This window comes from Ovis aries, chromosome 17 (genome assembly GCF_016772045.2).
Source record: "Ovis aries strain OAR_USU_Benz2616 breed Rambouillet chromosome 17, ARS-UI_Ramb_v3.0, whole genome shotgun sequence".
In the NCBI taxonomy this organism is placed as follows: Eukaryota; Metazoa; Chordata; class Mammalia; order Artiodactyla; family Bovidae; genus Ovis; species Ovis aries.
This window is the reverse complement of record NC_056070.1, coordinates 56,856,046-57,132,748: the sequence shown is the minus strand read 5'-3', so window position 1 is coordinate 57,132,748 and position 276,703 is coordinate 56,856,046. Positions and strand designations below refer to the sequence as shown.

At 39.6% G+C, this 276,703-nt stretch overlaps 3 protein-coding genes and 1 pseudogene across 15 annotated transcripts; 2 read left to right on the top strand and 2 right to left on the bottom strand.

Moving 5' to 3' along the window:
* Positions 1–9,093: 9,093 nt before the first annotated feature.
* LOC114118857 (large ribosomal subunit protein eL38-like) lies at positions 9,094–10,167 on the bottom strand (annotated as a pseudogene).
* A 20,379-nt stretch (positions 10,168–30,546) lies between these two features.
* Positions 30,547–35,128, top strand: PEBP1 (phosphatidylethanolamine binding protein 1). Its single transcript, XM_004017378.6, has 4 exons — positions 30,547–30,767; positions 31,896–32,005; positions 32,436–32,536; positions 34,149–35,128. Exons 1-4 carry the CDS (start codon positions 30,633–30,635, stop codon positions 34,364–34,366), a joined length of 564 nt encoding a protein of 187 aa, XP_004017427.1. The 5' UTR covers positions 30,547–30,632; the 3' UTR covers positions 34,367–35,128.
* Positions 35,129–44,333: 9,205 nt separating this feature from the next.
* TAOK3 (TAO kinase 3) lies at positions 44,334–230,013 on the bottom strand. 13 transcript variants are annotated; one of them, XM_060400770.1, is made up of 23 exons: positions 229,745–230,013; positions 221,834–221,940; positions 146,440–146,517; positions 135,063–135,166; positions 128,267–128,484; positions 119,439–119,510; positions 118,723–118,824; positions 115,507–115,552; positions 113,588–113,684; positions 110,933–111,046; positions 109,660–109,751; positions 101,342–101,435; positions 100,350–100,431; positions 92,021–92,188; positions 89,383–89,589; positions 78,884–79,018; positions 70,721–70,957; positions 68,601–68,729; positions 64,576–64,779; positions 56,399–56,638; positions 54,819–55,031; positions 46,716–46,898; positions 44,334–45,699 (listed from the first exon to the last, which is right to left on the bottom strand). In XM_060400770.1, exons 5-23 carry the CDS (start codon positions 128,384–128,386, stop codon positions 45,538–45,540), a joined length of 2,697 nt encoding a protein of 898 aa, XP_060256753.1. In that variant the 5' UTR covers positions 128,387–128,484; positions 135,063–135,166; positions 146,440–146,517; positions 221,834–221,940; positions 229,745–230,013; the 3' UTR covers positions 44,334–45,537. The 13 variants fall into 13 exon arrangements, with proteins under 13 accessions (XP_060256753.1, XP_060256749.1, XP_060256750.1 ...); XM_060400766.1 differs by lacking the exon at positions 221,834–221,940 and adding an exon at positions 88,222–88,386; XM_060400767.1 differs by lacking the exons at positions 221,834–221,940; positions 229,745–230,013 and adding exons at positions 88,222–88,386; positions 218,837–219,044.
* A 4,013-nt stretch (positions 230,014–234,026) lies between these two features.
* On the top strand, positions 234,027–271,104 carry SUDS3 (SDS3 homolog, SIN3A corepressor complex component). Its single transcript, XM_015101645.3, has 12 exons — positions 234,027–234,305; positions 236,858–236,927; positions 239,521–239,576; positions 240,974–241,045; positions 244,102–244,121; positions 245,590–245,746; positions 252,794–252,889; positions 253,856–253,917; positions 254,066–254,087; positions 255,244–255,349; positions 264,595–264,679; positions 267,693–271,104. The coding sequence occupies exons 1-12, from the start codon at positions 234,164–234,166 to the stop codon at positions 267,789–267,791; spliced, it is 987 nt and encodes a 328-aa protein (XP_014957131.2). The 5' UTR covers positions 234,027–234,163; the 3' UTR covers positions 267,792–271,104.
* The last annotated feature ends 5,599 nt before the right edge of the window (positions 271,105–276,703 follow it).

Here is a 276,703-nt window from a genome sequence, read left to right as displayed (position 1 = left end):
CACTCAGAGCTGGGACAGAGCTGGTGCAGTTAACACCCACTCTGGTTTGAGCAAGGCTGTGACTGACTCTGAGAGAGGACCTGTTAGGAAACACCCTGCCCTAACATCCAGTTGTGTTCCGGGCCACTCTGGACAGTAGAAAATGCCCTACCTAGAACAGTGATGTTGGGGGTGAGTTGGGGGTTCACTATGGGGTCTCTAGCAAAACAGGAGTCTTTCACTATCTGTACCTTATGGTCAATGTTTATTGTATTTGCATACGTGCTCAGTTGTGTCTGACTCTTTGTGACCCTATGAACTGTAGCTCCCCAGGCTCCTCTGTCCATGGGATTCTTTAGGCAAGAATACTGGAGTGGGTTGCCATTTCCTCCTCTGGGGATATTCCTGAGCCAGGGATCAAACCTTCATCTTCTGCAATGCAGGCACATTCTTTGCCACTGAACCACCAGGGAAGCCCCATGGTCAATGTTTACATCATGAGATTGTCACAGAAATAAAGTGAGGGATTCAGTCTTTAAAGCATCGTTTTAGGTTTTCTGTTTGAGATGCACCCTGTCAGAACCTGTCAGGACTTTTAAATCCCACAATTGGAAATTAAACATGAGGCTCAAACACCTCTTAGCTCAGGCTGCTATGCATGGCTACTTTTGTTTTCTTTCATTTTCACCTCCAAAGAATTGAAAAAACTCTATGCTAGGTGCTTTGTGTCCGTTCATTGAATCTTTAGCACAACCCTAAGAGGATGGCATTAAAATTTTCAGTTGACAGATGGCTCAGAGAAACCAATTTACATCTCCAGTTAAAGGGGGAATCTGGATTTGAACACCTATCTGAGGCAGTGTCACCCTGATCAGTCTTAGTGGGAGGACTGTGCTGGGGCTCCTGCCTGACTCCAGAGCCAACAGTCTTTGAAGCATCCTAGGTCTTTGAAGCCATCCAGCCACCTATTATTTCTGCCCCACTACTCCTCTTGCCAAGTCCCCTCCCTAGAGGTAACGCTGAAAGGTTTCTTAGCAACAACCTGCTTTTCTGTTTAACCTCTTGGGGGCTCAGAAAGGATGCGCCAGTCAGGAACAGCTTGAGTAGCAGCCTGGCCCTGGGGTCTGGCTCTGAACCCCTTGCTTCAAGAAGTACTAAAAGCCAGATGACAATATCCTACCAGTCCCCCGAGAAAGGGTTAACCAGGGACTGACAAGAGATGGAAGACTCACTCATCCTAAGGGATGAAAGGAGCCCAGTCATGTGCTAGTGAATATGGAATCACTCTTGGCAGTGAGAAGACAGTATAGTGTCTGTCAGTTTCCATAGTGTAAATATTTCCACAACAGCCAATTACAAGTTATCCCTGTGAAGTTACTGAGCCATAAGCACACTCAGCTCTCCCAAGCCTGTACCACTGGAACTTTGTCCCTATGAGACGACTCCAAGGTGGGAAACTTGCCAGGATTATCCAGGAGGAGAACTTGGAGCCAGCTGTATCAGATGACTCGGGTGAATACCTTCTCCCATCAAACTCCTGTTGTCAGGAGTTCCTTGGTGGTCCAGTGGTTAGGACCGCCACCATCATTGCTGAGGGCATGGGTTCAATCCCTGGCTGGGGAACTATATGATCCTGCATGTGTGTGATCAAAGGAAAACAAACAAAAAGTCCTATTCTCTGCTCTCACATTCACTTTTCATTTTAAATTAATTAACTTATTTGGCTGCACCTGGTCTTAGTTGTAGCACTCAGAATCTGTGATCTTCCTTGTGGCATGCGAACTCTTAGTTACGGCATGTGGGCTCTAGTTCCTTGACCAAGAATTAAATCCAAACCCCCTGCATTGGAAGTATGGAATCTTAGCCACTGGACCACCAGGAAATTCCTTTATCCTCATTTATTGAGTGCATCTGTTGGCCAACATAACTGTTATCTTCCTAACTCCAAATCAGGACATATGGATTGACAATCACAAATGTACTGAATCCATGGGGACAGAAAAAACTAGCAAACTCAAGTTACCCTGAGAAAGCTTGATGAAGCATTTCCCCGAAGTTGTCTGTTTTTTAAACAGCTTTTGCTGTATTCCTGATTATCAACATAGGCATGTTATGCTCATTCTAGACTAATGGGGGAAAAAGAGACAATAAAATGTAACCATAGTCATCTAGAAGTAATCACCATCACCACTAGAAACTTCTTGTCTTTTCTGCTGAGTTCCAATATGATTTTTTAAATGCAAAGTTGTGATGACATTTTACAGGGTGTTTTCATTCCTCCTTTTCCCCCTTAATTCTATATTAAAAGTAGACTTTGTGTGTTTTTGATGGCTATTTTTTTAAACTGGAAAATGAATAAAATGCTAATGGCTTAAAAAAAAAAAAGTCCAGATGAACCTTGCAGACACTGTGCTAAGTGAAATAAAGCAGTCACAAAAGGACAAATACGGTATGATACCAGTTATTTCAGAGGTACCCAGTGAAGTCAAATTCCTAGACACAGAAAGTAAATGGGGTGAGGGGGTAAATAGGAAAATGAGGAGATATTTAATTTGTCTCTCATTTTCATTTTACAAGATGAATTCTGGATGGAGATAGTTGGTGGTGATGGTGGCACATCCTTGCAAATGTACTTCATGCCACTGAACCATACACTTTAAAAGATTAAGACAGTAAATTTAATTTTAGTTTTTCATTTTGGCCACACCGTGCAGCTTGCAGGATCTCAGTTCCCCAACCAGGGATTGAACCTGGGCCATGGCAGTGAAAGCCCAGAACACTAACCATTAGGCCACCAGGGAATTCTCAAAACAGTAAATTTTATGTTATACACCCCACTCCAGTACTCTTGCCTGGAGAATCCCATGGACAGAGGAGCCTGGTGGGCTGCAGTCCATGGGGTCGCTAAGAGTCGGAGACGACTGAGCGACTTCACTTTTACTTTTCACTTTCATGCATTGGAGAAGGAAATGGCAACCCACTCCAGTGTTCTTGCCTGGAGAATCCCAGGGATGGGGGGGCGGGGCCTGGTGGGCTGCCATCTATGGGGTCACACAGAGTCGGACACGACTGAAGCAACTTAGCATACTTTTAAAAATATATTATTTATTTATTATTTGGCTGTGCTGGGTCTCAGTTGTAGCATGCAAACTCTTAGTTGTGGCATGCGGGATCTAGTTCCCTGATTAGGGATGGAATCCATGCCCCTGCATTGGGAATGCTGACTCTTATCCATGGACTACGAAGAAAGTCCCATGTTACATGTATTTTACCACAGATTTTTTTAATGCAGAAAAAAATGGGAAAGTGACAAAACAATGAAGGGAGAAATGATACATAGACAGGACAGAGAACAGAGATACTTCAATAGGGGTGATGAAAAAATCAAATCAGGACTTCCCTGGTAGTCCAGCGGTTAAGAATCTGCTTGCCAATGCAGGGGACACAGGTCCAGTCTCCAGGGTAGGAAGATCCCACGTGCAGCGAGGCAGCTAACCCTGTACACCACAACTACTGAGCCCATGCACCTAGAGCCCGTGCTCAAAACAGGAGACGCCACTGCAGTAAGAAGCCTGTGCACTGCAATGAAGACCCAGAACAGCCTAAAATAAGATTTTAATTTTTAAATTAAAATAAAAATAAGATTTTTAATTTAAAAAAATCAAACAGAATCCAAGCACTTTTGTAATGCAGTTATATCTTGAAAGTAAGCCATCTGCTCCCCTCCCCCAGGCTTCTATTCTCTTCCCCAGAGACAACCAGACCCAGCAACTTCCAGAGACTAGTCTTTGCTGGTTACCTAATATGCACCCATTGGAATATTATATATCCAGTAACACTTGTTTTCAAAGTTTATGATATGAAGTAATGATAGTGAAGTGAAAGTCCCTCGGTCATGTCCAACTCTTTACAGCCCCATGGGCTGTGTAGCCTGTGAGGTTCCTCTGTCCATGGGATTCTCCAGCAAGAATACTGGAGTGAGTAGCCATTTCCTTTTTCAGGGAATCTGACCTGGGTCTCCTGCACTGCAGGCAGATTCTTTACCAGCTGAGCCACCATGGGAGCCCAGGTAATGATAGAAGATCCGTCTATTATGATTACCCAGATGTGTGACTTTCAATAAAAGCTTTTTTCAGCATAATTATTGAGGTATGTTTCATATGCCATACTTTCAATCTGCCATTTAAAATCTATAACTTTTTAGTATAGTCACAGAGTTATCCAACTATCACCACAATCAGACTTTTTTCGCCCCCAAAAGAAACCCCCTACCCTTTAGCTATGACTCTCAGTTCCTTCCACTTGCAACAGGCAAGCCCTGGCAACCACTAACCTACCTTCTTTCTCTACAGATTTGCCTATTCTGGACATTTCATATAAATGGAATAAAAAAATATGTTGCAATAGGCTGCTTTCACTTAGCATAATGTTTTCAGCTAGCAAAACATGTTGTAGCGGGTATCAGTACTTCTTTTCTTTTTATGGTGGAATTATATTCCAGTGTATGGAGAGAACCACATAGTGTTAACCCATTCATCACCTGATGGCCATTCAACAGACATTGAAGCTACTAAGGGACTCAAAGAACTTGGGGCACCTCTTTTCTAATTTCCTCTCTGCCTCAACCGTAATTCCACTCACATCTTCTGGAAAGAGATTGTTCTCACTTTCTGTGAGGCTGAGGAGATGCTGGCATTTTACAAAAGCCTGCCTCTCTTTACTTAGACTGGGCTCTCTGTGTGCCAAGGCACCTGCCTAGAATGTGGTCAAGTAGCATTTTATGCCATTATTTTTTCTTTTTCCAAAGTCAAACTCCTTTGGCTGTGTAGCCAGAAATTCCCAACCTCTTAGGGTCCCAGCATCTGATCTTTGTTTGATTTGGTTCTTTCTCCTGCGTGCTGTGTAAGTTCTATCATGTTTCTCAAATACAAGTGTATTACGACTGATTCCACTGTAAGATTTTTGCATTCTCTCTCTGGGAGAATTCCCTGTCTCTGCTCAACATGGCATGTGGGATCTTAATTCCCCCAACAGGCACAGAACCCATGCCCCCTGCACTGGAAGGCAAAATTTAACCACTAGATCGCTGGGGAAGTCCCTCTTGTAAGAGTTTTGAGAAAATTTCCTCATAATATATACTAATTGCTCTTGCCAGGCACACATTCCATGGATTTTCTCCTATCTTTTGAGCAAACTTCAGAAGGAGGCACTAATCTTATCTACATATTATAAATGAGGAAGCTGAGCCTCAGATAAATAAAATAACTTTCCAAACAAAGTCATAGCCTCGAGCCCATGCTTATCAAATGAATCACTTCTGCTCTGGCCTCACCTTCAATGACAGTAGTAAAAACTTCGATTGAAGACAGGGAGGACTAAGAAATGTTGGATGAAAACTATATACCCTCTTCCCAGGAAAATGGGCATATTCACAACATTTTAAAAAGCAATTTCAAGGAGTTAGGGGAAAAAACCATCATGCAGGTCTAAACTGGAACTGTCAACTGGGTTAGCTGGGTACAGGAAGTGAAAAATCTCACTTGCAAGTTTGAATCACCAGGTGGCGCTCTCAGCCCTGAATGGACTTCGGGGTTCGACAGCCAAGGTCTTCCAAGAGATAGGAGTTGGCCCAAGTTGCCTGGAACTCAAAGAATTTCAGAGATTGTTGATTCAAACAATAACCTTCACCATCCAGGGGAGGAAACGAGGCCCAGAGTTGTTAGGCAGCTTGCTCAAGGTCAAAGCTCATGGACAAAGCCAAAACTCACCCACTTATCCAAATTCTGTTATTTCTGAAATGTAACACATAGTTCCCTTACTCTGAACAGAGCACAGTGGACACAATGCAATCTTTTCTCATAAAACGATTCCAGAAATGAGCTTTTTCGCGTGTGAACATTGGCTACCATGCTAACTGTGGGAACTAGAAGAGCTTATCCCACACACAGAATGGCCCCAGACTGCTGTTTCATTGTTAATTCCTCCTGCAGATTAGGCACTGGGTTTGGGTCTTCCAATCTGTCAGATTTGCTTACATTTCATTGTGTCTTTAGGAAAGTTATTTGCCCCTCTTAGAGCCTCTGTTTCCGGGGGTTATTGAGTGGATTTGATGAGGCATGTGCCAGTAAAGTACCCTGTAGACAATAGATGTTCAGTAATTGATAACTACTGATATAATTGTTCTTGCTCCAGTCAATTTACTGCTTTATATATTCTCTACCTTAGAACCCAGACAACTAAACTTACTAGACCTGGGTAAAATATCTGGGACTTGCCCAGTAGTCCAGGGCTAAGGAATCTGCCCGCTAATGCAGGAGACACAATCCCTGGGTTGAGAATATCCCCTGGAGTGGGAAATGGCAACGCATTCCAGTATTCTTGCCCGGAAAATTCCATGGACAGAGGAACCTGGCGGGCTACAGTCCATAGGGTCAGAAAGAGTGGGACACGACTAAGCATATACAAACACACACAAAAAACATCAGTAAGAATACAGAGACACTAAATGAGAAAATTACCTGCTCCATTATGGACTCTATGACCTTTGTTTTGTAACTTGGCAGTTCGGATTCTTGGCAGGGTTCTGGAGAGGCAGGGTTTCCAGGTGGAATCTTCTTCAAAGGATATAGAGCATTTGTGGACATAGAAGGGAGATGGAAGATTAAACTTCTTGACAAACAAGTTACTTTTAACTTCCCTAGACCTCTTCTTTCTTTTCAATATGTATTTCTGACCATTCTGTGGACAGAAAGAAGAAAATGCAAAGACTTGTGAGTTTCAGTTTTATTCAGGGATCTTACTGAAGAATACAGTCTGAGAAAGTATCTCTCTGTAACTCTGAGAAACTGCTCCAAAGATGTAGGAGAGGCCAGTATATGTATGATTTTGGAGAGGGACTACGTGCAGTCAAGCATATATCTCAGTAAAAGGATGATTGCTAGTCATAAGGAATAGGTATCTTAGTTCATGATTTTAGTGCTTTACTACATATGGAAAGATCTAAGAATCTGGGTTCATTAAAATTAATCTTGAAAAATACACCCTAACTAAGGGGCCTGTTTTCCAAAGCATAGAGAGCCCCATCCTGTTTTTCATCCTGAATTCCTATCAGGATGCACTGTTGGTCAGTCACTGGAGTGGCTAATGACTTAATCCTTGTAGAAACGGATGGTGAGCAACATTCTTTGTTGTACAATTCCAATGTCAAATAGCAATGAAATTGTATTTTTACAAATAGGAGATCTCCAAAAGGCAAAGCTCTAAGAAATGTGAAATTTCACTTTTCAGTAGATATGTTCATTGCCAAAGTTCTTTTAGAGATGTACACCCTTCAGTTATTCACACAGAATAACTCTCTTCCCTCTGTTCCCACACTCCTCACTGGAGTTCTGACCTTTTATATATATATACATGAGCAAGTATACACACACACACACACACACACACACACACACACACACACACACAATATCAGTAAGAATACAGGGACACCAAATAAGAAAAATACTTGTTCCATTATGGACTCTATGCCCTTGTATGGTAACTTAGCAGTTCTATTCTTGACTGGGTTCTGGAGAGTCAGGGGTTCCAGGTGGGTACCTTCACAGGATATAGAGCACTTGTGGAAATAGAAGGCAGCGTGTGCCAGCCACTGTGCTGGATACTACAGTAACAAAGCAGAACAAAACACAGAGTGGCCTTTCCCCTTGTGGAGCCCACACTCATTCCCATAGCTCCAGCCATGTCTGACAATGAATGTTGTATACTCTTTATACCTCCTTATCCCTCACCCATGTTCTTGCTCTTTACTACTTGTTACTTGTTCTTCACCTAGCTAATTTCCAGCAATTCTTTGGGCTCAAGTGGTCACCTCTTCCAGAAAGTCTTCCTTGATGTACACAACAGAGACAAATATACTTCTTCTGCCTTCACGTAGCACTCTGTGGAAATTCATATCAGAATTCTTGCCACTCTGAATTGTGAGAATCACTTTCCATGTCTGTCTTCCTGCTCCAGTCTGGAATCTCCTTAAAGGCATGGACAATGTTTCATTCATGTCTCTGTCTTCAGAGTCTAGCACAGGGCTTGGTAGATGTTCAGTAAATGGTATGCCAAACTGCTTCAGTCATGTCTGACTCTTCGCGACTCCATGGACTATAGCCCACCAGGCTCTTCTGTCCATGGGATTCTACAGGCAAGAATACTGGAGTGGGTTGCCATTTCCTTCAGTGGATCTTCCGCACACAGGGATTGAACCCACATCTCTTAAGTCTCCTGCATTGGCAGGTGGGTTCTTTACCACTAGCGCCACCTGGGAAGCCCTCAGTAAATAGTATGTGAACAAATAGAGTGTTGGTCCCAACGGAAGCAAATGGCAAAACTAAATATAGCACTCAGGAGAGGATTTATTTTGGCAACTCATGCTCACACAGATCTGGAATCTTGATGATGTTTCTTGTTTGCCCAAAACTATCTTCTTGACGATCAGTTCAGTTTGTCCCTTTCCAGGGGACATCTGGCCTCCCCAGGAGTTGCTTATCTTCCCTGCTTCAGGCTCAGCTTGTCTTTTGATCATCTTTAATGGGGCATTTTCATTTCAGTTTATATAAAGTCACAGGTAAGTTTCACTGCTCTTGTCCTCAACATTTACCTCCTTCAGTTCAGTTCAGTCGCTCAGTCGTGTCCAACTCTTTGCGACTCCATGAATCATAGCACGCCAGGCCTCCCTGTCCATCACCAACTCCCAGAGTTCACTCAGACTCATGTCCATCGAGTCAGTGATGCCATCCAGCCATCTCATCCTCCGTCGCCCCCTTCTCCTCCTGCCCCCAATCCCTCCCAGCATCAGAGTCTTTTCCAATGAGTCAGCTCTTCGCATGAGGTGGCCATACTGGAGTTTCAGCTTTAGCATCATTCCTTCCAAAGAAATCCCAGGGCTGATCTCCTTCAGAATGGACTGGTTGGATCTCCTTGCAGTCCAAGGGACTCTTAAGAGTATTCTCCAAAACCACAGTTCACAAGCATCAATTCTTTGGTGTTCAGCCTTCTTCACAGTCCAACTCTCACATCCATACATGACCACTGGAAAAACCATAGCCTTGACTAGATGGACCTTAGTCAGCAAAGTAATGTCTCTGCTTTTGAATATACTATCTAGGTTGGTCATAACTTTTCTTCCAAGGAGTAAGTGTCTTTTAATTTCATGGCTGCAATCACCATCTGCAGTGATTTTGGAGCCCCCCCAAATAAAGTCTGACACTGTTTCCACTGTTTCCCCATCTATTTCCCATGAAGTGATGGGACCCGATGCCATGATCTTCGTTTTCTGAATGCTGAGCTTTAAGCCAAATTTTTCACTCTCCTCTTTCACTTTCATCAAGAGGCTTTTAGCTCCTCTTCACTTTCTGCCATAAGGGTGGTGTCATCTGCATATCTGAGGTTATTGATATTTCTCCTGGCAATCTTGATTCCAGCTTGTGCTTCTTCCAGTCCAGCATTTCTCATGATGTACTCTGCACATAAGTTAAATAAGCAGGGTGACAATATACAGCCTTGACGTACTCCTTTTCCTATTTGGAACCAGTCTGTTGTTCCATGTCCAGTTCTAACTGTTGCTTCCTGACCTGCATACAGATTTCTCAAGAGGTAGGTCAGGTGATCTGGTATTCCCATCTCTTTCAGAATTTTCCACAGTTTATTGTGATCCATACAGTCAAAGGCTTTGGCATAGTCAATAAAGCAGAAATAGATGTTTTTCTGGAACTCTCTTGCTTTTTCCATGATCCAGGGGATGTTGGTAATTTGATCTCTGGTTCCTCTGCCTTTTCTAAAACCAGCTTAAACATTTACCTCCTTAGTGACTTCATTTTTTTTTTTTAATTTTTAAAATTTTAATACAGTTCAAACCAGCACACGTGGTTCATTTCAGCTTCTTCTCTGTCCAATCTGGAGGAAGGGACTGCTTCAGTTTGTCTACCTTCTCTTTGTGATAATTAAGGTGTAAACATATCTGCTGCATCAAATTTTAAACTTCACATTATCCTTATTTTTCTTGATCTTGACAGGCTTGAGGTCCTTTTGCCTGGTTGTAAACAGAAAGTCCTTGATTTCCTCCATTTTGCAAGACACGGCAATGAGGCACAAAGAGTGGGGCCAGCACCTTCGATCTAGGCCTGGGGTCACCAGATGTCATCTGGTCTGGATTACCAAGGCTTCAGTGGATTAGCCCCCATTCCCCATGTACAGCCTGAGAAACACTCCCTGGCATTTCAATTTTCTTATGCTCTCTATTCCCTGGTCTGCATTCCAATCTTTTCTAACTGGATGCAGGATAAGACCCTGCGTTCTGGTATCAAACACACTTGGATTTATATCTCTATCCCACTGCTTCTAAGCTTCCCTAAGAGATCTCTCTGAGCCTCAGTTTCCTCTGCTATAAATGGGAATGATAATTATAGCCCTTACCTTAGGATATGTTGAGAGGATTATATAAGAGAAAATCATTATAAGATGCTTAGCATGGAACCTGGCAAAGGAGAAAGTGGAATAAATATCATTATGTCACTTGAAAGTGAAAGTGAAGTCGCTCAGTCGTGTCTGACTGTTTGCAACCCATGGACTGTAGCCCACCAAGCCTCTCCGTTCATGGGATTCTCTAGGCAAGAATACTGGAGTGGGTTGCCATTTCCTTCTCCAGGGTTATGTCACTTGGGACATGCACAATATGTATAATATTATTTTATTTTATAATTTATTACACTGATAATATTAAAATTATATAAAATATAATTGTTGAGTCCTGCCCCAAGGCCACAGAAACGGAGCCCAGAACCTAGGGCACCTCCAAAGCTAATTGAGTTCCTCTGTAACTGTTGTCAAAAGCCCCTGATTATTAGCAACAAGCTTCCTGACGCCAAATTAGGCAAAGATGCCCACTCCAGTAAACACCTTATATATACTATAGCACCCTAACCAGTCACCTAATGCCAGCCTTCCAGGAGGAATTTTGTCTCGAGGCTATAAAAAGTGGCTACTAACCCACACAAAGTTGGCTTTCCCTGCTCTGTCAGGAGGTCAGCCCCCTGCGCTCGCAGTGCTCAATTATCTCTGCTCTTTGTTCTTAAAAAACTCACTCTGTCTGGAAATGTACTCTGTCTGGAAATTCTTTTCTAACCCGTGCTTAGATTGCCTCAGCAATAATATTCATAAAATAGGATAGTAAATATCACATTATAATTATGTAAGTTTATAATACATTACAATTTATAATACTTTCAATTACAATTATAAAAATTATAATTTTCTCTACATTTTATATATTAAATAATCAACATGACCATACTAATAATCTGGATTACTTTAGTCTCCTATCTTTTAAAATGCTTTTTGCTTGTCAACTAAGAAAAGATATGTTGTCTTAAAGGGAAATTTTGTAAATCTTTAGTTTAAAATAATTAAGTCCACTTGTGGGAAATAAAAGTCCCTGTAACAAATCTTCTTAAATTTTAGATTTCTCGCTGAAGAAAACCACAGTTAAGTGTTATTTATGCTTCCAGTTTGGAGAAGACAATGGCAACCCACTCCAGTGTTCTTGCCTGGAAAATCCCATGGACGGAGGAGCCTGGTAGGCTGCAGTCCATGGGTTGCTAAGAGTTGGGCACGACTGAGTGGCTTCACTTTCACTTTTCACTTTCATGCATTGGAGAAGGAAATGGCAACCCACTCCAGTATTCTTGCCTGGAGAATCCCAGGGACAGAAAAGCCTAGTGGGCTGCCATCTATGGGGTCGCACAGAGTCAGACACCACTGAAGCGACTTAGCAGCAGCAGCAGCAGCAGCATGCTTCTAGTTGTGTGTTTATGTACACACACATTATATACATGTAAACAAATAGATTTTTTTAAAGCATAGATGAGATCACATACTATATAATTTTAAGCAACTTGCTTTTTTTGTTTTTTACCCTCTTAAATGAAGTGTACAATTCAGTGGGTATTCATAAATTCTCAAGGTTGTACATCACTACCACTAATTCCAGCTCATCCTCATCGCCTCAGAAAGAAACCTCATATCCATTTCCTCCCCTCCCAACCCCAGGTCCTGGCAACCATTACTCTAATTTTTGTCTCTATGGATTTGTCTACTGTGAATATTTCATATAAGTGGAATCATATAATATATGGCCTTTTGTGTCTGACTTCCTGTCACTATATTAAAGATCAGCTAATACCTTTTAAAGATTGCCCAATATTCTGTAGTTATGATGATTCCATACTGTGGCTTCACAGTAATTCGGTTAATCCTCCACTCAATGGTCATTTAAATTGCTTCCTCTTTTTCATTATCACAAACTGCAAAGCAACGAACATCCCTGGCTTCACAGCAATGTTCAGGCTTTATGAACCTCGTAAGATTTCCTGCAGGAAAAAGTCTTATAAGAGAGGTATTATTATTGGATAAAAAAGCATGAATAGTTGAAATTTTGATTGATCCTCCCAAACTGCCCATCAAAAAAAGTATACCACTCTCTACTCCTGCCAACAGTACATTAGCTGACCATTGCCCCCCACCCTTACTAATGATATATATTTTTTTTTTCTTTATTTTTTTTGGTTATGCCACACAACATGTGGGATTTTCTCTAACCAGGGATCGAACCCCTGTCCCCTGCATTGGAAGTGCACAGTCCAAATGCTGTATATTGTAGATTTAAAAGAGAAGTTACTTCAAAGCCCACTTGCAATCACACCAGATTTTGTGGTAGAAGCAGTGATATTTTGGGGTACATTGAGTTTAATGGACTATACTATTAAAATTAATTTTACCAGCTTTTTTTTTTTAAATCACATTTTTTAAAAGTGACTACATGAAAAATTTTAAATTACATATGTGGCTCAACTTTTATTTCATTGGATGCTGCTGCTCTAGAGTTAACCATGATCTCTATCCTCCTTTTGAAAATCCTGTTATTGCCTTTTATAATCAATGCACATTGATATTTATTCATATATTTACCAGTTTCTTTGTTCTCCAAGACTTCTTTTTTGTTTCTTTGTTTAATTTTTTAAAACTTATTTATTGTTTTGGCTGCACCACATGGTATGAGGGATCTTAATTCCCTAGCTAGGAATTGAACCTGCGCTCCTGAATTGGGAGTGCAGAGTCTTAACAACTGGGCCACCAGGAAAGTCCTGTTTGTTTAACTTTTATTGAAGTGCAGTTTGTTCAAAATGCTGCGTTAGTTTCAGGTGTATAGCAAAGCGAATCAGTTATACATATGCATATATCTACTCTTTTTCAGATTCTTTTCCCATATAGGTCATTACAAAGTATTGAGTAGAGTTCCCTCTGCTATACAGTAGGTCCTTATAAGTTAGCTATTTTATATATATAGTAGTGTATATGTCAATCCCAATCTCCCAGTTTATCCCTCCCTGTTACCCCCATCTCCATTAGTTCTTGCATCTCTTTCCTTCAGGCACATATATATCTTCCCCAAAGAACTATTTTAGGGGTAGTTTTTTCAGCACAAATATGGGAACCACTCTATCTTAGTCTAAAAGGTTATTGGAAGATAGCATGTGTGTGTGTGTGTATATATATATATATATGTACATATATTTCTGTGTAAGGGGGTCGGTTATCTAGACTTTTTGTGGGTGGAGGAGGGGTTGAGTTAGACAGATGAAAGATACTTCAGTGAAATACAGTATCTTATTTCCCATGACAGCAATTGAGATGTAAAATCATAGCCAAGGGTTCTCACAGGAAACTGAGAAGAACAAAACACCATATCTTATGTAGGAGTCCAATGTCAGTGTGTAAGGCCAAACATATAGCCCCCTAAACGACTTACATTATCATCAATTTGAATTTTAAAAGTAAATTTTTTTTTTCCAGCAGGGGGCTTCCCTGGTGGTCCAGTGGTTAAGAATTTGCCTTGCAATACAAGGGATACTGGTTTGATCCCTGGTCCAGGAGGATCCCACATGCCATGGAGTAACTAAGCTCCTGTGCCACAATTATTGAGCCCACATACCATAACTACTGAAGCCCTCACACCTAGAGCCTGTGCTCCTCAACTAGAGAAGCCACCACAGTAAGAAGCCCGCACACTGCTGCTAGAGAGTAGCTTCCACTCACCGCAACTAGAGAAAGCCTGCGTGCAGCAATGAAGACTCACCACAGCCAAAAAATATAATAAATAGTGTTTTTAAAAAGTAAATTTCATCTTAAGTAAACTTAAACTCTCTTTCCTAAGTGGAACTCACAAAAGTTATGTATGTAGATAATACATTTATTACTTAATATACATATATATTTCTGTATTTGTGACATTTGCCCTTCTAGAACTTTGACTAAGGGAAATAGCTGGGCACCCCTCGGTTATCTAATCTCTGTTCACTTGCCTTGAACTTCTGGACAAATGTTGCTGCTACTGCTGCTAAGTCACTTCAGTCGTGTCCGACTCTGTGCAACCCCATAGACATCAACCCACCAGGCTTCCCCATCCCTGGGATTCTCCAAGCAAGAACACTGGAGTGGGTTGCCATTTCCTTCTCCAATGCAAAGTGAAAAGTGAAAGTGGAGTCGCTCAGTTGTGTCCGACTCTTAGCACCCCATGAACTGAAGCCTACAAGGCTCCTCCATCCATGGGATTCCCCGGGCAAGAGTACTGGAGTGGGGTGCCACTGCGATTAACAGCAAAACCTTCCTAATTCGAACAAGTTGGGGAAGTCAAAGCAAATGGTAGGTTAATGTGTTTTAATAAATGTACAGTTGACCCTTGAACAACATATTGGTTAGGGGGTACCAGTTCCTTCATGGTCAAGCCTAATGCTGACCACAAGCCTTACTCATACCATAACAGTCAACGTATATTTTGTATGTGATATTTTTATTTTTAAAATTCTGTATGTTATTTATTTACATACATTTTATGCACTCATGTCTTACCTTTTTCTTACTTTTTTCTATATTTCTAGGTTATATGGTTCATCTGCCAGTTTTTTCAAATTGTCACAAATATCCAAAAGATTTTTCAATATATATACTGAAAAAAATCTATGTATAAGTGGACCTGCACAGTTCAAATCCATGTTGTTCAAGGGTCAGCTGCAGTTGCTTAATTTCTGGAGTATGCAGAAAGTTCTAGTAAGCTCATAAAATTTTAATAAGTAACGATGGAGTGTAAAAAAGTGGCCAGTATCATAAGTAATTAGTATTAGTACTGGCTGTGAACTCATGCAAAGAGCTTACTAACACAGTGCTTGCAAGTTGCTCTTTTGAGCTGGTTAATAAGATCTCTGCAAAGGTGTATACTTTTACTCCCTTGCTACCTGCAGAATATATGTCTTGCTTTTGCTTTTCTGCCCCTGTTTCTCTTCTTTCTGGTATTGGCACAATTATTTTCCTTTGGAAAGCTCCCCCGCCCCAATTCTAAGCAAACCCGGTTGGAATGGAGCAATGGAGGGGATGAGGACCCAGGCTGGTCAGAGTGATAATGAGTGGGTTAAGGCGGGGCCCACAGCTGGTCTGGATTAGTGAAAGGCAGTCCCTGTATTCTGCTGGAGGTATGGGGCAACCCCTCCTCCTGCTGGAGTTGCTAACCTGAACAAATTCAGGCCTGTAGCAGCTGTTGGCTGTCATTGGTCAGCTATTGCTGCATAAGAAATCACCACAAACTTTGCAATTTAAAGTAATATTAATATATTATATATCATCTCACAATTTCTGTGCACCAGGAGCTCTGCCTCAGGGTCTTTCAAAAGACTGTGATCAATGTGTCAGACTTCCCTGGTGGTCCGGTGGTTAAGACTCTATGTTCCCAATATAGGAAGCATGAGTTCAAACCCCGGTGAAAATTTGGCATAAGCTGGGGTCTGCTTGTCAGGATCCCAGTCTAGCTGGGACAGAGTACTAAAGTGTCAGGTGTGCAAGTAGCCAATTAAAGCTACAAGCTGAAAATGAATAAGTTAAGCCTTTGATCATTGGCTTAGATGGTTTAGAGAAGAGACTGAAACTGGAGGAAGCACCTACTCTTTCCGTTGAATTTTCCCCTATATACATCTCACTGTTGAAGGGATTTTATAGCCCCTAGGACTTTCAGGGTGGGGACGGAGAGAGAGAAGGAATAGGAGTAGAAAAATACTGGGTATAAAGTCAGAGTGAGCTGCAAGGTCATTCCGCCCCCCCCCCCCCCCCACCAAAGGAGGCCTTGGCAGAGGTGCCTGGAGAGGACCTCTGCCTAGGACCTCAGATAACAGGACCCAGGAAGCAAGGAGCACAATATACATGAGAGTTTGACAGGTCAGAGGGGCTGAGTCCTTGAATGCAACTCCCTTAGAGACAGCTGCCCATGCACCAGGTCTGGTGTGGGAAGGGCAGCTTTCCTCCTGGAGGCCTGCCAGGTAAAGCCTTTGAATTGCCTATGGCCTGAGAAATTACACATAGGTTTTTCACTGGAAGCCAGAGTTCGTTCATCTGGATCCTTGACTGGAGAACAATCTGCTTCCAACCTTACCCGGTGGTTGTTGGCAGGATTCAGTTCCTGGTGGGACACTGGACTGAGGGTTTCAAGTCTTCACTGGCTGTTGGCCAAGGGCCACCCTCAGTTCCTTATCACATGAGTCTTTCTACTTGGCAGGCGATTTTATAAAATTTAACCAGAGGAGATGGCAATAGAGTCTGTGCCAGTAAGAGCTAAGTCCGAGGCTTATATAACCTAATCACAGAAGTGACATCCCATTAACATTGACACAGTCTATTGATTAGAAGCAGGTTACTCAAGGGAAAGGGATTACAAAAGGCTGTGAATACCAGGAGGTAGGGATCACTGGAGCTGTCTTAGAAGCAGCTGACCACAATGGCTGTCTGGTAACATTAAGGGAGAGTCTACTTGGGATTGACACCAGCCCAGAGGCCAACAAAGTTGAGAAATAGAAGGGATACTTAGGGTACCATTTAAGCCTGTGGATCCAGATACTTCTGAAGTCAACTATCCACTGGCATCCCAGTACCAGAACTAATACCTTTTCTTCTTTAAGGATTCCTTTTGCACTGCATTTTAGTCACTTGCAACTGAAAGAGTACTGATTAACATAAAAATAATGTGGGCAGGTTCTCTGGGTTTCTTGGGACAGAGAAGTGCTGGGGTCACCTTAAGAATAAGGTGTTTCTTTTGGTGGTAGGAATGTAAATTGAGAAATTAACTGTGGAGAACAGTGCGGAGGTTCCTCAAAAAAATAAAAATAGAGTTACCACATGATCCAGCAATCCACTCCTGGGCATATATCTGGACAAAACCATAATTTAAAAAGATGCCTGCACCTCAGTGTTCATAGTAGCACTATTCACAGTAGCCGATACATAGAAACAACCTAAACGTCCTTGGACTGATGAATGGGTAAAGACGTGGTACATACATACAGTGGAATACCACTCGGCCATAAAGAAGAATGAAATAATGCCATTTGCAGCAACATGGATGGATTTAGAGAATATTAAGTAAGAAAAAGACAAATACCATATCTATCACCTACATGTGGAATCTAAAATATGATACAAACTTATCTACGAAACAGAAACAGCGTCACACAGAGAACAGAATTCTTATTGCCAAGGGGATGGGGGTGGGAGGGATGGATGGGGAGTTTGGGATTAGTAGATGCAAACTATTATACAGAGAATGGATAAACAACAAGGTCCTAGTATATAGCACAGGGAACTATATTCAATATCTTGTGATAAGCCATAATGGAAAAGAATATGAAAAGAATGTATATATATATTATATATATAATATATATATAGCTGAATCACTTTGCAATATAGAAGAAATTAACACAACATTGTAAATCAACTATACTTAGATAAAATAAATTAAAAAAACGAAATGTTTGCTGAAAGGGTGCAGGTGGTCTGGAACCCACCTGGAGCCTTTTCGTGGAGTGGGTCAGCTCTGGAGAAGGGAAGCTATCTCTCCGGTGCTCATTTTTCTCTGTGAATCTGCTGTTTTCCCACTGTCTATGGGCCATTTCTCCTCCATGCTATTTACCCTTTTACCCACACTCCCTGTTGCCTCTGATTTCCAGCCTGCACAAGACTCCTTTAACAGCCTCTTTGCACCATCTGTACATCTTCTTTCTGCACTAGCTCCTACCAGTTACTCATACCTGCCTGTTCCTTCTCATATACTAGTGCAGATTCAAGAGGTCGAATCTGATTGGTGTAGGTCATCTTTTTTGAGCCAGGCTAGTTCACAGGTGTTTTGACAGGCCTGCGCACTGCCTATCAGATGGGGCAGGAATGGACTCATGAGGACTTCCCAGGGGCTGTGGGCAGGCTAGGCATTCTGTGGCTTCTCTTGTTTAAGGTAAAGGCAAGGGACTTCCCTGGTGGTCTAGTGGAATCTACCTGCCAAAAGCAGGGGACATGTGTTCAGTCCCTGGGCAGGGAAATCCCAAATACTGCAGAGTGACTAAGCCCATGTGCCACAACTACTGAGCCCATGCACTGGAACTACTGAAGCCTGCATGCCTAGAGCTTGTATTCCGCAACAAAAGAAGCCACTGCCATGAGAAGCCCAAATAACGCAACAAACAGTAGCCCTCTCTAGCTGCAACTGGAGAAAGCCCAGCACACAGCAACAAAGATCCAATACAGCCAAAAATAAACAAACAAATCTTAAAATAATAATAATAATAATACAGATTCCTGGATACAGAGATTTGGATTTTTAAAAAAGACATAAGGCAAGCCATTTTTCATGAAGATAGTAAAGATTCCAGTTTGAATAATCACTGTCTTGATAGTTTAAGGTCTGAATGAATGAGGCTTCACTGAGTTTTAGCATGACTTGGGAGAACTTGTTTCTATTTCTAGCTACTTTTTGATGAGCAGATTATCTGCAGTGATCAAGGACTCATTCTGTTGCAAATGAAAAACATTCAACTTAAATAGGCACACATCCAAAATGGAATTTGCTGGCTCCTGTATCTGAAAAGTCCAAGGGTAGATCTTGTTTCATGCTTGGCTCCATCTAGGGGTCAAACAGTGTCAATGTCATCATGTCATGATGACCGTCTCAGAGATACTTTCCTCTGTATTGGCTCCTTTCCCAGGCAGCCTCTTTGGTCCTGGTGGTAAGATGACCACCAGCATCTCTAGGCTGACATATTCTCTCCTCAGCAGCACTGCTGGAAGAGAGATTCACTCTTCCCAGTGTCCTGGAACTGAGTCTCACTGGTTTGGCTTCACTCACATGTGCAGATGACACCATCCTTATGGCAGAAAGTGAAGAGGAACTAAAAAGCCTCTTGATGAAAGTGAAAGTGGAGAGTGAATAAGTTGGCTTAAAGCTCAACATTCAGAAAACGAAGATCAGGGCATCTGGTCCCATCACTTCATGGGAAATAGATGGGGAAACAGTGGAAACAGTGTCAGACTTTATTTTTGGGGGCTCCAAAATCACTGCAGATGGTGATTGCAGCCATGAAATTAAAAGACGCTTACTCCTTGGAAGAAAAGTTATGACCAACCTAGATAGCATATTCAAAAGCAGAGACATTACTTTGCCAACTAGGGTCCATCTAGTCAAGGTTATGGTTTTTCCTGTGGTCATGTATGGATGTGAGAGTTGGACTGTGAAGAGGGCTGAGCGCCAAAGAATTGATGCTTTTGAACTGTGGTTTTGGAGAAGACTCTTGAGAGTCCCTTGGACTGCAAGGAGATCCAAGCAACCCATTCTGAAGGAGATCAGCCCTGGGATTTCTTTGGAAGAAATGATGCTAAAGCTGAAACTCCAGTACTTTGGCCACCTCATGCAAAGAGTTGACTCATTGGAAAAGACTTTGATGCTGGGAGGGATTGGGGGCGGGAGGAGAAGGGGATGACAGAGGATGAGATGGCTGAATGGCATCACTGACTCGATGGATGTGAGTCTGAGTGAACTCTGGGAGTTGGTGATGGACAGGAAGGCCTGGCATGCTGTGATTCATGGGGTCGCAAAGAGTTGGACACGACTGAGCGACTGAACTGAACTGAACACCTGTGCATCCCTGAACCAATGGCTAGACAAGAGGGATCCAATGCTTTGATTGGCTAGAGTTGGGTCACGTGATTATCCCTGCAGCCCCACCTAAACCACAGGAACTGAGAGGGACAGAAGGATGATTCCAAAGGAAGAGTGGGGAGATATTAATTGAAAGAGAAATGGGTGTTGGCAATAGCAACACCAGTGTCTGTATTCCTTAATCTATTGTTGTTTCCCAGTCTCTGAAAGCACATGTCAATTGCAGAGTAACAATGTAAGCAAACTCTGAGCCTAAAAACATTTGCAAGTGACTTCTAGAATTTGCTTATTTTTTTAAATTGAAGTAAGATTCATGTAAGACAGCAAAATGGCTGTCTGAGGAGGCCTTACAAATAGCTGTGAAAAGAAAAGAAGTGAAAAGCAAAGGAGAAAAGGAAAGATATTCCCATTTGAGTGTGCAGTTCCAAAGAATAGCAAGGAGAGATAAGAAAGCCTTCCTCAGTGATCAGTGCAAAGAAATAGAGGAAAACAATAGAATGGGAAAGACTAGAGATCTCTTCAAGAAAATCAGAGATACCAAGGGAACATTTCATGCAAAGATGAGCACAATAAAGGACAGAAATGGTATGGACCTAACAGAAGCAGAAGATATTAAGAAGAGGTGGTGAGAATACACAGAAAAACTGTACAAAAAAGATCTTCATGATCCAGATAATCACGATGGTGTGATCACTCACCTAGAGCCAGATATCCTGGAATGTGAAGTCAAGTAGGCCTTCATCACTACGAACAAAGCTAGTGGAGGTGATGGAATTCCAGTTGAGCTATTTCAAATCCTAAAAGACAATGCTGTGAAAGTGCTGTACTCAATATGACAGGAAATTTGGAAAACTCAATAGTGGCCACAGGACTGGAAGAGGTCAGTTGTCCTTCCAATCCCAAAGAAAGGCTATGCTAAAGAATGCTCAAACTACCACACAATTGCACTCATCTCACATGCTAGTAAAGTAATGCTCAAAATTCTCCAAGACAGGCTTCAACAATACATGGACCGTGAACTTCCAGATGTTCAAGCTGGATTTAGAAAAGGCAGAGGAACCAGAGATCAAATTGCCAACATCCACTGGATCATCAAAAAAGCAAAAGAGTTCCAGAAAAACATCTATTTCTGCTTTATTGACTATGCCAAAGCCTTTGACTGTGTGGATCACCATAAACTGTGGAAAATTCTGAAAGAGATGGGAATACAGACCACCTGACCTGCCTCTTGAGAAACCTATATGCAGGCCAGGAAGCAACAGTTAGAACTGGACATGGAACAACAGACTGGTTCCAAATAGGAAAAGGAGTACGTCAAGGCTGTATATTGTCACCCTGCTTATTTAACTTATACACAGAGTACATCATGAGAAACGCTGGGCTGGAGGAAGCACAAGCTGGAATCAAGATTGCCAGGAGAAATATCAATAACCTCAGATATGCAGATGACACCACCCTTATGGCAGAAAGCGAAGGAGAACTAAAGAGCCTCTTGATGAAAGTGAAAGAGGAGAGTGAAAAAGTTGGCTTAAAGCTCAACATTCAGAAAACGAAGATCATGGCATCTGGTCCCATCACTTCATGGGAAATAGATGGGGAAACAGTGGAAACAGTGTCAGACTTTATTTTTTTGGACTCCAAAATCACTGTAGATGGTGATTGCAGCCGTGAAATTAAGACACTTACTCCTTGGAAAAAAAGTTATGACCAACCTAGACAGCATATTTAAAAGCAGAGACATTACTTTGCCAACAAGGTCCATCAAGTCAAAGCTATGGTTTTTCCAGTAGTCATCTATAGATGTGAGAGTTGGACTGTGAAGAAAGCTGAGTGCCGAAGAACTGATGCTTTTGAACTGTGGTATTGGAGAAGACTCTTGAGAGTCCCTTGGACTGCAAGGAGATCCAACCTAAAGTTGGATCCTAAAGGAAATCATTCCTGAATATTCATTGGAAGGACTGATGCTGAAGCTGAAACTCCAATAATTTGGCCACCTGATGTGAAGAAGTGACTCATTTGAAAAGACCCTGTTGCTGGGAAAGATTGAAGGTGGGAGGACAATGGAACGACAGAGGATGAGATGGTTGGATGACATCACCGACTCCATGGACATGAGTTTGAGTAAACTCCAGGAGTTGGTGATGGACAGAGAGGTGTGGTGTCCCGCAGTCCATGGGGACACAAAGAATCAGACATGACTGAGCAACTTGAATTGAACTGAACTGAAGATTCATGTAACAAAAATAAACCATTCTTAAAGTGTGGAGGGGCTTTCCTTGTGGTCCAGTGGTTAAGACCCTGAGCTTGTGCTGCATGGGGCTCAGATTTGATTCCTGGTGGGGGAACTAAGATCCCACATGCCGCGTGACGTGGGCAAAAAAATAAATAAAAATTAAAAAGTGAATCGTGCAGTGGCATTTAATACATTCACAGTGCTGTACAACCACCACCTCTATCAGGTTTCTGAACACTTTTATCACCTCAAAATAAAACTGTAGTAATTTCCCATTTCCTACTCCTAGGAATGGTGACCATCAATCTGCCTTCTGTGTCTGTGGATTTACCTATTCTGGATATTTCACATAAATAGAGCCATAAAATATTTGATTTTTATGTCTGGCTTCTTTCACTTATAGCAAGGTTTTCAAGGTTCGTTTACATGGTAGCATGTATCAGCACTTCATTCCTTTTGGCGGGGGGTGCTGCTGCTCCTGCTGCTGCTAAGTCGCTTCAGTCGTGTCCGACTCTGTGTGACCCCATAGATGGCAGCCCACCAGGCTCCCCCGTCCCTGGGATTCTCCAGACAAGAACGCTGGAGTGGGTTGCCGTTTCCTTCTCCAGTGCATGAAAGTGAAAAGTGAAAGTGAAGTCACTCAGTTGTGTCCGACTCCTAGCGACCCCATGGACTTCAGCCTACAATATTCTACTGTGTTATTATATTAGACCATTGTGTAACCAACCTCTGGGACTTTTTCATCTTGCAAAACTGTAACACTATTCTCATTAAACAACTCCCTATCCCCTCCTCCCCACCTGGTTCTTGGCAACACTATTCTATTTTCCGTGTTTGTGAATTGACAACTTTAGATATCTCATGTATTTGTCCTTTTGTTTCTGGCTTATTTCATTTAGCATAATGTCCTCAAGTTTCATTCATGTTGTAGCTTACGTCAGCATTTTCTTTATAAAGCTGAAGAGTATTTCATTGTATGTATACACCACATTTTGTCTATTTATTCATCTGTCGATGGACAGTGGCTGCTTCTGCTTCTTGGCTATTGTGAATGAGGCTGTTGTAGACACGATTTACAAAGATCTCTCTGAGACTCTGCTTCCAGTTCCTTTGGATCTACACTCGGAAGTGGGGTTGTTGAATCATATGGTAATTTCATTTTTAATTTTCTGAAGAACTAGAATTTTCTTGTTTTTAAAATTCATTTTCTGCCTCTTTCCTAAAACATTTTATGCAGAAGGTGTCAATGGGAATGAGTGTGTTTTAAAATGTTTTGAAATTCTCGGAGAGGAAAAGCAAAAATCTCAAAAAAAAAACTAACAAGTGGAATGATGGAAACAAGTTGAAGGTCAATTTCTAGAACAATGTCTCAGTCCATCTCCTTGGCCAAGAGCCAGAGCCTGGACCCCTGGAGTCACAGTTCCAAGGTCACTGAAATGGCCTTGATGACAGTTTATGAACTCAAGTTTTGGCCATAGGTGGCAGATTGATCTTTGTCCAGGCCTCCCTTATGAAACACTTTCTCTAACAGAAGCACAAGAGTAAAACTGGAATGAAGCCATTCCGCTGAATAACCACATCAGTGAATTTCCTGCCCTTACTCAACAAACAAAAACAGCCTGTGGTTTTACAGGCTCATTCATTCTAGTCTACCCACAGCAGCCCTACAAAAGCTCCTTGCCGAGACTCACAGACAATTTACAACCCAGAAAGGCAAGTTTACAGAGTAGATGTGTGTCCATAAATACTAACATTGTTTTTCTTTTTAAAAATTGCTTTCTCCACCTCCTTTAAGACCTCTACCATGACCTGAGTAAGCAGTAAATGTCAGGAGCTCCAAAAGGCCCCCAGGGCTGAGCTTTTACCTGGATTTTTAAAGCACTTACTGGTATCTAGACAAAAACAAGGCTTTCCGGAGGCATCTGCAGGTGTGCCTGGCTCCACCGCTCTGGCTGGCAGAAGTCCTCTCCCCATAGACAAGACAGGTTCTCCTTTCAGTTGGATTTCAGCCTTTGGCGAGTCCCTGAGGCTTTCTGAATATCAGTTTCCTAAACTATGGGAGGGTAAATGAGAACCAGTCTCAATATCTAACAACAAATGCATGATCAAATTATTCATGACATCATAATTGACAGTTGTCAATAATTTTTTGAAATGTATTTAGTGACAGAAAATGTTCAACATAGATATTAAATAAGAGCTAATACAGAAGTTTGTGTTCTTATATGGATTGGATATATTCTACATATATTGTTAAAATCATGAATATAAAACTTCACAGGGATAGAAAGGAACACTGAAAAACAAGTGAGAAGGTAAAACAAAAACAAGCAAACAAAACCCATGAGAGAAGGGCGTCCCTGGTGGTCCAGCGGTTAAGAATTTGCCTCGTCTGAGTCCCTTCACTGTTCACCTGAAGCTACCACAACACTGTTAATCGGCTGCGCTGTGCTGGGCTGTGCTTAGTCACTCCTGTCTGCTCTTTGCGACCCCATGGAATGTAGCCCGCCAGGCTGCTCTGTCCATGGGGATTCTCCAGGCAAGAATACTGGAGTGGGTTGCCATGTCCTCCTCCAGGGGATCTTCCTGACCCAGAAATTGAACCGGGGTCTCCTGCATTGCAGGTAGACTCTTTACCAGCTGAGCTAACATAGAAGCCCATTAATCAGCTATACCTCAATATAAAATAAAAAGGTCAAAAAAAAATCTGCCTTGTAATGCAGGAGATGTGGGTTGAACCCCCGGTCAGGGAACTGGGATCCCCCATGCCACAGGGCAACTAAGCCTGAGCACCACAACTACTGAGCAGGCCCATCCTGTGTGCTGCAACTCAGACTCAACACAGCCAAATTAAAAATAAAAAATAAAAAAAAGACAACTTACAACAGAATAAATCTGGTGACCACAAGGTTTCCTTTTGGCTTAAAAATCAGTCACAGAGACTTCACACAGTATGGAATATGGTACCCCAAACTTAAAATGCAAATATTTGGCTCACTTCTATGATTTTTGTCCTTAGGAGAAAACAAACAACCAAATAAGTGTACATGTAAAGAATATGTAATGTAAAAGAACATACATTGTGAGATGTTTCTAGAGCCTAGTAGTGAGATCACCTCAAGTATTCCCAAATGGGAAATATTATGTTTTAAACAAGCGATTGATAGACACCATAGAATCCTGTGCAGCCATTAAGAATGTTGCTGTAGAAGTTGATTCATGGACATGACAGGAGGAAGTGAAGAACAGCAAATTACACAGTAGCATGTATGTATAATTTGACCCAGTTCATATTGAATCCAAATTATCATATATGCATATTCACATTTATATACAGTGAAGTCTGGAAGGAAAATCGCAAGATGCTCATTGCTTTTGGTTCGTTGGATTGTTAATCAATTAGTTAATTTTATGTTTGTATTTATGTGTTTTATATAATGTAAAAATAGTAATAGCCTCCCATTAGGAGGTGCTAGGTTGTGTATGAAGCACACCACCTGTGTTTCATTTAATTCTCACTATGATCATTTTAGGGGTGTTGATAAACCCATTTTAGAGACAGGAAAACTGAGGCTTAGTGAGGAAAGGTCATATTCTATATAACTTTCTTATTGTTGCTACAACAAATTACCAGAAACTTAGTGGCTTACGGCAACATGAATGTATTATCTTATGGTTCTGGACGTCAGAAGTCTGAAATGGGTCTCTTTGGGCTAAAATCAAGGTGTCAGCAGGGCTACATTCACTCTGGAGCCTCTAGAGAAGAATTTGGTTCCTTGCCTTTTTCAGCTTCTATAGGCTCCCTGCACTCCTTGGCTTCTGGCCCCTTCCTCCACCTGCAAAACCAGCAATGGCTGGTCAAGTCTTTCTCACGTGGAATCCCTCTCCCTCTAACAAGCCTGCCTTCTTCCCCATTTAAGGACCCTTTGTGATTACATTGGGCTCACCCAGATAATTGAGGGCAATCTCCTGATTTTAAGGTCAGCTGACTCTAACAACCTTATTTTCATCAGGTATCATAATCCCCCCTAGTCATATAAATGGAATATATTCACAGGCTCTGGGAATTAGGATGTGGCCATCTTTGAGAAGCCATTCTTCTGCCTGTTCCCCTTGCCCAAGGTTTCACAGGTACTAGGTGATGAATTAGAACTGTGAATGCATTCTGATCTCCATTCCTGTGCCCTTAGATTATGTTATTTGGCTGATTAATTGGTATCAGTGGTGGTGGTTTAGCCACTAAGTCGTGTCTGACTCCAGCAATCCCATGGACTGTAGCCCACCAGGCTCCTCTTTCCAAGGGATTTTCTAGGCAAGAATACTCGTGTGGGTTGCCATTTCCTTCTCCAGGTGATCTTCCCAACCTAGGGATCGAACCTGAGTCTTCTGCATTGTAGGCAGATTCTTTACCACTGAGCCTTCAGAGAAGCCCACTTGTATATTACAGATGGTTAAAATTATTTTATATGTTAAAAAAAATAAAAGGACTTTCCTTTCGCTGTCCTTTCAGCTTTTTTTGCTATGTCATCCATCTGCCCCTACCTAAATCTCCCATCCTAGCAAAACCAGTCTGCTCACTGGTCCAAGCCCAGCACCCTCAAGCACACCCCAAGCTTGCTTCCACTGCAGGTGGTCCTCATACTGTTAAACTTGGGAGTGTCACTCTTGGTCATCTGAGAAGCTGATGACAAGATGGGATTCAATGTGCAAGGAATTTATTAGATATGACTGAGAAAAAATGGGGAGAGAACCTGAGCCAGGGAAGGTAGTAACCTAGCCTGAGGTGCAGTTCCAAGGAAACAGGCAAGCTGGTCCTGACCACAGAGATGCCCTGAGCCTCCCAGCTGTGGCAGCTTGACCCTGCCAAGTTTGGTCACGGGCTGGGGGCAGTCTGCCAAAGCATAGTCTTGGCCTCAAAGCAGAGACCAGCAGTTGGGGCCCTGACCAACTTCTCTCCTTGCAGTCAGAGGTGTGAGACTTGCATTCTCATGGCAGCTGGGCAGGGTCGTAATGGTGATTTACTGTATAAACCTTCACCAGTGGAAAGTTTTCTGGAGTCAAAGACCATGCTTGCCTCATCTACTGCCAGCACTTCCAGCTAAAGCATGCTTAAGGACTTTGTGTCCATCCGACATTGGGGGCCAGGTGGGCTTTTAACCTGCTTTGTCACTTCTACTTCTCCAAGTCACAGTTTATTTATTTATGAAATGGGTGAAGAGCAGTGCCTCGCACACTGGATTGGTGTGAGGCTGAAATGAAACTCTGAGCATCAAGGTCTTCGGGCAAGGCCTCACATGGGGAAGTGATAACCACCAGGTAATGGAAGTTGTTCTCACTGGCGCACAATGACTTGCACGCAGTGCTTAGTAATGATAATTGTTGTTATTGGGGTATACATGCAGTGGAGCTTGGTAAATGTTAGTCATTCTTGGAATGAACTGACCTATAGGGAGCATGCACTTGGTAATGGCAGCAGTCCTTATGGGAGCAGGCTGATCTGCACACAGTGGATAGTAGTAAATACAGTTTGGTTGGTTCCAACTTCCCTGATAGCTCAGTTGGTAAAAATCTGCCTGCAATGCAGGAGACCCCGGTTTGATTCCTGGGTATAGAATAGCCTCTGGAGAAGGGATAGGCTACGCACTGCAGAATTGTTGGGCTTCCCTTGTAGCTCAGCTAGTAAAGAATCTGCCCACAATGCGGGAGACCTGGGTTCAATTTCTGGGTTGGGAAGACCCCCTGGAAAAGGGAAAGGCTACCCACTCCAGTATTCTGGCCTGGAGAATTGAAGGAATGTATAGTGCATGGGATAACAAAGAGTCGGACATAACTGAGTGACTTTCACTTTTAACCATTGTTTTAATGGAAGTGGTTCTAGTTCTCTCTTTCACACACACATTCATTTCAGTGACATTTGTAAAATGAAAAAACAACAAAAAAGCATAAATGTCCAACATAAAGAAGTGAATAAATTGTGGTGCATCTAGAGTGGACAAAGCCATTAAAATAATGAAGTTTAAAAAAAAGTTTTTTTGGGATGTGGATCATTTTTAAAGTCTTTACTGAATTTGTTACAATATTGTTTCTGTTTTATGTTTTGGTTGTTTGGCTGCTAGGCATGTGGGATTTTATTTCCCCAGTCATCAGGGACTAAAGGCACACCCCTTGCATTTGGGGAGAAGCCTTAACCACTGTACTGTCAGGGAAGTCTCATGAAGATCTATTTTTAATACAAATATTCTACAGTGGTAAAGTAAATGTAATTGTTTTGGTGAACAAACAGAACAAAATTATTTCTATTCATAATTTTAAAATTGGAAAGATATGTCCCAAATTGTTACCGATGTTTATGTCTAAATAGTGGAATAGAAGCAATTCTTAATTATTTCTTTGGATTTTTTAAATCTTAATTTTCTACAAAGCACTTGTATTATTTCCTAGTAGTAACTAAAAAGCAACAAACAACTTGGGGGGTGGGTAGTGATCAGTGTCAAAAGCTGTCCTATGGTCATACTGCTAAGTCGCTTCAGTCGTGTCCCACACTTAGCAACCCACAGACGGTAGCCCGCCAGGTTCCTCTATCCATGGGATTCTCCAGGCAAGAATACTGGAGTGAGTTGCCATGACTTCCTCAAGGGATTGAATCCAGGTTTCCTGAATTACAAATGGATTCTTTAATGTCTGAGTCACCAGGGAAGCACCCCACTCCAGTACTCTTGCCTGGAAAATTCCATGGATGGAGGAGCCTGGTAGGCTGCAGTCCGTGGGGTCACTAAGTCAGACATGACTGAGCGACTTCACTTTCACCTTTCCCTTTCATGCACTGGAGAAGGAAATGGCAACCCACTCCAGTGCTCTTGCCTGGAGAATCCCAGGGACAGCGGAGCCTGGTGGGCTGCCGTCTACGCGGTTGCACAGAGTCGGACACGACTGAAGTGACGTAGCAGTAGTAAATAGTGCCGATCATATTTAGCAAAAATAAAGCATCTGGTGGCCACAACGAAAGCAGTTTTGAGGCAGTCACTTGTCAACAAAGGAGAAATAGTAACTATGGTTTGTTGACTAAAACAAAAATGCACAGCATAGTTCTGAGGAACTGCTTGGAAGAGGAAGGGGGAGAAGCCAGTACATATGTAATTTTGGCTAAGGGGTATGTGTGATCAAGCTTAAGTCTTAGTATAAGGTTGCTTCTAGGAGCAAATAGTTCATGATTTTAACGCGTTTTAAAAAAAGTATGGAAAGATGCAAGAATCTGGATTAATTAAAAAAATTCTCTTAGAATGTATCTAATTATCTAATAGTTTTGCCTTTTCTTCCCCAAAAAACAAAGTGCCTCGTTCTGTCCTGAATACCTTTCAGGGTACCCTATATTGTAGGCCGGGGACTGCAGTGGCTGACTTCTTTTAAAACTGGATGGTAGCAACTATACTCCAATAAAAATTAATTAAAAAAAACCACACTAGATGGTGAGCAACATTCCTTGTTTCACAAGTTAAAAAATCATTTCTCAAAAAAAAAAAAAATTCCCCTAAATCTTGGCAAGACCAAGTGAGGTTAGGAGAATCAAACGCTATGTGCAAATATGCTTGCCAGTTGAGAAAAGCGCAGACAGAAACAAAGTGAAGTCACTCAGTCGTGTCCAATTAGGCTCCTCAGTCCATGGAATTTTCCAGGCAAGAGTACTGGAGTGGGTTGCCATTTCCCTCTCCAGGGTATCTTCCCGACCCAGGGATCAAACTCGGGTCTCCCGCATTGCAGGCAGACGCAAGAGGGGATAGGAGAATCAAACGGTATGTGCAAATATTCACGCCGGTTGAGAACAGCGCCGACGAGCTTCCCCCAAGACCTTCTCCAGGCCGTTACCGAAGCCAGTGAGCATGCGCAAAAGTACAAAGAGGCGGGGCAATGTGGGTTGCTTTAACAAGTGCGAGAGAAAAGCAAGGCCTTACCATTTCTGCATTTATAAGGTTGAACAAAGAAAAAGGCAAAAAGCTTAAAAAAAATCGAAAGCAGCTCAATTGCAATTCTTGAAACAACAGTCTTGCAAGCTCAGTCATAACTCTTGGGAACTCCTCCAGCAGCGAGTAGCTAGATCTCCCTCTGCAAAAAGAAAGGCCGAGCCTGGTGCATTGACCCGGGAGCGCCGGACGGCCCGCGCTACAGAGCTCGGCCAATCAGAGAGCAGAGTGGGCCTCCCCGCCGGTGACTGGAGGAGCGGGGATGAGGCGGGGCGGTGGCTCAGGCGCATGCACTCCTCGGCCGTGTGACTTGAGCTACCTCGGTACAGTGTGCAGACTGCTGTGAGTCCGCAAGCCGCTTTCTCTGCTGTCTGACCTGCTCGGCTCCGCGATGCCGGTGGACCTCAGCAAGTGGTCCGGGCCTCTGAGCCTGCAGGAAGTGGATGAGCGGCCGCAGCACCCGCTGCAGGTCAAATACGGCGGGGCGGAGGTCGACGAACTGGGCAAAGTGCTGACACCCACCCAGGTACCGAGGGCGGAAGGGGTGCAGCTGCTGGCGGCTCGGAGGCTTTCAGGTCGGCGACCCAGTAGAAGTGGGGAGGACGTTCCGGGCTCTAGTGCGCCGGATCCACCTAGGGAAGGGAGTCGCGGTGCCCAAGCCGCAGGCCTGCCCATCGCTCCCTCCCCCTAACTAGCGCCCGGAACCTGGCACGTGGCGGGCGGGGCTTGCCCTGTGGAAATTGATACACTCTCCTGGGACTTCGAGGAGCAGGCAGGGAAGGAGGCCTTCCCCCGGAGGAAGTGGGCAGTGGCTGCTCACGCCCCCAGTGTCCCCTCCAGGCCGGGAATATTAGGCCGCAGTATGGGGAGTAAAAGCCCCACCCGAGGGCATTTGACGCATTACGTAACTAGTGAGCAGCAGGGCCCTGTGATTCCTCCTTTGTTTTTAACGGTCTGGAGCTGGAAGCTACCCAAAGGTAGGTGCGTTCTGCAGCTGGAAGGCTCGAGGGTAACGGCCGGGGCCGGCCGTGTTTTACCGTTTGGCTTCTGACCCCCGACCCCCTCCCCACTTGGCTAAGGCCTAACCAGGTTCTGGCTGCTGCAAGTTGGGGAACTAGGTGCTCGGACACCGTGGCCAGTAGTTGGTCCTGAAGCTTCGGGGCAGCAGTGCGAATAAACAGTGCTCAGATGGTTTATTAATTTAGATGTTTACAGAGTTTATTGTTTTGGGTGTGTAAAGTGCCCATCTGGCAGCCTCTTTTTGCCAAACTCATTGTCCACGTCTGTCCATCTTGGTTTTCTCTGCCCTTTTAAATGTACACTTAATTCAGATTTCACTTTAGCAGGCCCCAGATAATGTGGTCTCCAGTCTAGAGATTGTGTCATTGCAAATAATGTAAGGTTGTAGTCAGCAACCCTTGAAATCCTGACCTACCTCTTTCTGTTAGTAACATGCTAGGATACTAGCCCCATAGTGTTGTTGGGACTAAAATAAATAACGTATATTAAACATCAGTTCTGGGTTCTTACAGTACAGTTGAGCTTTTATTAATAATTTCTGTGCTTGACCTTTGAGGAATCCAAGGTCAAAGAAAGAGTGCTGGTTTCTTCAGCATTTCTGACTTTTAAGCTCTAAATCTGTTCCTTTCTACAGGTTAAGAACCGGCCCACTAGCATTACATGGGATGGCCTTGATCCAGGTAAATTGTACACCTTGGTCTTGACAGATCCGGATGCTCCCAGCAGGAAGGACCCCAAATACAGGCAAGTTGGAGAAAGATGGGGAATAGTGGGTCATCCAGTGTGACCCAGTGCTTCTTGCACTGTGTAAGTCCCTTGCTGGACATGCTGTGTGGGAAGAAATAGACTCAATTTGGGGTGTTCACTTCCATGCTTAAACCCGAGTGTGCTTTTTGCTCCCTAGAGCAAGATTCTAGAATAGCCAAGAGCTGGATCTGCTCAGGCCTGTTTTTGTACAGCTCCATGAGCTGAGAATGACTTTAACATTTTTATTTTTATTTATTTATTTATTTAGACTTTAACATTTTTAAAAGAGCAATAATACTTTGTGACATGTGGACATTACATGAAATTCAGACTTTGGTATCCCTAATTAAAGTTCTGTTGGCTGACTTTGCCTGTGATTTTGTCCTGACTTCCTGTGATGCTAATGGTCCTCTCTTCCTCCATGTAGGGAATGGCACCATTTCCTGGTGGTCAACATGAAGGGCAACAACATCAGCAGTGGCACGGTTCTCTCCGATTATGTGGGCTCTGGGCCTCCCAAGGGCACAGGTCAGTAAAGGTTGCATTTGGAAGGAGATGGGAGGGGAGCCTGGGTGTATATTAGGATTGGTATAAACTGCTACAAACTCTTAGTCTAGCTTTTAGAGTTTTTTATTTATGAGAGCCCTTACCCTAGTGAAGATTTTAGGCAACTCAGTTCCCCTCTAAAGCAGCTGCCTGACGGGGACATTCAGACTCATTATAGTGTCAGGTGGCCAGAGCCCTGGGTACTTGGTTAGATGGACGTTTTTTTTAGAGAATAGTGTATTGGACCTCGCCAAGTTGGATCAGTGCTGCCTAGGCTAATGGTGGGAGATGCGCTGTTATCATGTGCCTGACAGGTGTTTCCATTTCCTGGAACAAGGAACTGGAATGAGGCAGAACACTTGATCTTGTACACACTGTTCAGCCATAAGTTACTCTGAAGAGGTACAAGAAGGTCCCTGACAAGGGACCTGGTTTATCTGTAGGCCAAGAAGCTCAAAGCCCTCTCATGCATTCATAAGAGGGACCTCTCTCCCAAGCATCTCTTTAAGTTCTCTAGAGCCAGTTATAAAATCAGGCAGTTTAATTATGGAAAGTATACCTATGAGAATAAAGCAGTTCTCTCAAGTAGCAGCTGTGTTCTCATTAACAAAAAAAGCTTCAGTGACTCACTTCTTTTTCCTTTTCACATTTGTTTAGTAAGGTATAATTTACATATAATAAAACACACAGATCAGAAGGGTTTAATCAATAAATATTGACCACTGCATACATCCATGTTAGCACCATGGGAAATAAGATGTAGGATGTTTCTGTCACCCCAGAAGGTTCTTAAGGGACTTTTTAAGTTAAATTTCCCCAGAGCTAATCATTTTCTGGCTCTTCTCTCTATGGATTACTCTTGCTGTTCTTGTATTCTTATAAATGGTGTCATGCAGTATGCATTTGTGACTGGTCTTCTGGACTTACGGTAGTGTCTATGAGACTCATCCATGTTATTATGAGATTAGTAGCTCCTTCCTTTTCATTGCCAAGTAGTATTCCCTTGTGCACATATACCACAAATATACCTCAGTTTGTGTAGCCATTCCCTGGACATTTGGCTTGTATTTCTAGTGTTTGGATATTATGAATAAATTTGCTGTTGCCATTCTTGTCCTTTTATGGGCATGTTTCCATTTTCCTTGGGTAAATACTTAGGAGTAGAATTGTTGAGTCATAGAAGTCCAAAATGGTTGAAAAACGTCTATGCTCTAATCAGCAGTATTTCAGCAGTGTACTGAAAGGAAGTTTCAGTAGCTCCATATAAGATCCATGCCATATGTATTGATAGAACCATTCCAAGATTCATCCATGTGGTAGCATGGGACAGGATTTCCTGCCCTTTTTTTTTAAGGCTGAATAATATTCCACTGTATATATATACTATGTTTTGTTTATCTTTTCATTTGTCAGTGGACATTTGGAGGGCTTTCACCTCCAGGCTGTTGTGAATAAAGTTGCAGTGAACTTAGCCCCCTCACATAAACGGAGTGGTCTGGGTCCCTCCGAGTTGGTGCATTCTCAGAAAATGGGTGACATCTCCCTCTCAGATGCTTAGCTCTGTGTATGTCTTCCCTCCTGCCTCTCCCTCCAGGCCTGCACCGCTACGTCTGGCTGGTTTACGAGCAGGAAGGACCACTGAAATGTGACGAGCCCATTCTCAGCAACCGATCTGGAGACCACCGTGGCAAATTCAAGGTGGCCTCTTTCCGCAAAAAGTATGAGCTTGGGACCCCAGTGGCTGGCACGTGTTATCAGGCCGAATGGGATGATTATGTGCCCAAGCTCTATGAGCAGCTGTCTGGGAAGTAGAGGAGATGTACACTGTCCCAGAGTTCCCAAACAGTGTTTCAGTTTAGTGATGCATGTAGATTTTCCTCCATCTTTCTGCCTAAGCCCTGAGTGGTCAGATTTAGATTTAGGGTGACTTTTCTTTCCTTCTGCCTGTATTGTATAATTTTAGGGGGGTTATGTTTTGATCAAAAGTGGGGGATTCTTTGGTACTATGATGCAGTTTATCAAAATGTTAATACAAGAACAACAACCCAGACATTAAAGAAGAAAAAAAGTTCTGGTAAAAGACCAGGTCTGCAGTATTAAAACAGAACTTCAAAGAATCTTTAAGGGAGGTTGAAAACAAAAAAGAGATTGATTGCCTCTGCCTTTGTGAGCCTGAGCACAGAACTGTGTGTGAAGGCACCTACTGGCATGTATTTTCACGGCTCTGTCTCACCAAGACAACCAGGGGCCTGCATGTCCACTAACCCCCAACATCTCAGGCTGGTTACTGCGTGTCAGTGTCCCGCTATGGCTCCTTTAAAGAGCAATACTGGAAAAAGCTCCATAGAAGAAGTTGCTTTGCTGTTAAAGCCTGGCCATCTAGGTGAGCAGCACGGCTGGGTAAGAGGTTATCAGAATCTGAAAGTCTGTGCTTGTTAAATTGATCACTCTTTGGTTTAAAAAAGAAAGCCGAAAAAAAAATAAAAAAGCAAGCCAGTCTGGAGTTGGTGAATGTTGTGTTAATTTTGCTGTTTGCTTATAGTTGAATAAAAATAAAAACACTGTGTAGATGAACGCGGCCTTCAGATACTTTGCCTTTTTTGGTGTGGGGTTTCATAAATAATGAGACATCAAGAGACAATCTCTAGGGAATTCCCTGGCAGTCCAGTGGTTAAGATTCTGTGCTTCCACTGCAGGGAGCCTGGGTTTGATCCCCGATAGGCAGAAGATCTGCAAGTCATGTGCTGCAGACCAAAAAGAAAAAAAACCCCGACAATCTGTTAAGTGAGAAGCCCCTTCCCTGATCAGCAGTGACGATTGGGACTTGATTTAGGAACTATACAGGGGGTTCATACTTACATACGTGCCATTACACAACAGCAAGAGCAACTATTAAAACTGGAGGTCTTAAAGTCACAAAACTTTAGGCCAAATCTTGCCTGTAAAGCACCTTTGTATTTTCTAAGTGGTCCTTTCCAACCTGAGCGTGAAGCTGGTTGAAAACATTCCCTTTTGGTGTAGTTCAGTATAGAAACCACAACAATGACTAAGAAGTTAGTCCACGCTTCTCATTGTTCCGACCTTGTTCCGACCGTGATCCGTATAGATCAGTACCAAAAAAGGCGGGGAAGGGGAAGCGGAGGTCTGTTCACTGACCTGGTCTGTAATGGAGAGGCATCCAGGCCAGACCTGGCAGTGTCAGTCAGCAGGGCTGGGCCTTTCCCCACCTTTGGCTGCAGTACCTCCTCCTTTGAAAAAACTGTTGGGAAATGTTGCCTCGTGTAATCTCTGGGGATGAGTAAGGGAGAAAGTAATTTTTTTTAACGTCAGGGTTTTAAAATTCAATTTTTAAACAATATTTTGTAAAACAAAAGCTATAAAGGGAATGGCTACCCTATTGCCCTTAAAAATAAATGTAAGGGACTTCCCTGGTGGTCCAGTCGCCAAGACTGGGCTTCCAATGCAGGGGGCCTAGGTTCAATCCATAGTCGAGAAACTAGGTCGCTCACACCACAACTGAAAGATTCATATGCTACAACTAAGACCCGACCAAATACATACATACATAAATATATATTTTTTAATGTGAGAAGCAAGACATGCAGTTGTTAAGACATGGTAAAGAAAATGCCTAGCCTCCTCCATGGCAGTTAGCAGTTACTTGTTTTCTTTCAGAAGCAAATGTAAATATTCATATCAGCATATATCTGCATATATATTGTTTAAAGATTAGTCTTCTATACACTGGTATACATTGTTCTGTACTGTTCCCCCTAGCTAATGTACCTTCATGTCATATGTCTTAAGGTAACAGGTCACTACAATTCGTATCATTATTTTGAATAAATTATCTACTTTATAGATGTTTCATAATTAACCAGTCTAGTGCCTTCTGTGTTTAGATTATTTCTGGTTATTTGCTGTTTTAAAGAGTGCTTCAGCAAACTTTTCTATATGTATAAAATGCTTTTGTGAGTAATTTAGTGGGGTAAATCCGTAGCATTTTCAGTTCTGATACTGATAAACCATCCTCCAAAAAGATCACTCTGATTATATTCATGTCAGTGGTACATGAAAGCACCTGTTTTTCCATCTGCTTACCGATTTTCTCAAACTTTACCTGTTTGAACAGTTGATATTTATGTATATTTTAAATCATTTATTCTTTTTCTCTAAACTCCTGTTTTCTTTGAAAGTTTTTAAAAATCTGCTAAGTCACAGTATTTTTTTGATTCTAGATACAGAATCTAAAGAGTAATGAGGAATTATAGTAATCTATTAGTTTCCTTGTTAAAACAGGTATGGACTCATAAATGATTCAGAAAAAGGTAAGCAGCCCAACCAAAAGTATCAAGTGTATGCACAAGAAGTTCACACAAAAAAGAATACATATGAAAACATATATTAAAAAAAAAAAACATATATTAATAACCTTAGAAGCAAGGGGATACCCTGTTTCACCTGTTAAATTGGAAGAAGTGAATTTGCCCTCAGGCACCCAGCTAGGAAGTAGGGGATTCGTTCTGAATGCAGCTCTGGCCTCAGAGCCAGCTCATCACCACTTCACCCACTTGCGCACAAATTCCTTTTGAGGTTTAGCATCCTCATGAAAAAATGGGTGGGAGGGAATCATTAATCTGCCTTATTTACCTCAAAGGGTTTTAGAGAACCAAAAAATGATCTGTTGAGATAAAATGGATTAATACAGATTAATAAACTTGACCTAACTGACATACAGGGATCATGTTTACAAATGGCTCACTTTCCTAAAGGCTACACAAAAGTGTGTCTATAGGTTTTAGAACAGAAAGACACAGGAGTCTGTTCTGTAACATGGTGCAGCTTTAGCAGCCCTGCAGAGCCCAGTATTTCTAATAAATCTGAACCCTTGGGAGCTGCTCATCATGCTGACTTAATTATAGAAAACATGGCAATTACTCTGGAGGCCCTCAATCCCTGGTGAACACAGACTCTAAGACCATATCTAGTCCAAGCTCACAAAAATTTTCTTGTTTTCTTCTAGAAATTTTATAGTTTGATTCTTTACTTGAATCTATCATCCATTTTGAATTAATTTTTGTGGATAGTGAAATAAGGATTGGTGTTCAGTGTTTCCTATGTGGATGTCCAGTTGATCCAATACTATCTGCTGAAAAGATTTTCTTCTCTTCATTAAGTTGTACCTTTATACAAATATATATAAATTGACCATATGTATTAATCTATTTCTGAATTGTCTGCATGGTCCCATTGTTCTGTGTCTATCTTTTTGCCCATAGTAAAGTGTCTCGAAAACAACTAATCTCAAAAATATACAAGCAACTCCTGCAGCTCAATTCCAGAAAAATAAATGACCCAATGAAAAAATGGGCCAAAGAACTAAATAGACATTTCTCCAAAGAAGACATACAGATGGCTAACAAACACATGAAAAGATGCTCAACATCACTCATCAGAGAAATGCAAATCAAAACCACAGTGAGGTACTATTTCACGCCAGTCAGAATGGCTGTGAGCTAAAAGTCTACAAGCAATAAATGCTGGAGAGGGTGTGGAGAAAAGGGAACCCTCTTACACTGTTGGTGGGAATGCAAACTAGTACAGCCACTATGGAGAACAGTGTGGAGATTCCTTAAAAAACTGGAAATAGCACTGCCTTATGACCCAGCAATCCCACTGCTGGGCATATACACCGAGGAAACCAGAACTGAAAGAGACACGTGTACCCCAATGTTCATCGCAGCACTGTTTATAATAGCCAGGACATGGAAGCAACCTAGGTGTCCATCAACAGATGAATAGATAAGAAAGCTGTGGTACAGATACACAATGGAGTATTACTCAGCCATTAAAAAGAATACATTTGAATCAGTTCTAATGAGGTGGATGAAACTGAAGCTGATTATACAGAGTGAAGTAAGCCAGAAAGAAAAACACCAATACAGTATACTAACACATATATATGGAATTTAGAAAGATGGTAACAATAACCCTGTATGCAAGACAGCAAAAGAGACACAGATGTATAGAACAGCCTTTTGGACTCTGTGGGAGAGGGAGAGGGTGGGATGATTTGGGAGAATGGCATTGAAACATATATAATATCATATAAGAAACGAATCGCCAGTCCAGGTTAGATGCAGGATACAGGATGCTTGGGGCTGGTGCACTGGGATGACCCAGAGGGATGGTACGGGGAGGGAGGTGGGAGGGTGGTCCAGGATGGGGAACACGTGTACACCTGTGGCGGATTCATGTTGATGTATGGCAAAATCAATACAATATTGTAATCACCCTCCAATTAAAATAAATAAATTTAAATTAAAAAAATAAAGTGTCTTGAGTACTGTAGCTTTATAGCAATTCTTGAAATCAGTAGAGTAAGTCATCCAATTTTCCTCTTTTAAAAATTTGCTCTGGTTATACACATACATTTTAGGATCTGTTTGTGAATACCTATAAGAAACTTTGCTGGAATTTTTATTGGGATTGCATTGAAACTACAGGTGGATTTAGGGAGAATATATATCTTAATAATATTGAGTCTTCCTATCCAGGTGCAGAGGATGAGATGGTTGGATAGCATCACTGACTCAATGCACTTGAGTTTGAGCAAACTCTGGGAGATTGTGAAGGATAGGTAAGCCTGGCATGCTGCAGTCCAGGGGGTTGCAGAGTCAGACATGAATTAGCGACTGAAGAACAACAATTATTGATATGGTGGGATTTAGGTCTACCATTTTACGTTTTCTGTTTGTCCTTCTTTTTCTTTATATCTCTGTTCTCCCCTTACTGCCTTCTTTTGGATTATTTGAATTTTTAAATTTTTAATATTATTTGAATATCTTAATTCATCCCTTGGATTTTTGGCTAATACTTTTTTGGGTTTGTTTTTGGTTAAGTTACTCCAGGAGTTAAAATATACTTTTTTTTTTTTTTAAACTTTTTGGTCGTGCCATTCAGCATGTGGGATCTTAGTTCCCCAACCAAGGATCAAACCCATGTCCCCTGCAGTGGAAGCTCAGAGTCTTAAACATTCATTGGACTGCCAAGAAGTCTTATACATAACTAATTTTTCATAGTCTGCTTAAAATAAGAATTGTACCACTTCATATAAAATCTAGAAGCATGGCAACCAGATGGGTCAAATAACCCCAACCTTTAATTTATGGTTCTTATATGGATTGCATTTATATACAGTGAAACCCTCCTCAGACAATGTTATATTTATTGTTTATAAGTATATGTATATATCTGTATATTTTAAAGACTTACAGGGAAAAAAACCTTTTCTATATTTATCTAGATATTTACCATTTCTTGCTCTTCCTTTCTTCCTAGAGATCCAATTTTCCTTCATGTTATCATTTCCCTTCAGTATGAGGAACTTCCTTTAGTGCTTATTGTAGAGTGAGTCTGGTATTGGTTTTAGTTTGCTTTCTTTCCTCTGTCTAGGTTGCTTCTCCACAATCCACCTGCTTTTATTCCTCTGTATCCTCAGATAGTTGTTTTTGCATTTTTGTCTGTTTAGCTGTAGGAAAAGCACACAGCTATGCCAAACTAGAACAGAAAAATGTTTTGTTTCATTATTTCTATGGCAAATATATTACTAAATTAAAATCAGAGGTATATGTAATTCTTACATGTGCATGTTTTCAGCTACCCAGGAATACTTTTTTTTTAATCAACTAATTACAGTTGGTGGTAAGTTCAATAAATAAATTTTTACTCAGTTAATTAGACATCAATGGTAAGTATTCCCTGATATTCCCTATGACTGTAATTTTTCCTTTAAACTCCTGGTTGCACCTGTCCTTGTCCACTATTGATTTAAATTACTCTATGCTTATTTACTTTTCAGTGGAGATTTAAACCATGAGCAGACCCCATCCATCTTACTTATTGCTACATCCCCAGGCACACAGTAGATGCTCAGTAAATATTTCTTGAATGCATGAGCTGAATGTATGCTGATCCTGGCACTTCTAACCACCCCCTTAGTTTTTCCTTTATCTATAGCACTTATTTCTCTTTAAGATCATTTAAAATTGTAATTCTTATGTGTCAACATTTTCCTCCTACCTCTAATGTAAGCTCCATTTGGGTGAGGATCTTTAAGGTTAAGATACATTGACAGAGCATAAGCATCTGGCATTTTACCTGACATACAAGGTACTCAGTAAATATTCAGTGAATAGTTTCAAACCAAAGGGAAGCATCCCTTATAATATTTATGACAAACCTATAATAATTAACTCAGGGGAGTTTAGTATAGGCTGGAATAATACCAGACACTGGCTCTCTGCTCCCGTCTCCAGTACTTTTATACCTTTTCTAGTTACTATTCTGGTCCCTGTCTATTCTTACTGCTTAAGGTACTAGAATTGATGCTTTTGAACTGTGGTGTTGGAGAAGACTCTTGAGAGTCCCTGCAAGGAGATCCAACCAGTCCATTCTGAAGGAGATCAGCCCTGGGATTTCTTTCGAAGGAATGATGCTAAAGCTGAAACTCCAGTACTTTGGCCACCTCATGCGAAGAGTTGACTCATTGGAAAAGACTTTGATGCTGGGGTGGATTGGGGGCAGAAGGAGAAGGGGATGACAGAGGATGAGATGGCTGGATGGCATCACTGACTCGACTGACGTGAATCTGAGTGAACGCCGGGAGTTGGTGATGGACAGGGAGGCCTGGCGTGCTGTGATTCATGGGGTCGCAAAGAGTTGGACACGACTGAGCGACTGAACTGAAGGTACTAGAAGGAGTTGGAAGACAGTCTGTACCAGGTGTTAGGATCACAAACCCACATTCCTTCTGATAACTCCACCTTGGGACATATCATTGATAAAACTGGGGAGGGAATTTTTATAAAGTTCAGCACCTATAATCTCACAGACATAAGGCCTTTATATAAGCTAGCTAGCTAGCTGGTTTTCACTACAGACAGAAATGGATGAAATAAACTACAGGAAGTTTAATGTCCCTTTGCATGGCAGTGTGACTATACTTAGGAGTATGGGTTCAGAAATCAGATAGGTCTCAATTCAGACTCTATTGCCTCCATTTACCCTGGTCTGAGCTTACTTTCTCATCTACAAAATGTTTATAGAGTTCTATCACATGGTAAGCATAATGCAGTACAGCCTTTTCCAATATTACTTTCTGATGTACCTAATATAGGAATTTTAAAGACCTAAGCTGCTTAGGACACTGGATGTTAATTATTAAAGGATGGACTTCCCTGGTGGCCCATTGGTTAAGAATCTGCCTGACAATGCAACAGATATGGGTTCAATTCCAGGTGAGCAACTAAGCCCCTGAGTCACAACTACTGAGTCCACGCACCTTAGAGCCCATGTTCCACAACAAAAGCCACCCCAGCAAGAAGCCCGCATACCGCAATCAAGAGTAGCCCTTGCTTGCTGAAACTAGAGAAAGCTCACGTGCAGCAACAAAGACCCAGCACAGCCAAAAATAAATAAATTGATTAAGTCTTCATGCTAGAGATCACTTCTCAATGACCAGGGCTCAGAACCCTAAGAATATGAAATCTTACTGAGACTGTCTTGACCCCAAAGAATCATACCCTAGAAGTTATATATTAATATTTTACTCCTTCATTGTCATCTGCATAAAATTATTCTAATAAAAGCTGACTATGAGGGGAGGAGGTATCTACTATTACAGTGGGATCATTTCAAAATTTGCTTATAACGTCTTCTTCATAGCCTGCTTTTAAGGTGCCTCACTTCTCTGAGGACAGGGATCAAGACCATCCCCAAGAAAAAGAAATGCAAAAAAGCAAAATGGCTGTCTGAGGAGGCCTTACAAATAGCTGTGAAAAGAAGTGAAAAGCAAAGGAAAAAAGGAAAGATATACCCATTTGAATGCAGAGTTCCAAAGAATAGCAAGGAGCAATAAGAAAACCTTCCTCAGTGATCAGTGCAAAGAAATAGAGAAAAACAATAGAATGGGAAAGACTAGAGATCTCTTCAAGAAAATCAGAGATATCAAGGGAACATTTCATGCAAAGATGGGCTTGATAAAGGACAAAATGGTATGGACCTAACAGAAGCAGAAGATATTAAGAAGAGGTGGCAAGAATACACAGAACTGTACAAAAATATCTTCACAACCCAGATAATCACGATGGTGTGATCACTCACCTAGAGCCAGATATCCTGGAATGTGAAGTCAAGTAGGCCTTAGGAAGCATCACTACGAACAAAGCTAGTGGAGGTGATGGAATTCCAGCTGAGCTATTTCAAATCCTGATAGATGCTGCTGTGAAAGTGCTGTACTCAATATGGCAGCAAATTTGGAAAACTCAACAGTGCCCACAGGACTGGAAAAGGTGTCTTCATTCTAATACCAAAGAAAAGCAATGTCAAAGAATGCTCAAACTACCGCACAGTTGCACTCATCTCACATGCTAGTAAAGTAATGCTCAAAATTCTCCAAGCCAGGCTTCAACAATACATGAACCGTGAACTTCCAGATGTTCAAGCTGGATTTAGAAAAGGCAGAGGAACCAGAGATCAAATTACCAACATCTGCTGGATCATCGAAAAAACAAGAGAGTTCCAGGAAAACATCTATTTCTGCTTTATTGACTATGCCAAAGCCTTTGACTGTGTGGATCACAACAAACTATGGGAAATTCTGAAAGAGATGGGAATACCAGACCACCTGACCTGCCTCTTGAGAAACCTATATGCAGGTCAGGAAGCAACAGTTGAAACTGGACATGGAACAACAGACTGGTTCCAAATAGGGAAAGGAGTACATCAAAGCTGTATATTGTCAACCTGCTTATATAAAACTAAGATCATGGCATCTGGTCCCACCACTTCATGACAAATAGATGGGGAAACAGTGGATGACTTTATTTTGGGGGCTCCAAAATCACTGCAGATGGTGATCGCAGCTGTGAAATTAAGACACTCCTTGGAAGAAAAGCTCTGACCAACCTAGACAGCATATTTAAAAGCAGAGAGATTACTTTGTCAACAAAGGTCCGTGTAGTCAAGACTAAGGTTTTTCCAGTAGTCATGTATGGATGTGAGAGTTGGACTGTGAAGAAGGCTGAGCACCGAAGAATTGATGCTTTTGAACTGTGGTGCTGGAGAAGACTCTTGAGAGTCCCTTGGACTGCAAGGAGATCCAACCAGTCCATCCTAAAAGAAATGAGTCCTGAATATTCACTGGAAGGACTGATGCTGAAGCGGAAACTCCAATACTTTGGCCACCTGATACGAAGAACTGACTCATTTGAAAAGACCCTGATGCTGGGACAGACTGAAGGTGGGAGAAGAAGGGAATGACAGAGAATGAGATGGTTGGATGGCATCACTGACTCAATGGATATGAGTTTGAGCAAGCTACAGGAGTTGGTGATGGACAGGGAAGCCTGGCATGCTGCAGTCCATGGGGTCGCATGACTGGGCGACTGAACTGAACTTCTCTCAGCAATACATTCTCCTACGACTGGCACAGTGTGTGTGTGTGTGTGTGCGCGCGCATGTGTGTGTGCGCGTGTGTGCGTGTGTGTGACATGTGCCACCTTCTATTCTTAAGAGTAAAAAGGTGAACTGACAACTTCAGACAGTGTGACACCATCTTCAGCTCTGTAGAAGAACTTGAAGACACAGCTTTACCTGAAAATCTTGAATGGCACTTCCTGAGGGCCATGGAGAATGGTTTCTGGAGGGCGGCTCTCCTGCATTAGGAACTGACGAATCTAGAAAGGAAACTTCCTGCTACAAGAACACAGCAAGGCAATGTGATGAACACTTTTATTTACAAATATAATTAAAAGCTCTGACAGTTATCATGCTCTTCCTTGGAACCTGAAAAATTTTTTTTTTTTTAAAGTGCATGCAAAAGAAGTAAAGCCTTTTTTTTTTCCATCATTTTTTATTGTAAGAAAATACACAGTTTGAAAGTGTGAATAATGCAATATTTATGACCAAGATATGGGATTTAGGGAGGGGTAGGGAAATAAAGAAAAAAGATCAAGATGATCTGATTGAGAGACAGTGTTGAACTCCAAATACTGAATTGGAAAAGGAGGGAGGTGGGGAGGACTAGAGGAGGAAGTAAAAAAATTTGATCAGAGAAACAGTTAAAATACAATATGAAAATAAGTAATACCTCTCCTTAAATTCCTTCTATACACAAAATACACGATTTGCCAAAGCCCAATTTGTGCTACTGGGATTCTGTGAGCTCCTTAAGTGTATTCACATCCTCTGCAACAGCAGAAAATGATTATGATACAATCAGAATATGCTGAAGACAAGTTAAACTCTTGCCAGCAGGTTCTTAAAAATCACAAGATCTCTTCACCCCACCCACCCACCCCATTCCCCAAAAAAGTAATAATATGTCACCACTGATATGTACATCACAATTAGTTTCTGTAAAATGTATCAAATTTTCAATCTTTAATAAAACTTTGTTTTTTTTTTAATTCCTGATGAATAAATACCAAAAAATAAAATAAAATAAAATAATGCAGCAGCTAGTTAAGGTGTAAGGCTGCGGATATTGTGTCTCTCTCCCCCTTGGCATTTATTATTATTATTATTATTTTTTGCTTTACTTTCACAGATTGGTGGTAATGAGTGATTGCTTAAAGCAATATACATCCACTTTTTTTTGTTGTTGTTGGTTTATTGGTTTTGTTAAAACTGTCTCCAAAGTTTTCACTGAAACATTTTGAATCACATCAATACTGTGACGTGTACTATGAATAGAAGAGATGGCCAAGTTCTGGCCAGCACTGAAAGTTGACACGGGGGGAGGAAGGGGGCCCCTGATGGAGTAAGAATAAACAGGCACTAGTCCGACACGATGTCAGTAAGAGTAAGAGAGAGAGAGAGTGAGAGCAACGCCCGTTAAAATGGGGAATGTGGTTTTGTAGGGTCTGAATTTTTTTCTGTTTTCTTTTTTTTTTTTTTGTAAATGGCAAAAAAATTTAATCTCATCTATAGTCCTCCTTAGGAAAATCTAATGTAACCAAATTCCCAAATCCCATTCTGAGGCTCTCCATGTCAAAAGTTTCAATCTCTCGCTCTTGCCTTTCCAATAGGTACTTTATTCTCTCGCTGCGTTCCTTCTGAAGGGCAGCCAGCTCTTCTTCAATCTGAAATAAGCACAATGAGCAGTTCTTAATGGAAAGGAGCCCCTAACAGCATACATATACACAGAGATGCACACAGATGACACACAAACACATGGGAACCAAGCATTAAACTAGTCTGGGGCAGGCTGGGAGAGTCCTGTGATTGATGCTGTGTGTCTCATCCATCATATTTAAAAGTTGCTCACAAGAATAAAAATGTCTGGGGCCACCTGGGGCTGGCACTGCCCTGCTAGCAAGTCAAGCAGCTGGGCTGATTTAGGTCAGTGTCCTGTCTCAGCAGGAGATGGTTCAGGAGAAGCTAAAAGACACTCAAGCACAATTAGATTATGTAGCTTTCCCAGAGAGAGTCAAAAGCCCCCTGGGTCATTAGCAATTTAGTTCTAGATCAGGAGCTGGGAAAATAGTCTTTCTCGTTGACCTCTGGGAACTACCAGAAGAAACCCCAAATAACTAGTTAAGCAAATACACACTTAATGGCTTTGAGATGCTTTATGGCATCTTTTCTACTTCATATTCCTTGTAACATCTAAAAGCAATAAATATTTAAAAATCTGATAACATTAAGTATAGCAATATCAGTCTCTCTTCATTTTGATTTTTTTTAACAGCTCTGCTGGTGCTTTCTTTTGGTTTAGAAACAGCTGAGAACAAAAACCAGATCTGCATTTGGCTTCTTTGGGCCATTCAGCGGCCATGCTATCAACTTATAGTACCTTTCATATGTCAAATCAGCTACCTAGTTACCTGTGTCAGCCCTCAGACTGTGAAGGTGGAGGGTTTCTGAGCAGAGTAATAGACAGAATTCAGGCTGTGGGATCAGATTTACACATGTAATCTAAGCCTTTTGAGCCTTAGCGTCCTGCCTGTGGAATGGGGACTGTGCCTACCTCTCAGGCACTATGAGGGTCAAAGCAGGTGCATAGGGAGCAGCACCTTGTTAACCCCCGGTTACACAAACAAGGGTCACGCCCAACCTCCATCCAGTGGTACAGGACCCCTTGGCAACAAGCTCATACCTTCTGTTCAAGATGTGCTCTGCGCAGAGACACCCTCTGCTCTAGCTTCTGGAGCTCACGTTCATGTTGTGCCTCTGTTTGCATCTTGATTTTGCTCTGGTAGGCATTGAGTAGCTCCATTTCCTGCTGGAGCTGTAGCCTCAAGGCCTGGCATTCTGCTTCTTGAGCCTCATCTAGCCGTAACTGTGGGCACAGAAGACACATACTGTGATTGGCTCCTAGCTTACAGTGCATGGTGACTACGCGAGGATGCTTCCTTGTCTGGACTGAATTGGGCCCCTCAGGAAAACAGATGCCCTGGCTACATTCAGAGTTACAAATCAAAGATAGCACATTTGGCCTGATGGGCTACAAGTTCTAAAAACACTTCCTTTAAAAAAAAAACATTCTTAAGAAAGCAAAAACATTCTTTTCTTAAGGAAATCTGGCTTTCTTAAAACTACACTAGCCAGGAAAGCGCCACACTCCAGAGATTAAGCCTATCGGCTTTCAGAGGCAGACTCCTGAGCTAGAATTCCAGCCTCACTATTCACCGAGGTGTGTCACCTTAGTAAGTTACTTAATTTCTCCAAGTCTCTCTCTCTCTTTTTTTTCCATCGCAAGCAAGTAACAATAATATTTCTTGCTTTCTAAGATTTGTATGAGGAGTAAATGAAAAAATTCATATAAAATTCTAGGCATAGTTCTTGATGTCTACCAAAGGATCAGTAAACATCAGCTGCTATCATTATTTTGACTAACCATTTCCATATTTAGATATCTTTAAGCCCCAAACCATCATACATTTAGATATCCTTAGCTCTAAGAATAAGAAGAAGAAAAAAGAGCCCAATCTCCATAACATTTGAGGAGTATACCACAGTACCATTATGTTCTAGCAAGTAAAGTTGGTCCCTATAATGCTGGCTATACTTTATCCTGCTGGCCAGCCATCGAAAACTCAAGTCGTTCAAAAATCTCTTCCCCATAGAAGGTAGCCTGGATAATCTTAAGGGGCATATTCTAGTTCGAAGTAGTGAAATCTAGATAAAGTTTCCCTTGCTCCCTGCAGCACCCATACTTTGTATTATTTATTCACCAGGATACTGATCCTGTGTGGGGAATGGGCCAAGGCAAGCAGCAGAAATGCCAGCCTTTCAATAAGTACAGTCAAAAATTTAGGGCCATTAGCAGGACTGTGTTTAGGGATGATGGCCCTCCTGCCCCACCAGGTTTAGTTTGGTCTAGATTTAGCAGGCCCTCAGTTCAGCTGGGAACTATAAGATTAGAACCCTTGAATTAGACAGTTCTGTCTACCCTGAGTATATTGGCATGTTTCCATACAGACTGCTTAGCCAAGATATTTACTTTCTACCTTAAACGGCCTTCCCTATTTTGTACAATTTATGACAAGTAACAACATTTCTTAATCTCTTGACTGAGTTATGGCTTTTTGAAATGTTATTAGAATAGTTTTATAAAGCTATTTTTATAGTGTCTTCTTTTGTACTTTTGGAGAAGTGTACTCTATCAAAGGAACACAAAATAAATAATGGAGTTATATTTCCAAAGTACTTTCTAATAATTAATCCTAACCAATTTTCACTCAAACCCACTAGAGGATGCCACTCTTCTCATTTTCCCAATCACAAGTGAAGGGAGAAGAGATACTAGACACAAAGAATGGTCACTCTGTAGCAGCAACAAGCTCAGGTAAAGCCAAAAGGGTTTATGGCTCCCAATGAGGTTGTTCTTGATTCCCTCTTGATATGGGAGGCTTCTTACCAATAAAGGGAATGAAGTCTATTGTTTTCTACCTGGTTTGGCTAACTGTCATGAGTACTGGCCAGAGGCTCATTCTCTGGACAATTCAGACCACTGAATCACCTGTCTTCTTTTATTTCTGGCATTCCATTATTAATGTCAGTAACTATGTTACTCTTAACCAGCTCTGACTCTAAAAACGTGTCAGTCTAGAAATCAGAGGATATTCCAGTATTTAAAGTTGCACATACCAAATCCATTAAGAAGTTTTATGAAAGTATAGGTAAATATCAGGTCTGTTCCCTCTACTGGGTTAAATTCAAGAAAGGGATGTCACAGAAGCAGCATAATGTAGTAGTGGCCAGGCATACAGGTTTACAGGGTCCCCACAAACGGGTTCAAATCGCAGTTCCACCACTAATTAGCTACTTACCAGTAAATGACCCTCTAAGTCAAGAGTGGGTACACTATGGCCCAAAGGGCAAATTTGGCTTGCTGCCTATTTCTGTAAATGAAGTTTTCCTGGAACAGACACACTCATTCATGGCTGGACTATCTATGACTGCTTTTGTATGACAATAGCAGAGTTGAGTAGTTGTGACAGAGACTCTGGTCCACAAAAGCCTAAAACATTTACCATCTGCCCCTTTACAGAAAGCTTGTTAATCTTTACCCTAAGCAAGTAACAACTTCAATAAACCTCAGTTTCTTCACAGGTAAATCAGGGTTTAAAAAAAGTAACTACTTCAAAGGTTAGAGGGGATTCACAAAAATTAGATAACACAAAATACTTACAACAGTCCCTGGCACATGGTAAGTGGGTAGTAAAGGAAGCTGTAATTATCATCTATACTTTTATCTCCTCCCTGCCACAGAAGGAAGGGTTATTTCTCTTCTTTTATTCAAAGGCAATCATGAACCTATATTCCTGACCCTGTTCTCTCTCATCTTATGTAGCAAACATCCATTGAGCACTTGTTGGATGCTAGGCATTATAGCAGATGCTGAGAATTACAAATAGGAACAAAACCCAATCTTTATTGGAATTCCACCAATCTTTATGTCCCCACTGCTAATTCTCTCCTTCTTACCTTTAACCCCTATATGCACTCCTTGCCCTGATCTTACATCTCATCTCTGACCATCCTGAAGGGGTGCTTATCTTACCTGTCCTCCCAGCAACATTTGATACTGTGGGCTGCCCCTTCCTTCCTGGATTCTATCCTGTCTTCTGAGACACCGCACTCTCTTGGTTTTTCCTCCCTTCCTCTCCTCTTCCAGTTATTCTCTACCCCTCACTGGGTCATTAAATGTGGGTGCTCCTTAGGGCTTTGTCAGTCTTCTTCCTCTAACCTCCCTTCCTAAGGAGTCTTATCTATCTCAAAGGTTTCAGTTACCATCTTTCTGCAAATGATTCCCATAACCACACCTCTATTTCAGACTTCGTTTCTGAGATCCAGGCTAGCTTATCCACACTATACGAGATATCTTCATTTGGATGGTTCCCAGGCCTTCAAGCTCAACATGACTAATACACACACACACACACACACACACACACACACGTGTGTGTGTATGTATTTTTCTGGTTGCACTATGCAGCATGCAGGATCTTAGTTCCCTGACCAGGGATCGAACCCTCGCCCTCTGCAGTGGATGTGCAGAGTCTTAACTACTGGACTGCCAGGGAAGTCCCTCAACATGACTATTACGTTGGTGCAAAAGTAACTGTGGTTTTGCATTGCATTTGATATTGAAATACATTCTTAAATAAATGTGGTTATGTAATACATTTTAATTCACATTTCTTGATTTATGGTTTTTGCTAATGAATTATTACTTACTGTTTATTTTATATGTACTTTGGACTATGGAAATGATGTTAGACAAAAAGCAAATTCAAGTGATTTTCTTATTTGAGTGTAAAATAGGTCATAAAACAGTGGAGACAACTCACAACATCAACAACGTATTTGGCCCAGGAACTGCTAATGAACATACAGTGCAGTGGTCACTCAAGAAGTTTTGCAAAGTAAACAAGAGGCTTGAAGATGAGAAGCACAGAGGCCAGCCATCAGAAGTTGATGATGACCAACTGAGAGGATCATAAAAGCTGATCTTATAAGCACAGGAGAAGTTGCCCAAGAACTCAGTGTTGACTGTTCTATGGTCGTTCAGCATTTAAAGCAAATTGGAAAGGTGAAAAAACTTGGTAAATGGGTGCCTCGTGAGCTGACCAAAAATTAAAAAAAAAATCATTGTTTTGAAGTGACATCTTCTCTTATTCTGTGCAAGCGATGACATTTCTTGATTGAATTGAGATGTGCAATGAAAAGTGGATTTTATACGACAACCAGTGATGACCAGGTCAGTGGATGGACTGAGAAGCGATAGCACTTCTCAAAGCCAAACTTGTACCAAAAAAGGTCAAAGTGAGTGTTTGGTGGTCTGCTGTCACTTGATCCACTACAGCTTTCTGAATCCCGGTGAAACCATTACATCTGAGAAGTATGCTCAGCAAACTGATGAGATGCACCAAAAACTGCAACTCCTGCAGCCAGCATCGGTCAATAGAAAGGGTCCAATTCTTCTCCACAACAACGCTCAAGTGCATGTTGCACAACCAATGCTTCAAAAGTTCAATGAACTGGGCTACGAAGTTTTGCTTCATCTGCCATATTCACCTGACCTCTCGCCAACCAACTTCTACTTCTTCAAGCACCTAGACAACTTTTTGTAGGGAAAATGCTTCCATAACCAGGGGGCGGCAGAAAATGCTTTCCAAAAGTTTGCTGAATTCTGAAGCACAGATTTTTATGCTACAAGAATAAACAAACTTATTTCTTATTGGTAAAAATGTGTTGATTATAATGGTTCCTATTTTGATTAATAAAGATATGTTTGAGCCTTGTTATAATGATTTAAAATTTAGGGTCTGAAACTGTAATTACTTTTGCACCAACCTAATGATACTAACTAATCATTGTTTCGGCTCAAATGGTAAAGCGTCTGCCTGTAACGTGAGAGACCCAGGTTCAATCCCTAGGTCGGGAAGATCCCCTAGAGAAGGAAATGGCAATCCACTCCAGTATTCCTGCCTGGAGAATTCCATGGATTGAGGAGCCTGGTAGGCTACAGTCCACAGGGTTGCAAAGAGTTGGATATGACTGAGTGACTTCACTTCAATCATTGTTTCCTTCCCACTTTTCCAATTTCTGATTCTTTTTTTGACCATATAGATAAATGGTATCATCATCTACTGTTTTATTCAAACCAGAGACTGGGTGTCATTCTTAATATCTCACTCTCCACATTCAATCTGTTACTAAATGCTTCTAGTTCCACCTCCTGCCTCGCTCTCAAACTGAGTCACTTTCTGCTTCATCCTGTTCCCTCTCTAGTCTGGCCACCATTCCTTCACACCCAGTTACAGGCAGCAACTTTATACATGCTCTCCTTATACCTGCACTCGCTATCTCCCAAGCCATTCTCCACATTTCACCTAAGTTATCATTTAAAAATGTAAATCTGACATGTCTCCTCCTTAATGCTCTTTAATGGCTTCCCAATGCTTTTAGGATAAGATCAAAATTCTTAAGAAAGCTTACCAGCCTATACATGATCTAGTCTTATTCTTGTGTTAGTTGCCTCCTAGTTCTCTATATTCCAAATACAATGGACTTTGAGTTTTTTAAAAGTGACACTGTCTTTCCCATCTTTACAAATGTATAATAGTTTCTTTTGCCTAGAATGTGCTCCCTACCCCTCAGCTTAAATAATCATTTTGTCTGAGAGCCCTTTCCTGACTCTCTAGACTAGCTTCGCTCTGTGGGCACACTGCACTTGTTCTGCTGTTACATGTAGACTTTTCCAACATCTGTTTTCTTCACTCTTTCATTAATTCCATGAGGACATTATCAACCTGTTTTTTTCACCACATTATTTCTGGATGTCAGGGGCACAGCAGAAGCATTCAATAACTACTTATTAGATGAATGGATGAATGAATTACACTGGTTTCTATCCTCAACTAAGGACATGTTTAAGCCTTTCCAATTAACAGAAGTCCCCCTTTAACTGTTTCTTCCTTTAGCTAGAGCTCTGTTTTGCCTTTCCTTCACTGACAACAATCTGGGAAGAGCAGTCTCACAGTTTTTATCTCATTCTATATTCCCTTTTTTCCCATTTCCAGCACTCCACTGTCTGTGACAAGCAATGGACAAAACCACTGCTGGGTCCACCTGGTCTCTCTGAAACATTTGAATTCATCAACTAGAAACCTTTGTTCTGGCTTCTGTGACACTCCTTTTGGTTCCCCTTCCACAATTCTGGTTATTCGTCTTCTTTGGTCTAACTTCTACTTTGCCCTCAAATGTTGGTGCCCACTACTCTGTTCTGAGTCCTCTTCCTCTTTAAACACAATCTTCTATCCCTTGGAGGTCTCAGGTATTCCCAACTGCTACAACTGCCTCCATATAATAATGACTCTTTTTTTTAAGCTGTGTCTCATGGCATCAGCGATTTTAGTTCCTCAATCAGGAACTGAACCTGTGCCCCCTGCCTCAGAAGCACAGTCTTATCCACTGGATGGCCAGGGAAGTCTTTTAAATTTAAAAAACTTTAGATTAAAAATCTTTTTGGCCCTGATGCATGGCATGTGGCATCTTAGTTCCTCGCCTAGGTATCAAACTCAACCAGGGATCAAACCTGAGCCCCCTGCATTTGAAATGCGGAATCTTAACCGCTGGACCACCAGGGAAGTCAACAATGATTAACTTTTTAATGTTAATCCTGACACCCTTTTGAACTGAAGATTCCCATCTCTGCACCTTTCCACCTAGATACCCACAGAGCTCAGTTAACAGGTCAAGTATCTTCAAGGCACCCAAACTCATTTCTCCTTCTGACTCTCTTGGTAAAATTATGACCAGTTCCGCTATTATCAAACCTACCTCTCAAATTGGTCCCTAAGTTCTCTCTATTCTACCTCCTAAATATTTCTCAAATCCTCCTCTCCCTCCTCAGTATCTCCATTATCATGTTCTTAGTTCAGGGCTCCGATTTTTCCCCCTGGACTATTACAATAGCTTTCTAACAGGTCTCATTACTGGCATTTGCCACATTTACGGCCAGTATCTTTCTACAGCCCACATTGGATCCTGTCACTTTCCTTCTTTAGATAGGTTTCAGTAGCTCTCTCTCTCATTTGGCCACACTGCACGCATGTAGGATCTTGGTCCCCTAACCATGCCCCCTGCAGTGGAAGTGGAATCTTAACCACTGGACCACTGGGCAAGTCCTTTTAGCAGCTCTCCATTGTTGATAGAATGTCCACACTCCTGGCTTTTGAGGCTCTGACCCCTGGCTATCCACCAGCTGCCTGTCATCCTCCTACCACCAACTACTCATCGTTTCTCAAATGCACCATCCTCTTTCAGGCCCTGGAATCTTTACATATACTGTATTGTCTGCCAGGAGTAATTTTTCCATTTCTGCTCATTTGACCAACTATTACTCTTTTAAGAGTCATCTCCTTGTGAAACCTTCACTGAATTACTGGGCAAATTCCCATTCCTGGTTCACTAAGATCTAAGTTACGATTTCTCCATTTTGGGCTCCCACAATCCTCCTCCTTGAACTTTTGGGCTCATACCAAAGTTCTTTCACTCCCCAAATGCACACTTTCTATCTTTGAGCCTCTGTCTATGTAGGCCCTTTTCCATGTAACCTCTTTGCATCAATAAATTCCTTCATGCTTCTTGGCTCCTGATGAGACGCTTTTCCTAGACCAGATTAGTTGTTCCTACTTACCCTCCCATAGATCCTGGCACCTCCCAGTTCAAAGCACTTTTATGTTTTATTTTCATTGCTTAATTATCTGACCCTCTTACTTGACTGACAGATGTGTGAGGACAGGGACCACTATCATCTCTCTAGTTCATCACTCTTATCTCTGAGCCCAGCAGAGTGCTGAGCATAGGTGCTTAATAAGATTTTACCAAATGAATGTGTCTGTGTGTCTCATTCATTTGTGCCTGACATTAGCTGTGAAATCTTTGGTGAATGAAATTATGATATTATTACATGAGGTATCTATTGCACTGTGCCCTCAAAGAACCTATGTGCCACAGGTCTCATTTAGTGCATTATTCCTTGAATTCCATCTCTTAAAACACACTCCAGCAAGTATCCGCACTGGCTTGGCTTTATTCAGCGTCGTCATTTCCTTCAGTTCTTTGGGTGGAAAATACCAATATCTTAAATGTGCACAAGAAACATCCTGGGACCAAAAGGCTGGATCTTGAATTTTCTTGATTCCTAAAGCTCTTGAAGCTGTGGCACTGAACCTAAACCACTTACCGCTTGAGAGGCCATCATTTCATTTATACTCTGTTCATACTGCTCTGCCAAAATGGCAAGTTTTCTTGTCTGCTCATCTTTCAGTGTCTTTAAGATTGTTTTGTGCTCATTCTTTGGAGTAACTTCCAACTGGTGATTTTTGAGTGCTTTATACTGTTTGGTCTGTACTTTGCAAGTGTCCTGAAACTGTTTTTTAATTTGCATTTCCATGGCCTGTATAGAAAAAGTGACAGGAAAAGAAAGCCACATCAGTAAACACAGAAAGTCTTCCATTCTCATCCAACAGTATAGGTTCTGGGACCAACTGTCTTTTGGTGCAGTGACCGATACTACTAGCCAATGATAATGAAAATAATATATAAGTCACAGACAGGAGTTAACTCTACCAATACTTTTGGTTTTATTGTCTGAATAAAAGTTGTTTTGAATTTACAAATAGATTTAAAAACTGAATATTTACAAAATCACAACTCGAAGAAGATTGTGGAATACTGTGAAGCTTGGTTTGTTAAAAGCTTGTTCATTATTTCAGTGGTTTCCTAATCAAAAATTTCAGTGTCTTCTATTGCTTGTTGCCTCACCTCTTTTTAATTGTTTTTCCCCATTTCCAAGTAAGAAAGAGGATGGCAACATATAAGTCATCTCTCACTGCTCTGTGTCTCCTTGACAAATCAATAAAGGACAACACTGGATTACACTTCACACCACAACCCATTCCCACTACTTGCATATAGCAACATCAAATACGCATTTTGGCAAAGATAAGGTGGGGTTTTTAATTGTAAGTCCAAAAGGCATTCCATTACGTTGCTTGACAGTCACATGTACACTTCATGAACATGTGGAGGAATTTGGAAGACAAGGATCACTAATTAGACAAGTTAGCATCTGGCTAGAGAGAAGCATGGCCAGTGTGGTTGAGGCTGACCTTGTATCTTTGAAAATACTGACAATGACTTCCTTGACATATAGCAATGGCTTAGTTCACATAGCTTGTTAATGAGCAGTCGGCTAAAATTCTCTGGAGGTAGTGAGGGCTAAAGGAGCTCCATATTTCTAATGTAGGTAAAATAAATGCTTGGTATGTCACTGCTGATTCCCTGCCAGGGACAGATGTTACTAATAAATTATACTCTTTATTACTAAGTGTGGATATGGCCTTAGAGCCTTTCTCAATAGAGTAGCACTCAAGGTAACTAACACCAATAATATGACTGGCATTTACTGATAAAATTTATCTGCTATATTTTGTCAGGTAACTTTCTCATTTCCTGGGATAAGAACCACGGACTGCTGTTATTTTATGTGTTATAATTTTAAAGAGAGAATGTCATGAAGGGGGTCAAAGAGGTTGTATATAATGGATACAAAGAAAAAATGGAGGTATCACATGGCCCAGAAACATCCCTTTAGGAGTCTGTTATACCCAGACTCTTGTGCTTCTGATTCAGTAGCCGAGGGGCCCTGAAAAGTGCAATTTTATGGAGTTGCCCAGGTGACTCTGACAGTCATCCATGTGCAGGAACCACTGATATAGCCTAACTGTGTTTTGGAACACAAACCAGGGAATTTCTTCTCACCTTTAAGTTTTTTGGCTGTTGCCGAAGTTCCATGACATGCTTTCTGTGCAGTTCCCTCTCTCGCCTCTTATTGTACTCCAGCTGGTTTTCCAGTTCAGTCTGGTGCTGTAGCCGGATCAGATCCATGCGGAGTTTCTGTAACGTGTGCAGCTGCCTGTACTCAAGCTCTCGGGTGGACTCATCGTGCCGGATCAGCATGGCATGCTCCATCTCCTTCTGTGTCCTCTTTTTATTTAGTTCCTGCATTTAGCAACAAAAAGTACATGGAGAGAGATGAATGGAGATGAACTGGAGGAAAGTCACCAATCAGTAAGGGATGGCAAGGAACAGCACTATTAACTGTCTCTTAATTGCCCATTAGTGTTTGGCAGCATGACTTAATAAGACTAGATGAACAATCCCTGGAGACTGAGATTCTGTATGTGGTTCCACCACTTACAACTTGGGCATCTTCAGAGCCACCACAACTACTCTACCTGTAAAATGGGATTAATTCTGCCTGACCCCTTCTTACCTCACAGAGCTGCGGAGAGCCTTAATTAGGTGATGTGTTATGCATAGGTCTAAATAAATGTTTATTTAGTTAGGCTGGCTGGCTGCCCATTTATATTATGTGAGGAAGCTTTTAAACCAAAAGATGCCTGAGTCTCATAACCTGAAATTCTGAAAACCAAGTGGAGTGTGACCCTGACATTGATAGTTTTAAGAGTTCTCTGCTACTGTTTAGTTGCTAAGTTGTGTCCAACACTTTGTGACCCCACGGACTGTAGCCTGCCAGGCTCCTCTCTCTGTCCATAGAATTTCACAGGCAAGAATACTGGAGTGGGTTGCTATTTCCTTCTCCAAGGGATCTTCCTGACCCAGGGACTGAACCCACATCTGCTTGGCAGGTGGATTCTTTACCACTGAGTCAACAGGGAAGCCCCTAAGAGTTCTCCGCTGCTGCTGCTGCTAAGTCACTTCAGTTGTGTCTGACTCTGTGCGACTCCATAGATGGCAGCCCACCAGGCTCCCTCGTCCCTGGGATTCTCCAGGCAAGAATACTGGAGTGGGTTGCCATTTCCTCCTCCAATGCATGAAAGTGAAAAGTGACAGGTAGATTTAATATGCAGTCAGAGTTGAGAATCGCTCTATTAAACTGATCATGTCTGCAATGTTCCTAGTTTTTGGGGAAATACCCTGCTTTTGCATGTATCGAAAGTAGGCCAATTATCTATTTTTCAAAATCTCAGAGATAGCACTCACTGGGAAAAAGCAGATGAGATCTCTCCCCATTCATCTTTTCCATTACAGTCTGTTTGGTCATTTCTAGAGCTAATCATTCTGCTCCTCCCAGTTTCACTCATGTCTTTCTCTTTTGTTGAAGGGGGAAAGAAAGGAAACTAGAATTTAAAAAAAAGGAAGGAGGAAGTTGGGTGAAACTTTTTTATTCACCAATTCAAGAATATTTCCTGAATGGTAGTGTATCAAAGCTGTGAAACATGTTCTCTGGGTACACAAAAATATTTACTAAGCCATGACTTGGTGGCCAACTTGCTAACACCCTAACAGGGAAATGTAATAGACACTTATGAAAGTATATGCTTAACTCACAGCACACTGAATCAGTCTATCTTCTCTCTTGGGGATTTGGATTCAGGGACAGTGAATCTCTGTGTGTGTGGTTAGAATTGAGGGGCATATTAAGAATTACATATGTGGTAGCCACCTACTGCTACAAGGGCTAAGGATTAGATAAAGCTGAGCTTCAGAGCAAAAAGAATGATAAACAGAGAAAGAAGGGCAGGAAATATACTGATACCCAAGTTCCTGACTGGTTCTAAGCTCTCCTTGTAGGTCCAGCTATATTATTGCTACTGGGCTTTATGAAACATTCCTATCTTTCTGTAGAAAATACCCTGGTTTTGGTTTTAACCAGCTCAAATAAATTTCAGTAAGATGCAAACAAAAGAAGCTTGATTAATACAGGGACATAAATTTTATGTTTATGTTTTTTTTTTTTTTCCAAAAGTGCAAGGTTGGAAGTGGTAAGAGATACAAAAGAGATGAAGATTATTTGCTAGAAGATTTCCAAAAAGAATGTTATCACTACTAGTTAAGAAGAGCAAGGAAAGGAGAAAGCCCTTGAGCTGAACTTTATATCAGAACAATAGGGTACCTCTCTTTTCCAATGGCATCCACTATAGAGAAAATGCAAGATCATTTTCATAGAGATATCATTAATATTTGTGCCCTGGCATGGTTGAGAAATATCTCGTGTGCTTGGGCCTTCCATCCACTTGAAGAGAAGTCCTTTAAACAGCACAGTATCTGTTACTGGAGCAAAGTTGCTAGTCATTCATTTACTTATTCAACAGATATTTGTTGAGCATTTCCTATGTGTTGGACACTGTTTTAGGCACTAAGAAGGGTCCAGTGAACAAGTACATCCCCTCATGGGCTTATTTTCTAGTGGGGAAATACCTGGAGTATAAATGCCATTTACATTTGTTACAAACAATAAAATATCATCTCCAGAGCATCGCCCCACATCCTCTCCCATGTTTTTCTTTTCCTTTATTTTCCTTCCTTACCTGGACCATCAAATGTCTTTTTAAAATCACTAACTGGCCCCTGCTGCTGCTGCTGCTGCGTCACATCAGTTGTGTCCGACTCTGTGCGACCCCACAGATGGCAGCCCACCAGGCTCCCGTCCCTGGGATTCTGCAGGCAAGATCACCGGAGTGGGTTGCCATTTCCCTCTCCAGTGCATGAAAGTGAAAAGTGAAAGTGAAGTCGCTCAGTCATGTCTGACTCTTCACGAACCCCTGGACTGTAGCCTACCAGGCTCCTCTGTCCATGGGATTTTCCAGGCAACTGGCCCCTAGGTGGCACCAAAGGATGGTGAGGGCCTCTCAGAGACTAAAGCCAGGGAAAGCTTTTTGGATGGGTAAAGATTCTATTCCTAGAACACTATCATCTTCACTCTTTGAGTACCAGGAGCCCCAGTATTGGTCATTTATACATTTCACACATTTTCCTAAATGGAGAAGTTCAAACTGAGTCTGAGCTGTCCAGAGCTCAGAAATTCACAGGGGGAAAAAGATACAAAGCAAACAGCACTTTCAGAAGAAAACAAATGTTTCTCTGCTTAATGGAATGCTTCAGGATGTTGTCCTTGGAATACCTGCATCAGAATCACCTGGACTTGATAACATGCCACCCAGGTAATTCTGATATATACTAAAGTTTGAGTATCAGTAGAAAAATAATTCAGGGTGTGAGTCAGTTTTACCTTTTCCTCTGACTCATTATGTATGACATTTGGTAAGACTTCAAATCTACTTTTTGGTTTTCTCAGGTGTAAAGTGAGGATAATAGTATGCATCGTGAATTACCAGTCTTGTGAAGTTGAAAGGAAAGACCATAAGAAGATGCTTCAGAATATATATAAACATGCCATTACTATTTTTCTATATTCAGAAGTGAATATCTGGCATACAATAATAAATCTAGATACTATAAACTATTTAAAAGGTGAGAGAAAAATAATACTGAAATGGTTTTTTCTATTACATTTGTAATAGAAATTACCTTTAATTCATATGTCTGAGTTGCAGAGATGTTAAGCTGCCTATAACATTTTACACTATAGGAAATAAACCATTATTCAGCTTATTATGAGCCCATTGCTGTTACCTACGTAATAATGTGTAGTGTGCTCTCAATTATTAAAAGTGATTTTATATACCTTCCTCAATTCTAGCTGCAATCCTTATGCAGTGGTAAGACTGTTAGGATTTAACCATTTTTATATATGATAGTAAGGCTTTTGGGAATGGAAAGGCTAACATAAGGTTACATAATTTCTATAAAGTAGAATTGAAGCTAAAACTCAGGTTTTTAGCTTTTCAACATTTTCCACTAAAAATGTCCCAAAGAATGGCTTACGTTTTTCTGTTTTATGCTGTTTCAGTCTGGAATACAATATTCTGAAGAATCCCTCTGCTCTAGCTAGACATGATGCAATGGTTGCTTAATCTGTACAAATGATTAAATATATATAGTAGGGCCACATTCTAGCTTATATAAATTCAATAAGGTTAGTTGAGCAAAAATACAAAAACAAATTTCATGGTAGAGGTGATTCTGTGCACTCCATGTATATACGCCTTGCAGGGAGTATAAGATGAGAGGCAGGCAGCTCCCTTTATCCCAGCCCACATCACATACACTGAGCATCACACCAGGCTGGATGTGAGCTTAGGGGTGAAACATATATACAGCATATGGCCATGACAGTACACCATGGCCACAAAACACATTTCTGTACACATTATTTGAACCTACCTTCTCTGAGATGTGGATTTAGGGTGTACCCCCCAAACAAACCTTCCCTAATCACAATCCAAGCATTCTATTTAAGTTTCAATGGACATACTATTGACTTCTTTAAAAGCATCTGATCTAACTCAAAAATTTTTATGTTAATGCCCACTGACACTGAGTAAGAATGAGAATTCAAAATATAAGTGGGGATGTTGTTAGCCTATGACATTTAATATTTTCTTAGCTTCAGTTCTTACCTGTATAACTGGTTAGGAAACAATGAGCACTGACGTGTAGTGACAATAAAAGAGGCTCAACTCAGCCTATGGTGATCTTTTTAAATGTTTTCATTAGTAAAAAGGAATGCTGGGGACTTCCCTGAAGTTCCAGTGGTTAAGACTCCACACTTTCACTGCAGGGCGCATGGGTTTGATCTCTAATTGGGGAACTAAGATCTTGCATGCTGTGTGGCCAGGCTAAAAAAAATTTAGTCTACCAAAAAGAAAAAAAGTGTTGGGTAGGGGAGGATTGCTAATTTTCAGTTTTGGTAAAGGTAGAGAAAAACAAGTAGTTTTTCTTGGTGGGAGTTATAAATCCTTAGAGGGCAATTTGACAATATCTATTAAAAATGCAGGTACATACACTCTGACCTAAAAATTCTCCTTCTGAGAATATTATATCCTACAAAATACTTGCTTACACGTAAAAAGTGATATTGCACAACTCCAGCAAAATACCCAGAAATGTGCCCAATTAAATAAATTGTTCTATAGCCATACCAAAAAAATAAATACTACTGATGATTAAAAAGAATGAAGCAGAGTTATATGTTTTAGATAGTAAATGAAAAATAATACAAAAGTAGAAGAGTTATGAAACGGTAAACTGGATATTTTTGTAGGTTCAGTATCCATTTTCCCTTCTTTTTGTTAACAGGCTCCTCTTTTTGTTTCAGAAACTACTCCACCCTATGTGGAAATCAGAGAGACTACTGAGTAAGTGAATGAGCACATTACCCAATCAAGTGCTATCTCTCCTAGGAATTTGAGTCTTAATGATACAAAGATGAAACATGGTTGGAGGAGGTACATCCAAATGGCAGTGTCTTGAGGAATGTCAATTAGCTCCTGTCCTCTAGGTCACAAAGTTGCTTTCCCAGCTTGATTCTTCATCTTTTCCAGCTTGGGTCTTCAGCTCCGTCATCTACCCCATATCCTTCCAATAAATTCCTTTCCATGCTAAGTCAGTCAGTTTGTTTCTATTGCTTGCAAATCAAATAAACCCACTGGTACTAACATAATCTTATTTTTGTAAGATTAAAGTTATATATAAATATAAATTGTATATACATATACACACACATGCATATCTGAAAAAACTCTGGTAATATATCTGCCAAATTAATGGTGACTATCTCAGGGTAGAAAATGGGTGGGATGGGATTATCAAGCACTTTCACAACTCAGTGTTTTTCTGCATTTGTCATTTTTCAATGTTCTTTTATAAATAGAAGACAAAAAACCGAACATTTTCACTAAGGTGGCTCCAGAATAAGGCTAAACAAAGGAAAACCTAGACTTTTCAGAAATAAACCCTTGTAGAGTTATTCTTCACCCAGTTGGTTAGAATCTGATACTAATGAATATAGTTTCTATCATTTGGAGGAATAATTGTCTTCTATAGTTTTTATTGGCACTAACTGCCCCTTAATCTCAGACTTCTTCCAAATACGTGACACTAGAACAAAAATAATAACTGCCAGATGGAAAGAATCCCAAATACGTTGTTTCTAACTGGCTATTGGACTTTTTGATTTGAATTTTTTAGCCTTCTAACAAACTCAACACATGTAATATTGAATTAACCAGTTTCTTACCAATACCTCTCTCTAAGCTTCCCTGTTTCTGCCCAAATCTACATTTCCCCAGCTCTTAAATCCTAGAAATAACTTTGCCTGTACCCTCGTCTCTTTCTCATATCCTTTTGTATCCCAAGTCCAGCTTATTTTATACTTCAAAATGTTTCAAACCCATCTCTCTTTTGCCAGCTAACACCCTATCTGTGTCTATAGCCTATTCCTACCACCGGATCTCTTTGCTTCTAGTTTCTTCCCTCTAAATTCAATGTTTCTCAACCTTTTCCCCCCATTATTTCCATCAGGGGCCTTTTTAGCCTCCACCCTTCCCTGATTATCCTCACCACTGAAATGCTAATAACAAACATGTACTGTATATTTTTTTATGTACTGTAGCCCTTCAGAGGGCCACAAGTCACTATAATATCTAAGACTCCTCCTCCACAAGAACTCCCTTTTTACTCCCCAGGGGGTAATACTGCTCCCACTGACCACGCACGCTCTAATCAATCTGTGCATCACCACCAAACTGGGCTAATCTCTGTAAAGCAGAATGTTAGCCATATCACTCACTGCCTGGCTCAAAAATGTTCAGTTTCTCCCTCTTCCAATAAGATGAGATAACACAGATAAACAGCCTGAGCCTGGCCCATGATTACGCGTTCAATAAATTTTAGTCTGCTCTTTTCCTTCCCATTTGAATACTGCTCTCCAAAAAGCTTACACCAATTCACATTCTCATTAAATGTGCCTGAAGGGCTTGTTTCCCTCCTGCAGCCTAACACTGGGTTTTTAATCTGACTTTGATAATTTTACCAATGTGTTAGCTCCCTTGAGGGCTTCTTGTATTATTCCAGGTCACAGTGATTTCCTACTGAACTTTGTCTCTGCAACCAATTCACATTCTGTATTCCTCATCTCAGAGAATAACATATTTGTCCAATTTTCCAAATTAGAAACTCTGCATTCATTTTTTGACTCTTATTTCTGAAATTCTCACAGCATTTGGTTTGAATTACTGTCAGTTCTGCTTTAGAAACGTCACTCAGATCTAATCTATATCCCCACTGCTTCTTCCAGGTGAGAAAAGGCATTCTTACTGACCTCACTGTATTTTGCCTTGTACCACTCTAGGCTATCTTCAATGCTGAGGCATTCATTCTTCAAAACAAAGAAAAACTCTCACTGTCATTTCTCTGCTTAAAATTCTCTCATTTTGACTTACTTCACTCAATACTGTAAAGCAAGTATCCTTCAATTAAAAATAAATAAATTAAAAAAAAAAACAAAAACATCTCTCATACCCATGCAACTGACTTCAGGCTGAAATCTAAAAGCCTTGCCTTAAGAATCTAGGCCCTCCATTCTGCTTCCAACTGTTCCTGATCTAACACTCCAATCCACACACCCAGAACACACAACTCCTCTTCAGTCACGGACTCTTCCAAGCCCTTTCATGACTATACGCCTGTCAGAATTTATGTCTACTATGGTAGACAACATATTACACTGTGATTAGTGTGTTACGTGTCTGTTTCTCACGTCTTCAGAGAAAGCTGAAGGTAGGGAGGATAGCGTTTCAATAGCCCTGGCATCTCCAGCACAGTAAGTAAGAAGGCACTCTGTAAGTGCTGGATGACTGAATGAATTACCTTAACTGTAGAGCACCATTCTGTTCTTATAAGTGTTTCACAGAGAGTCACAAAAACTCAAGTCTTTGGCAAACAGGCTAAAAGCAAAAATTCTCTATTCTACTTCTTTTGATTCTCCACTGCATGAATTTGGCTTATAATAGGTGTTCAAGAAAATTCTATTTGGAAAAAGTTGATTCCTTGTTCTGTAAATAGGCTTTCTCTGATCAATGGTAAACTCATTCCCTTTCACTTTTGTCTATCTGCTTTGTGTCAGGCGTCACACTGAAGTCTATATAGGTATGGACAAAACACAGTCATGATACTCACAAAGCTTACAGTCTTCATAAGTTAAGGACGATAGTTATGGACAAAATACATACCTCCCGAATATTCTGCTGCTCCACTTCATGCCGCTTGATCATTATTTTCCGCTTGAAGAAACGACAGTTTTTGTCATAGTACAGTCTCTGCTGAGTGAGAAGGTGGGCTTCCTCTTCAGCCTGTGTGTGCTGCAAGTTCTCTTTATGCTTAGATATCCGCTCCTGCTTTTCCTTCTTGGGTGTGCTATGGTCCTCATTCATCTCCTTCACAAAACCAAACACCGAAAAAAAAAAAAAAAAAAAAAAAGAAAGCCAAGCTCATCAGGCAAAAAGAACTATAATAGCTTACTGCAGTGTAGATTACATTATTTTTGAAAGCAATTGAGAATATAAGGTCAGAAAGGCTTGGTGTTGCAAAAAACACTCCCCCCTGCCATATGTCCCTCTCCCTTTTTTTTCAATCAATCGAGAGGGAGACATGTTAGCCTTCATGTCTCTGTCTTCTCATGCTCAGAAATCATGGGTTCACTCATTTAACCAATATATGCTTGCTGAGATCTTATCATGCAACAGGTGCTGTGCAAGGCAAAGGATACAATGGTGAGCAAACAAACATAGTATCTGCCATCATGGGGCTTTACAGTCTAGAATCAAAAAGCAAAGAACCACAGAAATTAAGTGGAGATTACTGTGATAACTACTGTGTAGTTTAAGTACTTGGTTTGAGGAGTGTTTAATAAAAAAATATTTGACCTTGGTAACAACTAAGCTGAAATTTCAAAAATCTGTAGGAGTTAACCAGTGAAAAAGGACAGGGAAGAATACTCTGGGCAGAGGAAACAGTATGTGCAAAACTGTTAGGGCAGGTTAATTGAAACATGGTGCAGTTAAGGAACTGAGAGAAGGTCAGGGCAGGTGATACAGTGTGACATGAGATGAAGCTGGATAGGTAGGCAGGACCACTCGAAGCCTTACAGGTCAAGTTAAGGATACTGAGCCTTAGCACAGGAGAAATGGATTTTACATATATGTGGGGGTGTCATAATGAGATGCATTTCAAAAAAGATGACTCTGGCTGCCATGTGGAAACCAGAATGAAGGAGGCAAGAGCATGTCCATGGAGACAGCTAGGAAGCTATCACAAAGTCCAGATGAGATATAATTATAGCATGGACAAAGGAGGTGGTGACAAGATGGAGAGAAGTATGCAGATGTCACAGACGGGAGGTAATGCTGCAAATGTCAGTAGTTTAAATTTTAGGAAAAAGCATTCTTCATTTGGTATTAGAGGGTAAATAATAAACCATCTACATTTCCAAAAGAACAAAATACATAATCGTTTTAGATCACATGGGTGAAGGGAAGAAAGCAGTAAGTCAGAACAGTTAAGAAGATGTTAGTCTACGGGGAAAGTAAGAAGATCACTTTTAGAGAAAGTATTGGGCATCCTTTGTTCATACTATTCACATCTACAAGCTGGACCTTTAATATCTGGTTAACTATTCAGTTGAAATCTTTTATTTACACCTATTTTACTTATGTTTTGTGATGTGAACGTCACACACTGTTTAGACTGTTTTTGCACTTAGCTAAGAAGTCTTTGTAAATCAACTTTTAATTTTTCTGTTCCAGTGAAATCTCAAGTGAAATATTAGAATCAATAAAAACAAGAGCTATTTCCATCATGGAGTAAGCTGGGATCACAACAGGAAGGCTGGTGGACTCATTTCTAGATGCTGTGACTTCACTACTAGGTTTGGCATTACCCACTATATTGCACATCCAAACTGAAATATGATTATAAAAATTCATTTCAAAATCAAGAATAAATTATTTCTGGATCATCCATCATTCTGGATTACCCAGACCCCAGTTATCTATCAACAGTAGGGATAATGGAGATTGTTCTGTCATCTCAAGGATGATACCTTTTTTTTTTTTTAGGATGATACCTTTTATATCAATATTTAAGCATACATGACATTTTCTTTTCCTAAAGATTTTTTTTTGATGTGGACCAGTTTTAGAGTCTTTATTGAATCTGCTACAATATTGCTTCTTTTCTTTCTTTCTTTTTTAATGTTTTGGTTTTTTGACTGAGAGGTATGTGGGCTCTTAGCTTCTCTACCAGGGATAGAACCCCATACACTAAAAGGCAAAGTCTTAACTACTGGACCACCAGGGAAGTCAACAGTCTGAACTAAGCTTTACTTCATAAGGAGTAATACTAGCTTTGCATAGAGAAAGTCTTATTATAGAGGCTGTCTTAAATTGAGTGTAGGTTTGTTTTTCTTCATGAGAATGGGAAGGACTTGTACGCTTAGGCCTGTGGTCTTTAGCACTCATAAATCTGAGTATGGCAAACCCAGAATAGCTCTATGCCTGAGGACTAAGTGGGGACTCTCGAACGCTGTTCTGTGGGAGCATCTTCTAAAGATGGAGTTCATACAAAGCTCCAAATACCTTTGGTACAGATGCTCAAAATGGTGGCTGCAGCCATAAAGTATGGCTTCCAGAGCATGAGAAAACACATGGAGCTCTAAGTAAAAATCTATCTGCAGTTGAGAAAATTCCAAAATTTGTTACTGAAAAATCAAGGTTATCTCTGTGATCTAGTAACATCTATTAGGATATAATAATCCAGATCAAGAAATAAGTAAGAGAAAACGGAGAGCGTGTAAACCTTCTTGGTTGGGCTATTTCTTTCCATAGCCTGGTTTTCCAGACCTTACAGTGTCAGGGATGATTCTCATTCTGGCAGTACAGGTCAGACAGAAATTCTGTCAGTTCCAACAATTACCAGTGACCCTTCTGGGCAGAGCAAACCCCAAGGCACTTGCTTTTAGTTATTGATTAAAAAAAAGCAAAAACAAAATTGAAGAGGAACCTAGCTAACTCTCATACTGTTAACTTGGAATATGTGCCCAAGTGACTGATTTCATATACTAAATCAAGTCCCATCTGACTTCTGTTAAGCCTTAATACACTAGTAGCCCACAAGTGAGAAACCCGAAGTCTTATGAGAAGGAATGTCTATGGAACTGCAGGCAATGCAGCTATAAGTCCTGGTAAAAGGAGAAGTGAAGTCACTTGAGCTTCCAGTTCAAACTGCAGTTCCTCAGAGGAACTCTCTAAGTCCACTAGAGGTCTTCAACCAAATACTAAAGAATCAATCACTCACTGATCAAATATTTCACATGTACCAGGCATAGGGAAGTAATGACACAAAGGAAAAAGGCATATGGTCTTTGCTCTTACTGCTTACTGGCTAGTAGGGTAAAATAGCTCAAATAATCATATATCTATATATAGATATATATATAAATAAAAAATTAGTGTTATAACACCAGAGGTACCTATCTTGGTCAAGGCAGTCAAGGGAAGGTTCTCCTGGGGAAGTGAAATTTAAGTTATGGTCCTAATAAACAATCCTTAGTCTTACAAGGAGGTTGGAAAGGGATTGGGAGTGGGGATGGGGAAGGGGAGAGCACTTTGGTGGAAGAAAGAGTGTGAGCGAAGACTGTGGAGATGGGCAGAGACAGATACACTTGAGGACCCAAAGGTGACCACTGTGGCAGGAGCAGCTGAGCTGGGATGGGTAAGAGGTGAAGGGAAAGTTGCTGTGAGGTAAGAAGGGAGGCTGGTAGCTGACCACGTAGGGACTTCTAGTATTTTGATCAATGAGCAAATACAAATGAAAGAGCAATGAGAAGTCAATAAATATTATAATCATGAAGTGATATGATGAAACTTATGGTTTGAAAAGATCACTGGCTGACATGTGGAGAATAAACCAGAAGTAGGCAAGAATGGTTTAGAGGGTTCCTGAAGTGTTCCTGGACAAGCACCATGAGCATCATGTGGGAATTTGTTAGGAATGAACATTTCAAACTTCACCCCAGATCCACTGAATTAGAACATCTAGTAGTGGGTTAGCAATCTGTTTTAATAATCACTTTAGGTGATTACATTAGAAAGTTTGAGCATTAATGGGTTACGATATTGTTCACAATGTAAGATGAACTGATTTTAAGTCTAGCCATTCTAATAGCAACTTGATGACTGCAAAATAATGGTATGCTTACCTCTTTTATTTTTTCCTTACAAATCTTATACTGCTTCTTCTGACTTTCTAAGAAAGTTGTCAAGTCTTTCTTTTGCTGGGCCAAGATCTGTTGCTGGAACTTCTTTTCATCTGCTGCAGCTACCTTTGCCTGATAAAATAACAAATATAATATAGGATGAATTGTTCTTAACACAGAATTCAGCTGTCTATTCTCCAATGCATTCAAAGAGTCCAAACGTACCGAACAGTATAATTTTTTTGGACACATAATCCATAAAACACAGAAAAGGAAGTACCTGTTTTGATTCTCTTGTATCTTAAACAAACAAAAAAATTTTTTAAACTTTTACCATAAAAAAATATATTCCCAATTATGGGAAAAACATGAAGGTAAACTGTAAATGTGTTTTATTGGACACATATATAAAATAAACGTGATGAAAGGTGGACCAAGGATTATAATAAAAACTCTTCATTATATTGTTGGTGGCCGAAGGGCTAAATTATAAAATAGATAAATAACCATGACTGGCCAGTTTCTTTTTCTCCCCCCAAGAATTTAACTCTCTAACTGGTTATTTCAACCATCAGATATCTGAATGAGGTCATCTTTAGTATAACAGGCAAAAAGTAATGACTTTTTGTTTTCTGAAGGATCTGCTATAATCCACAATAGTTGGGTATAGGACATTTTGAGGACTCCTAGATGGATAGAAAATAGACTAGTCTTTGGCCATATAAGCCTGAATGCGTCCAATCTCATCCGATCTAGGAAGCTAAGCAGGGTGGGGCCTGGTTAGTACTTGGAAGGGAAAAAATAAACCAAATAAAAGATAACCCAACCAATACTGGCTCCTGAAAGTGACCAAATTTAAGCTTAAGGGAACCATAGGTGAAGCACACATGTAAGATGATATACTTAGAGAATAGAGGCGGGGAAGTATGCTTCTTGGTTCTTTCTATGACTCTTTCACTTTTATCTTCTATTATTAACAGTTTTTCCATATGAACAATTTTTTCCACATATTTACCAAATCTAATTCCCAAGAAAGACTGACTGGTTTATTTAATCAATATTACATGGGCAGAGGTTTTCATGACACACTGCCTCTAGATTGGTGGCTGTTTTGGGGAATGATCCTACAATTCTGATGTTTCCTCCCATGTAGAAAGAGGGAGAGAGCTAGTAAGCCTGATTACTGAAGCACCCCTGACACCCTGTCCCCAGTTACTCCATCCCCAGGGAGCACAAATTCACCCCTGCTTTCCCACACTATGTAACTATATAAGTCTTATCGGGGTGGGAAAGGCAACTGGTTTAGTACTGCCAGTGCCTGGGTGGGTGAGTCTGTTTAATTTTGTTCGGGATTGTTAGGCCCATTTCCCTTCAGATATAAATCACTTCTCTAACATTTATTGGTAATAATAAAGTGATATTTTGACTATCTGCATTACCCTCCTGCCTTTAAAAAATATATATATATATTTATTTATTTGGCTGTGCCAGATCTTAGTTGTAGCATGGAGGACCTTTAGTTGCAGCACATGGGATCTAGTTCCCTGACCAGCGATTGAACCTGGGTCTGTTGCATTGGGAACATGGAGTCTTAGTCACTGGACCACCAGGGTAGTCCCCCATCTTGTCTGTTTTTAAAATTAGTTTAGAACCTGGATAGGGAAGAAAGATGTTCCTAGAAGACCCAAAAGTAGCCAGATCAACTATTTGCTGCCATTGGTAAGGTGCCCATTCGTAGGCCAATGACCACTAAAAGGGACTATTTGTAGAGCACTTTTGAAGAGGACTGAGGGTGAGGCAGGCACAGAAACAGACCTGAAAGGTACAAGTTTCCATAGGATAGAAGCATCTTGTTTCTTTTTATTTGCATCATACCTCCATCAGGGAACTGATGCTCAGAATACAACTGAATAGACAAGGATGCAATATATACTTTCAGTTACCGTTTGAACTTATAATGACAAATTTAAGTAGCCTCATAAAACCTGGATCCCCCTTCCCAAAGCAACCCTGTTCCTCCATCACCAAAAAGCACATCACTCCTGCCTCCTGCTCACGGGATGTGGCTGACTGGGACAGGCTTGGCTTAGCTGTGGCACGAGGGCATGAGTGGGTATACTGACCTCCTTTTCTATGATAGCCACTTGCTTCTTGGCCAGCTTCTCCAGCTCGATGGACGAGTTGTTGGCATGTGTCTCCACCTCTTTCTGTAGCTTGAGGCGGTGCTCGTCCATCTCAGCCTTCAACTTGTTCTCCAGGGCGATCAGCTGCTTCTGGTGCTGGCGCCGCATCCGCTTATAACCTGACATCTGTTCCCGCAACTCGTTCTCCTGCTCATGCTCATGGATCTGTCGTGTAACCTGATTTGGGTTGGGGAACAGAACTCAGGTTACCAGATTCATGGAAGAGGAACATTCAGGCAAAGCAGAAGAACCCTCTGGTAGAATTTTATTTATCATCATCAGCATCAGTTCAGTTACTATTTCCTGAACACTCACATGTTCCAGGCACTCTGTTGGGTCATCTCTAATCCTACAAACCATCTCATTCACTTGTTAATTCTATTGTTACCATCAATAGTTATTGAAGTATTGTTACCATCACCATTTTATAGATGAAGAAACTGAGACTTAAGAAATTAATGTATCCATTCAGCCAAAAATATTCACAGATTTTTGATATATCACAATATATATCCTCATGGTCATATAGCTAATAAAGATAGAGCTGGGATGCAGACCCATTTCTATCTGATATCAGAAACAGCACATGCTATTTCCACTACACTAGGGTCTTTCAACCTTAGCACTACTGAAAATGAGCCAGATACTTCTTGGTTTTGAGAGGCTACCTTGTGTGTTGTAGGATGTTTAGCAGCATCCCTGGCTGACCCAACAGATGCCAGTAGCACATCCCAAGTCAAGACAATATTAAAAATGTCTGTAGACATTGCCAAATGTCCCCTGGTGGGCATCTCTCTCTGGTTGGGAGGCACTGCACTACAGCATACTGCTTATTTGTTTCTTTTTAAAGATCACATCTCTAACAGTCATAGGAATCTTGAATATCCTTTTAACATAGTTTGAATGAGATTTCTTTCTGCTTCTTAATATGAACTGAGTGAGAGTGAGAACAAGCTCTTTCCTTTTAAATCATCTATCTCCTTCCTCCCCTTCCCCACAAAAGAGATATTAACAATTACAAACACACACTTGCTCTCTGATGAGAAAAGATTCCTTTAATTTTGGGATGGCTACTTTTCTTAGTAATTTTTCCTTAACCCATTCTCAAGTGACTATCCAACAAACTGAAGATTGCAAGTGTAAATTTCAGCATCTCTTGTTTCTATTAAACCTTTTCTGATTTTCCAGTCCTTTCTTCAATTTACAACCCCTCATTATTGTCTTGTTAAGAGTCTCTGGTCACTTCCTTCTAATCTTCCCTAGTTTAGTAGAAAGTCTTAATTACATAATTATAACTTTAATTTTGTTTTACACTATATAATTCAGTCATTCCAATCTACTACTATAAGACACTTCTCCCCAGCCTAACCCGCAGACAAGTTTTACTGGAAATTTTCATGCTGCTCTTAATTCTCTACTGTTTTCATTTAATGGGTCAAAGTACATTTTGTACAAAGGACAGTTTGTTTCTTTGCTCTTTTTAGAAGGTGTCCCTGCATTCTTGACTGAGTCCTTACTATCAAGAGAGTGCTATTCTGTAACTGGATAGCATTATCAAAGTACACCATTAAACAGAAGGCGAACTCTGAAATCTTTCCAGCTGAATCTAACACTAGGTTTCTCATATTTATTTTTCTTTTCTAAAGGACAACACTCTTTAAGAATAAAGAATAAGAGCAGAAGATGTTTCAAGACCAAAAAACAAACAAAAAACAGGACAGCATCACCAAAGAGGCACCTGACACTTTAAAGAAAATGTTTTGCCATCATTATTTTTTTAACATGTATTTATTTCATGATAAAAGGAAAAATTAGCTTGAAATATATATATATGTTTCACTTTCTTGTGTCTTTCTGACACAATTATAGAGGAAAAAAATTCCAGTCAACTGAAAGGATACCATTTAGTTCTTTTCACGTTCACTTCTTTTTCAGACAAATACGGCAGTAAAGTGTCTGTTTTGGGGTAATGAGTTTGAGACACGTTTCACACATAAATTTATTTTTTTCTTATTTGATCATCCCTTCTTTAATCAAAGTCTCAAAGTTGAGGCATGGCACACTCTACATACAGCCATCATGACGCATTTAAATTTGCCAGCACATTGTTTGACTGGCTTGTGGTCAATAAATTAGTCTCAGGATAGCCACTTCCCTAAACCAGGCAGCCTCAAGATAAAATGGAAATGAGTTGTATCTAGAACATTTTCTATCCTGATTGGTGGGTGAGTCCCTGTGAAGAGGGTGGTCCTATCATATACCAGATCATATAAGCACGTGGTATAGACAAATTACAAGCTCACCATGTTATCATTGTACATCACTGAATGTTAGGGGAGACATTTTGCTTGTAAATGCGAATGCATCCCGTAATTTGGATAATCACTTTCTTAAACTCCTAATATCACCTTTCATTTGTTACAACCATAATTTCTAAATTTCAAAGTAATTGTCTTTTCAGGTACATTTAGTTACTGAGTTTTAGAGTTCCATGCTCAAGCTAGATAGATGAATTTAAATAAAAGTATAATTATATTTCATTTATCAAGTCTAACATGAAAGACATTAAAATATATTATTATAGTTATGTATTCAGTATGTTTTAAGTTTATACTTTGTGTTTTATGAATACAATATTTGGTCAACAATGAAAAATAGCTCATAATTTTAATCATGCTTTATGGTTTACACAATGTGCTTTCACATGTAATTTATTTTCTTAATTTTCATAAAGCCTGGGATTTGAACTAAGGTCCTAGGCTCCTGAATTGACTGAGGAAATTCATAACACCAAGGCAGAGAAGAAATGAAACTTTCTGTTATGAAGTAATGGAGGGAACCAAACACCCAAAAGAGTGAGAGCTGGAGAGAATGGTAAGTCTAAACTACAAACTGAATAACTCTGAAGTTTTGAAAAAGTTATCAAACTGTAATTGACTGGTTTTTACAATGATAGCCTCAAAAATGTGATCAACAAAAAATGGGTAGTATCATCTTACTACACTAAATAGGTTTCTGGGAGATAAATCTCATTCCATCCCTCCCTAAATAACTGATCTTGGGCAAATTACATAAATTTTTGAAGTCTAACAATAATATCTTCATTTGTAAAGGGGAACTACTGCAATGATGAAATAATATTTGTGCCTAGCAAGGTGTCTGACACATAGGAGATGTTGTATATATGTAGGCTTCCTTCTTCTGCCAAACTAACAGTAATTTTTTTTTCCCCTCAGCATTTCTGGTGATGGAGACATAGTATAGAAGTGGATCCAAATTTGCTGTGTGACACAGACAGCTCAACCCCGTCTCTTTGACAACCCAGAGGGGTGGGATAGGGTTGGGGGGTGGCAGGAAGGTTCAGGAGGGACGGGAAATATGTATACCTGTGGATGATGCATGTTGATGCATAGAAGAAACCAGCACAATAATGTAAAGCAATTATCTTACAATAAAAAATTTTAAAAAAGAAGTGGATCCAAGAGAAAGGACAAATTTAACAATAAAACCGTACCTGTATCCAGGTTGTGGATTATAAGTATATATAATTTCTGACTCTGAACTAGCTATTTCATATATCTGGAATAATATATAAAAATAAAAAACCATAAATGAAGACTGAACTTTTTTTCAGGAAGTTTCTGTAGCCATTGCATTCTACCCTACTTATTCCAGCAAAATTTGGCCCTAAAACAAACCACTTCATCCTAAGTGTACTTTATGCCTATCCCAAGTACAGAACATTGCACTAGGAGGCTAATAAACAACTTACTAAAGATAAAGGAGGAGTATGGTGGCTGATAATGTTACCCTCTTAAGAGATCAAGGCCAACTTACAAGACTAATTATGTGGAAGAATCAAAATAACATATATAATAAAACTGGCCACCTCAGCACCCAGAACAAATGAACTTTATAGCAAGTTCTTAAAAAGAATAGAATGAGTCACATACTGGCATCAGAAATTTGTCATTCCACTCTTTATAACACCTAGGGAAAAAAATGTTTCAAATTCATACTAAAGTAATGACTGACCACAGGCAATTCTGCCTTATACAGAAAAACTGACATAAGGAGCTTTGAAATGCACACTTATAAATCCAAATTCTTCTGTGATAAGAGGACTGGAAGAGACTTCATTCATTCAACACTTTTATTGAGAGACTATGGTCATGTGAGTTGGGCAGTAGAACAAGTGAAAAATATTATCAGCAATGATCTTAGTGAGATTAAAAAACGAAGAAAAAGGAAAAGAGAAGATGTGCAATATTTTGATAAGCAGCCTCTGGTATATTTATGCTGAGGTTCTAGTATTTTTATGCTTGTCTATCAAACTCTTTCAGGTATACAATTTCACAGTCAGCTCAATGATTAGGTTGCATTTTTAAAAATCAATTGAAGATTTCATTTTTATATGAGCTTTTCTATTGAATCTGGTAAAACCAAAGTAAAAGAATCTGTATTTGAATGGATAGAACAATAATCATTTTTCTCTCACATGCTTTCCTGGAGATTAGAAATTAAGAGTTTCATACCCCTCTCCCTAATGTGCATTCTAACATAAATCCACACATGTAGCAAGACCACTGCATTCTAGTTGGAATTCCTTTACAAGGCCAGACAGAGGCTGAACTATCTTATAGAATGACCTTGGTGCTCTCTATAGTTACATCTACTTGGGAACTGCCAGGGACCCAGGACACTATGAAATTTTCAGAAATGACATCAGATGTAACAACAGCTGAAAACACACTTATGGGTCACTAATATAATTAAAATATTAGGGCCTCCATTCACCAATAATAAAAACTCAAGGAAAGCACATCTCAAGAGTCCAAGAAGTCAGATGAGTAATTCTGAAGAACTATAAAAATAACTCTTTTCTTCGGACAACAAATTAGCCCAGTATGAACTTTCTTACAGAAAAAGAAAAAGAAAGGATAAAATAAAAGAGATTCTACAAAATGCCCTTCCTTCTAATTTTTCAAAATAAGGTCAATAACTTCTGCTCTTAAGTTACATATATATATATAAATTATATACATATATATATACGTGTAAAGTTTCCTTAGAGTTTACTCTGGCATCAAGGTCCTTTGTTGCAAATGTAATTGTGCAACAGTCCATGATAATGTAAAAAAAAAAAAATCTCAGTTTTAAGGTGCTAAAATAATAAAAATATCTAGTAGTAAAAGCCAGATCCCTGGCTTAATATATTTGTCAACAGCCCCATTCAAAAGCACAATGTAGAAAGAAATGCTAAGGGGAAAAACAGCAGAGCTAGGCCTCTTATAAGTTTATGTAGAAGAGGTAGGCTGATAAGAGAAATTTGAGGAATTGCGATCATTTTTTTAATCAGTTTGCAAGCCTGTTTAAAACAGACATCACTCATTTATCTAGTAACTGAAAAAATAATTTCTAAATTCTTTTTCTTTTTGCTGTTCACTTTTAGATCACTCTGTGGCTTGCTAACACTTCTGCTAGAATGTTATAAAGAAAGAGTAAGACCAAAATAAATAAATCAGTATAGTATTTCTACTAACCATGAGAAGTTAAGTTTCAACAGTGACTTGATTATTTAAACCCCAGTCTTTCATTTTCCCATGATCTTGTTCTTACTTTTATGTCATTTTAAGGAATTTTAGACTTTCTTATTTGAGTAGGGATCCACAAAAAATAATAAGGGGTGAGATAAGTTTAAAAAAATTAGATACTTCCTTCTGATGTTCCAGTATCTTGATTTATATATTCTTATCGGAATCAGCCTTTAAAATAACATAATGGATAGTGGAACTGTAGTAATCGATAATACATATTAAAATATCCATACCAACAGTTAAATTGTCCAAATAGGACATGGAACAACACAACACGACACTACTTTTCCCTTCATTAATTTTTTTCTCTCTAAAAACCATTCAATACAAATACTGCTGAACTCTAATAAACTTACATCAATCCCACTCTGACTCCCAAATGATCACATTTGAAGAAGATAAACCATAAACCAACTTATTCTCTGACTACAGAAACAGCCTATCAGCCACTCTGTTTTTAACTTAATGCAAGTGCAGGGGCCTTCTAGCAAATCAAAAGTCCATCAGATAGACTGATCCCAGCTGTTCTCTGAATGGGCACTAGGAAGTCTGCAGGATTCAGAAGGGTTCCTAAGGACTCTGCCTGTGGCCCTGAGATGGCCTAGTAGGGAAGCAGCTTTCATCATCCACAGAGAGGGAGACCGATGGCTGATGTACACATAGAGTAGCCCTGGGTGAGTCCACAAATGCAAGCGTGAGATCATTCTGGCATGGCAGTAGTGATCTTCCTGGGCAGCAGGAGAGGTCATGAATATATGATGTGGGAATGAGGGTGTGGCAAGTTGACAGAAGAGAACCTGTCCCAGAGAGGGAAAACCCACTTGGTACAATGCCTGCTTCAAATATTGAAAACCTGCTTATGGAGCCCTGAATCTCAAGGGCTGTTCATTTCAACATGCACAAGTCTGGATAAAGGTACAAGTCTCACAAGAGTCAGTGGTAAGTAGTCATATTCCAAACACACCATATTTCTTATGGTATCAGGTATCATGGTATGAAGGTATTTATTCTTTAATAATTTCATGATACTTTATTTAGACTCAAAGCATGTTTTATAGTTGGCTTAAACAATCATTAGCAAATACAGAGTGGACATTTTAAGATCTCCATTACACAGTATGGCATGCATTTAAAATGAAAAATTGTTCACTGAAGAGAATGCAAGAAACTTCGATACAAAGGAACTTAAACGCAGGCTTATTTATAAGCAGCCTAAATTAAATTGCTTGCTTTTAGACAGCAGCAGGCATAGCAATATGTAGGTGCTTTAACTTCCATTTTCCTTATATTTTGGGTTTTTCAAAATTACAATCCATTATCAATCCCAAAGATAAACGAAGCCTTTTAAAACACTTGAGAATTAAAAGTGGAAATCAGATTTTAAAAATAGGACAAGAAAAAAATTATCATTTCTGGGTCGGCCTTGGATGATGTCATCATAGGTTCTAAATGTAATAGCCGGGCAGTGTACACTAACTCTTCCTGCCCATGTGACCTCTAACATCAATTCAGGCAAAACAACTAATATTTCAATAATTTTTTTGGCTGAGAAGTGAGATTTGGAAGCAAAAGATTAAAGAGAGTTTAGACTGCCAAGGATGAAACGATGTGAATGTGTGTGTGTGTGTATGTGTGTGTGTGTGTGTGTGTGTGTGTGTGTGTGTGACTCTAAGTGCGCACGCGCACGCGTGGGGGGCCGAGGGGAGGAGGCATGAAAACTAACTCTTCCAGCACACACCCCTTTTGCTACTACAAGGGCATCCAGCAATCACATTTGCAATAGTAAAAATGCTGAAGGATCCTACAGTATCTTTGCGCCCACAACCATCCCCACCCTCTCTTACAAAGCCCTTCTTGCTCTCCGGGTGCCAGGAAATTCTTCAGGGGTTAAATGGGGAAGTGCAGCCACTACCATTGTTGAAATAAATAAATGAATGAACCAGAACGAACCGGCAATCCATCCCTGGGAAGCAAGTATCTTATTTTCTACAATTATATACGTTAGCCAGCAACCATATATATATATATTTTTAAATTGTGTTTTATCTTTTGATGTGTGTGTACACATTACAGACACACATGCATCTATACAAAAAGGAGCATAGTGCCCTGCATACACACACATCCAATACCTTTAAAATATTTTTTAGCATTATTATTTCAATGAAAAGACAAACAGCATTTACAAAATTAGATACATTAGCGACTTCATCTCAAAGGCCTTTTATTTTGCACACACAGCATATATAAATACACACACACACACACACACACACACACACACAAAGGGTTTTTTTCCATGCCATAGACAATGCTAAAATATCTGAGATCAGGTTGCTATGCCAACAGATTTTTTCTAAAATGAATAAAATTATTAGGAGGGAGAAAACATTCTTGACTCCTTTCCTCCCATCCATGAAGCCGAGAGAAGCTCAGGGAGGGCGAGAGGCTGCCAGATGGGGAGGAGGGGAAGGAAGGGAAGGTGGGTAGAGGGGTGTTTGCTTACCAAAGATGCTGATTTGATCGTGGCAAAGCGCTCTCTGTTCCGGTAGTGGAGGGCCTGGCTCTGAACTGACTGGGTAGGCCGCGGCTCAGGCCTGGGATCGCCGTGGCCCGCCTCATCCCTTATGAATACATGATCCTGCAGAAATGGATAAAAACAAGGAGAAAGTCCAGCTGTGCTCTTTCCTCGCCGGCTGCCTCTCTCTCACCCCTCTTTCTGCACAAGCACTGCTGTTTGAAATGCATAGTTTAGCTCTCTGCTAGTCCCCGCAGCTCCCACGGTACAAAATGAATAAGCAACACATTGCAGCCTTCAGTTAGGAATGTCAGCTGATCGCTAGTGGGATGCCTTCTGAATCCCTGGCAGGCTTTTTCTTTACCTCCAGAATTACATATATGCAAAAGAAAAAAAGAATAGAAAAAACAAGGCAATGTACAGACTCCTTAGAACAGTTTGCTTAAAACGCTGTAACCAAATAATTCCTTTAAAAATGTCATGTCCATGTCTAGCAAGGAAGATGCTGGTGGCTTTTAACATAAAAGCGAGCCTCCGCCTCATTCCCTTGAAAGATCTGCTTTCTCAATTTAATTTTATTTGAAATCTGTTCGGTAGGATCATCGTTCTGCCTAGAACCAGTGTAGGCTTGTGCTGAACTGCCTCTCTATCTTGTGCTGGGAAGATTCGGCAGTCACTGAGGGATCCTGCTTTCCAGTCATGATCGTACACAGTTCTAGCACCTTCTCTCTACAGCTTCAGAAAGGATTTTTTTTTTTAGATTTAAAGAGACAGGCATACAATTTTAACTAAATGATACTTTCACAGATTCTTCCTCAACTCTGTGTCGGTATGGTCACAAGAGTGAGTATAGCTGGAATTTAATGCCCTTGACTGATTTAATCAAGTCTGTGCTTCTTGATGGGCAAAGATGATTAATCTTATTGTAATGCCCAATGAAAAATAACATTCCCTGGAAGGATAATAATGGATGTTTCTTAAATGCCATTGAAATGACTTTTAAAGGGGAAAATGCTTTCAAAGGGCGATGCTTTGCTCTATAAAAGATGAAGTGGTCAGTCAGTAAGTAGCACTAACCTTTCAGAAAAAAAATACTATAATAAGTAATAACTCAGAAACATGTACAACCATGGGGAATTTTCAAATAGTACATGTTCAGGATGGGGAAGGAAAAATTAATTCTCTTATTGCCCTGGGGTTTTAGGAGAAACCATTGTGAGAAGTCAGTTTTGCATTCTGTCTCTGGCTATTTGGAATCTTTTATAATTGCTCTTTCTTTCTTCAGGAAATAAAATTATAAAGAGGTTTAAAAAACAAAATTTTGTTCTATAGTGTAAAATGTTGACAAGTCAAAACATATAAACTCCTTGAGGAAAATTAAATTTTACACCCAGGTTTCTAAGTAAAAGAGAAGAGCCATGATTACATTTATCATTGGGCTAATTTTCTTTTCCCTTTTATAAAGTTAGAATGCTTCAGAATGTTGCGAGGGTATCTACCGTACATCTATATTTAGATTTTTTTTCAGAACTACTATATTGTGGCCTATTTTGCTTTCAAATAATGAAAGTACCTTTAATGCCACTAAGGCATATATATCAAATTTGTGGGGTGCTCTACCTCTGTGCTATCCAATAAGATAGGCTTTAGTCACATGAATATTTTAATAAAATAAAACATAAAATTCAGTTTCTCACATGGATATTTTAATTAAATAAAATGTAAAATTCAGTTTCTAAGTCACACCAGCTATGTTTCAAGCTAGCCACTAACTATGGCTACCATACTGAACACTGCAGACATAAATAATTTCTATCATTGCAAAAAATTCTATTAGATAGTGCCATAGATTAAGAATGCATCTCAACCCATATTTTTGAAATTTGTAAAAAAAAAAAAATACTTGATAGGTCAACTTAAAATTTTCTTATTATTTCCTTGGAAATCTAAACTCTTATTTCACTGGGCAAAGAGAGATTAGGTGCAGGATATGTGCACCTAGATTTACGGCTGTAAAGATGAAGGCCCTGAGATCTACTGCCATTCAGATTATTTATTAATAAATATTTATTCTGAACATTAACTTCAAAATCAACCTTACTTAATATTATAATCCCAGAAAAGCAATAAGGTTCTAAATGCCAACAATCAGAAGAGAGAGGCTCAGCAGAGGCCTGTGGTTTTACAGGTCAGAGTTTTGGTATCAGTCAGCTAAGTATACTTACTGAGAGGGAGCTCTTCAATGCTGTGGCAGCAGCTAAATTTCAAATTTTAATAACTTGGTTTATAAAGTTAACCAGTGACACTAGAATCCACGCTATTCATATAACAGAATAAAACAGAACACATTCATGTGCAAATAAGTATAACTCTAATATTAGTTTTCTATAATTTTCTAATAATTTTCTCTCAGATAAAAATTAACACTTGTAGGTTAGGACTCTACTGATCAAATTAAAAGTCACATCATATTAGCTAAGTTTTTAAACTCAAGGATATTGAAATACACTGGAAAAATTAAAATTTGAAATCATAGTGATTTTAGTTTACATGTAGCAAATTAAATAACCAACTATGGCATATTTTTAAAATAATGCTATTTTAGAACTTAGTCTGAGAGAATAGGTCCAAAATTTTAATCTACTTTAAGTATAATAAATAATATTAAAAGTATAATCCTTTGTGTTCTTCCCCATTTTTAAAAAAATTTTATAAAAGAATTCTTAGTTCCTGTAGTAGCTTCTTGACAGAGATCAGAAACATTAAAAGTCTCCAAATATATGAGAGACCACAAGATGAGGCAGTATTTTCGTCTAACAGTGGATATCTACTTCAAGAACACAGGGATAAATTTTAAAATATTCAACACCACTGCTTAAAGTTCAAAATTCTACAGACAACTTAAATAATAATGCAATTTTAAAATTAGGGCAATGTGACTTGAAAAGCAAGTAAGAACTGATTAAACTATCAGCTTTATTGGGTATGTATTCTGTTGGTTATATCACCCCTTCAAGCAACAGCCCCTTTGAGAATGACTGTACCTGCCTCTCAGAGTTTCCGACATGAACACATTTTAAGATCAATACTGGAGAGGGTCAATTTGCTATTTTATGCAGTTAAGCACCACTGCATATGATTTACAAATGAAGATGAGAGGGCCAACATCTTCTCTGATACTGAAGAATGATTTTTAGAAGTTTAAGAACAAATATCATGTTTTACTCTACCAAGACAATATATATGACTTACTTATAATTTATCCTTAAAATCTTATTATCCAGAAGCAAGCAAAATAGCTCTCTGAAATATACGGTTTTGGGACCAGTTTTAAGTAAATTTATAGTGTCCTTTCATTATAAAAGGAAATAAAATTTCTTCAGATTAAAAACTTTACTATTATTCCCTGGACAAAGGGCTTTACTTTTATGTAGACGTTTTCCCCTAAATGTCTGACTATTTATGCTTCTGAAGTGATATGATGTGGTCACTCACTCAGAGTTTCTAGATTAACTTGAAATTAACCTTGGAAACCACTCCACTGGACTCTGTTATGCTTTCAGTATACCTTTATCACACTCCTCATCATACTTAAACTCAGCTGTGCATGAGACTGTGAGCTTTCTGAAGGCAGAGCAAATGTGGTTCAAAAAACCTCAGTCTTTGCAGCACCTATCATGGCGCTTGATACTTTGCGGGCATTCAAAAAATGTTTGCTGAATAAATAAGCTCAATAATATAGGTCTGAGAAAATTCTGAGAAAGTGACTTTTTTTTAAAATTATTTAACAGAATCCTAATTCATATTTCATAAAAACCTGTCACTTTGTACTTTAAGGCAGTTGCAAAACAGTGACACACACACAAGCACATCTTTACATGGGAGGATTGGAGGGGATCTAAGAATGGTTCTTTTCTCTGGTGATAAGAAGTCTTTTTATAGATTCCCATACCTTTCATGCTGTGGAGAAGGGATCAGCAAACTCACCATCTCTTTTGTTTTGTTCACTTCAAAATGATTAAATGATTGCCTAAGCAGGTGCAACTATCAAAAACTTTACTAGAGGAAGGGGAGAAGATGGAAAAGGGTGTCTTCACCTGGAAAGATAGCTGTTAAGGAGAAAAAATGACTGGCAGAACACTGAAAGAAGGTACCATGGAGGGGTGGTTTGTACGAATGCTCTGTTCAAGAAACATTATCTTCATATATTAATTTACTTTTACTTGGCCAAATACAAGTTGAAGAGTCAAAGAAACTGCCCTGAACTCTTCAGCAAAAATAATAGGAAAGGCCACTGAAGCAAGTGAAAATTAAACTAGAACATCCTATCCCCTCAAGGACATTTCTTTTTTTCCTCTCATGAAAATGGGGAAAGCTGTTCTTTTTTTAAAGAAGGGGAAAAGAAAACCCTCACTAATACTGAGTAATAGGAAGGGTCAAGGAAAGCTTTAGGAGTTAGAAGAGAACAATTAAAAAAAAAACTGATCTCTAAACAGGGGCCATGATGACTAAAGTTCATTAGGCATACTGGAAACAACAAATTGATTAGTGAACAAAGAATTTTAATACATAAGTCTCATGATCTATATTAATAGAAGGCAGTAGCAAGCAAAAATAATTGATTGTAGACTTTAACAAAATAAAAATATACCTTTCAATTGACAAATTAAAAACAACAGACTTTTGTTGCTTAGAACAAAATTAAAATCTGTTTGCTACTGCTGTACACCCAATGGTTAAGGTGTAGAGTGGAGGCTCAGAGGCAGCCTAGGCTACAGCAAAAAAAACAATCTGGATTAAGAGTTTGCCCTGGACTCACTTGTAAATAATCAAGAACTGAGGTGTAGAGTTGTGTCCCATTAAAGTTCATCTTCATGTTAGTTCACAAAACATTTATTGGGTGCTTACTATGTGATAGGAGTTTCCCAGGTGGCGCTAGTGGTAAAGCACCTGCTTGCCAATGGAGGTAGCCTAATACACACAGGTTTGATCCCTGTGTCAGGAAGATCCCCTGGAGGAGGGCACAGCAACCCACTGCAGTATTCTTGCCTAGAGAATCTCATGGACAGAGGAGCCTGGCAGGCTGCAATACAAAGGGTTGCACAAAATCATACAAAACTGAGCAACTTAGCATGCATACACACACAATGTGATAAGATACCCGGCTAGGTGGTATTTGAAGAGAGGTGTCCTGGAGAAGCAAACAGTCTAGAGATGTAGTGATATTCATGTTATTGGAAAAAGCAGTGTGGCAACACTAGAACGGAGAATAGAAGTAAGTGCCTAAAGTTTATTTTGTCAGAATATACCTTTATTTACTTATTTTTTGGATTGTCTGGCTTTCTTCCTTTTTCTTTTTTTAAAAATTTATTTATTTTAATTGGAGGCTAATTACTTTACAATATTGTATTGGTTTTGCCATACATCAACATGAATCCACCACGGGTGTACACTTATCAAACCATTCTTGTTCAAAAGGAAGATTGGATTAGGATTTCTTCAGGGCCAGGGAAAAACCAGTACAGAGGCAAAGATTGTAGAGAGGGAAGTAAGTTGAAATTCTGGTGTTAAAGGAAAATTTTCAGTGTGCCACTTTGTATTTTTGGGGCTTGATCTATGATAGGTCTGTCTTCCTAAAATCAGGGCATCTTTATTCTGGATGCAGAACAGTTAGTTGCAAATCACCCTCTTAACAGCTATACATGGCCCTTAAAAGTAAGTTTACTTCCTATATAAAATGGGCATTCTGTTCATATATATGATTTGACTAATTTAGCATATGTCTGCAATCTTAACTGTAACAGTCAAGAGCGGGGAAAAAAACAATTCTCCATCCTTATTCTTACATTTTAATATTTATTAAGCAAGTTCTTATTGTCAAGAGTACTGTTATCAGAGACAATCTATTTGTTTAAGTCTTTCAAACCATAACAATAATATTTAATATTATTCAAGCTTTTTAAACCATTATGTTCAAAATAGCACGGTGTTTAGTATCTGGTAAACAATTTATTCACTATGTATTTTTTGTTTGTTAATTCACTCATTCCTTAGATATTTACTGAGTGCCTATGCTGTGCCAGGCACTGTTCTAAGGTGTTGAGATACAGCACAGAACAAGGTAAGCATAATTTTAGCTATGATGGAATTTACACCCAAATCATGAAATAATGAATTAGTACATAGTATAATTTTAGATAGTGACAAGTATAGAAAAGACAACGAAATAGGATAATGAGATAATGGGTAGGACATTGTTTATAAAATGATAATTCAGTGATGCACAGGCTTTTCTATATCAAGGCATCTCTTTACCAAACAACTTGAAAGTCACATTAGACATTTACTCTTTTAAAATTTACAGGAATAGAAGCACAAAATTTTAGAGCTGGAAACAATGTTGGAAATCATACAGAACAACTCCTTATTTTACAGATGGAAAAACTGAGGTTTGGAGAGGTTTGTGACTTGTCCAAAGCAAAATAAAACTAACAGTGGCAGATAGAATTTAAAACTAGTTTCCTCATTCCTAGAGTCCACTATCTAACTTTCTGTTGAGAGTTTAAGATCCTACTTTATGTTCCCAAGTGAAAAACTTTGAATTCAAGTAAAAAAACAAATATGAAACTTGTGAAAAATTTATTTCTATTATGTTTAAAGATTTGAAGCCCAAGTATAAGGCTAAATGGGTTTCATGAAGAGATACCATTATTTAATATTAAGTTTTTATATACAATGGGCTTCCCTGATGGCTCAGATTGCAAAAATCTGCCTTCAATGCAGGAGACCTGGGTTCTACCCCTGGGTTGGGAAGATGCCTTGGAGAAGGGAATGGCAACCCATTCCAGTATTCTTGCCTGGAGAATTCCATGAACAGAGGAGTCTGGGGGGCTACAGTTCACGGGGTTGCAAAGAGTTGAACACGACTGAATGACTAAGTACACATATATAACATGCTCTATTCTTCTAGCCTGCTTCTATGTTTTCCTTTTTTAAATTGTGGTAAAATAAAGTTACCATCTTGATTATTTTCAAGTATATGGTTCAGTGCTGATACACTTATAATGTGTAACTATCAGCATCATATCACCCCTATAACTCTTTTCTTCTTGTAAAACTGAAGCTCTGTGCCCCATTAGATAGAAATTCCCTATTAATCCTCTCCCCAAATCCCTAGTAACTATCATTGTACTTTCCATGAATTTGATTATGTTAAGAGCCTCATATATGTGGAATCATACAGCATTTGTCTTTTTGTGACAGGTACATTTGTTCCACTTAGCATAATGTCTTCATGGTTCAACCACATTGTATTAATGGCATATGGCAGAATTTCCTTCCTTTTAAAGGTTGAATAATACTCCATTGTACATATATAACACATTTTGTTTATTCATTCATCATTTACATTGCTTCTACCTCTCTGCTGTTTTTGTGAATAAGGCTGCAATGAACATGGGTGTACAAAAATCTCTTTGAAACCCTGCTTTCAATGCTTTTGGATATATACTGAGAAGTGGAATTGCTAGGTTATATGGTAATTCTAGTTTTAATTTTTCAAGGAACCATCATTTTCCACAGTGGTTGTACCCTTTTCAATCCCTACCAATAATGAACAGGGTTCTAATTTTTCCATATCCTCAGCACCACTTGTTATATTCTGTTTTTTTAAACAGTGGTCACTCTAATGTGTGTGATGGCTACACACATGGGTGGTATCTTACTGTAGTTTTGATTAGAATTTCCCTAATGACTGATAATGTTGGACATCTTTTCATATGCTTATTGATCATTTTTATATCCTGTTTGGAGAAATGGTGATTCAAGTCCTTACTTTTGATTCCAGTTTTTTTTTTTTTCTCTTTCATTGTTGCTGTTGCGTTTTAGGAGTTCTCCATATATTCTGGATATTAATCCTTTATAAGATAGATGATTTGCAGGTATTTTCTCCCATTCCGTGGGTTTCCCTTTCACTCAGTTGATTGTTTCTACTATCTTACTTCCTTGCTTATATTTTAAAGTTAACTAATTCATAGTTTTATTTGCATATGTTTTTCAATATTTTTCATCACATTACCACTATATTTAATAATTAAATAGAAAAACATTTTAGAAAAATTTTCCTGACAAATATTTTCTGTATATCAAACACAACTACCTTCTATTTCGGGTTATAAATTAAAATCTTATCTTCTTAAGATTATACCAAGGAGAAAAAGGCACTGAAAGGCCCATATTATTACAAGAAAGCTCTATATCAGCCTGCAAAAATTAAAATTAAAACCTCCAAATGGTTCGAGACCAAGGTCTTCTTTCTTGTTGATTATGCCAGTAATCTAATTTTGTTGATTATTCCAGTAATCTAATTATCTCACTTCTAATTTGGGGTGCTCATTGAGATGTCCTAGAGTAAAAAGATCCAACAGAATTCCTCTTTTTGCTCTCTATCCCCACAAAGCCCTAGAGCTAAAAGAAAGGAAAAAGTCAATATCTCTCAGCATCCATGATAACTCCTTCTAAAAAGAGAACCCACCAAAACCTTTTCCACCCTTCAAATACATGACCATTTGCCCATGTTTAAACACGGCTGACTGACAATGCTGAACTCTTAGCAGATTTCTTCATCTGCATGGTATCACTCGTTTCCTCAAAATGCTTTTATGGCTTTCTAATAATCTGGGTCCTTGCTGTCACTCTGGTCCCAATTCACTCTCCACATAGCCCTCCAAGCTCTAATTTCTCAGATTTTTTCCCCTTTTCCTTGAACGTACAAAACTCCTTGTCTCAGGGCCTTTGCACATATTGCTTCCTGACTCACCCTCATCTTTCACCCCAAATTAGCTAACCTCTATCTGTTTCTGAAGTTTGAGCTTACATGTCACTTCACTGGGGAGATTTTCCTCTACTCCCCAATAGAATAAGTCCTCCTTTTACCCAGAACAAGTTTTATAATTACACAATAAATTTACTTGTGTGATTATCTGCTTAATCTCCCTCACAGATAATAAGCGCTATGAAGGCATCTTGTCGGTTTTGTCTGTATCCAAAGGTACTACTACAGTTAGTTGCAGATAACAGGGGTCCCCACCAATGTTTGTTGAATAAATGAGTAAGTTAATCAGTTCAGAAAATAAACGTGATCCCTCCACTATTCATGACTAGGCACCAATATATTTTCACATGCTCTTCATCCTTACCTGTTTAATTTTCTTTTTCTCCCAATAAAAATATACCACCAGCAGACATCTAAGTGAAAAAATTCTTAAACCTGCTCTCCTACTGGAGTTAGAATGTAATCACTCATATTTATTAAAATGAGTACATACAGCAGAGAAGGCAATGGCAACCCACTCCAGTGTTCTTGCCTGGAGAATCCCAGGGACGGCGGAGCCTGGTGGGCTGCTGTCTATGCAGTACCACAGAGTCGGACACAACTGAAGCGACTTAGCAGCAGCAGCAGCAGCAGCAGTACATACACAACTCACATATACCTAATATGGAAAAAGTTATAAAGGATTCTTTTCTATAGTTCCATATTATGAAAGTGAAGTGAAGTCACTCAGTCGTGTTTCGCTCTTTGCGACCCCATGGACTGCAGCCTATCAGGCTCCTCTGTCCATGGGATTTTCCAGGCAAGAGTGCCGCAGTGGATTGCCATTTCCTTCTCCAGGGGATCTTCCCGACCCAGGAATTGAACCCAGGTCTCCCGCATTGCAGGCAGACGCTTTACCGTGGGAGCCATTAGGGATGAACTGCTTACCTAAGGTATTAAAACATTTTTGGAAATTCCTCCAAAAAAATCATTGATAATTCTGTGAAATACTCATCTTATTGCTTTGAAAGAAGCTTAAAAATCATTTTTCATTTTTAAAATAAAGCACGTCAAATTATAAATCATGATAGGCTTTGTATGAAATGAATGATCTTCCATTGGAAAAGTAAAGTCAAAACAAAAAACAGAATCATTAACTCAAAAGTCAGACTATTTAAGCTGACATAGAGCTGGTCTTAGAAGAATTAGAAGTGATAAATTCAAGAAATAACAAAAAAGAGTGGAAACTTTTTCTAAAACGAAAAGTATTTTGAGACTACTCAGTAAGAAACATGTATCTGAAATACTTCTAAAAGGTCACAACCAACAGGTTTTACTCAGAAAACCTTTTAAGGTCAACAGTATTAAGGTTATCGGTTTAGAAAGGAACTTAACTGGTTTCTTTGATGTGGAGATTTATGGATTTATTTGTTTTTGTTTATTTGATGGTGGTGGACATCAGAGTAACAGGAGAGGAATATGAAGAAACAGGCACAAATACAGCTTGCCTAGTCCTTCATTATCTTTTTTACCGAAAAGAACTATCATGTGCTCAGCTGAGTTCCATAATTTCAGTTGTAAAGAGGGAACTAAAATATCTGAATGCTAAGTGACCTGAGTTGGCTTCATAATGATAGGCAAAGCCTAGCACTGTGAAGGGGATCATGAAACTTACTTTCTTGTACACAACAGAGGAAGTGGAATTTACTGGGCTTTCATCATCATGCATCATGACAAGTTCAGAGCTGCTATCGTCCATGACCTCTTGCATGCTGTTCACGCTGCTGCCCTGGCTGCCTGTACTCACAGACATGCTGGGGATGGAATGGTTGCTGCCCAGGCTGTCCAATTCCCTGCTCAGGCTGGTTCCATGTTCACTGTCCTATAAAAATGGGGCACTTGGGTTAAAAAAAAAAATGACTGGAGATAAAGCACCAATCCGTTGACTAAGCTATTAAGTACATTCAGTTCTGCAGTGCCAAGTTGCTTTTCTGCCAAATCTGCAAGAAGAAACTTTTAATGTAGTGGCTCCACTACTCCACCACCATTTTCAGACATCTCCAATTCACTTTGATGCTTTCCTCAAGGGCTATTCTGGACATGGGTCATAAGGCTCCAAATGCTGCTACCCCAGGGCTTTCCCCCGTCATATGCAACTATCACACTGTATTGCTACTTGGTAAGCAGAACTAGCCAGGTCAGTTTTCTAAGAGACTTTCAGGAACTCAAGGTGCTAGGGAAAGACTGCAGGCTACTGAACAGGGGATCTCTAGGAAAGCTACAAACACGGCAGTGGGCACTTGAAGTTCAAAGAGGATAAAAAGTGTTTTCAGAGATTTGACAAGCAATATGCACTTTTTGCAAGTCATTATTGAGAAACTTCATATCTGAGCAGGGATATTAATTCTACTGTCCTGGACAGGTAATTAAATTCTGCCTCCCTCAAGCAATTCTATCAAGCTTACCTCTGTAATCTTATTAAATATATCTGTTAAATAATACTGGTATTCATCACTATTAGTCCAAAGACTACTATTTGAGAAATGCTAAAATAATCGGAACATATAATTTATCCATCACAGTGAGTATCTTTTGATACAAGATTAAGTAATATAATTAAAGCAACTTAGCTCCAAATAAACCCTATTTTCAAAGAACCATACTCTGTACCTACATAACTTTAATGAATTGCTACTTAGCCATGGCAATATAAGGAATCACTGACAAAGGTAATTTGAGTAATTTAAAATGACAGATAATACATTATATTTTAAATAGATTTATTTTCCCAATTAGGGCTCCCAATTAAAGGAGCCCATTTGTATATATGCAATCAAGAGATTTTTATATTCCAGTTCAGCTTTCCGAATTTTATTTTTATAATTATTGATAAAATAATTTTATTTTCTTCTATATTACAAAGTTAAACTAAAATTCATCCTTCATTCTTTCCCTCTTTTTAATCTATTTTTAGAAGAAGAGTCCTTTCTTTTGTTCAAGGCTAATCCCTGCACTAATGCTCTTCCTGAGATCCTAATTCCTTAACTGTGTCCCTTTCCTCTATCTTCAACGCCTCTGTCCTGGCTCCTTTCCTTCTGCATATAAGTCTGAAGAGACTTGCCTTATATGTATGTACCTTTCTACATACTGCCCTTCGTAATTTTTCCTTCTTGACCCAATTTATGAATCTCAAAGTGACCAATTTTCACTATCTTCACTTTCTCACTTCCCACTTATTCTACAACACACAGTAAATGACGATTTTACTAAGGTCATCAAGAAGGTCCTACTTGTAAAACCCAGTTAACACTGTTTTTGGTCCTTGTTTAACCTGACTTCTCTGTGGCATCTGATGGTATTTGTAGCTCCCTCCTTAAAGCTGTGTATACTTGCAACATCTGTGATGCCTTTATCTCCCTGGTTTCCCTTTTCTTATGTGGCATGGACTCTCTTTTCATTCTACATTCAACTACTGATTCATCATCATTTTAATGTCCTTGACCCCCAACCAACTACCCTTTACCCAGACCTCTTTCCTATGTTCTGGATTTGTATTTCCCAATCAAATGCTAGACATCTTTATTCAGGCCTCTTTAACTAATCCTTCTTAAACTATTTAAATGACTTAAACTAAAGTCATCTTTCTGTAAAAACTCCACCAGTACACTGTGTCAATAGCATATGATGCCAAGACCTTAGACTCAGTAGGCATCAAACTGAAATCATCCTAAACCAACTCTTCCTTCTTGGTTCTTCTCTGTTCTTGGTACTAACACACTCTAGTCACTGAAGCACAAATGCTCAGAGTCACCATAAGCTCCCCTTCATCTGTCACTGTCAGTGAGAAGCAGTGTATTATCAAGTTCATCTCTCTAGTGTTTCTCAGTGTTCCTTCTCCCCAATTCCCACGGATACTGCCCTTACTGCCTCTTGCATGGACTATTACCCAGAAAGTTATCCATTCAAATCCATCTTACATTTTGACGCCAGGATAATCTTCCTAAAGCACAGCACGAAAGTGCCCCATAACTGCCTGTGAAAAGTGACCCACCTCTTCACTAATCCTACCAGCAGATGACTTATTCTGTCCCCACTATGGACCCCTACCATGTGCTCTACCTCTGTAACACTGTTCATATTTTATCTTATTATTTTTTCAATGTCTCTTTTGCAACTGTGCATGTCTCTTAAGGCAGAGAACGTTAATTGTAATACATTGTTATTCCCCAAAGTGTTTTTCATAGCATCCCAGTCCAGAACTTTTTCCCATAGTAGGTACCCTATGAGTGTTTGCTAAAAGAAAATCAACCTACTTCTTCATCTTCCTGTGACTCATTCAAGGGTCCATTTCGTGTCTCTTGGAAAAGGATTTTTTTCATTTTCCGGTATTGTAGGTTATCTAGCTCACGAACAGCATCTTTTGTCCTCTGTATAAGGTCAATAAGGACACGAAGTGGACGGTCTCGTCGAACGAAGTCATGCTGATTAAGGGAAGAGAAAAAAAACAGAAACTGATAATGAGGAGACATATTTTTAGGTGCAAGATTAAGATGTAAAAGATAAATCAATGTAAAACAGTTCTGTGGATTTTGCAGAAATAACATACAATTTTCATCTCATGTAGTCTCTTATCTTGTATAAATCTCATAAAGTGATAATCATGTTTTTTCTCTTCTTCCTCAAGCCACGTTTTGTGGACTTGTCCTAGAATTTACTTGAGAATTCTTGAGGTTTACTTTGCCATGCAAGTAATAACAATGACTAGAACTTTAAATAGTAGCTGAGAGCTTGAGACTTTCAAACCTGAAACTATGTAATAAGCAAAAGCAATGCAGAGTATAGAATATGCTTGTTATAATCTGCCTCAATCCTCTTTCTCACCCTACACTACACTTTTAAAGACAGACTTCTGAATATTTTGTTTTCTATTTCTGTGGTCATATACAGCGTATGCTTGAAAATGTGGCAATTATTCCATTTATCTCAGAGGTCAGAATTTTGGGAACTTCATCTTCCCTTTACAGAGCTGTACAATGAGAAATAAGGCAAAAGGGTCTCCAAGGGGTTAAAATATTCACCCCAAGTCCATAAGCTTTTCTTGCTGTAAACAGACTTCACTTTCAATATTATCAATGATCGTTAACACACGTTCTGGTTTCCTGATTTCTCAGACAACAGCAGTTTAGAATGAGGGAACAAAAGTAGAACAGAGGACTGAGAACTGTTAGAGTTACTTGTTGCCAAAAAAAGAGTGTTGAAAAGGTATCTGACCACCTGACAGTAAAGAGAAGGAAATTCCATGGTTAACACACCAAGCAACCAATCAACCAAATAAAAACGAACCAGGGTTTGTGGACTATTTTGTAAAGGGGCAACTGTCCTTCATACACTTTTTTTATACTCCCAAGATTTCATGAAATGCTATTATTTCTGAGTAATCAAGAAGTGGCATTATATTCATTATACTTTCTTGAGGAAGGCAGAGAAGCATATCATGTATTTTGATAAGATCACCACACAAAATGATCAAAAGGAGGAGGAGGAAATTTTGCTTTCTAAAGTTTCAGTTATGTGGAAAATTCGCTTATGTGAAATTATAATTAGAATATATTGGAAAATGAGGTATTAATGTGGTAGGCCTCAGATGATGGAATGGGTTTAATTTCTTTATAAGTTAAACAGATATAAAAGAGGAGCAGGACCACGTGAGAAAAAAAATTCTGTATGTCTTGCAGTTCTTCACTCTGACTTTGCTGTCCAGGGAATTGTGGCTTTTCCTCCTATTTTAATAAAATATGTCTTTCTCTGCAAAGAGTCCTTTCTGAAAATGAAACACCATTCCTGGAAGGAAGAGTAGCTTGCATATTTGAAGAGGAGAATGCAAGGGAGAAAGCAAAATTATTTGGCTACTTCAGTGCTTATAATTAGACAAGAATAAATCAGTCTCTAGTAAACTTCAAGCTATAACCTAGGATACTGAATTTTAGAGAAGTAGCTCTTAGTATGGAGAAGGCAATGGCAACCTACTCCAGTACTCTTGCCTGGAGAATCCCATGGACGCAGGAGGCTGGTGGGCTGCAGTCCGTGGGGTCGCGAAGAGTGGGACACGACTGAAGCGACTTAGCAGTAGTAGCAGCAGCAGCAGCAGCTCTTAGTAATTCTTTTATTTCCAAGGTGAGGAATTTTAGGCCCAGAAGGGTTAAGTGATTTACCTAGCTAAACAGTGGAAGAGCTAGAATGGCCACCCAGGTTTCTTTATTTGGGAGTTTGTTTTCTGGTGGTCTACCACAGAGTTGATCATGGTATTAACTGTGACAGACACTGTGACCTATTTATCCTTCATTTCAATCACTTTTCCTTGCCTTTCTTTCTTGAAAGTAGTAAAAAGTATAAGACCTGGATTCCACCTTTCTTTGCAGGTATAATTAGCAATGTGACCAAGTTCTGGCCAAATTCTGAGATATAGGCAGAAACCCCAGAGGAAGGCTTTGTTTTCCAGGATACTCTTTGTCCTGCCTCCTTTCTCCTGCCTGGAATAAAGTTTGAGTTCCGGAAACACAGGAGCCATTTTGTGACCAAGAAGACAAAAGTCAAGTGCAAAGAATGGTAAAGTGGAAGACAGGAGGAGCTACTGAGCTGCTTACAGGTCTGGACTGCTTCTAACACCTCCTTTTCTAAATCCTGGATTTCTTATTGTGGGAGGTAATTAAACCTTAAAATACTTCAAAACTGATACACCCAATGTCTTAAAAACATCTCACAGCCTCCATTGTAAAGTCTGGCCTGAACAGTCAGTTTCTGATTGAATTTCTAGGCTCCACTCTAGTCACTCCTATTCCCTGTTCCACCCAATGCAGTGTACTTGTAGATCATTCTTGTCTCTGCCATGGGTTTTGCACCTGCATGTCTTTTTCCCTGTTGTTCTCTGCCTGCAATCCCATGTCTTCACTGTTCTCCAAACTCATACAGTTGAAAGGTTCTCAGATCATTTTCAAACAATGCTTTCATTGTTCTTGGAAATATGTTTACTTTAAACATTTAAATAATACAGAGACAGCAATAAAAGATAGTAAAAGAAAATAAAAATTCTGCCATCCAGAAATTAATACCATTTTAGACACTTTCCCTCTCTCTCTCTCACTCTCTCAGAATGATGGATATTCAGAAATAATTTTACATGAGAAACTTATTACACATAGTAATTTAAAAAATAATTTATTAAATTAAGGTATATTTGAATTTCATAGAATTAGAGGAGTCTGAAGTAAGATGACTGCTTAATGTTAGTTAAAATTTCTTCACCAAGAGCTACCAGTTCCTAAAAGGCCCTCTAAAGTTAAGGGGGAAAAAAAAGATCATGTAAAGCTTTAAGAGATTAGAGTTACTTAAAAAATATTTTCAATTTAAGAACTGTTATTGACTATCTACCCTGAAAAACAAGAAAATCAGTACATTTACATTTCTTTCCTACCCCTACTTCTTTCTAGATACATTATTATGTTCACATTGTTAATACATATACTGTCAATGTATATAACATTTACATTCTGCTTTTTAATCACAGCAATGATTTTATTGTAGTTCTCTATTTAATTCTTTGTGAAGGTGACATTTTAACATCAGGAAGACAATGTTTGGAAAAGATGGATTATTTTAAAAATATTTGGGAATAATTAGAAAGCCAACTGGAAGAAAAAAAAAAAAGTTGAATTCCTTATAACAAATTTCTGTATCTCCCCCCAAAATCCCAGAAAAAAGAATGTCAAAAGTGAAGTAAGAAAATAATATCTGTAAGATTTACTACAAATTAACAAGGGAAAAGCCCTCAGACAAATGAGAAAGATCAACAGAGTTCACAGAAGAGGAAATAGAAATGGCTTGTCAATGTAAGAAAGACAATCTAATTCATAATGAGAAATACAACTTAAAATGACAGTGAGAAAAGTTTTCCACTGAACTGATTAGAAGGTCAAAAAGTCTTAGTATTCATACTTTGCTAACAGGACCATAAATTGGGCCATCCTCTTTGGAGAAAAATTGGCAACACCTTTTTAAATTTAAAATTCACATTCCATTTGATTAGCAATTTCACTTCTAGGAATTTATTTGGATATCTGTATATACAGGTACAAACTGACACATGTGTACGGATATTTATTGTAGAACAGTTTGTAACAGCAAAAGACTGTAAACACCATAAATGAATTGGTTATAAAAACAACCATCCATCTGACTATATAATGGAGTCCTTAGAGATGATGAGATAGTTCTGCATGTAGTAACATGGAACAATACACAAAACACACTAAAACTTAAAATATTCAGGGTAGAACAGTTTGCTACCATTGGTTCAAAATTTTAAAAGGATATTTACTTCCATATGCATAGAATATTTCTAGAAGGATGTGTACAAAATTGGCAGCAGTGGTTGCTAACTCTACAGAAGGGCCTTGAATGGGAAGGTTTTCTCTTTTTATTCTCTCTCTTCCACTGTATTTTTATCTTTTGAAATTTGTATTGGCTATTCAAAATGAAGAATGTAGTCTCTTTACCATGCTAAACAAACACACAAACTAGTAGTGAACGAATAAATAAATGAATATTGGAGAGCAAACTTAAATTCAATGATCACCACCAGTTCTTTCACAGGTTTCTCCAGTCCCTAATTCACTCTTTCTTCTCTTACTTTTTGTTTCATTGAGAGACTGGTTGGATTTCCTTATCAAGCAATTGAGAAAAAGCTTTTAAGAAAGGAAAACTGCTTAAAATTTGTGAGGCTTGAAAATGTCCAGCTGCATTTATAATTAAAGAGCACCTTAGCTGGGTCACAAATCCTTGGTTTACATTTTCTTTTTCTTAGAACTTTGTAAATACTGTTATACAGTTTTCTGGCTTTGAGTGCTTCTGAAGAGGTAGATCTGAAGCCAACTGGTTTTTCTAGCCCCAGATAAATTTTTTTCAGCCGATTATGAATCTTTCTTTATCCTGTGAGTTTAGAAACTAGATACAGGTAGGATTTTGATCACTGAAGATCAGTTTCAACTCCGTAGAAATGCCCTGTCTTAAACAGCAGCCCCTGTCACTCTTTATCCCAGTCCTGGCTTTATTTTTTATGACATTATATCAAATTATTTTTTACTCCTGCATTAGAATATAGGTTCCAGGAGGGCAGGGACTATCTTTATCTTTGTACTACTGTATGATTTTCAATGTTTAGAACAGTGCTTGGCACCAGGTAGACAATCAGTAAACATCATTGACTAAATGTTAGGCTTACTTGATTTGGTCCACGAAATCAAATAAAGAGTAAATCAGGGGACTTCCCTGGTGGTCCAGTGGCTAAGACTCTGTGCTCCCAAGGCAGGGAGCACGGGTTTGATTTCTCATCAGGGAACTAGAGCCTACGTATCACAACTAAGATCTGGCATGTTCAAGTATACATGTGTGTCTGTGTGTGTATATATATATATGTGCGTGCGTGTGTGTATACACTTAAGTAAATCAAATAAAATAAAGATCTTAACATCTATTTTCAAAAAGTATATCTTCAAGTATATCTTTAAATATCTTCTACTCCATGTGTTTTGCTTTCTTTTTTTAGGAATAATAGGTTGAAATATATATCTCCTCTGCCTTCCACATGTCATCTTTTCTATAATCATCTTTAGAAATTTTTCTTCTTCATTTAATTTTATTTCCCTTGGGCTACCCATCATTGGAAATACCCTACATGGGTGTGTTTATTATATTAGTTTGTTGTTTATGATATGATTTGATATGATATGATCTATCTTTAAATTTTTCTCTTTCATTTTCTTTTTCTACCTCTGCCCATTTGTTTTTTATATCCTTTTGTTGTCTGTTGCCATATCATCTTTGAAGGCTTGTAGTATCTTCTTTTTTGAGGCAATCTTTTTTTTCGCTTTATAATTTCTAAAGCAAATTTATAATTTTTTTGCCTCTTTTTTTCTTTCTCTAAACTGCTGTTTGTGTCCTGTATTTATAAATCTTTGCCTATTTCAAAGTAATAAATACACTGTCTTGTGTTTCTGGTATTCTATTGTTTATAGTTCATGTTTGGAACATGTGATAATTCTACACCAAAAGAGAAAAAGGTAAAGTCCATTGCCTTGTTGCTTGTCACCATATTCCTGTGACCTGTTATTCACAAGAAGAAAAAACTTAATTTTGGGTAGAAAAGCTAGTCAGCTTCAGACCTACCTCTTCAGGATACTCAAAGCCAGAAAATAACAGAATAAGATTTCTGAGAAAAAGAAAATATAAACCAAGAATCTGTGATACTTAGCCAACGTGCAATTATAAAGGCAGCTGACATGTTTAAGCTTCACAAATTTAGGCAATATAATTCTGAGGTTTTCTTAAAACAAAGTAAGAAACAAAAAAAGACTGGAAAATACACATGCAGAAAAAGATGAAAGAAACCTGGACTATTCTGTGGCCAATAAAAGACATTTATATTGTAAAAAAAAAAAACTCCCACATACTTTATTGATATTAATGGAACACTGCCTATGAACACAGAGCCTATAATACAAAGTTACATGAAAACAGATGCTCAAAAATGCTATATTTAAATCAAATGAATGCAGTTAACACAATAATTTTGTCACCAACATGTATGATGTAACACTACGTAAATATCTGTCTTATTTATTTATCACATATCTTCACTGCCTGATGATTTGGCAACAACCTAACTGAAAGCTTAGAGTTGGTATCTGAACCACTGGCAGACTCTGTCCTGAAAACTTTGAATTAAAGTTCAGGCGGATATTAGTCACTGGAACATCACAGTGATGACCAGAGCAAGGAGAAATGTTCTTTGTCATAAGGCAAAAAAGGTGGGTGGGGTGGGGGGCAGAAAAAGGGAAAAGTTGGAGGGAAAAGTATCCACGAGGAATATATAGCGTATCAGTTCAGTTCAGTTCAGTCGCTCAGTCATGTCCAACTCTTTGTGACTCCATGCACTGCAGCACGCCAGGCCTCTCTGTCCATCACCAACTCCTGGAGTTTACTCAAACTCATGTCCATTGAGTCGGTGATGCCATCCAAGCATCTCATCCTCTGTCGTCCCCTTCTCCTCTCACCTTCAATCTTTCCCAGCATCAGGGTCTTTTCAAATGAGTCAGCTCTTCGCATCATGTGGCCAAAGTATTGGAGTTTAGGCTTCAGCATCAGTCCTTACAATGAATATTCAGGACTGATTTCCTTTAGGATCCAACTTTAGGTTGGATCTCATTGCTGTGCAAGGAACTCTCAAGAGTCTTCTCCAACACCACAGTTCAAAAACATCAATTCTTTGGTGCTCAGCTTTCCATATAGTTCAACTCTCACATCCATATATGACTACTGGAAAAACCATAGCTTTGACTAGACAATTGTTGGCAAAGTAATGTCTCTGCTTTTTAATGTGCTGTCTAGGATGGTCATAGCTTTTCTCCCAAGGATGAAGTGTCTTTTAATTTCATGAATGCAATCACCATCTGCAGTGATTTTGGAGAACCCCCCCAAAAAGTCTGTCACTGTTTCCCCATCTATTTGCCATGAAGTGATGGGACCAGAAGCCATGATGTTAGAGCCAACGTTTTCACTCTCCTCTTTCACTTTCACCAAGAGGCTCTTTAGTTCTTCTTCACTTTCTGCTGTAAGTGTGGTGTCATCTGCATATCTGAGGTTATTGATATTTCTCCTGGCATTCTTGATTCCAGCTTATGCTTCATCTAGTCCAGCATTTCTCATGATGTACTCTGCATATAAGTTAAATAAGCAGGGTGACAATATACAGCCTTGACGTACTCCTTTCCCTATTTGGAACCAGTCTGTCGTTTCATGTCCAGTTCTAACTGTTGCTTCTTGACCTGCATACAGGTTTCTCAGGAGGCAGGTCAAGGGGTCTGGTATTCCCATCTCTTGAAGAATTTTCCACAGTTTGTTGTGATCCACACAGTCAAAGGCTTTGGCATAGTCAATAAAGCAGATGTTTTTCTGGAACTCTCTTGCTTTTTCAATGATCCAATGGATCTTGCCAATTTGATCTCTGGTTCCTCTGCCTTTTCTAAATCTAGCTTGAACATACTGTGATAATCTTGCTACTTCTATGCCTAGCTACTGTCTCTGGACTTTAAATGACAAGGCCTATGTTCTAATCCACTTTGTCATGATGAGCTGCCACAGGAATGATTTACTATATTTCATTACAGTTCAGTTCAGTTCAGTCGCTCAGTCGTGTCCGACTCTTTGCGACCCAAAGAATTGCAGCACGTCAGGCGTCCCTGTCCATCACCAACTCCCGGAGTTCACCCAAACTCACGTCCATCGAGTCAGTGATGCCATCCAGCCATCTCATCCTCGGTCGTCCCCTTCTCCTCCTGCCCCCAATCCCTCCCAGCATCAGAGTCTTCCAATGAGTCAGCTCTTCACATGACGTGGCCAAAGTACTGGAGTTTCAGCTTTAGCATCAGTCCTTCCAAAGAACACCCAGGACTGATCTCCTTTAGAATGGACTGGTTGGATCTCCTTGCAGTGATTTTGGAGCCCCCCAAAATAAAGTCTGACACTGTTTTCACTGTTTCCCCACATGACTTTAAATCCCCCTCCTCAAATATAAATTTGAAAAATTACCTGTAACAGTTCCGCTGATGTTGGCCTTTCCTGAGGCATTTTCTGCAAGCAGTAATCAACAAATCTCCTGAAGGGATCTGTCCTGTGTGTGCAAATACATTGAAAGAAAATAAAATCAGAGTCTGTAGAACATACTGATCACTTTAAATAATTTTTATCCAAGGGAAAACTTTTTGTTTTGGGAGGTTTTTATTAAAACACTTTGGAGTGTCAGGAGAACTGGCCCATTTTCAAGTTTGAGGTATCTAAAATTAATTCTTTAGGATAATGAATGTGGACAGTTTCAAGTCAGTCAACATGTAAACGTATCTTATGATATAAGCAAAGTCAAATTGTAATATATCTCAGAAAATGAAAAATACTATATTTATATAAAACAATTTTGTATACATTTTTCTCTCCAAAGATAACAGCTCTCATAAGTCTAAAGCCTATATTCTTCACGACAAATTGGTAACTCTTTCATCACCCACAACCTATAACCAGGTAGTAAAACTTGAAGCATAAGGGACAGAGAACCTAGGAGGATGCTCTCTGGATGAAAATGCCTTCACTCTAGAAAAGTTCATTCTGTCTACTCTTCTTGGACATTGCCCTTTTACAGTAGCTCTGTGATTCTAACAGTTATTAAAAATGTTATAATTTTCAGAGAGGGCACTTTATCCTTGCTGACAAATGATTATAATGAGATGATCAATATAAGACCATCATGACTTAGAGACTAGACTTGTTAGGAAGGTAGCAGGGCATATATGTACCTGTTAGAATTTCAGTTACTACATATATTAATAACACAGTACAAGCCATAGTGAGGGCAGAAATACTGTGTGTGTGTAAAAAGTTCAGGCTTATAAAGCATCTGTGTCTGTTATCATAGCATACAACGAAGGAATGAAATGCTTCTAAGTCAGATATTTAAAACATAGTTTAGTGAAAGTGCCAAAAACATATGGTGATTTTCTTACAGATTTAAAACGACAGCTCAGCCTTACCATTCATTAGACTGTAACGTGGGGGAGTCATTCTGGGCAATGTGATATAAGGCACTCATGGCATTCATGTTGAAAAGAGGGGGCTTCCGTTCCGCTGAAAGAAGAGAAACACAATAAAGCAGTTCTTGAAAGACATTAGGCAGATGGAGAAATAAGGAACTGTGAGCAAAGCTTGGCCACTAGCTTGCTATTATCATCATGCTGCATAATCCACTTATTGTAATCTCTAAGGTTGCTCAGGATAGCCATTCAAAAGAAGCTGCTGGTCATCTTAAAGTACACTAGAAAAGCTCCAAACAGAATCCATTTCAAGAAAGTAAAAAAATTTTTCCTATGGATCTTCAAAAAGTTGAACTTTGTTTTCCTACAATAGGTATGAACATCTTTGTGTGTTGTTTTATTTCAAATAAAAATGTGTATTCATTGAAAAAAAATAGAAAGCAGAGCAGTTGAATTAAAAAAAAAAGATTATGGAACATCTTAATCATTACCAACAGAGTACGGAAGATAGAGTAATTCAATCCAATAAACACCATTTGAGGGCTCATCCAGACCAATGAAGTGGTACAAGTAGGGGTGGAGGGGAAAAAGGAGGATAAATGTAAGCAAGGTTTGGTCCATCCATTTTCTAAGGAGATACTCACTGAGTCAGTTGCTTCTTTGTAAAATACATACTCCACTTCAGCCCATTGTGAACTCCTCTTTGGAATTTCTATTACTCTTTTAGTAGAGTGCTCACTTGGAATGCACTCTCCTATTGCATTTACATAAACATACACATCTTTCCTCTCAACACAAATCATAAACTCTTAAGAGCAAGATCTTATAACCTTAATACTCTTGTTCTTTTATTTATTCTCTAGCATATGTAATAAGATGCTATTCAAATATTAGGTGTTCCACTTATTGATCAAAGGAAAGAAACAAGGTTCTAGTTCTTAGCACAGTTAATTTTACGCTATTTACTAGTTATGTCACAGAAGATAAATCACTATCTTGTTCCACGTGCTTATCCTAATGGATTCTTGATATAGTTCCACTCTGTAATTCATAATCTGATCTCAGGTTTCATCAGAGCATCTTGGTTTTTAAGTAAAGATTTAACCACTTTAAAAAAAGTGAATCCAGCTTATTCTATGTAAATTCTAAGAAACAGAACAAGAAATAAGGGCAGGGAATAAGAAGTTTCACGTAAGACATTTTTACTCATAGAAGGAAGAACTTCTGAAAAACCAGAGTGGTAAAACAAAACAAAAAAACCCCATGAAACCCAGAATGAATAATGTTGAGGTAGTGAACTTTAAGCTATCGGCAGAGTTCCAGTAGAAGCCAACTATACTTATCAGTGATCCTCTGGAAGGGCCTCTTATATTCTTAACTGAATGATCTCTGATATCTTTGAAATGTGACAGTCTATGATTTGATAAGTATTTTTGATTAACTTCTCAATAGGATACTTTACACTTACCAGATATCAGTATTATAGGGACATGGACTGTTAACAAGTGGAAATTTGAAAGTTGCAGTGTGGACAAAAGGATTTTATACCTGTTTCAAGCATGGAAGGCAAAAAAAAAAAGTCTCAGGTTTATTTTATTTATCAGGAGGTAGATCTGAGAAAGTTTTTAGAGCTTGGCCTTCTGACAACTTCAAGTATTTGAAGCCATGTGGAAGCAGGAACTCATCATGTAACCATCAATGGATTCCCACTGTTCTTAGGACAAAGTCTAGATTCTTAAACAAAGTCTCCTGGCCTTTACTAACATGGCCCTGGCTACTTCCAGCACATCATTTTGAGGAGAAATTTTCCCCCATTCTCATGCATCTGTTGCTTCACTGAAAGAACCAAGGTCAGAGCCTTTCACACATGTTGCTTTCTCTGTCTGGTCTCCCTTTTCACTTTTGTTCCTTATACTTTACCTGGTTAATTCTTCCTAATCCTTCAGGTTTCACCTTAAATAAAGTTGCATTTCTGCATTAGTTTAATACATATTTATTCAAGGCTTTTTATATGTTCACAATCTGTTCCTTAGGGAACCTCTGAAGACTAGGTGTCCCACTAGATTTTGTCACTGCAAATTATATTTTAACTTTTTACCACCTATCACAACCATAACTAGTTATGTAATTCTTTATTTAATGTGTATCTTCCTTGCTAAATTTCATTAGGGACAATGTCTATTATGTTCATCTCTGTATTCTCACTGCTGAGTATAACATCTGGTATACATTTTTGGTGGCCCCAAAATACCTCTAAAATAAATAAATAAAGGTTAAGCAAATTAAGACAAAGAAGAAACTTTGTTAACAAAGAATCTTTGTGCACCAAGAAGTCACAAAGATGACTGAGAAGTGACTAACTCTTGGGGCTTACATCAGATACTATGTGGTGGCTTCATTCACTATTAGAACAGTAGGAATCTTCTCACCGGCCAAAGAAACACAATTCAAACTGCTCAGAACATTAAATTGCACAGGAGAAACAGTAAGGAAGGGAAAATAGAAGAAGAACAAAGGAGAAATTTAGAAAGAGGAGGATGAAGGAACAACAAAATCCAATTCAATTATGATAAGGCTCCAAGATCTGCCTTTTCAAATAGACCTCAGTGTCTCTTCAATAATCCTGTGCATTTTATAAAGATAGTACTTGTATTTCAATTTTTAAAAAGATTTTAAAAAGGAAGAAGCTCTGCAAGACTAAATATATCCCTATCCCCTCAACATACATTACAACATTCATTTATTAACACAAACAGTGAGTGGCAATAAGAAAGTGAATGGAAGAAGAATATTCCAGGCAGAGAAACTATGTAACAACATTTATGTCCTCCTGCCCCCATTCCTTGGAGAATTCATTTCTGAAAAGTCAATTCCCTATCAATGCTGATGAACCATTTGCCAGCTTCTACCATGATCTGTGCTGGTGAACTAAGCGTCTGTAGATTAAACAGAAAAGCGTCAGATTAACCTATTCTTGAAATAATCTCAAAAACTAAAGTATCTGGTGACTGGACAATTTTAATGTCCAAGAATTTTCCAAGGATGCATGAATTTAACTAGTTTTTTTTCAGTGGAAGATCAAGTTAGCAAAGAGAATTTGTAAAACAGGTTTAACGGCTTGATCCAGGAAAGAGGGATGGTGCCAGTAAAAGTATCATCTTCTTGCTTTCTGATAATACCTCAGTGATTCAATGTACAGATTAGGGGCCTTCTTAAGAATATGCAATTCTACAGAAGAGATATCATAATAAAAGGGGACAAAACATTATTCAGTCACTACAACTTGTACTGTAATTTCAACATTAAAAGCACAATTTAGAGTATACTGTCTGTATGTGAAATTTCATTAAACCTCAAACACACAGAAAACTTAGAAAAAATATTGCTTAGGATTATATATGCAGCAGTTTAATCATCTTTCATTTAAAAAAATAAATTTCTTTTATGTGTCCATTAACAAGACTAATGCAGAAGGAAACGGCAACCCACTTTAGTATTCTTGCCTAGAGAATCTCATGGACACAGGAGCCTGGTGGTTTACAGTCCATGGGGTCACAAAGAGTCAGGCACGATTGAGTGACTGAACAACAACAATAGACTAATGCCAAGGAAATAGAGATGTTATGGTAAAGTTGTCAAAAAGGTACTTGTATGGTTTATTACATTACCAATATAATATGTTTTGAATAACTGCTGAGAACTTTAATATCCTTGGTAACAATTTTATTTTATGAATATTAACTGAGCATGTACTATCATCCTTCTCCGAATCTGTCATTAACAATAAGTTGCATTGCAATTCAAGATGCACCACTATTTTATGTATAACTTAGAATAAAATGCTGCCAATTATAATCATGAAATGCTGTTGCCTGTAAAATATCTTCCTATTTAAAGAGATGTTAAAATGTAAATTAAAAATTTGATGAAATATCACATATATTACTAGGATTGTGCTGAGGATGCCTAACATTTACTGAACACATACTATACACAAGATTTAATAATAAGCACATTAAGTCCATATTTTCATTTAATCCCAACAATCTGCATAAGGTAGGGGATCTTATTAGGCAAATTTCATAGAGAGTTAAAACATCTTGAACAAAGTCATACAACTAAGAAATGGCAGAGCTGGCATTAGAACTCAGGTTTATCTTCTTTACAACAGAGCGTGGGTGCTCTCAGGCATAATGTGATACTGTCATCTATCAATTTGAAGGAATAGCTGCCATGGAGGATAAGACAATTTGAGAGAAAGTTACTTTGTTCTTTGATTCAGTAAGTTCAGTTCAGTCACTCAGTCGTGGCCGACTCTTTGTGACCTCATGAACTGCAGCACGCCAGGCCTCCCTGTCCAATGCCAACTCCCGGAGTCTACTTAAACCCATGTCCATTGAGTCAGTGATGCCATCCAAGCATCTTATCCTCTGTTGTCCCCTTCTCCTCCCACCTTCAATCTTTCCCAGCATCAAGGTCTTTTCAAATGAGTCAGCTCTTCGCATCAGGTGGCCAAAGTACTGGAGTTTCAGTTTCAACATCAGTCCTTCCAAAGAACACCCAGGACTGATCTTTAGGATGGACTGGTTGGATCTCCTGGCAGTGCAAGGGACTGCTAAGAGTCTTCTCCAACACCACAGTTCAAAAGCATCAATTCTTTGGCACTCAGCTTTCTTTATAGTCCAACTCTCACATCCATACATGATACTGGAAAAACCATAGCCTTGACTAGATGGACCTTTGTTGGCTGTAATCACTTTATAAAAGGCAATCAAAGTTAGGTTGATATAGAGAGCATGTTGTTATATATATTTCAATTTAAAAAGGTAAAATCAGAAATTAAGCACATACAAGGGACTCTCAAGAGAGGAAATACCAAGTTATCTCCTGGAACCTGTAGCTATTTTGCCAATACCCACTGCTGTTTGAAACTCCAGTCATTATTACATCTACAGCATATTAAAAAGCAGAGACATTACTTTGCCTACAAAGGCCTGAAGAGTCAAAGCTATGGTTTTTCCAGCTGTCATATACAGATGTGAGAGCTGGACGATAAAAAAAGGCTGAGCACCAAAAAACTGATGTCTTCAATGTGGTGCTGGAGAAGACTCTTGAGAGTCCCTTGGATTGCAAGGAGATTCAACCAGTCAGTTCTAAAGGAAATCAACCCTGAATATTCACTGGAAGGACTGATGCTGAAGCTCCAATACTTTGGCCACCTGACATGAAAAGCTAACTCACTGGAAAAGACCCTGATGCTGGGAAAGATTGAATGCAGGAGGAGAAGGGGATGACAGAGGATGAGATGGTTGGATGGCGTCACCAATTCAATGGACAAGAATCTGAACAAACTCTGGGAGATGGTGACGAACAGGGAAGTCTGGCATGCTGCAGTCCATGGGGTCGCAAAGAGTCAGACATGACTGACTGACTGAACAACAACATATCTACATAGTATAAAAACTGATGTGATGATGATCTTGAATCATCATAAAAGGGTATGTGCCAAATCCATGTTATAGTTTAAATAGATTTAGGTAAGAAAAAACTTGTTAAAACAATGGGTGGGCACTAATTAGCTGTAATGTTCAACTCGGGGGACAACCTTGTAAAGCGCTGTAAGTGAGGAGGTGCTACTATAGTTTCAGTGTTACAAGTAAAATTTTGATTCATTTTAGAACATAAATGACAAAATAGGAATAATCCTTTCTTCTAAAAAATAGGTAGATGTAACTTCCTCTTCTATTCTCCAAAATTCAATATTCTGAAATGATATCTCTTACATCTATTAGTACACATGTATACTCATAAACAACATATAAAGTTGCTTGTAAAACTTTCATAATCGGTATCATACTGTATCTATACTCTTGTGACATTTTTTGTTCATTCAGTGTTGTGATCTGAGATTTATCCATGATGACACATGTAGATCTAGCTCATCCTTAACTGTGATATAGTAATTCATAATTAATTCAGTCATTCTTAGGATAAGAATTTAGGTTGTTTCCAACTATTCTTGCTTCTACAAACAAGGTTGAAGCCTTCCCCATTTTCTAGTGTATATATATAAAATTTCTAAAGTGTATACTTAGAAGTGTTGAGTCACTGACACTCATCAACCTTACCAGATGTTGCCAACTTGCTCTCCAACATGGTTATACCAATTTATACTCCTATCAATAGTGTTTGGGAATTCCTGTTTCTTTAGCAGCCTCCCATCTGGCTTTAAAAAATTATACCAATCTGATAAATATGAAATGGTTTTACTTTGCATTTCACTGAATACTAATGAGGTGGAGTATCTTCTGATGTTTGTTGTCCATTTATGCTTTCTTTTCAGTGCTAACTCCTTGATCATACTCATTGCCCATTTTTCTGCTGGCAGTTTGTTGTTTTCTTTTTAATAAAGAAATTTGGTAAAGAAGTCATGAGAGTTCCTCAGAAATTCGGGGCCAATACTCTGTTAGTTATGTTTCAACTACTTTCCATTAGTCTATACGTAAAGTAATGCTCAAAATTCTTCAATCCAGGCTTCAGCAATACCTGAACTGTGAAATTCCAGATGTTCAAGCTGGTTTTAGAAAAGGCAGAGGAACCAGAGATCAAATTGCCAACATCTGCTGGATCATGGAAAAAGCAAGAGAGTTCCAGAAAGACATCTATTTCCGCTTTATTGACTATGCCAAAGCCTTTGACTGTGTGGATCACAATAAACTGGAAAATTCTGAAAGAGATGGGAATACCAGACCACCTGACCTGCCTCTTGAGAACCTGTATGCAGGTCAGGAAGCAACAGTTAGAACTGGACATGGAACAACAGACTGGTTCCAAATAGGAAAAGAGTACATCAAGGCTGTATAATGTCACCCTGCTTATTTAACTTATATGCAGAGTACATCATGAGAAACGCTGGGCTGGAGGAAGCACAAGCTGGAATCAAGATTGCCGGGAGAAATATCAATCACCCCAGATATGCAGATGACACCACCCTTATGGCAGAAAGTGAAGAACTAAAGAGCCTCTTGATGAAAGTGAAAGTGGAGAGTGAAAAAGTTGGCTTAAAGCTCAACATTCAGAAAACAAAGATCATGGCATCCAGTCCCATCACTTCATGGCAAATGGATGAGGAGACAGTGGAAACAGTGGCTGACTTTATTTTGGGGGGCTCCAAAATCACTGCAGATGGTGATTGCAGCCATGAAATGAAAACATGCTTACTCCTTGGAAGGAAAGTTATGACCAACCTAGCAGCATATTAAAAAGCAGAGACATTACTTTGTCAAAAAGGTCTGTCTAGTCAAGGCTATGTCTTTTCCAGTAGTCATGTATGGATGTGAGAGTTGGACTATAAAGAAAGCTGAGTGAAGGAGAATTGATGCTTTTGAACTGTGGTGTTGGAAAAGACTCTTGAGAGTCTGTTGGACTGCAAGGAGACCCAACCAGTCCATCCTAAAGGAAACCAGTCCTGGGTGTTCATTGGAAGGTCTGATGTTGAAGCTGAAACTCCAATACTTTTGCCACCTGATATGAAGAACTGACTCATTTGAAAAGACCCTGATGCTGGGAAAGATTGAAGGCAGGAGGAGAAGGGGACAAGAGGATGAGATGGTTAGATGGCATCACTGACTCAATGGATGTATGTTTGGGTAAACTCTGGGAGTTGGTGATGGACAGAGAGGTCTGGTGTGCTGCGGTTCATGGGGTCGCAAAGAGTCGGACATGACTGAGCAACTGAATGGAACTGAAGTGAATCTTTTAATTTTTTGTGTTTTATATAGCTTTATATTTTAGAGCACTGGGTTGGCGAAAAAGTTAGTTTCAGTTTTTCCATAGATCTTATTGATGGAGGTATTCCTTAATATGAAGTTTTATCTGGGACTGCTCTCTATGTAGGTCAGTTTTTAGAATCTAATCTTTGATAAGCTTGCTAGTACTTTCCCAGAGTTCCCTTATATAAGCTGGAATGTAAATTAAGTATTGGACATTACTATGAAAGAAGGATATATGTCATTATTTGTGGTATGGAGAATGGATATTTTTCAAATATTAATACCAACTATTGTATATTTTTATACTGGTTAGCTGCCATATGTGCTCTAACTCTTTTACTTAACATAATAACATGAAAATATAACAGAGAGAAAAAGCAATCTTATGATGTTATAACAAAGCGTAGAAAAAATATAATAAATTCACATTACCTAGCACATATGTACCAGGAACTCATTAAATATTTAATAATAGCCGGATAAGTGAATTTGTAATTATAATAAGGAGTGATTTCAAAAGTACAATGGAAACAGCTCTTTGCTCACCCATTTCAATGCAGGTGATCCCAAGTGACCAAATATCAACTTTCCCATCATACTGTCCTTCATCCATAGCTAAGATCACCTCTGGAGCCATCCTGCCAAATATAATTCCCAAAACTCAAGTTGCAAATTAAAAATAAAATTCACTTAATAGATTCAACGAAATAGCTGTTTTTGAGCATATTCTAAAGTTTTATCTGATAAAGTTATCATTTCTTTACACAAATAATTTGAAAAAACACTACTGAAAATACAAAAATATACCCAGTGATTTACATGAAAAAATACATGATTTTCAACAGGCCTTTTACTATCCTTTGATCTTGGCTAAGTTACTTAATCTTTCTTTATATCAGTCTCCTCATCTGTAATATGCAGAGAATTTTATTAGCTACCTCAGAGATATTTGTAAAGGATTAATATGTATGAAACACTTTAACTACTTTAAACAATATGAAAAATACTTCATGCAATTACATAAAGCAATACATAATCAGGTATTTCCAAGATGTTATAAGTTAAAAAACAAATAAACTGGCTACAGTAATGGATATTATTTTGTTTGTCCATAATGGATTTTCATTAGGAGGGTAAGGGTTATGTAGTTTAAGATGATCTGTTCTCTGTTAGTGTGTGTAAGTAGTTGCGTAGTATATGTTATTTGATGATGGTGGGGAAAATTTCAAATAGTAGTTAATTTTTTTTTAGTAGGCAACTAAGTTTCCAGGGGTGTAAGTCATTCCCCAAGGTACAATGAAATTCCAATGTGTCTATGAAATAAATGAAAGGAGTCTTGAATAGAGTAAGATGAAACTTTAAGTCAGAATGACAAGTGAAATAAAGTATCAGAGAATTCAACAGAAATAAGAACATGGATTTCTTTCATTGAAAGGTAAAATTTATGCTCATTGGCTAGAAAAGGCTAAAGAAATTAACTTGTTCTTGCCTAGGGACTCTGCCTGAAGAGAAAAGTTCAAAAGAAACTTTAAATGAAATATAAAACCTGAGCTTGGTCAGTGAGTTGATAATCCTACTCAGTTTACACACAGTGACATTAATCTTATTTGAACAATTTAAAGTCACTGGAAATTTTATACTCAGTCTAAGTGTTTCTTTTTTGCTAGTGAAGTTTCTATCCTTCCTAACGTAATCTCATTTGAGGCACATGGTGAGACAGTGTAAAAAAAAAAAGAACCAAACAAAACCAGTGCTATGAGCCCATCTTGGTTACACACACATATTGTAAAACTATGTTGTGTTTTCTAATTCCACATACCAGTAAGGTGTGCCCACGAAGGAATTGGCAGGAGAAGCCATTGAGGCAGATCCAAAATCCGCTAGTTTCACCTGACCTGGCTCTGTTAGAAGAATGTTTCCTGCTTTAATATCCCTATAGGAAAAAATAAGAGGGTTAGAAAATTACTTTTCAATTTTGATTATGGAATAGGTCAGAGCATGCAATTAATAAGACAAAAAATTCATTAAAAAAAAAAACTTGCTCAGATAGCCAGAAGGGGATTTAGTAATTACTGCAAGTTATAAAGGGGACCAAATTCCTTGGTGTACTTACTGGTAGGTCATAGTAATTATTAAAAGATACAGCTTCCTTCAGAGGTGAAGAATGAAATGAGAAAAGAGGCAGACATGGCAGACAAGGTAACCTCTCAGTTCCTACACTTACAAAAGCATATGAATTGCTAAATTCAGTCATCAACAGTATTCTTCATGCTGGGAAAACTGGTGCCATTTGTAACACTTTTTTTCTTTTCTAAATTTCATGACATTTTTTGAGTCTAAACAAATCTTTAATGATTCTGAATTGACTACCTACCAATAAACCTCAGCTACACACATACCTTTTCTTTCTTGCCTGTGACCCTTTCTCTCTGCCTTTAATTGTAACTGCAACTCTAAGGCATTTGAGGGTACATGTTATAGAGAAGGTGTTATTTTAAAAATAACACTGTACAGTAAAAAGAAGACCCTGAAAGATCAAAACAAACAAGGATTAGGGGTTAGGAAATTGCATTTCTATTGTATTATTACAAAGAATCTCAACTAGTTACTATTAAAGCTATTAGAAGTTTTATGCAACAAAAAGTTAAAAAAACATGATTTTAAAAAATTCAATCTCAAGTGGTTACTACTAAAGCTGTTAGAAATTCTATGCAGCAAAATTTTTTTAAAATATGATTTAAAAAATTCAGTCTTCAGTATGAAAATTTGGAATGAGAAGATGTGGATGTACTCTTTATTATTTTTAAAAAAGGGATGAGGTGTAATGAGTACTAGGAACTAAGAATTATACATTGATGGGCAATGGAAAGATAAAGCAGAGGGAATGAGGAAAACTTATGTCAAGGTGAAAATAAAAGGTTCAAATGCTCCCAAAATAATTTTTCCAAAAATCTTCCCTTGAAAATTCAGTTTCTTTCCTCATGATGACATTAGGCATTGGCAGAGAAAACTAAAAAAAAAAGAAGCATTATTTAATTCTCATACAACAGAAAAATATCTTTTCTCTAACACTGACTTGCCTTTTAAATCAAAACAATAAGAATCTGAATTTATTTTTAACTAAAGAGCATTCTTTAAAAGTTTTTTTGTCTTTTCAATTCCCTTTACATATTAAAAGATAAAGTGTAATATGGAACAAAACATTAATGTGTAAATTAAGGTAACAAAGGCACAAAAAACTGAACTGTGACTTTTATAAACAGAAACAAGCAAAACAAGTTGACATTCAGTAATGGCACCTTATATACATTCATTTTAAAGTTGTCAAATCTTCAGAAATTATAGTTAAATCAATTTTGTCAATATTTATTAGCCATGGTTAGGGTCATTCTTCATCCTTACAAACAAGCCAAACTCATGACAGGAATTTTGGTCTGTCTGTCTTGAGGGAGTTCTATTTTGCAGTATGTACCAGTAACTGACAATGGCTACTCTAGAATAATGAGAAAAGAAGCAAAAGAAGAACCTATGACTTAATAGTTTCATTTCTTCCTGGTAAATGTAAATTTTTTCCTTACGGCTTTAAGCCATCTCAGATCCTTTCACTACTACTTGGCCACTATTCATTAAAGTAACAGTACTAGAAGTTCTTTACTGAGATGAAAAACTGGTAATGACAACTTTGTTTAGAAATTAGTGCTGGGAAGTAGGTTGGAAAGAAGAGAGTGGGGCTGTGACAAACAAAATGTAACTTAGAGGGAAGCCTTGTGTTGCTGCTGCTAAGTCACTTCAGTCGTGTCTGACTCTGTGCGACCCCATAGACAGCAGCCCACCAGGCTCCCCTGCCCCCGGGGTTCTCCAGGCAAGAACACTGGAGTGGTTTAGCCTTGTGTTAGGCATTAGAAAATCTGAGTTTCAATCTTTATTACATAAATGCTAGGAAACTATGGGCTAATTATTTAAATTGTTCTAAGTCTCAGTTTCATCATCTGCTGAAATGAAGATGATAATACCTTCCTATATATCTATATGGACTAAAGAAATGCAAAAAATTTTAAATTGATAGAATAGCATATATTCACGTGAGACTGACTTGTTATTTGCAACAGGAAAAGAAGAACTCAGCTAGGAAATAAACATATGTAAGCAAAGCTAATTTTCTTTTCCTTTTTTTATTGACACAGTATCTAAAGGTTGCTGGGCTCCTCTTCAAATTTCGCTGCAACATTAAGCCTGGAGAATAGTTACCTAGAGAACAGAGATGATATAAGTCTTTATGGATATATGGGAGAGATGAAGAGATAGGAACTAAATTCTGGCAACTTTACTCTTTACATTCAGAAGCAGCAGCAATCTGTTTGCTTCCCATAAATCCTCAGGCACCCTAAAAATTGGAGCATGCACTAATTTTCAAGGTTCCTTGAACAGACAGTCCTGTAACTGAAATGAAAATGTAACTGGTCTCTAATCTTACCTATGAATCAATGCATGAGAATGCAGGTAGGCTAGCCCCTGCAAGGCACCGTGAGTAATGGCAGCGATCTCCACTTCCTGAAGTGGTTTCTTATGAACTGAGGAAGGAAAAAAAAAAAAGCCAAGAGTGGATGATCAGTTTCATTCCTATTTTCATTATCTTATATAGCAATACCAGATTGAATTATGTACTTTCTTAAATGACAATTTGGAAACACATTCACCTAAATACATAGGATATATTTTCTTATAGAATCCTAAATACATAGGATATATTTTCCTATATTTTCCATAGAATATATTTTCCTATAGAATTTTCCTAAAGAATAAATAATCAGAAAACTCAAGCATAAAAACAAACTCCTTCAAAATAAAATAAAACAAAGCCTGATAGTCACTGTGCTGCTGTGCTGTGCTGTGCTCAGTTGAGTCTGATTCTTTGCGACCTTATAGACTATAGCCCTCCAGGCTCCTCTATCCATGGGATTCTCCAGGCAAGAATACTGGAGTGGGTTGCCATTTCTGTCTCCAGATACTCACTGTAAGGAACTGTTAATTTACTTGTCAGTTGCAAGTCAAAACCACACTGATTCCAATGTGTGGAATTTGGCCAGGTCCAAATTTACCAGTCCCACCGACACTTTAAATGCCTAGAGTGTTTTCAGTTCAGTTCAGTTGCTCAGTCATGTCCAACTTTGTGTGACCCCATGGACTGCAGCATGTCAGGCTTCCCTGTCCATCACCAACTCCTGGAGCTTGCTCAAACTCATGTCCATCCAGTCGGTGATGCCATCCAACCATCTCATTCTCTGTCATCCCCTTCTCTTCCCACCTTCGGTCTTTCCCAGCATCAGGGTCTTTTCTTTGCATCAGGTGGCCAAAGTATTGGCGTTTCAGCTTCAGCATCAGTCTTTCCAATGAATATTCAGGACTGATTTCCTTTAGGATGGACTGGTTGGATCTCCTTGTAGTCCAAAGAACCTTCAAGAGGCTTCTCCAACACCATAGTTCAAAAGCATCGATTCTTTGGCATTCAACCTTCTTTATGGTCCAACTCTCACATCCATATATGACTACTAGAGTGTTTTAGATTGCATTATTCTCCTCTGTCACAAGCCACCTATAAGTACTCCTTCTAACCACAAGTTTTCATTATTGGTGAAAGCAGCTAATAAGCAATTTCTATTCATAGATCAAGGATAATATAAGAAAGTCTTTTTTAAAAATGTAAAATTTTAACATAGTCTCTGGTTATAACAGTGTCCTGCATAGGAGAACTGATGCTGATGCTGAGTTGCTTCAGTCGTGTCTGACTCTGTGCGACCCCACAGACGGCAGCCTACTAGGCTCCTCTGTCCCTGGGATTCTCCAGGCAAGAATACCGGAGTGGGTTGCCATTTCCTTCTCCAATGCATGAAAGTCAAAAGTGAAAGTGAAGTCGCTCAGTCGTGCCCGACTCTTAGCGACCCCATGGATTGCAGCCTACCAGGCTCCTCCGTCCATGGGATTTTCCAGGCAAGAGTGCTGGAGTGGGGTGCCATTGCCTTCTCCGATAGGAGAACTAGGTCAGTCAAAAGATGTGATAGGGTTAAATATCAACATAATTTGATATCATCTGCCTATATTTCATATATACACATGAATTTGATGTTTCTGGCTACATATACTACATGACATTACCCAAATATTTTAGTAGTATCTGCCGTGGATGGCCATGAACTAAAAGAGTGAGAGGGCTCCTAATCATTAATCAGATATCAGTGACAGTGCAGAGACACAGTCTGCATGGCTTATCCACGTAACCCTTAAGTCTAAGTGGCATTAACCATTTAGTTTGCCCAAGGTGTGCTTTAGTATAGGAGCAGATAACACTCTGGTCAAGGTAAAAAGGAAAGAAAGGGAAAGTGCTTTTATCCTTACCTTCTAACAAATCAGAGGCTGAGCCTAAGCAATATTCCATCACCAACTGTAACAGATTGAAATAATAACCAGAATAATTATTCTTATTAACCTAAGAATAAGAAATTGCTAAAACCAATCAACTAACCAAGAACTAAGAATACTAAGAGAATAAATACTCTGATATACCTGAACCTGGATTAAATCTTGGTCATCTGGCACTAGTAATTGATTCTTATAACTTTTATCATCTGCTTTTGCTATTTTCTATTTGAAATTGGAATTGGTCTAAGACAATATGGGGATTGTACACAAGGATTTAAGGTAGTTAGGTTACAGTATAACTTTAAATTTTGTAACTTTAAAAAAAAGTGGTAACCAAATACACAACCCAGTAAAATCTACACTAGGAATTACTAAGTAGAATAAGTCAAAAGCTATAAGTTCTCTACTTTCACACTTTAAAAAGTTCTAAACAAGAAAATATTAGTTAGAATCTCAATCTAAATATGTAGCCTTCTATGTGTCATTACATTAGCTTGAATCCCCAAGACAGATGGGATAGTTCAATGTATGTCTTAAAATATTTCTAGAATATTACTAAAATTAAAATAATATTTATTTTGGGGGGGGGTTGCAACCTTGGAAGGCTTTTGAAAAGCAAAAATGAGAAAACTCTTTACTCTCATCTTAGATTATTTTATGCATCCCAGACTATTGCTGATTTGTAGCCAAGGTCAGAAGTGGAGTGTTCAGTGACCAATCTACACACACACATAAGCATGCATACTCTTACAAATTATTATTTCTTAAAAACATAATATGTTTATTATGAATACAAATTTCCTATAATCACATAGATACAACTACTAATAACATATTAATTCCTTTCATTTAAAAAAGTATATGTGAAAACACTTGTGTATTATTTACCCTGCATTACTGGAATATTTTAGAAGAATATGAGATACAATATTATATATTATATTATAATTATATGTCATAATATAATAAATAATTATATACTATATAACAATATAATACATAGCTCATAGTCTTAATTATTCTAGTAGCAAGGTACATAATACATAATATATTATATATCATACATTATATATAATAATATAGATATAACTTTATATTATTAAATTTATTATATATTTATAGGTACAATTAAATATATATTATATAAAAAGATTTTATTTCTAGAATACTCTAAAAAGTATGAGAAATTTAGAAGTTTAAAGTTTAGAAACTTTATTATAGCTTTCTGCTTTATATTAAAAGTAAGAAGATTCAGAAATAATTTTATTTTATTTTATTTTATTTATTATTTCTTAATAATAAATTTCTATATTTCTGTAATTTAATTTAATTTCTTATTGTGAAATGAAACAGTCCACATAAGTGAATATTATAATGAACATTAGCCTTTTATGGGCTTCCCTGGTGGCTCAGCTGGGAAAGAATCTGCCTGCAATGCAGGAGACCTGGGTTCAATCCCTGGGTTGGGAAGATTCCCTGGTGAAGGGAATGGCTACCCATTCTAGTATTCTGGCCTGGAGAATTCCATGGACAGTACAGTCCATGGGGGTCACAAAGAGTTGGACATGACTGAGTGATTTTCACTTTCAGCCTTTTATGGGTACTATTTTTTTATTCTCCTTTATTAAGGTATAATTGACAAACACTATTGTCTTCTTAGTTTTGATGGAAACATTTCTCATTTGTATTACTTACTTTTCTGTTATTTTTAATTAAAAATGTAAAAAAAATTTTTTTATTTTTTTGGTGGAGTCATACAGCTTGCAAGATCTTCATTCCCAAACCAGGGATGGAATCCAGGCCCTCTGCAGTGGGCCTGGGTCAGGGAATTCCCTCTACTTTCTTAAATTGTGTAAACTGATATGCACATATAACTGAGTATAAGGAAAATGAACATATAATTTAAAAAATGAATGGAGTAAATGTTTATAGTTATGCTTCTATGTTTTAAATTACATGTTAACTCTGTATTTCTGCCCCAAATATTCTTTTTCCAATTACTACACAGCACAAGAGCACCTGAGCAGTGGCTAGAAGTTTGACCCTGACATTTAACAGCTCGGTTGTTCTGCTTTTAAATTATTAGGTCTGCTCTCTAAATTCTCTAATTTCTTCCTTAAGGTCAAAGTAGTTGTGCCTATTTGTATGCATGTCTCTGGCAACTTAGTTCTATGAGTTTCTTCTAATTAGCCTAACAAATTCTTATAAACACAGACTAAGTAACCAAACTTATTAGCACTCCATGTAATCAAAGAGTAAATAGGCTTCAAATAAGAGCTCAGAGAATTTTCTGAAGTTCTGAAACATGAGATTTAGCACTTGATTTTGTAACATTTACTTTGCCTGCTCAAAATCTCTTTCTTGGCTCCTTCAAGATAGCTGAGATTGCCAGAGAACTGATTTCCAGAGATACTCCTCTTAATTTCTTCTACTCAGGACAGACGCAGTGGCTCTACATATCTTAAGAACTGCTTGAGCAGAAAGGTTTTATGTTTAACCTTTTCTAGTCTATCTGAGAACATTCCCTAGCTGGAGATCATGTATAGGAAATGACTTATACAGTGGTGAGTATTCACTAAATGATATTGATATTGAATACTTTAAACTGAAATGTGCAATCCTGCAAAATACAAACTATAGGATTTTCTGGTTCTATACAATGTCTACTATGTCAGATTAAAATCAGAAGCAAAATCATGTAAAAATAAAAACATACCAAGAAGACAGAGTGGAACAAAAGATTGTTTCATTTAATCATAACCTAGCAAAAAAAAATCCAGCAAAAAACCTTAGACAGTGATAGTAGTATCAAGCACAATTCTGAATTTGTGGGGAACTGGAGTAGGGGATGAGAAATGACAAAGATAAAAACTGTAGGATGAGAATAAAAGGCCTTGCTTCTTACTTTTGCAAATAAATCATTGTAAAATGATGTTATTAACTTTCCACTATCTTTTCATTGAATGTTTAACAATAAATTTCCTATAGACTCTTAGATGTCATATTTAAACCTTAGAATGTATACCATATGACACACTGGAGTAACAATTGTTAAATACTGAAAACAAAAATCAAATGGGACAGAAATGGGCTGATAATTTTTATAAACCAAAGACATAATAGAAAAAAAAGGAAAACACAAAAAAATTTTATAGGAAAAAATTAAAAGATAATAGAAGTCCTTTGACTTACCCAAGCAGTGTGCTCTTTCAAGTAGCAACCTTTGTATTCAATGGTATTAGGATGTCTCAATTGTTGTAGAAATTTGACTTCCTTAAGAATATCTTGCCATTTCTATTGAAACCAAAAAGAAGTATCATGATTTTTTAACAGAAGACAGTGTTTTATTTTCAAGTATACATATATAACATTCTTTTCATTATTTTAAGTGGACAAAGAAAATGCTTAATATATGAAGTAGCTATTTAAACTTGTGTTACTTCTTGTTTTAGTACATATAAATGAAATCAATCACCAAATACATTATAACAAATCCATTATACTAATCCTGCGGCTTCACAAGTGGTGCTAGTGGTAAAGGACCTGTCTGCCAATGCAGGAGACGTAAGAGACGTGGTTTGATCTCTGGGTGGGGAAGATCCCCTGGAGAAGGAAATGGCAACCTGCTTCAGTGTTCTTGCCTGGAGAATCCCATGCACAGAGAAGCCTGGAGGACTACAGTCCATGGGGTCGAAAAGAGACATGACTGAAGTGACTGAGCATACTAAATTCATATTTTATTTCACAAAAGAGTTGATTGAGGTAGAATATTAGTAAATGTTTATTAAATTATCCATAAGGGGAAAAAAAGAACTGTGATAAAGAAATGCTCAGGAAACTTTGTTTCTACTGTCACTTTCATACTAACTTGCATATGTCAGTTTAGTGACACAATGTCTTTAACATACCTCATGTGCCTGCTTCCCACTATAGGACATTTTCTTAATCGCCACCACCTCATTGGTGTGAGCATTTGTGGCCTGTGTTAACAGAATAGAGAAAAAAAGTTAAAAAAGAATGAACGGTGTTTCAGCCAGTTTAATTTAAATATTTGACTTGACTTTTATAACATTTCACATTCATTCTCACAGCCTAAAGATGTTGCAACTTTTGACAGCCTAGACAGACCTTTCCAGCCCACTTTAAGGCACTTCTCTTTATCCCTTTCTGAATACATGCAAAGGCTATGACGTAAAAATGGATTGTTGTTGTTCAGTTGCTAAGTCATGTTTCATTCTTTGTGACCCCATAAACTGTAGCATGCCAGTTTTCGCTGTCCTTCACTGTCTCCTGGAGTTTGCTCAACTCATGTAGTGAGTTTGACTCAGTAATTGAATCAGTGATGCCATCCAACCATCTCATCCTCTGTTGTCCCCTTCTCCTCATACCCTCAATCTTTCCTAGCATCAGGGTCTTTTCCAATGAGTTGGTTCTTTGTATCAGGTGGCCAAAGTACTGGAGCATCAGCAACAGTCCTTCCAATGAATATTCAGGGTTGATTTTGGTTTAACAAAACATATCCAGTCAAAAAAAGTCGTATTTCCAAAATATCCTTACAGGCTTCACCATGTAGAATGTCTACCACTGGAGAAACAGTTAATATGGTAGAGTTATGTAATGAAATAAACATTAAAAGAATGAGGTGATCAGGACTACCCTGGCAGTGGTTAAGACTCCACGCTCTCACTGCAGGGATCATGGGTTCGTCCCTGGTCGGGGACCTAAGATGCTGCAGGTGGGGCTGTACAGCCAAAAAAAGAAGTGTTAAAAAAAATGAGGTAATCAATATGTATATGTGATAACAGTAAAAACTAAGATGATCACTGGGCTCTGCATCAGCGTTATACCCCTGATGTTCAATATGATCTTATTTTTGCAAAACTGTAATAATGAGTATATGCGTAGAAAAAATTATGAAAGAATTTATACTGAGATACTTATCAGTGATAATCTCAGGATTATTTAATATATTATTAGTAATTATAATAATTAATAATTATTATATTATTATTAATATATTATTACCTAATAGAACTTTCTGTGATGATGCAAATGTTCTATATCTACATCTACATAGTAGACATATATAGTATATAGTAGGATGTCAAATGTGGCTCTTGTGACTGAGGAAGTAGATTTTAAATTTAATTTTAATTAACTTAAAATTTAAATAGCAGTTAAGGTATTACACAGTGAAGCAAAGGGTAACATTAAACTTAAGAGGGGCTTTGACTTTCAAAGATACTTATAATAAGAAGGTATTATATAAATATATATACATATTTAAGTGTACATGTGTATATTCATTTATAAAGGTTGCCTTGTCTCAATTATCTGTATGTATCTTCTCCATGGGGCTTTCTCGGTGGCTCAGTTGCAAAGAATCTGCCTGTCAATGCAGGAGACGCAGGTTCGATCCCTGGGTCGGGAAGATCCCCTTAAGAAGGAAATGGAAACCCGCTCCAGTATTCTTGCCTGGGAAATCTCATGGACAGTGGAGCCTGGCAGGCTACAGATCATAGGGTTGCAAAGTGAGTCAGACATGACTGAGCGACTAAAAACAACAATCTTCTCCAAACTGAAAACATAACAGTTCATTGAAAGCACACATGATGACCATAAATACCTCGGGTAATAATTTTTCCCTTCAAATTCACTTAAGAAATTAAAAACTAAGTAATTTTCTAAAAATTTTCAGAAAAATATAAACACAAGACATTGAAGATTATCTAATCTTAGCCTTCTTTATTAACAGGGCTCCACATCAATGTCATATCCTTGATGTTAAGGAAGCTATTTTGGTTCTGTGATATTATTATTGTGGACTATTGGAAAACTGAAATCCCATTGATAGTTTCCTTTCTCTGTACTAAAACATTGATTTCTTTTTTTTTATGTTTCAGTTTCAGTTCTGAATTTTAACTAGTGTAAAATGCATTAAAAATGTCCCATCTATAGATAAATGGAAATATTATAACATGGCTATAAAGCTATAGCAGTGTTTCTGAAGTAAAAGATTGGAATTCACTCTCTGGTAAAACAAGGTCACCGATTTTAGAGAAAAATCTCTAATCAGTTTCTTAAATATAATTAGAAAAGCTCCTCAGATACAGCAATGTTTTCTTTCTAATTAAAAAAAATTAATTTCAACAATAAATAATAATGGTATAAAAAGAATTCAACCCCAGAGTCTTATTCCAAAATGCAGAGAAAATGGAAACTGACTAAATTTTTTTTGTACAAGCACTCAGGTACAAGTATCCTATTATAAAAATAAGGTATCCACTAGTTACAGTTTTCAATCGGCAGGACTCTGTAAAGGCACTTTTTAGTATTTTATTCATTTAGAAGGTACAGACTGACTTTTGCTAAGAGTAAAAACCTCTCACATTTTGCTGGTTTCTAAAATGCAATATTAAGACTATGCTTGTGTAACAACAAGGAAAAGTTGATGTAAATCCAGTAATACAATAACAGTTAGAGGGACTGTATCTGTAAAGCAGGTATTTTGGGTATGAATCTATGTACTATGCAGCTTAAGGAGCCTGGGAAAGGCTTAGAAAACACTAAAACAATGATGAATTTTAACTTATAGTAGGAATTTATAACAAACAAATCCTTATACTTTATAGAAACAAAAAAAAAAAGGTCCACACAAATGGAATCCAATAGTATTATCTAATTGCAATATTATTAAGGTTACTTATTATCAATGCTTATTTGGAACAAGAGAAATGAAAAAAGAATCACCCTAAAATAAAAATGTATTTTTCACATTTACAGAGTTATCATCACTTAGATGGCTAGGCAAAGACTTGAAATTTGAAAAACATTTCCATTTATCTATAGACGGGACATTTTTAATGCATTTTACACTAGTTAAAATTCAGAACTGAAACTGAAACATAAAAAAAAAAAAGAAATCAATGTTTTAGTACAGAGAAAGGAAACTATCAATGGGATTTCAGCTTTCCGATGCATCATACTGATTTATGAATGATTCAGTTCAGTCGCTCAGTCATGTCTGACTCTCCACGATCCCATGAACCCCAGCACGCCAGGCCTCCCTGTCCATCACTAACTCCCAGAGTCCACCCAAACCCATGTCCATTGTGTCGGTGACGCCATCCAACCATCTCACCCTCTGTTGGCCCCTTCTCCTCCTGCCCTCAATCTTTCCCAGCATCAGGGTCTTTTCAAATGAGTCAGCCCTTCGCATCAGGTGGCCAAAGTATTGGAGTTTCAGCTTCAACATCAGTCCTTCCAATGAACACCCAGGACTGATCTCCTTTAGGATGGACTGGCTGGATCTCCTTGCAGTCCAAGGGACTCTCAAGAGTCTTTTCCAACACCACAGTTCAAAAGCATCAATTCTTCTGCAATCAGCTTTCTTTATAGTTCAACTCTCACATCCATACACGACACTGGAAAAATCATAGCCTTAACCAGAAAGACCTTTTTGACAAAGTAATATCTCTGCTTTTTAATATTCTGTCTAGGTTGGTCATAACTTTCCGTCCAAGGAGTAAGCGTCTTTTAATTTCATGGCTGCAATCACCATCTGCAGTGATTTTGGAGCCCCCCAAAATAAAGTCAGCCACTGTTTCCCCATCTATTTGCCATGAAGTGATGGGACCGGATGCCACGATCTTCGTTTTCTGAATGTTGAGCTTTAAGCCAACATTTTCACTCTTCACTTTCACTTTCATCAAGAGGCTCTTTAGCTCTTCTTCACTTTCTCCCATAAGGGTGATATCATCTGCATATCTGAGGTTATTGATATTTCTCCCAGCATTCTTGATTCCAGCTTGTGCTTCATCCAGCCCAGCGTTTCTCATGATGTACTCTGCATATAAGTTAAATAAGCAGGGTGACAATATACAGCCTTGACATACTCCTTTTCCTATTTGGAACCAGTCTGTTGTTCCATGTCCAGTTCTAACTGTTGCTTCCTGACCTGCATACAGATTTCTCAAGAGGCAGGTCAGGTGGGCTGGTATTCCCATCTCTTTCAGAATTTCCTACAGTTTATTGTGATCCACACAGTCAAAGGCTTTGGCATAGTCAACAAAGCAGAAATAGATATATTTCTGGAACTCTCTTGCTTTTTCCATGATCCAGTGGATGTTGGCAATTTGATCTCTGGTTCCTCTGCCTTTTCTAAAACCAGCTTGAACATCTGGAAGTTCATGGTTCAGGTATTGTTGAAGCCTGGCTTGGAGAATTTTGAGCATTACTTTACTAGCGTGTGAGATGAGTACAACTGTGCGGTAGTTTGAGCATTCTTTGGCATAGCCTTTCTTTGGGATTGGAATGAAAACTGACCTTTTCCAGTCCTGTGGCCACTGCTGAGTTTTCCAAATTTGCTGACACACTGAGTGCAGCACTTTCACAGCATCACCTTTTAGGATTTGAAATAGCTCAACTGGAACTCCATCACTTCCACAAGCTTTCTTCCTAGTGATGCTTCCTAAGTCCCACCTGACTTCACATTCCAGGATGTCTGGCTCTAGAAGAGCATGAGTGATCACACCTTCGTGAACATCTGGGTCGTGAAGATCTTTTTTGTACCGTTCTTCTGTATATTCTTGCCACCTCTTCTTAATATCTTCTGCTTCTGTTAGGTCCATACCATTTCTGTCCTTTGTTGAGCCCATCTTTGCATGAAATGTGAATGATTATGACTTTTAAACATTTCAAGTTTTATTCTTGAAACTTATATTCATTATTACTTCCAATTGTCTCAATGGTCTCAGTAATGTTAATCAAGTCACCGATTCAAAATATATTTATTGAGAACTTACTGCATATGTGCTTCTAATATTTTCATAACCATTTCCAGCTACATTTAGACTATTGTCAACTCTTTGCTAGTTTATGGAGAAATATAAGAATTAAAATGCAAGCATTTCCTTTTGCCCTAGTTATTAAGCCTCAACTAAAACTAAAAGGCATTTATACCCAGAAAAACAAAACTAAATTATCTGCTTTAGGTAGATTATGGATGATATACTGAATTCAACAAGGCAACACTAGAACCCTAGAAACTTTATAACTGTCTTTAAGTGAATACAAAAATGAACATGTTCTGCCCTTATTTTCCTTGAATAGAGTTTTTCATTATTTCATTTTTACTGCTACTAAATTCTAAATTACTTATGTAAATCCAAATACACAGAGATATTTCATCAACAGTTTCAATTTTCTCTGAAAATAATATATATTCTTAACTGATTGATTCTACAAGAGCAGTGACAGTATACAATTCACTTTTAACATATTCCCTGGCATCATTCTGTGTACAAGTTATAAACTACGAAAAACCTAACAGAATTATAGTGTTGAGGTATAAAAATTTTGAAAATGTTGGTTGCTAGACTCTGGTCTTTACAGCTTGCTAATATGATTCTGCCACAAGAAAAGTACTAATAAGCAGTGCCAAATTCTCTGAGTACTTCATAACTCAAGTATTTATTAGGCGTTCAAAATTTGGCAGGTATTGGGCTAAATGTTAGGGATAGAACTGTGAGTAAGTATGCCAAGTACCTATCTCTCTTCTAGTAGCATAGACAGCAACAAAAATAAAACCATAATTAGTATAGATCCTATGATGGATGATTAAAAGAAAACTTTTATGTATTAGCTAGAGCAATGAGAATAGGAGGGAATATAGAGCAAATCAGTGAATCCTAAAGGAAATCAACTCTTCCAATATTCATTGGAAGGACTGATACTGAAGCTGAAGCTCCAATACTTTGGCCACCTGATGGAAAGACCCAACTAACTAGAAAAGACCTTGATGCTGGGAAAGACTGAAGGCAAGAAGAGAAGGGGGCGGCAGAGGATGAGAGGTAGATAGCAATCCTGACTCAATGAACATTAATTTGAGCAAACTCCCGGAGACAGTGGAGGAGAGAGGAGTCTGTCATGCCGCAGCCCATGGGGTCACAAAAGAGCTGGACATGACTTAGTGACTGAACAACAACAATAGTTCAGGTATAGAGAGATCACCTCATAAAGGACCTTAGAGGCTGAATGCAGTAAGGAATTTGAACTTAACCTAAGGACAGAGGAGGAGATCCCTGAAGACTTTATAGAGAAAAGGTGATGTGCCCATATTAACATGTTTCTGCTCCCCCAAAATCCTCAAGCTCTCTGTGGTATGGCTGAAAGACTGGAGAGAGACCAGAATGGATGCACAGAGATCAGTTTGGAGGTTACAGCAGTTGTAAGAGATGATAGTCTTCTCAGTTATAACGGAATGAGTGACAAGAGGAAGAATCTATTAATAGGGAGGAGCAACATGGACTGGCACAGGAGAAAATCCATTTTCTGCCTATGAGACTACGTTAGATAAAAGGTTAAAGCTTTTTTAAGTTTTATAGTAAAGTATCAGTTAATTTTCCTTTAATCTATTTTTTTATGTGCCTTATGGGTTTATATGGGGCTGCACTATATACTTTTGTATACAGGCAATATATATTTAATGATTACATTTCAGTATCAAAGCCATCCAGGTATCTTTGTGATTTCTCTAGTCTATCATTATCAACAAATAACACATTTTAAAATACATCATGTTACTCAGAACATTTAGCAATTTAAAACTCAAGAATTGCTTATTTCTGGATTTTTCCATTTAGTATTTTTGGACTGAGGGTGACCACTGATAACTGAAACTGTGGTTAAGAGGGAACTAGTGTACTCTAGCTAATCAGACAGGACTTAGTCCAAAAAGTACTGGGTTTTCTACAGCAAAGTAGGTCTCATTTAACCCCTAACACAAACAGCCTGTTAGTAAGTTTCAAAGCATTCTTGGTTTATTGTATTTATTCTAAAAGAGAACTTTGAGAAGCGTCTGGCTGCTTTTTAAATCTGAAGAGTCAAACAGAGATTGGAACCACTCTCTTTCTTTAACCAAGAGAGACTCTGAGATAATGAATTAGTCATAAAATAATAGAAGGACAGTAAGAAAGATGACTGACTGAAGAAAGTATCTCTAAGCAAAACAAACAGGTCACAACCAAATGTATACAGAATGCTTCCATAGTTGAAAAGTTCAAAATGAGGCAAAACCAAATTACATTATTAGGGGGTGGAGAAGTAAGTGGGTTATATATAAAGATAAGGAAGTCATCATAACAAAATTCAGCAGAGTGTATTCTTCTAACCAAAAAGGGGCTTTTGGGTGCTGGCAATATTTTATTTCTCAGCATGGCTGGCTGGTGGTTACAAAGGGATTTACCTTTTAATTATTCTTTAAATTATATATTAAAATATATATGTGTATGTATCATGTACACTGCATATATAATTGTAATTTTAAGAATCCTTTTTAAAAACTGTATCTCAGTGAATGAGAAAGACAGGACTTTGATTGGCCTGTAAATACTACTCTAACCTCAAAGGTTAACGTGAGTGTATTAACTAGAAAATTAGCATCCTCTTCAGCCCTGGAAGGTAGTACTTAATGGTAAAATGTACTTGAGTGGGAGCCAAGTATTAGATGGGGGTGAGGGAAGAAGAGTGGTGGTAGTGCTGAGTATAGACAAGAAGGAATGAGAGAGCATTCAGAGAAAACTCGGGCTTAAGATTTGGCTAGAAACAAAAGGATGAGCTCAACATGCAATTAATATAATCATATTTGGAAGGACAACTAAAGATAAGCCCTATCTAGATGGAAGGACATAAAGGACCCTTAAAAAAGAGTCAAATACTGTTTAAGAAAAAAAAATGTGATAACAGGTTTGGAAGAGAAATAGGTAATAAGTCATACTTAAATATTACTTGCTTTAATGAACTAGTACTCTTGAGGAAGTATGTGTTAATTTGATGATGCAAACTTCTACAGTTATTGAAATAAAGAAGTACATTTTTTATGAAATGAACTAGGTGAATGAGGTATGTTAACACTTAGCTGATCATTTCTCACTCTTCTCATCAGAAGCTAAAGTCTTGGAATTCAAATTGACTCTATGGAGCTAGGCCAAGTACACCTTAACCTAAGATACTGGGTTAACATGATTTCTACTAAAAATCTGTCAGTCCATCTAAGTGGTTGCCCATTTGGCCATCCACCCATCTATCTATCATTTACTGATGTCATTTACATCCTACTACTCAGACATTATCCTAGTTACTGGGGATATAGCAATCAACAAGTAGATATAACTCTTGTCCTTATGGAGCTTATTATTTACTGAGACATAGATGAATCAAAAAAATTCACACATAATTATACAATTATAACTGTGACAAATGCAACAAAGTATAAGCACAGGGGGCTATGAAACCATAAACGAAGTCTTAATTCAGTGATGGAGGGTTGAACAGAAATGGCTTTCTTGTGGATTTAACACCTAAGCTGATATCTGTAGGAAAAAACGAGAGTTAGACAGGAATGGGGAAATAATGAGTAGAATTCTTAATAGGAAGAATAGCATATATAAATGCCTCGAGGCAGAAAAGAACATGGCATGTAAGGGAAATGTACGGAGTTCAAATTCAAGCTTATAATGTTTTTGCCTCACTTTGAGAGCAGAGTCATTTGATATAGATACCACTGACTTGAATAATGTGTAGAATTCTAGGACTGGCTTTTCAGAAAAGACTATTTGCCTGGACTGTAGACATCATTTAATTTGTAGAATAAACATTTAAAACATGTGCATTTCACAAGTAATAGTTTAGAAATTAAACTTTCATAATTTGATCCAAACAATTTTTAATCACTTACAAAATAAACTGCTCCAAAACTTCCATGTCCAATTTCATGTAAACCAATAAAAAGTTCTTCAGGATCATCTTTATAGAACAGATCAGCAATCTCTGGGTCTCGTGGCACGCCTTTCCGCATGATGACCAATATGTGCAAACACTTTGCTTTTGAAATCCCAATCAGCTTTCTCTCTCATTGACAAATATTTGAGGGGGGAGGGTGTAAAATTTCAGTACCTGTAGGAAAATAAGGTTTGACATTAAATTATACATTTTGTTTGGTCGCAATTACAAATTCATATTAAAAAGCATCTTGGTCTTATAAATTTTAATAAAAAGACAGGTAATCCAAAAGAAAAATGGGCAATGGATCTGAGCAGATATTTCTCCAAAGACATACAAGTGGCCATTAAAACATAAAAAGATGCTCTACACCATTAGTCATAAGACAAATAAAAATTAAAAACACATGAGACACCATTTTCATACCCACTAGGATGGCTATTATCAAAAGTCAAATAATAAGTAATGGTAAGGATGTGGGGAAATTTGGACCTTCCAAAACTGCTGGTGGAAATGTAAAATGGTACAGTTATCTTGGGAAAAAGATTGGGAGCTCATCAAAAACTTAACATAAGAGTTGTCACTTGATCCAGAAATTCTCACTCCTTGGTATATACCAAAAGGAAATAAAAACACATGTCCATACAAAAACTTGGATGGATATTGATAGCAGCATTATTCAGCAACAAACCAAATGTACACTTGGTGAAACAAAATAAGGTATCTCAATACCATGGAATATTATTCAGGGATGAAAAGGAATGCAGTACTGATACACACCACAACACAGATGCAACATTACACTAAGTGAAGGAAGCTAGTCACAAAACACTATGTATTGTATGATTCCATTTATATAATACATCCATCACAAGTAAATTTAGAGAGACAGGAAGTAGATTTTTGGTTGCCTAGGGCTAGGAGGTGAAAGAGTTGGGTTGACAGCTAAAGGATACAGGCTTTCTTTTTAGTATAATGAAATGTTCTGAAATTCATTGTGGTGACGGTTGTATAATTGTTCATATACTAAAAACTACTGAAATGTACTCTTTAAATGGGTGAATTGTACGGTATCAGAATTATATCTGAAATGCAAATCAAAACTACAATGAGATATCACCTCACACCAGTCCAAAGGGCTATCATCAAAAAATTCACAAACAATAAATGCTGGAGAGGGTAGAAATGTCAATTGGTACAGCCACTATGGAGAACAGTATGCAGGCTCCTTGAAAAACTAAAAAATAGAACTACCAGATGACCCTGCAGTCCCACAGGGAATATAACCAGAGAAAAACATGGTCCAAAAGGATACATGCACCTCAGTGTTCATTGGAGCACTGTTTACAACAGCCACCATAGGGAAGTAACTTAAATGTGCATAGAGGGAGGAATGGAAGAAGAAGATGTGGTACATATATACAATGGAATATTACTCAGCCATTAAAAAGAAACAGATAATGCCATTTGAGACAACGTGGACAGACCTAAAGATTGTCATACTGGGTGAAGTAAGACAGACAGATAAAGGGAAATATCATATGATACCACTTATAAGTGGAATCTAAAAAGAAATGATATAAATGAATGTACTTACAAAACAAACAGACTCACAGACATAGAAAAGGAACTTGTGGTTACCAGAGGGGAAGGGTGCAGGGAAGGGATAGTCGGGAGTTGGGAATTGACATGTACACACTGCTATACCTAAAAATGGATAATAAACAAGGACCTACTATATACCACAGGGAACTCAATTCAGTATCATGTAACAATCTAAACTGGAAAAGAATTTGAAAAAGGATAGATACATGTATATGTATAACTGATTCACTTTGCTGTACACCTGAAACTATCATAACGTTGTTAATCAACTATACTCCAATAAAAATATAAAGCTAAAAAAACCAAAAACAAATAAAATAAAACAGAGAGACTTCTGTCCTAGATAGCTAAAACAAATGGGAAGTAAAGATAAGAAAATCAAAATATCAATGACAGATTTTTGAGAAGAGAACGAACTGATAAATTATCAATTATATAAGGGGAAAAAAACTCAAAAGAAAAAATTTCCAAAACGGGTCTTAAGAAATATAAACATGATTATTCTGAATTGATCCTCCCATTAATGGGCTAATCAAACAGTCTGTAAGACTGCAAGGCGAAGTATATATCCTTCCTGACCATTAGCTACATAGATACTTTCTCTAGTTGATGACAACTGCAATAGGCAACTGGAAAATGTCACTTGGCCAGCATGCCAGCTGGATCTTCCTTGACTTCCATGATGAAAGCTTTTCCTATGGAGTGACTACATATTTATCCCAGATACATGACTGACAATAGAGGTAAGACATGCAATGTGCTTTGGAGTTTGTAGACTGATATCTAATTTGGGGTAGGGGGTGGTTGATACTATATAGATTCAGAGAGAAAAGTTTGGTGGAAAAAACATGTGTTAAAATATATTACAATTCAGCTGCTACCTTTTTATGCAACAATAATTTTGCTTTTGAAGTATATTCATTTAGGTGTGATCTGCTGTACCTAGAGCATCAGCAGTGGTATTTAAGTTTCTATACTGGGAAGGTTACTTGGACAAATGCAAAAAAACAATGAGCACTGATTTCGAAGTAGGTAATAAGTAGTCATTTTAAAAAACAAATTAGCTTAATTTTAGTTTACAATATAATCTAAATTTTGGATAAAACTGTTTCTGTCGTTGTTGTTCAGTCACTAAGTAGTGTCTGACTCATTGCAACTTCCATGGACTGCAGCCTGCCACGCTTCCCTGTCCTTTCCTATCTCCTGGAGTTTGCTCAAATTCATATCCATTGAGTTGGAGATGCTATTTAACCATTTCAACCTCCGCCACCTCCTTCTCCTTTTGCCTTCATACAGTCCATGGGGTCACAAAGAGTCAGACAGGACTGAGTGACTAACATTTTCAACTTTTTTCCCAGGATCAGTGTCTTTTCCAGTATCAAAGCCTTCATGCAGTAATGAAGACTCACCACAGACAAAAAAATAATAACAATAACTAACTAAATAAATCAATCTTTAAAAAGTCTATAAAATAAAAGCACAATCCATAAAGGAAAAAAAGGTTAAGTTAGGTTAAAAACATATTATTTTTGAAAGACCTGGTTAATAGAATGAAGCCACAGTCTACAAGAAGGTCTTTGAGAAACATGTCTCATGATGGATATGCATTCAGAAAATATAAAGAATCCTCAAAACATGAACAACCCAATTTTAGAAATGAGAAAAAGAGGGTGAGAGACTTTCAGTTCAAGATGGCAGAGTAGAAGGATATGCGCTCATCTCCTCCTGTGAGAATACCAAAATTGCAACTAACTGTTGAACAACCATTGACAGGGGATGCTGAAACCCACCAAAAAATGATACCCCACATCCAAAGACAAAGAAGAAGCTGCAGCGAGACAGGAAGAGGGGTGCAATCACAATAAAATCAAATCCCATACCTGCTGGGTAGGTAACCCACAAAAGAGAACAATAATACCAAAGAAGTTATACCACTGTTGTGAAGATTCTGAACCCCACTTTAGGCTTCCCAGCATGAGGATTCAACAAAGGGACTGGGAATCCCCAGGGAATCTTGCCAGCAAGATTTGATTATAGGACTTCCATAGCACTGGGGAAAACACAGACTCCCATCTTGGAGGGCACAAACAAAATTATGCACACATTAAGACCCAGAGGAAAGGAGCAGTGACCCCACAGGTGACGGAACCATAACTACATGCTAGTGTCGGACAGTCTCCTGTGGAGGTGTGGATCAATAGGGGCTTACCACAGGGACAGGGGCACTGGCGGCATTAGGCTGGGAAGGTCCCCCTTGATGTAAACCCTCTTGGAGTTAGCTATTAATCCTACCACAGAGTCCTTAGACCCCCGGGCTGGGTCGTCTCAGACCAAACAGTTAACAGGAGGGAGTGCAACCTCACCATCAGCAGATAATTGGATTAAAGCATTACTGAGCAAAAGCCCTGCCAACTTGAGCAAGACCCAGTTTTCCCCATCACCAGTTCTTGCCGTTAGGAAGATTATACAAGCCTCTTAGCCTCATCCATCAGGGTGCAGACAGAAGAAGCAAGAAGCAGCACAGTCCCACAGCGGCTAAAACAAAAACCATATTACAGAAAGTTAATCACGATGAAAAAAGCAGAAAGTTATATCCCAGATGAAAGGACAAGATAAAACCCCAGAAAAACAACTAAATGAAGTGGAGATAGGCAAGCTTCCAGAAAAAGAATTTAGAATAATGATAATAAAGATGATCCAAGATCTTGGGATAACAGTGGAGAAAATGCAAGAAATGTCTGCCAAAGACCTATGAGAACCAAAGAACAAACAAATAGATGAATAATACACTAGAAGGAATCAATAGCAGAAAAACTGAGGCAGAAGAACGGGTAAGTGACCTGGAGGACAGAATGGTTGAAATCACTGCTGCAGAACACAGAAAAAAGTATGAAAAATGAAGACAGCCTAAGACACCTCTGGGACAACATTAAACACAGCAACATTTGCATTATAGGGGTCTGAGAATAGGAGAGAGAGAGAAAGGACCTAAGGAAATATTTGGAGATAAAAATGAGAAAAAGACTAGAACACACACTTCACCAAGAAAGATAAATGGATGGCAGCTAAGGGGAAAAAAAAGATGCTTAATATCATTATTGATTAGGGAGGTACAAATTAAGACCACAATAAGATATTACTACAAATCTATTAGAAAGACTGACATTAAAACGACAGACTATACCAGGTGATGGTAAGAATTTGAGGTAACTATATCTCTCAGATGCTGCTGGTGGGATGTAAAAGTGGTAGAAATACTTTGGAAAACTATTTGGCAGTTTTTTAAAAACTGAACATACATCTACCATATGACATAACTATTCCACTCCTAGGTATTTACCCAAGAAAAATGAAAGCAAATGTCCTTAAGAAGCACAGCACACAAAAGTTAAAGCAGTTTTATTTTTAATAGTTAAAACTGGAAACAACCCAAATATCCATCAACAGACAAATGGATAAAAAATTTGTGGGACTTTCAGACAATGGAATGCACCTCAGAAATAAAATGAACTATCGATACATGTTACAACATGGATAATTCTCAAAATAATTATGCTGAGTGAAAGAAGTCAGAACAAAAATAGAGAATATATTTTATGATTTCATTTACATAAAATTCTGGAAAATGCCACCTAGAGTGACAGCACATCAGTAGTCTCCTAGGGACAGGGCTAGGGTGAGAAGAGGTGTGAGGAAGGGATTGAAAAAGGATATGAGAAGCTTTTGGGAGTGATGAATATGTTTACTATCTTCATTATGATGATGGATGCACATACACACACACACGTTAAAACACTGTGACTTAATATGTTCAGATTACAGTATGTCAATAATTACTGCTTTAAAAAGTTGAAATAAATAAAATTGAACAGCAAGTAGAGATTGTTCTTGCAAAATAAGTCCCAGTTAATTTATTCTTAACATCAGATAAGTAAACATATAAATACATACACATACTAACCCACACACTCAAAGGACATAAATAGGAAATTGAAGAAGAAAAAAAGCAGTGTCTATTAATGATATGAAACATATATAATTTCAATAGTAATCAAAGAAATATAAAGTAAAATAACAAAAAAACCTCATTTTACCCACCAAATTGATAAAGTAATAAAGAAAAGATACATTTTATGGTGAGAGCATAAGGAAACAGTCATCTTTATACATTCCTGGAAGAATGGGAATTCTCTGACCAAGTGTTATTCTTCTACAAGGCAGTTTCTACTTGTTTTGCTTTGATTTATTTTAGTAAATGAGGCAGGGTTTAAGGTAGAGTGGGCTTCCTACATGGCTCAGTGGTAAAGAATCTGCTGCCAATGCAGGACATGGGTTCAATCCCTGGGTCGGGAAGATACATTGCAGAAGGAAATGGTAACCCACTCCAGTATTCTTCCCTGGGAAATCCCAAGGACAGAGGAGCCAGATGTCACAAAGACAGAGGTCGCAAAAGACTCAGACACAACTTACTGACTAAACAAGAACAACAATAAGTAAGGTACAGTACAAGAGACAGGCAACAGTGAAGATGGGAAACAAGGCTTCTTTCACCTACAAATTTGAATTTCTTTGTAGCCTTGTGTTTTAGCTGAGGTAGGAGTTGGGATTTCAGGTTATTTTTTATCTTCTTCTTTTTGCTTATTTGTACTTTCTAAATGTTTTGCAAAGCCTGTTACTTTAACATGAAAAAAAAATTATTTCAAAGTAGAATTATGAAGCAAAAGCTATAAATATACAACAAAAAAGCAATATATATTTTTGTAAATAACAATAATAAAAATAAAATAACTTTAGCCGGTAATGATCCATATTTTATGCCATCATTGAAAATAATGAAAATGGGTTGGGAAGATCCCCTGGAGAAGGGAACTGCTTCTGGCTGTTCTGGACAGTATACTGGCCTGGAGAATTCCATGGGCTGTATAGTACACGGGATTGCAGAGTCAGACATGACTAAGCAACTTTCACTTTCATAAGGAAATAATTTGAAACAAAAACATTTTTATAAAAGAATATTTTATCCCAATTTTATTAATTCTTTTAATTTTTTGTATAAATATAATAAGAGTTCACTGTAGAAAAACCAGAAAATACCATTTGCTCCCATTTTGTAGGAGAAAGCTAAGTTATAAATCTATAGACAATACCTTTTCATATATGGGACAAAATATACTGTATTGTTCAGAGTCATTATAGCAGCAATCTTTTTTTTTCTCTTTTATAACTTCAGTCTTTTGTATTTATGGTGCACCTATGGAAAAAGAAGAATAAAATATGTAATTATGGGGTAAAATTCAAGAAGCAGTAACTGATAACATGACAGTTTTAAGTAGTTACAAATGTAATATTACAAAGTTAAAATTTTATCTTAATCAATCAGTTTGTGGATGACAAATGTAAAAGGTAAAATTTTCGCAACAAAGACCCAGGCTACTCTGGCATAAACAACATCAGGGAGACAAATGAGTCCTTAGATTTCAGAATCTACAGTATGGCTTCCACTGGTCTGTCTGAGTCTAAGGAACTCAATAAAGGCTACCAGTAGACAAGACTAATCTGACAGCATATAGTGATGCTACTGATTCTCTGTCACTAAGGTTTATATTTTGAATTGCTTTTCTGATAGGCATGATGATTTAAATTGACTCATCTATCTTCCCTTTCCTAGTCTCTCTATAACTCATCTCTCAGATTTGAGGGGTAGTGATAATTCTTTATTATCTATTAAAGAAGTACATGCCCAATGTAGAGTGGGAAATATGCACCATTATGAAAAAAAAATCCATAATCCTACTAGGATAAAACTTCATTAACAATTTGGGATTGTTTTCTTCATGAACATATTTATTTCTTCATGCATATATATTTTTTTGTTATACCTCTGAGATCATATTATACACATGATTCCACCAGTCAACCTCTTTTATCTAACTTTAGATTATTAGCATTTTGCCATGTTACCAAACATGGCAAACTATTCACAAAAATCATTTAAAAGCTGTTCAATGTTTATCTATGGCAATGCCACAATTCATTCACAACTGTTTCTCCATAATTTGAAATCAAGGCTGTATTCAATCTTTTGTTCAAATACTAAAGGTTACTGTGTTTTGAAGACCTTTGTCTTATTGTCCATTTACATTTTGGGGTTTTTTGGAATGTATTTCTAGAAGTAGAACTATTGGGTCAAAGAATATAATAATTTAAAATTTACGTATATTGAAATAATTTGGGGATGCCTGACTAGCTTTGGAGATGAAATCCCTACAGAGGGAAAAATACTATAAAAAAAGGCACTGACTCCCATTTGCACATTCCTCCTGCAGAGGATATCCTCATCTCCTCTTACATCTATACTTATAAACTAATTTTTCATTATTTTGTTATTCCCTCTGATTCTATGGCTGTGGAATGCTTTAGATAAACTGGTAGCTAAAACTTGCCTGAATTCAGCATCACATTTTACCTAAGCATCACCCAGTCAAAAACTACAATGTCTGCATGTATGTCCTACTAATCTAGTCTGACTATAGCTTCAAGGAACTAAAACATTCCTTGTTATATGAAGACTAGTTGCGAAATTTCTGAGAAAGTAGTTTTAAAATAAGGCATTTACTAATATCTTCATGTCCTGACTAGTTTTAAATGCAGGAGGTGTTCTCTCTTAGAAAATATTTTTCTAATGCTATGGACACACACACTGAGTATTTTTCTTCTCTCTAAATACTTATTCATTTTTACATAATTTTCCTTAAAATCGGTACTCTCTCCATCTGCAGTTACACAGATCTATAAATGTTTTAAAATAAACTCTTTAAGACTTCTAGGAATTAAACTTTCTTGGTTTTATCATTCCCCCTCCCCCACTAGAATACTGCACACGGCAATTAGGGCTGAAAACCATACTCCTAAAGTCTATCCATTACACCTAAGATGTTCTGTTTTTTTCCTCCATTTAACCATCTTCCTTCTTTATTTATAAATGTCCCTTGGGTTCCCTGAAACTGTCCTCTCCTGTTTTTCCACATTATTCCTTCTGTAGCTCCTCTTCTCTCTGATCTCTAAATCAATGTTATTCCTCCAGGTATTTGCCCAAAGGCCTCTGTGTGATGTAGGCTGCTATCCTAATTTCTGTCCACTTAATGGTTTCAAGTAACACTTTGTCAGTAGAAACTTCTGGCCATCATTTTAAACCCCAGTCCCATTCTTTCAACTATCTATTTGGCTTCTTCCCTAAATGTACATGTATGCTCAGTCACTTCAGTCATGTCCTACTCTTCGTAACACTATTGACTGTAGTCTGCCAGGATCCTCTGTCCATTGGATTTCCCAGGCAAGAGTACAGTGGCTTGCCATTTCCTTCTCCAGGGGATCTTTCTGACTGAGGGATTAAACCTGTGTCTCCTGTCTTGCAGGCAGATTCTTTACCGCTGAACCACCAGGGAAGCCCCTTTACTAAATGGCTCACATCAACTTTCTGACTCTTCCCTTCTCATTTTCCTTAACATTCAATTAAATCACAAGTGTGTGTCAATATTTCTTTTTATCTGTTCTTCACTTTCCCTTTCTATTAGCATTTGTTATCTCTCTCCTTTGTTTCTGCTCTTTTAGCCTCTAGTCTATCTTTTCTGGAATTCATCTTTAAAACACTATTATTACAATCATTTTCCTGAAGCATAGTTAAGATAGTATCACAGCTCTGTTCAAAATACTTCCATGTTTCCATACTGCCTACAGTAGAAACATTAACTTTACCTAACTAACATTCAGAGCTGGCCTCAAACCTCATGAAAAAAATGAATTACTACAGCTGCTTCATCATACCTTTGTCTTTGCTTATGCTAATCCCTCTGCCTAGAATATCCACATCCCAACTATTCTCACAGTCTAGCTAAATGTCACCTCTCTTCTAAGGTCAACTGTTTTTTCTTTTTGCTTTCAGTTTTAAATACTTAAATATTGGTATAAGTAGTATAACTGGATGACAAGTGCTTTCTTCAGAGGAGGATACATGTGTAAATCTATGTTTTGATTAATCACTATATTCCCCCATTTTCATGAGACAGAATTCACATACCATATGATTCATCTATTTAAAGTGAACAACGGCTCTTAGTATATTCACCAATGTGTGAGAGCATCACCATGGACAATTTTAGAACATTTTCATCACCACAAAAAAGTTTTATTTCCTTCAACTATTAACCTCTCCCACCCAACCTCTCCATTCCTTAGCAACCACTAATCTGTCTTTATAGATTTCCCTGTTTTGAACATTTCATCTGAATAGAATCATATAATATGTGGTTTTTTTGTGACTGGATTCTTTCCCTAGCATAATGTTTTTAAGATTTACCCATGTTGTAGCATGACTCAATATTTCTTTTTATTGATGAGAATTCCATTGTATAGATATACCACACTGTTTATCCATTTATAAGTTGATAGATATTTGGGTTGTTTCCACTTTGGGGCTATTATGAATGCTGCTGTTATAATCACTTGTGTACACATATTTGGTTTCTCTTAATTATATTCCTAGGAGTGGAACTGCTGGTCCCTGTGGCATCTTTATACAACAGATAGTCTATAAAAATCTGCTGACTCTCCTTCCCTTTTCCACTCCAATCTTAACACTGGAAATGATCTTTAAATTCATCCTTCCCTCAAAAGCTGAACTAGAACATTTTTCCTTCCAAGAGGATAACATTGTAAGAATTAACTGAAGATGAAGTGATATGCATGAAATTATTTTTCCCCCTCTTCCTTGACCTCCTGCAACCTCAGGTATTAAATTTATAGTGAGAACTCAGAACTGTGCCAAGAATGTAGAATTTCAGGTCTCAAGCTCTTGGGCCAGCTGAACAATCCAGCTAGCTTAGAGGAAAAGATTGCATCAGAGATGTGGAACTGAAATACTTTTCCTCACGCTTTATTCTGAGGAATGGAAATCCTCCAACAGTGATAATCAAATAAATTATTTTTCACAGACATTCTAACTTAATATACACTTGATAGAGAGCAGAAATATAAATATTTTTCATGTTTTCCCTTTTCCCAGAAACTTTCAAGAAAGATGATTCAGAGAAGATCTTAGTTGCTTTTCAATGTTGTAGTCACACTTCTGCAACAATAAACCTGGAGCCAACTAGACTGAAAATCCACAATATTTCAGCATTAAGAAAGGAAGTAAGAAAGCTTCATATTGGATGCTACATATATGCAGAAATCTAAAATATGACACAAATGAACTTATCTACGAAACAGAAACAGAGTCGCAGCCACAGAGAACAGACTTGTGGTTGCCAAGCAGGATGGTGAGTAGGGGAGGGATTGATTGGGAGTTTGGGATTAGCAGATGCAAACTACTGTATCAATATATAGAATGGAAAAACAACAAAGTCCTACTATATAGCACTGGGAAATATATTCAATATCCTGTGATAAACCATAATTGGAAAGGACAGGAAAAGAATTTTTATATATATATATATATATATATATATATATATGTATAAATGAATTACTTTGCTGTACAGCACAAATTAACAAAACATTGTAAATTAACTATACTTCAATTAAAAATAAATAAAAAGAATGTTTCATATAGGAAAGAATTTTAAAGATCAAACATTTCACAATTTTTTTTAATTCAATCTCAGAAAAGTTCAGTGTCAAGTCATACTTATGCATAAAGAGGTGGACAAACCTAGAGCCTGTTATACAGAGTGAAGTAAGTCAGAAAGAGAAATATAAATATTGTATACTGACACATATATATGGAATCTAAAGAGATGGCACTGATGAATATATTTTCAGGGTAGCAATGGAAAAACAGATGTAGAGAACAGATCTATGGACATGGGGGAGAAGAGTACGGAAAAGGGGAGATACATGGAGAGAGTAACATAGAAATTTACAATACCATATGTAAAACAGATGGCCAGTGGGAATTTGCTGTATGACTCAAGGAACTCAAACAGGGGCTCTGTTAACAGGCTGAAGGGAGGGGTGTGGAGGGAGATAGGAGGGAGGGGACATGGATGTACCTATGGCTTATTCTTGTTGATGTATGACTGAAAACCACAAAATTCTGTAAAGTTATCTATCCTTCAATGAAAAAAATTTAAAGCACACTTATGTAGTACTGTTTTCCCAAATTAAAATTCCTTCTAACTTTTCACTCCAGAAAACTTTTTTTCTGAATCAAGCTGCCTAAATCAGACTTCAAAACACCAAAAAGTTTTCTATTTTGGAGGGTGATAAGAAAAGTTTAATTTAATATAAGATTGAACTTCTCTGTCACTATTTCTCCAAATATACTTGAATAAATAGTGGTGGAGGATTCAGTTATTATGGATACAAATTTGGAGATCTCTTTAAGAAAAATTTTTTTATAAACTTTCCGTACAAGAATAAGGTATAGGACCTTAGGAGCCGGTATAAATAAGGAGCTCTGAAATGTAAGTTTCACAGTAAATCTGCCTGTGTAAATTTCTATTACTGTATTCATTATTTTGTTCCCAGAAAGTACACAGTGGCAGGTAAAATCTACATTTTACAGCAATGAAGAAAAAAGTAGAAATTGGTGATCGGACTTTTTCAAAGTTAGGACTACTCTGATATTTTTCATCCTCTGATCTTATAATACAACCTCCCACACAGACTTAAAACTATCTTTAAAGAAAATAACAGAAAACTGGTTTTGAATAGTTTTTATCACTGTCTGTCACTAATACTTAACTGTTATGCTGAGGTAACGAACCATTTTTATGGTACTTTCACTGTGAAAATGAAGTGTTTTCTTTATGCCAAATGATCACACAGCCAATTGTGACAGAATTTGAGAACTGGAAGGGGACTTTAGTGATCATCTAACTTCTACTTAAGCAAATAATGCAGAAGTATCTGGGACTTATCATCATACCTTGCAGACTACTTCTGAGTTAACTGATATTAAATTATATGAAAACAATCATAGTCATCATTTAAGACTACGTGTGCTTAAAAAGTAAAAAAAATATTACTTTCTCCCCCTCTTAAAAAAAGAAAAATAAAATGAGTTTAGGTTGAGAGACAAATGGGAAAGGAATTGTTCCTTTAGATTTCTTAAACTTAATACCAAAAGGTTTTATTTTGCCTGATAGTTTTATATGTGGCGAGAAACTTTAAATTATGCATTCATTTTGGGGAAAACAGTTCATTTTTAAAATTAAGACCACTATAAAAATAGTGTCTACATTTACATAAATTCTGAACTATTCGAATGGATTTAACCAATCTTTTGAAGCCTTCATTTTGCACAACTTAAACACGTGTGGTATAAAAATTGTAATGATTATAATATACATAACTTACTCTCTAATACAGGTTTTTTCAAATCTGATTAATATTCAGCTTCCTTATAGAAAAATACTCAGACCTCTAATGTTTTCTCAAATTATTTTTAGTCATTTCTTTATTCAGATGTTCATTCATCCCGAAAATGTTTATGAATTGCTTAATATCTGCCCAGAACTGACAAAGCTTTAGGCTCCTTCCTACTCTTATAAAACTTACATTCTAGTGGAGAGAGACAAATAAATATTGCTATGTCAGGTACTAAGAAATATCATGAAGGAAAATAAGATAAAGTAGAATCAGTTAATATTTTAATATTTTGGTAACTTAGGAAAGTAAAAGGAGTTATCTTTTGTCATCCATGACAAGTCCCTTCCAACCATGCCTCTGTGTGTGTGTGTGTGTGTGTGTGTGTGTGTGTGTGTGTGTTAGGTGTGTGTGTATTAGCTGCTCAGTTGTGTCTGACTCTTTGTGATCCCATGGACTGTAGCCCTCACCAGGCTCCTCTGTCCATGGAATTCTCCAGACAAGAATACCAGAGTGGGTTGTCATTCCCTTCTCCAGGGGAATCTTCCTGATCCAGGGATCTGAGTTTATGTTAATATGGTGACTTAGAAAACCCCTTAGTATAGGGGCTGATAGCCAGAAGAATGAAACCTGATGGAACTGGAATTTTCAGCCCTAATCCCAGACCTCAAGGGAAAAGGGAAGGACTGGAGACAGAGTTCAGTTACCAGTGACCAAAGATTGATTGTACTTCCCTGGGAGTTTGGCTGCTAAAGAATCCACCTGCAATGCAGGAAGCCCTGGTTCGATCTGTGGGTCGGGAAGATCCCCTGGAGGAAGGCATGGCAACCCACTCCAGTATTCTTGCCTGGAGAATCCCCATGGACAGAGAAGGCTGGTGGGAGATAGTCCATGGGGTCACAAAGAATTGGACTAAGTACATAATGAACCGGTGAAGGTAACTAAATGTTTCTCTGAGTTCTATGAGCCACTCTAGCAAAACCTGCTCCACAAACTCAAGGAGGGCTTTTAGGAACCTCCAATCTACAACTATGGTTTTTCAAGTGGTCATGTATGGATGCGAGAGTTGGACTGTGAAGAAAGCTGAGCACTGAAGGATTGATGCTTTTGAATTGTGGTGTTGGAGAAGACTCTTGAGAATCCCTTGGCTGCAAGGAGATCAAACCAATCAATCCTAAAGGAAATCAGGCCTGAATATTCATTGGAAGGACTGATGCTGAAGCTGAAACTCCAATACTTTGGCCACCTGATGCAAAGAACTGACTCACTGGAAAAGACCCTGATGCTGGGAAAGACTGAAGGCAGGAGGAGAACAGGATGACAGAGGATGAGATGGTTGGATGGCATCACTGACTCGATGGACATAAGTTTGAGCAAGCTCTGCAAGTTGATGATGGATGGGGAAGCCTGGTATGCTGTAGTTCATGGGGTCTCAAAGAGTCAGACACAACTGATTGACTGAACTGAACTTAAGTCATTCATAGCCCAGAGGATAAGAAACAAACTTGGATTTAGAGCATTTCAGTTTTTAACTCTGTCTCATTACTCAATTCCTTCTATTCTAAGTCCTATATGTTTAAGCTTTTTCTACATCTACAAAATCTTAGTTTTCTTATGAGTTTAATCAATGGTATAATGACCCCAAAGCAGTGTTTAACTATTCATTCATCATTTACCGGATACCTGCTATGCTTAAGGACATCATGCTACGTGTTAAAAAATACATAACCCTGAGATGTGTTCACCAGAAAATAATTCTCTAGAATAAGTGCATGTTCCAAGTACTACAGAAGTTCAAAAGAGGGAAAGAGAACTTCTAACTCTAAGGAGTAGAGGTTGGGGATGGGCAGGTGATTGATGGCTTCATGGTAGAAATAGCATTTGGAATGCTATGTTATGAACAGGAAATAACTGCAGCTTGTAGCATGTACTGGCAAGTAACTAAAGGGGTTGTTTTGCAGGTTCAGGATAGGATCCTTTGGAAACAAACCTGGAAGAGTCTAAAGGATATGGATTGTCCAGGTCAAGACTGAAGACCATGCAAAGAATTTTAAGCTTTTTAACTGTAAATAATGAAATCATTTGATATTAAAATTAGTCTTCAAGAATGACACTCTAATTGTTTGGGAGTAATATATAGGTTAGAATTGAAATAGTATATTTAAAAACATTATGCACACATCACAGAAAAAAATTGGAAGAATATAGACCAAAATGTTAACAGTGATTACTTTGGGTATTGGGAATATAGGCACTTTGTTTTCTTTTTCCTTTCTGTATTTCCTATATTTTCTCCATTGTAATAGAAAAAGTAAGCTAAAAATGTCTTTAAAAGAATGGACTGAAATAGGACACTACAGCAGGAAGGTCAAGTTAGGGCTACCAAGCAAGAAAGAATGATAATCTTCTTCTATAATGTTGGGAATAAAATTGAAACCAGAAGGCAAGTACCATGTCTTCGGATTCAAGAATAAGACAGTAATAACATGGCCGTAGAACCAGCAATTGATGGGCTACACAACATGAAAAAGATACAAAAGTCAAAGTTAGCTCTGAGGCTCTAAGATCAAGTGAAAGAGAAGATAACTGTTCTATAAACAAAAATAGGGAATTCAGCAGAAGGCACAAGTTTAATAGTTGAAAGATGGTAAGTGTATCCCAGCCAAAATGATGTTTAAGTGCCAGATGGGCATCCAGGTAGAAATATACAGCAGGAGAAAATAAATACAGGCTGAAGTTCAGGGGAAACAATGGAGTCAGAGATTCAGATGTAGAATTATTTGTGTAAGATAGATAAGAAACTCAAGAGGGAATGATGGTAACTTTGGCAAAAATTGCAGACAGAAAGGCTGAGAATAAAATTTGGGAGAAATATTTAAAGTTGAATCCTTAGTGATATTATATAAGTACTAAATACAGTATTTCTATAATTATGCATTCACTCCATTTTATATATAATCAAAAGGTAAAAATGACTTCTCTGAGCTTAACAAATTAAGATGAACAGTCAAAAGAATAGTATCAGAAATAAAATTTATGGAATTAACTGGCAGTTCAGTGATTAGGACTCTGCATCTTCATTGCTGATGGCCCTGGTTCAGTCCCTGGTCAGGAACTAAGATCCCATAAGCCATGTGGCATGACCGAAAAAAAAAAGAGAGAGAAATTAAATTCAAATTTTAAAATAAATTGGCTTTCGCTTCATGCCAATTATATATATGTGTGTGTGTATGTGTGTGTATATATATATATATATGTATATATATATATATATACATATATATATAAAGTTCCCTGTTTTTCTGTCCTTGGAAATGTATTTTGAAAAAAGAAAATACGTGCAGTACAGCAATAAAATGAACCAAATGACTGGTAATTGTTAAGTTAACCTGTATATTTTTTACATTCTCTTTATAATCAGAATTTTAGATTTGGAATGGATCTAGCATGGTTCAAGTAGTTTCTAAATAGTTTAGCAGCAATGCATTGGTGTCATTATGGTCTCAATTGAATTAACGATCAGAAACTTGCAGTGTGGATTGCAAGCATCCTGATTCAGTGGAAAGAATTCTGAGTGAAAGACAGAAGTCTTTGGTCCTAATCCCATATTGGTCCCCAAATGGCTTTTCATAATTAATTAAGTTATTTAATTTCTCAAAGCCTCAGTTCCCTGGTCTTGGGGCTAACTCAGATAATCTCTAAGTTTCATTCAACTCTAAAAGTCTATGATTATGTATGATATTACTTATATGTGCATTCTAAAATATGAAACAAATGAACCTAAGAAACAGAAACAGATTCATGGACATAGAGAACCTATCTGTGGTTGTTAAGGGGGAGGGAGTTAGGGGAGGGATAGAGTGAGAGGTTGGGACTAGCAGATGTAAGGTATGACATGTGTAATAGATAAACAAGGTCCTAAGGAGTACGTCAAGGCTGTATATTGTTACCCTGCTTATTTAACTTATATGCAGAGTACATCATGCAAAATACTGGGCTGGATGAAGCACAAACTGGAATCAAGACTGCTGGGAGAAATATCAATAATCTCAGATATGCAGAGGACAGCATACATAATGGCAGAATTTGAAAAGGAACTAAAAAGCCTCCTGATGAAAGTGAAAAAGATGGCTTAAAACTCAACATTCAAAAAACAAAGATCATGGCATACAGTCCCATCACTTCATGGCAAATAGATAGGGAAATCATGGCAACAGTGACAGACTTTATTTTCTTGGGCTCCAAAATTACTGCAGATAGTGACTGCAGCTATGAAATTAAAAGACCCTTGCTCCTTGGAAGAAAAGCTATGACCAATCTAGACAGCGTATTAAAAAGCAGAGATGTAATTTACTTTGCCAACAAAGGTCCACCTAGTCAAACATATGGTTTTCCCAGTACTCATGTATGGATGTGAGAGGTAGACTATAAAGTAAGGTGAGTGCCACAGAATTGATGCTTTTGAACTGTGGTGTTGGAGAAGACTCTTGAGAGTCCCCTGGACTGCAAGGAGATCAAACCAGTCAATCCTAAAGGAAATAAGTCCTGAATATTCACTGGAAGGACTGATGCTGAAACTGAAACTCCAATACTTTGGCCACCTGATGTGAAGAGCTGACTCATTTGAAAAGACCCTGATGCTGGGAAAGACTGAAGGCAGGAGAAGGGATAAGGATGAGACGGTTGGATGGCATCACTGACTCGATGGACATGAGTTTGAATAAGCTGTGGGAATTGGTGATGGACAGGGAAGCTTGATGTGCTGCAGTCCATGGGTTTCAAAGAGTCAGGCACAACTGCGTCACTGAACTGACTGACTGACTATATAGCATAAACAGCTAGACTCAGTATCTATGATGAACCATAATGGAAAAGAATATTTTTTAAAAAATGTATGTATATGTATAACTGAATCACTTTTCTGTACAGTAGAAATTAGCAAAGCACTGTAAATCAACAAAACTTGAAAAAATATGTATGATTATGGCATATTGATTGGTTTTAAAATCTTACTCAAATACACACACACACATACACACAGAAAGTGTCCTGAGTTCAATATAACTGAAATTCCCAGTAATCTTCACTTTAATTGTTCCAAATTCAAATAAAAGAAAAGCTAAAGATAAAAACCCTTTTAGTCTCTGTGAATTTTACCTGCCATTGATGAAGGTACTGCAAGAGTCCTGTATTGACAACTTTTGACTCCCTGCTACAGGATTACAATGCCAGGCACTGGAGATAAAAGAACATGCAGCAATAAGTGCTTTGAAAATAAACCATCTTAGAGCTAATGAAGGATTATCTGGCATGCAATTTTTCTAAAATGCCACAGCTATTAGCACGTTCTTTTCTCATTTGTTCGTTGGGACAATTTCTCTCCTGTCTCCACTTTGTTGCCCAGAAAGCTTTAGGGACCTTAAAAACCCAGACTTAGGGATCCTAAAACATCAAAATTAAATTGTGTATACTTAAATTTGGGGCTTTCCCAGTGGCTCAGTGGTAAAGGATTTGCCTGCAATGCAGGAGCCTCAGAAGACACAGGTTCAAATCCCTGGGTTGGGAAGATCCTCTGCATGAGGGTATGGCAACCCACTCCACTAATCTTGCCTGGAGAATTCCCATGGACAGAGGAGCCTGGTGAGCTACAGTCCACAGGGTCACAAAGAGTTGGACATGACTTAAGCGACCTAGAACATATACTTAAATTTATATTTACTTTTATGGAAAATGGCCTACTTAGCATATGCTATGCATTGAATTATATACCCCTCAAAATTCATATTTTGAAACTCAGCAGTGGCCACAGAATTGGTAAAGGTCAGTTTTCATTCCAATCCCAAAGAAGGGAAATGCCAAAGAATGTTCAAACTATCACACAATTACGTTCATCTCACACACTAGCAAAGTAATGCTCAAAATTCTCCAAGCCAGACTTCAACAGAACTTGAACCATGAACTTCCAGATGTTTAAGCTGGATTTAGAAAAGGCAGAGGAACCAGAGATCAAATTGCCTACATGTGTTGGATCACAGAAAAAGCAAGAGAATTCCAGGAAAATATCTACTTCTGTTTTACTGACTACACCAAAGTCTTTGACTGTATGGATCACAACAAACTGTGGAAAATTCTTCAAGAGATGGGAATACCAGACCACCTGACCTGCCTCTTGAGAAATCTGTATGCAGCTCAAGAAGTTCTAACAACAGTTAGAACTGGACACGGAAAAAGAGACTGGTTCCAAATTGGGAAAAGAGTACGTCAAGGCTGTATGGAGAAGGCAATGGCACCCCACTCCAGTACTCTTGCGTGGAAAATCCCATGGACGGAGGAGCCTGGTAGGCTGCAGTCCATGGGATCGCTAAGAGTCGGACATGACTGAAGCGACTTAGCAGCAGCAGCAAGGCTGTATATTGTCACCCTGCTTATTTAGTTTATATGAAGAGTACATCATGTGAAATGGCAGGCTGGATGAAGCACAAGCTGGGACCAAGATTGCCAGGGAGAAATATCAATAACCTTAGATATGCAGATGATACCACCCTTATGGCAGAAAGCGAAGAGGAACTAAAGAGCCTCTTGATGAAAGTCAAAGAGGAGAGTGAAAAAACTGGCTTAAAACTCAACATTCAGAAAACTAAGATCATGGCATCCAGTCCCATCACTTCATGGCACATAGCTGGGGAAACAGCGGAAACAGTAATAGACTTTATTTGGGGGGGGGGGCTCCAAAATCACTGTGGATGTTGATTGCAGCCATGAAATTAAAAGATGCTTACTCCTTAGAAGAAAAGTTATGACCAATCTAGACAGCATATTAAAAAGAAGAGACATTACTTTGCCAACAAAGGTCTGTCTAGTCAAGGCTATAGTCATGTATGGATGTGAGAGTTGGACCATAAAGAAAGCTGAGCATCAAAGAATTGATGCTTTTGAACTGTGGTGTTGAAGAAGACTCTTGAGAGACCCTTGGACTGCAAGAAGATCAAATCAGTCAACCTTAGAGAAAATCAGTCCTGAATATTCATTGGAAGGACTGATGCTGAAGCTGAAACTCCAAAACTTTGGCCACCTGATGTGAAGAACTGATTCATTGGAAAAGATCCTGATGCTAGGGAAGACTGAAGGCAGAAGAAGGGATGAGGATGAGATGACTGGATAGCATCACTGACTCCACGGTCATGAGTCTGACCAAACTCCAGGAGTTGGTGATGGACAGGGAAGCCTGGTGTGCTGCAGTCCATGGGTTCATAAAGACTTGGACGTGACTGAGTAACTGAACTGAACTGAATATTCTTTGTGACTATATTTGAAGATTGAGCCTTTGGGGAGTAATTTAGATTAAATGAAATCATAAGGATGGGGAATATCTGTTAGGATTGGTGACCTTAGGAGAAGAGGAAGAGAAGAAAGATCTCTCTGCACAACACATACCTCACACACGTAAGGAGGAAATGCTGTATGAGTACAACCCCAGAAGGTGAACAGGAAGAGACCTCACCAGAAAACTTAACACTGGCACCTTGTTCCTGGACTTCCCACACTCTATAACTGTGAGAAAATAAAATTTCTATTGTTTAAAGCACCCAGTCTATGGTCCTTTGTTATACCAGCCTGGGCAGACTAAGACCGCCTCCTTAATCAATTTTTGGACCAAGATTTCAAACAGTTTACGAAACTAATAGTCAAAATGTATTTTTTTTTCAGGTAGCTAGAGAAACTAATCCTTTGATAATCCTTTTCCATTCAAAAATATATCTTCATAATTCAAAGCATTTGGTAGGGAAATATTATTTTTTGAACTACAAGAAAAAGTTTACAATTACTCCATTAGTTTCTACCAAATAACTTAAAAAAACATAAATAAATATGCTAATTAGAGCACACATACTTGATTAAGTGTAAAATCTTAGCCTAAAATCGGTTTCCTAAAACTCTTTGCCTTTATTTGACCTTTCAACAATACTACTCTGAATGAGAACCTCAAATGTTTAAATTCCACAGATAGAAGTGATTACAAGTACTTTCCTGTTCAAGTATTTAAAGCAATTTCTTCATACTTGAGTGATTTACTTGAAAGTCAGAAAGTGAATGAACCCTATCAGTTCTCTATATACCACTTGATTAAAAAAAAAAAAAAACCTCTGTAAAGCTGTTTATGAATGGAATCCATTCCCAACACTAATGCCAGCATTATCAACCTGAAAATAAAATCTCACCACACCACTCTCCAGCTTAAAACCCTTTAATCCCATCATGTATAGGATATAAAATCCAAGCTCCTTGTAATCAGATGGCAAATAAAATCCTCTGTGATCTGCTCCTTGTCTGCTCCTGAACTCTGTCCTTAGTAACTTCAGGGCCTCACCCTGGACGCCCAGCTATCTCAGACTGCTTCCCTGGGATATCAAGAAGCATCTGTTGGCAAACTCTTTTCTTCTGAGATATCTAGAATTTCTTCAAGAATCTTCTCATAGTACCTCATCAGAGAAACTTCTCTGATTCTCCTCCAAGCTGAGGTGGGTTTTTTCCTTTATGTTTGCACAGAAGGGCACTGTGAACATTTACATACATGGTATAAACACAGATTTAGGTTGTCTTAGGTCAATGTTTCTCCATTTGGACCCTACACTGCTAGGAACAAGGGATCATATTTCTATCACCAGTGCCTAGCAAACTTGTTGGTACACTGCATTTGACCAAAATATGCTGTGGAATTATACTAATTCAGATACCAAATACACTAAGTCATTTATGATTTTAAGGATATTATGGCAAATTTTTTTTTTGTTAAACGATAACCATCACTCCTCCAAGTGTTTTTGAATTACTGTTTCTCCAGGTTGCTTTACTTCAAAATGATCTTGACCTTCATTTTGAAAATTTATAACTTTATTGAACTACCTGGTACAAATGTCAATAATTTTAGAGTTGTCAGCACTCCCAACTTACTTGCTCAAGAGCCTATTTTTAATGGGTGTCTTAAAGAAACTGGCATCTGGTAATACATCATTTAAACATTGAGAAACATCCCTGGGAGTTGAAATTAGCATGTATTATTTTTTTAAGTGAAATAAAATATATATTACATATTAAACAAAAATTTAATACCATTATACTGTATTTTTTCCACATGGACAGTTATAATACATGGCATCTTTGCATTAAGCAATTTAGAATCCATTCCTTAGGGCTGCCTTCCATCTGCAAGGCAAAAATTTCACTTATATTGGTTTACAGGACTTCAACCTTTTATTCAGTCTTTTTCTTTCAGAATATTCATTCATCATTGCTTTTGACAAATGAACTGAGCTTAGAACAAATATAAAAGAAAAAATCAACAAGCATTTATTTTAGATTATTATAGGCACTAAGGAAAGAAAGAAGTAAAAGCTGCTTTCATTAGTAGGGCCTAGTTAAAGGTAATCAAGAGTCATAATCGTACTGACATTTATTCAAAGTTCACTATGTACCAGGCATTATATATTACCTCATTTAAACTTTAACACAATACCATGAAAGACTTACCATTATAGATATCAGTTTACAGATAAAAATCTGAGACCCAACTTCACAGAGCTAGTGTAATGTAGAGCTGGGATTTAAATCTAGACTGTTCAACCTCAAGCTCATTTTCTCAACCACTATGGTATAGTTCAGTTCAGTTCAGTTCAGTTCAGTCGCTCAGTCGTGTCCGACTCTTTGCGACCCCATGAATTGCAGCACGCCAGGCCTCCCTGTCCATCACGATCTCCTGGAGTTCACTCAGACTCACGTCCATTGAGTCCATGACGCCATCCAGCCATTTCATCCTCGGTCATCCCCTTCTCTTCCTGCCCCCAATCCCTCCCAGCATCAAAGTCTTTTCCAATGAGTCAACTCTTCGCATGAGGTGGCCAAAGTACTGGAGCTTCAGCTTTAGCATCATTCCTTCCAAAGAAATCCCAGGGTTGATCTCCTTCAGAATGGACTGGTTGGATCTCCTTGCAGCCCAAGGGACTCTCAAGAGTCTTCTCCAACACCACAGTTCAAAAGCATCAATTCTTCGGCGCTCAGCCTTCTTCACAGTCCAACTCTCACATCCATACATGACCACAGGAAAAACCATAGCCTTGACTAGACGGACCTTAGTCAGCAAAGTAATGTCTCTGCTTTTCAATATACTATCTAGGTTGGTCATAACTTTTCTTCCAGGGAGTAAGCGTCTTTAAATTTCATGGCTGCAGTCACCAACTGCAGTGATTTTGCACCCCCCCAAAATAAAGTCTGACACTGTTTCCACTGCTTCTCCATCTATTTCCCACGACGTGATGGGACCAGATGCCATGATCTTCGTTTTCTGAATGTTGAGCTTTAAGCCAACTTTTCGCTCTCCTCTTTCACTTTTATCAAGAGGCTTTTTAGCTCCTCTTCACTTTCTGCCGTAAGTGTGGTATCATCTGCATATCTGAGGTTATTGATATTTCTCCTGGCAATCTGGATTTCAGCTTGTGTTTCTACCAGTCCAACGTTTCTCATGATGTACTCTGCATATAAGTTAAATGAGCAGGGTGACAATATACAGCCTTGACGTACTCCTTTTCCTATTTGGAACCAGTCTATTGTTCCATGTCCAGTTCTAACTGTTGCTTCCTGACCTGCATACAGATTTCTCAAGAGGCAGGTTAGGTGGTCTGGTATTCCCATCTCTTTCAGAATTTTCCACAGTTTATTGTGATCCACACAGTCAAAGGCTTTGGCATAGTCAATAAAGCAGAAATAGATGTTTTTCTGGAACTCTCTTGCTTTTTCCATGATCCAGCAGATGCTGGCAATTTGACCTCTGGTTCCTCTGCCTTTTCTAAAACCAGCTTGAACATCAGGGAGTTCACGGTTCATGTACTGCTGAAGCCTGCCTTGGAGAATTTTCAGCATTATTTTACTAGCATGTGAGATGAGTGCAATTGTAGTTTTCAGTTAAATCGCTATATAAAAGATTTCAGAAATTAATGACTTGATAAATTATAAAGGATTCCATCTAGCCAACAATATTCCTGAATGCATTGGAGAAGGAAATAGCAACCCACTCCGGTATTCTTGCCTGGAGAATCCCAGGGATGGGGGAGCCTGGTGGGCTGCTGTCTATGGAGTCGCACAGAGTTGGACACGACTGAAGTGAAGCAGCAGCAGCCACTTAATCTTTTTTACTTTCTTTACCAAACCAGAAGATCAAGCCCCTCTGTCTAAAACTTTCTTTTCACTTCGTGCTTTAAAACAAAAAAAGTCACCATTGAGAATTTCTCTTCAGCAAATAGTAGCGTGCCAATTCAAGACAAGGGAAGCCTAAGTATTCCAAAATCTTCTGTACAGGAGGTAATCCTGTCTTGGGACTTTCAGAGATGCCTTAATAAACAAGAAAGTATTTAAAACTTTAACTCTTGCCTAATTTCTAATGTTGAAAGAATAACTCAGCATTCTTAGTCACTTTTAATTTTGCTTTGCCACTGGCAGAAGGGCAAGCGTCCATATATGCTGACAGGATACATGTTAGAGCAGTTTAATCCCGTTGAAAGTTGCCTTACACTGTTTCAGCAATTCTCTCTCACAGGAACTGCTGTCTTCAAAAATATATGAACCTACATCTATTATACATAGTATATAAGCAAACAAATAGCAGTACTAAAATGCCTTTAAAAAGTAAACAGTCTTTTAACAACTGACCTGGGATAGCTTCAAATTTTTAAATTAATTTTGAGTGGTAGAAAAAGTATAAACGCAACTGAATTTAATATCCAAAGGAAAAGTTTTATCCTTTATGTATTTAATATGTAGAAGGACAGAAAAACCACATAAGCAAATGATACTTATAGTAAATTCAATCTCTTCCTAAATAAACCTTGCTTCCAATCTCATGGACCGGAGAAGAGGTGAACTAGTGAACCGCTAAAGAAACTTAGCTCTTTAGGTGTAAAGAAAGAAAGGATGAAAGACAGGATGAAAGAAAGAAAGAAGGAAGAAAGAAAGTGAAGACACTCAATTGTGTCTAACTTTTTGTGACCCCATGGACTGTAGCCTACCAATACTCCATCTATGCAATTTTCCAGGCAAGAATACTGGAGTGGGTTGCCATTTCCTTCTCCAGGGGATCTTTCCAATCCAGGGTTTCAACCCAGGTCTCCGGAATTGCAGACAGATGCTTTTCGATCTGATGATCCACCAAGGAAGCCCTGACTGAAACAAGGCTTCTCAAATAAATTATTCCTTAAATTTATTTCAACGGTGTAGAAAGAAAACGCTTTCTAGGATATAAAAGAATTGCCAATAATGTGAATAAATCTGTTCAGTCCTTCAATTTTTAGTCCAGTCAATTTTTAAGAAAATCTTAGACCAATTTTGACAAATACAAAAATTCCATGCCATTTTAGGACATCCCTGGTGATCCTGTGGCTAAGACTCTCAATTCAGTTCAGTCACTCAGTCGTGTCTGACTATTTGCAACCCCAAGGATTGCAGCACACCAGGCTTCCCTGTCCATCACCAACTTTCGCAGCTTACTCAAACTCATATCCATCAAGTTGGTGATGCCATCCAACCATCTCATCCTCTGTCATCCCCTTCTCCTCCTGCCTACAATCTTTCCCAGCATCAGGGTCTTTTCCAATGAGTCAGTTCTTCGCATCAGGTGGGCAAAATATTGGCGCTTCAGCCACAGCATCAGTCCTTCCAATGAATATTCAGGACTGAACTCTTTAGGATTGATTGGTTTGATCTCCTTGCAGTCCAAGGGATTCTCAAGAGTTTTCTCCAACATCACAGTTCAAAAGCATCAATTCTTTGGTGCTCAGCTTTCTTTAGAGTCCACGTCTCACATCCATACATGACTACAGGAAAAACCAAAGCTTTGACTAGACAGACCTTTGTCAGCAAAGTAATGTCTCTGCTTTTTAATATGCTGTCTAGGTTGGTCATAACTTTTCTTCCAAGGAGCAAGCATCTTTTAATTTCATAGCTGCAGTCACTATCTGCAGTGATTTTGGAGCCCAAGAAAATAAAGTCTGTTACTGTTTCCATGGTTTCCCCATCTATGTGCCATGAAGCGATGGGACTGGATGCCATGATCTTCGTTTTTTGAATGTTGAGTTTTAAGCCAGCTTTTTCACTCTCCTCTTTGACTTTCACCAAAAGGCTCTTTAGTTCCTCTTCACTTTCTGCCATAAGGGTGATGTCATTTGCGTATCTGAGATTATTGATATTTCTCCTGGCATCTTGATTCCAGCTTGTGCTTCATCCAAATCAGGATTTTTCATGACATACTCTTCATATAAATTAAATAAACAGGGTGACAATATACAGTTTTGATGTACTCCTTTACCAATTTGGAACCAGTCCGTTGTTCCATGTCTGGTTCTAACTGTTGCTTCTTGAGCTGCATACAGATTTCTCAGGAGGCAGGTAAGGAGGTCTGGTATTCCCATCTCTTGAAGAATTTTCCAATTTGTTGTGATCCACAGAGTCAAAGGCTGTGGTGTAGTCAGCAAAGCTGTAGATGTTTTTCTGGAACTCTCTTGCTTTTTTCTATGATCCAACGGATGCTGGCAATTTGATCGTTGATTCCTCTGCCTTTTTTCAATTCAGCTTAAACATCTGGAAGTTCATGGTTCATGTACTGTTGAAGCCTGAGTTGGAGAATTCTGAGCTAGTGTGTGAGATGAGTGTAATTGTGCGATAGTTTGAACATTCTTTGGCATTGTCTGTCTTTGGGATTGGAATGAAAACTGACCTTTTCCAGTTCTGTGGCCACTGCTGAGTTTTCCAAATTTGCTGGCATATTGAGTCCAGCACTTTACCAGCATCATCTTTTAGGACCTGAAATAGCTCAGTTGGAATTCCATCACCTCCACTAGCTTTGTTTGTAGTGATGCTTCCTTAGGCCCACTTGACTTCAGACTCCAGGATATCTGGCTCTAGGTTAGTGATCACACCATCATGATTATCTGGGTCATTAAGATCTTTTTTGTATAGCCCTTCTGTGTATTCTTGCCATCTCATCTTAATACCTTCTGCTTCTGTTAGGTCCATACCATTTCTGTCCTTTATTGTGCCCATCTTTGGCTTCCCTGATAGCTCAGTTGGTAAAAATCCGCCTGCAATGCAGGAGACCTTGGTTCAATTCCTCGGTGAGGAAGATTCACTGGAGAAGGGATAGGCTAACCACTCCAGTATTACTGGGCTTCTCTGGTGGCTCAGCTGGTAAAGAATCAGCCTGCAGTGTGGGAGACCTGGGTTCGATCCCTGTATTGGGAAGATCCCCTGGAAAAGCAAAAGGCTACCCACTCCAGTATTCTGGCCTGGAGAATTGCATGGACAGTCCATGGAGTCGCAAAGAGTCAGACACGACTGAGCGACTTTCACTTTGCACAATATAGGAGGGATAAGATTCTATGCCACAGCTACCAGTTCACATCCCTCGTCTAAAGGTCTCGCATGCCTTAACTAATATCGAGGATCCTGAGTGGTGCAATCAAATATATAAATATTTTTTAAATGTCATGTCCTCTTTTTAAATGATTTAAAATTTCAAAAGACCTCATCTGCACCCATTCTGAGTAATACACTGCACTTCCAGAGTTAGGAATCATTGTTCTAGTATTAAAAATGGGAGGAATGGATATAATATGATTAGAGTAGGCAACAGCTAATACATAATCTTCAGCTTCTAATTGATTCAGATCTCCTAGAATGCCCTGGTATGATATACTGCCAAATGAGCAGATTTTATACGTGTGTGTTTGAGTGAGAATATTTGTGTCTTAGATGCTTCAAGGGAACGAGGAAGAGAAAATGATAAAAAGAAAACATGGCAAAAGCTTAAAACCTGGTGAAACTAGGTAAAAGATACATGGACCTTTTCTGAATTATAACTTCCTTGCATTTGAAAAAGAAATAAAAAGGAATAGAATGAGGAGACTGGTAATCATCTATCTTTAATTAAACAGCAGTTTAATTTTTACTTTGACAATATAGCATCTTAGGCCAGCCATTTAACCTCTGTACCTCAGTTTATTTTTCTGTAGAATGGGTGACATTTATACTGTTTTCATGGTTAAAATATGTGACATTTCATTACTATATATACATTCTAAAACTCTGGAAAATGCCCAAGTATTTATTTACACCTAAAAGTTTAAAAAGAATGAATATTTCAAACCACATTTAGCTTACTGCATCTAGCTATTGAGTACCTACAGTAAATTTAATATAGATTGGGAAAACTGAGTTACTATATATGATTATGGATTTTTAAACAACTATGATATGGGAAGAAAAACCGACTAATGAAATAAAGCCACTGATCTATTTAGCTAGCACCTCAATGTTTTAGAAAATAGACAACTACGTATTTAAGAGGCTGTCTTTGGGTAGGAAAGGCACTATTTCCTGTGCCAGTTTCTATTACTTCCAATGTCTTTCACTACAAAGCTACACATGTTTTCTTATGTCTCCAGTCCTGAGTTTGCTACCTACTCCTGGAAAGATTTCTTCTTTCTCATGATTAAGAAGAATTTTTAAAATGATGTCTATTGGCCACAGTCACAGCAGAAGTGAACAAGGTAAAAAGTTGCCCTGCTGCTCCTGCTGCTAAGTCGCTTCAGTCGTGTCCGACTCTGTGTGACCCCATAGACGGCAGCCCGTCAGGCTCCCTGTCCCCGGGATTCTCCAGGCCAAGAATACTGGAGTGGGTAGCGATTTCCTTCTCCAATGCATGAAAATGAAAAGTGAAAGTGAAGTCGCTCAGTCGTGCCCGACTCTTAGCGACCCCACGGATTGCAGCCTATCAGGCTCCTCAGTCCATCGGATTTTCCAGGCAAGAGTACTGGAGTGGAGTGCCATTGCCTTCTTTGAAAAGTTGCTCTAAGAACTAGAATAATGGAAGGTAAAGGGCTTAAAGAGTGAGTTTTAAAAAACTCAGATACCAGTCATTGGTTAAAGAAAGAGAGGTCATATTATGACAACTATTAGTCAAATGTCCTAAGGTTAAATTTTATGTGATCTGCCTTTCCTTAATTGCCTGACTGTATTCCACATCATTCTCTGCTCCTTTTTGCCACACCTCAGCCACACTGGCTTGTTTCACACCTCACGGCTTGACTGGGCTGGTTCCTTCTGGACGTGAAGATCTCTGCTCAAATGTTACCACTTCAGAGAGCCCCTCCCGGAATACCCTTATCTAAAGTACTTTTTCTTCTTCTCATTGACTATCACTATGTTTTCCTTTACATCGCAGCACTTGAACTTACCTGAAATTATTTTATATGTATGTTTGTTTATATTTTTATTGTTTCTCCTCTGTTATTCCCTGTTATATAACAGGCATTTGACAAGTATAGTTGAAAGAATAAAGGAGATACCCAAATTATGTTCTTTTACTGGGATCAATCGCATGGAAAAAAGTTATCTGCAAAATTCTACTAACAATTCAAAAATAACTACTGTCTACTCAGATAAAGCACACTGTTTAAAGTGTAACAAAAATATAATATTCAGGAATGTGAACGGCACAGTTGGTAATGCCAGGTTATATATAAGGTGCTTTTTATTTTAATCCAAACTACTGTACTTCTTGGGCTTCCCTGGTGGCTCAGATGATAAAGAATCTGCCTGCAATAAGGGAGACCAGGGTTCAATCCCTGTGTCAGGAAGATCCCCTGGAGAAGGGAATGGCTACCCACTCCAGGATTCTTGTGTGCTTAATTACTCAGTTGTGTCTGACTCTTTCAGACTCCATGGACTGTAGCCTGCCAGGCTCCTCTCGGGGGATTCTCCATGGGAATTCTCCAGGCAAGAATACTGGAGTGGGTTGCCATGCCCTCCTCCAGGGGATCTTCCTAACCTGGGGATCGAATCCAGGTCTCCTGCACTGCAGGTGGATTGTTTATAGCCCGAGGCACCAGGGAAGCCCAGTACTCTTGCCTGGAGAATTCCATGGACAGAGTATCCTGTGAGGCTATAGTCCATGGGGTTTCAAAGAATCAAACATGACTGAGAGATTCTCTCTCTCTCTCACACACACACACACACACACACACACACACACACACACACAGTCGAACACGACTGAGTGACTAACACACACACATACACACCATTTCTCACAAATAGGGAGTCAATCCATATTTCAACACTTCCTTACGAAGTCTCTCAAATTCCAAGGCGCTCTCACAAATTCTTTTGAACCATAAATTATTCTTTGGGGAAGACATATGCTTTGAAATGACCCAATTAACACTACATTAATTGGATGCTTACTGAGGTCACTGAAAATAAAGGGAAGTTTAGCAATTAACTATTCTTAAGGCTGTCACCGTCCAGTAATTCTGGACCAGGAATTCTCAAACTCTGCTGTGCATCTATTACCTGGTATCCTGTTAAAATGCAGATTCTGAATGACAGTAGGTCTGGGGCCAGGGATTCTGTATTTCTAACAAACTCCCAGGCAGTACTGGTGGTTTATGGACTACACTTTGAATTGCAAGGCACAAAATGAAATTGTAAACAAGGCTCTATTTTTATAATTAAAAACTGTGTTTTGACGTTCATTAGAAAGGAAAAAAATGTGCTAGGCAGCTGAAAGCTACAAAGGGAATGGAGCTTTTCATAAAGCTTTTACTAATAATTCACCCTTGTCCCCCCATAAATTCAAGTTCACATTTATAAACCAGATTTTTTTTCAAGGCAATGCCTTTACCCAGAATTAACTACTTAGACTTAATTAAATACAAAAAGGAAAAATCCATTTATTATATTTAAAACTATTATTCTCTACCTCCCAATAAGCCAAATAATTTCATTTTAATCAGCATACATGGAAGCATTACAGTTAGAAAGAGAACACTAATTTTGGTAGTAATATCTGGACAACTTTACTAGTCAAAAATATTTTTCCTCCTTTTAAATTCTTGGCATCTCTCAGGAAATCATTAGCCAATACGTAAGTTTCTAAGTGATATCTTAGATTTTTTTAAAACATCAAGTAGCTAAACACTATATAAGATTAAACTGAAATGATAACTATATCAAAAAAGTTAAACCAAAAATTGGAATCCCCCAAATATATAAACATGAAAATCAAACTGAGTAGGACCCTCTGGGACCTTTCCGGGTTAAAAAACCCCTCCATGTCACCTGTTTCTTGTTCACAGAAAAAAAATGTCTTTAGTCTTGGAGACCTTCCCAGAGTTCCAGATAACAGACACAAGTAGTTAATGATAAGAACAACAGAGTCACAGGACTTCTAGTTCCTCCTGAAGGGACATAGATAACAGTCTCCAGCATACCTTTGAATTGCTCTAGCGGAGGACAGTGACTACAGGCTGACCACAGGCACATAGGCCCCAGACTAGTTTGAACCAGAAGGTTAATGACTGAGATTCCTGAAACATGACCCTGTTATTTCACCACCAACAAAACAGAAGGATGTCCAGGAGTTGCTCAGGCACCCTGCAACCCTCACCTTTAAGGCTACTTTAAAACACCCTTCCCAGAAATCCAGCAGGGAGTTGGGTCTTTTTGAGTGTGAGCTGCTCATCCTTCTTGCTTGACATCCTGCAATAAACACTGTACTTTTCTTCACCAAAACCAGTTGTGAGAAGATTGACTTTGCTGCACAATGGGCAAGTGGACCCAAGTTCAGCAGCAATGATCTTTCCAAATCTTGGAAGAACATTCATTTGTTTCAGCACTGTTTTTCCTCCTTTCATAAGTAAACTTCTTGTAATTTAACACACTTAACACTTAACAGACTCATATAACCTTTTATAGCTATCTTGAGATCAGCACACGGTACCCATTTTTTAGAAAAAGATCATAGTTCATAATGACAAATCAAAAAAGGCACAAATGTGTTCTGAGATGCTTTTAATGGGTCTATGGTACTTAAGGTTTCCCACAATTTTGTGAACCATTATAAACAGAGTTCTATTCATGTTCAGTTTAAGTTACTAGCAGTTGTTTCTTGTTTTTTTTTTTTTTTAAGTGTTTTATTCTTTGTGGCTGACAACTAGGGGTAAAGAACAGTTATAATATAAAGGCATTCCTTTAAGTCTCTGTTGAAGGAGTCAGGCTGATTTGACAGAGCTCAATTCGGGGGCAGTGGGTATTTTTTGCTTTCCTCTCCATCCATCTCTTAACCATGTCCTGTAATTAAAGCCTAACGTACAAATCGAGCAGGATTACTGGGCAAGAGCCATTTCAGGAGGGTATGAATTGCTTCTGTGCTAGTTCTAGAATATCAGCTGGGGAACATCATCAAAAGGAAATCAAGGCAATTCCTTTGCTGATAAGGAAATTGTAAAGAATCTCTTTAGGACTAGAAACTGCCAGTTCAGTAATGCAAATGCCCTTGTGTTTATCTCAACAATAACAATCTCTCCATTTACTATTTAGCAAAGATTGAAACAGCAAAACCAAAAACTCAAAACATGGAAGGTGTAAAAGAAGTCTCTTTATTGCTCAGTACTTTGGCAAGCATAATACCACATTTGCATCTGTCTGAGTGGTAACTTCCAAAAGTCTGAGAAAATAAATGTGAGCTGAATATCAATCAACAAGAGAGATAATTCTGAGCAACTGTGTGTTGTGTGTGGAGGGCAGGGGTTGAGTACCAAAGAGGTGAACATTAAGCAGAGTGAAGAAAGCTCACAAAACTAAAACTCAGTAGCTTTAGCTCCTGAATAAAGATGAACTCAGAGCAAGTTTTCTAAATCATCTCGCCATGTTAAATACACACACACTGAAAAAGCTTCAGTACATTTAAGGATGTTTTGTAAAGCACCCTTTTCTTCCTGAATTCTGCTATTCTTTCTGTTCCTCAACAATTATGTGTGTCCGTGGTCTAATTATTTCCTCATTCTCTGCTCATCTCTCCTTTCTTAAGACCCTCCCTTCCTCTTTTTTTTTTTAAATCTCCCTCATACAGCCAGAAATGAGCAAATCCAGTTCTCTTTCAGTATTCATGTTTTAGTTAGATTCATATTTTTTGTGCCTTCTCCATTAGTACTCATTCACAACTGCCCTGGTTTCCTTGGTGCCTGATAAATGTTAGTATGATGCCACAAGTAGCTGGGAAATGTCACTCAAGAAGGCTTGATTACAGTGGCAAAGAAGTGAAAACATCAAAGCAAAATAGCTAATGGAAACTTAAAAAAAAAAAGTCCTCACATTTAGCTGAGTGCCTACGAGGTACATGGAGGGAACTCAATAATAAGTTTGCTTCAGTGTTTGTGTGGAAATTTTAAAGACCTTTCTTACCACAAGCAACCTTGTACTCTGCAGCTAGACTCCTCCCCAAAGCTAGAAGAATTCATGAATGGTGATTGAGCAAGGAGTTTTTTTTCCCTTTCATTTAAATTTCCAGGTATTAAAATCTGAAGCAGTGGTCAGGATAAGTGAGAGTTCAAAGCATGACAAGAATGACTGCATTAAAAATAAAAAAGGCTGGAGATGATCCTATTATGATATATATATTTTTCTTCTCAGATCATCCCTCTTCAACTTCCACAGAATTACATGACTTATGAACAATATTTAAATTAAAAATGTCTCTTTTAGAATTTTGGTATGCTTTCAGATATTTTACTCATAGATGTTTTTTGTCATCCTTTGTCTCCATTTACTCATCTTTCAGTTAAGTTCAGTCACTCAGTCGTGTCCAACTCTTTGTGACCCCATGAATCGCAGCACGCCAGGCCTCCCTGTCCATCACCAACTCCTGGAGTTCATCCAAACTCTTGTCCATCGAGTCGGTGATGCCATCCAGCCATCTCATCCTCAGTCATCCCCTTCTCCTCCTGCCCCCAATCCTTCCCAGCATCAGAGTCTTTTCCAATGAGTCAACTCTTTGCATGAGGTGGCCAAAGTATTGGAGTTTCAGCCTTAGCATCAGTCCTTCCAATGAACACCCAGGACTGATCCCCTTTAGAATGGACTGGTTGGATCTCCTTGCAGTCCAAGGGACTCTCAAGAGTCTTCTCCAACACCAGAGTTTAAAAGCATCAATTCTTCGGCGCTCAGCTTTCTTCACAGTCCAAATTTCACATCCATACATGACCACAGGAAAAACCATAGCTTTGACTATATGGACCTTTGTTGGCAAAGTAATGTCTCTGCTTTTCAATATGCTATCTAGGTTGGTCATAACTTTTCTTCCAAGGAGTAAGCGTCTTTTAATTTCATGGCTGCAATCACCATCTGCAGTGATTTTGGAGCCCCAAAAAATAAAGTCTGACACTGTTTCCACTGTTTCCCATCTATTTCCCATGAAGTGATGGGACCAGATGCCATGATCTTCGTTTTCTGAAAGCTTTAAGCCAACTTTTTCACTCTCCTCTTTCACTTTCATCAAGAGGCTTTTAGTTCCTCTTCACTTTCTGCCATAAGGGTGGTGTCATCTGCATATCTGAGGTTATTGATATTTCTCCTGGCAATCCTGATTCCAGCTTGTGCTTCCTCCAGCCCAGCATTTCTCATGATATACTCTGCATATAAGTTAAATAAGCAGGGTGACAATATACAGCCTTGACGTACTCCTTTTCCTATTTGGAACCAGTCTGTTGTTCCATGTCCAGTTCTAACTGTTGCTTCCTGGCCTGCATATAGGTTTCTCAAGAGGCAGGTCAGGTGGTCTGGTATTCCCTTCTCTTTCAGAATTTTCCACAGTTTATTGTGATCCACACAGTCAAAGGCTTTGGCATAGTCAATAAAGCAGAAATAGATGTTTTTCTGGAACTCTCTTGCTTTTTCCATGATCCAGCAGATGTTGGCAATTTGATCTCTGGTTCCTCTGCCTTTTCTAAAACCAGCTTGAACACCAGGGAGTTCAGGGTTCAGGTATTGTTGAAGCCTGCCTTGGAGAATTTTGAGCATTACTTTACTAGTGCGTGAGGTGAGTGCAATTGTGTGGTAGTTTGAGCATTCTTTGGCATTGTCTTTCTTTGGGCAATTTCACTCATCTTTAAGTGGGGAAAATGAAACATAGCATGACTTTCTGCACACACAGATCAAGGAAGGAAATTAAAGTAACCTGTGCCGTCCTCAATAAATGGATCATATCTACATTCTGCTGGAGGGGTCAGGAGGAAGAATAAAAAGATTAGTAAGAGGAAAAAATAGGTCAAGCCCTAGGTTTCAAAATAAATGATGGTGCAGGTTTTGGCTATCTCATCTCTACTGCCAATTACTGAAGGCAGTTTAGATGCTAGCTAAGAATATTAGCTCAGATACAAGATTACCTGTGTCCTAACCGAGCTTCTGCCTGACTTACAGTGTGGTGAAGTAACTTAACTTCTCTAAGCCTCAATTTCTCATGAGTTAATACGGACACTAAAAACACCCATAACTTATAGGCTGTTATAAGGATTGCATGAGATTTTTCAAGGAGAAGGCTAACTGTCACACATCAAGACCCACTTAATAAATTCATCAGCAATATTGCTAGTGGAACTTCCCTGATAGCTCAGTTGGTAAAGAATCCACCTGCAATGCAGGAGATTCTGGTTTGCTTCCTGGGTGGGAAAGATCTGCTGAAGAAGGGATAGGCTACCCACTCCAGTATTCTTGGGCTTCCCTGGTGGCTCAGCTGGTAAAGAATCTGCCTGCAATGTGGGAGACCTGGGTTCAATTCCTAGGTTGGGAAGATCCCCTGGTGAAGGGAAAGGCTACCCACTTCAGCATTCTGGCCTGGAGAATTCCATGGACTGCACAGTCCATAAATGGCAGTTCTTATTTTGTACGTAAACTGATACTCCTATAAATGCATGCTCAGTCATGTCTTATTCTTTGTGACCCCACAGACTGTAGCCCGCCAGGCTCCTCTGTCCATGGAATTTCCCAGGCAACAATACTGGGGTGGGTTGCCATTTCTTCCTCCAGGGGACCTCCTGCATTGTGCGCAGATTCTTTACTGCTGAGCCCCTGGAGAAGCCTCTCCTATAAATAGTATGTTCTTAAAGGAACAGGGTGTCTTTCTAAATCCCCAAAGTGTCTCTTATACTAAATATTCTGTATGTTGTAGTCCATGCTTAAAGACAATAATCACAGTATCTACTCTCAGAAAGATGGCTTGCTAAGATGCCAGTGCTTTGCAATGGATAAATCCAAAATGAAGAAATAATGCTAAGGCAGACTCTGCCTGTTGGTTACCTGTCTAACAATCACGTCTCATTATTCTGCTAACAGAATGATTTTCTACCCTGTGGTGATACAGGATAAGCCACAACAGGTATAAGCTAGTTGTGGTAATATTTTAATTGTCATCGCCAGTGATTGATCTGGGGTGAGCATGTGCTCCAGTTTGGCCCAAGAGAACCTGAGAGGATGTCTGCTAGAGGTTTCTGAATAAGTAACCTGTGTGTATGTGAGTACCTAGTGAAATAAGCACCTAGTGAATAAGTGAAATGAGGACCTAGTCAGTATCTAGCGAATAAATACCTAGTAAAAATGAAATCTTCCCCATCTGCACAAAGAATTAGTAAGTTAGCAGTATTTGTTATTTATCCAGTGTGTACAATTCTAGATAGACAGTTTCAAATAAGTATAAAATTTCCAACAGTTCTCATTCATTTTTTTCATGGTATGTTTCTAAAATGATGGGGGACAATAAGTAAAAAACTATAGGGAAGTAACAAAAACGCATATCAGATAGACTTTTCTACCTGTGTTAGACTTGTGTAAGGATTAGGCATGTATGTGTATATCCCTTGGGAAAAATACTATATCAGCTGATGTAAGGTAAGACAAGGAAGTAGAAAAGAAATTAAAGATGGTTTCAAGTCTGAGTGATTAGGATGATTAAAGTGTCACAACTAAATCACTAAAAAGGAGTACATTCTGAGGTAATTCTGATGAGGTCTGCTTTAAACAGGTTGAGTTCAACACATGAAAGCAAGATAACTCAGAGCAAGCAGCTGGAGGAACAGGATACAATGTCAATTTCTTTTAAACTGAAGTACAGTTAATTTACAATGTTTCAGGTAGATAGCAAAGTGATTGTTTTCTACACACACATACACATATATAATTTTTCAGATTCTTTTCGATTATATTATAGGTTATTAAAGACACTGACTATAATTCCCTGTGCTATACAGTAGGTCCTTACTGTTTGTCTATTTTATATACAGTAATGCATATTTCTTAATCCCAAACTCTTAATTTATCTCTCTTCATAATGTCAACTCTCAAAGTGTTGATTTTGATGTCACTAGCATAGAATTGCCAATTGAAATTAAGAACTCTACATGGGAGAGAAGAGTGTGAAGAATGGGCAGAGAACTAATATCTAAGTGCCAGAAAAGCTCAGTTAGTTTAATTGGTGGCTCCACCATGTATTGGGCTTCCCTTGTGGCTCAGCTGGTAAAGAATCTGCCTGCAATGCAGGAGACCTGGGTTCGATCCCTGGGTTGGGAAGATTCCCTGGAGAAGGAAAAGGCTACCCACTCCAGTATTCTGACCTAGAGAATTCCGTGGACTGTATAGTTCATGGGGTTGCAAAATCTTCCCTGATAACTCAGTTGGTAAAGAATCCACCTGCAATGCAGTAGACCCTGGTTCAATTCCTGGGTTGGGAAGATCCTCTGGAAAAGGGATAGGTTATCCACTCCAATATTCTTGGGCTTCCCTTGTGGCTCTACTGGTAAGGAACCCACCTGCAATGCAGGAGACCTGGGTTCTATCTCTGGATTGGGAAGATCCCCTGGAGAAGGGAAAGGCTACCCACTCCAGTATTCTGGCCTGGAGAATTCCATGGACTGTATAGTCCATGGGGTCGCAAAGAGTCAGACACGACTGAGCAACTTTTACTTTCACCACCATGTATTAGCTAAATATGTGGGTCTGCTAATTCACTGAAGAGTTCTAAGTATCATTTTCCTCATCTGTAAAAGAAAAATAACTACCCTATCAAGTGGTTGTGAGAAATAAATGACATAATTAATACAAAGCCTTCAGCACAATGACTAATATATATGTTCTTAAGCAATAGGTTTCAGGTCAGAAAGAGGAAGACCATGAAAGGAGACAGATAAGAAGTGATAGGTTCATGCATTCATTCATACAAACCAGAGTGTACCAAGTATCTACAATATGTAAGGCACTGAGTTGGAACAAGAACCCAGAGATGGTAAAGACATTTGCAGTTCAAATTCAATCAACATTTGTTGAGTACTGTCTTATGTCAGATATTATGATATGCTTTCACTGATCTCACTTAAGGGATATAACACAAGGTGGGAGACTGTTCCAAAGAGATCAGGTAGATAAGTTAGGAGCTTAGAAAAGATGATTAATGTGGGTAAAATGGAAATTACTTGTGATCTTTGAGAAAATCTTTTCGGTTTGCAAGAATAAGGCTGGGATGAGTGGACAAAAAGGGAAGGAAATGTGGGCTGGGGCGGGGTGTGGGGGTGGGGTGGGGTTAGGTGGTTTACAGGCACACTAGAGCAAAACAAGAAAATAGTACTGGTTTATGTAGGTGAATTAGAGATTGTGCTTGCCTCAAAGAAAATGAGAAGGGGTCAGTGGAAAGGAAGAGACAAGAACAATTAATACTTCAGTTGGTAAAGCATCCGACTGCAATGCAGGAGACCCCAGTTCAATTCCTGGATTGGGAAGATCTGCTGAAGAAGGGATAGGCTATCCACTCCAGTATTCTTGGGCTCAGCTGGTGGCTGAGCTGGTAAAGAATCTGCCTGCAATGCAGGAGACCTGGGTTTGATCCCTGGGTTGGGAAGTCCCCTAGTGAAGGGAAAGGCTACCCATCCAGTATTCTGGAGAATTCCATGGACAATGTAGTCCATGGGATCTCAAAGAGTCGGACACAACCGAGCAACTTTTACTTACTCACTCACTGATTTTTTAAACTGTGAAAAAGAAATACTCAGATATACTTGGAAAAGAAAATATTTTTTGTACAAATTAGTCACTCAGTGAATGAACAACTAAACTAATCAACACTTCGGTAGGCTCGGTTTGATAAAGAGACATGGAAGAGGAAGATTTTTCTTAACTATGATAACTTCACAAGATTTTAAGAGGATAGACAAAACATTTTTTCTACAAGTGAAAATCTCATTCTCCTGAACACTACTCAGTAGGGGTGTTCTTTATGCTTGCATACAGTGTGTGTCAAGATCTCAGGGCAAGGTGAAGGGAACCATGCTCTACTATCAGTGAAAATATCTTCAGTACCACACTCTCTATCCCATTTTATCACAAGAGCCAATCAGCACTATCAAAACACCAAATTTACTTTTTTTTTTGCAGACTTTTTTTGGGAGGCTTCACTGGGTCTTTGTTGCTGTGCATGGGCTATCTCTAGTTGCGACAAGTAGGGGCTATCTCTTGTTGCAGTGCTGCACAGCATGGGCTTGAGGACATGTGGGCTTCAGCAGTGATGGTGCATGGGCTTAACTGCATCGAACCCATGTCCCCTGCATTGGTAAGTAGATTCTTAACCATTCCTAACCAGGGAAGTCCCGAAATGTACTTCTAAACATCTACCCAAACAAAAGGATACAACCAGGACCAGGAAAGGGGTAAACAAAGTGCCTGACACCAGTCTCATCCCTTCATTGACTTCCTCTCACCAGTTTCTTCACTAGAGAGAAGAGCTTGGTCCTGTTTTAACTTTGGCTCCAACAGACTAACATGATTTTAATAAAAGATATATTATAAACCCTACCTACCCTTCTTAAAATTATAACCTCCCCCAGTGTCCATCTTGCTGCTTTTATCACCTTCAAATACACCATATGCTTAATTTCTCTCCCACTTCTAGAATGTAAACCTCTTAGGGCAGGTTTTTCAGTCTGCTTTGTTCACGATTGCATCTCCAGATGTAATGTTGGTCAGACAGTACTCATGAAATGTACACCCGTGGTGGACTCATGTCAATGTATGGCAAAACCAATATAGTATTGTAAAGTAAAATAAAGTTAAAATAAAAATTAAAAAAAAAAAAGAAAAATAGAGTTGATGAAAAACTGAGTTAAATCAATCCCATCATAATAAAAACAATGTTGTGAAAGGTTTCTTTTGCATGGACTTTTGCACCATTTTTCCTGTGTTAATGTTATTTTGCAAATCTCACAATATTTCATATGAATTGGTTTCTTTCAATTAGATTGTGACTTTCTGGAATATAGCTCCACATATTATTTTTAATTATTTCCTTATTGCTCTCATGTACTAAATGCCAGCTAATAGTCTAGTTACCTCTTCTTTACATTCCTGCTCCTGCCTTTTCCTTTTGCTGCCTCATGCCAGCGCCACTTTGCTGGAGAGGGTTTGGCACTGTTTCAGCGAAGTCATTCTCCACACTACTTTGTTATGAAGTGATTGAATAGACCACAGCTTTAAGTTGTTGAAATGGCAAGCAGTGTTTTCCAAACGGAATTCTTTTATGAGTTACAATGCAATAAAATAGTTCAGTGATTCAACTTGCTGTATTACGTTTCATTCACTTAGAGGGAAATTCCACTACAGACAACTGAAGAGAATTCACTTTTATTTTTATTCTCCAGATACTTCACATTTGGTGAGATTTCTCAGACTGAGTACCTGAACCCTCAAAGGTCTCAGAATAGACATGGACTGTTTAGACTAGGTTAACTACAAAATATATTAACCACAAAGAGCCCTTCACAACTTGGTCTTCGGTTACTGATTGCCTCTTCCTAGACTTCTTGGTATGATATTTGAGTATTACTTCATAATCCAGTTTAGAAAAATTGTAATTTATGTTTACAAATAAGGAATTCCCTGAATATTTCTTAACAAGTTTGTAAGACTGCAACATTCTCTAAAAGATGAATGTAAATAGAAATTAAGTTAAAACAAGCCTCTGATAAATATCACCTCTATTGATTGAAGGCTTTTGACTTTTTCAAAGTCACGTGAATACAACCTGCATTTCAGGTGTATTTAGTGATCACTACAGTTCATTTTAGAATAATTATTTATGCCTACAATAATCAAGCCACAATGGTTAAGTTCCATCTTTAAAAATAGTATATGTAATAAATATACTTTAGAATACTTATGAATTTTTGCCTAGCTAAAACATTTATGACATTTTGATTCCACTTATTTGACTTAGTATGAACAGAATGCTAGATTTCTAATTTAAAAAATAGGTATGCAACAACGAAGGTTTACGTATAGCACAGGGAACTGTAGTGAATATCTTGTAATAATCTACAATGGAAAATAATCTGAAAATAATATATGTGTATGTGTATAACTGAATCACCTTGCTGCATACCTGAAACACTGTAAGTCAACTCTACTTCAATAAAATAGCTATATCAAGAAAAAAAAAGGACATTTTTTTACATACTATACTTTGGACTTCAGTCATTTGTTTGTAAAGTACTTTTATTTAACATTACACTTTTGCTGTCAGAGTTTGTTCTAGATCAGCACTTTCAGTTAGAATGTTTTATGATGATGGAAACAGTCTATATTTGGAGTGTCCAATACAGCAGCCTGTACCACATGTGGCTACTGAGCACTTGAAATGTGGCTAGTGTGACTGGGGAACTGAATTTGTAATTCTGTTAAATTTCAATTAAACTGTAATTTAAATAGCTACGTGGCAAGCAGCAACCAGTTGGACAGTACAGTTCTAGACAGTTCAAAAAACACTGGTAATTATTATTGAAAATAAATAATAATGATTCTCATAACTATACTATAAAGCTTGTATCACTGCCTCAGGAAATGCTGACGCATCTTGACTAATTGTGCAAGAAGCACTGAAGTTTCAGTACTGTTTGACCACTTTATAAGTCAACCTTCCACTATATTCTCCCTCCCCACCATCACTTGTGGCCTCTACTCTCTCTTTGAAATCAGTTGTGAAACAAAAAGCTAAGATCTAAAAATCTAACCAGTAGCCTAACTCTGACCCTACGCTGGAGGTATAGTCACCAATGCCATCTCTATAATGCACCTTCTCCTCAGACTAGTCACATTCAATTAACTCTTGACCAGGCTGTCTTTGCTCTAAGCAGGAATGAAAGAGAACCACAATAGGAAACAGGAACTGTTGCATTTAGTTATCACACAGCAGTGAGAGTGTATATGTGTATGTGTGTTTTCACAGGGTCTAGGAGAGCAATTATACCTACCCCTTCCTTCTTCTTCCTGTTAGATACGTTTTCAAGCACTTGACAGAAGAGTCCCACAGCTAGCTAAAAGTAATTCCTCCCTGAATTGTTAGTGAAGTTCAGGTAGTCTTCCCTTAAAAGACTACTTGTTCTCAATAGCTGCTTCAAAGAGACTGCTAGAATTAAGCTTGGTTTCTTTTCTCATTTTAATAAATAACAATATTAATGCTTACACTGGGATAAAACGCTTTCTTTCACATACCTGTGTGTCAGTCACTCAGTCACGTCTGTTTCTTTATGACCCTGTGAACTGTAGCCCTCCAGGCTCCTCTGCTCATGAAATTCTCCAGGCAAGAATACTGGAGTAGGTTGCCATTCCCTTCTCCAGGGAATCTTCCCTACCCAGGGATCAGACCTGGGTCTCCTGCATTTCAGGCAGACTCTTAACCATCTGAGCCACCAGGGAAGCACCTTCACATACCTAACTGCATTATTGTAACATCCTGGTAAGACAGGAAGATGTTCTGATTATTCTGACTTTTTTTTATGAGTGGCATCTGATTCCCAGTTTCTCACGTTCTTCCGGTATACCAACCCTTGGCAAAAGTGCTACCCAACGGTGGCTCTGGGAAAAAGTGGACATTGTAGAAAAAACCTATGACCCACTTCTTTATGAATTTTGAGTGTAATTAACTGAGCTCTCAAATTTAGTCCTTGAAACTTTTTCATTCCTTTCTTGGTACTACATAGTTTTAAAATGGTTTAAAAGGGAAATATGAAAAGTATCCATAGTTTTGCTTGGGAAGGTTTCTATTGTTTGTCTACTTAATATATGATCTCTGATATAATTGGTTAAATGCCTATAATCATCCTTCTATTATATTGTTACTAGTCATGTAATAGGTTTACCACATGTGCTTGATGATGTTGCCAGCTCTTTTCTGCTTATGTGACAGTATGGAGAAAGGATTTACAGAATGGGACAGAAAAAGTCAAGAATATGTAAGTCACATAGTGAAGATGACATTAATATGTTCTGAGTTTTAGAGTTTCAGGACTGTTGGAAAACTAATCACATTCATAAGACATTTTGCAACTATATTATTTCCTCAATAAATCTATAAATAATAGCTGCTGGCTATACCTACAGAATTAGTGTAGATATTCATAGATTGTCTATAGTTCCTACTTGTTCTTATAAATGTTTTGTGAATATTCATGCAATTTTGCTGTTTTTGTTTTTTGAGCATACCATGAAGCTTCTAGGATCTTAGTTCCCTAACCAGGGCTCAAACCTGGGCCCTTGGCAGTGAAACTCGGAGTTCTAACCACTGGACAACTAAGGAATTCCCTATTTTTTTTTCTTTTTCAAACACAATTAACGAATTATGTCAAGAAAAGGTCTGTATTGGTCTTTCCTTCAAAATTAACACAATAAAGTTGCAAATCTGTTCTTTCAGTAAAAGTAAGGCCTAAAAGGACTCAGAAATAGGTTTGTTCTAATGATATTTGTCTCAGTTAAATAAAGGCTAAAATAACTCATAAATAATCTTGCCAAAAGGATCTCCACCAGTAAGCAGGAAAAATTCTTACTACACTATAATAAAACATGGTCCTGGGCCACCCCTCATAGGAATCTCATAAGACTAAGGAGAGCTCATCTCATTTAAAAATGAATACTAATAAAAAATGCTGTCATAGATCAGATGGAAGCTGAATTAAAAAAAAAAAGGAGATATTCAATGAAGTAATTGCTATATAAAACCAGGGCTCATGGCAGGGATATAAGAGTCAACCCAAAAAGGGAATGAAAAATGAGGCGGCAGAAGTCAAGAGAGATGTGAGAATAAAATAAAACCACTACTGAAATGTAGCCTGCACCGGGAAGCAGATGAAAATGTGCAATGCTGAAGGAGCGTGGTAAGTGACATGTAGCACAGAATTGAGAAAATTAACCAGATAGCCCTGAACAAAGTTTTAAAAATCAGAGAGAATTAGAGCTTTCAGCGATGAATATACTCATAATCAGTAACTGGGAAGAGGATGAAAATATAATAAAATTTTAAAATTAAGATAATTTTTTAAAAAAATCTTTCTAAGAATAAGGCTTAAAGCTACATACAGATTGAAAGAGTCCACAGTATGCCAGGGAAAAGGAACACAGAATAATTAAACACTGAAACATGTCCTAATTAAGTAACTAAATTCCAAAGATTAAAGAAAAAAAATTCTTCAGGCGTTCAGACAAGAAAGGCTCAAGAATAAGGCTGGGAAAACATTTACAACCTAAAGACTACAATAAATCCAATATTTATCCACTTGAATTACTGGTTTAAAAATTAACATTCATCATCACAATAGTTTTTCACATATGCATTACTTATTTTATTTAAAAAACCATAGATAAAAATCATAGAAAATTAAAACAGATTAACTGAATAAAACTGTAAAACCTAAGTGATTCCTTAGTATTAAGGATTAAATTTTTTAAGAAAATCTACTACCTTATGGCTGACATTTATTAAGACTAGTTACAACTTCATAGAAGAAAAACAGTTAGATCATATAGCAATTGTGATTTTTAAAATAAGCAACAATGCTATAATTTTGGAATATATTAGTTACCCATGTTTCTATAACCTATAGCCAGTTAGGTAATTTTTTTTCTTTTTCTAAAAATTTTTGTTGGAGTATAGTTGATTTATAGTATTGTGTTAGTTTCTGCTGTTAACCAGTCATGTCTTAAACAGCTACAATAAAGGAAGGTAATTTTCTTGGGGTAGGGACATAGACAGTTGTGAGAGAATAGCTTCTTACAATTATTTATTTATAATATTATAGGTTTATGACTAATATCTAATTCAATGGACATAACAAGCTACAAATGTTTTATAATTCAATTATTTACAAAATCCAAAAGATAGCTTGTTAGCTTCATTTTACAAATGAAGAAATGAAAGCAAAGCTAAAGGAAACTAATTGGCTTAAGTTGCATATTGAATCAATGGGAACAGAAGAGTATCACTTCTACAATGAATTTTTTGTCTCTAACAGCTCTAGTCACAAATTTGCACTCATATTATTTCGGCTACTGAATAACACTGATCTAAAACAGAGCCTGTAGTATCATGATCTAGCACAACAAAATCACGAGGAGAATGCTGAAAGACTAGGGGGGAAATACATTTTGGGGAACACAACAGATAAGAATTCCATCAGTCAAAAAAGCACTTATCTGATAAGACTATTCTGCTGAGTCTTATATCAAAAACTGGAGTTTTTTTTGTTTTGACCAAAAAAAAAAAAAAAATTTCCTATTATTGAAGAGGGGGAAAATGCAGAAAAGATGTTGAACAGCTAACTAATAGAGTTAAAAAAAAAAACACAACAAAATGAAATCTTCTAAAAACGACAGTTTAAAACCCATATATAATAGGGAGCCAACCACCTAGGGGCAATGGTGGATCCTAGTAGAAAGGTCAGGCCTGACATTGCAGAGGAAGGTGTTTTCAGCTGTATTACAAAGAAAGAAAGACCATCTCCTAACTTCACCTAACCGGAACATCTAAGATTATTGTCAATAGTAACACCTTTACAAGGTTGTATTAGATACTTTAATGGTAATTTTTTACACAAGAGAAATTATTAAATTGTCCAGTAATCTAGAGATTACTAGATGTCCAATAAACTAGACATCTCTTCAAGAAAATTAGAGATATCAAGGGACAATTTCATGAAAAGACTGGCACAATAAAGGACAGAAACGATATGGACCTAACAGAAGCAGAAGATATTAAGAAGAGGTGGCAAGAATACACAGAAGAACTGTACAAAAAGATCTTCATGACCCAAATAACCACAATGGTATGACCACTCACCCAGAGTTGGACATCCTGGAGTGCGAAGTTAAGTGGGCCTTAGGAAGCATCACTATGAACAAAGCTAGTGGAGGTGATGGAATTCCAGCTGAGCTATTTCAAATCTTAAAAGATGATGCAGTTAAAGTGCTGCACTCAATATGCCAGCAAATTTTGAAAACTCAGCAACGGCCACAGGACTGGAAAAGGTCAGTTTTCCAATCCCAAAGAATGTTCAAACTACCATACAACTGCACTCATCTCACACGCTAGCAAAGTAATGCTCAAAATTCTTGCCCTGGAGAAGGAAATGGCAATCCACTCCAATATTCTTGCCTGGAGAATTGCATGAACAGAGAAGTCTGGTGGGCTACAGTCCATGGGGTCACAAAAAGCTGGACATGACTGAATGACTAACTTTCACATACTAGCAAAGTAATGTTCAAAATTCTTCAAGTGAGGGTCCAACAGTACATGAACCAAGAATTTCCAGATGTTCACGCTGGATTTAGAAAAGGCAGAGGAACCAGAGATCAAACTGCTAACATACAATTTGATTCTTGAGAAATCTGTATGCAGGTCAGGAAGCAATAGTTAGAACCTGACATGGAACAACGGACTGGTTCCAAATTGGGAAAGGAGTACATCAAGGCTGTATACTGTCACCCTGCTTTTTTAACTTACATGCAGAGTACACCATGCAAAATGCTGGGCTGGATGAAGCACAAACTGGAATCAAGATTGCCAGGAGAAATATCAATAACCTCAGCTATGGAGATGACTGGAGAAGGCAATGGCACCCCACTCCAGTACTCTTGCCTGGAAACTCCCACAGACGGAGGAGCCTGGTAGGCTGCAGTCTATGGGGCCGCGAAGAGTCGGACAGGACTGAGCGACTTCATTTTCACTTTTCACTTTCATGCATTGGAGAAGGAATTGGCACCCCACTCCAGTGTTCTTGCCTGGAGAATCCCAGGGACAAGGGAGCCTGGTGGGCTGTTGTCTATGGGGTAGCACAGAGTCGGACACGACTGAAGCGACTTACCAGCAGCAGCAGCATGGAGACGACACCACCCTTAATGGCAGAAAGTGAAGAGGAACTAAAGAGCCTCTTGATGAAAGTCAAAGAGGAGAGTGAAAAAACTGGCTTAAAACTCAACATTCAAAAAATGGAGATCATGGCATCTGGTCCCATCACTTCATGGCAAATAGATGGGGAAACCATGGAAACAGTAACAGACTTTATTTTCTTGGCCTCCAAAATCACTGCAGATGGTGACTTCAGCCATGAAATTAAAAGATGCTTGCTCCTTGGAAGAAAAGCTATGACCAACCTAGACAGCATACTAAAAAGCAGAGACATTTTGCCGGCAAAGGTCTGTCTAGTCAAAGCTTTGGTTTTTCCTGTAGTCATGTATGGATGTGAGAGTTGGACTATAAAGAAAGCTGAGCACCAAAGAACTGATGCTTTTGAACTGTGGTATTGGAGTGGACTCTTGAGAGTCCCTTGGACTGCAAGGAGATCCAACCAGCCACTCCTAAAGTAAATCAACTCTGAATATTCATTGGAAGGACTAACGCTAAATCTGAAGCTTCAATACTTTGGCCACCTGACGTGAAGAATTGACTCACTGGAAAATATCCTGATGCTGGGAAAGACTGAGGCAGGAGGAGAAGGGGACGACAGAGGATGAGATGGTTGGATGGCAGCACCGACTGGATGGACGTGAGTTTGGTAAGCTGTGGGAGTTGGTGATGGACAGGGAAGCCTGGTGTGCTGCAGTACACGGGGTTACAAAGTTGGACATGGCTGAGTGACTGAACTGAACTGTCCAGTAATCTGAGGCCAAAAATTTAAAGAAATGAAAACTCAATATTTTACTTTAAAGGAAAACAAAGACAACTTCTTCTGAAGAACTGGAGTAAATAATAACGGTTTGTCTAATTTGGTGACTCAGAGTAGTTATTTACCATTATTGCTCTTGAAGTTCTATTGGCTTTTCTGCTTAGCATTTGCTAAAAATTTTCTCCACACAGTGACTTTAATCTTGTCTTCCTTTCTCTAGAAGTAGAAAAATGAATGGTGCTGCTGGTGGAGAAAACAAAGCGTAAGAAGGAAGTCCTAGGCCCTTCCAAGACCACAAAATGCAAATCTTTTCACAGTGACATTTTAATTTTCCATCACAGAACACACCATTCATATATCTTGAGTTAGAACTGTATATTTGTCTAGGATTTCCTGAAATTAACGTTAAATCCGTTTGCAAAAGTGTTGGGTTCCAAACGTTTGCTTCCAAGTTAAGTATCTGTTTTTACCCACAAGTCAATGTTTCATAAGCAATGTAAGTTAGTTCACAGAGTTTATTAACTATAATGCAAATCTAATACTTTATTTTGCATTTTAAAATATCTTTAAAAAATACAGTTGAGATACAACTAATTATGCAAATCAGAAAATACTGAATTGAGTAATACTTTCAAAGCTCTATCTTGAATTAAGATAGAGTACATACAAATGACACAGCAAGTGGAGACCTGAGACTATTGTGAACTGAACTTTTTGATTACTTAAAGACTTTAGGGACTGCTGACATTCAGTTCACTTCAGTTCAGTCACTCAGTCGGGCCTGACTCTTTGCGACCCCATGAATCACAGCATGCCAGGCCTCCCTGTCCATCACCAACTCCCGGAGTTCACTCAGACTCACGTCCATCGAGTCAGTGATGCCATCCACCCATCTCATCCTCTGTCGTCCCCTTCTCCTCCTGCCCCCAATTCCTCCCAGCATCAGAGTCCTTTCCAATGAGTCAACTCTTCCCATGAGGTGGCCAAAGTACTGGAGTTTCAGCTTTAGTATCATTCCTTCCAATGAATATTCAGGACTGCTTTCCTTTAGGATTGACTGGTTGGATCTCCTTGCAGTCCAAGGGACTCTCCAGAGTCTTCTCCAACACCACAGTTCAAAAGCATCCATTCTTCGGTGCTCAGCTTTCTTCATAGTCCAACTCTCGCATCCATACATGACCACTGGAAAAACCATAGCCTTGACTAGATGGACCTTTGTTGGCAAAGTAATGTCTCTGCTTTTCAATATGCTATCTATGCTAAAGTTGGTCATAACTTTCCTTCCAAGGAGCAAGCGTCTTTTAATTTCATGGCTGCAGTCACGATCTGCAGTGATTTTGGAGCACAAAAAAATAAAGTCTGACAGTTTCCACTGTTTCCCCATCTATTTCCCATGAAGTGATAGGACCAGATGCTGCTGACATTAGCCTTGTATTAAATCAAATTTCATTAAAAAATGTATGGCTCTTCTGTCGCTCAACACACAATACATCATTAGCACTAAAACCACAGAAAATCAAAGTTAGAAAAGACTTCAGAAATTACATTCAATTTCACCTTACTTTAGAGGTGGATAAAACATATTCAGATGGAATAACTTAGTATTAGTTATGCAACCAATTAGTTCTGGAACTGAAACCCCATCCTAATTTTCATCTAGTATCTTTTCCATTATTGGGGCTTCCCATGTGGTACAGTGGTAAAGAATATGCCTGCCAATGCAGGAGATCCTGGTTCAATCCCAGGGTCAGGAAGATCCCCTGGAGTAGGAAATGGCAACTGGCTCCAGTATTCTTGCCTGGGAAATCTCATGGACAGAGGAGCCTGGTGAGCTATGGTCCATGGGGTCACAAGGAGTTGGACATGACTGAGGGCCCACACACACACACACACACACACACACACACACACACACACGTATATCTTTTCCATTATAATAATGCTTACTAGGCTGCAGTCCATGGGGTCGCAAAGAGTCAGACATAACTGAGCGACTTCATGTTCACTTTTCCCTTTCATGCACTGGAGAAGGAAATGGCAACCCACTCCAGTGTTCTTGCCTGGAGAATCCCAGGGACGGGGGAGCCTGGTGGGCTGCCGTCTATGGGATCGCACAGAGTTGGACATGACTGAGGCGACTTAGCAGCAGCAGTCATAATCAATGCCATGTTTTTGCTCAGAAATAAAGTAAAAAGAAAAAATTACTATAACCATTTTATCAGCATAATTTAGCATTATCTAGTGAAGCTGGGGATGAGTATACCAATTGACTGTCATATGGGCACATGAATTCATTAAAGCATTGTTTGTAATGGTAAAAAATGAGAATTTAGACATCTATCCACAGGGGAAAAAATAATTATAGCATAATCATCTGATGTGTCAATAAATGCCATACTATAGTTTTTTTAAAAAATTTTTTTAATTTTGTTTTTTGGCAGTGCCACACGTCATGCAGGATCTTAGTTCCCTAACCAGAGATCAGAACCCATACCCCTTGCACTGGAAGCACAGTCTAGGTTATTGGACCACCAGGGAAGTCACTGCCATACTGCATTTTAAATCAGTGAACTTGATTTAACTATTTCCTATATAACTCTCAAAAACATAATGAAAGAAAAACCAAATTGAAGAAATACACATAGGATATATTGAAACTGACGAAAATTTCAACACAGCCTAAATATTACTTGTAGAAAAGCACACATAATAAGTACAAATAGGAAGGGGAGGGAAACACACCAACTTCAAAAGATTAGACAGATCTTGGAAAGGAATGGAACTGGGAAGGGGTACAAAGAAGACTTCAATTCCCCAACACTGTATTTTTTTTAAAATTAATTCTGAGAGAGAAGTTCATAGATGTTAATTACAGTCCACAAGTTTGAAATACTTTAACATAGAAAAAAAAAAAATCCTTCTCTCCCCCAAAGAGGAAGATATAAAAATCGACTAGATTGAACAGTTATTTGAGGTAATTATGACAGCCCTAGGAAAGAGTGAATTATGTATACGTACATGAGAGAGAAAAGTTTGGGGGAGTAAAATTAAATAAGTATAAATGTCAAAAATTGATGAAAAAATACTAAATAAAGGAGACTGTGAATTTTGGATTGGATAATTCTATAAGTTCACCATAAGCTAGTAGGTACTGCTAATAGGATAGTTTGACTGCTGCTGGGATATTTTTTAGGATGCTGAGAAAAGAAGGTTATTATGAGGTACAAAGGCGAATAAGGGCACTGGCAAAGATCACAAGGGGATGGGATGGGACATCACATATATGAGACCTAAGGCGGTTTCTAGTTATTTGATTTCTTAGATCTCCTCTCAATTTATGCCTAATGCTAGTATCTAAAATATAGAAAGAATTCTTGCTACTCAATAAACATAAAATACTCAATAAACATAAAAACAAAACAATTTAAAAGTGAGCAAAGGTTTTGAACACATATTTGTCCAAAGACAGACAAATGGCCAAAAATCACTTGAAAAAACGCTCAACGCTATTAGTCATTGCTGCTGCTAAGTCACTTCAATTGTGTCTGACTCTGTGCGACCCCACAGACGGCAGCCCACCAGGCTCCCCTGTCCCTGGGATTCTCCAGGCAAGAACACTGGAGTGAGTTGCCATTTCCTTCTCCAATGCATGAAAGTGAAAAGTGAACGTGAAGTCGCTCAGTCGTGTCTGACTCTTCGCAACCCCATGGACTGCAGCCTACCAGGCTCCTCCGTCCATGGGAGTTTCCAGGTAAGAGTACTGGAGTGGGGTGCCACTGCCTTCTCTGATTAGTCATTAGGTAAATGTAAATCAAAACCAGAATGAGATATCACTTCATACCCAAGGATGGCTATAATTTATTTTATTTATTTATTTTGGCCACACCTCATGGCATGTGGGATTTTAGTCCCCTGATTAGGGATGGAATCCCTGCTCCCTGCATTGGGAATGTGGAGTATCAACCACTGGACCACCAGAGAAGTCCTCATCATTTTTTATAATGGCAAATAAGTGTTGGCAAAGATGTGAAGACACTTGAACCCTCTTACACTGGTGGTAGAAATACAAAATAGTGCAGCTGCTGTGGAAAACACTTTGTTCATTCCTTAAAAAAGTTAAACATAGCATTAAGAGCAATGTATTGCTAGCAATGATACAGCAATTCTACTCCTAGGTAAAACTGAAAACAGGGACTCAGATACTTGTGCACCAATGTTAACAGCAATATTATTCATAGTAGAAAGGTTGAAATAGCCTGTGTCCATCAAGAGGTGAAACGATGAACAAAATATGGTTTAAACTTACAAAGGAACATTATACAGTCATAAAAAAGCAATGATGTTTTGGGACATGATATACCATGGATGGGCCTTGAAAATATGCTAATTGAAATAAGACAGACACAAAAGGACAGATATTATATGATTCACTTGCATAAAATATCTTAGAAAAATTCATAGAGGCAGAAGTAGATGAGAGGTTGACCAGGGTCTGGGCAAAGAGTGGGGAATGGACAGTTAATGCTTAATGGATACAGAGTTTCTGTTTGTGATGTCAGAAAAGTTCAAGAAAGGTGGTGACATACCCATAATTATTTGCTTGGGATACATTTCTACAAGTGGACTTGATATGTCAAAAGATATTTGTTTGAAAAAGACATGTATCCATTGTTCATTGCAGCACTATTTACAATAGCTAGATGGAAACAACCTAGATGTCCATCGACAGATCAATGGATAAAGAAGAGGTGGTGCATACACATAATGGAATATTACTCAGCCATAAAAAGGAATGCATTTGAGTCAGTTCTAATGAGATAGATGAACCTAGAGCATATTATACAGAGGGAAGTAAGTTAGAAAGAGAAAGATAAACAGCGTATACTAACACGCTTACTCCTCAGAAGAAAAGTTATGACCAACCTAGATAGCATATTCAAAAGCAGAGACATTACTTTGCCGACTAAGGTCCGTCTAGTCAAGGCTATCGTTTTCCAGTGGTCATGTATGGATGCGAGAGTCGGACTCTGAAGAAGGCTGAGCGCTGAAGAATTGATGTTGTTGAACTGTGGTATTGGAGAAGACTCTTGAGAGTCCCTTGGACTGCAAGGAGATCCAACCAGTCCATTCTGAAGGAGATCAGCCCTGGGATTTCTTTGGAAGAATGATGCTAAAGCTGAAACTCCAATACTTTGGCCACCTCATGCAAAGAGTTGACTCACTGGAAAAGACTCTGATGCTGGGAGGAATTGGGGGCAGGAGGAGAAGGGGACGACAGAGGATGAGATGGGTGGATGGCATCACTGACTCGATGGACGTGAGTCTGAGTGAACTCCGGGAGTTGGTGATGGACAGGGAGGCCTGGCGTGCTACAATTTGTGGGGTCGCAAAGAGTCAGACACGACTGAGCGACTGAACTGAACTGAACACATATATACAGAATCTAGAAAGACGGTACTGAAGAGCTTATTTGTAGGGCAGCAATGGAGAAATATTTAAAGAGGCTTACTCCTTGGAAGGAAAGTTATGACCAACCTAGATAGCATATTAAAAAGCAGAGACATTATCAACAAAGGTTTGTCTAGTCAAGGTAATGGTTTTTCTAGTAGTCATGTATGGATGTGAGAGTTGGACTATAAAGAAAGCTGAGCACAGACGAATTGATGCTTTTGAACTGTGGTGTTGGAGAAGACTCTTGAGAGTAAAGTCCCTTGCACTGCAAGGAGGTCCAACCAGTCCATTCTGAAGAAGATCAGCCCTGGGATTTCTTTGGAAGGAATGATGCTAAAGCTGAAACTCCAATATTTTGGCCACCTGATGCGAAGAGCTGACTCATTTGAAAAGACCCTGATGCTGGGAAAGATTGAGGGCAGCAGGAGAAGGGGATAACAGAGGATGAGATAGTTGGATGGCACCACCAACTCGATGGACATGGGTCTGGGTGAACTCCAGGAGTTGGTAGACAGGGAGGCCTGGTGTGCTGCGGTTCATGGCGTGGCAAAGAGTCGGACACGACTGAGTGACTGAACTGAACTGAATGGAGGAAAAAACACAGATAACAGACTTATGAACATGGGGAGAGGGGAGGAAAGGGTGAGATGTATACAGAGAGTAACATGGAAACTTACATTACCATATGTAAAATAGATAGCCAATGGGAATTTGATCTATGTCTCAGGAAACTCAAACAGGGGCTCTGTATCAACCTGGAGGTGTGAGATGGGGAGATAGATGGGAGGGAGGTTGAAGAGGAAGGGGCTGTATGTATACCTATGGCTGATTCATGTTGAGGTTTGACAGAAAACAACAAAGTTCTGTAATTATTCTTTAATTAAAAATAAATTAAAAAATAAAAGATATTTGTAATAATTATAATAGTCTTACTCTAATGTATATTTTCAGATTATTAATAAAGTTTAACATTTTCCCACTTAATGAGAAACTATTTGTAATCTCTTTTAATCACATGTCTAGTCAAATATGTCTAGCATCACAGGTCTAGTGAAATTTAGTGATCTTGTAAAGGCTTATGACTTTTTTATGTTTCGAAAGTTAAGTTTACAGAAGTTTAAACCATCACTTCTTGAAACTGATGTTGGCAGCACATGAATAATGAAACATGACAGTATATTGATTATGCTGGGATACTCAATAGGATATTCAGTTCAGTTCAATTCAGTCGCTCAGTCATGTCTGACTCTGTGATCCTGTGAACTACAGCACGCCAGGCCTCCCTGTCCATCACCAACTCCCGGAATTTACTCAAACTCATGTCAATTGAGTCGGTGATGCCATCTAACCATCTCATCTTCTGTTATCCCCTTCTCCTCCTGCCTTCAATCTTTCCTAACATCAGGGTCTTTTCAAATGAGTCAGCTCTTCGCATCAGGTGATATTACATCCTCTTTTTTTTCCTGTTTCCCCTATTAAAATATGTATATTTGCCTAGTAGATGAGAGATTTGTTTTGGCACAAGCCCACCAGTAAACAGCATCTTGCTACCATTTCCTATACACTTTGTTTCACATACTTGATTATCAGCCTGTCTCCCTCCAATCTGTTGGAGGCCCAGGGCAATAAGTGATCAGCTCATAGTCATGACCAACATTTTACAAATTATAATTTGTAATAATTATCATCGATTTGATACATGATGGTCAACCACACTGAACTGTAAGCTCATTGATATAAGGACTGTTTTATCGTTGTTGTTTAATCACTAATTCCTGTCAGACTCTTTACAACCCCATGGACGTGTATGTGTCCAATTGTAGCCCGCCAGGCTCCTCTGTCCATGGGATTTCCCAGGCAAGAATACTGGAGTGGGCTGCCATTTCCTTTTCCTGGGGATCTTCTCGATCCAAGGATCAAACCTGGGTCTCCCACACTGGCAGGCAGAGCTCTTTTTTTATTATTCAGGAAACAAACAAAAAAGGACTTTCTGTTAGCAACTGCTCTAAAGTAAAGAGGCCTTCATGCTGATGAAGTTCAAGGAAAAAATAGGGTACTTAAGCTGTAATACTTCAGAGTCAGAGTAGATGAACTGAAAATGAATCACACTGCTATTTATAATGATAATTACATCATGGTTTATAATAGAAAACATCTGGAAACAACCCAAATGTCCATCAAAAAGAAACTGGTACAATAACATTTGACTGTGTACCTAATAGAACCCGAGACAGATCTATAGCAAAGATGTCTACTAATATAGACATCTGTTTACTGTGAGTAAACAGTAATAGGCATGATATGATTACAATTAAAAATAACATCAATAATATGAACAATGTTACAGATAAAAGAAAAATTTACAAGAATATGCTTCAAACTGTTTAGTGACTATATCTGGTGGAGAAAAGTTTAGTGTAATATGTAATAGGTAAATTTTATTTGATTGGGGACATCTACTTTCTATACTGTGTAATGCTGTATCATTTAAAATATAAGTATCTTTAATTAAAAATAATTTTAAGCAACAAAATTAATACTTTTGCCTTTGACTCAATTAAAATGTGTGCAAACGCAATAAGTTAGATTTTAAAATATTTCAAGAAAAAATACGTAAAATTCCAGGAAAATAATTTCCTACTATCAGTTATATTTTAAGTAAACAACTTCTACATCTGTTGTTTCACTTATCTGATTGAGGCAGAAATCTTATTTTTAATCAGTGAGGTTCTTATCATACATCTTCATTATTTCTGTAAGTATATATTTTTAAACATTTTTTTAAAAAACAAAGCATATACACAGAGACACAGATAAAGAAGAAAAAAAACCAAGTATAAGAAAAGATCCCTTTAACAACTGCATTTATAAAAACAACCCCCAAAAGTTCAGGAATAAATTCAGTAGGAGTAATATACAGGAACTAGATGGGAAAATACTATAAAATGCTAAGAGATATAATAGAAATTCTAAATAAATGAAATATCTTTTGTGCTTTTCAATACTGAAAAGATACTATTTCTCTTGAATCTATACATTACATGAAATTCCAACAGATTTTCCTTTTTAACTATTAAAAACTTAACCTAGTACAAGGCTTGGAGAACATTTTCTATCTGTAACTTCTTAGGTTTTGTGGGTCACATTGTCTCCAAAACTACTCAATTCTATCCTGTACGGTGAATTCTATCTTGTAGTGTGAAAGCAGCCATAGATAATAAATTAGTGTGCATTCTAATAAAAACTTATGGACATTGAGATTTGAATCATATAATTCATAAATTCCAAGAAATATTATTCTTCTTTTGATCTTTTTCTCCCGATCATTAAAAAACTTAAAAACTACTCTTGGTTTGCAGGTTACACAAAAACTGGTCACATGACAGATTTGGTTTGTGGGCTATAATTTGCCAAGTTCTAATCTAGATGAATAAATATCTAATGGCATCCGGTCTCATCACTTCACGGCAAATAGATGGGGAAACAGTGGAAACAGTGGCTGACTTTATTTTTCGGGGCTCCAAAATCACTGCAGATGGTGACTGCAGCCATGAAATTAAAAGATGCTTACTCCTTGGAAGGAAAGTTATGACCAACCTAGACAGCACATTAAAAAGCAGAGACATTACTTTGCCAACAAAGGTCCGTCTAGTCAAGGCTATGGTTTTTCCAGTAGTCATGTATGGATATGAGAGTTGGAATATAAAGAAAACTGAGCACCGAAGAATGAATGCTTTTGAACTGTGGTGTTGGAGAAGACTCTTGAGAGTCCCTTGCACTGCAAGGAGATCCAACCAGTCCACCCTAAAGGAGATCAGTCCTGGGTGTTCACTGGAAGGACTGATGTTGAAGCTGAAACTCCAAAGTTTGGCCACCTGATGCGAAGAGCTGACTCATTTGAAAAGACCCTGATGCTGGGAAAGATTGAGGGCAGGAGGAGAAGGGGAGGACAGAGGATGAGATAGTTGGATGGTACCACCGACTCGATGGACATGAGTTTGGGTGAACTCTGGGAGTTGGTGATCGGAGAAGGCAATGGCACCCCACTCTAGCACTCTTGCCTGGAAAATCCCATAAACGGGGGAGCCTGGTGGGCCGCGGTCCATGGGGTCGCTAAGAATCGGACACGACTGAGTGACTTCACTTTCACTTTTCACTTTCATGCATTGGAGAAGGAAATGGCAACCCACTCCAGTGTTCTTGCCTGGAGAATCCCAGGGACGGGGGAGCCTCATGGGCTGCCATCTATGGGGTCGCACAGAGTCGGACACGACTGAAGTGACTTAGCAGCAGCTGGGAGTTGGCGATAGACAGGGAGGCCTGTTGTGTTGCGGTTCATGGAGTCGCAAAGAGTCGGACACGACTGAGAAACTGAACTGAACTGAAATAGTCAGGGAAACTCTGTGGGGGGAAGGTGGGAGTGAGTAACAAAGAAGGAGTTCTTCCATCAGGTACTGAAACAAATTGTAAAACTACAGCGTATCAAATATTGAGATCTAGCACTGGAAAAGGACAAAAAGATCAATGAAGCAGAATGGTGGTCTCAAAAACAACCAAATACATATGATATAGGTGGCATTTCCAATCAGTGTGGGAAGATGAATTATTTATTCACTAACATGATATAAAGATAAGTACGTATTCATCCAAAGTAAAAAAAAAAATAAACTTCTACTTCATTCTTTACACCAAAATAATTTAGATGTTTATATAGAAAAAAATAACACTGAACTATTACCAATGTGAACAAATATTTTTAAAATCTCAGAGTTTAAGTACGATACAAAATATAGAAAATTAAAGACATTAATTTTGCTAAATAAAAACATAAACCTCCAGAATGATGTTGAAGGGAAATCTCTGAACAGTAACTGAGTAAGTGTGCAGTAGTATTATGGAGACAACCAGTCCAGATCAGAGCAAGACACAGAGATCCTACAGGGAAGTCTTCAAGAAGATGAAACTAATAGATTAACATATCTGAGTATACTAAATGGATATATCAAGATGATATTTATAATTTTGGCATAGAATATGGTGATTAGTTAACACATATTAATAAAAGAAAAATGAAGCAATCATTTAGGGAAAATAAACTGTTATACAGAGAAAGAAAATTTAATCATTGTACACTAAAAATCACAGCTGTAAATAATATACAGAATCAGAATAATGGAAATATTATCTATTGAGCCAACAAAAATTATAACTATATCTGAAAGATGGAGGTCAAATGTGTATATATGTGGGCATGTATAAAAGCTAAATTTTCATCTTTTATCTAAGACTTGAGTACTGAGATGGCAGTCTAAATATGTTCTTTAGAAAGAGAGGAAAAAAAATAGAGAAAACCTCTACTAAACTTTAAAGTGGTTACTTCTGGCAAACAGGATTTGGGAGTGGGAGTAGAAATGTGAGGCAGGAGACAACTGTTTATCATTATAAACTCTGAAGAAAATTCTTACTTTTTAAACTGCATAAACATACAATTTTGATAAACATATGATTACATAAAAAATTAATGCTTCTTTGGCATAAAACACTATTAAAAGATAGAAAGACAACAAATGGGGGAATATCTGTCTCATATACTACAAAGATTGTCATTATCCTAAATATATAAAGAGCACTTGCAATTCAAAAAGAGAAAGTAAAAAAAGGTAAGGTATCAGAATGGGCCAAAGAAGGTGAATAACCAATTTATAGAACTATAAATGGCTAATGAACATATGAAGAGATTTTTAACCACAGCAGCAAAGAAATGTAAATTATACTGATTTCTTTATTATTGTTGTTGCTCAGTCATTAAGTCATGTCTGACTTTTCGCAGCCTCACAGACTGCAGTACACCAGGCTTCCCTGTCCTTCACTATCTCCTGGAGTTTGCCCAAACTCAAGTCCATTGAGTCAGTGATGCCATCCAACCATCTCATCCTCTGAAGCCCTCTTCTCCTTTGGCCTTCAATCTTTCCCAGCATCAGGGTCTTTCCCCAGAGCAGCAAAAAATAACTTATTCTTAGATTTTACCAGCACATTCAGCAGTTTATTCTACTTACAATCTCTGCTCTACCAATTGCTGCCAAAACATTCAAGTGCTGGAACAAGTAATATTGGGCCCTGTGGGTGGATGGGTGGGTGTGCCAGTTGTATAATAATAGAATTTTCATTGGCGGACAATCTGGCACTGTCTATCAAATTTGAAAATAGAGATACCTTGTCATCTGGCAGTTCTACTTCGGGCCATTTGTTCTACTGAAATGCACAATGGGATAGGAGTGTTTGACACAGCAAGGCAATGCAAAAGCTTTAACTTTCATCAATAACATTGATTAGATAAACTATGGTACAAAAGGTTAGAGATTAAAAAGAGTTAAGTATATATGTACTGATCTTATATAAATACACAGAGGGAAAAAAGCATGCTGCAGAACAACACATATAATGAAATCTCATTTTAAGAAATGTATATAATTTTATGTGGGTTTATGTATGCCCAAAGGAAAAATTCCAGGAAAATATACATCAAGTAGTTAACAGTAAATAAACTTCAGTGATGGTGTTACTAGAGAGGAACTCCACTTTCAACTCTTATGTATTGTTTGCGTTATTTATAGAAATGAAAGTGCTCTGAATTAAAACTATGACAGGGAATTCCTTGGCAGTCCAGTGGTTAGGACTCTGTGCTTTCACTGACGAGGGTCTGGGGTTAACCCTTGGCTGGGGAAGTAGGAACCCATAAGCCTCATGGCATGGCATCATTAATGTACCTAGCATTTTGTCAGGTATTTGGGATTAATTCATTGTAATTTTAACATCAACATTTCTATATCATTCATTTCTGTATCTTCATTTTTATGATCATGGGTTTAATTCTTCTGATGCTGTTATGAAAAAAGGTAACTTATTCTTAGATTTCACCAGCACGTTTATTCGGCAGTTTACTCTCATTTACAATCTTCGCTCTACCAATTGCTGCTAGAACACTTATTTTTTAAAAAAATAAAAAGTAATATGTTGAACAACATCAGCTCAAAAAAGGATGCAGAGAAAAGAAAAGGTTTCTCTCTCCCCTTGGTATCTCTATTCTCACTCCTCAAAGGTAATTCCTAAGAAACTACTGTGTATTCTTCAAAATTTTTCTATCAATATGTATAATGATTGACCCCTTTTTCTTACACTAATGAAGTCATAGTAGTGAGTAGTGAAGTTGCTCAGTCGTGTCCAACTCTTTGCGACCCTGTGGACTGTAGCCTACCAGGCTTCTCCATCCATGGGATTCTCCAGGCAGAAATACTGGAGTGGGTAACCATTTCCTTCTCCAGGGTATCTTCCCGACCCAGGGATCAAACCCGGGTTTCCTGCATTGGAGGCAGACACTTTAACTTCTGAGCCTTTGCGACCCCATAGACAGCAGCCCACCAGGCTCCCCATCCCTGGGATTCTCCAGGCAAGAACACTGGAGTGGGTTGACATTTCCTTCTCCAATGCATGAAACTGAAAAGTGAAAGTGAAGTTGCTCAGTCGTGTCCGACTCTTAGCGACCCCATGGCCTGCAGCCCACCAGGCTCCTCCGTCCATGGGATTTTCCAGGCAAGAGTACTGGAGTGGGGTGCCATTGCCTTCTCACATGATCAAAAACAAATAAGCAAATCAAAATACCTAATTCAATTCCTATATATGGTTTTAATAACAAAAATGACTATTGACTCCACCTTATCACTTACCTATCTGGAAATGCTTATTTTGTGGTGCTGGAGGATTTATATATATTATTTCAATTAATTCCCCCCAAATCCTAAGAGATAGATACTTTCATTCCCATTGTCCAGAGGAAAAAGCTGCAGTTCTGAAAAGATTAAGAACCAGGACTAGTGAAAGTTCATTTTGCTAACTTTCTAATTATAGCAGGAAAGCCAAAGTCTAAACAAGTTTGAACCACTTTTTTATATAATGTAAAATATATCACTTTGAAAGAAACATACTTACATATATTAAGAAATAATAATAGTGAAGGAAAATTCTCAAAACATACATATAAATGCTATGTCTAAAAAATAAATAAATAAATAAATAAATAAATGCTATGTCTAAGCTATTTTTCTCTTGGGCCAAAAATAATGAAGCCAACCAGTGCTAGACAAAGAGTTAAGTTCATTCAATATCAAGTCCTTAGAGACTGGTTCTCAAACTCAAGTTTCCTTTTTGGCAGAAGACGAACTTTAATAAAAACCTTAAAATATAATGTTCACAATAAGCCTCAGGATTATTGGCATTTAGAGTTTCCATTTTATGTCTTCCTGAATAAAGATCTACATAGAGGCCACAAACAGTATCCCTTTCAATTTTTATTGGCAGATAAAATTTGAAAGGTCGATTTGCTCTTTATGGATTAATTTTAGAGTCACTAGGCCTGAAAGAGTAACGATACTGTATAAAACCGATCCCAAAGTTGTGGTTTTCCTAATTCCAATAGGACCTTTTTGCTTATTTCCAGAAATCATACTATAATAGACAGTAAGTTCTACTTTTGAAATTGGCCATATAAAAAACTAAGATTGCCACTGTAAGGTTTCCCTTCTTTCATGAATTTATACAATAAAATTTAACTGAGTTCCTAAAATGACCAGTTTGTGCTGGGTACTAGACAGAAATGTGACAGCCCCACACCCTACTTCCAGGAAGCTTGTAGTCTATGGAAGAATCAATTAATTTAATGATCTACCCATCACTTTCATGGGGATGGAGAACCAGACTCTACTTCCCATTCAAGCTCAAAGCTCTACACTGGGAACAGCAAACTCTGTCACTTACTATTAAAAAAATAAACAACCCAGCTATTTCAGAAATTCACATTAGTGGGTAACATGTTATACTAATTATTTCCTCTGGGTAGATGAGCTACAACTTTTTTTTTTCTTCAAAGGAAACTGGAGATCTCTTACTAAAGAATCGATTTGGACAGTCCCAAATTTAAAATATAACCAAGCTATTGAAACTTTCCACTTGTATGAAGAACTGTAGTGTTAACAAGGTAACATATATCTTGGTATATGGGATCCATAATGGCTTTATTCTAAAGAAATATGAAATTAAGCAACATTATTTTTCCTATAAATTATATTCATATATTCAGCAAATACTTAATACCTATTGTGTGTCAGGCTTCATGCCAGATAAGGACATAACTGTGAATGTATTAAGATTTCTGTCATGGAAGGAGAAACCTGGTAGGCTCCAGTCCATGGGGTCTGTATGAGTCAGACACAACTGAGCAACTTCACTTTCAATTTTCACTTTCACGCATTGGAGAAGGAAATGGCAACCGACTCCAGTGTTCTTGCCTGGAGAATCCCAGGGACGGGGGAGCCTGGTGGGCTGTCATCTATGGGGTCGCAGAGTCGGACACGACTGAAGCAACTTAGCAGCAGTAGCAGCAGCCTCAAGGAGTTTATATTTAGTGAGAAAGCAGGCCCAACAGGACAGTGTAGCACATATAAAGGTTATCTAATCTACTCTCTTGAGGAAAGAGAGTAAGGCAGTTTCAGAGCACCCAAAAAGTATTCAAGGCAGGGGGCACTAATACACTGGCCTGGAGGCAAGAGAGCATGACAGAGTTCAGAACTAATAAACACAATCAACAGACTGGATAACAGAGTTTGTGATGCTTCCTAAAGGAAATAGTGTGCAACTCCTTTCTACTAGGAATAGTGATTTAGTTCTTGAAATTAGGATCATTTTCTCCAGAATTAACATAGGAACACCCTAGGATTCTGTGTCCTGAAAGACTTGAATTCCAAAGCAATTCAAATTGATTCTCAACCTTCAAAAACTCAGCAAAATATCAAAATTATCATTTATTTCAGAATATATTTAGGGAAAATAAAATAGGGGAAAAGGAGATAATGTACTAAGATCAATGTTAAATATTTGCCAGAATCACAAACAGCAAGTTATATGCAGAGTACATCACGTGACGTGCTGGGCTAGATGAAGCACAAGCTAGAATCAAGATTGCCAGGAGAAATACCAATACTTCAGGTATGCAGATGACACTACCCTAATGACAGAAAGCGAAGAGGAATTAAACAGCCTCTTGATGAAGGTGAAAGGAGAGAGTGAAAAGTTGGCTTAAAACTCAACATTGAAAAAATGAAGATCACAGCATCTGGTCTCATCACTTCACGGTAAACAGATGGGGAAACCATGGAAACAGTGAGAAACTTTATTTTCTTGGGCTCCAAAATCACTGCTGATGGTGACTGTAGCCTTGAAATTAAAAGACATTTGCTCTTTGGAAGAAAAGCTATGACCAACCTAGATAGCATATTAAAAAGCAGAGACGTTACTTTGCCAACAAAGGTTTATATAGTCAAAGCTATGATTGTTCCAGTAGTCATGTATGGGAGTTGGACCATAAAGAAAGCTGAACGCTAAAGAATTGATGGTTTTGAACTGTGGTGTAGGAGAAGACTCTTGAGAGTCCCTTGCACTGCAAGGAGATCCAACCAGTCCATCCTAACGGAAATCAGTCCTGAATATTCACTGGACAGACTGATGCTGAAGCTCCAATATTTTGGCCACCTGATATGAAGAATTGACTCATTTGAAAAGACCCTGATGCTAGGAAAGATTGAAGGTGGGAGAAGAAGGGGATGACAGAGGATGAGATAGTTGGATGGCTTTACCAACTCAATGGACATGATTTTGGGTAAACTCTGGGAGTTGGTGATAAACAGGGAAGCCTGGCATGGTGCAGTCTAGGGGGTCGCAAAGAGTTGGACACTACTGAGTGACTGAACTGAACTGAATAAAAATCTATTTGCTGGTGGTATAAAAAAAAATTTCCCACTTCTGAATGAATTTTTAAACTATGCCAAAGCAGCTTTGCATATTTTCTTTTCAGGTAGTATTCAAATCCTTGACTGAAACTCTATTATCATAACTCAGGTCCTAGGCACTCTCCCGGCATTCTTGATTCCAGCTTGTGCTTCTCACAGTCCAGTGTTTTTCATGATGTACTCTGCATATAAGTTAAATAAGCAGGGTGACAATATACAGCCTTGACGGACTCCTTTTCCTATTTGGAACCAGTCTGTTGTTCCATGTCCAGTTCTAACTGTTGCTTCCTGACCTGCACATAGGTTTCTCAAGAGGCAGGTCAGGTGGGCTGGTATTCCCATCTCTTTCAGAATTTTCCACAGTTTATTGTGATCCACACAGTCAAAGGCTTTGGCATAGTCAATAAAGCAGAAATAGATGTTTTTCTGGAGCTCTCTTCCTTTTCCATGATCCAGTGGATGTTGGCAATTTGATCTCTGGTTCCTCTGCCTTTTCTAAAACCAGCTTGAACATCTGGAAGTTCATGGTTCAGGTATTGCTGAAGCCTGGCTTGGAGAATTTTGAGCATTACTTTACTAGCGTGTGAGATGAGTGCAATTGTGTGGTAGTTTGAGCATTCTTTTGCATTGCCTTTCTTTGGGATTGGAATGAAAACTGACCTTTTCCAGTCCTGTGGCCACTGCGAGTTTTCCAAATTTGCTGGCATATTGAGTGCAGCACTTTCACAGCATCATCTTTCAGGATTTGAAATAGCTCAACTAGAATTCCATCACCTCCACTAGCTTTGTTCGTAGTGATGCTTTCTAAGGCCCAAACCTCTTGATGAAAGTGAAAGAGAAGAGTGAAAAAGTTGGCTTAAAGCTCAACATTCAGAAAACGAAGATCATGGTATCTGGTCAAATAGATGGGGAAACAGTGGAAACAGTGTCAGACTGTATTTTGGGGGCTTCAAAATCACTGCAGATGGTGACTGCAGCCATGAAATTAAAAGACGCTTACTCCTTGGAAGGAAAGTTATGACCAACCTAGATAGCATATTCAAAAGCAGAGACATTACTTTGCCAACAAAGGTCCATCTAGTCAAGGCTATGGTTTTTCCAGTGGTCATGTATGGATGCGAGAGTTGGACTATGAAGAAAGCTGAGTGCCGAAGAACGGATGCTTTTGAACTGTGGTGTTGGAGAAGACTCTTGAGAGTCCCTTGGACTGCAAGGAGATCCAACCAGTCCATTCTAAAGGGGATCAGCCCTGGGTGTTCTTTGGAAGGACTGATGCTAAAGCTGAAACTCCAGTACTCTGGCCACCTCATGTGAAGAGTTGACTCACTGGAAAAGACCCTGATGCTGGGAAGGATTGGGGACAGGAGGAGAAGGGGACAACAGAGGATAAGAGGGCTGGATGGCATCTCCAACTCGATGGACGTGAGTTTGAGTGAACTCCGGGAGTTGGTGATGGACAGGGAGGCCTGGCATGCTGCAATTCATGGGGTCGCAAAGAGTGGACAGGACTGAAGGACTGAACTGAACCGAGGCACTCTCCAGATAGTTAAGATATAATGTCTGTGTATATCTGGTTCCAGCTGATAGTACAACAAAGAGGAAACTCTTGCAAAGAGGAAGTATACTGCACAGCAACCCCTTTGGATTACAAAAGAAGACAGTTGGCCATTAAATTTTAAATGTGTTGGCAGATAAGAAAAAGACACGGAAAAGAAACCATGAAAGAAAAGAGGCCAAACAGAGAAAAGGAGAGGACAAAAAGAAGGAAAAGGAAATAAGGGGGAAAAGAGAGGAAGAAAGCCAGAAATGTGTAAAAAGGTACAGAAGGCAATCTTGGTGAACAATGATCCTTTGGTTTGACAATTCTCATTTATGTTTAGGAGGTTCCTAAGTCTGAAACTACCATAGACCTTGTGAAAATGTTGGGTGCTTCCTTTGGTGTGGAGAATGAGACTGTTGGGTTTCTTGGATCTATGCCTAACTAACTGCCACCTACTAAAAACAATCAACAGACCAAGAAGCACTACCAGCTCTAGATACGGCATGCACAGGTCTGTGGTCTCATTTTATGTTGTGGGGATTTTCTTCCTACACACACACACACACACACACACACACACACACACACATGTATATATGATTGGTATTTTTTAAGAGGAGTAATTACTAGAGAAGAGAAATGTAATAGGGAATTCAGTTGCATTTCTTTTAGACGGAAGTCTATACTGTTTTACCTTTGATTATTGAATTGATGTAGACAGGGAGTTGATGTAAGAGGCAGACAGCAGGAGGTCCCAGAAAATGATTCTACCACACTAAAATCAGAACCCAAAAGCTAGGTACTGTCCCATCTACCCTGTGACATTGGGCCAGATATTTACCTAAAATGAGAATAATAATATGTGACCTTATGATAGTCTCATGGATAAAATAAAATAATGTACATAAAGATGCCTTAGAAATTGCTATAAAACATAATCTATGATTAGTAAGTAAAAGCATTTTGAAATCTATATAGGTAAAGTATGATTATCACATTACAAATTAAAAAATTTATTTTTAACACCTATGATACCTATGAATAGGAGAGAAAATGAGGAAGAATCTCTGTTTATACTAATCGTTTATTTTTTTAAAACTAAAGGTCATGTTTATTTATGGCTTTTCTTGTTATCATCGGCCTGCCTCCACCCTCAATACTATCCAGCCTTCATTTTTTATTATATGACTTTATTTTCTAATACTTGTGGTTATAAACAGAGCTATCTTGTCTAAGATACTCCTGTCCATTAAAAAAAATCATTAATATACCTGTCTTTTAGAATTCTCTTTTTAAAATTAATCATCTTTTTCGAGTATCATTACAGAAAAATTTCTCCTCTATCTGTAGGCTAACTGACATCTCAGTAGCACCTTATACTTTATACTTCTCTTTTAGTATAAGCCTACAATTAGATAAGAATAAATAAAGTGTCTTCATTAAACAATTCTTTTCCTGTATCCATTCCTTACAATACACAGAGAAAAAAACTATGCTGTTGTCCTGTCATTAAGTCAATTAGTCATTCCCCATTGCCCAATGATATAATTTTCCATAAAGAGAACGGCATGCATAGTCTATTACACAATGGTGTGGGTGGGTGGTAAAATTACATCATGTAATCAGTTTCTTTATTTAAATTAAATTTTTGAAATCATTTAAATGTGATCTAAAGTCTCTTTTGTCCTATTTGATGTGACTAGAAAACCCAAAATTACAAAAGAAAAAAAGGAATTCTGTTTTTATAAAACAGAAACACATACTAAATAACCATATTATAACTTACAGATTTACATCACTTAACCATCACAAATTCAACCACAGCTCCTTCTCTATACTACATATTAAAAATTATATTCAGGGGGTCCATGTCTGTGATGGGACTGGGGAACACCTCAAATTTCCTTGACACCCACCATACTGGTTAGCCTGCTCCAGTTCAGCTTAAAGAGAAAGAACTGAGAGGCTAAGCAGAACCTCAAGTTTGTTACAACAAAAACTGGGAAATTGTGGTTATCTCAGGATAAAAAAATGAGTTTGGTAAATTTACCATTTTCTACACTGATTGTAAAAAAAAAAAAAAACAAACAACCCATGCTTTAAATTTTCCTTTGTATGAGTTTATTTTAATAAAGTTCTTCTGGTTAAAAGATTTTCATAATGATGACTTGGAATCATGTAAAATCCTGAAGCAACAAATACATTATCAGATACATTATCAGAAATCTGGTTACGTTCAGTATGGCTTTAGTGTTAGCTGTATAACATTTCTCTTTAAAAATCCACATAAGTTTCTTGTTTGGGATGAGATGGCTCAATTCTCCCTGTTCCTCCCCTCCAAGTACAACTATACAAACTGTCAATAATTCAATAGATAACCATAATGGACTAAGAAAGGTAGAAAGGAGGAGGGAGTGACCTCAGAATTTGAAGAACATCTTGACAGAGTCTCACTCCCTTTTATCTCAGTCTGTGTATGGCAGAGGTCTGCATCCCTTCAGCCACAGCAAAACCCAAGCAGGCCAACCCATTCTTGTCCCACAGCAGGTGGTAGCAGGCGTGCTGCTCCACTCACCCCAGTGACCCAAGGAGGCCTGACGTCTCCCCCCTTTAATCCAGCAGAGAACTACCCAAAACTGGTGGCCCCTGGCCATCTCCCAGCCCTTCACTTAAAAGCAGAAGGGGAACCAAGACCGAAGTCTCCTGCCTTCTACCCAGTAGCAGAGGCCACCCAGAACTCTTAGCTCCTGGCCCTCCATCAGCAGCAGAAAGTGGCTGCAGAAGGGTGTTCTCCAGGAGCACTATCAGAGACAGAGTGGAAATATTAACTAGGAGAAATGCTCTCCATCCTGGAATTCAGCATCTCACACACCCTACCTAATAACGATGGTAAGTTAGGAGGTCCAGGGGAGTGCCATCCATGCCCACAGGTGGCATCAGCAGGGATCCAGCAGGGAGCTCAAGTGGGGCCAGAAGAATGAAGTAGACCAAAGTTGCATTGAAAAGAAGACTCAAAACTAAATTGTCACTGAAGCTACCACCCACAAAATGTGTATAACCTATGCTAAACCTAAACAGGGCAAATGCCTGGAAAAATAGAAGATTTAAAGAGGATCAGTGGTTGCAAACATAATATCCATTATTCTAGCACACAATAAAAAAGTCAAAAACTTTTTGTTGTTTTGTCATACCAAAAATCACAACTTGAATGAGAAAAAACAATCAACTGATGTCAATACTAAGCTGAATCAGAAACTGGAACTAAGAAAGCTGTTAAAGTGGCCATCATAAAAGACTAAAGAGTGAATGAAAATACATAAACAAACAATATGATGGTTGTAAGAAACTCAATTCAAATATAATGTCATAAGTAGGATGAAAATATTAAAGCATGGAAAAAGATATATTTTGCTAATCTGCATAAAAAAGAGGGAGTAGCTATGTTACTATCAGATAAAGTAGACTGAGAATATAAAATTACTAAGGACAAAGCGGGACATTTCAGAATGACAAACGGATCAATCTACCAAGAAGACACAGCAATCCTAAATGTGCACGTACCAAACAGCTTTAAAAAAAAAAAAAACAACTACCAAAAAAACCCACAAAAAAATCTGAGAGAGCTAAAAGGAGAAACAGGCCTACAGTTACACTTGGGGACTTTAACAGTCAACTCTTAGTAATTGGTAGAATTATTAACTAATAGAAAATAAGCAAAGATATAAAAGAGTTGAAGAACACCATCAACCAATATTATCTAATTGACGTTTATAAAATACTTGACCCAATAATAGCAGAATACACATTCTTTTCAAGTGCCTATAGAACATCACCATATCCTGGGTTAAAAAACAAACTTCAACAAATACTAAAAATCATGCAGACTATGTTTTCTGACCACAATGAAATCAAACTAGAAATCAATAACAGAACAAGGAAACCCTTAGATTAAAAATTAAACATTTCTGAACACTGCGTGAGTTAAAAAACTAGTTTCAAGGAAATAAAAAATACACTGATCTGAATGAAAACGAAAACATGGGACATCAAAATGTGGGATGCAATTAAAGCAGTGCTTAGAGGGGAATTTGTAGTACTAAATGCTTATATTAGGAAAAAGGAAAGGTCTCAAATCAATAATCCAAGTTTCTAAAGAACTTAAGAATCTAGAAAATGATTATCAACATAAACCCAAAGTAAGCAGAAGGGAGGATATAGTAAAATAAGAACAGAAATCTATGAAATTGAAAAGGTGGGGGGTATAAGCAAAATCAATGGAATGTAAAGCTATTTAAAGCTGATTCTTTGAAAAAGGATCAGTAAATTAAAAAAAGAGTAATACATAAAAATTCTTAACAAAATATTAGCAAATTGAGTCTAACAATGTATAAAAAGAATTATACACCATAACCAAGAAAGATTTATTTAAGTATGCAAGGGTGGTTCTGTATTTGAATGTAATCTACCTTATCAACAAGCTAAAGAGAAAAGTCATATCAATCGATGCAGGAAAAAACTGACATAATCCAACACTCATTCATGATGAAAATTCTTAGCAAGTTAGGAACAGTGAACTACTTCAACTTGATAAAGAGCATTGACCAAAAAACAAACAAATGAAAGCAAATATCATACTTAATGGTGAAGGATGATGGTTTTTCTATAAGGTCAGGAACAAGACAAGGATGTCCTCTCTTGTCGCTTCAATTCAGCACTGTACTGAAGATTTCCAGCCAGGACAATCAGGCAAGAAAAACACATAAAGATTGAGAAATAAAATGGTTCCTACTTGCAGAGATATAATCGTCTACATAGAAAATCACAAGGAATCTATTAAAAACTAGAACTAATAAGTGAGGTGAGCAAGATCACAAAGATACGAGAGAAGCCCATAAAAATCAATATCACTTTTTCATACTAACAATAAACATGCATGCAGATACTAACATTAAAAACAGTATCATTTATAATCACTCCACAGAATATTAAATACTTAGGTATTAATTAAAAGAACATATAATCTGCATGCTGATAATTACAAACTGCTGATGAAAGAAATCACAGATTTAAGTAAATAAAGAGATATACCATGTTCAAGAATCACAAAACTCAATTTCAAAAAGTTGCCAATTTTCTCCATGCTGATTAACAGTTTTAATACAAAATTTCAGCAAGGTTCTTTGCAGATATAGTAAAACTCATAAATTTATATGGAAATGCAAAAGAGCTAGAATAGCTAAACAATCTTGAAAAAGAATAAATATCAGCAATCACCCAATATTGTAATATTGCTTAGAATATAGCTACAATAACCAAGATAGTTTGGTACTGGTGGAGAGAGAGACACAAAGATCAACTGAGCAGAATGGAACACCTAGAAAACAGACTCACAAATAGATCCAACTGATTTTTGACAAAGTGCCAAAGTAGCTCAATGGAGGAAGGACACCCTTTTAACAAATGGTGCCAGAGAAACTGAAGATCCATAGGCTAAAAATAAACCTTGACCTAAACCTCATACCTTATACAAAAACTAACTCAAATAGATTATGAATTTAAGTGTAAACATAAAACCATAAAATGTTTATGAAAAAAGCACCAGGGAAAATCTAATAGGATCTAGTCAAAAGCAAAGAGTTCTTAGACTTGACACCAAAAGCATCATCCCTAAAAGGAAGAATTGATAAACTGTAGTAAATCAAAACTTAAAACCTCTGCTCTTCAAAACTCTTAAAACTATGAAAAGACAAGATATAGACTGAGAAGAAATATTTGCAAACCACATACCTGACTAGTAGGTCAAAAATATCAAGAACTCTCAAAACTCAACAGTAAAAAAAAACAAAAATAAGCTCCCCCCCAAAAAAAAACACCTCATTAGAAAATAGGGAAAGACAAATAGTAATTTTATTGAAGAAGATATACAAACAGCAAATAAGTACATGAAAAGATGTTCAACCTCATTAGCCATTAGGAAATGCAAATGAAAACCACAATGAGCTATTACTACAAACCTATCAACATGGCTGAGAAGGCAATGAATGGCACCCCACTCTAGTACTCTTGCCTGGAAAATCCCATGGACGGAGGAGCTTGGTGGGCTGCAGTCCATGGGATCGCTAAGAGTCGGGCACGACTGGGCAACTTCACTTTCACTTTTTACTTTCATGCATTGGAGGAAGAAATGGCAATCCACTCCAGTATTCTTGCCTGGAGAATCCCAGGGATGGCAGTGCCTGGTGGGCTGCCGTCTATGGGGTCGCACAGAGTTGGACACGATTGAAGCAACTTAGGAATAGCAGTAGCATCAACATGGCTAAAATAAAAAATAGTGACATAACCAACGGCTGGTATGGATATGGAGAAACTGGACCTCTGCTATACTGCTCTGCTATATATAAAATGGCACAGCTCTGTGGGAAACAGTGTGGCACTTTCTTATAACACTAAACACGCAATTACCACATGACCCAGCAATTATATTTCTGGGCACTTATCCCAGAGTAATGGAAATTTACATTCACATAAAAACCTATACACAAATGTTCATAGCAGCCATTATCTGTAATAGCCGAAAACTGGGAAACAACTCAGATGTCCTTCAATGGATAAACGATTAAAGAAGTTGTAGTATATCCATGCCATGGGATACTACTTATCAATAAAAAGGAATGAACTATTGATACATGAAATATCTTAGAAAAATCCCCAGATTATGAGTTTAAAGAAAAAAAGGCTAACCCCCAAAAGATATACACTGTATGATCCTATTTTACAACTTTCTTGAAATGACAAAATTATAGAAATGTAGAGTAGATTAGTGGTTGCCACAGGTTAAGGATAGAGACTAGGTAGAAGGGGATGTGAGCAGGTGTGGGGATGTGAGCAGGTGTGGTGATGAAATTATTTTTCATCCCAACTGTGGTGATAGATATGCACCCCACACATGTGAGTAATTGCATAGGTCTAAACACACACATACAAACACTCTCTCACAGAGAGGAGGGGCAATAAAACTGGGAGACATCTGAATAATATCAATATCTTAGTTGTGCTATTGTACTATGGTCTTTTTAAGATGTTATCATTAGGGAAAACTAAGTAAAAGGGTATACGAAGTATCTCTGTATTATTTCTTACAACCGTGTGTGAATCTATAAAATCTCAAAATGAAGCTTAATTTAAAAGTTCCATGTAGTTCATGTATAGTTATATATTCATTGCTGACATTCTAAAACATTTATTGAGTTGCTCATATATGTGAGGCATTAGCTTAAGTGCCAATGGCCTGGAAGTAGGGGGAAAGAAGGGTGGAAAATCTATAGAGGTATTGAGACCCCACCTTCACTGATGTCACAATTGAAATTATATAAATATTTTCGTTGTAATTTTTTTAAAAAACATGTGTCTCCACTAGCAGAGGACAGAGACTGTTTTAATTACCACTCTATCTCCAGTGTCAAAACAGAATATAATAACTATTCTCCTGATGAAAGAGTGATTAAATGAATAAAACAACAGAAAAGGTGGAAAACACCATCAAATGGTTAGAATACAGTATAAGCAATAGTGATATGCTGAAAAGTGCTTATGAAAGCAGAGGAGGGAATAACTAGCATTGTCTAGGGGGTCTGGGGGAAAACTTCAAAGATGTGATCTTTTAGCACAGTTTTATAAGATGAGATGCGGAAGAGGGGAAAAACCATTCCAAGCAGAGGGAATGGGGCATTCAAAAGCTCAGTGGAATAAGAAAAGCACAGGATTTCCTGGGGCCAGCAGAGTTTGTTGTACTTGAGTTTACAGTTCTCTACTGAGGAAGGCAGTGGGTGAAGTTAGAATTGTGGATTCGACACTAAGGCAAACAGTGCTTTCATATGAGCAATGTGGTGATACTACTTTTTGAAGCCTGTAAATGATGATCAGATTTATCTTTAAGAAAGTTAACTCTGATGGCAGTGAGGGAGATGTACAGGAGGGAGAAGGAGAGAGAGAGAAGATGAGAAACCAAGACAAGTGCTTGAAATGAATGAAAATTCTCAATTCTTCATTACCAATTTCCAAGAAAACTCAATTCCCCAAAGTCCTACATTCATGGAAGTGTTTGTAATTGCTGACCTGAATGGGTTATAACGTTGTTATCTTTAAATCTATGTAATTAATCATCACAAGGGTGTGAAGTAAAGACATTTATTGAATTGGTCTTTTCTGCAGATTCTTCCAATAGAAGCATGCTGTTTTAGTTTCTAGTTTGAAATTTCCTTACCAATTTTTAAAAATTTGAAATAATAAATTATTTTTATATTTAACAAAAGTTTGCATGTTATTAATATTTTGACCTCAAAAATGACTATTTTAACAGCAAGTTATAGCTTCAGTAAATAAAGTATTGATCTTTGGAGAGACTTAATTATAAATTTGAATTAAAGAGAATAACTATAAGTACTTTCCACATGTTTCTGTGTGTATATACATGTAGTACTTGTTTATGATAAAACGTCAATACAACTGAATGGCATCTTTCTCATGTGATGATAACATGGCTGAACCACCCCACCCTCCTCGCCCTGCAAAAAAGAAAACTTTTTGCCAGGTTGGAAAGGGAAGAGCAAAGGGGTTAAACACAATTCCTCCGGGTAGAATGAGATGACTTTATACCCCTTGCTTTCTTTTTCCACTGTGTGACAATTTTAACAGTTCTTTTCTAACAGCAAAGAGAGGAATATGGATTATGGGAAGAGAAGAGAATAGTGAGGTGTGCAATTTATTGTAGGTAATATTTTCTTTCATTTTATAAGGAATAAAGACTTTTTAAATGGTTTTATATATAAAGCCTCACAGATGAGTATTAAAAGTTATTTTTTACTTTTTTATTATAGAAAAAGTCACATATAATGAAAAGTTGACAGAATGATATAATGAACCACTTGGGGCCCAGCTTTAAATTATCAACTCACTGTCCACTCCGCATTATTTTGAAACTTAACCTAGATATACCATTTCATCCCTAAACACTTCAAACTGATTCTCTAAAAGAACTACTTTTAAAGACATAGTAACTATACCATCAATATAACTAAAATTTAACAATCAACTTCAATGTCATCAAAAATAAGGCCAAATTTTTGAAGTTCTCAGACTGCCTCATAATTTTTTTTTTCTGTTCTACTGTCTTCTATACGAGACAAAGTTTAGGTCCACATATTGTGGTTAACTGATCTGTCAAAATTTTATTTTAATGTCTATAATTCAATATGCTTTAGAAATGGAACTTAGAAATTTTAATGATTTAAATAATTAAATCTCATAAAATGAGTGAATAACCAGATTAAGTCACCCTAGAAGGATAATGTTGAGATGGGTGCTACAAAAACTTAAAAAAAAGTGGTGGTGGGGGGAGGTTTGATTTCATTTTTGCCTGTTTTAAAAACACTTCCTTTTTTGGTCAGTTTTAAGTATAAAACTGCCTATAATAATGATCTTAAAAAGATTTTTAATAAGGGAATCCATTAAATCATGCTAAGAAAACTCTTGTAATCTTTCACTTACGTGTTGCAACATTTTCCCTGTTTTACTTTGGCCAAATACTTCCTTCTTCTGTTGAAATTAACTTGAAATCATAGGATTTCAGAGTTTAGAGGGATTGTGGCTTCCTCATCTCAGACAGTAGGCAGCTTCAAGATGATTATAATACTGTGTTTCCAGTGAGAAAGCTAGCGTGAGAAATAATCTGCTGACAACTACAGACTATGTTTTAATTTGTTGACAGACAGTGCTATGTAAACATAATCAGTAAAAGTTTTATTAGCACAACATGAAATTACTTTGGATTTTATCCTTTTATAAAGCTAGGTTAAAGTTAATATTTTCTCCATGTTGAAAAGATCTTGTTATATGAGTAAGAAACATATTTAGCTCAAGATTTGAAGTAAAGATTAGTATCTTTTATTTCACAGAAGCTTACAGAAATCAACAAAGTAAATGCTATAGACTCTTTAATTAGATGATATTACAGCAAAAGTTATAAACTTGAATACTATCAATAAATTTAAAATGTGACATAAAATACTTTTTGTTTATGTGATACTGTAATTAGAAATTACTAGGTCATCTGAAGTTTGCATATCAAATCTTAATGGTAATTCCTAGGTTTTAAAAAAGCACACTATGGTCTCTTCCAATATCCCATTAGTAAATTCTAGAGAGCAGTTCACTATGGAGTAAATTAAAAGCAAAAGTTTGTTATGGAAATTCAGGAGTCTCTGTGCACTCCACATATGTGACACTTTACATTAAGCCTGGGGCTTAGAATTCCCAATAAAATAATTAACAGCACTTAGTGAGTGTTTGATATGTGTAGGGGACTGCATTAGGTGCATTAGCAAACTATAAAATACCAAGAGCCAGAATGATACCAAATTAAACCATTAATACATCTGGTTTTAAAAGAAGTGCTTAAAGTAATTTGGAGATGAAAAAATTTGAGATTTAATGTTTTCTTTTAAAAGAAAATCTTGTAAAAATTCCCAGGATTTAAACTGTTCCAAGTTCTACAACATAAAAAGAAAAGCCCTGCATGGACTTTGAAAATTTAGAATGTTGACAATGAACTGACTTCTAATCCTGTTTATTTTTATTGTTTATATTGATGTCACTCATTTTCTCCCAGAGTCTCTCATGTACTAGCTACACTTTATCCTGTGTACATTCCAAAATTTTCTTTCTGACTAACCAAAATACAAAAATTCAAGTTCTTGATTCTTTTAAAACAAAGTAAATGAAGGTATAAAAGCAAATATAATTCACTAGATTGCAGTAAGGCAATTATAAAGTCGAACTGTTCAGTTATTATATAAAAGTACAGGTGTAAATCTCTGTTAATGTACAGAACAGTTGGAATACCACATTCTAACCTAACCAACCATCTTACCTGCCTCACAAGGGAGAAGCAGTGTTCACATCAACAATACCTATTCACATTTTGACAATGATGGAAATATCTAAGAAATGTGCTATCAGCACTATCACTTTTCAATGTTCAATAACATGAAAGATATGTGGCAATTAGAACTTTCCGTTCCCCCAGTCCTGTTTGTTTTGTTTTCGTCACTTGCGTACGTCTCTCCCTCTCTTTTTTTCCCTCTCTCTTCTCTTTTCCTATTCTCCTAAAGCATATTCGAAATGATGGAGAAAGCTTAGTCAAAAATAAGTTTATTAATAAGGCTCCTTCTTAATTGTAAAATAAGTCATGATCAGTCAATAACATCTTAATAATATTATGGATAGTTTTATGGCCTTTATGATGATAACAATAATTTACTGTCTCATACTTAACACTGGTTCTCTTTCTGTCATGCCTTTTTAGTCTGGAGCCCCATGCTGTATTTATACTTCAGTTTTTAATTCAATGAATCATATGTCCTCTACTCAACTTTCTCCTGCTGTTAATACCCATGCACCCCTTCACCTTGTCAGGGATAGTTAGAATTCAATTTGTTCTAAGAAGAACAAATCCAGTTTTCAGTTCAGTTCAGTTCAGTCACTCAGTCGTGTCCGACTCTTTGTGACCCCATGAATCGCTGCATGCCAGGCCTCCCTGACCACCACCAACTCCTGGAGCTCACCCAAACTCATGCCCATCAAGTCGGTGATATCATCCAGCCATCTCATCCTCTGTCGTCCCCTTCTCCTCCTGCCCCCAATCCTTCCCAGCATCAGGGTCTTTTTCAATGAGTCAACCCTTCGCATAGGTGGCCAAAGTACTGCAGTTTCAGCTTCAGCATCAGTCCTTCCAAAGAACACCCAGGACTGATCCCCTTTAGAATGGACTGGTTGGATCTCCTTGCAGTCCAAGGGACTCTCAAGAGTCTTCTCCAACACCACAGTTCAAAAGCATCAATTCTTCGGCGCTCAGCTTTCTTCATAGTCCAACTCTCACATCAATACATGACCACTGGAAAAACCATAGCTTTGACTATATGGACCTTTGTTGGCAAAGTAATATCTCTGCTTTTCAATATGCTATCTAGGTTGGTCATAACTTTTCTTCCAAGGAGTAAGCGTCTTTTAATTTCATGGCTGCAATCACCATCTGCAGTGATTTTGGAGCCCTCAAAAATACAGTCTGACACTGTTTCCACTGTTTCCCCATCTATTTGCCGTGAAGCGATGGGACCGGATGCCATGATCTTCGTTATCTGAATGTTGAGCTTTAAGCCAACTTTTTCACTCTCCTCTTTCACTTTCATCAAGAAGCTTTTTAGGTCCTCTTCACTTTCTGCCATAAGGGTGGTGTCATCTGCATATCTGAGGTTATTGATGTTTCTCCCAGCAATCTTGATTCCAGCTTGTGCTTCCTCCAGCCCAGCGTTTCACATGATGTACTCTGCATAGAAGTTAAATAAGCAAGGTGACAATATACAGCCTTCACATACTCCTTTTCCTATTTGGAACCAGTCTGTTGTTCCATGTCCAGTTCTAACTGCTGCTTCCTGACCTGCATATAGATTTCTCACGAGGCAGGTCAGATGGTCTGGTACTCCCATCTCTTTCAGAATTTTCCACAGTTTATTGTGATCCACACAGTCAAAGGCTTTGGCATAGTCAATAAAGCAGAAATAGATGTTTTTCTGGAACTATCCTGCTTTTTTGATGATCCAGTGGATGTTGGCAATTTGATCTCTGGTTCCTCTGCCTTTTCTAAAACCGGCTTGAACATCACTTAAATTTTGTAAGTTTAGTCTACTCAAACGCCTAGTCATTAAATACAATGTTAAAAACCAAGGACTTCCCTAGTGGTCCAGTGGCTAAGACTCCACACTCCCAATGCAAGGGGCCTAGGTTTGATCCCTGGTCAGCAAGCTAGATCCTACATGCTGCAACTAAGACCAAAAGCAGCCAAATAAATAAATTAATAATAATAATAAAAAAAGAAACCAGGCCTACTGAATCATATCTACTTTTTGGAAGGAGCTTCTAAATTGTGTTCAGATTTACTATCGTGATATAAACTTGAAGTAAAATTTTAAGATGAGAATGAAGACATCTGTTTTTTAAAAGGGTCAGACCATGAAAAAAATTTAAAATAATACAAAGAGGAAAGATTAAATTGAGGAGGCTGAAATAGAGCCTTTACAATAAGGGACAAGATATAATCATTAATCAAAGGACTATAGTAATTGGTTCTTTTGAATAAATCCAGATTATCTCCCCTCTTAATGATACTCCTAAAGGACCCATAACCAAGAGGTTTAAATGTAAAACTTGAACAAAACAGCCAGAATAGGAGGGACTATGATAGGAAGGAAGGCTGGTGACAGTCTAAGGGAAGAAGGGGAGCTAGAGTTCCTCTGGAACAGATGAAGGCCAAGGAAAGAGCCATGTGTTTAGGGAGATAAGTATGTATCCCTTGAAGCCCTTGTTGGCTGGTAGAACTGTCAGAACACTACTAGCTCATGTTTCTAGATGGAGAAAATGGGAAACATTCTTAAACAACAGTAGGCTTGGTTGAGACATATAGTATGATAATGCTATTCACTCTTCCCATTTGAAAAAAAAAGTAAATCATATTTTGAAAAGTAATTTATCTATCTGCTGTAGAATTTCCTATGATTGGAAAAAAAACCTAGAGTTGTACTGGAGATAAAATTACTGAGGAACTATCCAGAACAATTTGAAGAATAAAAACTAAAAAGAAATAACCTACCATGAATAGCCATCTAATAAGGATGGTTTGAAAATGAGGTAGAAGAACTATATTTAGACACAGAGAGATGAGTATTTGTTAATATGGTATAGAGATACACTGTTAAAGCCTTTGTTTTTTAAAGCAGGCTTAAAACAATACATACAGCATAATCCTCCAAATTACTATTTTTAAATAACTGAAAAAAGTCTGAGAGGTTATATGTAAAAAATATTTGGGTATAGAAGATAACTTATTTTCTTCTAATTACTTATCTGTGCTTTCTATTTATTAAAATTAAAAGCATATATAACTTAGCTGTTAAAACTTATATAAGAAAAGCTATACTGGGTCAAAGATTTCCCATCATGTTGTGTGGAAAGGAGAAAAAGTTGAGAATAAAAGAGATCCTAGTTTCCATATCCACACATTTACCAGCAAGTCTTCTTGCTGGGAACTCTGAAATTCAGGAGTAATAAGGAACTGATATTATAACATTACAGGGAATTTATAATTTCAGAGTGATATAAATTCACCATTATTATTTAACTAAATTCACTAAGTTTAGTTATGTAATAATCATTACTTTACTAAATCATTATTTATTAAATATTCAAAGAAATATTTATATCTAACTAAATATTAATAAATAATTATGCAGATTAAAATGTTCCCACAGTATCTGCTACACTACAGAATGGAAGTAACAAATTTCTAGTCTGTGGAATATAACAATAATACTGGTTTTAGGTATCTTTCAGAGAAAATAAAACATTTATATAAAAAGAATTCAAACCAAGGATTATGATAACCTTTAAACAAAATACCTTATTTGGGTTCCAACTATTACTAGTGCTTAAAATATACAGTTTGAATAATTATCAGAAAAATGGACTCCACAGGCCTAACTGGTAGTCTATATATTCTATTACATCATGTAACTATGCTTCAGGAACAAATATCTATTTAAAATCACAGGCAAAGGCATGCTCAATACACAGGCAAAGCTATGCTCAAAAAAACATTTATATAGGATAGAAATTCAGAATCCAATCTTTCTATATAATAATTCAAGGTATTTTCTAATTTTCAGTTCAGTTCAGTCACTCAGTTGTGCCCGACTCTTTGCCACCGCATGAACAGCAACACGCCAGGCCTCCCCGTCCAACTCCTAGAGCTCACCCAAACTTATGCCCATCGAGTCGGTGATGCCATCTAGTCATCTCATCCTCTGTCGTCCCCTTCTTCTCCTGCCCCCAATCCCTCCCAGCATCAGAGTCCTTTCCAATGAGTCAACTCTTAGCATGAGGTGGTCAAAGTACTGGAGTTTCAGCTTCAACATCAGTCCTTCCAATGAATACTCAGGACTGATCTTTAGGATGGACTGGTTGGATCTCCTTGCAGTCCAAGGGACTCTCAAGAGTCTTCTCCAACACCACAGTTCAAAAGCATCAATTCTTCAGTGCTCAGCTTTCTTCACAGTCCAACTCTCGCATCCATACATGACCACTGGAAAAACCATAGCCTTGACTAGATGGACCTTTGTTGGCAAAGTAATGTCTCTGCTTTTGAATATGCTATCTAGGTTGGTCATAACTTTCCTTCCAAGGAGTAAGCGTCTTTTAATTTCATGGCTGCAGTCACCATCTGCAGTGATTTTGGAGCCCCTCAAAAATAACTCCTACTAATAAGCATTAATAGTAAAAATTCTACACTGAGGCCATTCAATGTACACTTGCTTCCTCAGTTTTTCTCCATTTCAATTTAAAATTTCTCTTCACCCTTCAGGCTTCCTTTTTCAGGTTAAACTATCTCTTCCCATCCATGCCCAAGAAACGGCCTCATAATTTTGTAGCCTACTACCTTCTCATTTCATTAATTCAAATTTCTCCATTTTTTAAAAATCATTCATTCCTTTTCATACACTCTTTTTGGCCTACAATATGCTCAAGGTATCGTTTATTGAGGGGAGAGGAGGGAACTTGCCCTGACGGGAAGATGCCCTGGGGCTAACAAACTCACCAGCTCCTAATCTCATCTCCAAACCCAACAGGATCCTTCTCAGGTGGATCCTTCCATGACATTCATGCAGTGTCTCCCTACAAGGCTCTTGTTTCTTGGTACATATGGCACTTTGCTCAGTGGTTTCTTTCCAACCATCTCTGCTTAATTGTCCTCCTCTTACCTCTTAACACAGCATCTGTACTGGGCCTCTTCTCTCCTCTCTACACTTTCTCTTATTTATCTGACATGCTTTCAGCTCTCTCCCCCAAGCTGTGGATACCCTCAATCAATCTCTTTACAGACTGATCTTCTTCTTTTCCTGGAGGCTGTCCTAATTCCAGAACCTCATTCCCAGTCCAAGTTCTCATTCCCAATCTCTTTCTTCTGTTAAGGCATTCTAGGAACTCTTGGTGGGATAGTCTTTCAAAGGCTCTGATTGTACCAGTCTCTAATCAAACACTGTAAATGGCTCTCCAACATCTAGTATTTAAAATTCAAACCTCTTGGTATGTGATTCGAAGGCCTTTGATCTGAGGGACAGAATACTATCCCTAAGTATTCTATACTTTATTCACAATGTCTGAACTGGGATAAAAAAAGATACATTAATTATATCCTACCACACCTGCTGAAGAAGTTACTAAGTATTTAAACTCAGCTCAAATTCTATCTCAAAATTACCCCATCTCCCTGGTACAGAAATGATCTCTTCATTCTTCATGTGTAGAAAGTACTTGACAACTTTTCGTAGCACTGAAGTCATTCTGTCTTGATTTGAAAGGACATGGACATTTCTTAATTTCATTAATTGAACATGACCAGCAGTTGTCCTCCGTAGTGTCTTGAATGTAGTAGGCAGTGCAGATTATATTCATTTAGAATGAGAGACTACTCCAGAATCTGAGCTAAAGTTTGCCTCTGCCTTATTTCTGAAGAAAAGTCCTGGGAAAAAAATAAGCTAAATAAACAATGGTGTGTGAGTGTGTGTGTGTGTGCGCGCGTGTGTCTTGTGGGGCTGGTATTTAATAAAGGACTTAAAATGCTTTAATTTGAATTATTTTACAAAAATAAGCAACTCTACTCCTAGGCCTATACCCAAGAGAATTGAAAACATAAGTTCACACAAAAATTTGTACATGAATGTTCACAGCAGCATTATTCATAAAGCCAAAAAGTGGAAACAAATGTCCATCAATTGAAGAATGAATAAACAAAATGTGGAATGCCCACACAATGGAATAGAATTAAGCCATAAAAAGGAATAATTGATATATGCAACATGGATGACCCCTGAAAACATTATGCTGGAGAAGCCAGACCCAAAAGGCCATATACTATATGATTCCATTCATATGAAATATCTAGAATTGGTAAACCCACAGAAACAGAAGGTAAGTTAGTGGTTGCCAGGGGATGGAGGTAATTGAGAGTAACTGCTGACAGGTACAGGGTTTCTTTTCGGGGTGATGAAAATGTTCTGGAATTTAGACAGTGGTGATGGTTGCACAATAGCGTGAATATACTAAAATCCTGAATTGTACACTTTAAAATGATGAATTTTATGTGAATTTTAGCTTAACTAAAAGGAAAAGAAAAAAATAGTTGGGAGTTTGGTCTCTTGAATAACTTGATTTGTATTTGTGGTATAATTGAAAAGAAGTCTGACCTTTGAGTCATCAAATCTAGGTTTAAGTTATTTCTGCCACTAACCAGCTGTGTGATCTTAAGGACAGTACTTAACATCTCTAAGCCTCAACAGCCTCATCTATAAAGTGAGAATAATTAATGCCTCACAAAGCTGTGAGACTCATGAAATAATGTAAACTATAAAGCCTTTCATATAAACTGAAAAAACTTTCATATAAATAAAGCCTTTCATATAAACTGAAAAACCTTATTGTCATTCTGTATATTTAAAATGATTTTTTAAAATCGTAAGCTGTACTGAATAGTCCATAACTTCAGCTTTTATCACTGGAACATTATCTAACCAGCTTTTATTGTCAAATATGAATGGCATCCTGGACTTGTAGCAGTTATCCTGTGGGCACTAGTAGTAAGCATGTTACAAACTTATTTAATTCTAATTTTCAAGGTGAAAGGTAACATAAAATGATGGTTATGACCAGAGGCACAGAACTGAGTTTCAGTCCAGATTCTTGCACTGACCTTGAGCAAAGACCTAACTTCTCTGACCATTAGTGTACTATAAAATATGTGTCTGTGTGAGTGTGCATGTGTGTGTGACAGAGAGACCTACTTAGTAAAGGAGTTATAGGATTCATTGAGATATTTGATATATAAGGCACATATTGCAGTATCTGGTACCTAGAAAGCAATCAATAATCAGTAGTTGTTATTATTATTTCCATTCTGTGGAGTAATGGGTTTAAATAACTGGTCTAAGTTAACAAGTCTGAAGCATAACCAGGAATGAAAAATAGATATTTTGCTCACACTATTTCAGGTAATCAGGATAGGGGATGATTCAGTATGTTTCCTATGTGTTAAATAGCATGATATGGAGCACTCTAGTACTGCATTAGCCAAATAGCTTAACTTTTTGCTCATCAGTCAAAGAAAAGACATAATCCTATTGAGCACTAGGACAAGGTCTGACACAAATAGATACTCAGTAAATATTTACTGAATAAACAAATGAATAAAGAGTGTTACTGTTGACTGTATTTACAACCACGCATCAACACAAAATCCAAAGCATTGATAAGACATTTCCAAATACCTGTACTTTTACATATATAAAACATTTTGTATTTTGAAAGTTCTCATTTCAGTATACTGTATACTTGAAAGTTGCTAAAAGAGTAAATCTTAAAATCTCTCTCCCAATGGAAAAAAAATTATAACTGAAAAGTGACTTTGTGTGTGTGTATGCATGCATATAATGAGAACTCTTTGGGATTTACTCTTAGAAACTATCATGTACAACATATAGCAATGTCGATTATATTTATCATGTTACATTACATCCCTTGATTGATGTTAACTAAATTTACAATGGTAGTCACTTCATAATATATACATATATAAAATCATTACAGTATATACTTTAGACTAATACACTGTTAATGTCAATTATGTCTCAAAAAAATTGGAAAAATATAAAAGGGAAAACAAAAAGTTTTCATTTGGCGGCTCCTAAATGTTCTCTGGCATCAATACAAAGGAAGGCATTTACTATTTCAAACAACAGGAGACTGAGAATGAAAGCAAGATATTCAACAAGTATTCTTATGTTTTAGATTCTGAATATATAGTTTGTCTTCCATAACAGAATTCTGATAGTTTCCTAAGAGCAGGAATCATATGCAATTAATTTCAGTATACCTTTACAGAGCCTAACCTTACACATAGCAGGCACTTAATTACAATACATTTAAACAGCTGTGTAAGAAAATTTCTTGGCTATATAAAATGTATTGATCATATTTAACCTATTCTGCAAAACACTGAAGGTTTATATCAGAACTAAAACTCTCCATGTATGGCTAGCTATATCATTTTAAGAAAATAAAATCATACAGATAGACACACACACATGGTTTCTCATAAAGAAATGCAAATATGCCAAAATATAACCAGTTTATAAAACTGTCTTCACTTGCCTTGCATATTTCTATAAATGAAGTGATAGATCTGCACCAAGCTGGAAAAATATTCAAGTCCCCTCAATATTACTAGGATTGCTGACTTGACTTTAGACCGGTATGATGAAATAGATTCACTACTTTGTTATTTTTCCTTCAAGTCATAGTTAGGTACCTCAGCATTATGCTAGGAACTGTTAAAGATTTAATTGTAAGATATTGTCCTTGTACTCAAAATACTGACATCATTAGTGAAGATAAGACAACGGACAATGTAAAATGCTATGCACATTTTCGTTCACTGCATTGCTAATTTAAAAATCACTTGGGAAAGACAAATATCATATGGTTTCACTTATATGTGGAACCTAAAAAAGAAAAGAATGATACTAATGAACTTAAACACAAAACAGAAATAGACCCACAGACACAGAAAAACAAATGTACTGTTACCAAAGGGGAAAGGGGACAGGGAGGGATAGATCAGGAGTTTGGGATTAAAATATACACACTACTACCTATAATATAAATAACCAACAAAGACCTACTATATGGCACAGGGAACTATACTCAATATTTTATAATAATCTATGAGGGAAAAAAATCTAAAGAAACAGATATATATGTTTGTATGATGGAATCAATTTGCTATACACCTGAAACCAATACAACACTGTAAATCACCTATGCTTCAATTCTAAAAAATCACCTGGGAGTTTGCAGCAAAACAGTAAGAACTGAATAGGAAAAGTTTCAAACAGGAAGTAAATTTTACACAAGGTCTTGAAGAAAAGGTAAAATCTGATGAGGCAGAAACAAGGGAGGAGGGTTTTCTGAGTGAAATAAATAGTAACAGAGGCTCAACACTTGAATCAGCACAACGTTCGAGAGACAGACTGACTTCAGCAGCAGAAAGAACAGGCCAAGAACACAGGAAATGAAGATGGATGAGTAGCATGGGACAGATTAGCCAGGGAGTCAAAAGTCAGGCAGAAGAGGTTAGACTTCATGTGGTGGATAACAGGGAACCATTGAAGCTTTCCAGTAAGGGGAGAGATGTGCTAAAAGCAGTAGCATTTAAAGAAGGTTAATCAAGATGAGCTGGAAAAAAGAGGGAAGCGAAGGAAGGCAACTGTAGTAATCCAGGAATGAGGTGATAAGGGTATGAGTGGGATAGGTGCACAGAGTGTTTCTTAGTGGCAATGTGATGGGCCTTGAGACTGTAAAATTGGGAGGGGTACCAGAAAAACAAGGACGAGGCACAGACTAACCAAGGGACTGGCTACAAGGGAAAGGAGTTGGACCACAGATTAAAACCTGGACATCTCAAACACTAGAAATACTCCCACAAGGCCTAAAGGTTTTCCAAGTACTCTCTCTGTAAGTAGTTCCATTGTTTTGTTTAGTAAATTTACTGAAGGTGCTCCCTAATTTCACAACTGTTTTGCTAACACAGCCCCATGAAAATCTGTTTAGGTAAAAATTCATTTGTTTTCAATACATTTTTCAATACAAAGTTAATTAACCTGTCACAGGATATAAGCTCCCAGAGAATAACATGGTGAAAAGAGAAAAACATTCTTCTTTACATTCAAGTGTACTTTACAGTCTGGTTTTAGTCCCCCTCCGCCTAAAACAAAAACCAAAAAAACTAACACATCCCTTGAAAACCCAACCTGGTTATTATTATTATTTTTTCCCCAGCTGATCCAAAAATCTCAAAACATAATCCTGACTTTAATCTGGTAATGAGCCAGTCTGAAAAAAACCAACAAACTCTCGTGAGAAAATGAATTAAGAAATCAACATTTTGCCATGTTGCTTTCCTGAGTTGTGCTATCAAATTAGGAAGAAATTCTCAGAAGTGAAAAACAAGGAGAAAAACATTACTAAAGCCAAATTTAGCAGGTTCATTTTTTTTTTTTTTTACTAAATATTTAAGTCTACAGTCAACTCTTCCCTGCTTCCACTCTCCTTCAGTTCAGTTGCTCAGTCATGTCCGACTCTCCGTAGAGAGTAGTAAATACAGAAATGGCATAAAGAAGATTTACAGATTTCATTCGCATGCTCCACAGTTTTTTCGGGTTCTTCTATTACTGCAATACTGACCCTGCTATCTGTACACAGGTGCATGCACTGTTTCATACCTCCTCTCAAGATCATTTTCTGGTAGAACTATGCATAACACTTGAGACGTTCGAGTGTTATGCATAGTAACAAACAGCAAAAATAACCCTATCTGCTATCATTCACTGAACTCTTCCTTTACTATGTGTAATCAAATTTGTGCTTTAATACACACCTCATTTAATCCTCATAGCAATCTTGCGAGGGAGGTACTATGATTATGCCCATTTCACCAGTGAAGAAACCGAGGCTTTGCGAGTTCAGGGAATTATACAAGGTCACAAACCTAGTGACCTGGTAAGGGGCAGACGTGTTCATCTGACGTGCTCTTGTGAATCGTTAGAATACACTGCCAATCCTACATATATGTGAGTGAAACCAAAAGTGAGAGATAAGGAAGGGTGGCGTGCTATCCACAGAGTCAAAGGGTTTGGGAGGAGCATCAAAGATACAAATGGAGAGATTTCTGGACTCATCTCTAACCTTTCCTTATACTATTCCTGGAGGAGAGTGAGACGCTGCTATGAAATGGGAGTGAACTGTCTCCTCTTGCAGGAGGACACATATTACACGACTATTTCATGGTATTAACAGGATCTCAACATCTTAATTTGATTCACATTAAAAAAAATGTCACTTAGATAGGCCAGGTCAAGACAAATTAGGCTGATTGGTGACATAAAAATGCTTTAAAAAAATATTTTCTTAATAGAATTCCAGTGACCTGAGCAACCTATGTAACTCCTACCAATGACCCTGAAATAGAAACTAGCTTTTTTAAAGCTACTTCTCAGTACAATATATATATTCATAAGAAAACATTTTTAAAAATAACTCTCCTCCTTATGCATCTGGGCAGAGATGTCATATTTCCTCCACAAAGCTTCCTTTTATGTTGCAACACTAAGAATCTCAATTTCAGGCTGAACTAGAACAACTGAGAACTGCAAACTCCTTCACAGGAGATGATTATTTTTAATAGTTTTTATATAAATCGTCTAAATACTATTTTATATAGATTGTCTAAAACTTTACCTTTTAACTCTGCAATACTCTTCACTAGAGGGTAAAGCAGTTAAAGTTTCAAGTTCTGTTTCCCCTCACCCCTCTCTTTTTTTTTTTCTGCTAACACATGGTCTTTCACAAAAGAGTCAGTGTGATCTCTGCTGACTGAAGATAACAGATATGACTGCGGTAAACTCAAGAAGATTAAGCACATGTCAAGTAATTCAGAAGTTTAAAAGTTGTCACCTGTGTGTGAAACCAGCAAGCAGTTATAACTGGTTAAATAAACATGTACAAATTAGTAGGATGCAATTAGTAACTACCACTTTTCCCTCCAGTGAGTGGTGTCTGGGCAAGCAGCCATTAAATCTGCAATAATCGGTCACTACTGTGAAGCCCCAGCAACTTCCTCTGCCCCACCTCCATCCAGCCTCCGACGGGGATACTTTTGGACTGCTAAAAGAATGCTCAGACAATCACAAAAGTCCTCCTTATCAGTGAATACTGAAATTTACCTAATTTGCTCTTTTAGATTTTTAACATTCATAAATATGAAGAAAAAAATGCAATATGATCATATTTCAAAGATTATTTGAAGGTTTTGATTTCCTTTTTATATGTTAGAAAGACTAGTGTCCCCAAATCAGTAATATCCACTGCAATGCTTCAATGAAAATGTATCCTATGCATCTGACTCATTGGAAAAGACCCTGATGCTGGGAAAGACTATAGGCAAAAAGAGAAGAGGGCAGCAGAGGATGAGATGGTTGGATGGCATCACTGAATCAATGAACATGGATGTGAGCAAACTCTGGGAGACAGTGGACAGGGAAGCATGGCATGCCTTCAGTCGACAGGGTCACAAAGAGTTGGAAATGACTTAGCGACAGAACAGCAACAACAACCCTATGTACCATCATAAGACTTTACAGATAAAGACTTTACATAAAATATCAGGAGTTTAGAAGTCAGGGTTATACACATTTCATTTAAACCATGTTCCAAGAGTCTAGTAAATTTGGGAGAAACTGTTAAGGTAGCTTTCCCGGTTTATAAAATATTATGAATGACATACAAAGTATGAGATATTAAAAAAGTATCCACTTGCCTACTTCATCTAATTTCATCTCTTGGACTGGAGTAGTCCCATAAATTATTACCTCATGCCTAAGATATTTTATTTTTATACTTTAATAAGTAAACTACCCTTACTACTAAAGAAAAAAATTACAAAACAAAGTAAATGTGATCAAACCTTCTAACTTTTCTGTCTCTAAATGTGATATTACATTAAAAAACAAAACAAAACTGCTTTGCTTTCTCTCCTTTTATCCCTTTCTGTGAAAGAAGAAAAATGGGAAGTGGCTTGTTATTTTTTAAGCTCTCCAGGATAAACAAGTGTGCTGTTTTAAGTAACCTAATTTTGAACTGTTGTCTTAGAGTAATAATATCATTCATTACCAAAAACTGCATCCATTTAATAAAAGTGGCCTTCAGTATATTTAAAATTTGTGTTTAAAAAACTCTTCTGACAAGATTTTGATGTTTTATTTGCAGCTTAATATTTACCTTACTTATCCAGGAGAAAGGAAAAAATAAAACACTTTGAAAATAATCCCCACTAATAGTTATTTGTAGAATATCAAACTACAAATTAAAATAAATAGAGCATATGAATCCAGTGAATTTTTAGGTTGATTACTCTCAGCTGGACTTTTGAGTTAAGGCCATAAATATTCACATGAAACTCAACAGTGTTTATTAGCTATGTTTAGACACAAACTATATTTATAATAAAACATTACATTTAAAACAAAACACCAAGCTTACTCTAAGTAGATCTTCTCAAATGCATGTCCTACATTCCCCATTCGACATCCTAAAGACTTTAAAAATTCTTTACTTAGCTACAGCAGTCAGTAAGATTGCCCCAGAGATGGCTTTCTTTAAAAGGCAGCTTCTTATTCACTTAGGAAAGATAAAACTGAATTCCACTTAAGTTGTAAGAACAAGATCATGCTATCAGCACCTTCATCCCGAGAAAGGAAGTTATTATAGACACAGTTTTATAAATGAGGCTTTAAGAGAGTACTTCCTGGTCAGACAGTTAACGTCAACAGCATTTTATATAGCTTTACATTTCGACATTTTGGAAAGAATTTTCTGAAAACTTTTCCTGATTCTTTTTCTCCTGTCCCCACAACAGAGGAAAACCAGCTCAAGCTAAAAGAACCTTAAGGTAAAAACTACAAAATCCTACCAATGCCTACCATTATGGTATCATGTAAATATCAGAACTGGTTGTTATTGTTGATAACATCAGCTGAAGTTTTAGTTATTGTACATTTACGCACCCTCTGTCTAATCCCCTCTGTGCGCTGGAGTGAGGTTTCAGGGTACACAACATTAGAAGGAAAAGAAACGTTAGAAGGAAGAGAAAGGAAAAGACAACTCACCAGTTCCTTGATAATGAAGATGATGCCAGTCAGCATTCACAGTTCAATTTTCAAATTTAAAGTTGTTCTCTTTTAAACTTATATGTATATATATATATACACACATATACAAACAAGCAAAAACACCCAACTCCACGAAACCTTGTACAATCCGAATAAGGAACTGCAGATAAAAGCGGCGTGACCTGGGCGCTGCTCATGACTATCTGTACTGCAAGCTCAAGTTATTTCCTGTTACGACGCCCATTGGTTCCCACAGGTGCAAGTGCCTATGGGTGTTGCCGATTTACCCTTCCTTTGGTAAGTGAACCGCTAAAGGAGATTTCAGGTTGGCACAATCAATGCTGGGAACTATTGGGGCAGAACTACCCTGGGCTAATACCAAGAGCCTCCCGAACTAGACTGATTGTGAATTGATGATTACCTAATTCAAAACGGCTGGAGAAAATTTATTTTAGTAGACGTTCATGATTTTTCTAAGACGCACTGTTATTAAAGAATATTTGTGACTTTACTCAACAAATATGTATTAATTGCTTTCTCTGTGGAAAGCTCTATTTAGGCACTAGGAATATAGTAGTGAACAAAACAAAATCCCTGTGGTCATTCATACACTGTCTGGTAGACTTTTGACTATTTCATATATAATGAGAAAACTTCCCTAAAGGCAGAGACAAAAGAAATTTGTATGGAAATTTGGAGAGTCAATCGTAGTGCTTTTTATACAAAGCTAAAATGCACTGTAATTAAGGCCATGCCACCTTAAACCTTAAAGAACTTTTCTAGAACCTAGTACAGAAAAACAAGATTCTTTATGTTTGCAGTGTTTCAAAAAGGCCAGGTTGGCAGCAATGGCGTATGTTCCAGCAGGGAAAAGGAAAAACTTCTCACCATGAGTCACCAGTGACTAAGTTCTTTTAATTCAGGCTTAAAACACATTTCAAACCCAATTACTTGTACATGCAGAAAACTGATAACCCCAAATTAACATCAGGAGCTTGATTTGACCAATTTTCAGGGTTAATATCAGCAGCTAAGAAAAATAAATGAAGTGCTCTTAATGGGATAATGCCCCTGTACTGAATTTTGTTATCATCTTGGTCTTATAAGTCTTTACTGCCTCAGGGCCATGTTAGAAGCTTCCATTAGATTTTATTACAAGGAATGTTGTTTTCTTAGATTGTAGCCGGACTGGGACACAATCATCTTGGATGTATGATGTCATGGTAGGAATGGCTTTTATTTGTATTCAGTAAAACAAAAATACAATAAATTCAGGGCTGCTCAAAAAAATGTAAAGCCCAGAGAATAAAATATATGGATAAACTCTACTCTTCCCAGCTATGCTTCATTTCCTTAGGATTTTATTTTTTATGTTTCAAATAACAAAACCTTCTTTTTAGACAACAAATGGGAGAAATTCCCAGAGCCAAATTCATCCATTTAGTGAGTCAAGAAACCTTTATTGAGCAACTACTACATGTTTCCCTGGTGCCTCAGTCACTAAAGAATACTCCTGCAATGCAGGAGACAGGGGTTTGATCCCTGGGTCGGGAAGATACCCTGGAGAAAGAAAGATCAACTCACTCCAGTATTCGTGTCTGGGAAATCCCATGGACAAAGGAACCTGGCAGGCAGTTCTTGGGGTTATAAGGGTCAGACACAACTTAGTGGCTACACTACCACCACTACATGCTAGGTAGGCACTGTTTCATGAGTTGGGAGAAAGCAATGAATAAGAAAATCTCTGCTTTCATGGAGTCTAAATTCTAGTGGAGGGATATAAGACAAACAAAAACATAAATAAAATATCTGGTGTGTCAGAATGGTGTCCTCTCCAGTATAGAGAAGAATGCAATATGAAAGATAAGGATAAAAATAAGAAAATGTACAAAGTAAGCACTTAAGGAATTTAGAGGAGAGATTAGCAAGAAGATGATCAGAGGACTCAGGAAAGATGGCATTAAAATTAGATCTGCAGGAATTCCCTGGTAGTCCCAGTGGTTAGGACTCAGCACTTTGACTGCTGAGGACCCGAGTTTGATCACTGCTTGGGGAAACTAAGATCCCACAAACTGAACTCCGAAATATGAGGAATAGAAAAGGCATTCCAGGGAAAAGAAACAGCAGGAACAAAGGCATGAAGGTGGAATCAGTAAGTGCTTGGCTGTAAGCAGCCTGTTCTGGGGCACAGGAGATAGATATAGATATATACAGATAGAGATATAGATGGATTATGGGGCTATAGGAACACTAAACAGGTTGATAAATCTGTACTGAATTTAGTAGGCCACGGGGTATTAAAAGTTTTGAACACAGAAGTGACAAAATCAGAGCTGTATTTTAGGGGGAATAAGAGAGCAATAGTGTATACAGGAAGAACAAAAAAGAGGAGACTGGAAACTTGTCACAGTAGACCTTTCTGAGCACATATTTTGGGCTTTCATTAGCTTTTTCTTGGACCTTTAAGAAATATAAAGTAAAACATGTATTGAGTTGAAAAACCAGATCTAGGTTACAGTGGTCAAGTTTGCCACTGTTGGTATGGCCGTCGCCGAGTCGTGCCTGACTCTTTGTAACCCCATGGACTGCAGCACACCAGGCGTCCCTGTCCCTCACCATCTCCAGGAGTTTGCCCAAGTTCATGTTCATTGCATCGGTGATGCCATCCAGCCATCTCATCCTCTGACGTCCTCTTCTCCTTCTGCCCTCAATCTTTCCCAGCATCAGGGACTTTTCCAATGAGTCATCTGTTCACATCAGATGACCAAAATACTGGAGCTTCAGCTTCAGCATCAGTCCTTCTAGTGAGTATTTAGGGTTGATCTCCCTTAAGATTGACTGGTTTGTTCTCCTTGTAGTCCAAGGGACCTTCAGGAGTCTTTTCTAGCACCACAGTTCGAAGGCATCAGTTTTTTGGTGTTCTGCCTTCTTTGTGGTCCAGCTCTCACAATAATACATGACCGCTGGGAAGACCATTGCCTTGATTATACAGACCTTTGTTGGCAGAGTAATGTCTCTCCTTTTCAGCACACTGTCTAGGTTTGTCATCACTTTCCTGCCATGAAGCAATGGTCTTCTGATTTCATGGCTGCAGCCACCATCTGCAGTGATTTTAGAGCCAAAGAAGAGGAAATCTGTCACTACTTCCACCTTTTCCCCTTCTATTTGCCATGCAGTAATGGGGCTGGATGCCAAGATCTTAGTATTTTTAAGTCTTAAGTTGGTTCTTTCACTCTCCTCATTCACCTTCATCAAGAGGCTCTTTAGTTCCTCTTCATTTACTGCCATTCTGAGAAGGCAGTGGCACCCCACTCCAGTACTCTTGCCTGGAAAATCCCATGGATGGAGGAGCCTGGAAGGCTGCAGTCCATGGGGTCGCTGAGGGTCCGACACCACTGAGCGACTTCACTTTCACTTTTCATTTTCATGCACTGGAGAAGGAAATGGCAACCCACTGCAGTGTTCTAGCCTGGAGAATCCCAGGGATGGGGGAGCCTGGTGGGCTGCCATCTACGGGGTCGCACAGAGTCGGACACGACTGAAGTGACTTAGCAGCAGCAGCAGCAGCACTTCCTGCCATTAGGGTGGTAACATCTGAATATCTGAGGTTGTTGACTTGATTCCAGTTTGTCACTCATCTAGCCCGGCAATTCTTGTGATGTGCTCAGCATATAGGTTAAACAAACAGGATGACAGCAGACAGCCCTGTCGTACTCCTTTCTTGATTTTGAACCAATCAGTTGTCTCATATAAGGTTCTAACTGTTGCTTTTTGACCTGCATATAGGTTTCTCAGGAGATAGGTAAGATAGTCTGGTATTCCCATCTCTCTAACAGCTTTCCATAGATTGTCATGATCCACATAGCCAAAGGCTTTACAGTCTATGACACAGAAATAGATGTTTTTCTGAAATTTCCTTGCTTTCTCTGTAATCCAGAAAATGTTGGCAATTTGATCTCTAGTTCCTCTTCCTTTTCTAAACCCAGCTTGGACATGTGTTAGTTCTTTGTTCACATAATGCTGAAGCCTAGCATGCAAGATTTTAAGCATGATCTTACTAGCATGGGAAATGAGTGCAACCATCCAATGGTTAGTATATTCTTTGGTACTACCCTTCTTAGGGAGTGGGGTGAGAACTGATTTTTTCCAGTCCTGTGGCCACTGCTGGGTCTTCCAGATCTGCTGACATAACGAATGCAAAACCTTGCTGGCATCATCCTTTAAGGATCTGAATCAAATTGATTTGAATCAATTGATTGAGGCTGAAGATGGAGACGCTGTATACAGTCAGCAAAAAAAAGACCTGGAGCTGAGTGTGGCTCAGATCATCAGTTTCTCAAAGCAAAATTCAGGCTTAAACTAAAGAAAACAGGGAAAAATAATAGGCCAGCAGGTATGACTTAAATCAATTCCCGTATGAATTTGCAGTAGAGGTAATGAATAGATTCAAAGGACTAGATCTAGTTAACAGGGATCCTGAAGAACTAGGGACAGAGGTCCGTAATATTGTACAGAAGGAGGCGAACAAAACCATCCCAAAGAAAAAGAAAAGTAAGAGGGCAAAGTGGTTATCTGAGGAGGCTTTACAAATAGTGGAAGAATGAAGAGAAGCAAAAAGCAAGGGAGACAGAGAAAGGTACATCCATTTAAATGCAGAGTTCCAAAAAATAGTTAGAAGAGAAAAGAAGACCTTTTTCAAAGAACAATGCTTAACAACAGAACAACAAAAGGGGAAAGACTGGAGAGCTCTTCAGGAAAACTGGAAACATCAAGGGAGCATTCTGCCCAAAGACGGATACAATGAAGGATAAAAATGGCAAAGACCTAGTAGACGCTGAAGAAATCAAGAAAAGATGTAAAGAAAACACAGAAGAACTGTATAAAAAAGATCTTAAGTGGATTACTACAATGGTGTGGTTAGTCACCCAGAGCCAGACATTCTAGAGTGCAAAGTCAAGTGGGCCTTAAGAAGTACGCTGTTAATAAAGCTAGTGGATGCAATGAAATTCCAGGAAGTCACTCATACTGAGTCTCAATTTCCCTACGTGTGACCTATTAATTATTCTTTTTGGAGCCAGGAGCCACAGGATACAGCAAGTGATTAGATACTGAGGATAGAGCAAAAACAGCACTGAAAAATGGTTTCAAGTGATTAAAATAATAAGCAGCTATCACTTGTTAAACACCTATGCATTTATCACTGTACTTGGTGCTTTACATAAATTGCATCATTTATTCCTTATAAGCCATAAGGGCTCAGCTGGTAAAGAATCCACCTGCAATGTGTGAGACCTGGGTTTGATTCCTGGGTTGGGGAGATCCCCTGGAGAAGGGAAAGGCAACCTACTCCAGTATTCTGGCCTGGAGAATTCCACGGACTGAATAGTCCATGGTGCCGCAAAGAGTCAGACACGACTGAGCGACCATCACTTCACTATTCCTTATAAGAATCTTGTGAGGCCCATATTTTTGTTTTACAGATGAGAGAACTGAGAGCTTTAAACACTTAAGTAACTTAACCAGGATAAGCCAGCTGGCATAATGATAAAGCCAAAATAGGTGCCTGGGTCTGAGTCTCAGGCCCTTTCTCCTTTCAATGTATCATGCTGTTTCCTACATGGCAGATAAATAATGCTAACATTTGTTCTTGGGTTCCAACAGAATCATTCTTTTAACACTCTTTTGATGCACTAAAAGCCCTCAGTGAAAATATGAAACTAAATGTGAACATAAATATGATCTAATAATTTGCCTATCATTAATTCATTCACATTCATTCAACTGACATCTAGCGAGCACCCTTCATACTCTGTGCTTGCTATTAAATCTTGATCTAGAAGAGTTAAAAACTATTTATGTGGTTTGGGGAAATATTTGTGTATTTACACAGAACATCTTCAAGAAGTAAAGGCAAATATTCACAATAGAATGAAAAACTGGCCATGAACTCCAATTCTGTTTTGTATGCCTACTGCCAAGACCAATTAGGTTATTAGTATATTTAAGAAAGCATTCTGTCTTGATTAGTGCCATCTATTGTAATGGGTAAATAAAATATATTTGAATTGTCATAAGCCTTGATTGCTATGGACAAAAGCCAGTGTCATTAGACAGAAAAGGAAACATGTAAAAATAAATACTGCACAGAGTCCTAGTTTGATTTGGAAATAAAAGGTTATCCCCCTGTCCGTCAAAAATAGTGTGAGAAAGTAAAACTGAAATCTTTTAATGAGTACTTTGATAAGTGACTAAAATAGTAAGCATAACAAATATGGGGTTGATTTTGCTATCCATCATTTTTACTGAGGCCAGGGGTTAGGTGAAAGGTTCCCAAACACTAGGCTACAATGTATCAGTTCCAATGTTAGGAGCTAAACTGACATGGGCCACCTGTGAGTAGGTTTTGCTAGGTGTAAAATGTTTATTACCTCTCTTCTCACTCTAGGGATGATAAATGTGTATCTGTGAGAAAGGGGATAATGGTTAGGAGTTGATCTGAGTATCATGAAACTGACCCCTAGGCCATTCTGATGTAAAATAGAAATAATTTACAAAGACTTTAAATATACTCATTTCTAACAAATCTCAGGTCAGACAGAAAAAAAAATGCATTAGGTTGATTTATAAAGAATTTAGGTAACTTTAAAAACATGTAGCTGGAATGATAATCAATTTAATTCCTACTATCATAAAATTTCTGAATACTTGTTATTTTTAATTTGTTGTCCATAGCCTGTAAGTGAGTTACATCATATTTTGGTCCGTTAATTCAATGCATCTAATCCATCATTAGACATAAGTAAATTTTTTTTTTTTACTATGAGAGTTCGAGTTTGAAAATAGTAACAAATTTTTAACATATCCTTACAAATGACAAAGTAACCAATTAAATGAATGTTAAAGCTAAATAATCACAAACTACACTTTCCATGAAGAAATGCAATTGTACAGTATCCCATAACTCAAAACTACAGTGGGACTCTCTCATTGAAGACTGAAAAGAAGTCTTTTAGAACAGCCACAAAACACTGTTTGATGAAAGCTTTCCTTCTGTCCATCTGCTTTCTTTTTAGGGGGAGGGAAAAAACAGACTGAAGGAAAAGATTATAAAGGAAAGATGATTTTAATGTCTATAAAATAAACTCTAAAAAGACCCTAAAGTCAAAGTACCAATAGTTACTTTTCATTCATTTTCCCATATCACTGAAACCAACAAGTATGAACAGTGGCAAGTAAGAGACCTTTTTTCAGGTTGGCTTAAAAATTAAGCCAAATTAGATAAGGTAGACTCTGAGATTACAATGATTTGACTGTATATGACTCAAGTGCTAAAGAAAGTACAAAATGGGTTATTGTATTTACTAGGCAGTACTTGCATCCTGCTAAACTAAGAATTATTTAAGAACTCTAAACTAAAAACAGCATGTATTCTCTGGTGGTTATAACCATTCATATGGAAAGATGAGGCTCCTTCTTAATCTCTGCTTTTGATTATATTTTTTCAATCAAAAATTAACACGTATAATGAGCACAGGTTTCACTAATTTACATATTAATAGCTTCTCAAAGTGTAGTTTTATTTTGTGAAACAAATGAAAATAAATTCCCACAAAATTGCTACCCTTCTAACCAACCTCCCCTACCTCCACCCCATGTCCCCAGGAATAAAAAGTTATTATGGGCCCTGCCTATCATTAAAAATTCTATTACAAGGGTTCTCTTGTCATCGTCTCTGGGTCAATACCATAGCATAACATGGTTTAAATGACTGGTTTAGTAATCACTCAGGGGAGTACCAGAATATTTTCTTTTCTTAGAAGGAACTAAAATTTCATCTTGAGAGACCACCATTTGTACCAGACAGAAACAAGCTAACAAGGATGATGGAAGAGCTTATCTGCTCAAACATTTCTATTACTTTGCAGGATTATTGTTACTAAGATTCTCAATCCCTCTACAGACTATTTCATACATTACATGCATTACATAATGAATACATGCCCCTTATAAACCTAGGCTTTCCAGGTGGTTCTGTGCTAAAGAAACTGCCTGCCAATGCAGAAGATATGAGTTTGATCCCTGGGTCAGGAAGATGCTTTAGAAAAGGAAATGGCAACCCACACCAGCATTCCTGCCTGGAGAATACCATGGACAGAGGACCATGGTGGGCTACAGTCCAGGTGGTCGCAAAGAGTCAGCGTCAACTAAGCACTCATGCCCCTTGTAAATAACCCTCTGGAGTTAACTAACCCCCCTTTTACTTATAGGTAGGGTTCTAGAAAAATAAATTTAATGTAAAAATGTTACACTTTTTACATCTTAAACATAGTCTCTCATATTTTAAATTTGTTTTTGTGTATCTACTATTTGTATTTGTGTGTTTGTTCCTCTCATCACCATAACTTCTGTTTCTGAGGACTTCTCAGAAAGAAGAGTCCTTTCTCTTTCTGGTGGAATTTTCATAACCACACCAAACTCCACACTCTCTGAAACCATTGTACCTGATACTGTATCAGGTAATATCAAATGAAAATCCTCAAATGATACATTACCTCTACTTATTATCACCCTAATATAAGACATCTTCAGTAATTTTTGTCTTGGATTTAAACATGCAGTTATCTGTAAGCCTTCTATATTATGTCTTTGAGAAATAATACAGTATTTCTTTCTTCTTCTTAGCTGCCCATTACTGAACACAGGCAAAGGCTTCTAATAAGACATTATTTTCAACCTGAAATAAAGATGATATCTAAATAACTGCAAAATGATAGGGTAATTATGTGAGATAAGTGTGAGATAAGTCACTTCAGTCCTGTTGGACTCTTTGGGACTCTATGGATTATAGCTTTTCTGTTCATGGGATTCTCCAGGCAAGAATATTGGAGGGGATCATTCCCCAGTATCTCCCCCAAGCCATCATTTTCTAAGTCTACTTCTATGAAAAAGAAACCTGTCGCAAGATAAGAGGTGAGGAGAAGCAACACACAGAAGAAAAGAGGTTAAAAAATTCAAATGTAAAACCCCTGGGAACAATCATAACAAAGCATGTGCATTCAAGAGAACACTGGAAAGGTAGTCAGGACAGTATTAACATATCCTAAGTATTCTGAACAACTAGCCTGGTCATTAATTTTCACATCTGTCAAAGTAGGAGGCTGCCCCCCATTTCCCACCCTCTATGGCTTTCCACTATTTGTTTTAGCATTTTAGTAGACATACACTTGCTTTCCACCAGCGCATGCTATGCTAAGTCACTTCAGTCGTGTCCAACTCTGTGCGACCCCACAGACGGCAGCCCACCAGGCTACCCCGTCCCAGGGATTCTCCAGGCAAGAATACTGGAGTGGGGTGCCATTGCCCTCTCCAATGCATGAAAGTGAAAAGTGAAAGTGAAGTTGCTCAGTGGTGTCCGACCCTCAGCGACCCCATGGACTGCAGCCTTCCAGGCTCCTCCGTCCATGGGATTTTCCAGGCAAGAGTACTGGAGTGGGGTGCCATTGCCTTCTCCATCCACCAGCGCATAGTGTCTGGTTTAAATAGGCTTCTCTCTCTCCTTAGCTTGTCCTGGAATTATGCCTAAAGTTCAGTCCTGGTAGCTTTCAGGACAAGAATTCTAACTGGAAAGTGCTGTTAGTTCAGTGGCTCCAATATCTCTTTTCAAAATTTAGTTTGACTTTCCAACTATCTTTCCAACACATCAAAGATACATAAACAGTCAAACTTACTATATTCGTTCCTTTAAGTCTGCCTTGTAAACACTGATATACTGGTATGCTGCCGAACCTGAAACAATTTCTGATCTCCTCGCTGAGCCGAAGTGAAAAAAGAAGCAGGGTCTACCAAAATTTAAACAGCCTAATGAATCAAAAACCTGCATCTCCAAGAGGAGCCCTTCCCTTTCCACTTGTTTGTGGGAGTTAAAGAAGCCCGCTTCAACTTTTCACGCTCTGAGGAAGCTACTGAAGTCAGGAAGCCCCTCATTTTCAAGGTATAAACGCCCAACTCGGAGAAACAGATGGGAAACGAGGCGGCCAGTGAGCAGAGGTCCCTAGCCCCTCGCCCCTGCCCTTTCCCGGATCCCCGCACTTCACCCAGACCCTCCAGTCCGTGTGTTCTCCCTGAAGATGGTCGTTACATAATCCCCGTTCCTCAGAGTCACCCACGGAGTCCTGGGGGCTCCCGCGGTCCCCTGTCTCCCACTCGGTCCTAAGAAAGCTCAGCTGACTGCACCCGGGGAGCGGCGGCCGGCTGTCGCGATTCGCCTAGCGCCGCGACCCGGACCCAGACCCCTTTTTCTCGCCCACGCGGGGCGGGGCCACACCTCCGCCGCAGCCCCTGGGGACCCCCTCAGACTCAGGTCCTCAGCCCCCAAGGGGTCCCCCGTCACAGCCGCTGTCCCAGCTCCTCTCGGTGTCCCCCAACACACCTGCTGTCCCAAGCCTCTCGGAGTCCCCTTTGCCGCTCAGACCCTCTGTCCTGGTCCATTTCTGGGTCTCCTCCTTTGAAACCCCCTTTCCCAGCCGCTCTCGGGGTCGTCCCTCAGACCCACTGTCCCAGCTCCTTTCAGGGTCTCGCCCCCCTCAGATCCACAGTCCCAACTCCTCTCAGGGTTTCCCCCCCACCTCAGATCCCCTATCCCAGCTCCTCAGGGTTCCCTCCTTACACCCGATGTCCCAGCTCCTCTGGGGGCCCCCTCCCGTCACACCCGCTGTCCCAAGCCCTCTCGGGGTTTCCCTCTCAGGCCCGCGGGGCCGGCCCCTCTGAGGGGTCTCCTCTCCACAGAGCGGACTGTCAAAACCACTCCCGGAACTCCTCTCCCTCGAGTACTCGCCGACCCCACTCCGCCCTGGGTCCCCTGGTCTCGACTCACTCTGTCAACTCCTCGCGCCCCGGTGCTCTCACCTCAGACCTGCTGTCACCACCCCGGGCCCCGCGTCGCCGCCGCCGCTTCCTCTCTCACACTTGCTCCCGAGTCGCTCTTCTGCCGCTTGTTCCCCGGTGAATACCTGGGTCCAGTCACTGAGTGTCCGGTCCAGCAGCGCAGAGCGTCCGCCTGCGGTCTCCGCGTCGGGTCCCACTCTCGCGCGCAAGACCCCAATGCCGCCGTCGCCACCGGGCGCCTCACGGACCCTCCCGCGGCAGCCGCTGCTGCTGTCCGAGGTGCGGCTCCTGCCAGGGGTGGCCAATCGCACCCGACTGCGCCGAGCGCGCTCCGCCCCATCGTCCCAGTCTGCCCGCCCCCTGTCCCCGGTCACGCCCCTAGTCAGGCTCCGATAGGCTCTCTACTGACCTTCCCTGATCGTGGGACACAGACCCGTGGCCGGATATAGGTACTTGATTGGAGGCGCCTGGGAAGCCGAGCGGTCGATGGCTCCCGAGGATTGGCGGAGTTGAATGTGGGCGGGATAGGGAGGGGCGGGGTTTCCTCAGACGCGGAAGACCTTGCAACTTCAGATACCCACTGGCCCGCCTGGGGTGGGGTCTGGCTTGTTTGTGCTGCGTTGGGGTCAAGGTTCATGGCACTCCTTTCTGAGTTTTCTTGGGAGACTCCCAAAGGCTGAGGCCCTTGTTAAGAGTCTTTGGGGTCCCCATTCCCCCGTCATACCTGGCACAGCTTTCTAAGTGATTCTGTCATAAATTGATAATGGCATTTACTCACTAAGAACTTGTAACTGTTTCCTGAATTTAAACTCTAATATCTTTGTCTAGGGAGTTGCCCTTCCTTGCATTGCGTTCTACAGACGTCAGTTTGATGCTACTTGGGGGAAGACAGTCTATATACTACACGCATACTCTGCACAACTAGGCAGTCACCACTGACGGGGCACATTTTGATAGGTACAAAGACAAAGCTTAAGAAATACTTAGTTTGTGGGTTATGATAATCATTTTGACAAGTAGGAACAGGAACTGTATGGTAGGGGAACCCTTGCTAGCTTTAGCAAGGCTTCAACCTACTCTTTTTCAGGGCAACATGAAATGATTTTAATGATTTGGTGGGAATTAATGGCCAAAGTATAATGAACTTTGACCCAAAAGCAACCCGTGATAACCAGAGAGACCCATCTTGACCCAAGCGGCAAGAGGATACTTGCCAGGGGTGAAAGTGCATCCTATTAACTCAGAGTCATTCTTTATATTTTTGTGAAACTGGCTATGTTGATTAAGTCAATGAAACCTAAAACTGCTACATCACCCCTAAACCTTCAAGTTTATGGACTTTGACAATTCAGCCTTTTGTGAAGACTTTGTTTCATTTTAGGAACACAGTTTGTTCCTAAACCTTGTCAGATGTATACAGGACTTTGCTCTTACAAAAGTCTCCATCATTAACTCTTTTTAAACTCCTGCTAACAAAAATTTTCTAAACAATATTCAGGTTTTTCCTAACATTTTAAAATCATTGTTGTGTGTTGTGTTAATTGCTCAGTCATGTCCGACTCTTTGCAACCTCATGGAGGTCCTCTGTAGCCCACCATGGTCCTCAGTCCACGGAATTCTCTAGGCAAGAATACTGGAATGGGTTGCCATTTCCTTCTCCAGGGTATCTTCCCGACCCAGGGATCAAACCTGCATCTCTTGAGTCTCCTGGATTGGCAGGTGGATTCTTTACCACTGTGCCAGCGGAGAAGGATGGCACAGTATGATTTAAAATCATTATTTAAAGTAATGCTCATTCCAATTAAGATCATACTGATCTAAGATCATACTGTAGATAGCACCTGAGCCCTGTGACTGAGTGCCTTTTTGGGAAGGGATGCAGAGATTTCAAGGTGGTAAAACTTGGGTTTAAGGCAACTTGATTTTTAGAGGCCTAGGGAAAGACTGTCCAAAATCATATTAGACAACTATACATGTTGGCTAAGACTAAAGTCATGAGAGAATTTTTTTGACTAGGTCCTCTTTCTTTATAAAGTATTTATTAGTTAAGAGCTCATCCTGAAAATGTGAAAGTGTTAGTTGCTCAGTTGTGTCTGACTCCTTGCAACCCCCGTGACTGTAGCAACCCCCCGCCAGCTCCTCTGTCCAACGGATTCTCCAGGCAAGAATACTGGAGTGGATAGCCATTCCCTTCTCCAGGGGATCTTTCTGACCCAGGGATTGAACCCAGGTCTCCTGCATTGCAGGCAGATTCTTTACCAACTAAGCCACCAGAGAAGCCCAAGAGCTCATCCTGCTAATTGCAATATGGATAGGAAAAAATGGGGTAAGTACACTATGCAAGTGTTCAGTTCTGTCTAGTTACATAAAAAAGAAATGCCTGATCATTAACAGATGCTATTTTCAATTAAGTAGACAAAAGTAAGCAACATAGACATGCCAGTGTCTTGAAAGGAAACCGATTAGCAATGATATCAACTCTTTTTTAAAAAATCATTGTATCAATGAACTCTGATTTCTAAAATGTTGGTGCTTTGTTTGGTGTTATTGCTACTGATGGAAACTCTAGTTGCTCAATATAGTTGATTACAAATAATTTAGACGTGACCCAACAGCATAAAAAAAGAGAATGACTTCATCCTTTGGACAAGAGACAGTTTTGAAGTTTTAGTTTTAAAATAGATGGTGGACCTATAGCTAGCCATGCGAATGCCTCTTATTTAGGAGCTTCAGAAGATCTCTGAAGTTCTGGGAAGACATTACAGCATTCCATTCTGAAAATTTTTGAGTTTTGTTGGGAGGAAGAATCCGTCAGAAGTAAAGCCAAGATTTTATTTACAACAAAGCATAAAATAAGAAATGTTAAATGGGATGAGAAATAAATTTTTCTTTTTGAAAAGTCCCTATGGGGACCAATTTAGAGATAAATTTGGTCACAAAGGATCTGATATTGGGTTCCATCCTGGCTTTTACATCTGTGTTCAACTTTACTGCTTGTACATTATTATTTCTTATGGAGACTTGTTTAGTTACTCAGTTGTGTCTGACTGATTTGAGACTCCCTGGACTGTAGCCTGCCAGGCTCCTCTGACCATGTGACTTCCTAGGCAAGAATATTGGAGTGGACTGCCATATCCTTCACCAGGAAATCTTCCTGACCCAAGGGTCTAACTCGAGTCTCCTGCATTGGCAGATGGTTTCTTTACTACTGAGCCACCAAGGAAGCCCTATGATTTGGGTGCAACATGAAGAATAGTGTTACTCTGGACAAACCGTTAAACATCTCTGGGCCCTTTTACCCCTTTTCTTACTACACACACCTGGATGAGGGACATCCTCAATTTGTTCATTAAGTAAAGCTTATAATACCATGTCCCCTTCTACTCAGAGTAATCACACAAATGAATTCATACAGATATTAAACTCTTTTTTCCAAGTTACCAGCTAGCGCCTTCCTTACCTGTGTTTAATTAATTTTCTGCAGGCACATGTTCCACTTGCTCAGTTGAGAGTTGGTTAGCAAGTTACTGGATTGGGAAAAACAACCTTTTAAAAAATTTATATTCTGAGAAATATAAGGCAGCTGTACCGGAGAGGACCTAGGGGTGACAATCTAAACAAAGCAGGCTGGCCGTTACCTTTTTTTTTTAAGGAAACTGACAGCTCTTTTATCTGTAAAATCGAGATAATACCGTACTGAGCAAACCTACACAAGCGGAAAGTCCTCCCACCGACTGGGAAGATACAGTTTTGCTGGCTCCAGCATGGCATCTTCGTTTTCATTTTAGTTCTTCAAAAGCTCTAAGCAGTCAGACGAGGAGCTGGGCTCCTTTTCTTCCGGATGATCACTCAAACTCTAAATGTCTAGGTTTCCCGACCTATAAACAGGATGGTTCATACCATTCACCTGTTTAAGTAAGAGGCCCACCTCCACCTACGTAGGAGAGCCCTGGGAACCCTTTGCCTCCCAAGTCCCTAAAAAAGCATCTCTGGTTTTGGCTCCAGGCGCCGCCTGGTGGCTGTTTCCGTAGGTGCCTCTGAGCGTTAGGGTCCTAGCCGCGGTCCGGCCTGCCCAAGAATTTGCCTAACTCGAGAGCCTGTCTGTGCCCCTCCCCTCTACCCGTCGAGGATTTTAAAGACGGCGATGAAGGAGATGGCGTTAAGGCGAAGAGGGCGACCGGCAGCCTCGCCACTCCCTCTAGGATGGCGGAGTCAGGCGGTCGTCAGGCAGCTCGCGACCCGGAAGTTGCCGCAGGCGCGAGGCCCCCGTTGCCGAGAGCGGGCGCGCGGGGCGGGGCTTGGCGAAGACGGGGAAGGGGTCGCCGGCGCTCCGGCTCTGGGAGTCGGCGGCTCCCTCAGGCGCTGCGACGCGGACGTAGAGCCTGGAGGGCGGGTGGCTGTGGTTCCCGGGGGGCACGCTCAGCTTCGGGCGGAGGCGACATGAGTGCTGCGGGGCTTTTGGCGCCTGCTCCGGCCCCGGCTGGAGCGCCGCCGGCCCCGGAGTACTACCCGGAGGAGGACGAAGAACTGGAGAGCGCCGAGGATGACGAGCGCAGCTGCCGGGGCCGCGAGTCGGACGAAGGTCCGTCTTCCCGCCGGCTGGGCAGCCCCGGGCCGGGGTGGGACGGCTGCGGGAAGGGGTGGGGCTGTCTGGGGGCGGGGCGGGGACAACTTCTGGGCCTTGGGGGTCGGCTGGAGGGGCCTCCCGGAGGAGCGCGGCTCCCGGAAGTTCCCCCGACCTGTGTTGGGGAAGGGGGAACCTCTGAGGACTTGGTTGCCGACAGTTAACGCGGAGAAGGGTCTTAAGGAGCTGTTATCAGAGCTTGTAGGTCCCTTTAAGGTTCTGCTCGTCTCCTCCCAGCTGTCTCTGAACTTCAGCTTTTCACCGGTCGGAGTGAAAGCCGCCATTCATTGGGTCTATTGAGCACTCCTCGCCTTTTAGTTCCTGAGAGGATCTGAGCAAAAGCCCAGTTTAGCTTCTTAGTTACCAAAGTGTCCCCACGCGCCCCCCACGCGCCCCCCACGCGCCCCCCGCCCCCCCGGAAAATGCTTAAGGCAGCCCCGCTCACAGGTTGGTTGAAAGGAGACCTGAGATCCACCAGATCGAATTAGATCTAAATTTGGCTCAATGAACCCAGCTTAATGATATCAGGCAATTTACTTAAGCTTGTGAGTCTCAGTTTCTCTAACAGCAGTGGGGCTCGCAGTAGTACCTGCTTCCTGGCGTAGGTGCCAGGATTAAATGAGCTTCAGGCCTAAAGCAGATCTTCCCTAGTGGCTCAGTTGTAAAGAATCCCCCTACCAATACAGAAGGAGACACGGGTTCGATCCCTGGGTGGGGATAATCCCCTGAAGAAGGAAATGGCAACCGCTCCATTTTGCTTGCCTGGGAAATCCCATGGACAGAGGAGCCTGGTGGACTACAGTCCATGGGGTCGCAAAAAGAGCCAGCGAGGACTTGGCAACTAAGCACACACACTGGCTTAAAGGATGTGAACTGGTCCTTGATAAAAATACTCAGTGTTTACCATTGGGGAAACACGCTCAGGGAGCAGAAGGTACGGATTTGCTTAATGATGCTCAGGTGTTGGAGAAGGCAATGGCAACCCACTCCAGTATTCTTGCCTGGAGAATCCCATGGACGCAGGAGCCTGGTAGGCTGCAGTCCGTGGGGTCGCTAAGAGTCAGACACGACTGAGTGACTTCACTTTCACTTTTCACTTTCATGCATTGGAGAAGGAAATGGCAACCCATGGCGGAGCCTGGTGGGCTCTGTGGGATTGCACAGAGTCGGACACGACTGAACCGACATAGCAGCAGCAGCAGCAGCAGCAGCAGCAGCTCAGGTGTTATTTTTTCAGTCCCACAGTCTATATTATCATTACTGAAGTTTGGCAAGTGTGAGGAACACTTTTTGAGGAACTGAGGAAGGAGCTGGCCGCAGGAGGAGAAAGGTGAAGAAGTTTTGAAAGGACAAGAGAGAAGAAAGAAGAGAGATAAAGAGAAACATTTGGGTGGACTGGTCTGGCTCAAAATAGCATGGTGGAGCAAAAGCTAGAGCAGCTGTGTGGAATCAGGAGTATGTTTTATTAATCATCTCACTGTGAGTGGCAGACAGGTACTACTCAGGGTAGGCTCCTTCACTGAAGGAGGGAGGAAAGGTGGGATGGAGGATTGGATCTGCAGCAGGCTTTAAAAAGGCAGCTGTGTGTGCAGTTACAAAGTTGAAGGAACTTGCTACAATTATGGTTGAAGGCAAGGCTTAACCAGAGAATTTGAAGGTGAATCCCTTGTATTGCTTTTAATGCCCACAAGGGGGAGCAGTGAAGCAAAAATTGATTTTCGTTTCCCCCTCAAATAGGACTGTTGAAATTAGGTAGACACTCCAGCCATTTGCTTACTCTAAAAACTGTTTAGCTTTCTGAAACAGTTTCTGTTTAATATTCTTGTCCCCTTCCTTCTCCCTTTGAAAATATTTCTGTAGTTAGAGTTCCTTTAGTTGGTTTGGATTCTCCTTTGTATATGTGCTTGCTCAGTTCTGTCTGATTCTTTACAGCCCCATGGACTGTAGTCCACCAGACTCCTCTGTCCATGGGATTTCCCAGGTAACAATACTGGAGTGGATTCTCCAGGGGATCTTCCTGACCAGGGATCGAACCTCCATCTCTTGAGTCTCCTGCATTGGCAGGCAGATTCTTTACCACTGTGCCCCCTGAAATATATGATGTAAAATCTCATAGGGATTCAAATGGGGCATATACCAAAAGAGGATGCATGTATTAGGTTGTTTGGAGTAGGAGCAAAGCTTGCTGCTTGTAGTTTTCCAGTCTTACACCCACATCTCCTTTTCCTGAACTGCCAGTGTTGTTTCTGCCAGTTACAGCCTTGACTGTGACCAGCTGTGTCTGATGCACCCCGTTCTCTGGCTGCAGTTCAGATAAAGGCAAGCTCTTTTTATAAGTCTGGCTGTATACAAGTTGGAAATGGTGCTTTCTTGTTTCTTTGATGACTTCATGCAGGTCTGCATTGAGTAGAAATTCATTTCTCAGAAGTCTGTCAAGTGTCACTATATCAAGTGATACCAACTCTGTGATTTATGATTTTAACAAACCCTTATTTCCTAATTTTGCTCAGACACTGAGGATGCTAGTGAAACTGACCTGGCAAAGCATGATGAAGAAGACTATGTAGAAATGAAGGAACAGTGAGTATGATTTTTTACGTTTTTTCTTTGGAATACAGAATTGACAAGGGCATCTTTAATGGTGGCCTGGTGTAACAATGGTTTTCACATAGTGCTTCCAAAGACCATGCATGTGGGTGCAATTTCCCCCCTTTAGATTTGTCACATTTACCTAGTCTTCCTGTGATAAGAATCTTTTGAGGGTTAGGCTAGAAAGAACCTGGAGGAAGCTGTCCCAGAGGAAGAAGACCATGGAGGACGGAAGGGGGGCGCGTTGGTCCCTCCCCCACCCCCTTTTCTAAGGGAAACCGTTGCTTGGAGAGGGGCAGTGGTGTTTCGCAGGCCCTTGGTTCTCAGGTGGCTGTGACCGCACTGAGCACTGACCAAGGCAGGGCTGCGTGTAGACACTGGAGAGCGCGGGAGACCAGGCTTGGAGAGCAAGGCCAGGCCCCTGACTCCTGCTCTAGTGCCCTTTGCGCTCACCCTGCGCCCACACCCAAGCCTCGGTGGAGCCACACCTCAGAGCAACTGAAAGCACTCCCTCTTATCCAACACTCAAGAGAGCATAACACAGGTCTGATAAATATTTGTGGAATGTATTTTGAGAATCTAGCCTTGGCTTTTCAGATTCTTTGAGGTGAAGTGAAAGTTGCTCAGTTGTCTTTTTGACTCTTTGTGACCCCGTAGACTAAGTAGTCCATGGAATTCTCCAGGCCAGAATGCTGGAGTGGGTAGTCTTTTCCTTGTCCAGGGGATCTTCCCAACCCACGGATCAAACCCAGGTCTCCTGCATTGCAGGCAGATTCTTTACCAGCTGAGCCACCAGGGAAGCCCAAGAATACTGGAATGTATAGGCTATCCCTTCTCCAGGGGATCTTCCTGACCCAGGAATCAAATTGGAATCTCCTAAACTGCAGGCAGATTCTTTACCAACTGAGCTATCAGCTGCTGCTAAGTCGCTTCAGTCGTGTCCGACTCTGTGCGACCCCATAGATGGCAGCCCACCAGGCTCCCCCGTCCCTGGGATTCTCCAGGCAAGAACACTGGAGTGGGTTGCCATTTCCTTCTCCAGGGAAGCCCTCAAATTCTTTACCTTTAAACTAGATAATCTACATTCTTTCCCTTAGGGAATGTTTTCGTATGCAAATATTTTGTGACCTTCCTCTGCTTTCTGTTACCCTTTCAAGCTTTGGAATATAAAGGGGAAACTCAGCTAAATCTGTCCAGGGTCGAACGGAGAACGGCGTTAATAATCTATGTGATTTTTCTCACAACTTTAGCTGTGAAACTGTGCTGCTGGCTTTTTTTTTTAATCTTTCACTTGACCTCTCTCCAGGCTTGTTACTGACTTACCTGGACCCATTTGAGATGTATTTTTCCATACCTGTGTTCTTCCCTAATCTGAATTTTCTTATTGTTTACTTCTTGAATCTAGTAATATTCTCTTTTAAAGGCAGACTAAGGATTCAAAGGCGTCGTCTGTCACACTCTGTGGTGGGCAATTTAAAACACTGGGTTCCAAATACTGGCTTTTTGTGTGCAGTTTACCTATCTCTTCCCTCTTCTAAGCATGTTTAAGTGAATATACCCCCTAATATTTGATGATGGTGAAAGTAATTTTAATTAAATTTAAAGCACTGAAAGTACATCAGAGTTCTCCCTAAAAGAATCTGGGCTTCCCTGTCATTCTCAGATTCTTATTCTTCCTCAGCCTATAGACAGATGGATTGTATTTGCATTGCTTATTTGAGCAGTCATAAGGCTGTCCTTCCTGTTACCTGTTGGACGGTGTTCTTTTGGGTTGCAAGTCTTTTTTGTTCTGGTGAAATTGAGTGTGTTTTTCAGGTAAAAGCAAAAATATGGCTGAAATGTAATTTATGTGTGGCATTCACAGTTTGAGCAGATTTACCAGGATGCACAGTTGCCTATGATCCATTCAGTGCGAGGCGGGGAGAAGTAACATGCCAAGTTCTTTTGCTTCCAGTGTGCTGTGTTCTTACCCTTCTGGGGCTGCAAATCTGCATTTTTACTTTGGTCACTGAATTGCTGTTATTTCTCAGATCATAAAAGAGTAGTGTTTTTAAAAACGACATGAGGGTTTATTAACTTAGTGCTTATACAGCTGTGCTATCTATACAGAAAAATGTGGTTGGAGGCATAATCTTACTCCTTTTAGTTTATAATCTAATTTCAGAGTTGATATAAGAGCCGTGTTTAATGCTTTTTATGTTTTTGTGTGTATGTTACCCTTCTGAATCTTGAAGAAAATGGCATTACACTTTCAATTTTTCTTTATATTCTTGCTTAACACATTATTATTGTTATTTTTATTAAAATTTGTGTGTCTTCATATGTGGATTTTAGACTGATTCTCTAAAGATGAGAGAACACAGGAGTACCTGCCTTTCAAGAACACAGAAGCCTTATCTCTTTCTGATCCCTTTAGCTGTGGGCATATTTTAAAACACCAGCAGGCTTTCATTTTCTCTCTCACTAAAGGACGTTAATGACATTCCCATAAAAACCCAGGCAGTTTCTGTGTGCAGATTGTGGACTTGGGTATTGGTTGTTTTTGTCTCTGAGTGTGGCTTTTTTTTTCTTTTCTTTTAAACAGGATGTATCAGGATAAACTGGCTTCTCTCAAGAGACAGTTGCAACAACTGCAGGAAGGTTGGTGTGGGATTTCATCCTTTTCTAAACATCCTTCCTAATATTACACACCTTTGAAATCTGTGTATTTCACTTCTCAGCGGGCGTGATTTAAAATTTGGTTTGGTTGATCTTAGCTGTCATTAAAGTGGCCATTTTCAGACTTTTTTGAAATCTCACTGAAGGCCTGCAGAGCAAGTACTGAAAACCACCATGCCAAAAGCTGGCTGATTTTAGAAGAGATGCTTTTACCAAGAATAAATATAATTGTACTGTTCTTTCTAAACTAGATGCTAATGAGCTGTGGGTCATCCCCTGTTTGCTCTCTTTGTTTCATAAATGACAGGTGGGGTGCGCCTTCTTGAAGGCTGTTTGCTGCTAGAGGCAGTTTAGCACCGGGGGAAGAGCACAGGCTCTCAAGTCCTGTCATGAGTTTGAATCCCACCTTCACTACTTTCTAGAAACTTGACCTTGGGCACATCACTGTCTCCTCCTTAATTTATCTTCTGTTCTGTGAAATGAAGAAAATGGAAGCAAGTGAGATTGTGTGTGAGGAGCAACCAGCTCATCCGGGTGCCCTGTGACAGCTCAGGGCCAGTGGTTGCAAACCTTGATTTCCCCTGCAGAGTGAAACACACTCCTGTGACTTGCGATCGCGTGTCTCTGTTTTAGTTTTCCTTCCTGTGGGAAAGGAGGTGTTGCCAGAGAAAGAAATATGGCCCCCTCTAGCAGGTCTGTAAGGTGTGCTTGGCAGGGTTGAGTGAGGAATTGTGAAAAAGGTGCCATTAACGTATCCCACTGAAGCAGTCATCAGAAAGCAACTTCCCACACGAATTGGGACCCTCCTCATTAGCTGTTTCCGGGAAGAGCCACTTGATCAGGCTCTGTGCTGTAGTGTCTGTCACTAGCCATGTGTGGCTGCCTACATTTGACTAGATAAAATTAATAATTCAGCTCTTTGCTGGTACTAGCCCCATGTTCAACTGCCGTATGTGATTAGTGGCCCCATGTTCAACTGCCCCATGTGACTAGTGGTTCCATATAGCCTGTTTCCCCCGTTGCACAGTAAGTTCTACTGGATGGCCTTGACCTAGACCTTACTGTGGGGGAAGGAGCTTCTTCAGTAGAGGGAGGCCCATGGACCAAAGCTGCAGCATCGAATGATGAGGGTCCCTGGTGGGTGGCCGCTCCTTTCTTCGACTCCTCACTTGCTCGAGAGTCTTAAAACCATGATTGGGGTGATTTCTGCTGTGCGCCTTGCCCAGGAATCGAGATGGTTCTGTTCGTGGGTGCCTATTCACAGTGTTTTCCTCTAATGTTTTTTAAAACATTCACTGTCGGTGCTAGAAAATAATTTTAGGAACCAAAGTGTAGAGCAGTTTTATCTTCACAGTAACTATTTTATGAATCTCTATCAGGTACATTACAAGAATATCAGAAGAGGATGAAGAAGTTAGATCAGCAGTACAAAGAGAGGATACGAAATGCAGGTGAGGCTCTCTAAACTGGAAGTAAACCCGGTTAATCCAGATTTTCAGCAATTTGGACGTACTGTGGCCAGAAGAGCCATTCTCCAAAATGTGTCTCAGACATCCCATTGTGGGGCGAGTTTTGGGAGACTCCAAAGCTGCACTTGCGTAGAACTGTTCTTCTTTGCCAGCGCGTGGCCTGTAGTCGAGGTTGTTTTCGGAGGTGCCCTGCGGTCAGGCTCCCTCTGTGCTGCCCCCAGCGTGGTCGTGTGCGGTTTTTCATACATCTGTGTAGTTGGCTTAGCAGATGACAGGGGAGCTGATGTGGAAAAGGGTTGTTGCCCACTTCACTCCATTTTTAAGTTTGCTGCTTCTGGTCTTTTCTTCCAAGAAGACAGGGTGCCCTCATGTCATTCCCCTCAAGTATGGTATCAGAAGCATTTAGAGGGAAAGGCTGTGTTTTGGTCTGTTGTGCATAGGAACTGTGTTCCTTCAACACACGTGTTGAGCCTATGCTCCATCCCTGCTCTTTGAGGACATACAGCCATGAAATGCCTTGTCCTTGACTTTAGGAAACTCACCATTTCTTTGGTAGAAGATCTTAAAAAACATATCCAGGTTAAGGAACATCGTGACTCAGAGTCACACGAAAAGTAAGATGTGATCAATGTTGAAATAGCATGTAAACACAGATCCCTGTGCTTATGGGAAATCTTCTATAAGTGGTGACTCTTGAAGCTCCTTGGCCGGCATTTTCTGGGCCAGTATGGTGCTTGTTCCTGCAGAGGTGAAACTCGCGCCTGGTTCCAAAAGGAGGTCTGGACCCCACTCCTCGAGTTGCCGTTCTCTTGCTGTCTGAGCCATTGACTTTCCAGCTTTCTATCGATGGAGGCCTTCTTTCCTTCAGTGAGCAGGTGTCCATGTGCACCAAGGCACAGCAAAGGAGCTGCAGGGTGTGGGGGATGCAGGAAAAGTGGGGGATAGAGCCTCCGTGGTGACCCAGCTCCGCTCCCGCTCCACTGCCACCCCCTCATTCTAAATTCCTGAGGTGTCTCCTCAGGGCATTTTTCCTGGAGCCTTCTTCCTGGAGTCCCTTTTTAGCAGGGAAAGGAGGTAGCACGTCAGAGGCAGAGGTTCCAGGTTGAGGGCTTCCTCCCAGCCCTTAAGGGCCTAAACCTCTAAGCGACTGTTTACCCTTGGAGCCTCTGTTTCCCCATCTGGAGAGAGGAATACTAACATCTCATGGAATTGGTTTGAGATGCAAGGAGGGAAAGAAAATTGCTGTGAGCCTCTTCTCTTAAGTGAGGACTCTAGGTTGAATGTTGATTTCTCTCTTTTTTTTTTAGGTTACTCATTTAAAATTTTTAATTTATTTATATTTTTATCTCTCTTTTCTTTGGCTGCACTGGGTCTTGTTGCCTTGCTCGGGCTTTCTGCAGTTGCTGTGAGTCGGAGCTACTCTTCAGTGTGGTGCTCGGGCTTCTCACTGTGGGGGCTTCTCTTGTAGTTTAGCTCAGGCTCTAAGGTGCACGGGCTTCAGTAGTTGCAGCACCCAGGCTCACTAGTTGTGGCGCATGGGCTGAGTTGCTCCATGGCATGTGGAATCTTCCTGGACCAGGGACTGAACCCGTGTCCCCTGCCTTGGCAGGCACGTTGTTATTCACTGCCACCAAGGAAGTTTTACTTAACTCTACTCTCAATCTTCTGGGTTTTCATCAGCACCCCCTACCCCGACACCCATCCCCAGGTGAAAACGTAGAAGAGCTCCTGAATCAGTCGCATCTTGAGCTTTAAAAAGCACATTTCCTGCAGTGCTAATCCACCTGTTTTTGTTGCGTCTGGTGTCTGGCTGCTTTGAAACATCCACCACCAGCTCTGAGTGCAGTGCTAATTGTCACTTGACTTGTTGGTGCAGGTGTGATGTCTCAGAATGGCGCAGACCTCACACGTCTGGCCCGTTCACACGGTGCGAGTGCAGCAATCGTAGGAGTGAGTATATGGGGCTGGGTGCACTGGGGCTCGTGTGCGCCACGCTTCCTGGTGCCGCCGGGATGGCAGCTTCTAAGGGTTAGAAAATTGCGATTGGCTTGTCTGTTTCCTCAGTTAATTTTCTTATTCAGCAGTTGTTGGTTGACGTTGGGGTCTTCATCCCGAGTTACTGAAGCTCTCAGTTTTGTGTGACTGTGCATATGTGCTCCTCTGTGGGTGGATGAATCGGTGGGACTGGTTGGGGTTGCACAGAGACCCTGTCAGATGGGATCAGCATCCCCTGGAGGTGTTACTCCCCCCGACAGTCTTTGTGGACCATTCGCAGCAGCTCTACTGTCACCCAGAAAAGATGAGAAGCCACGGACTTACTTTGTTCTAGCTGCTGGGTTTGCAGAGGCCTTGTAGTCTAGGGGTGGGGGAGCTGCTGGGTTAACAGCCACTACTCTCCTGGCACACAGTGGGTGCTAAAATAGTTGGTGATCCTGTGAGTGGACACTCTGAGAGGGCCTTGGTGGGTGATGGGGCCTCAGAAGAGGCCCTGCTGAGGGGGCTGCAGTAGATCTAAGACTTGGAGTTGTGGTTAGAGCCTGGACGGTGTTGTGGGTGGAGGCCTGGGGTGTGACCAGAGGCTGGGTGGCCTGTGGCCAGAGCCCCAGGAGGCCTGGGGGCCTCTGCCCTCTGCTCGGGGAATGTCCTTCCTCACCACAGAGAGCCCTGCGCACGAGGCTTTAAAAACATCCACATTGCCTCTGCTTCTGGACTAACTGAGTTGTTTCTTCTGTCCCTTAGGACTGTTGAGGGTGTGTGCTCAGTGAAAGAAGGGCTAACTTTACTTTTGCTTTGCCAGGGTAGCTTGGTTGCTGCTGCCCCCTTTTGCCCTTGGGTAGAGCTGCCAGAGCGGATTCTGTTCAGGGCCAGATTTTAACTAGTCCTGCCTCTTCATGTAGCCACACTTTACTGATGGAAACATGTGCTCTGTGTAACGGTGCTCTCAGAAAGCAATTACTGCTTCTAAATGAATCCTAACGTCACTCTCTAGAAAGGTGGTACAGCTTCGCGAATCTAATTGCATGTTTTCTCTCTTTCAGAGCTCTTCCTCCAGCTGGAAGTAAGTACCACGGGTCTTCTGGGCTTGCAGGATCTTTGTCAGGGTGGGATCTTGCTCTCCCAACCCAGTGGCCTTTCCTTCATCACCACATAGACATAGCTGCTGGGTTCGCAGAGGCCCGCTGGAAGCCTCAACTAGGGTTCTGTTTGACTAAAGGACATTTGGTCTCAGCTCAGAAATTCTGTTTGTTGGTGGGGCAGCCTGTGCTTATCCCAGGGGCTTGACAGATGGATACTCACCCCTCACTGCTTTCTTGTTGACTCTCATCTCACATTACAGCCGTTTGGGGGTACATGGTAAAAAACTCACTTGCCGGTGCAGAAGACATATAAGAGATGCACATTTGATCCCTGGGTCAGGAAGATCCCCTGGAGGAGGGCATGGCAACCCACTTTAGTATTCTTGCCTGGAGAATCCCATGGACAGAGAAGCCTGCTGGGCTGTGGTCCATGGGGTCATAAAGAGTCGGACCTGGCTGAAGCAAATTAGCGCACATGCACGCACTGAATTATAATGGCCTAATAGTTGGTTATATTGGTCCTCAAAGCAGCCAGGTCTCTGAATCAGCTCAGTTTCATCCTTTTGAAACTCCGGATGGGAGGGAAAGACTGATTAAGATCTTTGACTGAGCAGATGCCTGAGTGCTGGTTCCATGTGAGGTGCAGACCTACAGGCAGTGATGAGGGCCAAATCTTGGGTGATGTGCTGGCTCCTAAGGGGCCAGTGTGTGTGTGGCGAAGCGGGAGGGTGGGGGAGTGGTCATGGTTTCTCACAGCTACGTTATTGGAGACTGAAGTCAGCACAAACACGCATAGTCATGGCCCAGAGGGTCACACGACCCATAGCCATACCCACCAGGAGTCCCCTTGTTCTTCACTTCAGGAAATGATGAGATTTGGAAAATGGATGCTTATGCATTTTTTTTTTTACTTAGTATAATTTCACTGTTTGAGTGTCTCTCTGGGTTCAGGCACCTAATAAGTGATCTTGTCCTCTTGTTGGTCTTTATCTTACTGCTGGATCTAACCTTACTGTACGCATCAAAAAATAGGGCAACTCAGGCTGTCTTGGTATCTTATAACTCATCTTGAATATAGGTATTTCATCTGGAATATACTATTTTCCTTCGAAGTTGTATCTTCAAAAGGGTTTGTTTACTGTTTTTGAGAAACTTAGGTTTTGTTTCCACATACAAGCCCCAAAGTATAAGATGTGGAAGAGAGGGAAATACCTGATTACAAGTGAGGGATTCACATAAAAACCAGAAGTTATGTGGTTCAGTTTCATGCATGCATTGGGAAGCTTGCTCCTAGACACCCTGTTACTGCTCGTTGGTGTGTGACTGCTGCTGTCTCTCTTATTTCTAGAAAAGGTATTTTCTTGGTGCTTACGCACAGAACAAGGCTTTGTGTTCAGACCCTGGCTCCCAGGGTTATATAGCCACAATCTATGTTTCTCTTTTGCTTAGACGGAACAAGTGGAAAGAAATTACATCAAAGAAAAGAAGGCGGCAGTGAAAGAATTTGAAGACAAGAAGGTTGAGTTGAAAGAGAACTTAATTGCTGAGCTAGAGGAAAAGAAGAAAATGATTGAAAATGAAAAGCTAACGATGGAACTGACTGGAGGTATGAAAGCACCACAGAACAGGATCCAGGGAAATTTGAGGGGGTCTTTGAGGGAGGAAGGCACTCCAGTGCTGACTCCTGTCAGTTCCTCATCATCAGAGCAGAGTGAGCTGAAAGAGGGGTGAGGGGACAGTCTTTGACATGGCAGGTCATAGTTATAGCTCTGTTTTGTATTGGCTGTGTGACTTTAGTCAAGCCACTTAACCTCTCTGAGCCTATTTTCCCCTCTATAAAATGAGGCTGATCATACCTTATTCCACAAAACTGATTAGAAATATGAGTGCCTAGTACAGGACCCTGTACATAACAGGTGTTGGTAAATTAAATGGTAGACCTTTATCAGTGACTGCAGCATCGGGCTTCTGCTTTATTTAACAAAATTCCTGGGTCAGCTGTCATTCCAGTCTTGCTTATCTTCACGAATTACTCGCCCAAGTTCCGCTCTGCTGGTGGAAATCCCTCTGTTTTTTTTTTTTTTTGGTGGGGGGGGTCTACCTTTGTTATGGAAAAAGCATTGTCTTAACTTTGACCTGACTGTGAGAACAGAGGCTTTGGCTATATCATCTATGCTGTTGCTTCACCCCAGGTGTTACTGTGAACATTTCAGCAGGGGTAGCTAAACTGAGTTGTTCTCCTGTGAAGCTAGTAAAGTTACGTTAGACTTGGAGCCAGTCACTCCCTGGCCTTCTAGGATTCAGTCGTCTGCATATGGGAACTCGGCAGGTTTGAGGGAGAAGCAATATGGGCTGCTTTTTCTGTTGCCATATGTAGACCAATGACTCTGAGAAGGATACAGGATGGGAATTGGCTTGAACTAGCTGTTTTGGAACTTGGCAAAATTTCCACCAGCAAATACTGAAGGCACGTCAGTGGTGAGTTTGTCACTTGGATTTGTAAATGGCATGCCTTCTGCGCAGCCCCAGATTTACTCTTATAATCATGTTCAGAAGGTCCTGGGGCTCTGGCATGTCTCATTTTTGTTGAATGCTCCAGAAGGACCTTGTTTTATGTAAGTCCTCGGGGCTGACTTTGAAGCTAGAAGTAACAGTTTAGAGCTTTATTTCCCCTTTGGTATTTCTGGTGCTGTTAGCCCACCTGGCCCTCCCCCTGACATGGACTTCTAGCGCCAGTCCCCACGACACACCAGTGATATGTGGTTGTGTCTAAAGTAGGGGTCTGGCTCTTGAAAAATCTCTCTTCTGATACCTTCCTTTTTGAAAGACTTGGCAAAAGGAATGAATTTCTTGAAGACCACTGACTGCAACTCAGAAATATGTCCTGGTGAGAATGAATGCTATATAAAACAGCATCTTCAGAACAGCACCGTCTTGTTCTTGTTGAGGCGCTTTTTTGATTAAACTGAGAGCGCAGTGGCGCCTTGTCCGGTCCCAGTCTGCGTGGCTGTATTCTGACCTGCACACCCTCTTCTCCAATGTGGCTCCGGTGGCATTGACGCCTCATCGATCCCCGCTAGAGCCACCAGATGCTCGGAGCCTTCATTAGGCGAGTGGGAAACATTGTCAGTTTACAGCCTCTCCCTTTCCATCTGTGGGGAAGGCTGTCAGCCCCTCACCTGTGATTTGGCATCCTAAATATTGACAGGCAATAGTCATTGGTGAGCCAGGCTGTTTTACAGCCGGAATTTTAACAGGGACAGGAGACATCCTCAGTGACTTAAGAGGCCGAGCCTGCCAGGGTAGAAAAGACAAATAAATGCAGGGAAATCATTTATGACGCAGTAAAATAGACTACAGGAGTGCTTACAGCCTGCCATGGGCATTAAAGGTACTGATGTCCTTCCTCAAGCCGTTTGGTACCCTTGGCATGGAAAGCGCTGCCAAGGTAATGATGGACTATCTGAAGGGAAGGCACTGGAGCTAGAAGGGTAACGAGCGTTTCCACAGATGGTGCTGCCATGGTGTCGGCTTAAAGGCCCGCTGCCTTCCTCTTGCTGAGTGACTGATTTTACCTCTGTGGATTGATGCCCAGTATCAGTGCTGCCTAGCTCTGCCCAGAAAAGATGCTTCTTAAAATTTCCTTTTCTGGTTCAACATGAAGATCTCTTGAAAAACAAAATGGAGTGTGGGTCCGATGAGAAACTCAAACCAAATAACCCATTGGAAAACAGGCGTTCCTGGTGAAGTGCTCTATCTGAGCAGGACTTCAGCCTTTACAGCCCTCTGTGGGAAATGGTGGGACATTCTCTAGGCTGTGTGAACCACTGGTAGAGACCTCGGGACAGCTGGGTTGTTCAGGCAGGAAGGTGTACTGTCGTAAAGAAACTGGGATGTGAGCCGCGATTCCCTCACCTTGAGTGTGGATGTGAGTCACCTGTGGTCTGGTAAAATGCAGATTCTGATTCGGGGGTTCTGCGGTGGAGCCAGTGATCTGCATTTCTGACCACCTCTTCAGGGCCTATGATGCTGCCGGTCAGACCACACTTGAAGGAGTGAGATTATAGATAGAATCACCCAAGTGTGAGTTTTCTCTGCAGTTGAGACCAAAGTTATAAGTAACTGTGATAATTAATGAGACCTTCATGAGCTTGAATACGTGTGGGGGCTTTATCTTTCTTCGTTTGTGTGTCCCCGTCCTACCTTAGGCCAGCCGTCTTTTCTCCTGCCTGCTGACAGCCCACTAACCACCACTTCATCTTCTTTTTTAAGTGTGTGCCTCACCAGGGGCGTCTTCCAACCAACCTGCAGGCCCCTGTGGAAGATATTCATGACCTCAGTAAAGCCTGTGAGGTTCCTTAGAAGATACTGGATTCATGGCGAGAGCCATGAGTAATGATAACATCAAATAGGAGCTCTGAGTACTTACCTCGAGCTAGGTGTTCGAGAGCTGCCACTGAAGGCTGACAGGAGTGGAGGAACCCCAGCCCTGCCTTGAACTTGCTTCTATGGTGGGGTTTTGTTGTTTGGGAGGGAGCTGATAGAACCCGCTGTGGAGGTCTGATGTGGAGATGGTGAGATGTGCCCCTGGGAGGCTGGCACACAGAGCAGGCACTGAGGGCCGGTGAAACTGGAACCTCATTCAGCCCCTGCGACTCCTTCAACTTGACTTAGGAGGGCAGGCGCGTGGGAATGGAGCCCTTTGCTCCAAGCGTCCCAGTGAAATGATTCTCCGACTCCAGACATGTTCTGTTAACCACCACGTGATGCTGACTCCACAAGCCCTCCAAACTCCTGTGGCACTGGGTGCGTCACAGAATGAGCTGCCCGGAAGGCCTGTGTCCTCAAGGAGCCCGTGTTCTCATAGTTACAGGACTGACGTGGTTCCGTGCCTTCTTCAGTGTGAGGTGGTTCTGACAGAGGAGTGTCCTAAATGAAGGTAAAGATGTGTCAGGCTGGTTTCTAGTGGCAAAGGAAACTTTACAAGACACGTGTGGTTGTAGTGATGCAGGAGGGGGTTCACACCACACAGACCAGATGCCGGTGAGCAGGACCCTTGGAAGTCAGAAGAGACTCCAAACAAATGGCATGAGGGAGAGGATGGAAGAGGGAACCTGGATTTGGGGTGGGGCGGGCTCGTCCCCCATCGTTCTCTTCTGATGCTGCCATTGTGGAATCCAAGCGTTGTGGGGCCTGATGGGTTCACCCTTGAAGTGCGACCTCTGTATTGTGGGCTGCTGGCCTAACGGAGATCAGTCCCCTCGTTCCTACCCAGTTTGGCTACGAAAGACCTGACCTTGATTTTCATCCCCCCACTCGTCTCTTACAGGCACCCATTTATAGTCACCATGCAGCCTTGGTTTGTGACGTTGCCAGTAGAAAGGGGTGCCTGGGGTTTGCCCCAGGCCTGCAGTCTGGCCCCTGGTTTGGGGGTAACTGCCCACCTGCCACAGTGTTGACCCTGCTGTGGCTTTTCCGTCGGAGACGAGGCTGTTTCCTGCTCGAGTGTCTTCTCTAGGGTGGCCACACTCTTGAAGTCTGAGTTTCAGTCCCAGAAGTTTGTCTTTTGTCAGAGCATTTGGGACCCCTGGTTAAACCAGGGAGACTGATGTAAACCCAGCCTGTTGATTCTGGTGAGAACTATAATTTCCAGATCAGCTCAGACCCCGGTGGCCAGCACCTCTCATCTTTCTATGAAAGATCGTCTGTGGAAGCCAACCATGCAAACCTTGCTGGGACTGGGGCAAAGTGAGTTAAGTAAACAGTCTTACTGTGTTGCCCTTCCCCTTGAATTACATCCTCCACCTGGACCCTGGGCCAGGACAACTTCCTGCTCGCTCACTCTCGTAGACAGTGGTGGGGACATGCTAATTGATTTCAGAGATTTCCTCAGAGCACCTTCCTTATGCTGAAGTAGTCTTTTGGGTAAATTCATTAGGCTAATGCCATGACTAGGCCAGTGAAATGGATTGATTTTTACCATTGCAGAGGAGAATTCGATTATGTTTTCTTATCTGTGAGTGATTGGGTGCAGTGATTTTTTGCTGAGTTGTTTGGCTTTGAATGGATCAGCTTATTCCCAGATCTTCTCAGCTCTCCTGCTCCCTGCTTGTTTCCATCATGTATCTCCTACCCTTGGAGGGCAGGGCACACTTGGCTGGAGTCTTGGTGCCTTATCTCTGGTGTGCTTTCATCTTCCAGATTAGGTCTAAATGTTGTAAAGCCTCATGGTTGACAGCAGTTGGCTTCAAGTTTGTAACTTCTATTGCAGCTGTTTGTGCCATGACTTCTCAGAAAGATCTTTGTATGGTTTTTATCCTGGCTGAGAGCTCGATGATAAAAACTGGCATTGACTGAACTCAAGTTACGCCAGGCACCATGTTGAGGGCTTTATACCTGTCGTCATGTAATCTTCACAGCACCCTGTGAGGGAAGTGTTACCGGTATGTACATTTTACAGATGAGGAAACTTGAGATGCAAGAGTATTTATTTACTCAGCCTGCCTGACACGTCACAAACTGCCACGGGGATTCCCACCCACGCAACCAGTAAGAAACTGGGAGGGTGGCGTCTCAGCACAGGGTAAGAGAGGTCTTTTAGGGAGACGGCCTCTCACTCTCCCCCGTTATACCCTCTCGGGCCTTGCGCGTTGCTGTGGTGGACAGGCCACGTCGAATTCTGTCAGGCTGTCCTGTCAGCTGTTCGTGTAGGTGACAGTCACAAATGAACTGGCCCTCAGCCTCAGACTTGACTTCATCTAGTTGTTCTGTGGGAAATCCTGTGCAGCCAGCCCCTGCTGTGTGCCGGAAGTGTGCTCGGCCTTGGGGTGGAGTTCGTGTGTCTGCTAGGGGAGCGACCAGGAGCTTGGTGGAGGGGCTCATACAGATGCTCTGGTTGCTGGGAAGAAGGCAGGACTTCTCAGAAGCCGTAACAGCAGGGAGAGTGTTGAGCTGGCTCTCGGTGGTTGCTGTGTGTAGGAGTTTCCTGGCAGAAAAGAGGCAGCTGGGCAAGGGACGGCCCGCAGTGGCTGAAGGCATAAACAGGGTGGTGCCTATGGGTGACAGAAGAGTTGAAAAGCTCGCGCAGAGACTCTGTGCAGGGAGGAGAAGGGACAGAGACCAGAAGGGAGAAGTGAGTGAAGTCGCTCAGTCGTGTCTGACTCTTTGTGACCCCGTGGACTGTAGCCCGCCAGGCTCCTCAGTCCATGGAGTTTTTCAGGCAAGGGTACTGGAGTGGGTTGCCATTTCCTTCTCCAGGGGATCTTCCCGACCCAGGGATTGAGCCCGGGTCTCTTGCATTGCAGGCAGACGCTTTACCATCTGAGCCACCAGGGAAGCAGGCATGGCCTTTATTCTGTAGCTAAAGCAAGGTATTGATATGTTTCCTGAGAAGAGTGATGTGATGAGTGATCTGTGTCTGAGGAAGAGCCCTTTGACAGAAGTGAGGGTATGATGAGAGGATGGAGTTGAGAGGTAGTGAAAAGGCAGCATGTGTGAGTGCTAAGTTGCTTTAGTTGTGTCCGGCTCTTTGCGACCCCACGGACGGTAGCCCGCCAGGCTCCTCTGTCTGTGGGATTCTCCAAGCAAGAATAGTGGAGTGGGTTGCCACGCCCTCTTCCAGGGGATCTTCCCAACCTAGGGATCGAACCCGCATCACTTAAGTCTCCTGCATTGGCAGGTGGATTCTTTACCACTAGTGCCCCCTGGGAAGTCCAGTGAAAAGGCAGAACTGCCATTATCTGAAGGATCTGACGTGTAGGTGAAGAAAGTCACAGATGACAGTTGGCTCTGACTAGGGAGGGTGGGTGGTGGAGGAGATGGTCTTGGGGGTGAATCACAGGGAAGAAGTGGTTCACTCAGAACCTGGAGAAGAATGTGTGGCGGGGTAGGGTGCTGTGCGGCAGGGTGGGTGGAGCTGGAGCGAGAACTGACAAGACCTCAGAGCTCACTTGCATCTAAGGAGCAGGCCAGCAAAACGGAGGCCAAGGATGGAAACCAGGAGAGAAGGAGGGACCTTGGGGAGAGGTTGTGTATGAGGGGAGGTGGCCACAGTGACAGCCAGTTGAGAGAAGTCAAGGAGGAGGAAACTAGACCTTTACCAGGAGCCTTCAGGGTATATCAGTCTGGATAGTCGAGTAGTTAGAAAAGGTGGTAAAATAAATAATAAGAGTTCAGGTTTGTAAATCTCATGTAAAAATGTTGAGACTGAGGCTAGAGGTCTCTCAAGAGCCTATTACACCACTGGGCTTTGGTTCACTCACTGTCTGTGGGAAGGGCAGGAATTAATGGAGACAACCCAGAAATTCCTTCCAATCCTAAGCGCCTACTGCTCTGTGGCCTCTTGATTGGAGAGAGGAGGAAGAGGGAAAACGCCTAGTTTCCAGGGAGTCGGAGCAGAGCCGCAGCAGCTGCAGTGGGAAGCTGCAGGGGGCTGCCGTTTCTGAGGGGTGTGTGTGCTTGGGTCAGCCTTCAGAGTCTCCTGAGCACAGGCCCCTCGGAAGTCATCCGGCGTCTGACTCAGGTCACGCGTGGACTGGACATCCCCCATAAAACAACCCTGATGGGGTGGCTCTGGGGCTGATAGTCCTACTGTGGATTCTTGCTGACTTCAGGTGGCAGTTGGATAGCTTTACCCATTCCATTCTTGCCACAGACTCCATGGAAGTGAAACCCATCATGACCAGAAAGTTGCGGAGGCGACCGAATGATCCTGTCCCCATCCCAGACAAGAGGAGGAAACCTGCTCCTGATATCCACTCACATCAAGCCTTCATCATGCCTTTTCCTTTAGACCACTGAATCCTTTGCTTTTCCTTTTGATAGACTGAACATGGCCATTGTCCTACAGGAATTGTCATATTAGGTTGGAAAGAACATATATTCGTCTGTGAGATAGAGGGTGGCCATTTTATGATTGGAGTCCTCAGTCGTTTCTGCTTTGAGTGGGGGGGAGTTGCAGAGAGCAGTCATTTGGAAAGGGACTCTGGGCTCCTTTTACAGTCACTTGGAGATTCGGGACAGCTGAAAATTTCATGTGCCCTTGATTTTTCCACGTAGCAAATGAGAATAGTAAGTGCCTCTTGTACTTCAGTCAGCTATATCCCCCAAACAGTGGATTGCAAACTGCTGTTCAATTGAAACAAAAAAGAGTTTAGTTAGACGTCAAGAAACCCCTCTCATCATAAGAATGGAAAGGGGATACGTGGTGGGCGGGCGGGGCGGGGTGTGGGCAGGGGGCTGTAGTTTATCCTCTTGAGGAGATAATAGCCATTTGTACAGATGGTTTTCTTATTTATCTGCCAGGAGGACAGGGCATGACTTCAGGTCCCTTCATCTTCCCAACCGAGAATTGAAGCTGCTAGGCAAGATTATGTATGTGTGTGGAAGTCTCGGATCTTCGGGACAAAAGCACTTCACAAGTGGCAGGTGAAGTTTTTTCCTGCGTCCTGGGCTCTCACTGTTACTGTAGTTACCCGTGGAGTCTCATTTCACCTTCTTAACCATCGACATTTGTAAGATGGGGGAATGTGGATTCTTTTACATACCTGACTCCACCACGTTGAGTAGGAGGATCAGAAAGTTCAGAGTGGCAAACTGTAGGAACATGGTGGAACTTCCTCTCACTTGGTAGATTCTCAAACTCTGGCACCATCTTGTTGAATTCTGTTTGCTTAGAAACTGTCCTTTTTAGACACATTCCTTTAACTCTCAACACCCCAGCTCAACTATTTGTTAACAGATGAGCAGATCATGGAGGATCTGAGAACGTTAAATAAGGTACAGTGTGATTTTTTTTAATGTTTATTTGAAAGCTCGGGCTTTATTTTGTTCACATGTTGCTTATGAAATCACTGTGATACCTTTGATACCTTAAGTTGCATCTGAAATGATTTTCTCTAAGATTTTTTTGTTGTTCTTCCTACAGCTGAAGTCACCCAAGAGACCAGGTAGGTGCACAACGTTAGAGGCGTTTGGGCAGCCTTTTATTGTATCGTTGGAAAAGCTTGTGAATGCCTGACAAGGAGTTGTCATGGTTTTCAAAAATAAAACATTCATCATTTACCTAAGAGCAGTCATCATGAAAACCAAAGGGGACCTTTAAGCTCATCCTCCCCTGGTTTTTATTTTTAACCCTGCTATGTTAAAAGTACCTTTGTTTTTTCCTTAGGATTTATTGTAAAAAAGACATGATTTTTTCCTTTCCTTTGTAGGCATTAGGCATAAGATGTCAGCACAGATCCATTTCTGAAAATGAAATCAGAGGATATTTCAGTGTTAGTCGCTTGGTAGAGTTCAGCACGAGGCGTGCTTATCCAGTGGCTTTTCACAGGCTGGTTCTCCTAAGGGCCTTTCAGGCTACTCCCAGTCCCAGCTTACAGAAGAGACAGGCCCAGTGTTTAGGGTGCTTCATTCAGAGCAGCACTCAAGGGTCTTTGCTAGGCTGCAAAATAGAACTCTGAACTGGCAAGGCATTTTTGTTGTTGTTGTTTTTAAACATGGCAATTACTTACACATCCGTCCATGAGGTGAGTCTTGTGAAAGGAAACAAGATTCTTGCCACTCTAAATAATTCCCTCCTGAAAGCCACTATGGTCCGGAGAGAAGTTCTGAGTGTCTGAAGGCCTGGTGGGGCTGGTTGTGAATTTAGATGATTTGATCCCATTTTAGTTATCAGCGCTTTTAGCTTGACTCGATACATACCCCAGTAACCTGCTCTATCTCTTGATAAATATTTCTAGACATTTAATTTTTATAAATTTAAAGAGATTTTTCCAGTTCTTGCCCACTGGAGCTTCTTACTGTCAGTGGTGTTTTAGTCCTACCCCCAGTCACCTTGGGCACATCCTTAGCATGCCTGAGCCTCAGGTTTCAGTTTCTCTTCTGTGGGGAGGTTAATCTTTGCCTTGCCTGCTCGCAGAGTTGTTTTGAGGATGTGATGTACAAGAATTTTGTTGAATTTCCATTTATTACAACGGTAAGAACTTGAGGATCACGAGGACCCTTACCCCCTTTTAAATAGCATTTCACTTAAAGCATGTTAGTGAATGGACTCGCATGCTTGTGACATGCTTAGTCATGGGGATATCTCTTTGGTTCCTCCAGCATCCCCATCCTCTCCTGAACACTTGCCCACCACCCCTGCAGAGTCTCCAGCCCAGAGATTTGAAGCTCGGATAGAAGACGGCAAACTGTACTACGATAAAAGATGGTAAGTTCTGTGTGAACATAGGTTACTCATTAGTATCTCGAAAGAACCGTTTGGGAAGAGGGCCAGGTCTGTCTCTAGTTATTATTTCAGAGCATGGCTGCTGCTTAACTAAAGGTGGAGGGAGGTTAAGTGTGTCAGGAGTTTTGGATATCTGCTGCTTGTTAGATCTCTGAAGGCAGTGTTCCCCAAAACATGTTCTTCTGATCATGCTGCTGCCACCATGCTAGAACCTGCAGGCTTATATCTTTTGTGGTGCCCCTGTAGCCTGGGGTCAGGGTTTATGTCCCCCTCTGTCTCCCCTTAACTGGGCCCTCTGCATGCTGAAATTAATAGGGGTTCTGTGGAAGAAAAGATTCTGTGGTCAGGTGAGTGTGGGCCGTGGCTGTGTTAACTAATAACTAAGATCAGTGGGTTTCGTCATTGTAGCACTCTGGGTCTTCTGATACGCTAATGTACACTGTGAATTTATGAGATGTTACTCAGTACTGTTTATCTGACCAAGGTACCCTTTTACACAGGCTGTCCTGGTGGCTCAGTGGTACAGAATCTGCCTGCCAGTGCAGGAGATGTGGGTTCAGTCCCTGGGTTGGGAAGATCCCCTGGAGGAGGAAGTGGTGTCCCACTCTAGTATTCTTGCCTGGGTAATCCTATGGACAGAGGAGCTTGGGGGGATCGCAGAGAGAAGGACATGAGTGAGTGACTGAGCATGTGTGCACCCTGTTACACACCACATCCTGCAGCACAAGTGTTTCAGGGAATGTGCCTGGGAGAGGTGTAGCCTGAACCATTACTAGTTTAGATTGAAGATGGTTTGAAACCTTCAGGCCACCATTGAGGTCTTTGGAAGGAAATAGCAAAACAATATGAAAAACCTTATTCATGCATTTGCTCTTTTTGTAAAGGTTTCCTACTGTTTGCTCTGTGACTGGGCATCTGCTAGGTGTCAGGTCACCTGGACCCTGCCACCTTTTCTTTAAATTCTCAATTCTTCCTTTTATTCATTGCCCATGTGTAGGCATACTGTTGGTCAGGGTAAGTCATGGTGGACATGTTTTCATGCTGCCTTTCTACTTGTTTGTATGGAGAATGTTTCCCTGGGTTATTGTAGGGTCTCTGTAATTGCCATTTATAATGGTTATATAATGTTTTGAGTTTCAGTCTTTAAACCAAAATTCAAAAATTAGTTATGATTATTTTGAATGTTTTGAGGTTTCTTTAAAAAAAAAAAAAAAAAGCCCCAGTATTAAATGTGTGAAGTTGGTAAAAATGCTCAGAGACCTAGTGGTGCCTGAAGTAAATCAGTTCCACCCGTGAGGTTACAGTGAGTTAATAACCCAGTAGAGGATGAAGGCTGGATCTGTCTGTTAGCCTGATCTTGGTGACTTCTGCTCCTGTCATTTGATTCTTCGGTGTCCTTCTAAAAGGCCAGTTGTGTTGTTTTCTAGGGTTGCTTGTCAGAACACATCACCACTAGATGGCAGGCCCTGACAACTCAACACATCAAGGGGCAAAATAAGATGAAAAATGTTTCTAATAATGAAAACCAAATAACCTTTAAAGATCAAGCCCACACATAAGAACCATCTTCAAAAATGATGAGATTTATCACTAACATCTTTACGAATCTGTGAGTCCTAAAGCCCTGTGATATTTCAGATGATGTTCATTTTGTCATTGCGTCGCTTTCTGTCTTCCTTCTCCTAAGGCTTCGTCCTCAGATTTACAGGATATGAAAAGGCAGTAAAATAAAATTCTTTGTTTTTCTAAAGAAAGGATCCACAGTGACGGGGGTTTCACGGTGTAGACCGTGGTCAGGTGGGATGTGTCCAGCCACCTAAGCATTTGGAAGGCATTTCACTGTCTTTCTCCCAGTGGCAGCAGAGATCTTTCAAGTGTCTGGGAGCATCTGGTAATTTCAGTGACTTTCAGGCTGCTTACTCTGTGGTTAAGTATGATGACTGTTGTTTTCTGCATTCTTTGTGTTCCTCTTCTGTGGCCTTGCTGGTCAGAGTTCACGTCACATCTGCTGAGAGAGGGCCCCTCCCAGTCCGCTGGATCTGGCAAGTGTTTGCCAGAATCCTGGCTGATACAGTCCCAGTGCCGGACTGGCCTCTCACGTCTGACCAGGCTCATGATGTTTGGCTCCGTGTCCTTGTCAGTTTGGAGGCTCTCGTTCTTCCTTCTTTCTCAGTAGTCCTGGCCTATGGCCGAGAGGTCTGCTGAACTGCTTTCTGCTCTTGCCGGTGGCGTGAAGTATTTTTGTGAAACGGTATTTCTGGCAAAACACATTTCATTGAGTTTTAAATGACTTCAGCACAAGGAGTGTGATTTGGGCTGCCCATCTTGGCCTGAACACTTATTTATCAGGCTACGTTTCACTTGGGAAGATGAGCATCTGCCCTTGCCTCTGGGTATACTGCTTTTAAGATATTTTATGTCCTGCTGGAGGTTTTCCTCACGTTTTGATTTGTACTAATGACCCTCCTTAGAAAGCACTGTGAAAGTAGATGAGATTTTAAGGTGACTCACTGATGGTGCCAGTGGACTGTATTTTCTCCCCTCACTTTTAAATCTGGGGCTGCTAAAGTGAATCCAGTGAAACCACCCACGTGCACGGGTGGATTTAACCTTCCGGCCTGGCTTTTATTAATAACTCAAAGCAGTGACTCTTTCTTTATTTTTAATTGGAGGATAATTGCTTTACCGTGTTGTGTTGATTTCTGCTGTACAGCACCTTGTGTCAGCTATAAGTGTACGTATATCCCCTCCCTCTTGAGCCTCCCACCCCCACCTCCCCAGCAGTGCCTCTTTACAGCTGGAATTGGGACTTCTTGCAGTCCTGTGGTTGTAACATGGCATTCATTTTTTGGGGGAAATTAAAGCATTAATATCAGGATTCCCAGGAGGATACAAAATTAAATTAATTCTACCCCTTCTTTGCCCCACTTTTTGACCCACCTTCTAAAGAAATTGCTTTCTTCAATAATAGTAATGGTGGTTCTAGTTCATTGGGTTTAATAGTAGAGGCAAAACTTTAAGGACTTAATTGTAGGAATTCCCCCAGGTCAGAATTTCCATTAGTAATAGAGTCAATTTGATGTTTGGGGCTTGTTCTCTGAGGCTATGTAAAATATTTTTTCAGCAGAGATGAGTTGTAGCTTATCAGACCAGTTCAGTTCAGTCACTCAGTCATGTCCGACTCTGTGTGACCCCATGTATTGCAGCACGCCAGGCCTCCCTGTCTATCACCAACTCCCGGAATTCACTCAGACTCACGTCCATCAAGTCAGTGATGCCATCCAGCCATCTCATCCTCTGTCGTCCCCTTCTCCTCCTGCCCCCAATTCCTCCCAGCATCAGAGTCCTTTCCAATGAGTCAACTCTTCGCATGAGGTGGCCAAAGTACTGGAGTTTCAGCTTTAGCATCATTCCTTCCAAAGAAATCCCAGGGCTGATCTCCTTCAGAATGGACTGGTTGGATCTCCTTGCAGTCCAAGGGACTCTCAAGAGTCTTCTCCAACACCACAGTTCAAAAGCATCCATTCTTCGGCGCTCAGCCTTCTTCACAGTCCAACTCTCATCCATACATGACCACAGGAAAAACCATAGCCTTGACTAGACGGACCTTAGTTGGCAAAGTAATGTCTCTGCTTTTGAATATACTGTCTAGGTTAGTCATAACTTTCCTTCCAAGGAGTAAGCGTCTTTTAATTTCATGGCTGCAATCACCATCTGCAGTGATTTTGGAGCCCCCCAAAATAAAGTCTGACACTGTTTCCACTGTTTCCCATCTATTTCCCATGAAGTGATGGGACCGGATGCCATGATCTTTGTTTTCTGAATGTTGAGCTTTAAGCCAACTTTTCCACTCTCCACTTTCACTTTCATCAAGAGGCTTTTTAAGTTCCTCTTCACTTTCTGCCATAAGGGTGGTGTCATCTGCATATCTGAGGTTAATTGGTTTAAAAAAAAAAGAATACATTTTTACTAATTTAACTCAATTTTTGTTGCTTTTTTTTAACATTCTTTGAACATACTTTGAATTTTCTGCTTTTTTAATTAGTATTTAGAATTAGCAAGTAAATTTGTATGGTAAGGTTGCCATATACTTTCTGGTTTTATCTTGAAAACTTACCCCTCCTATCACCCACTATGTATGAATACTTTAATTTCTGAGGACTTGTTTTTTCCCAGAGAATGTTAGTAATTAGTAGATTTGATATTCAGGGATAATGGTTCCCCGGGACCACTTTGTGATGAGAGAGAACCCGCCGGAGGTCCCAGAGCCTCTGCTTCAGAAGGACTTGGGAGTCAAGTTTGGGAAACAGTGGTGGCCAGCTCTCCTGGGGAGCACACAGCAGGCACAGGAGCATGTGAGCAGTGGTGGGCGTTCAGTGACCCCAGAGCAGGCAGGGTTGAGAGGTGGGCCAGTCGTGTAAGTCCTAGACCATTTCCCAGGCTTACCGGACCAGATTGCATTTACTCCCAGTATCTACTTTAAAGCCAGGCTGGTATGTTGGCATTTGGATGCTGAGTGTATTGGGAGGAAGATACAGTGCATCCCAGGACAGCTGTTCTGACTGTCTCCCAGAATTGCCTTTAACAGATATTAAGACATGATTTGTGACATTAAGTTTTCTTCTCACGATTTTTTGGTTACTTTGGTATTTTCCAGTATCGCGGCTTATAAGTAAGTGAAAGTGAAGTCGCTCAGTCGTGTCCGACTCTTTTCGACCCCATGGGCTATAGCCTACCAGGCTCCTCCCTCTGTGGGATTCTCCAGGCAAGAGTACTGGAGTGTGTTGCCATTTCCTTCTCCAGGGGATCTAACCAACCCAGGGATCGAACCCGAGTCTCCCGCATTCCAGGCAGATGCTTTAACCTCTGAGCCACCAGGGAAGCCCATAACTAAGTACAGTATACTTTTTAATACAAGTAATAAGGCTTCCCTGGTGGTTCAGACAGTGAAGAGTCTACCTGCAATGCAAGAGACTCAGGTTTGATACCTGGGTCGGGAAGATCCCCTGGAGAAGGAAATGGCAATCCACTCTGGTATTCTTGCCTGGAGAATTCCATGGACAGAGGAGCCTGGTGGGCTACAGTCCATGTGGTTGCAAAGAGTCGAATATGACTAGGTGACTAATGCTTTCACACTTTTGTACCTATTTATTCAAGAAAAGAGGAAAACCATTCAGTGAAAAGAAATATCATTCTTTTCTGAGGTTTTTATTTTCTATTTTGGTGAAATTTTAATATATATTTAATAAACATTTTAATATATAAGCTTACCTGGTTTTTTTCTGTGTATATGATACACACGTAACACACATCATGTTGTATTATGTACCCAGGGACATAATGGATGTAGTTTTTTTCTTGACTTAGTATATTGAGCACATTTCACACTAGCTATATACTTCTGTACCACACCTATTTATGACCTTTCTTTATTAAAGTATTTAGAAAGTAGTATCAGGGTGACTTGAGGCTAGTTGCATGTTGTTTTGTGTTTTTTTATCTCTTTAATAACTTATAATCCCCATAGAGTAGCTGTGAATAGTTTCCCCTTCTGTTTTTATTCTAACCATTACTCACAACTTTACCAATTACACAGGATGGTTGGCTTAGATGTGGAAGGGAAACTCAAGTTTGAGTTTTGCCGTGAACCAGTTCACCCTTTCCTTGTGTACTGTAATATTAACATATTTAGTGTTATGGAGGTCCCCTGACCCAGTTTACCAACTAATCCCTGGCCAAAAGCAACTTTAAAGCTGAGTCTTAACCAGTGTTGCTGTTCTAATTGAATCTGTGATTCTGTTTCTTTTCATAGTGTTCTCAGGAAATAAATTGACTTGGAAACTTAAGTGTTCAGCTCTAAGTAGCATGTTAAAGAGTGCTTAGAACCTTGATTGAAAAAAGCCCATTTGGGCGTGAAGTGAAAGTGAAAGTCGCTCAGTTGTGTCCAACTCTTTGCAACCCCTTGGGCTGTACAGTCCATGGAATTCTCCAGGCCAAAATACTGGAGTGGGTAGCCATTTCCTTCTCCAGGGGATCGTCCCAACCCAGGGATGAAAGCCAGGTCTCCCACACTGCAGGTAGATTCTTTACCAGCTGAGCCACAGGGAAGCCGTTGTAGGTGTTAAGTGCATCCTTAACTGTGATTTCTTAGCACTGGGTTATTTCATTGTACCAGCAAAACAGAGTCTGTCTTCTTCCCCAACAGAAATCGTGGTAAGATGGCGATGCTTTGCTGGGAGATGCATTTTGGTGGAAGCTACATGAGTTGGTGGGTCTGTTAAGTCAGTTCTGCACAGCCAGAGTGAATCAAAGGTTATGTTCTTGACTGTACTGGACTGGCCCAGGCCACCGTTGCCAGCAGCACCTCTACTGATGTTTCCAGCCCTGGTGACACAGCAGCTACTCCTTCCCTTGTGGCAGCTGTTAAGAGACTCATTTGTGCTTTGGCCCTGGTTTCCTCACTTTCATCCTTGGCCTTGTCCCTGAACTTGTAAAAGAAAGTGAAGATGGTCCTGCACTACAGGCCAAGAGAATAGATGCAGAGACTGAAAAGGGGAGAGTCTTGTCTTATCTCCTGGTCAGTTCTCCCAACTGACCAGGGCAAAGTTAGGTACCTTTTGGTCCAAGTCTAATGCTCAGAACTTCACCTAGTTAAACTTGGCAGGTATGAGTATTTAATAGTCATTGCCACTATATTCAGAGCTCCTGACAGCAGAGACCCTATGGCCTTGTTGGCTGTCTGCCCCAACTCTCTAGGGTGACCAGTGATACAGTGAGTGGCTAATGAGTATTTGCTGAATGAGCAATCAGAATAAGGGCTGAATTTGACCTATTGTCTTGTTGAGAAAGGCAGGCCAAATTTGCTTATTTTGTATTTGTTATCTGAACAAATAGAAAATAATGGAACAATGTGTTTAAGCCCATCTATTCTTTGTCCACTCTCCTGCCTCAGTGTTTTGGGGGTAGAGATAGAGAGTAGGGACATAGGTTTTACTTGAAAAATTATAATTAACTTTTTGAACTGGGTCAGTTCAGTTCAGTCGCTCAGTCATGTCCATCTCTTTGCGACCCCATGAACCACAGCACTCCAGGCCTCCCTGTCCATCACCAACTCCCGGAGCCTACCCAAACTCATGTCCATCGAGTTGGTGATGCCATCCAACCATCTCATCCTCTGTCATCCCCTTCTCCTCCTACCCTCAGTCTTTCGCAGCATCAGGATCTTATTCAAATAAGTCAGCTCTTCGCATCAGGTGGCCAAAGTATTGGAGTTTCAGCTTCAACATAAGTCCTTCTGATGAACACCCAGGACTGATCTCCTTTATGATGGACTGGTTGGATCTCCTTGCAGTCCAAGGTACTCTCAAGAGTCTTCTCCAACTCCACAGTTCAAAAGCATCAATTCTTCAGCACTCAGCTTTCTTCACAGTCCAACTCTCACATCCATACATGACCACTGGAAAAACCATAGCCTTGACTAGATGGACCTTTGTTGGCAAAGTAATGTCTCTGCTTTTGAATATGCTATCTAGGTTGGTCATAACTTTTCTTCCAAGGAGTAAGCGTCTTTTAATTTCATGGCTGCAGTCACCATCTGCAGTGATTTTGGAGCCCCCCAAAATAAAGTCTGACACTGTTTCCACTTTTTCCCCACCTATTTGCCATGAAGTGATGGAACCAGATGCCATGATCTTCATTTTCTGAATGTTGAGCTTTCAGCCAACTTTTTCACTCTCCTCTTTCACTTTCATCAAGAGGCTTTTTTTAGTTCCTCTTCACTTTCTGCCATAAGGGTGGTGTCATCTGCATATCTGAGGTTATCGATATTTCTCCCAGCAATCTTGATTCCATCTTGTGCTTCTTCCAGCCCAGTATTTCTCACAATGTACTCTGCATAGAAGTTAAATAAGCAGGGTGACAATATACAGCCTTGATGTACTCCTTTTCCTATTTGGAACCAGTCTGTTGTTCCATGTCCAGTTCTAACTGTTGCTTCCTGACTTCATATAGGTTTCTCAAGAGGCAGGTCAGGTGGTCAGGTATTCTCAACTCTTTCAGAATTTTCCACTGTTTATTGTGATCCACACAGTCAAAGGTTTTGGCATAGTCAATAAAGCAGAAATGGATGTTTTTCTGGAACTCTCTTTTTTGATGATCCAGTGGTTGTTGGCAATTTGATCTCTGGTTCCTCTGCCTTTTCTAAAACCAGCTTGAACATCTGGAAGTTCATGGTTCACATACTGCTGAAGCCTGGCTTGGAGAATTTTGAGCATTAGTTTACTAGTGTGTGAGATGAGTGCAATTGTGTGGTAGTTTGAGCATTCTTTGGCATTGCCTTTCTTTGGGATTGGAATGAAAACTGACCCTTTCCAGTCCTGTGGCCACTGCTGAGTTTTCCAAATTTGCTGACATATTCAGTGCAGCACTTTCACAGCATCATCTTTCAGGATTTGAAATAGCTCAGCTGGAATTCCATCAGCTCCACTAGTGAACTGGGTCACATAGTCTTAAATAAAACACTAAATACAGAGTTGGTTTTCTATCCCTTTCCTTGGCCCCCTTTTCCACTCTGCAGTGAGACCAAGAATGTAGATTTTAGACTTAGAAGATTAGGAGGTTGTCTAATCCAAGGATGGAAGCATTGAAATTAAACCTGAATTCCAGGCTGTTCCTCAAATATAAATTAAGACTCCTTTAATTATATTTTTTGTTGTGATGGTATTTTTTTTCTTCCCTCCTTTCCTTCATTTCTTTATTACTTTCTTAAATTTGTGCCAGTACTTACATACTTAAAATTTTAAGAGGGTAAAGTGAAAGTGAAGTGAAAGTTGCTCAGTCGTGTCTGACTCTTTGCAACCCCATGCACTATACAGTCCATGGAATTCTCCAACTCAGAATACTGGAGTGAGTAGCCTTTCCCTTCTCCAGGGGATCTTCCCAACCCAGGTCTCCCACATTGCAGGTGGATTCTTTACCAGTTGAGCCACAAGGGAAGCCCTTATGTTAAATATTCTTACCAAAAAAGAAGAAAAAAGCTACAAAACTATAGTTATGATAAAAAGGGTGGGAGGAGACAGATGTTTATGATGGGTGGTGATGATTTCATGGGTATGTACTTGTCCTCAAACTCACTGATTTGTGTACATTAAATATGTACCACATTTCAGATGTCAATTATATCTCAAAAAAGTGGTTAAAAAAATAAGTGTATGTCTTGTTTCTGGCAGGTACCATAAGAGCCAAGCCATCTATCTGGAGTCGAAGGACAACCAGAAACTGAGCTGTGTGATCAGCTCTGTCGGAGCCAACGAAGTAAGGACTGAGCTAACTCTAACTCCCTCACCCTTTAGGAGTGCAAAATGGGACAAACCTACAGTGCAAGTACCACCAAGAAAGTACAGTGGAATCATTGTATTGTACGTGGGTTAGATTTGAAAGATAGCACTTTCAGGCAGAAATTGCACATATTGTTCTTGAAAAGCTCTTACTTTGCATGACTACAGTATATGCGGGTTTGTATATTCCTTGTGATTGTGAACTCCCTACAGAGTAGTTGAGTTGGGCACCACTGAGATAGGCTGCAGGAAGGAACACAAGGCAAGTCAGCTTGCTGTCTGCACATTCAAATCATGCCACTTCTTAAGGAAACAATCCACTGAGGATGGGACTTGCCTGTGGAGCCAGCTCGTCTTTGTTGTTCTCTCTCTCGAGCGCCCATGGGTACTCAGATTTGTTTCTCGCTCTGAGGATCTAACAAGGCACCTGGCACACAGTAAGTGCTCAGTAAATGGGTGGTGGTCTCTTCTGACCCACACGCCACTCCTTGCCTGCTATCTCTCTAATCCCTGTTGTGCTTCTGAGCAAGGAGATGCTAGGCTCATATCTTCAGGGACTGGTGTCCTCCAGTTACTCTTGTAGGATGGGGGCTGATTGAAAGTCAGCTCACAGGGTCATGAGGCCGAGGACGATGGGACTGGCCTGTGAGTTCTCCTGCTGGCCCTTCATTAGCAGGCTGTCAGCAGTGTGTAACTGGGTATTGTTCGTAGTCAAGAAATAGTTTAAAACTTTAATAGCTGTTTTGGCTTGATCTTTTATCAATCCACAAATGTCAGTAAAGAAATTGATTTTTATGTGTCTACCCTCCAACTTAGTCATGCCAGTGCACAGTAAATCTAATGAAGCTGGATTATAAAATAACTTAAGCCTATTCTATTCTCTGAGCTTCCTGAATTGAAAATGCCCTCCAATGTGACTAGTTTGCAGAATTGTTTACTTAGTAGTTACGGAGAGATTACCAAATAAATGAATGTCATTCTTCTGTAGGCTTGGGATCTGTGTGTCATCTCAAGCCAAGTCAGAACAGGGCATCTCAGAAGCCTGCTATTCCCTGGCAGTAGGCTTTGCAATTTCACAGCAGAGCACATGTGCCTGGCCCTATGGGCCACTGTACAAGGTACATGTGGCTTCCTGGTACCTGAACCTAACTTCAGAACCTGTGCTGTGACCTCAGGACTTTCAGGAAAATAGAAATGCAAATTAGGTTTTTTTGTTTTTCTTTTGAAGATTGTCACCCTTTGACAGAGTATCTGCGAGATCTGACAAGGGAACAGTGAGACTGAGACATGTCTCCTGGAGGGAAGAAGCCTCAGTGCATTGGAGCCTTGCAACTCTGGCAACGGGGAAACTTTTCTCAATTCTTGGAAATATTTCAGCTTATTTTTTTTAGGTCAAATCCTAAGCAACACTGAAGCTACTTGGCCACTGCATAACTTGACCGTGGGCAGACTTGGTGCGTGGGTCGTGGGTCTGAGCATGTTGGTGACTGCCTGCTTGTTTAGCCCTCCTTGGAGTCAGTTTTCAGTTTAAAATGGTTCTACAAGGTCCTTTAGAAGTTTGGCTTCATGTGAGGTCTTTATGTTTAAACCAGGGTACTTGACTAAAGTATTTGTGTTGTTAAATAATCACAGTAAGGAAATTGAGATGAAACTGAAAATAGTCTGTGTGTGTCCCCCGACCCCGCAGTGGGTCAGATGGTAAAGAATCTATCTGCAATGCAGGAGACCTGGGTTTGATCCCTGGGTCAGAAAGATCCCCTGGAGAAGGGAATGGCTACCCACTCCAGTATTCTTGCCTGGAAAATTCCGTGGACTGAGGAGCCTGGCCGGCTACAGTCTGTAGGGTTGCAAGGAATCAGATGTGACTGAGCGACTTTTTTGAATAAGCTTTTTTAAAGCCTGAAAAATCAACGGGGGAAAGAGGAGAGCTGTGAACTTGCACTTGCATATATGGTGAGATGCAGATCTTTAAAAGACTTACATTACACTTTTATCTCCATTTGATTGCATGTTAGGTACATGGTTGAGAGAACAGGTGAGACCAAGAGTCAGGTGCTGTGGTTTAGTGAGGAAGAGCAAGGGGCCTTGATGTCATGTGCCAAGGTTTCCATCAGACAAGTGGACTGACCCTTGCTCTTCCGTAACGTGGGGATGATGCCAGTACTTACTTCTGAGGGTTTTTCTGAGAATGAAGGAGCTCAGCTTGGTCATCACAATGCCTGGCCACCAGGAATTCCTCCCTCAGGTGGGGTGAATGATGGAGGGGTAGCCCTCCTTCCCCTCCCTGGCTGTAGGATGCTGTGTATTGAGTGCCCCTGGCAGCTCTGGCAGGCCCCCTGCTGGAAGAGTTCTTTCTCAGTTCTGTGGAAGAATATACCTGCCCTGTCCAGTGCCAGACATCTGATCACAACTGTGGGAGAATGATATGGTCAGGAGGGAAGGACTGTCTTAAGCTAATTTGCCGTTTCAGCATCCTAATTGGACTTTCACTCACTTACAGGCATTTTTTGTTGTTAATTTTTCTGTCCTTTCTTGTTATGACCATTAGCCTTAATTGCCAGGAAACTAGAGCTCTGGAAGGCTGTACCATGAAAGTCCCTTGGGTCAAGGAAAATATTTTCCTATTTGATTGGAAGTTTGTTTATCAATATGTGTGCCTTAATGTTGCTAATGCTGTAATCAAACCAAACCAGAAAGAGTCCTTAAGATGGAGGCAGAAATGAAAAAGAAACTCAGGATCACTGTGCTTTCCATTTTTGTACTCAAAGTTGTAAAAGAGGTGACTGGAAGAAATGAGTTCACAGGCGGATGCCTACTGTCTGCAGTGGAGGCCAGAGGTCAAGGAGGTGTCTATGAAGGCCTCTTGGGTTGACAGGAAGAGGTTGCCAGCTGTCTGCTGGCACCTAGTTCATGCAGACATCCCTGTGCTCTGAAACATGTGTCCCTCAGTACTGGCTTCTCATCCTCTTCCTTTTCCTTCTTCCCCACAGATCTGGGTGAGGAAGACAAGCGACAGCACCAAGATGAGGATTTACTTGGGCCAGCTTCAGCGTGGGCTCTTCGTGATCCGCCGGAGGTCAGCGGCTTGATGTTCTCCAGTATTCTTCCCTCGACCCCTTTTCTGGAATGGTTTTTGGTTTTGTCTTGTTTTCTTAATAGAAAATTTTTAACTTGGGAATGGCTCCTTGGCCTTGGCAGATGGAGAACACTGTGGTGGATTCCACAAGGCACTCTCGTGGCAGCCCCGCCCCGCCTTGCATCATTCTTTCCCTGCGCCAACTTCTTCTAGTCGTCCGTCCCCTGAGACTGTTGTACTCTCTGGAGCATTGGGAGTTGGCTTTACCGATTTTTTTTTTTTTTTGCTTATGCTTTGTCTTTTGTTTTTTCTCTTTTAAAGCCTCTTCTAAGTTTGAAGAGACAGCTCTCTCTATTATCTGTAGGTCTTTCTTCCATGGCGAGGAGCAGGAAGGGATACCCTCTGCAATGCGTTTTCACCTTTTGAATCCAATCAGTGGATCACGTAGGTCCCTTCCTTGTCAAGCACAGTTCACTGCTTCCTCAGAAGCTTGGGGCAGAGGTCCTAGAAGAAGTCATTCTCCGGACTCTAAGCCTTCTTGGAGAAATGAATATCTTGTGTTATGTCTGGTGTGTTCCATCCATTCCACCGGCTGAAAGACAGAAAAATTTGCATGAGACAACGTGCACTGCAGTAAACAGGGCTGGGGCAGGGAGAGTGTTTCATATTCATAAAGTGCTGAAGTTACTGATTTCAGATGTTGTTTAGACAAGTGGTTTATTCACACAGATTTATTCTAGCTCAGTCTGGAACACAAAGTGATCATTTTAGAAGTGTTAGTGTGTAGTTCGCTGCTGTCTCCTGCTCCCAAGTAGATGAGGTGGTCCCTGCTGCCAGCTGATGGTCTGGGTTGTCTGTGGGGAGGTGAGATGGATGGTGGAGCCATCAGTGATCTGCACACTCTAACTCAGATCATACTTTTGTTGCTGATGCCAGTGTTTCACCTTGGCCATTCCAAACCCGTGAAGCCTTGTCAGCTCCCAGGAGCTCTGGCCCAGGTTGGAGACAAAGAAGGCCGTGACCGCCATTAAACCCACACTCTCCCTAAATGAATCCTGATGAAACAGCCTGACCTGCTCACGTTCCTTCACTCTCCAAATTGGACAGATGACTTACTGGCTGATTGTTTGCTTTAATATTCTTGTTGCCATCTTAAGATGTTAAAATATTTGGCTCAAGTGTTAGCATTTCTGAGCAATCAGTAGACGTTATGTGTCCTAGGAGACCTTTGTAAGCAATTCCCTTGGTCTCAAGTGATTGTCTTCATATTATCTCTTGATACACATGTCCCAAAGTAGGTTGTGGAGCTGTGAGGACAAGTAGATTACCTTCTCGAGTCCTGGCTTCAACAGAGACCAACCTTAGTGACCCAGAGTAAAGGCTTGTACAGGTACATTTGAGTTTTAATTTATAATCCAGTTTTTCTCTCATTTTCTCGTGGTGTTGGAGTCTCATTTAGAAAATAGGATAAATGACGTCATTTATCAGAAGTTGCCTGGGCATTCTGAGTTTCTCTGCCTTCCAGCCTCCCATGGTGATGATTTTTACAGTAGTGAACCAGATCTGCACTAAACAGGGCCTTCACCTTTTATTTTTTCTTGGCAGCCTTTGCTCTAAGGGCGGCCCTCTCTTGGCTGAATTTTCGCTGTGGTGTGTGTCACCTCCCATAATATCAGGGAGCTCTTTGTTATCCCCTTGCACAGTGTGCTGGAAATTTATTTAGATGTATTTTATGTGTGTTGCCATCAAAGATGGTTTAAAAAAAATTTTTTTTTTTAATGATTGTCTTTCTACCACTACTCTGTAGTTTCTCTGGGGGAGTGGTAGTGGTAAGGATTGTGTTGATAACAACTTTCCGTGTTGAAGCAGCAGCAACTCACCTTGTTTTCTGGCCTTGCCTGGTGGTTCCTTCGTGCTTTCATGAAAAGATTAGTGATTTGAAGACCAGGCACTTCAGCCTTTTCCCTTCTGTAAATTGGAGGATGTTTGAGGCCACGCTTCAGCATGGACTCGGCCACACCACTACCTTCTCCTCAGTATCCTCACAAACCTTCACAGTCATGATGTGGTGAGAATGAGGGAGACCGTGTGGTCCACCTGAGACATGACACAGTAAATTATATTCCTGATCCTGGAAGATCTGCTTTGTATTGAGTCACTCCAGAGGTGAAGAGTCAGCAGTTCTGCCCCTGTGGTTGGTGACCAGGGAGGGAAGAGCCTCCTTGTTAGGAGATAGAGGTGCTTTTATGATGGGCAAAGTCAAACAAGACAAGGAAAAGACAGATTCTGAGCTTCCTAGAATAAGAGGGGCCTGGTTTTAACCCAGGTGGTTATTCTTCTTCTAAAAGGCCTTTGTCTCGTCAGGGCACCAGATAAATTCCCAGATTCAAACTATTTCCTGAAAGTGGTACTTGGATAAAGTGTGGTCCAGACAATTCCAATCAATAACCTATACATTTGTTAATCTGATCAAGAACCTGTATGTGTGTTATTCTGTTCAAGAAGCTGTGTGTGTGTGATCCTGATCAAGAACCTGTACACGTGTTTTGTCGTGGCGTCAGCCTCACGCGGTGCCCGCGGTGTTTGCTGCAGGTGCGCCCTAATATTTATTTTACCTCCACCTAGGAGCTGTGTCTCCCTCACCTCCCTCTCTAAGCCAGTGTCCTCTTGAACAGTTTCCAGATTTCTGTAGCCATACCAAAGCCAGGATATTTTCCTTGATTTGGATACCAGTATTTATAGAAATCTAACTACCTAACTTTAAGTTTTTTTTAAAGAAATTCTAACTGGGGCCAGTAGAAGATCCCAGAAGCTGATCTGCAAATCAAGCTACTTGTATTGGTGTGTGAGACCCTGTGTTTAGGATTGGGTGACTTTTCTAAGAGAAATACTGGGGGGTGGGATGGAATGGGTTTGGTTGCAATGTTTTTTTTTTTTAACCTAACTTGACTGGGTTGGGGGTGGGGTGGGGTCCTATTTTTTACAATATTTTTGTTTTTTATTTTCTATTAACATTTCCTTTTACCCTTGAATTTTTACTAAAATTCCTCCTGATAAAAAAATCTTGTTTCTAATCTGGGAATTTGAAATCTCGGTACTTAATGTTACACCATTTTTTCCAAAGAGTTTAAAACACTTTAATACCAGAACATGGCAAAAAATAATAATAACATACAGCCATTTCAAGCAGTTGGGCTTTTTTTTTTTTTAATACAATAACATCATTAACTGGTACATTAAATGTTCTGAGAGGTGAATGTAACAAGTAGAGGGTGTTTTTTTTTTTTTTTTCTTTAAATGACAATAAACTTTCAAAGAGAAAACCAGCACGTAATCTGTGTGACATCCATTGATTGCCTAAATGATTAAAATTTATTTTAGGTTTTCCCTTCAGTGGTCATGGGGGAAGGAAGTTGGAGAAGAGGGAGGGACCTCCTAGACAGTAGCTTGCTGTGAAGAGTGAGATATGCATGATGTCCAAGATGAACTCCCAGGTCTGTAAAGAGCCAGTCTGCGGTTGTTGACCCTTAAGTGTAGCCAGCTAAGCTGTCTTCTGCTCAGAAAGGATAGAAGAACCTGATTAAAAATGGAGTAAATACAATTGACCTAAGGTAGGAAAGGCCTTAAGGTAAACTGGTCTGATGAGGAGGATGCTGTTCATTGAGAGCAGTACTTGCCAGTCTCACCAAAAAACATGGTGTTTCTACAGCTCCCCAGGGTGGGGTGAAGTGATGAGGTCGCTTTCTGCCCCGGGGGGCCAACAACATCTTGTGCTCACAGCCCAGTTGTGCTTGTAACACCCATTGGGAAGGGCTGCTCCACACTTTGGATAATGGAGAAGGGCAGTCACAATCTGAATAATTCTTTATTGTTATTGTAACTACTCGTTGGAAATGAGTTGTTTATTGTTATTCCTGCAACTCATTGGAAATGACCCCGATGCTGGGAAAGATCGAAGGTTAAAGGAGAAGACGGCAGCAGAGGAAGAGATGATTAGATAGCATCACCGATCAGTGGACATGAATTGGAGCAAACTCCGAGTGATAGCAGAGCACAGAGAAATCTGACATGCTGCAGTCCATCGGGACGCAGAGTCAGACATGACTTAGCAACTGAACCGCCACAACAGTCATATAGAAAAGTGCACAAATCTTAATTGTACAAGTTGTTTTCTCAGTGTGAGCACATACATGTAACCAGCATCAAGACCAAGAGACAGCATCCATGAGCTCCATAGACCTTCAGTTATCATTCCTTGCCCTGGTAACTGCTTGCCTGACAAGTTTCCTCTGTTCTAAGCACCTTAGCCTTCCAGCTTTTCAGGTCTATGGGCCCTTCCATAGTTGCAGAAAAGCCAAGTCTCTGGTGTAGGCTAGGGGCTGTGGACCGGGGATGTGAGAGCTCCATAGGAGGTGTTTTCTCACTTAATCGTGGCAGTAATCTGTTGAACTGATAGAAAATCAGTCCAAGGCTTACTTCTTTGAAACCCAGAGATCAGCACCACGCCTGGTAAGTGCTGTGAATGGTGGCTGTCGAGCAGTGTTAGTGTAAAGTGATGGGTAAAGTGAGGTAGACTGGTCAGTAAGCATGGCTCCAGCTCCCGGCGCTATGCCCTTCACCTGCATCCTCTCGTTGTAGCCTTGTAACAGTCTTGGAGGGAGCACATCATTGTTATCACCAGTTTACGGAGGAGGAAGCAGGTTCTATTAGTCACAGAAAATGGTTCAGTAACTTCTCCAAGGTCACATGCTGAGGGGCTGAGTCCAGACCTTTTGGATTCCAAGCCAGCTTTCCTACCTGCCACCTTTTGCTGTCCTTTCCCGACCTCTTCTGTTAAAATCAGATTCAGTATTCTCGCCTTTCTCCCAGTGCTTCCCTGGCTGTTTGCTTTTATCTGTTCTCACCTCTTGGACACACATCCAGAGCAAGTTTTGGAGGTGACAACACTTGGTCAGACCCTTCCCCTTGCCAGATGACTCTGGCGTTCTCCCTTGGTAGGAGAGCAGCTCCCGAGAGCTAAACTGGCCAGGAGGTTGCCTACCTTTGAAAAGGCATGAGTGTGCCAGTTCTGCAAGAGAAGGAACCGTTGAGAACACAAAGAGTCTTCCATTTGGATGGAGCTGACTCGATCTCATGAGCAGTGAGAGCAAGGCTCCAGAGGGAAACACGGATCTGTTTTTCCAACCCACTTTCTTCCTGCCTTTCCTGTGTATAAAGTGAGGAGGAGGGTTAGGAGCCGTTGACCTGCTTCTAAAATGTGGGCAGACAGCTAAATATCTGACATGGTGCTGTACTCCGCACATCGCATCCTGTGGAGTCACCGGCTGGAAGAGAGCCACAGGGTTCCACATCACTTGCTGCAAGCTCAGCACCCACCAGCAACCTGGGCAGGAGCAGGAACGGAACCAATTTCTGGTCTCTCACTAGTGTTAGAGACTCCCCAAGCCCCATCTTTGGGTAAGTACTTTCCCAGCAAGGCGCATTGGGACTTCCTTGGCAGTCCAGTGGTTAAGACGTTGCCTCATTGCAGGGGGTATGGGTTTGATCCCTGGTCAGGGAACTTAGATTCTGTGAGCTGCATGGCATGGCCAAAAAAAAAAAGCACTAGATGGAATGAACTAGAAATACGGCACCACCAGCTCACCCTGTGGGACCTAATAGCATGGCCAGAAATACATTAGCTATAGCAACTTTTTTTAGTGCTAACTGGAATTGATATTTTTGTGAATAGGTGTGATTATTAAGACAAAGAGATACATATGTTTAGGAGGCTCCCCAGGGGAGTGAGGTAGATAAGACAGCACAGGTACCTAGGTGCTTAATCCCTTTAACCCATTTTCTCTAATCTGTGTCTGCTCAATTCCCTGAAAGACAGAGATCTATAAAATGGCAGAATTTGCTTGACACACTGGGGAAGTCCGATAATCAAAATGGTGAAGTTTCTCTCCCCTGTTTCCCAGGAGCTGGAGACTCAGCAGTCTGGGTTCTGGTTTTCTGTAGGCTGATGCTCAGATCTGTTGGCATCAGTGCGCCCTTTGCCAGTGGTGTAGATGGGCCAGGGTAAAAGCAGTGGATATTCCAGAGCCAGCCAGGAGAGAACAAGCAGGTGCTTGGGGGTTGGGAGGAAATGCGGCGTGCAGCCCTGTGAATCCAGGCAAGGCCCTGCCGACAGGTAAGAATCACTCATTTCACCATCAAGTGTTTACAGAGATGCAGTGTGGCAGAGCAGAGCTTAGAAATCAGCCTTTGAATCCAGCTTTGCTGCTTAACTAGCCGTGTGACCTTGGGCAACATAATCCCTCTGAACCTCAGTTCCCTCATCTGTTAAATAATATCCACCTTGGAGGCTGATTTTGAGAATTCTAATAATACTAACACATCTACTGCTTACTGTGTGCTAGGCATTTTACATATATTAACTAATTGAATCCTTATAATCCTAGGAGGTAGGTAGTCTTATAATCCTTATTATGTAGTTGAGGAAATGGAGAATCAGCTTAGGTAACTTGCCCAAGGTTACATTGCTTGTATATAGTGCGTGAGCCACGATGCCAAGGCCAGGTAGCCTCTTCTGAGTCCCTGCCCTTGTCCATGGTGCTGTACCATGGTGGAGTCCATAACACAGGGCTGAACAGGGAGTGCCCAGTCTACAGAGTCTGTCCCTTCCATTGTCATCCCACGGCCATCTGTAGGCTGTCCTTAAGTGCCAGCCTGAGAGTCGAATCCTAGGAGACCAGAGTGACTCCTGGGAAACTGGTTGAGTGTCAATAGACGTTGAAGATAAAGATGTTGGCTTAGGAAATCATGCTAAAAATCAGCTACAAATGGGTTGTGAATACCCACTCAGGTTGAGAAGGATTCCGTGGCCCAAGTTTGGGTGGAGTGGGAAAGAGTAGTCTAATCATTTACTTTCACCTACTGAGGGCAAAGGGAGCCTGTTATTTGGCATCTGAGTTAGTCAGACCCCTTTCTTCATCTTGAAGGTGAAAGCATCTGAGGCCCAGGGAGGATAACAATTTGCCTGAGAGTCACATGGCTCGCTCTGGGCAGTACATGGCTAGAACACAATTGGGCCAGTCATTTGAATACATACTCGTGTCAGACTCTGTGCTGGGAAGCCCAGTGGAGGGTCCACTTTATGACCTGGATAATTTGTTGCCTCAGTGGATTCATTTTTGCCTTTGTGTCTGCAGTGGAGGTGATGGGGGTCCTGGGTTTGTCATCCTGGTTTGGCCACTCATTGACCTTGGGACATTTGCATAACATCTGTGTGCTTCAGTGTTAGGCACTCACCCCAGCGTGCCTGGGACTTTTCTGGGTTTTGCGCTGAAAATCTTAATCCCAGGGACCCCCTCAGATCCTGGCAAACCAGGATGGCTGGTCATTTTAAGTTTCCTCCTCTGTGAAATGGTGGTGAGAACTGCCCCTTTTCCATGGTGGTGTTTTGAGGATTAGCTGATTTATTTGGGGTAAAGCACTTGGAAGTAGTAAGTGCTTGTTTAGGATGTAGTAAGATCTCAGTACCTGTTGGTTGTTTCTTGTTCTTATTATTATGGGAGCTGACGTGTCTGTGCCACAGAATGGTTTCCTGAAGAGCCTCACTCTCATCCCAGATAAGATTGGGAACCTACTCACAGTCATCTGATCACCTGTACCCAGTTGCTTGGGATGTTTGTCTTGAAATAGTCCATAATCAGAGACTGTGATAGTCATTGCATTCAATTCACATGATATTTATGCCACATCTATTTTACGTTATGTAGTGGATGAGGCTCTTTTTGAGGATTTAGAGATAAAAGCATGGTTCCATGGTTGTCAGTAATTCTGGTTCAGTGTAATAGGTGTGGAGGAAGTGGGACTGGAATGTGGGTGACTGAGAAAATAATAGCAGCTGACATTTATTGAGCAGAAGTTTAGCCTTTGTGTACATTATCATTTATTATTTATTATAACCCTATGAGGTTGTGACTACAGATCTACATTTCACAAATTGGAAAGCTAAGGTTTCTAGAGGTGAAGAAACTTGCCTCAGGTTCAACCAAACTCAATTCCAAAGCAGGTCTTGCTGACCCAGTCTGTATTCTTATTAACCATGGAACACTTTATAATTTCTCCTGAAAGAAAATAAAATTTGAGCTTGGCCTGAAAGCTCGGCCAGTCTCGAGCAGTGTCTGTGGCAGGGAATGGGAAATCACATGGAGGAAATAGCTGGAGTGAAAGCATGGAGGTGAGAGAGCAGGGAGCATGTTGAAAAAGTCAAAGAAGTGTGTGTTCAGCCATCAACCTGCATGACTGTGCTTTGAACTTCAAAGCCAGTTTGCTCCCCAGCCCTGTGTCTTTGTGTCCTTCCATACCTTCTGGGGCTCACCTTCTGTTTTTCCCCGCCTCTCTCCTTTTCTCGCTCTCCTTGGCCCACCATGTCCCCCGCCCTCCTCCCCTTTTATATTGCCAGTGCAGCGGCTCGTGGCAGTCCTGCAGTGACGCTTTCCAATTTCACACTTACATGCTCCTGAAAGTATTCGTAAACTAACTCGTATGTAAAACCAATAAAGGGCAACAGCACACATCCCTGTTAGACAGTAATTCTGTTTGACTCCCTTTTCTTCTGCTTTGATCCCCTTCTTCCCACAAGCATGGTGCACTGCCCTTACCAGAAGTAGGAGCTTTCAGAACTCCAAGTGTGGGAGAACCCTGTAAGCATACAAGGACTAGGAAGGAATAAGGGCTCGTGTTAACTGAGCACTTACTCTGTGCCCAGGCAAGTGCTAAGAACTTTTCCATACATCATCTTACCTAATGCACTCAACAAGCATGAGAGAGATGTCTTAGTGATTCCCTAAGTTTCTAGAAGGGGGCTTCCCTGGTGGCTTAGTGGTGAAAAATCTGCCTACAGTGCAGGAGACACAGGTTTGATCCCCTGGAGAA

Bases quoted from the DNA above. Each gene is read 5' to 3' on its own strand.
- PEBP1 (XM_004017378.6), top strand. From the start codon at position 30,633: ATGCCGGTGGACCTCAGCAAGTGGTCCGGGCCTCTGAGCCTGCAGGAA. The intron at 30,768-31,895 runs GTACCGAGGGCG...TCCTTTCTACAG, and splicing joins AAGTGCTGACACCCACCCAG to GTTAAGAACCGGCCCACTAG. The intron at 32,537-34,148 runs GTCAGTAAAGGT...CTCTCCCTCCAG, and splicing joins TGGGCCTCCCAAGGGCACAG to GCCTGCACCGCTACGTCTGG.
- TAOK3 (XM_060400766.1), bottom strand. From the start codon at position 128,386: ATGCGGAAAGGCGTGCCACGAGACCCAGAGATTGCTGATCTGTTCTAT. The intron at 118,825-119,438 runs GTATGTTAAAGA...TGGTTTCAATAG, and splicing joins GTGGGAAGCAGGCACATGAG to AAATGGCAAGATATTCTTAA. The intron at 55,032-56,398 runs GTGAGAAGAAAT...TTTTCTATACAG, and splicing joins AACAGCCAAAAAACTTAAAG to GCCATGGAAATGCAAATTAA.
- SUDS3 (XM_015101645.3), top strand. From the start codon at position 234,164: ATGAGTGCTGCGGGGCTTTTGGCGCCTGCTCCGGCCCCGGCTGGAGCG. The intron at 253,918-254,065 runs GTACAGTGTGAT...TTCTTCCTACAG, and splicing joins ATCTGAGAACGTTAAATAAG to CTGAAGTCACCCAAGAGACC. The intron at 264,680-267,692 runs GTAAGGACTGAG...TCTTCCCCACAG, and splicing joins GCTCTGTCGGAGCCAACGAA to ATCTGGGTGAGGAAGACAAG.